The sequence below is a fragment of the Hakea prostrata genome, chromosome 2 (genome assembly GCF_041222555.1).
Source record: "Hakea prostrata isolate BN-2017 chromosome 2, UWA_Hpros_2, whole genome shotgun sequence".
Taxonomy (NCBI): domain Eukaryota; kingdom Viridiplantae; phylum Streptophyta; class Magnoliopsida; order Proteales; family Proteaceae; genus Hakea; species Hakea prostrata.
Genome location: NC_142601.1, coordinates 64,598,792 through 64,834,919, shown reverse-complemented (window position 1 = coordinate 64,834,919; position 236,128 = coordinate 64,598,792). Strand labels below are relative to the sequence as shown.

General features: G+C 37.9%; 16 protein-coding genes, 1 long non-coding RNA gene, 2 other non-coding genes and 2 pseudogenes across 33 annotated transcripts; 10 read left to right on the top strand and 11 right to left on the bottom strand.

Annotated features, from left to right (window-relative positions):
- The first annotated feature begins 4,461 nt into the window (after nt 1-4,461).
- LOC149025730 (phosphatidylinositol 4-kinase gamma 7-like) lies at nt 4,462-8,714 on the top strand. The gene is made up of 2 exons (XM_089145942.1): nt 4,462-4,857; nt 5,984-8,714. The coding sequence occupies exon 2, from the start codon at nt 6,237-6,239 to the stop codon at nt 8,157-8,159; it is 1,923 nt and encodes a 640-aa protein (XP_089002068.1). The 5' UTR covers nt 4,462-4,857; nt 5,984-6,236; the 3' UTR covers nt 8,160-8,714.
- A 777-nt stretch (nt 8,715-9,491) lies between these two features.
- On the bottom strand, nt 9,492-18,859 carry CRLK2 (Protein kinase superfamily protein). Of its 3 annotated transcripts, XM_089145940.1 has the most exons (9): nt 18,800-18,822; nt 18,509-18,642; nt 16,228-16,604; nt 15,309-15,462; nt 14,987-15,113; nt 11,966-12,051; nt 11,798-11,869; nt 11,160-11,363; nt 9,492-11,069 (listed from the first exon to the last, which is right to left on the bottom strand). In XM_089145940.1, exons 3-9 carry the CDS (start codon nt 16,548-16,550, stop codon nt 10,767-10,769), a joined length of 1,269 nt encoding a protein of 422 aa, XP_089002066.1. In that variant the 5' UTR covers nt 16,551-16,604; nt 18,509-18,642; nt 18,800-18,822; the 3' UTR covers nt 9,492-10,766. The 3 variants fall into 3 exon arrangements, with proteins under 3 accessions (XP_089002066.1, XP_089002067.1, XP_089002065.1); XM_089145941.1 differs by having other exon boundaries at nt 18,505-18,859; XM_089145939.1 differs by having other exon boundaries at nt 18,509-18,859.
- Nucleotides 18,860-20,486: 1,627 nt separating this feature from the next.
- Nucleotides 20,487-22,207, bottom strand: LOC149025728 (uncharacterized). Its single transcript, XM_089143174.1, has 5 exons — nt 21,673-22,207; nt 21,448-21,505; nt 21,263-21,346; nt 21,041-21,182; nt 20,487-20,927 (listed from the first exon to the last, which is right to left on the bottom strand). Exons 1-5 carry the CDS (start codon nt 22,130-22,132, stop codon nt 20,649-20,651), a joined length of 1,023 nt encoding a protein of 340 aa, XP_088999300.1. The 5' UTR covers nt 22,133-22,207; the 3' UTR covers nt 20,487-20,648.
- Nucleotides 22,208-23,179: 972 nt separating this feature from the next.
- Nucleotides 23,180-32,192, bottom strand: LOC149025727 (uncharacterized). Its single transcript, XM_089143173.1, has 7 exons — nt 31,693-32,192; nt 27,028-27,169; nt 26,595-26,839; nt 26,243-26,446; nt 26,030-26,122; nt 25,810-25,917; nt 23,180-24,157 (listed from the first exon to the last, which is right to left on the bottom strand). Exons 1-7 carry the CDS (start codon nt 32,137-32,139, stop codon nt 23,414-23,416), a joined length of 1,983 nt encoding a protein of 660 aa, XP_088999299.1. The 5' UTR covers nt 32,140-32,192; the 3' UTR covers nt 23,180-23,413.
- Nucleotides 32,193-37,547: 5,355 nt separating this feature from the next.
- LOC149025726 (UDP-glycosyltransferase 89B2 pseudogene) lies at nt 37,548-39,072 on the top strand (annotated as a pseudogene).
- Nucleotides 39,073-39,130: 58 nt separating this feature from the next.
- On the bottom strand, nt 39,131-41,083 carry LOC149025725 (uncharacterized). 3 transcript variants are annotated; one of them, XM_089143170.1, is made up of 5 exons: nt 40,960-41,083; nt 40,765-40,844; nt 40,537-40,684; nt 39,966-40,027; nt 39,131-39,650 (listed from the first exon to the last, which is right to left on the bottom strand). In XM_089143170.1, exons 1-5 carry the CDS (start codon nt 41,045-41,047, stop codon nt 39,285-39,287), a joined length of 744 nt encoding a protein of 247 aa, XP_088999296.1. In that variant the 5' UTR covers nt 41,048-41,083; the 3' UTR covers nt 39,131-39,284. The 3 variants fall into 3 exon arrangements, with proteins under 3 accessions (XP_088999296.1, XP_088999297.1, XP_088999298.1); XM_089143171.1 differs by having other exon boundaries at nt 39,131-39,647; XM_089143172.1 differs by having other exon boundaries at nt 40,765-40,838.
- An 8,735-nt stretch (nt 41,084-49,818) lies between these two features.
- On the bottom strand, nt 49,819-64,737 carry LOC149025723 (F-box protein At3g07870-like). 5 transcript variants are annotated; one of them, XM_089145937.1, is made up of 4 exons: nt 62,958-64,737; nt 59,297-59,610; nt 50,919-51,017; nt 49,820-50,639 (listed from the first exon to the last, which is right to left on the bottom strand). In XM_089145937.1, the coding sequence occupies exon 1, from the start codon at nt 64,466-64,468 to the stop codon at nt 63,137-63,139; it is 1,332 nt and encodes a 443-aa protein (XP_089002063.1). In that variant the 5' UTR covers nt 64,469-64,737; the 3' UTR covers nt 49,820-50,639; nt 50,919-51,017; nt 59,297-59,610; nt 62,958-63,136. The 5 variants fall into 5 exon arrangements, with proteins under 5 accessions (XP_089002060.1, XP_089002063.1, XP_089002062.1 ...); XM_089145936.1 differs by having other exon boundaries at nt 49,820-51,017; nt 59,297-59,357; nt 59,546-59,610; XM_089145934.1 differs by having other exon boundaries at nt 49,819-51,017.
- Nucleotides 52,958-53,039, bottom strand: LOC149025724 (small nucleolar RNA SNORD96 family). The gene has a single exon (XR_016171856.1). It is a non-coding gene; the product is annotated as a small nucleolar RNA SNORD96 family (small nucleolar RNA).
- LOC149025722 (proline dehydrogenase 2, mitochondrial-like) lies at nt 64,537-76,102 on the bottom strand (annotated as a pseudogene). Its single transcript, XR_016171478.1, has 7 exons — nt 75,791-76,102; nt 74,707-74,713; nt 73,758-73,809; nt 73,610-73,672; nt 67,724-68,143; nt 67,393-67,634; nt 64,537-64,549 (listed from the first exon to the last, which is right to left on the bottom strand). The product of XR_016171478.1 is annotated as a proline dehydrogenase 2, mitochondrial-like (transcript).
- A 2,239-nt stretch (nt 76,103-78,341) lies between these two features.
- Nucleotides 78,342-79,658, bottom strand: LOC149025721 (Galactose oxidase/kelch repeat superfamily protein). The gene has a single exon (XM_089143169.1). It carries the CDS (start codon nt 79,656-79,658, stop codon nt 78,342-78,344), a length of 1,317 nt encoding a protein of 438 aa, XP_088999295.1.
- A 3,663-nt stretch (nt 79,659-83,321) lies between these two features.
- LOC149025720 (heat shock protein 90-5, chloroplastic-like) lies at nt 83,322-92,561 on the top strand. Its single transcript, XM_089145932.1, has 19 exons — nt 83,322-83,713; nt 84,116-84,189; nt 85,517-85,642; nt 85,724-85,817; nt 86,067-86,150; nt 86,243-86,386; nt 86,475-86,591; nt 86,867-86,914; nt 86,998-87,078; nt 87,680-87,784; nt 87,865-88,005; nt 88,207-88,299; nt 88,537-88,614; nt 88,703-88,957; nt 89,814-89,916; nt 90,034-90,208; nt 90,311-90,416; nt 91,817-91,906; nt 92,056-92,561. Exons 1-19 carry the CDS (start codon nt 83,444-83,446, stop codon nt 92,245-92,247), a joined length of 2,376 nt encoding a protein of 791 aa, XP_089002058.1. The 5' UTR covers nt 83,322-83,443; the 3' UTR covers nt 92,248-92,561.
- Nucleotides 92,562-95,257: 2,696 nt separating this feature from the next.
- Nucleotides 95,258-153,314, top strand: LOC149025719 (DNA topoisomerase, type IA, core). The gene is made up of 23 exons (XM_089145931.1): nt 95,258-95,415; nt 95,516-95,605; nt 96,235-97,083; nt 97,169-97,665; nt 112,014-112,668; nt 112,997-113,083; nt 117,415-117,461; nt 120,739-120,848; nt 120,981-121,081; nt 122,090-122,179; nt 125,612-125,695; nt 126,596-126,679; nt 126,859-126,927; nt 130,990-131,049; nt 131,434-131,505; nt 132,388-132,495; nt 132,587-132,657; nt 136,506-136,589; nt 146,528-146,639; nt 146,771-146,860; nt 147,845-147,910; nt 147,996-148,091; nt 151,832-153,314. Exons 1-23 carry the CDS (start codon nt 95,386-95,388, stop codon nt 151,937-151,939), a joined length of 3,660 nt encoding a protein of 1,219 aa, XP_089002057.1. The 5' UTR covers nt 95,258-95,385; the 3' UTR covers nt 151,940-153,314.
- An 820-nt stretch (nt 153,315-154,134) lies between these two features.
- On the top strand, nt 154,135-158,921 carry LOC149025717 (uncharacterized). Its single transcript, XR_016171773.1, has 3 exons — nt 154,135-154,484; nt 156,399-157,494; nt 157,600-158,921. It is a non-coding gene; the product is annotated as an uncharacterized LOC149025717 (long non-coding RNA).
- LOC149025718 (chalcone synthase 2-like) lies at nt 155,778-157,328 on the bottom strand. The gene is made up of 2 exons (XM_089145930.1): nt 157,126-157,328; nt 155,778-156,994 (listed from the first exon to the last, which is right to left on the bottom strand). The coding sequence occupies exons 1-2, from the start codon at nt 157,292-157,294 to the stop codon at nt 155,985-155,987; spliced, it is 1,179 nt and encodes a 392-aa protein (XP_089002056.1). The 5' UTR covers nt 157,295-157,328; the 3' UTR covers nt 155,778-155,984.
- Nucleotides 158,922-166,421: 7,500 nt separating the features above from the next.
- LOC149025716 (amino acid transporter AVT6A-like) lies at nt 166,422-171,462 on the top strand. The gene is made up of 6 exons (XM_089145929.1): nt 166,422-166,705; nt 167,085-167,702; nt 167,948-168,100; nt 168,785-168,988; nt 169,340-169,805; nt 170,963-171,462. Exons 2-6 carry the CDS (start codon nt 167,285-167,287, stop codon nt 171,099-171,101), a joined length of 1,380 nt encoding a protein of 459 aa, XP_089002055.1. The 5' UTR covers nt 166,422-166,705; nt 167,085-167,284; the 3' UTR covers nt 171,102-171,462.
- Nucleotides 171,463-173,194: 1,732 nt separating this feature from the next.
- Nucleotides 173,195-174,120, bottom strand: LOC149025715 (uncharacterized). The gene is made up of 2 exons (XM_089143594.1): nt 173,395-174,120; nt 173,195-173,287 (listed from the first exon to the last, which is right to left on the bottom strand). Exons 1-2 carry the CDS (start codon nt 174,118-174,120, stop codon nt 173,195-173,197), a joined length of 819 nt encoding a protein of 272 aa, XP_088999720.1.
- Nucleotides 174,121-176,341: 2,221 nt separating this feature from the next.
- Nucleotides 176,342-176,646, top strand: LOC149025714 (signal recognition particle RNA). The gene has a single exon (XR_016171969.1).
- Nucleotides 176,647-177,100: 454 nt separating this feature from the next.
- LOC149025713 (SMAD/FHA domain-containing protein) lies at nt 177,101-206,452 on the top strand. Of its 2 annotated transcripts, XM_089145927.1 has the most exons (12): nt 177,101-177,484; nt 177,806-177,891; nt 181,309-181,388; nt 186,764-186,819; nt 191,541-191,589; nt 193,828-193,974; nt 194,519-194,614; nt 195,195-195,308; nt 195,404-195,534; nt 200,889-201,130; nt 205,228-206,064; nt 206,161-206,452. In XM_089145927.1, exons 1-12 carry the CDS (start codon nt 177,129-177,131, stop codon nt 206,208-206,210), a joined length of 2,244 nt encoding a protein of 747 aa, XP_089002053.1. In that variant the 5' UTR covers nt 177,101-177,128; the 3' UTR covers nt 206,211-206,452. The 2 variants fall into 2 exon arrangements, with proteins under 2 accessions (XP_089002053.1, XP_089002054.1); XM_089145928.1 differs by lacking the exon at nt 177,101-177,484 and having other exon boundaries at nt 177,816-177,891; nt 181,305-181,388.
- Nucleotides 206,453-209,668: 3,216 nt separating this feature from the next.
- On the top strand, nt 209,669-216,475 carry LOC149025712 (Armadillo/beta-catenin-like repeat family protein). The gene is made up of 4 exons (XM_089145923.1): nt 209,669-210,028; nt 211,135-212,295; nt 213,024-213,333; nt 213,916-216,475. The coding sequence occupies exons 1-4, from the start codon at nt 210,023-210,025 to the stop codon at nt 215,502-215,504; spliced, it is 3,066 nt and encodes a 1,021-aa protein (XP_089002049.1). The 5' UTR covers nt 209,669-210,022; the 3' UTR covers nt 215,505-216,475.
- Nucleotides 216,476-217,205: 730 nt separating this feature from the next.
- LOC149025711 (uncharacterized) lies at nt 217,206-220,882 on the top strand. Of its 3 annotated transcripts, XM_089145924.1 has the most exons (5): nt 217,206-217,944; nt 218,635-219,149; nt 219,476-219,584; nt 219,671-219,991; nt 220,075-220,881. In XM_089145924.1, exons 1-5 carry the CDS (start codon nt 217,789-217,791, stop codon nt 220,084-220,086), a joined length of 1,113 nt encoding a protein of 370 aa, XP_089002050.1. In that variant the 5' UTR covers nt 217,206-217,788; the 3' UTR covers nt 220,087-220,881. The 3 variants fall into 3 exon arrangements, with proteins under 3 accessions (XP_089002050.1, XP_089002051.1, XP_089002052.1); XM_089145925.1 differs by having other exon boundaries at nt 219,506-219,584; nt 219,671-220,874; XM_089145926.1 differs by having other exon boundaries at nt 217,587-217,944; nt 219,671-220,882.
- Nucleotides 220,883-222,150: 1,268 nt separating this feature from the next.
- Nucleotides 222,151-228,013, bottom strand: LOC149025710 (transcription factor bHLH49-like). 3 transcript variants are annotated; one of them, XM_089145919.1, is made up of 9 exons: nt 227,820-228,013; nt 225,614-227,392; nt 225,291-225,521; nt 225,131-225,196; nt 224,963-225,031; nt 224,008-224,079; nt 223,715-223,906; nt 223,274-223,361; nt 222,151-223,163 (listed from the first exon to the last, which is right to left on the bottom strand). In XM_089145919.1, exons 2-9 carry the CDS (start codon nt 226,529-226,531, stop codon nt 223,126-223,128), a joined length of 1,674 nt encoding a protein of 557 aa, XP_089002045.1. In that variant the 5' UTR covers nt 226,532-227,392; nt 227,820-228,013; the 3' UTR covers nt 222,151-223,125. The 3 variants fall into 3 exon arrangements, with proteins under 3 accessions (XP_089002045.1, XP_089002046.1, XP_089002048.1); XM_089145920.1 differs by lacking the exon at nt 227,820-228,013 and adding an exon at nt 227,682-227,786; XM_089145922.1 differs by lacking the exon at nt 227,820-228,013 and adding an exon at nt 227,498-227,633.
- Nucleotides 228,014-236,128: the final 8,115 nt, after the last annotated feature.

Genomic DNA, 236,128 nt, shown 5'->3' with positions numbered 1-236,128 from the left:
AATTTGCTAATTATAAGTCAAAACCTACTATGATAATTGATTATTTATAAATAAATTACAAACATAAATATAAGTTGTAAAGAATGGAATGGGCGGGATGAAAGAAAAAAAACTCAAGAGTTTAAGAAGAGAACTCATGATTCATGGAGGGAAAAACGAAACCACGTTTGGGCTTGGCCCAATCCAAATTCATTTGAGGCCTTGATTTTATTTGGCCCAAACCAAATCAAATTGTGGAATTCGTCCATTCCTAAGTAAAGAATGATGGATGGATGGGCCATTCTTCTCTTTGTGGCCATCTTTGGCTGCGGCCCTGTTTAATGGACCTGAAACATGGGCCAATCTGGGCCTGGGTTTAAGTCTTGGTCTGGGCTTGGAAAACTTTAAGACTTCCAGGGCTGGGCTTGTACTTTACATCCTGGCCCAATCCTTCAATTGATCATACCCCAGGTTTTCCTTCTTCTTCTTCCTCTTCCTCTTCCTCTTCCTCAAGAGAGAGATGTGCTATACATCTAGGGGAAAGGACTTCACTTCAAAGAGATTTTAACTCCATCAATGTGTCTTTGAAGCTTTAGTGAGGTATTTTAACTGATAAAACAAAACCTTAATGAAGCAAACCAAGTTCGATTATTTCTTCTCATACAATATTTTCAAAAGCCTAACCTTCGAGAACCCAAGTCTATACTAGTTTTGTTATGTTTGAGTATGTCTTGTATTCTCTAAGCCCATATAGTTATAGTTTGGTTGCATTTGTATTGGAAATGGATTTTGGACTCATGGTTTTGAGTTTCAATATAAATAATCTCTATAGGATAACCTAGAAAAACAAAAGGTAATGGTTGAATCTCTTTTTCTCTAGTGGAGTCCAGACATAAGTAATCTTGTTGACATTAAATTTTTGTGATTATGAATATGTTGTGCAGGTATTTTTCTTCGTGTTTGTACATTGTGCCTCCAAGAATACTTACATGGGATTTATGATACTCGATGTTTTGGATTGACAATAAAACATGAATCTCACATCTTAGAGATTTCAACACTATCATAAACATTAGGAATAATTCTCCTCCAGTTATCCCATGAAAATAATAGAAACCAGCAAAATCCACGGGCTTCATTGATATAATTACAAGCTCCGAAGTCTTACAAAAAAAAAAAAAGAAGCCATGAGCTCCTGAGCACGCATTTTGCTTCAATCTTGTGCATTAAATTTGTAACATTATTCAGCCTGGAGATCTCGGTCGTAAGATCAAGATCACGGTCAAGATTTCGATATTGACCGCTTGTTTTTCAATAGTGAAAATTGAAAATGTTGATCGATATCTCAATCCGTCAACCGAAATCTCGATTTAACGTGTCATGCGCATTAAATGCACAGGATTGAAGCTCGATCCCTCAGCATTGGGTTCTGTCATGCTTTTCCTTCATGTACCCCTACCCATGATTCAAGGCCTGCAGGTTCATGAACCATTCACATTGAAAGCTCCCCCCCTCATTTGACCAAGAAAAGACACCTCCCCATCCCCTGCCATTCTGCCAATGAATAAAGGAAAGAGAAGAGAAGAGAAGAGAAGAGAAGAATTCAATAAATAAGACAAGTTACCATGTGTAAGGATAAGGATGAACAGAAAATCCAGGAGCCTAGCTTGAAAGAAATATTCCTTCTAACTGTAACCATGCTGCCGACCTGCACGTTCTCCACCTCCCCTTCCTCTGATTATTCCAACCTTCAAAACTATGTAAAAACAAAAAAATTAAAAACAAAAAAGTAAAGCTCTTAGATCAATCTTTGACTAATATTCTAAAGACTAAGGGTTAAGATAATTTTTTTGTTTATTAGTGAAGTTAATGGATATTCAAATAGAAAAGAAAGAAGGTATCCTTCCAAGAATGGGAAAAGATAAAGTTGCTCGTGTGCACGTTTGTTGTGTTTATATGTTCTTGTTTTTTCTTGCACGATCATTATGTTGAAAGAATATTTCGAGATGCGGTAATTAAATTTTTATCCATTAAATAGAAACAAAGGTTTTAAAGGGATAATTACTAAAATTACTAGTCCAACCTTGAATTCTGCTTTGAATTACCAGTGCCCTTGCCATAAACTTCACACCTAGATATTTCTGAAAAGCCTCAAAATGACCCTAAATTAAGTTTAGATAAAAGATTACAATTATACATTATATATTATGGTTTTAGATTCATACATTATATATTATGTTGAAATATAGGGTTAATGCTCATGGGCAATATTTATTCTTTACATACATGGGCATTATAAAGATTTTTATCTTGTATTTTATTAGTGCTAAAATGTAATACATATAATGTTATTTGAACTAAAGCATAGTTTGCACTTGTGGGTCTCCATAAAGTGACATCTCCATCCATATTGGAGTGAGGAGACATAAACCTAAGAAATCCTTTTTTCTGATCTTCTTGACCATAAAGCTCAAACCATTTGAAACCCATTGATTATGGTCGGTAAGTGAACCCATCGTTATAAGCTTCCCCAATGTGATCCTAGTATCGGTGGATGAGAAAGTAGAATTATTGATTTCAAATTTTCTAATAACTTGATTAATTTAAAATATACATTCTTTATTTTTTATCCTCTAAATTCATTGGGGTTTGGATAGAATCTTAGGGTTGGTTAAAAGTAGATTAAAAAACCTTTTTCTTTTACCAAGAAAATTTACGGAAGAAGTTTTCTTAGACATATAATCATAAGGTTTATAAAGGCCTAAGTAGTTTTAGTAGTAACCCTAAAGTGACGCAATGAATAAACAACAACAAAGATTATTTTTACATTCAATCTCTGACAGAAAAAAGGAAAAAGAAGACATTGAGTTGCATGATGGGAACCTTCGAGGTGGCATAGTGAGTGTTTTTTGCTCGCTTCTCTATGTATCTTTGGCATGTGTTTGGTTTGATTGCCTTAGCTTTTAAAAGCAAAAGGGTCAAGCTTGAAACCAAAGACAAAGTGCCCAAGCATTAATCTAAATCTAAATCTAAACATACGAAAATATCAACTTCATCAATGTCAGGATCCTTCCCTATGTGGTGATGAAGACCTTGGAACTATCACACCTAACCCTTTTATCTAAGTTATAATACTAAAATATATTAATATTTCTATTTAATTTTATTGAATATTGATACTTTTCTACCTGATTCTCTGTTTGATTTCCTAGGTTACAAGTACTTACTCACCTTGATTAAGAAAGGCTTAAGTCCGTTGCTTGACTAATGATGATTCAAACATGAAATCAAGATAAATTAGCAACAAGTAATTCTAAAGCATTTTGTTTCTCTTGTATAATTAAAAGAAAGAGTGGTTGTTTAGTGGAGTCTTTAACTACTCAGGCTTAAGGAGAATTTGATTTGATAGATTGTAACAACTTGGCATTTTTATACAATCATATAGCTTTTTCATTTGGGTCCATGATTTAACTTTATTTTTTCTCGTGGAATCACAATACAACTTTTTACAATGACTCTAATTTAGTATTATTTTATCTTTTATATTTGTTGAGATTATTTTTTTACGTGTAAGTCTCTTTAATAGACCATAAACTAATGTTGGGTCTTTTTATTTTTTGTAACAAAATAAACAGAGTTTAGCAACTCTGAAAAAGAAAACTACTAAAGCATGTAAATTTTATCTGCCAGTAAGATCTCCTTCAATTCTTGGGGTGAATTCAAAAATAATCGCGAAGGTTCCTTTAAAGATGTTGGTCTCTTCGTGATCTAGTCAGCAACGTAGTTGGACTCCCGGTACGCATGTTAGAATCTAATTCCTTCATAGCTTTCCACTTCTTCCTTTATTGCATGCACCACTCTTGCTATTAACACAGTTAGCCGCAGTTAAATATGTTCAAATTTAAAAGATAAAAAGACAAAAAATGCCCTTCATTTAATATTTTTCCACAAAATTTATTTTTATTTTTTATTTTCCTCGTTCCATTACACTTGGGGTTCACATGTTTTTTTTCCCATCTCACCTTCGCAAACATTACAGCCTCGGAGTCAAAGAGGAATCACTGGGCGTAATGGGAAATACAAAATTCCTATGGGGTTTTTCGGATTGTTAATGTTAGGCGTTGATGGATGAAGAAGGTGACTCAGATCAGCTTCAACCATTAAGATCGCACCATTGTACAATCCATCAAATCGCTCGTTCGAGGTGAAATACATTAAATGTCCATTTATTCTTTACCACAAATAGAAAATGTCCATTTAATCCTCACCTTCCAATTTTAATGTTTTAAATGTCCCTTAATATGCGGATAGGTTTTGCAGTATTTTACGGGAAAAAAAAAGATTTTGCAGTCTAACGATTATATAGCCACGTCAGCAACCAATGACTAATCTCCACATCACCTATTTGACCATCATCCATACTATATCTATTTCGAAGAATCAAGCGGTCGGACTCACATCTTGGTATTTTGAGAATCTGACGGTCATCGTTCTTGTTCTAGAGACTTCTGACTCTTAGGGCAATCCAAGAGAAATGAAGCGAAATGAAATTGAAGAGAACGAAACAAATCATCTAACCGCGGTTAGTTTTTAACCCTCTATCAGTGGCCCACTTGAGAAACGAGTTTAAGGTGATTCGAACAGAGTAAAGAACGGAGAGACTAGCGAGAGAGCGAGAGAACCAGAAACGACGAGACGAAGAGAAGAAGAGTGTGAGAGAGGAGGAGAGGGTTTTGGCTCAGGGAAGATGTGGTGAAGGCATTCAATTTTTGTAGTTTATTGAACTTCTGCTTCTTGGATCGGAACAATTGCTTTTGCTTTCTTCTCGTATTGCGTCTGTTACGATTCATCTATGTTCCATGGAGATCTCGCTGTCTGGTGAGTTTCTCTCTTCGTTTCTTTAAACTTAATTCTATTGATCAGAGATTTGTTTGGGATGAATCTGCCGAAGGGATACGTCTTAGTTGTTCTGTTTTCGTTGACGATTTCCAATTGCCTGGAGAGTGGATTGAGGTTTCTTTATCTGGAATGTTAAAGTCGGTTCACATGCAGTTGGATATCTTTAATATTGGTGCTTTTCCTTGCCGGATTGAGTATTCTCCAATCAAAATGCCGATTCTATCCTGTTTTCTTGACTGTTCCTCAAAAACATCGGGTGTTTGATTATATTTTCTTTCCCGCCCCTTTTCATCGCTGGTTTCTGTTTTTTTTTTTTTTTAAAGTTCATTCAGTTTCTGTGGTCGGATTCTTGTCCTGGAGAAGTAAGCAGTGAACTTTCAAGAAATGTCTGCGGTTTTTGTGTGGATCTCAGTTCGCAAAAGCTATCGCACTCTTTTCTTGTTTCCGGAAATACTTCTTCGAAACTTAAGAGAGTAGATCTGAGAATAAGTCCAACATACACCAAAATGCTTGAGAAATGCCTAGAAGCTGGATTTGACAATTACCTTAATACTTTGGCTCGTTATTAGGGTAATCTTTCAGCTGTTTTTATTTTATCTGTTGCCATGCGCAAGGGAAAGACACTAGTGTTGTAATGATTTGCTTGCCTGACATCTTGGTTTCTGCAATTTCTTTTTTGAAAAAAAGAAAGAAAGAAAGAAAGAAAGAAAGAAGAAAAAAAAAAAAACATTTCTCTGTATATGTTCGATGAAGATAGGCAATGAGATAACGCCAAGTTATTCCTATACATGTTGCTTCAAGTGCAAGTGATGGCATTTGGTTCAGTTCTTTTCTATCTTAATGGTCGTCAGTGGAAAATAAATATTTATTTATATTTTTACTTGGGTGGGGTTGGGCTAAAATTTTATCTGATCGTTTATTGTTTTTTTTTATACTATTAGAAATTTTTGTACCGACTGGTGATATCTTGGTTCGGTGTTAGTTATCAAATATTCTTGTTTGATTTGTACTATAAAATTATTTGAGGAAGGATAGTGCAACTCTTTATCATGGCTGGTTCAAATCTTTTGAGACATTCTGCCTCTTTTGTTTTGCTATGGAACAGATGGCGTGCCTCATGTGGCAATCTCCCTGCATCTCTTCTATGTCCTGGTTTGCAGCAAAGTAGCTCTGATGTGAAAACCAAAGGGCTATTATTCTACTTGGTCATTTAATGATTGTTTTGGATACACATTTCTTCCTCGCTCAATTAGTGTCAGATTTTCAGTTTGGCGCCTGCTTGAGAGAGGAGGAGAGACCTCATCGCAACCCCACTTCTGCAGCTGGCTTCAAAAGCCACTGGTTTTCCTTTTCATCCCATGTCTCCTAACCTGGACAGCCCCGTGCAGACCCAGATGGCTGTTGCAGTCTTTAATGGTCCCATCAATGGGGAATATCAAGGGACCAAGGGAGTGGAGGGAAAATCTGCTGGTAGGAGGCGTGTCTTTGTTCAAACTGAAACTGGTTGTGTGCTTGGGTTAGAGTTGGACAGGAGTGATAATGCGCATACTGTGAAGAGGAGGTTGCAACTTGCCCTTAATGTTCCAACGGAGGAGAGCTCACTGACATTTGGGGATATGGTCTTGAAAAATGATCTTAGTTCTGTACGAAATGATGCCCCTCTTCTTCTGACAAGGAACTTGCTGCACAGAAGTTCATCCACTCCATGTTTGTCACCTACTGGTCGTGATCTCCAACAGAGAGACAAGAGTGGCCTGATTGAAATCTTAGGTTGCCCAATTCGTTTTGCTAAAACAAAACAACTGGTGAAGGACATTGTAAAGGGTATCAAGAATGGTGTTGAACCAATACCTGTTCACAGTGGCCTTGGGGGTGCTTATTATTTTAGAAATATCTGGGGGGAGAGTGTTGCGATTTTGAAGCCTACAGATGAAGAACCTTTTGCCCCGAATAACCCAAAGGGCTTTGTTGGCAAAGCTCTTGGTCAGCCTGGACTGAAGCGTTCGGTGCGAGTTGGTGAAACAGGGATCAGAGAAGTTGCAGCTTACCTTCTTGATTATGATCACTTTGCCAATGTGCCTGCTACTGCCCTTGTGAAGATAACTCACTCAATCTTCAACATCAATGATGGAGTGAATGGAACCAAATCTCATGGCAAGGAGCAGGTGAGCAAAATTGCATCTTGCCAGCAGTTCATTCCTCATGATTTTGATGCCAGCGATCATGGAACTTCAAGCTTCCCTGTTGCTGCAGTGCATAGGATAGGGATATTGGATGTTAGGATCTTTAATACTGATAGGCATGGTGGAAATCTTCTGGTTAGGAAACTTGATGGGGTTGGGAGGTTTGGTCAGGTGGAGCTTATTCCGATTGATCATGGCCTCTGTTTGCCAGAGAGCATTGAGGACCCTTATTTTGAATGGATCCATTGGCCTCAGGCATCAATTCCATTTTCAGATGATGAGCTTGAGTACATAGCAAATCTCGATCCGGTTAAGGATTCTGAGATGCTTCGGATGGAGCTGCCCAATATTAGGGAGGCATGCCTTCGGATCTTGATTCTCTGCACAATTTTTCTCAAAGAAGCTGCTGCTTTTGGTCTTTGCCTGGCTGAGATAGGTGAGATGATGACTAGAGAATTTCGAGGCTGTGAAGAGGAGCCAAGTGAACTGGAGGTTGTATGCATCGAGGCAAGGAGACTGATATCAGAGAGAGACCTGTTCTCTCCTAATGCTGAAGTAGGAGAGGACCAGGAGTTTCAGTTTGATATAGATTGTGAGGAAAGAGAAAGTAACTTTAGTCCCAAGATGGCAGATTATGCCCCAATTAAAGGAGCATTCAATATTGGTTTTAAGGGTGGGAATGGTCGAAATCCCCTGTGTAAGCTGGAGGAGAGCATTGAAGAGGATGATGGTGAGGGGGAAGAAGCGCCAGGTGAAGAACCAGTAAGGATGGAGGTATTTGCTGTCCAACAGGCTCGGACCCAGGTTCCCACTGCGTCAAAGCTCTCCATGTCCCTGAAGACCATGTGTTTAGGCGAGAAGACCCAGCGATATCAGATACCTAAACCTGAGTGCAGATCATCTGGGAACTGGAGGAGTGCAACGGAGCAGCTTCCTGCTAGTGCAAGCTTTGTGAAGCTGGCAGACATGAACGAGGAGGAATGGTCACTGTTCCTCGAGAAGTTCCAGGAGCTGCTGCATCCTGCATTTGCCAACCGGAAAGCTGTCACCTTGGGGCAGAGGCAGAGACAGAGGCTTGGGACTTCGTGCCAATTTTGAGGCTATTTTGCCAAGCAGTAGATGTATAAAGAGTACTGAAGATGAATAAAAACTTAAGAGGTTTTGGGGATGAAGCTTCTTAGGTAGGTTTGATACTTCTTTTTCGGATTTTATTTTTTCCTGTCACGGAAGAATGTATTTGTAGTTGGAAGTTGTAGTAGTTTTGTACATATTCTTAGAGTGAAGATGAGGGTATCAGGCATTAGCTACGGTGGAGGAGTAATGAGTCTGCTTTCGTTTTTCTTTTTTCTTTTTGGTTATGTTTTCTGCGTTCTTGACTCCTACTTTCTGCACTGGTGTACAAATTTGAAAAATTAAGAAAAAAAGAGAGGTTTATGTACATTGTAATGCTAGTGTTCTATCTTCGGGAACTGATGTTTTGGAGACTTGGTCTTGGTCTGCATATTTCCTGTAGGGATGTTCATGGGTTATGGATGGGAAATCTGTTAGATGGTTTGATTGTTTTTCACTTGTTACTTGTTGGAAGGTAATTTGTTCTGTTTTTTTTTTTGTTTTGGTAAACAACAATTGTATTAAGAGAGAGAGAAACCTCTTTTATGTTATGTTACAGCCTAACATATTAATAGCAAAAGTCACTGAAAACATGATGGGGGGGGGGGGGGGGGGATAAAAGAAAGAAATCAGTCACAGCGCAGATTGTTTTGCAATTGAATCAGCAGCAAAGCTTGCTTCTCTAAGCAAATGGATGAACCAATTGTTCAGAAGATGGTAAACATCCGATGTATATCTTTGAAATTAAAATGAAGCTTCTGTGGGATTGTGGTAGATGTGTTTAACATCAAGATGAGATCTTGACTATTGCTTTTAATTTGTAGTTGGTTGATATGGCCTTTTTGATTGCTAACACCTCGGTAACTGTAGGATTTGAAAATCCACAACCCTGACGAAATGCATTTCTTGCAATCCCTCTGAACCTAGATAAACGTTGTTCTTTATAGACTAAGGATTTGTTTGATTGGACGTGGAAGGAGTGATAACTTGGCACTTTGGCAGCTTGTAAATCATTATTTGTTGGCTTAACCCAGGTAACCCAGAACGCAAGGATGAAGCAGATTTTCCAGGTCCTCATGAGGGGATGCTGACTGACTGGGTTATAATTTTGCTCTTAATCTTGCAACGCGAGTGAAGCAAAGCAATATGGTTGGTTGGGTTAATCAGTGGTTAGTCGTGTTCGGTTTCTTCTGGAAAAAAGGGGGAACTTCTTCGTCACTGCATTTGGCTGTTGATACAAATTTTCCGTGGTGGTTGGTTGGTTGGTAATGGTTCGTTGTGATGGGGTAGTCTTAGATTTGTTAGTTCTCTTTATTTGATGCTCGGATTGTTATCAGGTAGGGGCCCCGAGTAGCAGGTGGAAAATTGATCATTATTCACAATGGCTATAGCCTACTCTGATGCAGTTGCCTGTAAAGTGTGCTTAATCTCATATGTGACACCATCTCCTGTTAATTTGCATTTATTCATATGCTTTATTTAGTAGAAGTTTGCTTCAAAATGACTTCCCTGAATCGATCCTTGTGCATTCCGCTATAGACATTTTTGCCTTTCGACCATATAAAGCCAGAAGAAAAGGAATGGATAAGTGAACAGAAAAGTAAGAACTGAGTAGGTCGACTTCAATGAATTCATCTACCCGAGAAAGGAAATACACCTTCTGGACTTTTCAACACCCACTCTTGCCCCATTTTGCAAGGAGAAACCCAGCCCATTTGAAGAGGTAACAAAATGGGGTCTCAAATGACTCTCTCTGGATTAAAAACCTTCCAAGTCCTTCAAGTATAATGCAATTCAGGGTTGAGACAACGCCTAACCAATTTGACATTCAAAAGAGATGAGCGAGAGAAGAGAGAGGAGAGAAAACAAACCCAAAAAAAGAAAAGAAAAGAAAAAGAAAATCAAATGGCTCAGGACTTGACAGCTGTAGACAGATTTAGATATCTCACTCTGAAGTTCTAAGCAACACCTTTCAGGGAATTGGGGAGAATTTAAATCAACCTCTGCAATTGTCATCCATGATTGTATCATCTTCAACTTCTTGTAATTGTCTATCTCCATTCAGAACCAAGTTTTCTTCAGTCACAATGAATAGGAGGAAGTCATTCACAGCAGGTTGAAGGATTGTTATGAGGAGTCTTATCTCAAACTTCTACTGAATGCCTAACCGGGATTGTGAATGTGAACCCTAAATCACCATAGGCAAAGTAAACTTCCTCCATGATTTATGCATTCAATTCTTATTTTGGGTATTATTAAAAGAAAAGAAGAGGGATCGACATGCAAAAAAACATTACTTCAGACCAAGTCAATGAGTGAACGAGAGAGAGTGACTTGGTGAATCACAGCATCCTGTTAAGCAGGCAGGATTTGGCCAGGCAAAGTGTATTCCATGATTTTGAAAGAGGAAGATTGATTGACTTATGAAGACCAAAGGTGAGAGTACCGACATGCTTTTGCATCTCTTGCAATGTCCACCATTGCCATATCCAATCTTCATGGTAATTCAGCGATACACAATACGTTGCCCCAGTGCAAGTGTAGAATCTCATCGATACACAAAATCAAGTCCTTTGGTAATTCTCGGTTACTTGCTTAATCTTCTGCTTCCTTCTTCATGCTTGTCAACATACTAAGCTCCACTTGCTGATGCTCTATCCGTGTTACCACTGGTGTAACATCTGCCAAAGCAAAAGACATGTTATCTTCTTTGCTGAGTCTACGCCTTTTTATCTTTGATATAGCCTGTGAAACATCTCCAATTGTTGGACGTCTACGTGAGGTTTTGTGCAAGCACCTGTGACCAATGCTGGCAAGGAGCTTCACCTCCTCAAGACTGCATTTCCCTACAAGTTTGCTGTCAATTATTTCATCCACACCATCTGGACTCATTTCTGCCTACACAAACAAACTCACACACAGAGTTAGTTTATGTTGGGAGTTGAGCGACAATGCAGATTTTGGATTAGTGGAGGGTAAGAAACTAACCAGACCGATATATTCCATAAGGTTTTGATGTGGGTGAATTGCTGTAATTAGTTCGAAGAGGATTATTCCAAGACTATAGATGTCACTTTTCTTTGTGAATCTATTTGAGGAGATATACTCAGGATCTATGTAACCATATGTACCCTTCAGGCCCGACTTACTGCCATCATATACCTCTTCCTTGGACAGCCCAAAATCAGCAACCTATTCCAAATAGGTCACAATGTAGGTCAGATACATTCTTATTTGTGAAAGTATGTATTGTTAGCTGTAGACATCATTGAATAACTCTCAATGAGTTGGGAAGGACCCATAACATGACTTGGTTTTTAAAAATTAATGTGCATACATTATCAACTGAACCATCACTCTAGAGTTTACAGATGTTTGTCCCGCTCATTAATCATTAGGTTAACTTCAAAATGGAATTCAACAGGCAATGAGACCTTAGTGTGGAACACATGCTAGCTTCAAAATATTTAACTGCTACGCTATTCTTATTTTAATCCCTGATAAGATAATCTAAATCTTGGATGCTTCTACTGAAACAATATCAGTATGGAGCTACATGCTATCATCATGAGTTTCAATCAGATAGAATAAAAACTGAAACAAGAGAATGCATAGAATTTCTATACCTTGGCATTCATTGATTTATCCAACAATATATTAGCAGACTTAAGGTCCCTGTGTATTATAGCTGGCACAGCCTGTCAGAAATATCACATTATTACCAAGTGGTCTATGTCACATGATTAACATACTGCTTCACTAACACAAATAATCATTGATATCAGTCACCATACCCCATCATGAAGATATTCAATTCCATGTGAAATATCGGAAGCGATTTGAAGCCTTTCATCCCAGCTCAAAACTTTTTCACCTTCACCTAAGTGCATGAGAACCAGGACACGGATAAGTTAATTCAAAGGTGAACATTCAAAACTGCATTCTGCTTTAAGTTGACAAACAAATTTGGTTATTGCTGGTTAAACTATTATTTTTTAGATAGCTTGGTAAAATTAAATTGATAATCTAGTACAAATGTAAACTTATAACTTGGTTGACATTCATTCAATCATATCAAACTTAAAAGCATACAATCGATATTGTATTTAAAAGCCAAGCAGAAGTTTGAACTGGTCAGGACATTTTGAGTCCAGTCGTTATATAAAAACCATCAAAAACCAAGCAAAGTGCCGGATTTGGATGATTTTCTGGTGACCACAGACAGCCATCTGAATCAGTTTGGCAGCTTTTTCCCTGCTGTACAACCCTCCCCCATCTTTTTTTCGTGAACTTTGATTATTATTATTATTTTTTAAAATTCTTTTAAACCAAATTGAACCAGCACTGAACCCCATTCTAAGTCTAATATGCATCTTGATTTTAATATATGGCAGGCATGAAGTAGTTAATTCCTGAACAGCAAAGCCTTAGGTGAGAAATCGGTTCAAGAAAACTGACAGTATGTTGGCCACTTCAGTGGAATAATCCCAACTCATAACTGTTTGTTCACGAACGAAAAGAATTAGCAATTAAGCATAATCAAGGTGATCAGGAAATGCCAAAGACAATAATGCAGAATGAGGAATGATAATATGACAGGATAGAACTACCACGGTTTAAAATTCCCCCAAAGCATACATATCCCCTTGAAATCTTCTCATTGGCAAAAGTCAGGTATGAAAATTCCTCTCAGCATTAAAATCCCAGAATTCTGCGAAGACCTACAAGTTAAAGGTTGCATGTGCTGCCTCCTACGGCCACCAATGTGAGAGATCCAGCATCAAATTTGCCAAGTTTCCTTTGAAATCAACTTAGGGTTGATAGATATAGATGTTGGGTCTTCTGTGCCTATTCTATAGGCCCAAAAGTTTTAAGTGTCTAGGCTTACAAAAATAGTTTAATTACATGTTTTAATTCTGCGTAACTTAAGTTACAAATGCAAAATAGTCTTTTATTATGTTTTCTTTCAGTCAGTTTAAGAGTCTAAGTAAGTTTCTATTTCCTAGTTTGAAACAGTTTCTAAGTCCTAGTTTCAGTAGGTATTCTTATGTAAGGTTATAAATAAACCCCCCCCCCCCAATTAGATTAGAGATCAGATTTGAATATTGAATAATAAGCTTCATTTCATGTACTTTGTGTGTTGCATTCTGAAATTGCCAATTAGTTTGAAGATCCAAGCAGTAGGAGTTCTGGTTCCTGTGAATTAGTATGAAGATCTCGGCAGTAGGAGTTCTTGTCCTCTCAGTTAGTTTGAAGTTCCAAACCTTAGGGAGGTTCTAGGTGAAATCAAACCTAGACACCTGCGACAGGTTGAAGATCAGAGTTCAACCTTCATTCTCCATCTGAGTATTCCATCCTCAAGCCTCCGTCTAGGTATCTAGCAGCCTATACTCCCTACTCCTATCGCATTATTATTCTATTTTTCTTGAATTTTTGGAGTTCCTAGACACCAAAAATTCAAGGTCAGATCTATGCCAATCTAACCATTAGATTTGTTCCAAACTTTAGGTATATCATCCCTCCATTCATAGTGACTTCAGCTTCCAGTTTGACCCCATCTGAGCACCAAATCTCAACATAGAAATATTTTCTTGAATTTTTGTACTCCATAATACCCCCCAAAAAAGAACCCATATATCTCTCAATTTAGCAATCCAAACCCCACAAAACTTTTGGGGATCATATCTCTATACCATTACTTACACTCCTTCCAAGTTACTCCATTCCAATAACTTTTAATTCCATGTCTCAAGAACTTGCCCCATTCCACCATTCTAAAGTTCATCAAGATAAACACTCCATCATCCTTGAGACTACTCCATTCCAATTAATCCAACCACGGAATTCTGAAATCACTACCCAAATTCATCCTTACTAGCAAAATCATCCCATCACAGCCCATATTGCAAATAACCCACATATCCCATAACCAAATTTTCAAGAAACCTTCCTTGGTCCTGTATGAGTTGGTTTTCTTAAAAGATCTTGGAAGAACTGACCCTCATTGAATTGGAGTGCATCAGTGAGCCTGCTGGATGGGCTTCTTAGTAAACCTTTAGTGGAGAGAAGGGTCCGACGCATGGTTGTCAAAGCGTCCGCCTAGGCGGCAAAATGGTTTTTCAACCGCTTTGTTTTGAACAACTTAATTGACGCTCAATCTGCAAAGGAACTCCAAGGCCCAAAGTAACATAGAACCTATTTTTTGCTTTGGGGGCACAACCCCCACACCCCTGCCGGGGCGGCCTCCCCAAACCCCCGCCCGCTGGCAACAGAATGTGAAGCATAAGCCATACTCAACATTAAGAATCAATGAATCAATGAATCAATAAATGCCTAAGTGGATGCTTTGACAACCATGATTTGATGAGATGAACTTATGTTTGTGTTCTTTTTTTGGATAAATTTTCATAATTATGATTTTTGAATGCTTGTTCTTTTGGATGAATGTGACTATTGAATATTTGTTTAGCTTAATATAGAAAGCAGTCGTATTAAAAAGTAGTTTATAAGTAGTTGTATTGAAAACTTTTGACCAAACCACTTTGGTCGCCTTATTGCTGCCTAATCACCTAGGCGGGGCCCCAATCGCTTTGGTCGCCGTGCCACCTTGACAACCATGGTCCAATGTCCATTGGTTGTGGAAGGAAGTTGGGGTTCTGAGTTTTAGAATATGAGAGAATTGGGATCTGACTTCAATTCAAACGCTTATTCATCATGTGGTTGGGAATCCACCAAAACTATAAGATGGCATCTAGATTTAGCAATGCATCAAATACCAGGGGTTCATGACAAAGAAAAATAAGATGAAAACTTACTATATAATACATTTTCCAAGCTCCCGTTACTCATAAATTCATATAACAACATGTGTTGACCCTTATCCACACAATAACCGACCAAATTCACTAGATTACGATGATGCAGCCTACTGAGTAAAGATACCTGCAGAAGAGACTAGGCTTAGCTAGGCACTAATAATAAGAGTTTGGATAGAGAAGGTTACTTTGCATAATACTTCCCACAAATTTTAGCATTTAATTGCCTCTATATAAAGACTTAAGATGAACTAAAGTTTCAATTTGAAGGAAACAGAAGTCCTACCCTTCTTCTTAAAAAACTTTCCCGACCTAGACATACCTCTGTTTGGAATTCTTTCTCTCCCTGTTTGGAGTCAGCTGCAAGCACTTTGACAGCTACCACTCCACCTGTTGGCATTGTAGCTTTATAGACCGGACCAAATGAGCCCTGACCCAAAATAGTAGTGAAGTTCTGTGTGGCTTTTTGAATATCCCTGGCAAGCAAAACAATAGAAAATCTTGGTCTCTAACTCAATCATATAGACCCATGCCACATGTACAACAGTATGTGAAAAACCTACCAATAAGTTCACATGCTTATCCCCTAGACATTTTTTTTTCCCGAAAAAATTATTCTTATGTGGCAAATCAGCACATCATTGTAACAGTGGAAAAAGAAAATCTAGCATTCAAAGGAAAGTTCAAGGATATTTGCCAAAGAATGCTTGATTTGTATAGAAGATGTTCAGAAACCCTTCTTTTTGGGGGTTGTCTCTGGATTCTAGCAAGGTTTATCTTGCATCCTCATTCACCCTCTGCTTATGGTGGGGGTATTAAAGGAGGGCACTAACAATTCTGCAATTTTAACCAATAAAGCCTGATGCTCAATCAGGTTCCCTTTAAAAGTGAACTACCTCCACTAAAAAGGTAAAGTAGCTAACAACTGAAACATGGCCTGGCAGCTGAAGGACATTCAAAATTTATAACTCTTGGCCAGTCTCTAACAATGATTTGGTGGATTTTGAGTAAATATTATAAGTTGTGTTTACACAATTATATTTTATTCAAAATTTATATGTATAGCTAAATCAGAAAAATACTGGCTACGTTATCCCTGCAGTCATGAAAATAAAAAGAAAAAATACAAAACATAACATCCGCCAAGGATGCCAGCAGAAAGTCATCATGCAGAAAGTCATCAAGCCCCGATATATTAACAGATGAAATCAAGTGTCGGGAAACCATTACATAGCACATACTTGTATGCATATCTCAGAACACCAGATGTTGATGCAAACTTGTCTATGCCTTGATGGCTCCACTTGAACCGTGGTGTCTTTTCTGGAATGTGCTGTAGGCCAGGAATAGTTATGGAATTTGAGAGAGATGCACTGGAGTCAATGCTTGCTCCTATGCCATTTGTACGAATAGGAAGAGTACTTATATTACGATCATTTGAACTGCGTAGAAGATTCGACCGTTTTTTGTACCACCTTATGCCAATAAATGCACACAAGGCTAATAAAAAACCAACAGCCAGGCCAACCGAGATACCAATAACCAATTCAGTTTGATTTTTCATCCTGTGCTTTCTTCTGACAGTTGGAAGGCATGAACATTTTGGTGTTGACACAATCTGTAAATGGACACTATTATTAATGAAACCGAAGCGACCTCCGCCACAGGAACATGCAAATGGTATTGATGGAAAAGGTAAAGAAATAATGATATTGATCAATACTAAGAAACCCATACGTTATCGATTAGCATTCCTTTCAGATACTAATGGCATACTAAATTAAGCAATCAAGAAGATCAACAACCATTTGTCAAGTAATCTTATGAGAAGTTGAGCCTTTACTTTCTTGTCCATTTTATATTTACTTCTGTTTCTCTCATCATTGTTGAGCTCCACCCCCACAACACCTCAAACTCACTATAAAAACCAAGGAGAGAAACTCAATAGTAATGAAATTCCGAAAGGTGATATATTACCATAGTGTGACTACTTATTGGTGAACATTAGAAAACCTCCAGAGAGCAAATACAAATTTTCAATAGGAATGGAAAATCCAAAAACAACAATGCATATAACATAAGGAAGAAGGCAGAAAAAGGAATGTTGGGCTTGTCTGAATGAATATGAAAGACAAACAATTTTCCCACATTGAAGGGGCCAAAAGAATAAGAAAGACAAACCAACAAAAGAACAAAATCAAATCATTAAAACTTGGATAAACCATTTGGCCAACATAATAATGGCCTACATGATCACATCGACAGAGAGTCCAAGGCATTTAGTTTTATCAAAAGCTAATAGCTTTGCATTTCCACATAATTATTTAGGAGTAAGTTGTCCAAAAATTTCCAATGTTGATGATCCTTTCTCTTAAAAAAGATGAAAATGTGGGGATAATGAATGCTACTGATTAGAAACAAATAAGTATCAGACTAGAAAGAAACTTACAACATGCTTCTGCCTGAGCTATGCAGGGAGCGCAGAAAAGATGAAAAATTTTCAGACATCTATATAACAACATGTGAAGAATCATGAAATATAGAACTTAATTATGCCACCAGCAAACATAATGTTGCAGCTTCAATCTTCATGTCCCAATAAATATATCTGGCCTCAAAATGATCTCTCATACTAAACTAAATGGAATGCATATACTATATTAAGAAGAATTAAGCTACTAGACAGAAAATAAATAAATCCTGGTTACTTGCATTCTTCCAAAATTCTTCCACATTTCAATACATAATTCTTTCATCCATCTCAGAGAATGACTAGGCGTTCATTGTATGATAAATACCCTGCTAGCCGCTAGCCTGTCATATCCATATATTTTTAGCTGTATCCCATTCCAACACGCTCATTCCTCCAAAAGCATAATATTCAATTTCCTCTTGCCTCAACTGAAAGACCCATGAAAACTAATCGCCAGGGGCTAATGACTAACAACTTGAAATAATCGATACATACACGAATGGAATTCATCTTAGCTTTCTTTATATGGCAAGAATAACATCTTAAACGAATTTCAATCATGAATAATTTCAGCAGACCATTATCCAGTATAACCCTTAATTATTCTTCTGCACATTAAAGCACTGGTCGATGACACAGGATTAAGTTTAAAAAGGCGACCGTAGGTAGAACCCCCAAAAGTGAAATACCCGCAAGACCAAAACCACCAAGAGCAAGGATTCATCAAAGCATTGATCAACAACGTAAGATATAATCTTGAATGGGCATCCGTAAAATCTCAAACGGGGAATACCCACGAGACCAAAACAATCAAGGACAACAATCCAGAGCACCCAAGAAACAAAACACTCCAATTCAGAGAGAGTTCTCAAAACCCAATATGTAAAATAATGGGATATAATCTTGAATGAGCATCCGTAAAATCCCAAACGGGGAATACCCACGAGACCAAAACAATCAAGAACAACAATCCAGAGCACCCCATAAACAAAAACACTACAATTCAGAGAGAGTTCTCAAAACCCAATATGTAAACTAATGGTACCTACATCAGTAGCCAAACAAACAGATTTCCGATCCTCCGATAAAAGCTAAGTTCGTTTTTCTGCTTCTGCAAAGTGGAGGAGACTGGAAGAAGACGACTCCCAGAGGAAAAGGCGGACTCCGTAAAAAGAAACCGAAACTTGCAAGCGGAAACAGAAAACCGGAAGAGTGAAAAAATTTTAGAATTTTAAAATGAAAATAAGCACCAATTAATTGGAAAAAAACAAATGAGACATGTTAGTTTTCCTTTTTTGACGTCTCCATAAGTCATGACATGGAACTGTTAGAACTGTTACAGGTCGCGGAGCCGGTAAACCAATGCACCATGGTAATACGCGCCTCTTCTCCTGTTCTTCTCTGCTTCCTTGTATTTTTATTTTCATTTTTGGCGAAAATGAGAATTAGGAATCATTACCCTCCCCACCCTACCTCACCCAACCCAACCCCACCCCACCCCACCATTAGAGTCACATCGATGGTGATGGGGCGAATAGAAACTGGGCCCGGGCCCGCGCTTTATTGAATCCTGGACCACACAAGTTGAATTTGGGGATTTTAAGAGAGATGTGGAGGTTCAAATGGTAAAATTATCATCTGAAGTGTGTAGTGGCCTTCAAGTCCGGATCAGCTACCTGTCTAGAGAGCACAAAGTGCTCCCCGACGGCTTTACCACCATAAATACAGGAGATCCAGGGGTTGGGTGATGGGATTTTTTTTTTTAATTTTTTTTATCTGTGAGTCCCACAAGATTTGTGGTGATAAAATTGTCCGGAAGCACAGACGGGATGATGATCCGAATTCGTGACCTTCCAAGACAAAACAATTTGAGGTGCGAGTGTGTGACTTTAAAATACTCAAATAAATCACTAGATAATTCTAGTTGCCAAAGAAGGCTGAGTGCACCAAACCCCAAGCTAGTTGACCATGTCAGCCACTAGCTACAGAAGCTTCCCTTTCCATTTTTATTTTACAAGTGGCTTTTCATCATTTTTTTTCCCTGGAACTCACTTGTGTTTGTATTTGATATCAATAAATATTTTTATATATTTTTTAGAGTTGGGTGAAACCAGATAGATTTTGAATATTTCATCTCTTATGACTCTTTATTAGATGCTACAAAAAAAAGAGACTATTTATTAGCATTAAAATTCTGAGAAGTAAAGGATAAGAAGTAACAGTGGTATGTGGTCTTTTACCGGGAAAAAAAAAAAAAAACAAAAACAAAAACAAAAACAAAACAAACAGTGGTATGAGGTCAATTCCATCGCCTTTGAACGACAAAGAAACATATTTCTATGTAAGTTACAAACTATAATTTTATGATATTTGAAAAAGTCACATTCTTGTGGTAGTGATAATTTACTTTTAAAATTTAAATTCTACATTCAAGTCTTTACCCCCCTCAAGTTACTCATGGTTGAGATTTTATTTTATTTTTATATTTTTGGCAGAATATTTGGATTTTTTTTTTGGTTGCCAACCCTGGTTAGGGGTTCGACCCGCGTCGCACACCTAGCTGTGGTGGGTGAGTCTCCCAGCGGGGATTTTTTACATCCACAAGGATTCGATACCAGAACCTTGCTTAAGCGGACCAAGTTGCTTACCACTTGGACTAACCCCGTTGGTTTTTGGATTTTTTTTTACACTTAATTCTTGCCATTGGAGCTTTTTTGCTTCATTGGTCCAAGATTTGGTGGGTGAAGTCAGGTCCTTTTCTTATAAATCTTGCTATCATAAATTGCAGATTTTATTTTTTATTTTTTATTTTTTATTTTTAATCTTTAAATAAGTTATTTGATGGAGGCAACTCTCCACCTTAATCCACCTCTCTATCTTGATCAGAAAGCATAAAATTGTCATCTTACTTATTTTTCTTTTTTCTGCAACATAAGTATCTTTGTTTCAAATGCATATTGGATAAACATAGAGAGCAATGACTACAATTGAATGAGCCTCTCAAATTTAAGAAACACATATAGAAGTGTCATTTATACATTCCTTTTTATAATTTAAAAACAACAATCTTTTCGACACTTGTTTAAATTACATTCTCTATAATAAATACAACCCATACACAAGCAATCAAATAATTTAAAGCTTTATCCAAAGGTTAGAGGAGGGGGAAAGAAGAAAAAAAACTGATGCTTAACTATGTCTCCATGGTCTCTCTGCTAAGCTAACACATTCACTAAATCTAAAACAATCAACAAGATGATCAATTGTCATCCCTGCAGCTTGCATAAATGAGTACATTATCACGGACCCGACGAACCGGAATCCTCTTCTCACTAGATCCCTGCTAATGGCCTCTGATTTTGGGGTCCTTAGAGGAACATTTCTTGGATGTCTGTATCTGCTGATCATGGGTTTGTAGTTCATGTACCTCCAAATGTAGCTACTAAATGAACCATATTCATCTACAACCTACACTCAAGAAAAACAAACTAGTTGAGCATAAAGGAACAAACAAGAGAAATTCTCTTTCAAATCAAACATGTTTTACATTAGTGATTTAAGGATCTAAAATATAAACTTGCCTTCAATATGCATCTTGCATTGTCTATTATACATCTGACCCTGCTTTCAGCTAACATAAGTGTCTTATTTGAACTAATCTCCATTATCTCTTTTTCGCCCAGATATGCAACAAGGTTAGGATTGAATTGAGCAAAATATTCTCTGTATCAAAAAGAGCAGAAGTTTATCATAGGGGCTTAGACACACACAGAGACAGAAAGAGAGAGAGAGAGAGAGAGCACCTTAAGAGGTCCTTTCTTTTTAGTATTTCAGTCCAATTGTAATCCATTAACATTCCAGACATGGAAAGAAGTTCAAATAGTTGACTGTTGCAACACCAAGTAATTGAGTATAAGTGGAATTCTAATTCATTGAAAACTAGGAATTAGATAATATATACAACTTAAGGGGGAAAAGATAAACTCACTTGTCATTGTAGACTGGCACTCCCCAACACTCATCGTGGAAGCAGACATAAACTTGATCTATATAATTAAGCCAAAGGATCAATTCTCATTTCTTTGTCCATAGAAAAGATATATTCAACAACATAACCATCACAAAGATTGAAAGAAGCTTGGTGATCTCCTTTGTGTTATTGTTCACAGAGATTGGAATAAGCATGGTGATCTAAATTAGTTCTATTGCTTACCACTGTTCTTTGTGATCCAATTACACCTCTTCAAGGTAACACCAACAGAATCATGGCTAAGTGTAGTTTCCCTTCTTTCGGGTATTCTAAACCCAGGAAGAGGCCTCATAATCTTCCCAACCACCTGAGGATTAACCGCAGTGACACCATTAGAGTCCTGGCTATCCTTTCCAAGATTATTGAGTTTGGATTCTGCTTCTTTACGTGGGGCTCCAAGCCCTCGAAGAGACACCAAAACACTCCGATCCACCACTCGAGGAAGAACAGTTTCACCTATCGAATCATTAGAACTCTGCGATAAGGATAATGAAGGGAGTGACTGAGTTGAATTGCTCCTCCGAAGAGCAAGTGGGTAGACCTTTTTGAGATGTTTTGATGATAAATTTTGGGTTGGTTTCTCCCTGCTCTTTGGACTTTTGATCCTCTCAGTAACAGGCTGAGTTGCATTAATTTGTGACATGCTGGAATCGAATAGCTATTGTTGCAGTTAGAAATGGGACAAGAAGCTGAGATGGGCTGAGACTTGTAGCCTTTGTTGAAGTTGTAACATGAGATGAGATCCAAAAGTGGGGATGGTGGCTAATATTACTGGTTGGTGGGATGTAAATTTCATTGCAGATTATTTCAAAGAGAGGAAAGTACAAGGAATGAGTTTTCTCTTTTTTAGTTGTAGAGATCTGTCCATTCCATCCAGACTTAGCTCCTACTCTTAAAACCCAAGGGCTGAGGCTTACCTCTTGTCTGCATGGAAAGAGCACTCTCATCTTTCAGTTTTAGTATTTTTGGGAACAAAGAGAGCATTTACTTGTCTTAAGCAGTTTTCTAATTGATCAGGGAATTTTTATTCAAAGGAGGGGTGGGGTCGTCAGCCAAACCAGGATGGTTTCTTTGTCACCGTCAGTTTGGGATCTGTATATACATCTAGAAACCAAACAGATAAGCACGACCCTTGGATTTGGGTTGTAGCATTTGGTAGAATCTCTGAGACCAACAATTAACAGAGTAAGTAAACCAAAAAGACAATAATAAAGAGAATCGATATGAACAAATGTAACACTAATATTAGAGCAAGGCAAACATTAGCGACTTTGGTGGAGCCAGTGCCAGGAATGAAGCACAACATTTACAGGCACGTATAAATTTTAATAGAAACTTCAAATCCAGATTCTGATACTGAGTACTAAATGGAAGAAAAGGTAAATCTACATTCTCAGAGCAATGCAAGCCAATTTTAGAAGAAAGGTTCATATGACACAGCTAAGCAGACAGTTGGGAAGAGTAAGATGGAATTGTGAGGGGGGGAACTTCAAACCCTACCATTACAAATTTTTATGGTCCTACAATACACATTTAAGAAGTCTGATAGTAAATTGGATAATAGACATTCAAATCATAAACATTAGATAAATCAATACAAATTAGATTTAGTTCCAGGCTATCTTTGTTCATCAACATTTAATAGCAACCAATAGCACATGAACCTGTTGAAATCAAATACCATAAACATTAGAATGATATTACTCATGTTGCAACTTCGTCAAGAAAAACTAAATTGAAGACAAATCTAAACTGCTATTCACCATGAGTTTCAGAACAAAATGATCTCACAACGAATGAATACAAGGTAAGCGATGGACAATGTTCACAATTTGTAACATAATGTTTAAAACTTGAGTCACAACCCTCTATAAATATATTTGTAATTGTCTTATAAACTTTTGACTTTTAGGGGATCAATTTGTCAACTAGATACCACTGCATTCTTGGTGCCTGCTTGCAGGTTTCCTATCACTAATTGCTTTATCATATCGAATTCAGACTTCAATGAAGAGATTTCCTCTCTCAATGCTCCCACCTCAGTCCGCAACTCAGCATTCTCCTGTAAAATGGCAGCATGGTTTCTGCACGGTCCATTTGTATCTCTTGGGCATACTCCAGCTCCTGCAAAATGTACCTGGCCAGGAGTATCATCTCCCATTACTTGGGTGAAGATCTTGTGCACCATATTGTCCCCCTGTGCTTCCTTGGGTTCTTCACCCTGATTCTCCTCCAGTTCTCCAACTTGTGTTTCTTTGAGTACTTCCCCCTGTGGTTCCTCCACTTCTTTGCCCTGTTTTTCCTCTGCTTCTTCCCCCTCCGTTTCATCCAGTTCTTCACCCTCAGATTTCTCAAGTTCTCCACTCAGCCTTTCCTCCAGTTCTTCATCGGAAAATTCCTCAAGTTCCTCACTTCCTTCGCCCTGCACTTCCTCAAGTTCTTCATGCTGTGCTTCTTCATCAAGTCCTTCACCCTGTGTTTCCTCATTTTTCTCGTGCTGTGCTTCCTCAAGTCCTCCACCATTTGTTTCCTGATTTTGTTCACCTTGAGTTTCATCAGCCTGTTCATTCTGTGGTTCCTCGATTTGCTCACCCTCTGCTCCATTTGGTACCTCAATTTGCTCACCCTGTGCTCCATGATGATCATCCAGAAGGTCCAGCATACTTACCTGCAAGTTGTAAAGAGAGGATGAGTGAAGAATTATTTGATGGCAATCAGATCAGATCAGAATTGATAAATTACAAACTGGCTATTTTGGGAATGGTTTATTCCTAACAAAGAACTACCTTTCCTGTTTTCACAAAAGTCAATACAGGATACCCTCACCTAACTTGAAGTAATTTCCCAGACAATTGGTTTTTCCCCCCCTAATTTATCTTTTAGCAACCCTAACGTTGGAATCGAGATGTTGTATGATTCGATCACAAAAAACAAAATTTCTGGAAAAGCCCTGTTGTTATTTTGCAAGGCAATCCACTCGATGTGATCAAAGCAAAGGGCCCATGACAATGATGGAGAGCCGTGAATAATCAACCTGTTTACCATGTAGAGTCTAGTAACAAGTTTAACCAAACCTTCACAAAAGGGCTGTACCAAATGTAAGTTGCAAGTGAGCACATGATCAACACACCAAGCCTGACCTTCAACCAAACCCTCACAAAAGTGTGAGGGTATCTGAAATTATCGTTGACACCTGCAAAATGTGACTTGACATTGCATGATAGTACATACTGTTAGTATTTTCCATTAAGTCATGGTTAAACAATTTTTTAATTCCTAAACTACCCTATATTATTGTGAATTTAGCATATTAACCTAATAAAAATAGAAAACATTTTAAAAAATGGATCTTATTGTGAAATGATAACTTTACCCTCCCTAACACTGTCTTCTCCTTTCCTCCTCCACAGTAAGCACCCTTTTTTATGTTTTCTATTTTTATTAGGTTAAAATGGTAAATTCACAATAACATTGGGGTAGTTTAGGAAGTACAAAATTATTCAACCATGACTTAACAGAATGTACTATTATGCAATTTTAAGTAACATTTTGGGCTGTCTGCCAATTTTTCATAATTCTCGGGTGTCTATGCTTTTCACCATACATTTTGGGGTGTCCCTGAAATTTTCCCCTTTTTTCTTTGAGGGGTAGGGGAGGATGCACAAAAATCGCTTTTTTGGTATGAGAGAAACTCTAGAAACAGGTGAGGAACTTGCTCTAGTATCTTAAATCAGTTCAATGAGATTCAAAGTTTAACTTAAAGAATCTTTCTCAAGTAAACAAACAACAGATGGATAAGCAAAGATGTGCAATGAGTTGAAGCAACCATACATACAAAAATACAATAGATGAAAATGCATCATTTAGAAGCTTTTTCTTCTAAAACACTGATTAGTAATTGAAAAAAGCTCACCCTGAACCAGCACCAACCAAGCTCAAGCAATTTGTCTGAAATTTGAGTGGCTAAAAAACAAACCAAATCTTTCAAGCAACCAAATAAAGAAGCAAGACAAGGAACATTAAAATGAAGTTGGTTCAGTTAAATTGAAAATTGATCTGAAAATCTTTATTAAGTAAAGAGACACCAGATGCATAAGTAAAGATGTGCAAGGAGTTCAAGCGACATACACAACGTACACATCACTTAGAAGCTTTTGTGCTGAAACGCCTCTTAATAATTTAAAAAATTCACACTGAACCAGCAATCACCAAGTTCGAGCAATGTCTGAAATTAGAATGACTTAAATCTAAACAAATCTTTCAAGCAATCGAATAAAGAAATAATAGTAGGAACATTAAGCTGATTGTTTAATAACACACCAATGTGTTCTCTGCTACAGCGTCTAGAGCAGTTCCATCCTTCCTAAGATGTGTCTCAAAGTAAAGCTCCACATTAGAGGGAGGCATTCCATGTGGGTTTGCCCGACGCTGAACAAAAAATTACAAATTAAACATTAGAACCACAGTATCTGGGTGGTTGCAAAGTACATAAACAAGTTTAAAACAGGAAAGGCTTGTGAAGAACCTTTCCTTACATTACCCTGATTTCTCGTATTTGTGCAAAACTTCGCTTCCCTGCTGTGTGTTTCATAAGAAGCTTGGACCTGTTAATCTTATTACGCTGAGACATGGCCTAAGACATAGGAAACAAACACAAGCAAATCTTAGACATAGTTATCTTGACTTAACTCATACATAAGAAAAAGCCAAAGTCAAAACTAGAACACAACAAAATGGCCTCACATAGGCCTACCTTACACCTTTCAGAATCCCACATGTGGAGGAGATCTAACCACTGCTCCATTGGAACGCGTTCATCACAATTTTGAACCCGGTCTTGGTGTGCAGTATACTGGTCATATATATTTTCCTTCAACTCACACTTAAAGTCTCTCCAGCGATCATTCAACTTACCAAGTGCCCATCTCTTAAGATCACCATCAATGTCAAATTTTGCCTGCCAAAAGAGTACCAATGGCCACTTAAGCATTCTAATGAACCTATATGAGATATAGAGAATGTTATTTCAATGTCCTTTTTTGTATTTTTCTTTTCGGGGGGAAGGGCGTTGGTGTTAAAGAGGTTATTTGAGTATATCATATTACAGTAATTTTGTTCCATGCATTCTCTTTGTACTCATTTGGAACTTTCCTCCAATCTGGATAGTTGCATGGCAGCAACGATGTATCCCGAGCAAGTATCCCAATCCAAGTCACTAATTGGGCTGTTTCCTTACTGCATGGTTGCCCATACTCATTTACAGAGACTTTCACTTTCTCGCCTGGAGGCATTGACAGAATTTTGAGACCCCTTGCTCGTCCTCGCCCCTTGATCATTATTGGAGAAAAATCTAGATGCCAAAAGTACCGACTTAATAATCTCAAATTTTAGTTGAAAATGCAAAAAGAACAAATATTAAAGATTGGATTGTCTGTTTATAAGTTAAGCATAACTTCTAAATACAAATGGATTTATTAGCATAACTCCTAAATTCAATATACCTTCAATAATGAAAATTTATCTAAACAGAATCCATACCTTCCATACTGGCATCAGACATGGAGTCATCATCTGTTGAATATGGTTGAGACACTGTAGTTGCTGATGTATCAGGCTGTTGCACATGTGATGGCAGCTCAGCAACCGGTGACTGGCTCTGCATCACCTCACTTGGGTGTACCTGGTAACATACAGCATATCAGTCCTTGCTGACACCTCTGTATATATGAGAATTTGGGGTAAAATCAAAGTTTAGGCATACAGCATTTGAAAGAACAAAAAACTGTCTCAGGTGATAAGCCTTTTGAAAAAATAGAGAAGTGCACAAGGCCCTCACTGCTGCAGGGTCTAGAAAGGGCAAATGTACACAGCCTTACACTCTGCTTCACAAGAGTCATGTCTCCGAGTTCCAAACCTGCAACCAACAGGTTGCAAAACCAACAGGTTGCAATAATGCAATTTAACTGTTGCAGCAGCACTAGCCACAGTCTCAGGAGCTAGACAGATGGCATTAAAAACTTAAAATCAGATGTCTGCAATCTGCACAGAAGAAGGTTCAAAAGAAATTTAAACCACAATCCCATGTCCGTTGATTCCAACAGATGTTTCACTTAATCGGATTCTCTCAACACTCATTCAACTTCAGAGCCCATAAAGTAACTTAAGTTTTCTCTTGAGTTTCAATTTATGGTTCCCTATATATCCCATAGTTCGAGATCTCAATCTTGAGGTTCATCTCGCCAACTCAAAAAAGAGATTCGGCTTGAGATCTTGGCGAGATCTCGCCGAGTTGGTGGAATTTTTTTCCCAACTCAAGACTCCACTCGAGGGGTATTAGGGGTCTTCTGGGGTTCAAACTCGTTATCTAGCCTATTTTAATCCTTCTGAAAACACTGGTGACCTTAGATTTATGAAGGAAAGAAGTAATCTACGCATGAGTTCTACTTCGGACCCCAAATGGGAAACCACTACACTAAAGAAAAACCTCAAAATGACCTATTTTACACATCATCTACTCATACATTAATGCTCAAAGTTCAAATTTTTAAACAAGTCTAATATATTAAACTGTTCATTGTTCAAATTACAAAGTTCAAATGATAATCCAATCATCAAAGTTACTACTCGAGAGTTGAAACTCATCGCCTTGTCTAGCACATCATCTCATCTCGCTAAATGAAAAGGAGAGATATCTACTAGATCTTAGTGAGATCTCAAGATTTCTATGACCATGGTAAATCCGACAGCTCCTTTACGTCGAGGATTTTCCTTGCTATTGATCCCATCGAGCCTTCTCAATAGTACAGCATCGATCCATGTAGTGTGCTGGATACGGATAACAGATCGACACGAAATATCCCATTAACATATAAGAAGAATATAAAAATTCATATCAGTGTACATATTTGTTTATAAACTGTGAAAAAATTAAAAACCAAGTCGAGTGTTCAATGTTTTAATCCTCGAATTTACATTTGTTTTTACCTTATTTTACCATTCATTTTAAAACATTCTCCAATAACACACAAGGGTCAAGAAGCCAGTCAACCAGCCAGAAACCGAGAATTCCCAGGTTTCAACCATCTCACAAATGAAACCTGGTACCTTCTGCAAGCCAACTCAAAACCCTGGTTTCAAGGCCCACAATTCTTTTCTACCCTGATTCTTGTTGTGCTCCCTATCTTGACATTTCAAAGCTAATTGGTGCAAACCCATATTGGAATAATCCTAATTTGATCGAATGTGGACCCAACCAAGCTAAAAATAAATCAGGAAACTATGGCAATGGTATTTTGATGAATTTATAGTTCAATCAAGCCTCCACAGTTAAGAAAAAACATAATGATTTTAAACTTCGAATAAAATTGAGGAGGTAAATCTAGCGCTCAATTGATAAAACATACACCCACTTAAACAGCAAGGGAATTTATGTACATCGCCCACATATCTTCTTCTACCCAACAAATGGGGACCTTGATAGAAAGAAGAGGGTGGAATTGGAGCTATCCCAGAAGAGAGAAATCCCTCATATGAAGATGTTCTTCGTATAAATTCTCTCAGTTTTAACGCCAGTTGATCCCAGCATGAAATAAACTTAAAGATGTTTGGTATAGATTGGTGAGGTCTGAAATCAAAGACTGAGAGATCCAGTGAAGGGACCAGATGTGATTCTATCTTCATAAAGGGCTGCAGGATGTGCGCTTCTGTTGTTGAAGTTCTTGGTAGGTAAGCATAACCAAACACCAATATTGGAAGGGAGTTGACAGTACCGCTGAACAGGGTGCCCTGAATAATGGGGCTGAAGTCATTCAGTTAAAAAAAGGACTTCAAAAGGAGAAAGAAGAAGATGGGAGACAGAGGCCAAACAAAGCCAAGCAGGCATATTTCAAGCAAAACACAGTTTCTTTTGTTCAGTCTTTTTGTTCTGATTTCTCTGCTGTGTTATATTGAATCTAAAACACCATGCACAAAAATAGAAAAACAACTAAGAATGGAAACAACGTAAAAAAATAAATTAAAAGCTAGAGTAGAAAGAAAAACTACCTAGGCAATAAAATATTGTATTATCTACATAAGCTTCCAGCCCTTGCCTCGCTGATTTAACGCCACTCCTTGGGCTATCCTCTTCCCTTCTATTTTAATTTATCCTTTTCTATTTCTCACCTTTTTTAACTCATTTCCCCGTTCCTCTCAATTTCATTTCCTATTGTGTGGAACTCAGGTTCCCCTACTTTGTTTGAAAGGATCAATGTAGCAAGCCCATTTAGTTGGGATAAGCCTGAATTACTTTGTCTTGATGAGGACATGGTGACTAGCGTAAGATCTGTGGGAGGTCACAGCTAGGAATTCCCAATTACGAGTGGGTTACATTAGGGATCAGATTTAAGTCCTTACAGACCTTACCATTTTGCGCTTTTCATGGATAATCAAACCAAAGCATTCAACACCAAGTCCCATGTTGTGTGCTCTTTAGCAGATGATCATTTTAGTGAATGAGACAAAAGAAGGAATCAACACCAAGTCAAAGCTTTGGAGGTCAACTTTGGTAGCAAGAGGACTGAAGATTAGTAGGGTGAAGACAGTGTACATGATGTATATTTACTCACATTACGATGCACACAGGCATAGTGCGAATTGAGGAATAAGGGATACCACAAGCTGGCTATTTTAAATACTTAGGCTCAATAAAAAATAAGGAGACATTGAGGATGGTTTAAGATAGATTAAACTGGGATGGGTGAATCGGAAAGGCACATCTGAGGTGTTGTGCGATTGATGTACCCTAAAGCTTAAAGAAAAGTTCTATAAATTATTTTGCAACTAGGCATGATATATGGAGCAAAATATTGGGTTAAGAAGTGTCATATTGACAAGCTTTCTAGCAGAGATGAGGATGTTAAGATGGGTCTCTTGTTTAAAAAGGAAGGACAAAATGCAGTATTATTACTCTCTGTCAATTCAAAATGTTTGGTGCAGAATGCACGAGTAAATTTGATAATTTAATGATTTGTTGTCATGTGGATGGAGATCCAAAGACTGATCCTTGCTATCATATTTGTTTTAAGCCTGAAACCAGAAAGGAGATGAATCCACATATAATGGATTCAATTGACAGGCCTTCCAATTGGTATCGGAATTAGAATAGTTTGTTGGGCAACCAATCACAAGTGAATATGGTTCCCAATCAGCAGAGTTTTCCTCGAGAAAATTCTTTGATTTTGAACAGGTATCCAGACCTGTCCCTACTAATATACCCAATGTTATCAATGAGAGGGAGTGATCAATGATGCCTAAAATTGATTCGACGCAATTTGCCTCACGTGCATGCTAGCAACAATACCTTAAAGCCAGACACAAAATAATGTGGTTCAACAGTGTGCCTACATCCACTGTGAAAATGGCCATTTATGCTATGACCCAAATTTGGTTCTGTATGAAGCATAATTTGGTAGTTCTACCACACACAATCAAAAGAACTACCATTGAATTGCACCCACAACGATAGAAACACCAAGCTATTACAAGTTTCAACACATGCCCGATGTGCGTGGAACTACAACCAGAATGACACTTGCCATGGAACCACATAACAACATTTACAATGAAAACTTACTACTTTCAGCCTATCCTAGCCTCAATGAAATCTTACAACCAACAGAAAAAAAAAAATAATAAAAAATAAAAAAATGAATAGTTACCAGTTACCAAAACCTGGTTCTTTCATCTTCAGAGAATTAATACCTTTTCAGAGAAGGTGTAGCAACTCCAAATTTATCAGGCAACATGAATATTCAAATTCAGAAATGCAGCAACGTACTCACCAACTCAGAACACTTTGATCAATGAAAGCTTATTGAAAATAAACATAATCCACTCTTAACTTGTATTTTTTTTTTTTCTCCTTTTCTTTTTTGTTGGACTTTTGTGTGGTTTGGGGAGGAAGCTATGAATCAGTGAAGGTCACTGAGTTCATCTCATGAATCATACAACTTCATGAATACAAATGTTAAGTGGAAATGGAAGCAGATTCAATTTTATATTTTCTCGTAAACTGAAGGCAACTTCAACTGCAATCTGAAATCAGTCTTTTAACAATATATCCCTGAATTTAAAATTTTAAAAAAATAAAATAAAAATGGTGTGAAACAAATGCATCAATCTAAATACTCTCTAGAGAGGACAACATATTTGAATAATTCTGACCTCGTCACCTAATGGGATGTTAGCGATCCGTTCACGAAGACAAACCCCATGTTTCGGCTGCCAACGGATGGCACTGATTTTTTCTTTGCAAGTGGGACAATGAGATTCCACTTTCGACCACTCCATGATGCATAAGTAACAAAAGTAGTGATCGCAGCTATCAATCCAAACTCTGATACCCCTCTCACTCCCACTCTTACAGATACCGCAGGTCTTCGGGGCGGAATCCATGGCAGCACTTTGACCCTCATTTTCGCCATTGATATCGACATCGACTTTCTCTTTTCCTTTCGAAGTGGACACTTGAGTTAGGGTTACAGCATTCGGAGTTTCGTTAGGGGATGAATTGAGCCCCAGACCCAAACTTAACGAACATTGCTTTCGCTTTCGGGTGGACGTTGAAAGCTCTGAGTCAGAAACCATGATCGGTAGGTCTTCGGATTCCATCGACTTCCGATGAATTCGTCGACAATTGCACGGCTCGCTCTCTCGCTCTCGCGCTCTCGCTTTCTCCTTCTGTTGTTCTCCAACTTCCAGTGCCTACTGCTTATTTGCAGCTAGCGCCACACGGGGAGGGCGGGAGTTACATACGATAGAGCGGGAGTTACTTTACTTAGGACCGGAATCGGACCGGATCCAGAAAAATCCAACCAAACCAGACCAGTTAATGAGAGCGTTATAAGAGATGACCGGATCCAGACAAATCCAACCAAACCAGACCATTTAATGAGAACGTTAAAGGAGATGGCATTTATGATCTCTGTATTACCAAAAAAAAAAAACATTTATGATCTCTCTATTACCAAAAAAAAAAAGCATTTATGATCTCTTTATTACCAAAAAAAAAAAACATTTATGATCTCTCTCATGTATTAATGTGTAGATATACATGGAAAGTAAATAAATCATCGTTTGGTAATCAGAAAATCCCAATCGAAGACGAAAAGGGGAGGTTTTTTATGGATTTGAAATCTATCCTAAAGCATAAGATGATGAATCTGATGAATCCAGTCTGGCTCATGCAAAACATTTTATTTCCTTTTTTATTTTTTTGGGTAATCTATTCTATTACCTAATAACCCTCATTATCTTCAATAAAAACTAATGTATCCTTGCTAAAATAGCATTAAGATCTTCTGCATCTAGTCCGTCCAATCACTGGATGAACGACATGTGGACGGTTGTAATCACAGTTGGAGATGTCATGCTAAACATTTTATTACATTCTTTTTTTTCTTTTGATAATTTCTTCCTTTCTTTTTTTTTTACTATATAACGCTCGATTATTTTCAATGAAAACTAATATATCCTTACTAAAACAACACGGGATCCTCTACCTCAGGTCCATCCAATTAGTGGATGAATGCATGTTGATGTTTTTACTATATAACGCTCGTTATTTTCAATGAAAACTAATATATCCTTACTAAAACAACACGGGATCCTCTACCTATGCATGTGATGTGTAATATAAACACAATCGCTTTCTTAATCTCAGTTCCCTTCACTACTCTCATAACCTCTACTCTCTATCTCAATCATTTTGAATACCCCTTTGGTTTTATTGCCACTACATAAGAGGTTGGTACCAATATGCTATAACTCAAAAGCACATTCAAGGATCTTCTATATTGCGTCATGTTTTTTTGTTTCTTTTGAAACTGAGGTTCGTCCAAGGTAGTTTATGCACACGTTGATTAATCGTCAGAGGGTGGTTTTTGTTGGCCCTCTTCATTAAGGAGGATTGTCAGTCAGCAAAATCAATTCTTTGACTAAGCCTCTTCTAAGGTGTTTTGCATGAGGGGCTCATGGGTAGTTTCACAGACAGTGCCATCCATAATGCCATTCCAATAAAATAAAAAAACACCTTGTTTAAAGCATAATTAACACAATAAAAGATAATTATTATATTACAAAATTAATAAAAATTTATGTTACAGATACGGACTATCCAGGGCACTGTTCGGGTGTCTACGTGGGTCATAGATCAAACAGGCCTAGCAAGTTTGATCGGAAAAATTATGTAGTTGACAAGAGACAATTATGGAAGTACATGCATGTAATAACTTAAAAAGGGAATTGTTATGTCCAAAGGAAAATCCCAAAATGAGGGGCTTAATGAAGGAAATTAGTCGGGCACGCAGCCATGACCTCCCAAGAGATAAAAAAGTAAGTAAAACAACTTAAATAAGGGGTCATATCCCCAAGGTAAGGCAGAGGAATTCGTTTAAGATTATTCATTATTCTCCAAGTGAGCTTCAATTGGAGCCTTAGGTTATTCTTGAACTAACTTGATTGTCAGAGGCGGCTTCTCGACATACTAGTCGGCCCGCAGCTAATCCTTTGGTTGCAACTTGAGCCTTCGAGTAGCTCGAGACGTGGTTTGAACGCAACAATTTTATATCCTACAACTTAAGAGATACGTGTATAACAAATGTTTAGAATAAAAGAGGCCCTAAGAATAAAGTAGCGATTGTCAAAATGTTACTACAGAAGATCAGAATTAATGATGAAGACATATGTTTGGAATCCTAGAGTAAAGCAAGAAAAGGGATGAGTTTTTTTGAAGCCGGAGAGTTTTATATATAAGTTATGGGGGTATTACATATGATGTCCGCAAGGTTGAAAACCCATGACCTATTCACTAATAAGTATAAGTCTTTACTAGTCTACCAACCTTGCATTGGCAAGGAATGAAAATTTTCTTATACCACCGCAATTACGTAGAGATAAATAATGAAAGTTTTGTTTAATCCTGTTGCATCAAATTGGCATCTGGTGTTAGATTGTTATTTTGCCATTATATGAATAACGATATTTTCTGTTGGTGACCGTGAGGAGTTGTTCAAAAGGTAAAAAACTAACACCTTCGAGTAGGAGGTCAAGAATTTGAATTTTTTTGGGACTATAGATGAGGGCCTCTTATATATAAATTACCCCAAGGATAAGGGATGGTCAAGGTGTGCCGAAGCTAATTGGGCAAACCTCAATTAAAAAAAATTAAAAAAACTATGCTGACTTTTTAAGATGAACTGATGAAGACGATTTTATTATTATTATTTTATTTTTTTTTTTGTAGAAAAATCTTTAATTAGAAGACTGGCAAGAAAAAGCCAAGACATCCTGAGTACAAGCTTTCGAGAAGCTAAGGAGTGGAAATAGACCAAACAGTCCTACTTGCCACGGATGGGGCTTCCTAGCTAGACTATGGCGATTTTATTATTTAAAGCTTCAAAATATTGAGAGAGCAGTTACATTTTCAAGTTATGTATCAATGCCTTTCATTTTCTATTGGGAATCAATTTGCTTTCAGGGGTGATTAATCTATTTGAAAAATGAGTGCGACTCCAAGATTAAGGAGTTAGTAAGGTAACGTTCTTTTTAATTTTTATTCTTGTTTTTCTTGCACTTTTATAATTGAAACAGTCAAAATCATGTATGTGTGGTTAATTCTAGTTCTTGTGTTTCTTTTTTTGAGTTTTTAAAAGACTTTTTGACACAGTTGAAAGCTCACTTTGAAAATAACAATATGATGTTTCTCACAAAAGGAACGTTCTGGTAAAAGGTAGAAACGTATTCTTGTGTTTTTTTACATCAAAACATACCTTATATTTGAAAACCCTAAATATTCAAAGTTTATTCCTGATTTCATTCGTTTGTTTTGTTAAATAATGTTTTATTTAACTTTAAATATTTTTCCTGTTAAGTTTTACTTTACCATTAAATATTTTTTTAAATTCCAAATTATCCTAAATCAAATATATTTTTAATTTAATTTCTAAATTACCCTCAAGTAATATTATTATTAAAATTCTAAAATACCTTTAATTACCTTACTAGTTAAAACATAAATCACCCTTAATTAATTTTATTCCAAGACCCACAAATATCCCTATGTCTTTTAATTTAGATTCACATCTTTCATTAGGAGAGAAAAAAAAAAAAAAAGAAAAAAAAGGAAAACAAAACCTAAAAAATAAACATATAGATGAAAAATACACTTGAAGAACATAAGGGCATTTTGAAATTTTAATAATAAAATTAATTGAGGATAATTTAAAGTTTTAACTATTAAAATAATTGAAGATATTTTAAGTTTTAACAATAATACTAACCGATGGCAATTTAAGATTTTTACTATTACAGTAATTGAAAGGAATTTAAGATTTAAATTAAAAAATATTTTTGAATTTAAGGTAGTTTGGGGTTTAATAAAGCATTTAATGTAAAAAGTTATAAAAGGGAAGTATTTGATAACTTTGCCAACTAAGAAGGGAGGTAAGTGATATTATCCAATTAAATGAGGATAAAAATGTCATTTGATCAACTAAGAGAGGAGGTAAGTAATATCTATCTTTTTTATATAAAATATTTTAGATAATTTAAATTAATGATGAAAATTTGAGAAAGAAATTATAAGGATTCATGAGTTAATTTCTCTATAAATGTCATCATTTATGATAGAGTCGTTAAGCTGGTATGAAATGAAGTGTACTACCGATCACACAAAGTGTCCACACTTCAATGCTTCTAACTGGAAGGATCTGCCCATACTAGTCGGTTGAGAGAACTAGAATTCCGATGTTTTAGAAGGGGAACTAAAAACCCAAAAAAAGAATTTGTCCTTGGTGCTCATGATTTAAAAATACGTAATAGTTCACTTCTTAATTTCAGGTCAACAGATAACAACCCAACCAAAGCTAATAAATGCAGCAATTAGCCAGAATTAACCGAATCCGGATCCTCATCCTGTCGGGGTAGCACGAGTGCTCCCCGACGGGTTCCCGATCACACAAAAGAGTGGGGTCCACGGATGAAATTTTAAACTTTTTTTGGTTTTTGTTTTTCCTAAAAGTGTTTTTCACCGTGGGCCCCATTGTTTTATGTGGTCGGGAACCCGTCGGGGGAGAGCTGATCCGGACTCGAATTAACCCGCAAACTAGATTTGAATTATGCTAGTTTTATGTAGGGGAGAACATTGATGTTTTTTTTAGAGGAACGCATAATTTTATTGCGAGGGAGTGATTCATATTGAAATTTTATCAGGTTTATTTCTGACAAAGAAACATCCATTTGTCTTTGGAAAACATATGTCTAAGTAACATCAAAATGTTAAGATCCAGAAGTAAATAGATAGTCTTTTTATTTGTCAATGAATATGATAAAGTTTCCATTCTTTTTTTTTTTTAATTATTTTAGTGGCGTAGTTCAAAAAGTAAAAAAAAATATTATATCAAAATGGGTGGTTGATTAGAGTTTATTGACACTATTTGCAGTGCTATTTGCGCAGCACTGCAAGCAATTTCCTTACACAAAAGCTTCAGTCGCTCTTCGCTTGTCAATCATTCACATTGGCAATTTGGCACGCTAAGTGCGGCAGTTCTTTTTGCCTTTTCTCGGCAGCCAAACGCACAGGAACGAAAAGCAAAAAAAAGCACCACCAATACGTGTATAAGTGTGCAACATGCCAAACCAACGTTGTCATTTGTCAACCTCCTAAGATTCTAACAAAGGTAACTGATCAGACGATTCAAGCCTGGCTAACGCCGAGTCAGATTTGAATTCTCTCCGAGTTCGATCACGGAGTTCTCATGGGATTTGGGAAGGTTGGAACGGTTGGCCCACGAGTTCCATTCCCATGTCGCCAGATTCTATTTTATTGGTGTGGGTGCTCTTCCAAAAAGCACCTGTTATTTCCTTAGATGTAACGTGTAACGTGTAACGTGTCTGAAAATAGGAAACCATGTAGCCAGTAGTAGCTGCGTGTCTCATTCCTTATGGGTGACTAAGCTTTTCGGCACCTTATAAGTTTACGAATTTCACACTCATGTTCTTCATCACCTCTACAACCAATTTCTAGGCACTACATAGTTGATATTTCATAAGGCTTTAACCCAGAAATCTACAGCCATGACGATCGCCGGCGTCGGCACACATATACTGGTGTTTCCGTACCCGGCGCAGGGGCATATGTTGCCCCTTCTCGACTTCACCCACCAGTTGGTCCTTCGGGGTCTAACCATCACAATTCTCGTGACACCAAAGAATCTCACCATCCTTAACCCTCTTCTCTCTAGACACCCTTCTTCCATCAAGACTTTAATCTTACCATTTCCATCTCACCCTTCTGTACCTGCAGGCGTTGAGAACGTAAAAGACCTCCCAGACAACTCCTTCATCAGTGCCATGGTTGGTGCTCTGCGTAAGCTTCACGACCCTCTCCTTCACTGGTTTCATTCCCACCCTTCACCACCTTCTGCTATCATCTCCGACTTCTTCTTAGGTTGGACCCACCAACTCGCTTGCCAGCTCGGCATTCCTCGAATTGTCTTCTCTCCCTCAGGTGTCGCTTTTGTGTCTCTTATCAACTGCCTCTGGCGTGAAACGCCACAGAGAGACGATCCCAACGATCCTGATTTCCCAATCTCGTTTCCCAAAGTCCCTGGTTCCCCGATTTACCCCTGGCGCCAGCTCTCATTTGTGTACCGCAGTTACGTCCGTGGAGACCCTGAATGGGAATTGATCAGAGACGATTATCTTGCCAACATGGCGAGTTGGGGAATCGTGTTCAATTCATTCTCCGAGTTGGAACGCGATTACCTTGTCCATCTGGAGAAGGATCTTGGCCACAACCGGGTCTGGACGGTGGGGCCATTGCTACCGCCTGATGACGATCCAACGACTCTCTACGTGAGAGGTGGGCCCAACTCTATTACCGCACGTGACATATTATCCTGGTTAGACAACCGCGAGGTGAATTCAGTAATCTACGTTTGCTTCGGTAGCCAAGCGGTACTGGCTAACGAGCAGATGGAAGTGCTAGCTGTCGCGCTTGAGCAGAGTGGGGTCCATTTTATTTGGTGCGTAAAGGGAGCCACGGCGGGACACGTGGCAGGTAAATACGGGGAAGTGCCGTCGGGGTTCGAAGATCGTGTGGCAGAGAGAGGGCTTGTAATTCGTGGATGGGCTCCACAGGTGTCGATACTAAGGCACCGAGCTGTGGGATCGTTCTTGACTCACTGCGGCTGGAACTCGGTGCTGGAAGGGATCGTAGCAGGTGTAACGATGCTTGCGTGGCCAATGACGGCAGATCAGTTTGCTGATGCAAAGCTTTTGGAAGAGGTGGGTGTGGGAGTGAAGGTATGCGAAGGTGTAGAAACTGTGCCCAACTCGGCCACGTTGGCTAAAGCAATGACCGAGGTTGTGATGGGGAAAGGGTCCAAGAGGGAGAGAGCTGTTGAGCTGCAGAAAGCTGCTTTGGAGGCAATTAAAGATGGTGGGTCCTCTTCCAAGGATCTAGATAGATTTGTTCAGAATATAAGTAGGACTAAGATTGAATCCAGAGGCAAGTAGCAAGTAGCAGTGAGAAGAGAGAAGGAGAGAGGGTTTTGTATGTTTGGGCTGTTGACAGTTGGGGCTTGTATGTTAAAAACTTAAAACCACAAAACAGTTTACCAAACTACATAAAACTAAGTTAATATACATCAGTTTCTAGTGTTCTAATAAAGAAAGAAAGCAAATGCACAAAGTTTACTAGCTGGGTTTAGACAAAAAGTTAAAGCGAAGTTGTGAAGCTAACAAGCAAAAACCAACTATGGTTTCACATTTTGGTGCTTAACCTGATGATTGTTGATGGGAGGTCTGCAATGAGGCCCATGCATCCCAGCATAATCCTTGTGGAACAAGCTTACCATATACTTAGCAACCTCAAGGGGCTTCTTGCTGGGTTCGGTTTTCTGGAAATGATCATTAAATTCTGGTAACACTGTTTTCCTTGAACGAGCAGAACATTCCAAGCTGCCACAGTTTGAAACAGCTTGATTAGAGTCTTGGGATTTGAGTTGGCTGACCATGGTTTCTGGGACTGGGAGATCTGCTATCTCACTCCCAGATTTTTTCTTTTGATCCAAAGTTGCTGAATTCAATGCCTTTGGTTCCCGCAGATTGTTACTTTTCTGCTGAGATTAAGACCAAAAGGATCGATTAATTGTCAGTGCAACAATAGAGGCAACAACACTGAATTCAGTATAAATGTAACAGGCTTTTTCTGCTACTTCTACTTGCAGGGTTTTATGGTTCCATGTGGAAGGAAGGTGAAAGTAATACTTTCACATTGAACGTGAGGAGTCTGATATACATTGATGTTCCTTCATAATTGTTTTTTTTTTTGGTAAATCCTACATATATAATTGTTAGCCTCTAGTTAATAATGCTTCCTATCAAGTCCCTAATGCAGCATGTGTTTTCTTAGAGAGAGAGAGAGAGAGAGAAACCTGATCAGTTGTGTAGTTCTGTAAAGTTCCAAGTGACTTCTTCAGAGCATTAATATCCTTTCCTGCATCCAGAAAACCAGATATTCAAATTGAACATATAAGCCACTCCTTTACAACCTTAACCCCACCCTGAACCCCTAATAATCAAGACTTGGGTAAAAAACCGCATGCAACCAAATTCATCAAGAAAATGTTTCCACGCAGTAGTGAAAATAGAAATAAAAAGAAGACAATTAGATATAGTTACTTCTTGAGTCTCTTGGTATGAAGAAAAAAAATTCACTTAACATAGAAATATTTTGATACATACATGTATGATTTTCCACACTTGTTTGCCTTAGGACATCTAAAGGAACCAGAACAAAACGGTTCAAGGAAGAAAAAAAACGAACTGACTAACTAACTAACTAAAGACCTAGAGGTTTCACTTGCTTTCCTCAGTTATTCTTGGGTGGGTGGTGCCTTGGTTTTCCATAATCAGCAGTGAAAGCTACAAAACCATTAACCCCTTTGACCTTCTTCATAGGAAGAAGACTTCTGTCTCTCCATTTTCCAACAGAATGGGCTGCACCTGAAATCTTTGAAGCTTTTCCATTCACAGATTTTTCTTCTGTTGTATCCTTCTTCACGATTCTACCCTGCAACAGTTTCCTTCCTCGCTTTCTTTTGATTGCAGTGGCAGCAGCAGCAGAGGCGGCAGGAACAGCTTCCAAAAGCTCCTGCTAACATAATCCTTTCGATTTAGATTGAAATCCTCTTTGAATTTTCTGAAATAAAGAATAATGAAACAGTAACCTACCTTTGAAACCATTACAGTATCAAATCCAGTAGCCTCAACCCCATCTTCTATTTTGTTCATCAGTACTGCTTTGTCTGTTGCTACATAAAGAGTTCAAGAGTTAGCTGCTTCATACCTTATTAGCAAACCAATTTTTCTGTTGTAAGTGTAACAATTGAATGAATGAAGGAGAAATTAAGGAAGGCCCTTATGCACCTTGTTGGGCATGTACAATGCTGTCCTTTACAGAAAGAGAGGTGAAGAGAAGCCCAAGAACCAAGCAAGCAGACCTTAAAAGAACCATATTTGTCTTCCTTCCTTGAGTATGTTTGCTTTCTGTTCTAACTTCAACAAAAGAGAGAACAGACGAAGAACAGCAGACTGGGTTTTATGGTGAGAGCCCAAAGTCCAATCCCAAGTCAAAGCTAGGTTTTCGATACCAAATTTGATTAAAAAATAAAATTTTGGGTTTGCCTAGGACTTGGGAGTACTAAAAAGCTTTGAAAAATTAAAAATGGCTTCGTGGGTTGGCTAAAGGGTATGACTTAGGAACTTGGTTGTCACAAAGCGTCGAATGGAAGATACGGGTGTTTGTGCCTGTCAACTGCCATGCATGCAACGAGGTGGGTGTGTTTTGGTGGCCGAGGTAGGGTTTACCCTACACACATAGGGTTTCCATGCTATTAATTTTAGGGGGCTTTGTTTCTATCCCCATGTAAACAAATACATTTAGAATATACGGTCCAAGGCAACTTTTGTATTAGGATCATGCGGACCCAAAAGTGAGTCAAAATTCAACGTAGACAATTACCTTTGCACGGTTTTCTATAGTATGTGTTAGGATTAGAGTGATTAATCACACACAATCGAATAAAAAACAAGGAAGAAGCAGGCACGGATTTTACCCTAGTTCACCCTGTGTCTGTTGGAAACACAATGTGAAGAATGAGCCATACTCAATATGATAGATTATCCTCATGTACTAGTTGGTCAATCCATCGGTGTGGATTGGTTTTGCTGGTGGTTGGTTCAATAAGAGTGAACCGGGTCTTAATTTATTTGAATTGGTCTGACTGGGGTTCCAGATCACAAACCCCAATCCAAACCATACCAGCTTCGGTCTAGACCGGTTTGAGTCAATTTGTATTCGAAAACCAACCTATAACTGGTTAACCATGGCTAAAGCATGGCCGGCTTCTTGAGTGTGAAGAGAAAACTCTATTTCATATTAAGCTAAGCTCGTTTTAACTCTTTGAGGTTTGGTTTTGGATTTTGGGTCAGCTCGAAGTGGTCCAACTTAGGGACAAGTGCCCTTCTCCAGCTGGGTTTAAGTTAATCCCTTGTTTAAGGCTTCAAGTGTATCTTCAAGTGTATCTTCAAGATAAGGCTTAAGAATAATATCTGAATAGAAAACCCAAAATTCAAGCCAAAGTAGCTTGTTTCTTAATCATAATCCGAAGATAGTTAATGATTGAAAGGGCTATTTTGTGATTGAATGCTCATTACAAATTGCAATCAAAGCTAAGCCAAAATCAAACCTTTAGTTTTATAGATTTGGATAAGGTGTTACCCCTAGTGCCCTAATAACAGAAGTCTTCTAGTTACAATTTTTTCTTTGTTGCCATTTGAGAGAGACAGAGACTCATAAAACCAATAATGGGGTTAGCCTCTCCTTTTGCTGATATCAGAGAAAGAAATTTGTCTGCGTAGGTAGGAGAATGGAGAACTATTATCAGAAAAAAAAATAACAAGCACAGAATATTCTTGTCTTTTTAAATTGTGGAAGAGAAGTGGCGATTAGCAAGTGTAGACCCCAAAAAAAGTTGAAACAAGCAGCTTGAAATCAAGAACTATGAGGAACATGGACAGGTGATCATTGTACGGAATCACAACCTATATAACATTAACAACTAATAAAACAATAAATTAAAGCATTAAGAAAAGGTGGAGACTGTTTTTTAAGTTTAGAACACGAGGGCGTGCCTTCCAACTTTAGGATGGTGGGTGTCCCTTGAGAATGGTGTGGTGTGACCAAAAGTTGGTCCTACTCCTACGTGGACTTCAATTGAAGGAGGAAATTCCATTTTACACGCCGTGAACGTTTTCCCATCTCCGTAGAAAATTGTGCCATGTGTCATGTTGCGGACCTTGCTTTACTCCTGTGTTCATTTAATGTATAGGACCGTCGCCAACAATCGAGATCCAAATGAGAAAAAAGTCTGAATCATCTTCCCATTAGAGGAGAATAATACGCTATCTTAACAGTTCTGCACCACTCAACAAGGGTTAGATCCACTTCTAAAGAGGACAAAATAAATCAGAAATGGGATTGGGATTGGGAATGTAGATCATCTCTCCTGATGGGAAGCACTCTTTGCTTCCCTTACAGCTTTACAACCACAAATTAAGTAGGACTTACAATAAAAAATAACAAAATATTTGAAAAAAAGAGTAAATTCCATCCCCTAACCCTGTAGACCACTATAACTTATGGTCAACAGCCATCACAAGAGACCATTTGGACTCGAAAAACAACGCGCTCCCCTCCACATGACAAGAGTAAAATCCATTGTGTGATGTTAAGTGTCAAACTCCTTGTGCATCCCTGGCATCTCTCAATCACACATTAGGAGTGAAATCCATAACCATCTTTTCATTTTATTGGCACTCACAGGTGAACCTCTCACTCCTAATGTGTGGCGAAAGAGTTTGATGGAGAGGTCATAGATTCAACCCTTGCAAACAACAAAGCTCTCTCTGAGGATGCAATCGAAGTGTGCCCAAGCTGGCTCGGATGAACCTCATACACCACCAAAAAACAAAAATCCTCTACCCGTCATCAAGACTCAATCAGTTAACGGTGGCTCCGGTAATCAAAGCGGCAGCAGGGACAGCATTCTTCACCTTGAGTCGTTTCAAATACCAATAAATAAGCGGAAATCAAGAATGAATTGAATATAAACCAGAGTTCTATACTGAATGTTGGTTTCAACTTTCAAGGAAGGAAGAAAGGAAGGAGCAGCGTCGATGGAGTAAATTTAGTTTAGGCATGTAAAAGGAAACAAAGCCATGTTCTTCTTCATCGATCTCTGTTACGAGGATTTTGTACCCTCTGTTGCAGAGGTACGGAGATGGAGCTTTCGAAGGCTTAGGGATCTAAGTCTTTCATGTGGGTGAGTTGTTGCAGACTACATTAAGTTTCCATGGGAGGAAAATTCGGTGTTCTGTGGGCCGGAGGGATTCCCTTGCATCCCCGAAATGCAAATTACAACGAAAGACGACTCTGGTTTGTCTTTTTGAGAACATGGTCACATGGTTGCCACTTGAGATCTTCACTCTTGAGTCTTGAGAAGGGGGTGTCTGGATTCAAGGCAACTTTTTCTACCCAGAATCCAAGATTGAAAGCATTTTCAGAAGAAGAGTTCCAGAATACCGAACTTAAGGCCCTTTATTTAGAAGGGTTAATGCGGTGGGAATGTCTGATTTCTGGGTTCATTGAGCAAGTCAACTTCCATTGTTGAAACTTCTAATAAATGAAGCTCGACATCCATTGGAACTCACAGACGTAGATACCAATACGTACCACTCTTCCATGGAAGGCCTACCTTCACGATCTTCCCTGAATGAAAAGTGCTTCCCTAAGCCTGAGATGGGTTACTTCCCAATCAGGCTTCCATATGATGGAAAAAAAAAAAAAAAAAACGTTCCCAATTAAGAAAATACAAAGATTTCATGGAAGGCTATAAAGGCCAAGCTAGTCTTGCATCTTTGACAACTTAAATCTATTCCATGCTAGCCAGCGGATGTTTGGCTTGTCAACCGTCCCCCTCCATCCAAGGAGAAATGTAATAAAGTCCCAGCAAAATCTATTTTTCTGATAAACCATTGAAATGACTGCATCAACGAGTCCAAATCGTCCCTCCTTGAAAACAAATTACAGGAGGACCCACAGAGTTAAGGTGATGGGTGTATTTTTTAAAAGAAAAACATAACAACAGTGCACAAAGATGTCAAATAATAGGCTGAAAAAACAAAAAAAAATTACCAGCCTATTTTGGACTTTTTAAATTTGAAACCATGCTTTAAATTTCATCCCGTTGTTTGACATCCATGTGCACTGCTGTGCACAGCAGTGGATTTTTTTTCCCTTTTTAAAATGTTCATTATTGTTTACTTATAGACCCACAGTTTGTGGTTGTAATACTGTCAAGCGAGCACAGAGTGCTTCCCGTCAGGGGAGATGATCCACACTATGCATCAAGAGCAATCTCCACCAGAATATACGCCACAAACCTATTTATAACGGTGAAAGCAATGCAGATAAAGTTTCCCAATACAATCAGGCTTCTTTGGTTGCATCCTTTCCAACATGATTTATGGAGATAACTATGCCCATCTCCCATCCGAAATGCAGGGGCAGCAAAGTACTCCATTCCATATAACCTAAACCAGGTCAAGAATTGCTACTCCTGCCTGCACTAATGGCAATTATTCTCATGATCACACCAGTAGGCAACGTGGTTAAATCTTAGACCATACATACACTACCTTGATTTGGGTCCATACCAATGACTAGTCATATAACAGACCACCATTTCTGATCTCCAGAATTGCTAATTTGCCAGAGGTTGCTACCTACCATGAATGAATATGCAATTTATGCATATGCAATGCAGCAAAACCTTGCCATGCAAAAGAAAATGACAAGACTCTTGCAATAACATACCAAAAAGCCACATCTCCGTGATGCCTCAACTCCAACCCTAACGTAGCAAAATAAGGATGACCACTAACAAACCATGTTAGAATATCATCAACATAATTGGTGCTCTTCTCATGGAGAGTTACAAGAGAACTGAGAGTAAGCCCATGCCCACAAAGGAAGCTAGCAACTTCTGTGAAAGGCCCTGGCCAATATTCAGCAACATAAAAATAAAAAGCTAACAGTTATTTTTTCTTTTTTTCGGGGTAAGAGATGTTGCTAACAGTTTGTCACTGTATCGCTTCCAACCCAAACTGAACCAGCATCAAGGGTTGAGGAATTCAATACATGTAACTGGTATTTATGAAAGTCATCAGCTGTTATGATGGCTCTTGTATCTGCAGACACTTCTATAGATTTAAGTGTCAAACTCCTTGTGCATGAATTGATCCATTGGTTAATAGATCATTAAATAGATTTTATTCTGGATTGGCCATGAATTTCGAGGTTAAGCTGCTCGTTTTAGTATCCTGATAGGCTTGTGTGCAAGTCTGTTGCATTCTTCTACTTCCCTTTCGGCATTTAAAAAAGCTATCTGGAAGATTTTCGTAATTTGATTAGTAATTCTCTGAAGAAGAACAGTCGTTGAAGCTTTCAGTTCATCGGAGTTTTGTTTCGTTGCAGTCGTTTCTTCCTGTTCAAGATCGAAGGAGGAAGACCCAAAGGTAAAGGGGGGTTTTGAAGCATCGTTAGAATTGGTTCGGTCAGTTCGCTGGTTCGTTTATTTGATTTACCTTGTAAAACCGTTTTAGAGTCACTTTAAGTGCATGAATTTTGCATGTGGAATAATAGAACGGTGAAGATTCAAGGATGTAGGCAAGATTTAAATCCAGCCGTGAGCTGCTCAGAGCAGTGGCACGTAGGCACTGCTCCCAAGCAAAATCCGTGTTAACAAAGTAAAGAACATAAATCAAAACAGAAAATAACACAAAAAATAATAATAATAAAATAAAACATAAAGTGGAGAGAACGCATGCAAACAAACAGGACAGAAGAAATCGAATCGACCAACAAAAATGAAATGATTTAAAACTAAATTGTGATGTAGATCGTAGATGAGATTCGATACTTTCTAGTACATTGAAAATCAATTGATGCATAAATACATTATAAAGCAAATACTCTCTTGATAAACTAAGACTTACAGATGCCAAACAGCATATTGAAGAGACACGGATTACTACTTTCTAGACAAATGCACATCGATTAAAGAAATTAATTGACAATTTCAAATGAAATTAAAAAAGACTCACACTTTCTAGTCATCGTTAATTTCAAGCTTTTTCTAGGAACCAGTAGTTGGATTTGTGATATTGAACTGCAAAAACGGAAAGTAGAGGAAAAAAAGAGTCAAAATATAAGAACATCATAATGATCGAATGATGGAAAGTTTTAGAGTTCCAAAGGCACAAACCTTCATCTTTGACTTCTGCCAAGTGCAGCAGAGCAGCCGGGTATCAAATTTTTGCTCTGTGTCTAGCCCTTGATCTTGTAAAGCTAAATCTTCAAGTTCTCTTCAAACGCTTTATCTTTAAGTTCGCTCTCATATAACAACTCCAACGCTTTTTGACTAACTGACCCATTTTAGCTATTCATAACATTAATTAATTAGTTTTCAGATTTATATACATAATTACTAGTAGATATCATAATACTTTGTTTATAATTCTTGCAGAATTCGAACATTTGGTAATACTTGTCAAGATTAGGTTGGACAAGCTTGCAACTAGATAAACTCATCGACAAATAATATTTGGAACTATAATTTGAAGTAGTGAATGAAAATGAAATAAAATTAATACAAAAAATTGTTCAAAAATTATGATTTTTATTAAAAATGTGAATCACATGAGGTGTTTTAACAGGTTTTCAACTGTTTGGTTACATGAATTCAGAGATTTCAAATATCTGAATTCTTAAATGGGAGATTTATACCTGTTTCGTTGTGTGAATCTCTAGATTTATGAGATCGAGATATTCATTTTCCACTAAAAACGTGAATCTGTATGGGTATGAAGTGAAATCCAAAGATTTCACCCCTATTATAAAAGTATTAAATATTTGAACTATGACTCCATAAATATTTTTTTTAGGATGAATCTATAGATTTCATTCTAAAGATTCAGATTAACCAAATAGTTAATTTTATGAACCATGACTCCATAGATTTGAAATCTCTAGACCCAAGTAACCAAACAGGCCCTATAAGAGTATCTCATTTCATTCCCCCCTAGTGAATTACTACTTTACTTATTAGCATATTATACATGATTGAGAATAATAAAAAATGATACAAAATTCGCATAAATAATTGGGAACATTTGTAGATGTTGTTATATTTTATGCTTAAGTTTCTTTGATTATCTTTCTTTAAATAATAGAGTGAGAGATTTGGACCGACATGGAATGATAGATAAGGATTTCTATTAAGTGTTGTCAATTGCCACATTACTATATTATATCCATTTCAATAGAGTTAAAGAGTATTTGTGATCATGAATGGTCTTGTGTTGCTTAAAAAATGCAGTTACTGCCATGATTCCATACTTAAGGCTCTATGTGAAATTATTGAATTTTAGAATTATCTTCATATCAATATAAAGTTGTGCACATAAAGGTCAAAACGTTTTTAACAGATTTTTCAACTGTTTTCTTAAAACCAAAGAAATGTTTTTTTTTTTTTTTTTTTTTTACTATATCACATCAATAAAGCCCAACTAGGATAATGTTAGAATATTAATAAAACATTTCATATAAATGGACTTCATTGATTATATTACACTCTGATTTAGTTTTCTTATTGGTCTGATATAGATTATATATAGATACTAAAACTCTTATATGAACGGGCTAATGTGGATTAATAGGGATTATTAAATCTTGATAGGTTATCTAATGAGTTTGCCTATATAAAGAATACTAGGTCCTTCCTCTAAATCCTAATTTATCACATTATTCTCTGCACATGAAGTGTTAATTCAAAGAGGTTGTTCTATCGAGTTAGTGAATATGAAGGAGTATAGAGGAGAAGATCTAGTATTAAGTTAATCATATATCAACTTTAAGTTCATTCTTTGTGGGAGACTAAATAAAAGATTCTGTTGTGTTACATCTTCAATGGATCCTACATAAGGTATGTTTCATGATCTTGTATTATTATTATATTATGGTGTTTTATTAATCTATGTGATCTTGGTTAGATTTTTTTTTGGGTAAACTGATCTTGGTTAGATTTAATCTTAAAGAGAAGACTATTGTGAAAAGAATGCAAAATTCCGTAGTGTATAATATAGAATATTACGACGAATTCGGTTACCATAGGATCAAGTACACTATTTGCCACAAAATTTGGTTCTATCGTATATGCTCTGTTACATACTATGAAAGCTAGCGATTGTGGTATTTGTATGCTTATTGCGATGATATTTTTTTTCTGTGGCATATGGTGGAACTAAAACTATGGACTCTAATTTTCATGATATCTATTGGTTACTTACCACGGTTTTCAATGTCTCTAGCAAAAGTTCCATCACAATTGACACTTTTTTTTTTGTAGTGAAAACCTATGGATTCATCCTGAAAAAGTATTTGGTTGCCTCGTTCTATGAATTCCAATATATTAACTCTCTTCTTTGGTATATTTTATATAAGAAAATAAAGACTCCAAAACAACGGATATGTAAATGTACTAAACTGATATTGGGGAAGGAAGCTCAACTGATAAAGTCTGTGTTATCCTTTGAATTGAAATTTCACCAATCTCAAGCTCAATTAACAGGAAGTTCTTGATGTGAAAATTCACTTTTGAAGTATGAGACCTACATTCTATGAAAATTCACTTTTTAATTTGTCACCATCTATGCCTAAATTTGGAGATGATAGAGTGTGACCAAAATGGATCATACCAATTAGTAAAAGCAAAGTAACAATGGTAGTGAACTAGTTTGGATATAGAGAATTATTTTTAATAATTAAAAGATCTCAGATCTGTTAAGGCTGAGAGGCACATCCTTCATAACTTCAGAAGAGTGATTCATATTATTAGGTTGCCCACCCCTTCAATTATTTGTGAGTTCATCTAATTTTCCATCCCAAATTGACCAACCAGTAGCATATTGAACCTTTTTAATTAGTGACATCACTAAACTATTTGTTTCGAAACAACACCAAAACAGCAGAAGGAGAAAAGAGAAAAATGAAAAGGAAAAGAGAAAAGGGGGGGGGGGGGTCTATTGGTACTGATCTTGTAAACCACAGCCTCTATCACAACAGAGTTTGGATACCATATTGACAGGTTTCCCATCAAAACCAGAAACCACTGCTCCCAGAAAGACATTGTCCGGTGCTGCTTGACTTTGTTTTCTTCTGCTAGCCAAAAAACCATGTTTGGTTGGGACATGCACAAGCAAGAACAAGTGTTTTATAAATGGGGAACCTTTGCAAAGACATTTCTTTGGCAGTTACGCTACAATCACACGTCTGAAGTAATACACTACCTTTGCAGAGATAACAGTGTCAATAACTAATACCAACATATTCAAAAACTCCAAGTTTAGGCTTTGTTACCTTTGCTTTTACTAAATTTCTAAATGGGTAACCCCACAGTGTTGCTAAAATTAAACTGCTAAACAAAGTGTTCTTCAACCTGGAAAGAGAGTTCCAATAACAGACTTACGAAAAGAAATCTAAAATACCGAATATTTCCATTCCAACCCAGTAAACTAAAAATCCCAACTAGAGTTTGCATTCCACACATTAAACAAAGACCTAATCTTTTCTTAGTTCACAAATGTAGTTTCTGGGTAATGTTGATCCTCGGCCCACAGGGACATAATCATCGAGCATTATCACCTTCTCTTCATACGTGTAATCCAAGAAAAATTGGGCTTCATCTATGTTGTTGATTAAAAACCTTTTCCCAGCCAGTCTCTGACGAAATCAAGGCCAGGAAACGCCTCAAGTGCAGCTGAGTTTTTTTGAGGGACCTGGAAGATGGTCTGAGTCCACAAACCTGTCAAATGCTGCAGCCAGCTTGTTCAACGTACTTTCTACTTTGTCAACCCCTGTCTTGTCCTCCGTCTTCTTCGAAGCCCCTGGGAGAGCATTTGATGCTGGCCTACGACAACTTGTGGACCTTTGAACATGACAGCAAACACTTCCAATTAAACCAAGTGGATAAATACCCAACCACCCAAGGCATAAAAAAAAAACAGTAAGGTCACAACTTGATAACAAACAAAAAATTTCCGTCACACCTGAAAGTAAAGAGAATAATAAAGATACATTCAGTCACAATTGAAAGTGAAGCATTCAAAACCACTCTAAAACTCAAATTACATCTGAAAAATCTGATAAATTGCGTACAACACAGGAGCTTTTCAAACAAGACATAAATATTCTCCAAAATCCATACTCATTTGTTACAACTTCATTCTCACTTTGAAGACTTCCTTAACAAAGTCAGGACTCCCACCTACATTTTGCCTCAGTATGGTAAAAAGGAAACCTGTAACTGAAAGAGAACAGAAACCAAATGGCAGTATAAGTTGTATTGATCAAGGGAAAATGCTGGTACTCATGACATACACGTCCAGGTACGCATAAGCCAAAAATAAGAAAACGCAATAATTTCCTTCCAACAAACATATGGTTATCAGATTACTACACATCCACCATTAATTACCAATAAACATCAAAAGTAATAACCAGAAAGTAGCCAGAATGAAACACACAGTCTAATGAGAATAGAATAAGATGTAATTAAGGGTTGATCAGAACCGTCATCATCCACCCAAAGAAATTATGCTCAACCCATTATTGGAACCCTTTCAAGAATATAGATTTCAGAATCTATATGCTCATTTAGTGGAAGTGCACTCCATATAGCTAGGGACCGCAGTATTAGCAAGACTAAACCATTTTATCCCACCTAAAAGTTCTCTTCTTAAGCTATTCTTTATTCACTTCTTCCCATTTGCTCACTTCTATAGCCTTTGGATCCTTTGAAACAACTTGTTGTTGGCAAGAAGTATCAAATCTGGGTATTCTTTTTTCCACCTATATTATTAGTCCCCATACCTGTACCTACCCATTAAGAGATATAAGGTAGTAGCAGACAGTCCAACATTTTGTCACTTGAGGGTTTAGTTTAGCCAGTTAAAGTAGGTTTTAACAGTAGCAAAAAAGGTGGCTTTTCTTTCTTCTCTCTCTGTTGGTTTAAGTCCATTAAATATGAACCACTCTGTATATTGACCTTTGACTCTCCCTCTTTGAATCTCCGAACTACACTAATTTCTTTGGGTTTCCCAAACCAGTCTCTAAAACCATCTAAGTTATTCAACAATTTTGGGTGGTTCTTAGAAGAGAGAAAGTCGCAAGGCAGGAAACCACTTTCAAAATCCAGAAACAGGAACTCTTCCATGCACAAGGTTGACGAGAATTTCCATACAGAATGAACAGAGATAAATAGAAATCCAACAGGATTCATACTAATAAGGGACATTTCAGCCTTTATAAAAGGACAAAAACAAGAAATGGAATAAAGATTCTAACGATACAAGTCCAAGGTTCTTCAACACGGAAGAGTAGAAATTCAATGACACCAAGAAGGTCGTGGAACCCACAGGAGGTGGATCAAGAGGAAAGGAAGTTGGCGCAAGAGTACGTTCAAGCACGGCTGGGCCTAACACCAATTATCACAATTGATGGTGGATTCACAGGTTTGGATCACTGGAAACCCCCTCCTAGTAGAGCACACAAGATCAACGCTGACACAACTTTTGACCAAGAATCAGGCTTTGCAAGTTTGGGATGCATGATTAGAGACCATCGAGGAAGGCCTGTTGTAGCAGTGTCTGCGACCAACTTAGCTACCTCTACACTTATGGCAGAAGCAAAGGCGCTCAGGATGGCCGTTTTTTACACACAAGGGGCAGGAATTGACATTGGCTACTTTGAATCTGATTGTAAAGAGCTCATTAGTTAAGTGAAAGGCTCTACCCCACTTCCTCTTGATGTTGCCCCCATCATCCAGAATATCTTAGATGTGGGACATAGGCTTGAAAAGTGTTATTTTAAACATGTTTCTAGGCGGATCAACGAGGCCACCGATCACCTAGCCCAGAAGGACGAGTGACGATCCTGACTCTTTGGCCCATTTCTTCTCCTTGGGTGCAGTCTCTTTGTAGCTCTGTTTCCTCGGCTTTACCATCTTAATGAATTCACTTTCTACCCAAAAAAAAAAGAGGTTGGTGAGACAGGTTTACACACAGACCGCTAATCTATCATAGTAGTATCTATAGTAAATGGATACGGGTATAAGCCTGTACTATCCTAAAACAAAGGAGGCACACTAGGAGAAAGAAGTACACTTTTGAAGCAGAGAGGAGAAAACAAAATTGAAATTTTGGAAGAAAAAAAATGTAATTTTAATTCTAACAAGAGCCTATTTTAAGGCCTCAAAATTGCAGAATAACATCAAAGTTTTTAAACCATTCAGTCCCGAAAGATGGTTTATTGAAGTGATCATAGGCCATTAGCTAAAATTCAGACAAGAAGGACATACACAATAATCTACAACGGAAAGAAAGAGTATTAGATTCTGAATAAGTGCCCATGAACAGAACTATTAAGATACAGAATATTGTAAAGCAAGATTAACAAGAAACAAGGAATCGGCTTGCTTGAGAGCCTTGGTATCAAAGGAGGAGGAGGAGGAGAAGAAGGTACCTTTGGTTCCCTTGAAAGCCTTAGTGTCTCGCTTGAAAACCCTAGATAGCAATGTCAAGCAGAAGGAGGAAGAAGAAGATTTGCAAGAGAATTCTTCAGTGTTGTTCGGGAGGAGATATTTGGTTCTAGGAGCTGAAGGACGCTAGCTCAAAGGCTCTCTTGTTTGAAAACCCTCGCAACGAAGTCTCATTCGATCACAAGTCTCGTTCATTCGAAACCCTTGTATTAATCCGCAAACTCATGGGCAGGGGTGGACTCCACCAATTCCACCCAAATTCCCAAGATTCTACACAATCCAATTTTTATGCAACAATTTAATATCCTTGGATTCATGAACAAGTGGGTGCTTTCCAATCAAATGGTTTAAAAACTCAATTCATAAATCTATGTATTTCAAATCCATGGATTCATCCAACCAAACATGTTCTTAGGGTTTTGTATGATTTAGGGTTTCTTGATGCGAGTATAGAGAAATCAAGGTAGAAATTTTCTGTGGAAGCCTCTTTCCCTTTTAGAAATTCATGCTGCGACTCTGTTTCTCCTTTTAGGGTTCTCAAAAAACTTCTAAGTTGCTATCTTTGGGTTCAAAATCTCAATGGCAACACTGGTAAGATGTCCAGAAAGCCAGACCAAAATTAAACACGAAAACCCAAACCCAAGCCTACGAAAACAGAAACCTTAGACTGAAAATCAATAAACTGACTTGTGTATGGTACTTCAGCCCACTCACTTTAACTTCTTGTCCTCCCCCATCTCCACCGGTGCCCTAACCTTAGCTATTTTCTCATAATCCACTCTTGCCGTTGTGCTTTGGTAGGTACATGATTCATGCCAAACCCAAACTAAGGGTTGAGAAGTCGAGATCGATTCAAACACTATTGGTACACAAAACAAATAGAAACATCAAGAAGTTTTATTCACACGAGTAGGTATGCCCCTGAACTCGGTTTCACTGGATTTCTGAATTCTATCAACCAACCGATGTGAACAAGTAATGATTTTAAGAAAGGGAAAAAAAGACTTTCACAGATTGAGGGGCCAACAGTTTACCTCTCTCGCACCATGAGCTCCATTTACTTCTATAATTCTGCTAAAAATTCTCACTTCCTGACTGGAGGTCTTCGTCAATGAGTGAATGGTGGGTGATTTCTAGTAGGAAGAAGCTGGTGGGTATAGAGGTAAAATTATAACTTCATTTCTTTTATGATCAATTGCTTGCCATTGCTCCAAAAGTCCAGACCTGTGGATACAGTGCTACTAATATTTCCTTATACCTAGTCAGCAAACACCTGGTTCGAGCATGAATCTGGGCAAACCTAGGGCAACCTCATCACAGTCTGGTGAGGTCCCAACACTATGACATAATGCCATGACCTTAACCATTAGCGGAAGTCCATAAGGCAAAACAATGTAGGTTACTGAGAAGATCGCCTTAGATAGCGTTTATTAGTAATCTTGTGTTCTTTGAGGACACATTTGCTTTTTACAACTTCAAAACAATTTATCTCGACTCTAGTTACTCAATTTTTAGTTTGCTCGTGTCAAAGTACATGTGTGGGGATAAGGATTCTTTTTCACCTTGGTATTCTATGTTAAAAACTTTATTTTTGGACAAACCAGGAATAGAGTCTGTTCAACAGTTCAACAATGTTCTTTGATTTAGCGAGGGGGGGGGGAGAGAGAGAGAGAGGGAAACTGGAGGGGAGGTGTTTGCTTCAAAATTCAGTGGGTGCATAGTTATTACACACTATTCCAAAATCTCTAGCTGTTAAGGGCCACAACAATATATATCCACACATAACCAACACATAGGGCTCTGCATGTGGCATCAAGGAGAGGCAGCAACATATAATGCAAACCCCTTGCTCTTGGCAAGAATACTACACCCTTCAAGACTCTAATACTAGGTTAGAAACTTTTGGGATAAGTGGTTGTAACTAGACCTATAAATGGATAGCTGAAATCCGCCTCCAAATTCGCATTCGTATTCGTTTAAGACTTTAAGGGTGTCTATATCCAGAATTTTCTTATTGAAAAATATATGTATCCGTCCATTAAGCATCCGGATACGGATTCGGATAATTGTTTATCGGATCGAGTAATATCGGAATAAAATATTCAACATTGTTTCTCTGAAAAGGATGATAATCGGAAACCGGTAATCGGTAACTGGATAATTGAAAATTGAAAATTATCCGGTTAGAGTAAAGTATGAAATACTTTCTCTAAAATAAGGGCTAATAATCGGATTCGAGAACTAGTAATCGTTAATCAGAAATTGAAAATCGGAAGAAGAAAAAATGACAATCACCAATCAATAATCGGATAATTTATCGGATCAGATTATTATCGCATATCCGATAAAGTTCCAAATTCGAATTCGGATGCCTTTTCTAAATTTCTATCAGATTCGGATAGTAGTTTTGCTAATCAGATTCAGATTCGGATAATGGTGTATCTGATCCGTTTACAGGTCTAGTTGTAACAAGATTCAAGTACTTGTATGATTAATTTCTGTCAGGGAACAAGAAAAAACAAGATGGGATTAGATGTTGTGTTTCAAAAGGCATGCGGATAACATAAGGTGTCGGCATATTCTCTAAAGCTGAAGCATAGAATTCGTATCTAGCCTTTACTGATGACAAAATACAGAAATTGATTCACCAACATCTAGTACTCCAGTGTATGTAGGCGGTAATTGCAATGCAAGTTACTGCAATAATTTAACAACCTGAAACTTAACACTCCATTTGGTTTTACATGATTTTCCAGAATGTGATTCTTCAGAATCACGGTACTCAAATTAACTGTTTGGTTTTCAAAAATCAATTATTTAACTAATCAATATGATTCTTCTCTTACACATTGTAAAGGATAAATCTCTGAATTCAAATTCAAATTCAAATCCAATAACTAGCTCTATCCTTGATTGATCTTATCTCCATCCGATTAAGAAGAGTTTGACTTATAGTTAAAGTATCAACAAGTTGTAGAGTTTGATTGTAAACAAGTTGTAATTCAAATTCAAATATTTGAATTGTAATTCATATAATATTAATATACATCTCCCACTCACTAATCTGAGTGTGGAAGAATTCTCTCTCAAACGAAATTCTAACTTGGTATCAGTTTTTCAGCCTCTGACCGCCGTCTACACGATCCTCAGGACCAGCTCCACCACTGCCATGGCTTCTTCTCTAATTTCACCTACCAACATCGTTTCTCTCCTACCTGTAAAGCTTGATCGAAGCAACTATCTCCTTTGGAAATCACAATTTCTTCCTCTACCTCATGCCCATGACCTTTATGGCTAGGTCGACAGAACCAATCCAGCTCCTCTTTAAACCATACCCAATCCCTCCACCACATCACCCACATCAACCTCCATTCCTAACCCTGCATATTCTCAATGGCGCAAGCAAGACCAGATGATCGTATCTTGGATCATCTCCTCCCTTTCTGAAAGTGCTCTTTCTCAAATCGTTGGTCTCACCACTTCCCACGCTGCTTGGAATTCCCTTGAACGGACTTATGCCTCCCACTCAAGCCCGCATAATGCAATTGAAATACCAACTTTTGCAAATTCGCAAAGGCCACTCTTCTATGGCAGAATATGTTCAGAAGATTAAATCTATTGTTGATCATCTTGCCGCCGCTGCTCACTCAGTTTCTGATGCGGATATTATCCTCACAATGCTTGAGGGCCTAGGCCATGAATATGAATCCTTTGCCACCTCAATTACCTCCCGTCCTAACCCTCTTCCCCTTGATGATTTCATAGGCCTTTTACTGAATTAAGAAATCTTCAAAGATCAACCAAGACAACAACTAGACTTGCCTTCATCAGAAGTTAATCTATCCACCAGATCAACCCCCCCACCCACTAACCGGAATCATGGCCCCTTTCACAGCTATGGCAGAGGATGAGCTTGAGGTTACTCCAATTGTGGTTGACATGCAAAACATCTTCCGCCTCTCCTCTCTACCCCTATGGTTGCTTGTCAGATTTGCAACAAAACTAATCATACAGCGGTGCAATGTTATTTTCGCTATGCACCAGGTGACAATGCTTCCAAGCTGAATTCTTCTCCAGAAGCTTTCTTGGCAGGACCCACAGCTTCATTTGATCCTTCTTGGTACCCTAACTTAAGTGCCACTCATCATGTTACATCCAATGTAACCCACATGGATACAACAATGCCTTGCCATGGTATTAATCAACTTCACATTGGTAATGGCTCACGTTTGCATATAAAAAATATTGGAAGTGGTTCTCTATTAACGCCTTCCAAAATTCTTACTTTATCTAAAGTGCTACATGTTCCTTCGATTACTAAAAATTTGCTCTCTGTGAGTAAATTTACACGTGATAATGATGTTTATATGGAATTTCATCCAAGTTCATGCTTTGTGAAGGATCTCAAAACAGGGACTGCTCTAGTTCAAGGATCAATTGAAGCTGACCTCTATCACTTCCATCCACCATCCGCATCTCCCTATGTTCATCTCAGCGAACATGTGTCTCAAGAAGTGTGGCATGACCGATTAGGGCATCTGTCGAAGAGAACTTTGGACTCTCTCTTTCGCAGTTCTAGCCTACACCAACCTTTATCTACTTCACCAGTTTTGTGTGTCCCATGCCAAATGGAAAAATCGCATAAATTACCTTTCAAATTGAATAAATCAAGGGGCATATCTCCATTCCAATTATTGCACTCTGATATTTGGGGCCCCTCTCCGTCACCATCTACGCAAGGTTATAGTTATTATATTTCTTTCTTGGATGATTACAGTAGATTTACATGGATTTTTCCACTTGTACGTCGTTCTGATGCAATTTTAGTATTCAAGCAATTCTATTATTATGCAGCCAATGTCTTTAATTCCAAGATTCAAGTTTTTCAATCTGATGATGCCAAGGAATATGAATATTTTGATCATTTTTTAAAGAGAATGGTATATCTCATCAATATTCATGCCCACACTTCTGAACAGAATGGGAGAGCGGAACGGAAGCATAGACATATAGTAGAAACAGGCCTCGCTCTTATGGCTCGTGCTTTAGTCCCCCTTATTTTCTGACCAACCGCCTTTGAAACGGCTGTCTTCTTAATTAACAGAATGCTTACACCGGTACTTAGGAATAAATCTCCATTTCAGGTGTTATATCACAAAGATCCAGATCTTTTATTTCTCAGAATCTTCGGATGTGCATGTTTTCCTTGATTACGGCCTTATAACAAAAACAAGCTGCAATATCGCTCCAAGGGTATGTATGTTATGATCCAACTCTTGGCCGATCCTACATCTCTAGACATGTAGTTTTTTAGGAAACCAAGTTTCCCTTTGCAACTCAACCTCTTAACCACCCTTCATGCTCTCACTCCACTCCCACCATAGTTATAGCTGATAATCTCTTTTCAAATTCAAATTTTGAAATCTCCCATCCCTTGAAATTCCACTTGAAATTCCAATTCAAATTCAAAATTTGAATTTTCCCACCCCACTTGAACTTCGAATTCAAATTCAAATTTTGAACTCTCCTTTCCTAGTCAAAATTCAAATTCAAATTTTGAAATTTCGGAAACTCTATCACAACCTCTCCCTGCACCTGAAACCTTAGCCCATAACCCGCCCAAAACTCACCTACACCATCCCAACCAACTCAACCTCAACCTTACCATGTGCAAACCCGATCCAAAACAGGTCATCCTAAACCCATCTCTAAACTGAACCTCCTAGTCACCTCTTTTGTTGATAATCCTGAAACAAAACCCACCTCATATACCACTGCCAGTAAAGACCCCAAGTGGAGGCTTGCTACGAGTGACAAATTTGATGCTCTCTTACGTAATGGTACTTGGAGTCTAGTTTCTCATCAGTCCCACATGATATATAAGAATAATGATTCTCAAGAATCGCATCCTACCCAAGCTCGAGAAAGAAAATCATTTACTGCAATAATTGTTTGCTCTTATTGATGATAAAACCTGAACTAATTAACTAAACGCATGCCTTAAATTCTAAATTTTATGTCCTAAACATGGGTTCAAGAAAACATACCATTGCTTCCACCACTAGCATCAAGAGAGCCATATTTGCAACTTCTGAGTTAAGCCAAATCCTGAAGAGTTACGTCATCAAGATTGACTTCACCTAATGGAGTGCTCACCCTCCATATTTACTGTTAATTGATATTGCTATTACAACCCTCAAAGCAGAAGACAAGCAGATAATATCACAGAACAAAGCCTAGAAGAAAAGTAAGGACAGCAAGACTCTGGAAGATTGACACTTCAGTCAACAGATTACCTCAAGCAGGTTCTGAGGACTTCCAGCATATACCCTACATCATGCAAATTTTGTATAAATAGGTCCTGCAAATAAGTAGAGATGAACAAGACGATCAGTTACCATATAGGACATGGAAGAGATGTAGTATGATAAAGAAATTAAACAAATAGATTCAGTTCTTTACAATTGCATATTGACAAGGTTGAGTTCAGTGTGGTGATTCCACATATAAAACCATCCTCATATGATGCATAAATTTTTACTTTTTTTGGATGAGTAAATAATATATTAAAGAGAAAGAGCATGAAGAAGAAAAAGAATGACACAAGAGGAAATAAAGGGGGGGGGGAATCAGCCACTAAATAGGGGGCTGGAGAGTGGTGTTGAGACCCCAGAATACAACAATGAGCATGTTCCTTGGGGCGTCAATAACCGGGGGGTGGGGAATATTAAGCAGCTTAGCAGTAACATCAAACCGGATGGCATGCCAAATCGTGTCCAAAGAGCAGGATTTGGAGGTCCATCGCCTAATATTGCGCTCCCACCAAAGATGATGAACTGTGGCACTAAAGACAAGCTTACCGATACGGTCACAAATAGAAGTACCTGAGAAAGTCATCAATACCCAAATCCAGTCACAATCAAAACCGAAGGAACGCCTGGAGCGAGGCAAAATGGATGCAAGGGCTTTTCTCCATATAGAGCTGGAGAAAGGGCAGGAAAAGAATAGGTGCTCAAGATCTTCCAGCCCATTCCAACAAAGGGTACAATTGGGGTTAGCTGGGATATGGCGGCTAATAAGGAAAGCTTGGGTGGAAAGGGCTAAGTTAAAGTCTCTCCATAGGGTAAGGGAGTGGCGGGGGATGTGGCTTTTAAACCAAACCAAGGGAGGCCAAGGGAGCAAGGTGGAATGCGATCGAAGAAAGTTCCAAGCTGAGGACGTGGAGAATGACTTGGTAGGGGATGGGAGCCAAACGAGGAGGTCAGATGAGGAGGACAGGATAGGGGGGAGAGAGTTCCAGACTTGAGGGAGACTGTGATGAGGGAGGGGGGCCCAGGATCCATTAACAATGACAGTGGACAGAGGGGTAGCTTTGGGGATACGGGTGTCATAGGCTGCACGGGGGCCAAGGATAGAGAAAAGATGCCCATCGGATGCCACGGATCAAGCCAAAAGGAAGTGGAAGATTCAGTAGAAATCTGGGTAGAGATGGCACGAAGAGCGCAAGGCCTAAGCAGGAGAAGCTTCTTCAAGGTCCAGGAAGAATTGGAAGGGGAGGGGACCGTCCAAAAGGAATTGGATTTGAGGAGAGCAGAGTGAACCCAGTTAACCCATATAAAGTCTTGTTTGGAGACAATTTTCCATATGAGTTTAAGAAGGCAAGCAGAATTAACCTCTTGGATGTGGCGAATACCAAGGCCACCTTCAAATTTTGGTCAACAGATGTTGGACTAACTAATGGGGCGAAGGAAACACGAGGATTCCTGGCCTTTCCAGAGGAAGGCACTAAAGATGGATTCCATGGCCGAGGTGATTGATTTGGGGATACGGAAGATACCACACCAGTAGAGGTATGGGGATTGGAGGACCGAACGGATAAGCTCCACTTTACTAGTGAAGGAGAGAAGCTTGCTTTTCCAAAGATGGAGATTCTTATGGATGTGGTCAAACATGGGGGAGCAATGGTGGCGGGAAAACCTACCAGGAATGAGAGGGAGGCCTAGATAGACAACCGGAAAGGAACCAGGCTTGAAACCCAAGAGCTGCAACAGGTTAGAGCAAAGAGTATCAGAGACTCCCGAGAGGAAGAGAGTAGAGTTATCAAGGTTGACCTTGAGACCAGAGAGTGACTCAAAGAGGGAGAGAGCCAAAAAATGGAGGAGATAGAAGTGTGATCAGCTTTAGAAAAAATCATGAGATCGTCAACAAAAACAAGATATTAGGGATTTACACTTAGGGATGGGAGAAATCAAGAGCTGATCGGTCCTGGACTGAAGAATACAGGAGAGAACCTCAAGCGCCAAGGGAGAATAGGTAAGGGGAGAGAGGACAGCCTTGGCGGATACCAACACGAAAAGAGAAGAATCCAGCGGGGGATCCATTAGTGATAATGGAGAAGAAGGGGGAGGAGATACAGTTTCGATCCAATGGATGAAAGAAGGAGGGAAACCCATCGCATAAAGGACATCACTAATGAAATCCCAACGGATAGAATCGAAGTCCTTATGGAGATCCACTTTAAGGAGAGCAGCCGGGGAAGGCCATAAAATTCTTAATTCTTAATATAAGTATTAGTATATTATCAATAATTAAAAAGATCATAGCACAAGCAACACTCCACTAAAGGAAGGTATTGCTTTGAACAATAATAAATTATTATAAGGAAACACGATATGTTGACATCATAACTTGAACTAGATCTTCAAATGACAAATGTGCCTTTTTTTTGTTGATAAGTTCTGAGTCGCTCTTCTCTAATATATATAATCATTTTGCAGAAAATGGAACAATCTTTTTACTTCCAGTCAGAATATACCCCACTTGTGAAGAGAATGGAAGAGAGAGAGAAGGAAAAAAGAAGAAGTGAAAAGTGGTGGCTGCAACATTTCAAAGTGCACTCCATTGTTATTGCATATAAAGGCCTTGGTTTCACTTGAATGGCAAAACAGGACACATGAAACCCAGCCTCATTCAATTGGAGATAAGGCCTAGTTGAATTAGGCAGTACTATTGTTGCTTACATTTCCAAGAGCTCCTCTGAATGAGTTTCTCAATAAAAAGCATTTAAGGCATATTATCCGGCCTCCCCCTGAGTTCGCATCATCACGTACTAAAATATCTTCAGATTGCTTCCTTTTATACTATATGGGTGGAATCTTGCTTGCTTGTTCATCAACGATTATATAAGACAAACTTAAAAATTTATGATGGTTCACTCTTTCGATCCAATGGTTGCTAGACGAGCTCAAAAATTCCTGGTCAGAATTCAAAGCACCAATCTGCTGAGGAACTCATCTAACAACCAATGGGTCAGTATGGAATCCATGGGATGGTCATAATGGCTGCTGAATGCAGGCAACTGTGTGATTTACACCTTCAATTTGATGTCCTATTCCAATCATATAGTTCCAACACATAATACTAGTAGTAAACGAAAGCTGTGATCTACATGATCTACTAAACACCCAAACCGCTCAAAATTGAAGTGTTGTTCACCTACCTTATCTTGGGAGATTGCATACAGAAAAAGAAGTTCAAGTGTAAATTACCTTAACAAATCATAAAACTACGGCTAGACAGTAGACACAAAAGAACGAAAGATTATCAGAGATGACTTTAAAGCCCAACAGAAAAGGACAGATATTATTAGCAAGCAACCTTTAACCAGTACAAGTCCATTTGATAAATAGAATAACATGAAACACATACCACTATGGCAGCTACAAAATATGAGACTGCTTCTATGTGGTGTTTGGTTCAGCCTCAGCTGCTCCAATGTCTTCCCTGCAGAGGAGTAACCTCAGTTACTCCAATGACAGAGGAGTAACCTCTCTTCTATAGCTGGCTAGAAATGAGATGAAGACTCAACATTTGTAAGATATTACTCATCAGAAATCCAGTGGTGGCGGAAATTGTGTTGGTGAACGTAAACTCTCCACAAAGAAAGTGAAACATAGCCTGAGCTTGCTTGGTCTACTATGCAGAATTAGTCCTTCAAAACTTGCAGTTTGGAGATCGTAGTAGCCTAAACCTCTTGAAGTCGTCTCAATTAAAATCTTTGTGTCATCTATGTCTCTAGGTGCATAAACTAAACCGCTTAGCAAGTCAATCTCGCTCAGTCGGTAGCCACGGTGCAAAACATTGAGGTCAATACTGTATTCTTTCACCCATGTACCGCTACTGCTACCACTACCAATATCCCTGTAGCCTTTAAGCATCCATATGTCCATTTTGGAACCTAAACCTTCAACACAGGATGAAAGACACAACAACCCTCTTAACTCCACCAATTGGACTAGATGGTTAATATGTTGCACGTCGGGAGACTTAAGATCAGGACCATCTTCAGGGCATGGGATTAAACTGAATTCTTCTCTCTCCACATCAAACACAAGGATCTTGTTGACAGGGTCAATCACATTGTCACGGTAAGCCACATCCTCCCAGAGCTCGTACAAGACAAGCCAGTGGATGGCCCCATTAACGAAGGCCGGCTCATTAGCATAGACAACCTTGTATGGGGGAACCACCACGCTTCTCCAAGCCCAAGAAGAAGAACCTGAACTTGAATTTTTTCTCGTTCCTCCTAAGTTAAAGACTTGACACTTGGGAATGAAAGCACCAGGTTCAACATCCTCATCTCTACCATAATAAACACGGCCATCATTAGGGGGAATGAAGCGAACTACTTTATACTCGTCCCTTGATTCAACATATCCGAAACCCACATAAGTAAGAGGAGGGTAAAAAGGAAGTTTTGGGTCTTCTGGCAATGTTACTATTTCATGTGTACTGGGATTACAAATATTAACAATCCCGTCATCAACGATACAAACCAGGTCGAAACGTGTAGGTAAAACCTGAGCATACCATCTCTTCAACTTGAAATTGAATCTGCTTATGGGATTTCTTTCTCTATCCATGGATTCTAGGGAAAAGGAGAAGGGACCCTTTCTGAATGGATTGGCCCTAATTGAAAGAAAAAAGAGAATAGATTGTTTCGATTTGGAATGAATGAGATAAGGATCATGAGATATCAGATAACGCCATCGTTTACACACGCACCTGAACTTCATAAGGGTCTTCACAGGCAATTTCGAAAGCACGTTAAACAAAACATCTTCAGGAAAAACCATGTGATGATCATGGCGTTTCATCACACAATTTCTAATTTTTCTCGTACTCATCTTCTCTTGAGCCATTGCCTCAACATTCTTCATCTACAACAACTTTTAGTAGAATACCCTCGGTCGAACTCACGATAATGAAGGAGTGGGAAGTCGGTAAATTAGACGAATTCCCTGAAAGAAGATATTCAGGAATATAAGAAACAATGAGAATGAATCTCTTCGAAAAAACGTACCTCCTCTCTTAGCCCTGTTCCTCTTTTTATACTTCTCTTTATATCTTTAGATCTTTGAGTTTATCCAGGACTCAAAACCTTCCTTGATTCCTTACTTAGATTCCTTCTTGAACTCTACCAATGGAGTTTCTCTCGAACTACGGTGGATAACTCCTCTTTCATGCCAATGGAAGGATAGTGCAGTGGTTGAGAACTCACCTCTCAGTGGAGAGATTGTGGATTCAATCCTTACCGGCGGCATATGTAATTATCCCAACCAGAGATTGTGGGTTCAATCCTTACCGGCGGCATATGTAATTATCCCAACCCCAATTTCCCTATATATAAAAAGCGCCTATGTTACAAAAAAAAAATAACTCCTCTTTCATGGATTTTTATTTGCGACAGCTGCCGACGGTTCAGATCGCACTACGTTATCAAGATGCAATCGAATGGCTGAAAATCAAACGGTCCGGTATGTTTGTAAATATTAATTTTTGTTACTAAAAGCCAAAGGAGGAGCAATATGATGGTTAGGAACCTACTTCTCAAATGGATAAGCCATGGGTTCAACTCCTATCAATGAGATATGTAATATTCTTATATGTAAAAAATGCCTTTGTACAAAAAAAAAAAATATTAATTTTTACTTATACATTTGAAGGGTTTAAATTTTATTAATTTACAAAGTTGAATCCTTCATTTGTCCGACACCCAAAATCCTCTCTATTCCTCTAGTTGCTGGACCAGCCAATAGATCTATGAAAGGCTATGGAATAATGTGAATAACACTTGCACCGTTTCCTTTTGAAAGGAGAAAAAAGCCTGCACAAATAAATCAATTTCAAGAGAGCTAATAATCTCACAAAACAGAAAGCCAAACTCCAAAAACCTTATTACTCGCTTATAAAATCCTAAAACACTTTCATGTTTCAGTAGCTTCTTTAGGGATTGGCAAACATTGAGAGAATGAAATCCTTCAGATCTTGTCTGTAGAAATCCAACATGAGAGGAATTACAAATATCTAGGACAAGAAGATATCACCTAGTGGAATCATTAAAAGATAATTCCAAAAAACCAAAAACGAATGATATCAAAGGCAAATATTTAATCATACTAGAGAATCACAAATAAAAGCCTTGATTAATTTTCCACCCAAAACAGATACTATGGGATCTCGCTGAAATTGCCGAAATTTCATAAAGAGAGGGGAGACTGGGGATCGGGGACTCTATTTTAAAACATAGATATCGTCGGACCAAACCTAATTTCCTGTTGAGAGAACCATCGACACCTAGAGGAATCACCAACGAACTTCGCTACGTTAACAAACGAAGAAGAACCTTGATTCGAGATGGGAGAGGATTTTGGGTGTCGGCACAAATGGACTCAACTTTGTAAATTAATAAAATGTAAACCCTTCAAACATAAAAGCAAAAATTAATATTTACAAGCATACCCCTTTTTTTATTTTGAGCCGTTCGATTGCATCTTGATGACGTGATGCGATCTGAACCATCGGCTGCTGCCGCAAATAAAAATCCCTCTTTCATCAGGAATCTATCTTACTAGATAACTACAAAGATATATCTAAAATCTTTTCTACGGTCCAACCACAATGATTCGGTTTTATAATATTTTTGCTTTTTCCTAAAATTGAGGTTTGGGGAGGTAGAAATGTCTTTCTTTGGAGCCAGACTGATGTAGGAATCTTCTCTGTTAGCACAGCGTATGACATCTTGGTGTATGATGGTTGGGTGAATTAAGGTATTTTCCTTTATGAGAATTTTTAGAAGACGGTATGAAGCTTGAGGGTCCCCTATTATATTTGCTTATTTATTTGGGTCAACCATTCACATGTCAAATTTAAAGACTTGTGAAGTGATTGTTACTTCGAAAATCAAGGACCATGAGATTGTATACATCTTTGTTTGCATATATAAGAATATTTTAAACATGACTAGTCCATGATTTGATATCTGTTTCCAACCATCCGAATGACCCTTGTGTAGACAAGACTGGCGAAATAATTTGAAACCCAAATCATGACCACTAGGGTTTCAAGATTGTGGATGAGGAGTTTCCGCTTCATAGTTTCTTTTTCGTAAATGTTATTTTTCATGAAATCATAATTCTAACATCGTAGATTTTAGAGGGGGAAGAGATTACTTTTGTTTCCTCTGATATCCCTAAGAGCCTTTGCGATGTAGTGCTAAGGGATGCTCAGGATCATATTCGTTATGAGCACTCTTTCTTAATAGGTTTGTAAGATGGTAAAGAAATTATAACTCTATGACTATTGTTTGCAAAACCTTTGAATTTCTTGTACATAACAACAAATTGATGTATATGAATTTCTTGCAAAACTAGCAATTCAAACAAATGGAATTTGGATTAGATAGTCATGGTTTCACATCCACATCTGATAGTATTAAGGCGGATTCAAATACCATATAATTAGTGTGATTGGTTCTTCCCCCTACAAATTTCTTCGAAATCAGGTTCATAAAAACGTTTCTAGAAGAAATTTAAAAGTAACTTGTCATTATGGAAATGCTGTGGACATATTTCAATTATAGATGTAACATCATAATATTCACCCTCTTTACACTTTCTTTTTGGGATATTACAACAACAGGAACAACTTGTCAATCAGACACTAGACAATTATTTTAGTCCATAGTATTTCCCAGGATTGCCACTGTCAGTGACTCAGTCTCCTCTTAAGAAAATGAAAAGCAAATGAAAAATAAATTATGATTTGGGGGGGGGGGGGTAAAAATAAGAAATTTGAGAAATACCTCATTAGCTGCCTGTCTAAAGTGGAAGATGATAAAAGACCTTTATTTTCTTCAGCTCTCCTAAGAAGGAAAGGAATGACTTTCTCCACGGGACCAAATGCCAAGTATTTGCTCACTTGAAACCCAGCATTTCTAAAGCCCAAAAGAAAGACTATCTGCCATGCCTTTCAGCTGAGCAAATTGCACCCTTTGGTTTGCCTTTCCAATGCCCAGGGATTGTGCTTTTGCTGCTGCCACCCTCCCTGTATCATCAAATTCACCATTAAAACATCATGCCATAGAACTGTGTTTTTAGGGAAGAGATAGGCACCCAGGAGGAGTATATGATTACCTGATTCAAGGTTGTGGGTAGCAATGACAACTGCTCCAGAGCCCCTAGCAACCTTCTCAAGCATAAAACTAGTGCAGTCATTGTAACATGCATGTGTCCCCTGGATACTCGCGTGAATAGGAGAAGCAAAGCCTAGGGAAGAAGCTATTTGCCTGCCTCTCACTAGAAATATAAGCTCCTCTCACCAATTTGAAACCCATTGAGATCCCCATTTTCTCTGCTGCTTCCATCGCTTGAACAATCCTCTCTTTTGCATCTTTCAGATAAGCTTGAATTGTCCCAAAAACAACCGGGTTTTCTTCTTTGTTGAATTCGATTGCAGCAGTGTACGTGAAATAGTCAATTGCAGGCTGCACCGATGTGTACTCTGTGTCGATGAGTAATGGAAGATTGGTTTCAAAAATAAAATTTTGGGTTTGCCTAGGACTTGGGAGTACTAAAAAGCTTTGAAAAATTAAAAATGGCTTCGTGGGTTGGCTAAAGGGTATGACTTAGGAACTTGGTTGTCACAAAGCGTCGAATGGAAGATACGGGTGTTTGTGCCTGTCAACTGCCATGCATGCAACGAGGTGGGTGTGTTTTGGTGGCCGAGGTAGGGTTTACCCTACACACATAGGGTTTCCATACTATTAATTTTAGGGGGCTTTGTTTCTATCCCCATGTAAACAAATACATTTAGAATATACGGTCCAAGGCAACTTTTGTATTAGGATCATGCGGACCCAAAAGTGAGTCAAATTCAACGTAGACAATTTACCTTATTTGCACGGTTTTCTATAGTATTTGTTAAGATTAGAGTGATTAATCATACATAATCGAATAGAAAACAAGGAAGAAGCAGGCACGGATTTTACTCTAATTCACCCTATGTCTGTTGGAAACACAATGTGAAGCACGAGTCATACTCAATATGGTAGGTTATCCTCATGTACTAGTTGGTTCGATAAGAGTGAACCGGGTCTTAATTTATTGAATTGGTCCGACTTGGGTTCTAGATCACAAACTCCAATCCAAACCATATCGGCTTCGGTCTAAACCGGTTTGAGTCAATTTGTATTCAAAATCAACCTATAACTGACTAACCATGGCTAAAGCATGGCCGGCTTCACTAGAGTGTGAAGAGAAAACTCTATTTCATATTAGGCTAAGCTCGTTTTATCTCTTTGAGGCTTGGTTTTGGATTTTGGGTCAGCTCGAAGTGGTCCAACTTAGGGACAAGTGCCCTTCTCCAGCTGGGTTTAAGTTAATCCCTTGTTTAAGGCTTCAAGTGTATCTTCAAGTGTATCTTCAAGATAAGGCTTAAGAATAATATCTGAATAGAAAACCCAAAATTCAAGCCAAAGTAGTTTGTTTCTTAATCATAATCCGAAGATAGTTAATGATTGAAAGGGCTATTTTGTGATTGAATGCTCATTACAAATTGCAATCAAAGCTAAGCCAAAATCAAACCTTTAGTTTTATAGATTTGGATAAGGTGTTAGCCCTAGTGCCCTAATAACAGAAGTCTTCTAGTTACAATTTTTCCTTTGTTGCCTTTTGAGAGAGACAGAGACTCATAAAACCAATAATGGGTTAGCCTCTCCTTCTGCTGATATCAGAGAATGAAATTTGTCTGCGTAGGTAGGAGAATGGAGAACTATTATCAGAAAGAAAAAAAATAACAAGCACAGAATATTCTTGTCCTTTTAAATTGTGGAAGAGAAGTGGCGATTAGCAAGTGTAGACCCCAAAAAAAGTTGAAACAAGCAGCTTGAAATCAAGAACTATGAGGAACATGGACAGGTGATCATTGTATGGAATCACAACCTATGTATCATTAACAACTAATAAAACAATAAATTAAAGCATTAAGAAAAGGTGGAGACTGTTTTTTAAGTTTAGAACACGAGGGCGTGCCTTCCAACTTTAGGATGGTGGGTGTCCCTTGAGAATGGTGTGGAGTGACCAAAAGTTGGTCCTACTCCTACGTGGACTTCAATTGAAGGAGGAAATTCCATTTTACACGCCGTGAACGTTTTCCCATCTCCGTAGAAAATTGTGCCATGTGTCATGTTGCAGACCTTGCTTCACTTCTGTGCTCATTTAATGTATAGGACCGTCGCCAACAATCGAGATCCAAATGAGAAAAAAGTCTGAATCATCTTCCCATTAGAGGAGAATAATATGCTATCTTAACAGTTCTGCACCACTCAACAAGGGTTAGATCCACTTCTAAAGAGGACAAAATAAATCAGAAATGGGATTGGGATTGAGAATGTAGATCATCTCTCCTGATGGGAAGCACTCTTTGCTCCCCTTACAGCTTTACAACCACAAATTACGTAAGAATCACAGTAAAAAATAATAAAATATTTGAAAAAAGAGTAAATTCCATCACCTAACTAAGGGTGTCGATTCGGTACGGTAACGGTAATTCGGTACGGTATGGTACGGTATTGAATTTGAAAACCTCAAACCATAACCGTACCATACCATATTTATACGGTACGGTATGAAAACGGTAATTTAAAAAACGGTACGGTATGAAAACGGTATAAAATCGGTATGGAAAAACGGCACGGTTCGGTATACGGTGCGGTTTTGTTACGGTATTGTATGGGAACAATATTTATTTTTATGATTGTTCAAGTATGGAACACGCAAAAAAAACACAATGTGAATCATAATAAGCATACATCAACAATGTCTTATACAACCACAGCCAGTTGGCCCATGTAACAATTCATAACATCCTTCCCCACTGTTCAGATACAACATATTAAACCAAGACCATATATAAGTGAAGTTGTACTTGGGAACTTGATCACAGATAGGCAACCAACCAGCATGGCTATTCCCTGTCTTACTCACATGGCAGCTATCGGTTTTTGTGTAAACTTGACCACTGCTGGTAGAACAATGAGGAGAAGAAGGAAGAAGAGATGGTAAGATCTAACCCAACTGGTTTCCATTATAGTTTGTCTTGCTTCTCTGTTGCCCTCTTCTTCTTGTTTTGTCACTTGTAATGGGTTTTTTATATGGGAACAGTTCTTGCTTTTTTTAAAGTCTAGATATGTGATGGTGGAAGAAGCCACATATGCTAATATGCAATTGCTAAAGCTGCTGAAATGCTTGAGCTGAGCAACATTGCCATGATCTCCAAAAACCCATAAAAGAGCAATCATTAAATCTATCAATTATTTTCTGTCTTTGCTTGTCAACTAAGGGAGAGGGAATTCTTCTCTTAAGACTTCCAATTCATTCACTAGATTTCTGTCTATTCCATTGCCCCTTCTAACTGAGTCTACTTCAATTTACTTGACTACAGTCCATGTCCACGTTTTCAAACAGAACAAGAAAGGGTAGTTAATAATTAATTAGATCTATAACATTTGATTAGTTACTTACCTCAAGCATTATATAATATCACTCTCTATGCTCCCAACACTGGTAGTTTTCTCTATCTTTGTGACTCTTGTCCTCTGATTCTTCGAAGTGAAGCGTGACTCTCTGAGATAAGTTTAGGGTTTAAACTTTAAAAGGGTTAATATCTTTACGGTATATGGTATGGTAAATGGTAATCGGTAAAATGGTACGGTAAACGGTATTTACCGACGGTATGACACTGTTTACCGTAACCGTACCGTCGAATTACCAAATTCGGTAACGGTAAAAACCGTACCGAATTTGAAAACGGTACGGTAAGGTTTAAACGGTTCGGTACGGTACGGTTTAACGGTTTTTTAACCAAATTGACACCCTTACACCTAACCCTGTAGACCGCTATAACTTATGGTCAACAGCCATCACAAGAGACCATTTGGACTCAAAAAACAATGCGCTCCCCTCCACATAACAAGAGTGAAATCCATTGTGTGATGTTAAGTGTCAAACTCCTTGTGCATCCCTGGCATCTCTCAATCACACATCACACATTAGGGGTGGGATCCATAACCTTCTTTTCATTTTATTGGCACTCACAGGTGAACCTCTCACTCTTAATGTGTGGCAAAAGAGTTTGAGGGAAGAATAATCCACTTCTCAATGGAAAGTTCATGGGTTCAACCCTTGCAAACGACAAAACTCCCTCTGAGGATGAGGATGTAATCGAAGTGTGCCCAAGCTGGCTCCGATGAACCTCATACACCACCCAAAAAAAAAACATCAAGACTCAATCAGTTAACGGTGGCTCCGGTAATCAAAGCAGCAGCAGGGACAGCATTCTTCACCTTCAGTCGTTTCAAATACCAATAAATAAGCGGAAATCAAGAATGAATTGAATATAAACCAGAGTTCTATACTGAATGTTGGTTTCAACTTTCAAGGAAGGAAGAAAGGAAGGAGCAGCGTCGATGGAGTTAATTTAGTTTAGGCATGTAAAAGGAAACAAAGCCATGTTCTTCTTCATCGATCTCTGTTACGAGGATTTTGTACCCTCTGTTGGTACGGAGATGGAGCTTTCGAAGGCTTAGGGATCTAAGTCTTTCATGTGGGTGAGTTGTTGCAGACTACATTAAGTTTCCATGGGAGGAAAATTCAGTGTGCTGTGGGCCGGAGGGATTCCCTTGCATCCCCGAAATGCAAATTACAACGAAAGACGACTCTGGTTTGTCTTTTTGAGAACATGGTCACATGGTTGCCACTTGAGATCTTCACTCTTGAGTCTTGAGAAGGGGGTGTCTGGATTCAAGGCAACTTTTTCTACCCAGAATCCAAGATTGAAAGCATTTTCAGAAGAAGAGTTCCAGAATACCGAACTTAAGGCCGTTTATTTAGAAGGGTTAATGCGGTGGGAATGTCTGATTTCTGGGTTCATTGAGCAAGTCAACTTCCATTGTTGAAACTTCTAATAAATGAAGCTCGACATCCATTGGAACTCACAGACGTAGATACCAATACGTACCACTCTTCCATGGAAGGCCTACCTTCACGATCTTCCCTGAATGAAAAGTGCTTCCCTAAGCCTGAGATGGGTACTTCCCAATCAGACTTCCATATGATGGAAGGCTATGAAGGCCAAGCTAGTCTTGCATCTTTGATAACATAAATCTATTCCATGCTAGCCAGTGGATTTTTGGCTTGTCAACCATCCCACTCCATCCAAGGAGAAATGGAATAAAGTCCTGGCAAAATCTATTCCATGCTAGCCAGTGGATTTTTGGCTTGTCAACCATCCCACTCCATCCAAGGAGAAATGGAATAAAGTCCTGGCAAAATCTATTTTTCTTATAAACCATTGCAATGACTGCATCAATGAGTTCGGATCGTATACCCAGCTGTTGACCACACAGGGGGACCACAACGTTAGGGTGATGGTGTGTATTTTTATGTTCATTATTTTTTACTTATGGACCCCACATAATTTGTGGTTGTAAACTTGTAATACCTTCAGGAGAGCACAGAGTGCTTCCCGTCAAGGGAGATGATCCACACTCTGCATCAACAGCTATCTCCACAAAAATATACCCCACAAACCTATTTAAAATGGTGAAAGCATTGCAGATAAAGGTTCCCCAATACAATCAGGCTTCTTTGGTTCCATCCTTTCCAACATGATTTATGGCTATAATTATGCCCATCTCCCATCCGAAATGCAGGGGCAGCAAACTCCATTCCATATAACCTAAACCAGGCCAAGAATAGCTACTCCTGCGGCCCTGCCTGCACTAATGGCAATTATTCACATGATCACACCAGTAGGCAACGTGGTTAAATCTTAGACCATACATACACTACCTTGATTTGGGTCCCTACCAATGACTAGTCATATAACAGACACCACCATTTTTGATCTCCAGAATTGCTAATTTACCAGAGGTTGCTACCTACCCATGAATGAGTATGCAATACATGCATATGCAGCAAAACCTTGCTATGCAAAAGAAAATGACAAGACTTGCAACATACCACAAAGCCAAATCTCTATGATGCCGCAACTCCAACCCCAACGTAGCAAAATAAGGATGACCACTAACAAAACAAACCATGTTAGAATATCATCAACACAACTTTTGGTGCTCTTTCCACGGAGAGCTACAAGAGAACCGAGAGTAACATTCCACCACTTATGCCCGTGCCCACAAAGGAAGCAACTTCTGTGAAAGGCCCTGGCCAATATTCAGCAACATAAAAATGAAAGAGCCAACAGGTTTTTTTTCCCTTTCAGGTAAGAGATGTTGCCAACAGTTTGTCACTGATATCACTTCCAACTCAAACTGAACCAGCATCAAGGGTTGAGGAATTCAATACATGTAACTGGTATTTATGAAAGTCATCAGCAGTTATGACTGCTCTTGTATCTGCAGACACTTATATAGATTTGTCACAAGGAAGATGGTACTGGTGGGCTTTCCTACTTAAATGCATACTTAGGCTCTTTTTGGTATCAATTATCATTGTCAATTATGAGAAATTTTCATTATTTTAAATTGTTTGGCATCTATTCTTAATTTTATTTTTATTTAAAATAATAGAAAAACCTCTAAAATCCATAATGAACTTTTTGTCCATTATGGATTATAATGAGAATTTCATTATTTTCATTTGTGTAAGTTTACTTAAAGTTTTATAAGGAAGATGAGGGTAAAATAGTCAATACACAATCTTTTATAACAACCATACTTTTTCCTTCTTTTCTCACTTGTTTACTATCATTTTTTAACAATTTTTTTTATCTTAACACCAAACTTATTTTTCATTTCATAATTTATTTTCAATAAAATTCACCAAACCATTTTTCATTCTTGACTAATAATGAATTCTTGTACTTATTTATTTTAAATACGCATAATAGAGAATGAGAATTGATACCAAAAAGAGCCTTAGTCAAACTTTCCATGGTACCCCATGGTAATGGCTGCATCAAGCTAGTCGGCAACTTGGACACCCTATAATAAAGTAATGAACATCTCATTTGGCTCTCAAGCAAACTCAGTGCCAGGCCTCCCAGAGTCCGTCTATGTAACATAACATAGGTGACACCTTCACAGACATGATCAACAAACCTTCCAACTGCAGCCACAAGGCACAAGCACTATCTATGGAGACACAGAAGGACAGAATCCAACCAAACACTCTAGTGAACATACCTGGAGGCCTAGAGCCTTTAATACTAGTTTTGCTCAGAAGACCCCCAGATTCTCAAGCTTCATTTCCAGGAGAACTGAGTTGAGCATAATCTAGGAGCTTTCCATTGCATAACTTTCCAACAGAAAGGGACATTGTAAAACACGTGATATTATTGTGTGCTTATAATGTCATGATGTTGCACATGATATCATAGGTTTTACTGTGACACACCAAGCTTGTTGTGGCCTGTGGTAGTGGGAGATAAGGTTGAGTTCTAAAGTTTCCATTCCCTCCAGTAACCATGACAAAACAGAGATCAACATCTTTGATCCAACAAAATCATATCCACGAGATGCTATACTGAGTCCAACCACTGCTATCCATAATCCAACCAGCATCTGCCATCTGGTCATGGTTCAAGGTTTTGGACATGGTTTCCGACAAGCAGAAAACCAAAGTGGGCCTAGATCTCAGTGAGTTGGTGCACTTTTTATTTATTTTTATTTTCTTTTTGTTCCTTTTTTGAAATCAAAGCCAACTTTTGGTGGGTTGTTTTAACCTATTTAGATCATGAAACTTGGTATACAAGTTATTTTGCGCCATTTAAACAGAATTACACAGTTAGATTTTAAATATCTAAGTCTAAATAGGAGTCTTGACTGTCGGTAAGCTACAATGAACTAGTATGTCCTATTCTACACATATATATAATTTAGTACTAGAAAGTATACAAGTTCTACACATAATTTAGCAGTAGAAACCATATAAATAATGTAAAATACCAATGTGTCAATCCAACATTGTTTCCTAAACTCATCCTTTCTCATGTTGGACCTTCAATAAACCAAGATATCTCATAGATCTTGGTGAGACCTTGTTCCATGCATCTGGCAAAAATATAAAGCGACCAACTGACACTCCTATTATCATCTTAGTCCTCGTCTTTTATGCATAGTTATTGAGACCTAAGAGAAACATCTTATGGTATACAGCCATCATTTACTGAAAGACGCAGCTCACCAAATCCAAACGTTGTGTTTGGTCTATTCTTACTAATTGCAGCAAAGCAACTGGCAGTAAACCAGAGATAGCTTTGACTTGTGCATCTACCATATAACAGTCTCCTTCATTGGTAGATAGCAACATGCAGTCTTCCTCAACAATTAATCTTTGAGCAAAAGCCAAGAGCATGATAACATTTCCTTCACTGTCGATGCATCTACAATTAAATGCATTATTAATAATGGCAAAAGAAGGTATCTCTTCTACAGTTCCAATTTTGTGTGTATGCCTGTGGGTCTCCAGAGGAATAGGTGGATGAACATGTCCCATGCATGTCAAAACTCCATAACCCCTGAGGAGTATGAACTCTCTCAATTCATTTCAGTTGACCCCTTAGAAAACCAACTGTAAATGCATGGCATGCCATACTCATAGTATCTAGAATGCTTAGACCAAAACACGGAATTTATATCCAAATATAAAGGAACTGTCGAAGACCCGAGAGTCAAAACGATAGGTACCCATCAGATAGGGAAAGAAATTCAAACTCTCTTCTAAGGTGAGATAACCCTAATTATAGCCAAACCCTATGATGAGAAATTTGCAGATTAAGGGTCTTTTTGGTATCATTTTGTTTATGCCCTATTTAAAAAGGTTATTAATAAAACAAAATAAAAACTTCTCAGAGAAAATAACATATAAATCACTTGATACTTAGCTGTGTATAAAACAGTATCTTTTCAGTTCCATTTCTCAATTATCTATGGACCAAAATGGTAACAGGTTACTCTATCACAACTGTTACAACACAAGGGAAGCAACCGCATACAGCGGTACACTCTGCGGTGGTCCCTCTGGCAACCTCCACGAATAGCTTCTTCTGGTTCACTGGTAGATGTTGGTGCTGGAGCACAAGTTGTCAGCCCATGCCTTTCAAGCTGACCCAACAATTAGAAAGCAATTGGTAGGATTTCTGGAAAAGATTGAATCGATGGAAGGGTAAAAAAAGGAAGTCTTTCTAAAAGACGAGAAGATGGATTCAGGGATTCTCCTGCATTTCGAAAATGACAACATTAATTCCTTCCTTAATAAACTCACCTTTAGAATAGAACTAGAAAAAAATTGGAGATTCTGTCAAACAAGGTTTTGAGTCTTGGGCATTCTGGAAGAGTCAACCATTTGGAATCACTCTGCTGGTCTATCAAGTGAACAATTTCTGATTTTGGATTGCTAAATTAGAATGCCATAATCAGACAAAAGAATCAGCACAAAAGATTAAGAAAATGAGAATGGAAGTGTTGTTGATCTTAATCACTCTTTCTCTGATATTAAAAAAGGAGGAAGGAATGTTAGGAAACGCATAATAGAGAGAGAGAGAGACCCCATTAAAGTGCTTCCCCTGAAAACAATGCACTAGCTAGTGTACAGGGTCCCAAATTGCAAGAAACAAATCATCAACAATCTGTTTCTGCGCCAAACCTTCCCAATTATGTTCCCAAAAGAACAAGATTCCGCCACTTTGCGTGGAAACTCTTGATTGTGTTGGTGCAGATTTCCCCACTTGTAATTCCTTTGTTGTTGAACCCGCTAGACATGAATGGACTGCATATCTGAAACCCTAAAAAAAGAGAGAGAGACTGAAATGGAACTTTGCATACCATTTATGGCTGTCAATCTCTTGATCACCAAACACAGGAAATTGGAGATTGGAGAGCCACTAGTAGGTGGTGTTATGAAGAACGAGCAATCCAGACTCACTAGTCACTACAGCAAGGGTGACATAAGACAGGGGAAAAAAAGAAAGGAGTGCAACCAAGAAAGAGTACTAGGAGAAAAAATCTTTATAAAACAAATATTGATCTATGATTTTAACTTTAAAAAAAGTACACATAATAACACTCCTGGAAATGTACCGGGGGTACTTTTTGCTAATTAAAGTTCAAGGCATAAATGTCCAAAATTATTTTTTCCCATAATCCATTATAGACTGGAGATTATGAATGAAAAATAAGTTTCAAAATTGATAGCAAGCACACACGAAAGAACATAAGCGAAAATGATACCAAAAGGACCCTAACTCACTATCCAAATCCAAATAAATAAAAAACGTACACATTATAGATGCAATTTATAAAGGTATATTGCCACCCTCAAAAACCAACAGAATTTTATGATATTTCATCCATTGAGCTTTAGTTTTACGTTTCCAAAAGACGCTAAATCTACATACCAACTTGGAATTGACAAGCACAATCTTGATCTACTATTCCACTCTTAACTAAGGGCCATATCATTCCATTAAACGATATATCTTTGACTCTTTTAAGGGGATGCAATTATGGCATGCAAATTTTAGAGGAATCCTGAAAACTATAGGCACGCAAACTTTACGGTGAACCTGAAAACAATAATCTGAGTGGAGAGAAAATGACTAGCAGCTTGGCTTCATAAGAGTAACTCATAGAATGCTACACCAGTGCCATTGAAATTGAAATACAAGTAGGATACTGACCAATAACGAGGCCCTAAAAAAGAACAAGTAAAATTTCTAAAACCAAGGAGATTCTAGTCAGAAAACTGATGCATCAAACCTTGGCTCATAGAAGCAGACCTGACTGTTGCATGACTGAAGAGCAAAGCCAGCAATCCAAGACCACACCTTCTTATCAACATCATAGAGAAGACCCTTCCCTTGGTTCCAAGAAGTAAAGCAGATCAAGTTATCCTGTCCAAAACACTCGAACCTCTCTGGCGATAATCTCAACAATGCTCTAAAATACTTAGGCGGCATCCTACTGACTTCCACCCACATAACCTTTGCATGGTCCAACTCCCAAATTCTCATACTTTGAAGAGTACTATAAAGGCCTATCCTTCCTACTAGAAACAAGCGCTTCTGAGTGCCAGCAACAAGATACCCATCCAATAAAGATCGAGGAAACTTGGCTGGAATGTGTTCCCAGTTACCTGTATCTACACGATACATCATCAAACCAAGAGGTGACAGGGTCTCTAGATATAGCCGAGAATCGCAAAATGCCATCTTTGAGGAGCATAAATTCACAGCCGGCATTATCTGATGAAGGAACCAAGTGTCAAGCTTTGAATCATAAACCTCAGTTGGCAATGTCTTGTCACCATATATATCACTAGTGGCAATCACTTTAAAAGACCTGTCGGTCCGATCCACGACCAAGATCAATTGTCTTTGCTGATTAAAATGCATGCTGGGGAGGGTCCTCCAAGTTTGAGTGAGGGGGTTACAGACCAAGGTTTTGAAAGTCAGCCCATCAAGGCCAGAGAAGCACACAAGACCACCAGAAGAGCCTACTAGGGAAAATGCCCAGTGGGGTAAGAAGGTGAAGGGGATCTTATACCAATTTTTAAGTGGCAAGCTGAACACAGAGCACTGCGGGGCCTGCGAGTTCATCCAGAATGTGATAAGACATGGCCCATGGGATGGCACTTGAGAGTGGAATTTAAGAAAGCTGCTGTCTTGGAGGATCGAATTCCAACGTTTACAGACAGATCGGAGACGGAAGATCAGAAATGGAGGAACCCGAGCTAATATTTCATTCAACAGGTCTTCCGGCAACATCGCCCAAATATTATCTTCCATATGAACATCGGGTAGGACAACTTTGCCAAATGTTGCAGTTGTCTCTTCGTCAAAGCCTCGTGGCTTGGTCTTGATCCCTTTCTGCCGAGAAGGGCTAGTATTCCTAGATCCAGCCCTGCCGGAAGGGCTCGTGTTCCTCGATCCAGATACAACTACATACATATCTTGCTTAGGGGAAATATTTTCTTCACCAAAAGCGTCATTTTTAGAAAACATCGATCTGAATGCTCTGGTTTCAGATTGAAAAACCGCTCCATCTCCTTCCATTACTGAAGTGAAATTGAATCCTCAACAATCCAAAATCTAGAGCAGGAACTACCAGATGAATTGGGCCGTCCAACAAAATTACTCAAAACCCTAATCCACATGCGAATTAGGATCACCCGAAAAATGTCAGAACAGTCAATTTCTCAGCAATCAAACAGGAAGGCTTCATATCGTAAACCCTAATACTTCAACGTAACCATTCCAAGTTCCGAGACTCTACCCAAAAGAAACCCCATTGCTACCGCGATCCGAGACAGCTATCACAGGGTAACAAACTAACCTAACAGGAAGCAATGAAAAGGTTAAGAAGAACTTGACCTTTTAACATCAAAAGAACACTATACCTCTTTAGGCTTTAACATTGGATTCTCAAAATCTAACACTTCTCTTTGGTTTGTCAGTTGTTCCTCCTTTTAACACAATCAGGCAATGAAAACGTTGCTGAAGGTTGAATCCAACCCAGCAACCCAGCAACGTCTAAGGACTCTTCTGTCCTGTTCTTCCAACGTGTTAAGTTGATTCTTGTCGCTAGTGGCGATCCTTACATTTTATTCACAAGAAGATTTGGTTCGTCTTTTTTTTTTTTTTTTTGGTATAAAGGCGCTTTTTAAATATGGGGATAGGGAATTAGGGATATTACATATGCCGCCGGCAGGAGTTGAACCCATGACCTCTCCACTGAGAAGCGGGTTCCTAACCATCCTACTACTCCTCCATTGGCTTCGTCTTTTTTCTTTTTTCTTTTCTGTGCAGCGGATCATTCTTGACCGTTGAAATAGTGTTGATAAGTCAGATCATCCGTTCCTAGTTTATTCTATAGGGTGGGGTGCGCCACGATTAGCAGTGTGGGCCACCACTAAGTGGAAAAACGGTATGCATAAATATAGAAAAAATTCTAAGGAAACTCAAATTTTGATTAGGCCAAAATGAAAAACCTATGTGAAAAATTAAGAAATTTCAATGAAACTTATGATTTTTTTGTGCAAGTTTCGACATAAAATTTCAGACAGATTTTAGGGTGTATTTTAGAGTGGGACTTTGCATTTATGCTATTTAAAGTATAAATAACACATTGTTTGTAACTTGCTAAAAAAATCAGTGTAGATATGTCATTTAATGTACATAACATTTTTTTTTTTTTTAATCTAATGTACATAATATCAATGTAGAGTTGTTTGAGAAGTATACTATAAACTTAACTATTTATGTACATAACAATCTATATATAATTTATAACTTCAAAACATCAAATACAAAGTAATTGACAATCAAATAAAAATAAAAACTCAATGCCAAGAGAAGTGCATCGGTTGATCAATCCTGTGAGCCTAGCAATATTATGCCTATAATATCCTATCCTCCAACCAACGAACATAAACATCCCATCAAATTTTATGAATATAGTTATCAAGGTAATCAACAAATGTAATTTTGTAAGTATGGTAATTAACATGCTTAAGAAAACCAATATGGATATGAAAGTCCTGATGTAGGGGGTATTTGGGAAAACATGAAATAAATACAAAAATTGAAAATATAGGATTGCTATGAAACTTGCAAAGTTGCAGGAAAAAATTGCAGGTTTCCACGAAAATTTCCAACTTTTCACTAAATTTCTCAGGTTTTCTACAAAAGTTGGGAATATTTTTTTCTCATGAACCAGCTGGTCTAGTTGGTTTGAACAAAGTTTTGACAAGTTTCGAGGTTTCAACAAATTTTTATCCAAACTATTAATTTATTTTTTTTTAGTAAACAATACTTCATTCATTAAAGAAATAAAAGTACAGACACACTGCATGAAAACACAAGGTTCACACCGAACCAAAGAGCGAAAAGCGACCAAACTGTCATATATGCAATAGACAAGGTCATCCTGAGCAAGGAATGGGTCAAGCCCAATATACCCTTAGAAATGCTCTTTTTCTTTTGATCGGACACCCATATCTGCAACTTTTATTTTTGGCTTAGATCTTTTTGTTTTTCCGGTCGATTTCTCAATCTGGTTGCAGAGCTTCTTTTTCCTTTTTTATAGTTTTAAGGTTTTAAAATAACAATAAACTCTTTGGGTGCAGCGATCGTTGGTGCACACCGCGTCGATTATTAGACCAAAGTGAAAAAATGACTTGACCCTCAAACAAGCATTTCTAATTGCACGTATGGCATAATGAATAAATGATAATGTTTGTCTTATTATCTATTTATCTTATCATTTTTTTTTCAGGAGTTTTGGTTTTGCCGAAAATGTCAGCGAAATCTTGCTGAGATTTCACACCTTGAGTGTTGTTTTTCCAATCAATGTTTAGGGAGATGATTTCATTAAAGCCCACCAAAATAGATTCAACAGTACATACCTAAGCCATGGAAGAACAATGCCCAAGTACAAATAATAGTAACATATACAATTTTTTGTTAAGAGGAGCATACATGTGAACATTCTACTATTAATATAGACTTATCAGTTATCAGTGATGTATTGAATATGAATCTCATGATTTTTTTTTTGTCCCCCTTGTTTTGAGGTGTTGGAGGCCTAAATGTATATTAGAAGGGATTAAACTATGAGACAGAAGTTTGGGGCTGTAGAGGATTTGGCATTGCTCATTCCTTTTATATATAATAAATGATTATTTATAAAATTATCTCACTGAAATTTATTATAATTGTTTGAGAGACAATATGTGACCAGAAGGATACATCAAATATCATAAAAAAGTAAAAAGAAGACATTTTATTTGATTATTGATAAGTAATAATACATTCAACTTGTTTGCATGTTACTCTTAAATTATTCCTTACGTTCATTTATTTGATCATCAATGGTTTCATAAAGAGAGAAAAATACACGAGAGAGCCTAAAGCACGAGGACTTTATCAAAACATAATATAAAATTCTTACATATTAATGACATGCAAAATTTATGAAGAGTAAGGTGTTGATATGGTTGTTATTTTATATCCATTGCCGTCACTTCTCCTTCAACTACGATTTAAAGTTTATTATAATCGTTTGAGAGACAATATGTGACCAAAAGATACTTCTAAATATTATAAAAAAATAAGAATAAAAAAATTATATTATTGTATTGATAAGTAATAGCATTCAACTTTCTTGCACGTTACTCTTATTTTATTTTTTACATGCATTTATTTGATCATTAATAGTTTATGAAGAAAGAAAAATACATGAGAGAGTTAAAGGTTGAGGACTTTCTCAAAACTTAATATAAAATTCTACATATCAATGACATGCAAATTTTATCAAGTGTAAGGTGCTATAGTTGCTCTTTAATATCCAGTGCGTTACTCCTCCTTCAAGTATGATTTAAAGTTTTTTATTTTTTTATTTTTAGTTTTAATATTTAATACAAATTTATTAATAATATCATTGAATGCATCAGAAACTAAGCCAAAAAAAGAAAAAGAAAAAGAAAAAGAAGCCGTACAAATATGTAGGAAACATTATTTGATTTTGGTTAATATTTAATCTGAATTTTTTTTTTATTTAACTTGCATTTTTTTACCAGAGAAAATATTTAACTTGGATAGAAATTACATGGATATTGTTTTGGATGACATGGCATAATCTACGCCTTACAAAAGATTCAGGAAACGTCCAAGAACACCAACTGGTTTATTCTAGAACCATCTAACGAATTACGATACCTGCAAGCGTTCACCACTTAAACCCCGCGCAGGGGTTTAGCACATTCAGTTGCTCTTTTTTCCGTTGATATTGGTGTAGGTCTCTCAGCTATTGTGTGCTGTTTTTCAATCTCTGTGTTTCGATGGCGCCGGCTGTAAGCAGGAGCTTGGTCTCAGCTTCTGTTGCATCTCTTCCTACTTCATCTTCACTCTCCGTGAGTAACCGAAGAAGAGTTCTTAGATTAGGAACTGCTTTTCTACCTGGAAATGTTATTAGAAATAGTATTTCCAGCGCCGGATTGAAGTGGAAGGTAGAGAAGAGGGATTCTCGAATGGTTGTTCGATGTGAGGCAGCTGTTGCAGAGAAAGAAGCCGCAGACACTTCTGGGGAGAAGTTTGAGTATCAGGCGGAGGTTGGTTCTTTGTTCTTTACTGATTTGTTCAGTTTGATTGGTTGATATTGTCTCCATTGGTTTCTGACAAGTTGGTGAATTTTGAGTTGCATCTGGTTTGGAGCATACCCCTTAGGTCTATTCTTTCGTGAATCTTAATTAGAGGAAAGGAAAGAAACAAACTATATTTTTTTCCCTTCTTGGATTGCTGGGCTTTTTATTTCTGGATGGTTTTGAGCTTCTCTTGGAAAGCTGGAAGTTTTTGGATTCTTGCTATGAGTTTATACTTTCGCATGGTTATGTCTTCACTTTTGAGTTTTTTAAATGCTAGCTAATTAAGTCTCTCCCACCGTTATCTGTTTTAGTGATTTTTATCGTTGTTGTCTCTGTCTTGTGGCTTATGTTTTCTGTAAATAATTGCAGGTCAGTCGGCTTTTGGATTTAATAGTTCATAGTCTTTATAGCCACAAGGAAGTATTTCTTCGAGAGCTTGTGAGGTGGGTATATTAGCATATCCTGACTTAGTTCAACTTCTCTTCATTTTCAATCAATCTGGTGAGACACTGATCTTGGAAACTAGACTCTTTGTTTCATGAGATATTGGGGTCATAGTGAGTTCGAGTGCAGAAGAAAAGGGGGTGGATGCATGTGCGAATTAACTGACTAAATGGAAATTCTAACTTTCAAAGAATCCAGTGCAAAAAATTGTATTGGGCAATCATACGCTGTGTTATTTTGGTTCTTCTATTGAAGTACAGGTAACAAAATCGAGGCATATATTCACCATAATAGACATATTCATTGCTAAACAAACAGAAAGCTAGCCTGTAAACAATGGTTTTATCAATGGAAGATTCACAGCTAATATAGACACGATATAATAGTAACTACTTTGTCCCTCTGTCACTTATTCTAATATTATCATGTAGCACATCAAGTATCAACAACATATCCAAATAAGGTAACCTTCAGGCAGAATACATATGCAGATTCCAGTATTTTATAAAGCACTCAAGGCCAATTTCACTATTTTATTAGGCAAAGTTCTAAGCCTCATTCTGATTGGAGGGCAAGAATCCATGTAGCCGACCCCATTTAGTTGGGACAAGGCTTATTGTTGTTGTTGTAAAGTTCTAAGCCTCATTCTCTATAGTTCCTAACATTCTATCACATTACTTCTCCTGAAATGAACTTCCAAGTTCTGGTCTGCATGGGCACAGTTGGCGACCTGATAGGGAGAATAACTGAAGAATATGCTACTTCCCTGCTGAAAAGTTCAAATATTAACCTACTACTTCCTCAGTAAAAATAAACTGTTAGACCTAGAATATCTTGCTGCATAATCTCAGACACTAGCAGCTTATAAAGTTGACACAAATGGGTGTGAAGGAATCGGGATTTTGCAATTTTGCCTTTTCTTTTTATTTGGTTTGGTTTTTTTTTGTTTTGTTTTGGGGGGGGGGATAAAACCTCAAGTTTCAAAAGCATGTGATTGTTTGCATGAAAAAAAGGGCATTAAATTCCTATCATTGTATGATGTGCAAAGTTTGCTACATCTTTGCATTGATTCGTCAAAAAACATGTTTTATTTATTTAAAAGTTTGTATGTGCGAGTAGTTTCACAAAAGAACTAAGATTAGTGGTGATATTTCGATAAATTATTCTATTTTAATCCTTTAACAAGAACTGATTATCTTAGAGCAGTTTTCCCCCCTTTTTCATCTTTATTTGCAATCTTCACTTGGAACATAAAATTTCATTCTTTTTCGTTATTTTCCATTGATTGATCGATCTGTTCTGTACTATTGGTGCACTTTTCCTCAGTAATGCAAGCGATGCACTAGACAAGTTGAGGTTTTTGAGTGTGACTGAGCCCTCTCTTCTTGGAGATGCTGGTGAACTGGAAATTCGCATCAAGTCCGATCCAGACAATGGAACCATTACAATAACGTATGCAACTTTGATATTTTCTAAGTTTGTTATCTTGGTCAGTAGGATAGTTATTGATGATGGGCTTCACTGGTCTTGCAGAGATACCGGTATTGGAATGACCAAGGAAGAACTTGTTGATTGTCTTGGAACGATTGCTCAAAGTGGAACATCAAAATTCTTGAAGGCTCTCAAGGTGCCTTTTATTTAAATTCTCTCTTTCCACCTCCCTCCCTCCCTCTCTCTCTCTCTCTCTTTTCTTCATTTTCTCCCCTTTTCTTTTAGGGGTTGGAGGATGGCTGGGTTGTCCATGGGGGAGAGGGATTCCTGTACACCTTTCTACTTTATTTGCCTCTGTAACTTGGGTTCATGTCTCTTCTCTGACTCATATTTTTGTAGTGGTGAACATGACTTCTTATTGTCCCTTTGTTGCACCTGTATGCAGGAAAATAAAGACCTTGGAGCTGATAATGGTTTGATTGGTCAATTCGGAGTTGGATTTTATTCCGCATTCCTTGTTGCTGAAAAGGTATGTGGCATTTGCTATCTAAGTTTAGAGATTCTTGTGTTCTCATTACTACATGCATGGCTTTATTTTATTTATTCTTGAACTTGGGATAGGTAGTTGTCTCTACAAAGAGCCCCAAGTCCGATAAGCAGTATGTATGGGAAGCTGTTGCCGACAGTAGTTCATACTTGATTAGGGAAGAGACTGATCCTGAGAAGCAACTGCTACGTGGAACTGAGATTACCTTGTACCTTAAGGTAGTGCTCCTCTTCCTCCTTTCACGGTTTGGTATCAGTACTTGGATCCTCATACTCGATCATTAGATATCTGCCTTTTCTTTTGCAGCCGGATGATAAATTTGAATTCTCGGAGCCAACTAAAATTCAGAATTTGGTGAAGAATTACTCACAGTTTGTTTCCTTTCCAATTTACACATGGCAAGAGAAGTCAAGGAGTGTGGAGGTGAGGGTTCCTTTCTAGGTTGTAATTCTGTGAGGAATTTGTGTAAAGCTGTTTTGTCTTTTGTCATTTCTTTCTGGTTGCTTCCTGTTGGAGATCATTATGTATGGATTTGATGTTATCAATGGGACAAGGTGCCTTTGCCAACTTATTTTTAGGGTGATTCTGTGATATTAGTATTCTTAATTTTTTGTCAAACTGTAACTTAGCATTTCTGTGTCTTCAGAGTAAATGTTGCTTTATTTCGTTTGATTTTAATTGAAATGAGATTTGGATAGGTAGAAGAGGTAGAAGAACCAAAAGAAGGAGAAGAAGCAAAACCAGAGGTAATGATTGAGATTTCGATGGTGGGTCATTTTGCTTCTTTTCTGTTAAATAGCATATAGAGGCTCATGTTATTGGTGTGCAGGAAGAGAAGCAGAAGAAGAAGAAGACTGTAACAGAGAAGTACTGGGATTGGGAATTAGCCAATGAAACAAAACCTATATGGGTGAGCTTTTGAGCTGTTTCCTTTCCACCTACCCCCCCCCCCCACCTCTCATTTTTCCTTTTGGTTCTTTTATGGGGATGATGGCTTTGGCTGGGGGCAAAGAGCTTCACATCTGCAGTTTACTCGTGGCTTCATTTGTTTTTATGAAAAAATAATTTCCAGAAAATCTAGTGTTGGTTATGATACATCTCTTGTTTTTCCTAGTTATTGTTTTTTCATATTGTATAGACTAAGGAACACGTTTTGGAATGGGAAATTATGGAAAATATTCCAGCCTGTGTGAGGGAGTTGGCGCCTTGCGTTGGTGATGATGGTATTTTGTTACCAGTTCGAATCATTTCATTGGAAAAGAGCTTCCACATTGAATAATCGGAATGATGTTTTCACCAATTTTGCTGAATTTCAGTCAACAATTTTTGTATTCACACCATGTTGGTAATATTTTTGCATTTGGAAGAAATGGTAATATTTTGCATTTGGAAGAAATGGAATGCAACTCCTACATTATAAATTCTTTCTATGCATAAATCGGAGTGGCTTCTCTATCTCATATTCTAGTTGTTGTACTAATCTTCTTTGTTCTGCTTCATTAAAATTGTAGATGCGGAGTCCAAAAGAAGTTCAAAAGGAGGAGTACCAAGAGTTCTACAAGAAGGCATTTAATGAATTCTTGGACCCTCTTGCATATACCCACTTCACCACTGAGGTACATTGAGACTATCCTTTGGTCATTGCCCTGGTCAAACTTCTAGGTTGGGTGTCTGATTTGGGCTTAATATTTGGCAGGGTGAGGTGGAATTTAGAAGTGTTCTTTACATTCCTGGTATGGGGCCTCTTAACAATGAGGATGTTGTAAACCCTAAGACAAAGAATATACGTCTCTATGTCAAACGTGTATTTATTTCCGATGACTTCGATGGTGAACTGGTAAGTTTTATGGAGTGCTGGTTAAATTGTGAGTATTTTATTATATTTTTTTTAAGGATTGGGTTGCCACTAGTCCTTTGTTGATGGACCATGTAGAGACGTTCTTTCTGATCAACATGCTGCTTGTTAATCTTGTATCCTTATTCCTTGGAATAAATTTTCAGATGATAACTTGGTCAAAATTGTCATTTCCATTTGCAGTTTCCACGGTACTTGAGCTTTGTTAAAGGGGTGGTAGATTCAAATGACCTTCCTCTTAATGTTTCAAGAGAAATTCTTCAGGAAAGCCGAATTGTAAGTCAAAAGATTTCTTTATTTTCAAATCAAATGGTTTTGATAGCTGTCTTTTCCCGTGGCCAAAAATAAGTGACAAAAAGCATTGAATGTTCCTGCTTGCTTATAAAAGCTTTTACATTCTCTGTTCTATTAATATTTATATTATGGTTTACAGTCTTGGTGATCAATTCGCTTTTTGTTATCGCATTGATAATGATGGTGAATTTCGTTTCTTTTCTGTTCATGAATTGACAGGTTAGAATTATGAGAAAGAGGCTTGTTAGAAAAACATTTGATATGATCCAGGAGATATCTGATGGTGAAAATAAGGAGGTATGGGACAATTTGACCCATGGTACTTAGGACATTTTTTGGATCTCAGATTAGCGTCTACATGGTGTAACTGATCTATTTTATGCAGGATTACAAAAAATTATGGGAGAACTTTGGGAAATTTCTCAAGTTGGGTTGTATTGAGGATTCAGGAAATCACAAGCGCATAACACCTCTATTGAGGTTCTACTCTTCCAAAAGTGAAGAAGAATTGATTAGCTTAGATGACTATGTTGAGAACATGCAAGAAAAACAAAATGCAATCTTCTACTTGGCTACTGACAGCTTGAAAAGTGCAAAAGACGCCCCATTCCTTGAGAAGTTGATCCAAAAAGATATTGAGGTATTCACTTCTTTTTAGTCCTGTAGCGACACCATGTGAACTGAAGAAGGTGGAGAAAGCATATTGTATCCTAAATAAGGATAAAGTCTGATTTCTATGAATAAATGTGAATTTTTCATGGACTATATATTGAAATTTCAGCCTTGATATACCATATCCCAAGATAGGGGTGGGTGAGTTCTCCTATTTTAGACGCGCAAAGCATAGATGGTGGTAAGGGTGCACTACTATTTTGGCCCTGAATTAGAATCAAGATTGAGTGTTTAACCTCTCCGTTGCAGCCTGACCGTACCACTTATAGGATATTTTGGTAAATATATGGCAATAACATGGAAAAAGGGATCGTTGTATTGATCTATGGTCACAGTCAGGATCAGGATCAGGCTAGGGTATTCAAGGTCAGGGATAGTATTTTAACAAGCCTTGCCCAATCTGACCCTGTTGTGGCCCTGGATAGCGGTTTTGAAAGGCCAAAATTTCCTTCAAGGAACTAACCCAGAAAGTAAGAGTTACTGAAGCCTGGTCAGTGAAGATGATGAAGAATGGTAGCATATAGGAACTTGTTTCTGTTTTTAAGCTGAAGATGTTTGGAGAGAGGAGTGGGAGGGGTAAGGTCCATAGAAGGTATATGGTTGTTGATAAAAATGATTCAATATCTTTAGTGAAAATAGGAACTGTGTTGCTTTCGAGATCATATTCTCTTGAATGACACAAGTCCAGTCTATGCCATCCAAAGTGTGTTACTCATGCTTTTTTGGTTATGGGGGTGACCTGAGTCTCGTAATGCTTTTTAAAATTTCTTCCACTGGCCTTTATCCTTTTACAGGTTGCTGAAATTTGATATTCTTTACTGCAGGTCCTATATCTGATAGAACCTATTGATGAGGTTGCTATCCAGAACCTACAAACATACAAAGAAAAGAAATTTGTCGACATCAGCAAGGAAGACCTAGAGTTAGGTTTGTTTCTAACTCCATTAGCCTTCAAATTTGAATGGTTGATTTTTTTATTCACTGCAACTCCTCCCTCTTTTTTCTTGGGGTGCTTCTTTGCTCATTTTGTGATTGTTGCATCAGGTGATGAGGATGAGGTAAAGGAAAGGGAAGACAAGCAAGAGTACAATCTTTTCTGTGACTGGATAAAGCAGCAGCTTGGTGACAAAGTAGCTAAAGTGCAAGTTTCAAAGCGTCTCAGTTCGTCTCCTTGTGTGCTTGTTTCTGGCAAGTTCGGGTGGTCTGCAAATATGGAAAGGTAGTTTTGAGTTATGCCTTTTGATGTCCAAACTCCAGTCATCTATTTGGATTTTCTCTTTTTGAGTAAAGGTTTCTCTGAATTTCCTCTTGCTTTCTGAAGGCTCATGAAAGCACAGACCCTGGGAGACACATCAAGCTTGGAGTTCATGAGGGGGAGAAGAATCTTGGAGATCAATCCAGACCATCCAATCATTAAAGACTTAAATGTAAGATCAACCTCTTTACTGGTTTGGGCTGAACTATACTACATTCTTGATGGTTTGAAGTTTCTCTCTTCCAACATAGGGCTGGAATTTGGTAATTTGTCATTTATGTGGAGGTTTTTCTTTACTGTTTGGAGTAAGTATGCAAGGGTTCCAGGTTTTAGTTTCATGACTGGTTTCTATCTGGCTCAAAATTGATATTTTGTGCAACTGGAAAATCTAGTCTGAATGTTCGGGTTCTGGATCTTGAAATCCAAATGGCCAAGTATTTCCAGATCTCATAGAAAACCAGTTAGGTCCTTTGGACATGGTGAAACCCTTGGCTGGTAAAAAGGCACATCCAAATTATACTCTGAATTTGGAAAATTTAGTACCATAACAAACATATTTCTACCAAAAGAAATAAAATGTGCTTTAGGAATGAATAAACTATAAATTAGGAACAATTAGGAACCATTTCATAATGTTCACATGTTACAGATGCCCGCAAACATGGTGAAATCCTTGGATTGCCAAAACACCCCCCCAAATATTTCACCATGTTTGCCAAAACACCCCCCCCAAATGGTAGTTTGTCTTCGGAAAATTTAGTGCTATAACACACTTAATTCTGTTAAACAACTAAGATATGGTTTAGGAATGAATAAACTTAAAATTAGAAATCATTTCATAGTAATCAAATGTTATATGTGGTTAACTAGAAAGATACTTATTGGCCAAAAACTGCAAATATGAGTTCAACACATGCAAACATGCATTTATACGAAGGGTTTGAATGAAAATTTCATCAGAGCTGTCAAAATTTTGTCAGATGTATGCATTTGTTCACAAAGGAATTGATGAAAATGGTACTGAAATTTAATCGGAACTGTGAAAATTTGATTACATGCAACCATGCAGTTTATACAAGAGGTTGACAATATGATACTGAGATCCGAAAGCAAGGTTGAAACTTTGACTAAAACATGGTAAGAAGCAAGTGAGACACCCAGTTTCATTATCACCTTTGTGGAAACCAAGGTTCTCTTAAATATCAGTCATCTTAGCCAGAATTGTTTTTGAGGCTATAGCTTTGGTAGTACTCACAGAATTACTAGTCAGTGGTAGATGTTGTGTTTATTGACTTTCTGATTCTTTTTTCCATCTGAAGAGAAGGGGTGGGGATGAGCAATGGCAATTGCAATGGGAAAAGTGTGAGATTACCATGGACAAACTTTTTATGGTTCTACCTGATATCCTTTCTATGAGTGTACATGCGTGTGAATGCGTGAACATCGGACTTCTGCTATTGGCTTTTACTCTTCCCATTTTAAAAACTGTAAACTGTGAACCTGCAAGCTGTGCTTCACTCCCCGCATTTGGTCATAATCAAATTGCTGTTGCTGGTGTGTATGTAATTGCAGGCCGCATGCAAGAGTGCCTCAGAAAGTACTGAAGCTAAAAGAGCCATTGATCTTTTGTATGAGACGGCCTTGATTTCCAGTGGATTCACTGTAAGGCTATTAAACTAATCTTCGTTCAACAATAAAAAGAAACTGGTCTTTCATTTGTTTAGAAAATTTAGTATATTCTGTTCAGCATTCTGCTTAATCATCGCACTCGAAATCTCACCTTGCTTCCTGGTTTGCCGCCTTGTGTACAGCCTGACAGTCCAGCTGAATTCGGTAACAAAATATATGAGATGATGTCAATTGCTGTTGGAGGACGGTGGGGAAGATCAGATTCAGAGGAAGCAGGAACAGAGGAATCCAGTGAAGCTTCTACGGAGACCTCAGAAGTTGATGTCGTTGAACCATCAGAAGTGAGGGCAGAAAATGATCCTTGGAAGGATTAAAATTTTGTTCAATTTTTTGAAAGTAAGAAACAATACTTGATGCAAGATTTTTCGGAGTCCTTAAGATGAGAGGTGGTAGGCTTAAGTAGAACAAATTGTATATGTGATAGAAACCAATAAGTCATTGCATTCAAGTATTGAAAATAATTTCTCTAGTCTTTATTCTTTAACATCCCTAATGCCCCCTTTGAAACTTGAATTCCTGAGATGTTGTGATGTTCTTACAGGGTGGTTTGTTTAATCCACAGTTTTTAGTTTGCATTACTACTATTGATGGTGCGGATTGTCTCCGATTATGTGCTTAATTTACTTATGCTGCTACTAAGGCAACAGGTGTTGTTGTTTGGGAGGTAGATGTGATGATCTTATGTTTTACATTGGACTTTTACCCGAGGAAAGATAAGGAAAATCTTGTAGAGTTCGTTTGCTTGCAAGGGAAAAGTAAATATTTTGATTTTTTTTTTTAATAAATAATTTAGTTGTTTGACTGTCTATTATTTTCATGTAAAATAAGTTTCAAATTTTGTAGCTTATTTATATGAAAACATATGTGAATAAAATGGAAACTTTAGGGCCTGTTTGGTTACATGAATCCAGAGATTATAAATCTCTAGATTCATGAATGTTAGATTTATACCAGTTTGGTTGTGAAAATCTATGGATTCATGAAATTTAGAGATTTATTTTTTTACACTAAAAGCGTGAATCTATAGACTTATGGGTATGGGGTGAAATTTAGAGATTTCACCTCTATTATAAAAGTACTAAACATTTACACATTCACAAAAATTACAAATGAATCCACATATTTCATTCTATAGATTCAAATTAATCAAAGAGTTAATTTATGAATTATAACTCCATCGATTTCATATCTATAGATATTTGAAATTTCAAGACTCATGTAACCAAACAAGCCCTTAAAGTCTCTGTCTTCAATGAGAGTGTTGATGGATGAAAGTAAATCTATTTGTATAATTGAGTTGTTTGGTTGTCAAAAGTATTATCTTTATGTAAAATAATTTTCACATTTTGAGTGAAAAATGTAATTGTAGTTTACTTATAAAAAACATAGGCAAATAAATAATGCAATAAATCTCGATTCTCAATTCTCTTCTTTGTTTTTAATGAGAGTGTTAATGGGTTTATGTAAATTTATTTGTGTTTTTGTTGTACACTCACAAGTTTGAACTACAAGTGTTAAAAAGACGAGATCATTCATGCTTTCGTGCAATAAAAGGATATATACACGAAAATGTATGTTTGTACTATAGTACTCAATACGTATATTGTGGGTTTATTGACAGTGTGTATGATGTTTTAAATGCAATTCACGATGTTAGGAGTCTTGCATCATGGAATACGATTATCATGACACTTAGAATAAAATAGGTCGAGTCATCAATTTTTAAAAACTTTTCATTGTTTTCACATCAACTTTACAATTTATTGGCCCACTATAAACTTGGTAAAATAAATTTCACATTATCCTATTTACAACCAAACCACATAAATGAGAAAAAAAAAGCTCAAGACAATGGAGTATGAGTTAAACTATCTTTCAATTTCAATTTTTTTATCTCAAGTCAATAAAGGTACAAGCGAGTATTAAACAAGAAGCTCCTGAGAGCAATTGGATAAAAATAAGCATGGATGACTCTTGGTTTCGAATAAACAACTTTGGGTGTTTGCAAGTTTGGGTGGTGTGGCTCGTAACTATCATGGTAGGACGATCTTTTGTTTTTATGAAGATTGTGGCTTAGAACCTTCACTCATAGCGGAGGTTTTTACAGTAAAATAAACTCCTTTTTTTTTTGGTGGGATGTAAAATAAGCCTTGCTATGGGATAAACTCTTGAGCTAAGGAAAGTAAACATTGAGGAAGGTAACTCCAAATGTTATTCAACTTCTTAATTTGGACAACTCAAATACTACTTGGAAGATAAGGTCTCTCATTCAAAATGTGAAATTCTTAATCCCTTAGCTCTGATCAAATTAAATTCCCTCATGTTTTAAGAGCCGGGAATAATGTGTCAAATTATTTGGCAAGTCAAGCAGCGAAATACCAAGTTTCAAGCTCCCCCTGTATTTGTTGGCCTCAATTATATGAAAATCTAGCTTTTACTTACACTCAAAGTATTAAATTCAAAAAAAAAATAAAAAAAATCCCTTCTTTCATTTCATGTTTATTCCCTCGAGCATGAGTTCAAGAATAAGAAATGGCATAATTTTAGGCTCTTTTTGGTATCAATTATCATTATCAATTATGAGAATTTTTCATTATTTTAAAATGTTTGGCATGGTTTTATTTTTATTAAAAATAATAGAAAATCTTCCAAAATCCATAATGAACTTTTTGTCTATATATCTATTATGAATTATAGTGAGAATTTCATTATCTTCTTTATGCACATGTTAACTTAAAATTTATGGTTAAGATAAGGGTAAAGTAGTCAATATATATATTTTTTATAAAAATCATATTTTTTTCCCTCTTTTATCACTTGCTCACTATTATTTACTAATAATTTTTTATCTTGACACCAAACTTATTTTTCATTCCATAATTTATTTTTGACAAAATTCATCAAATCATTTTTCATTATTGACCAATAATGAATTATCGTACTTATTTATTTTAAATAGGCATAATAAAGAATGAAAATTCTACCCAAAAAAAAAAAAAAAGAGAATGAAAATTGATACAAAAAAGAGCCCATAAAATGGATTTTGATAGCGTATTCTTGAAAATACAAAACTCCAGAAGAGTATCTATGTCTTTAAGTTAAACTAGTTAAAGCCACAAGGTACTGGTGTATCCTGTATCCAGACTTTAATTACGTAAATAACCTCACATGCAGCCGAATTATGGGTTCTCACTTCTGAGACCAGGAAATACGAGAAATAATGATTCGAAAAGGGTACTTGTGTAATTGCCGGCTTATCGGATCTAAAATGCCCTAGTAACTGCTAGCAAGTGGAAATAGATTTTTGGCTTTCCGTTGGGTATAAAGCTATAAAGTTCCCTTCCTCTGCTTCAGAGTTCAGAGTCAAAACTCTGTGTGTGTTCTGTTGGCGAAGTCGAAACAACTCAGTCTGGACTTTGGAGAATCACTACATTTGCAATTATGTTATATGAATGCCAGCTGAAAAATCTAAAGCTATAGCAGTAATCGTTCTTCATTTGTTTCCTATTTCCGTTAATCAACTACTGTACCTTGTATTTTGTTTTCTAATTCAAGATATTTGGCTTTCTATGTGACTTGCAGAAGACTTTAATGGCGCTTCACCTACATAGGTTATTCTCAATGAATTGCTTGCACGGAAACTTCAACTGTTCATCTCTTCTTCCATCCATGGTAACACTTTCTATCCTAGTTATCTATTTAATTTTCCTCATTTCCGTTGTTCTCTGTTTATTTGTATCTCGTTCCGTCGTTCGGGTGGCGAATTAGTATCTACGACCACCAGAACAATATGAAACCTCTGTCTTTCCCTATTCTCCTCTCCATTTGTCGAAATTAGTTGTCTTTGGTTCACTTTCACTTCTCATCCCTCTTAGCTATATTAGTTTTATTTCTTCTACCATCGATATGCATTACGGACCATTAGTGATTCATTGTTAATACTAATTTCTATGGCGTGGAGTTATTATGTATATGCTGTAACAATGGCACTGCTTCTGTAAGCCGTTGATTTTATTCATTTTGAATTCAGAATTTTACCTCCCTCTACCGTTAGGCGAGTTCTTTTATCCTTCTGGATACCGCCCTTAAAATTTTATTTCCTGCATTCAGATTGCGGCTTGAATTTGCTACTCGTTGTTTGATTTGTTACTCTTGAAATAACCACTCGACCGGTATCGTCTGAGCTTGAATTTGGTTTTGGTGTTACATGGTTTCTTCCTTTTGATTCCTTTTAACTTGAAGCAGGATGGAAGTGAAGTGTTATCAATAATTATTTTGTTTTGTTGGAACTGGTTTTGCAGCCACAATGCAGGACATTTCAGAACAACGCAGGCACTTGTTTGCCATATACTCTACGGGGTGATGGCAGTAAATATCAAAAGTATGTTCATTTGAAACTCAGAAGAACAAGGGATGCTTGCAGGGTTGCTGCTAATCAATTAAAAAGTAGTCTGAAGGTTGAACATGAACCTCTTATCTACAGAAGTCTCACTGATGGGTTTAGGAATGGTACAATTTATCCTTTCCATTCCCAGTTTAGAGCTGGTTTTCCTTGTTCTGTTAATCCTGTTAATACCTTGAGGTTTTCAAACAAGAGTTTTCGGTCGAATTCCTCTTCCTTTCAATATGGTCGTCAAGGTTTTTCTACAGTTCATTCTGCAGTTAAACCCCAGAAGTCAATAAATTCAGTCAGTAGAAATGATAATCTGACTTTGGGGGTTGGAGATGGTGTTCATAATAAGAGTGACAAGAAAGTCCAAAACCAGCTGAAGCTTACAAAGTCATTGGCTGCTCATGGAAGAAGTCATGATGGAAACATTGAAGTTTCAGTTTCCTCCCAACCCGTTAAAAGGAGTGCTCCTAATGCCAGCAAGATGGTGGCTAAAACTGAGGATCCAGTAAAGGTGGATCACAATGTGACAAAAGATTCTTTGCAGGATGTGAAGTCAAGAACACCTGTTAATTCTTCGTCCAAAAAATCCAGCAAAAACCAAGAAGCCAACACAGAAGGACAAAAAATGCAGCGTCCAAGAAGTAAGAAACGTGGTGAACTTTCTGGCATTAGTTTATCTCCTGTTGGAACCAAGGGTAAAGGTTCAAAAAAATCTACTCATGCTGCCAAAGCTACCCAATCTTGCACTGCTTCAGAAGTAAGTACTAGTGGCTTGTATTTTAGACTCAGGTTATGATGTTTTATTTGATAAATAACTTCTAACCAGACCTGAAGTATTTCAGGATCTTCCAGTTGAGGAGAGCCAGGAGACACCATTGGCAGGGGTCAGTAGTCCTACAACAAACAAGAAGTCATTGAAGTCAGGTTCAAATGGGAATTCTTCTAGAAGTGGTAAAACTCAGATGAACAGTACAATTACAAAATCAAGTAAGGACTCTTTGAAAAAAAGCAACAAGTCTGTGCAGGATTTGTCCAATAGTGAGTTGTCAAAGGCCCAAAAGTTGTCTGATGAGGGTAAGGTTAAGCCTTTTGGGAGCACATTGAAACCATTATACCCTCCTTCTGGCAAATCTGTTGTAATTGTGGAGTCACTCACGAAAGCAAAGGTTATTCAGGGCTACCTCGGGGATATGTTTGAAGTCTTGCCTAGCTATGGTCATGTAAGAGATTTGGCTGGTAGGTCAGGATCTGTACGACCTGATGATGACTTCAGTATGGTATGGGAGGTTCCGTCTGCTGCATGGACTCATCTCAAGAGCATTAAGGTTGCACTAAATGGGTACTGTCTGGACCCTCATTTACTTTTAGTTGCTTTATAAACTAAAAGGCATATTTGGTTAAGCTTCTGGGATTTCTGCTATTGGGCTTTCATTAACCAGCTTCTAGAAAATAGAGGCAGATTTAGTGGAATTTTTCCCTTATAATATTTACTACTTGAACCATGAGAAACTCATAAATATTGCTTTTTTGCTCATTAGAAGCTGGCTTCTGGAAGTGTGGGAGCCCACGCCCACAAAAGCTTCCTGGCATATGGACAAAATAGAGTGTTATATATGCATAATTTTCAGTAATTTTTTTGGATGAATAAATAATTATATTAAAGAAACGAAAGCAAGAGAACAAGGTCTTTAAGAAGAAGACCGAAAAACAGAACTAAGACCCCAGGAGACAACAATGAGCTTGTTCCTTGGGGTATCATCAACAGGGGGATGGGGAGTAGCTATCAGCCTAGAAGAAACATCAAAATAGATGGCATTCCAAATCCTATCTATGGATCGGGATTTGGAAGTCCATCTCCTAAAATTGCGCTCCCACCAAAGGTGATGGATCAATGCACAATACACTAGCTTACCAATCCGATCGCAAATGGAAGTGCCTGAAAAGGTTCTCAAAATCCAAGACCAATCTCGAAAAAACCCATAGGATCGCCTCGAACGGGACCAAATGGAAGTAAAGGCTTTTCCCTAGATAGATAACGAGAAGGGGCAAGAAAAGAAAAGGTGCTCAAGGTTCTCTAAACCGTTCCAACAAAGGATGCAATTGGGATTAGCATGGATATGGCAGTCAATAAGGAAAGATGGGTGGGGAGGGCCCGGTTGAGGGCTCTCCAAAGGGTAAGGGAATGGCGGGGAATGTGGCCTTTGAACCAAACTAGAGGGGGCTAGGGAGGCTTCGGGTTATGGGATTTGATGAGGTTCTAGGCAGAGGAGGTGGAGAAGCTTTTGGAAGGGGAAGGGATCTAGACAATGAGGTCTCTCGAGAGAGTTAGAGAGAGGGGGGAGGGATTCCTAAACTTGTGTGAGAATGGGGAGGGGGGAGGGGATCCAAGACCCATTTGAGATGAAACTATACAATGGAGTGGTTTTGGGGATACGGGTGCTGTAAACAGTACGGGGACCAAATAAGTTATAGAGAATGCCCATTGGATGCCACGGATCAAGCCAGAAGGAGGTGGTGGAACCAGAGGAAATGGAAATAGAGATGGCAGAGATGGCACGGGGACGCAGCAAAAGAATTTTCCTCTAGACCCAAGAAGGATTGGGGGGCATGGGGACAGTCTAAAGGGAGTCACATCGCAGGTGGTAAGAGTAGATCCAACTAACCCAAATGGAATCATGCTTTATAGCAATTTTCCATATAAGTTTGAGGAGGCAGGCAATATTTACATCAGAGATCCGCCGGATTCCCAGGCCTCCTTTGGAGCTAGGGCGGCAGATGGAGGACCAACTGATCGGATGGATGAAGCACGAGGCTTCCTGTCCTTTCCAAAGGAAGGCACAAAAAATAGACTCCATGACATGGATGGTAGATTTTGGAATCGTGAAGATCCCGCACCAATAGAGATAGGAGGGCTGAAGCACAGACTGAATGAGCACCACTCTCCCAGCAAATGATAGAAGTTTGCCCTTCCAGAGTTGGAGCTTCTTTCGGATGTTGTCAAGCATAGGGAGGTAGTGGTGACGAGTAAGCCCACCAGGGATGAGGGGGAGACCAAGGTAAACCACAGGAAAGGAACTAGGGGAAAAGCCCGACAGATGGAGGAGAGAGGCACGGAGCTGATCGGGGATACCCGAGAGAAAGATAGTGGATTTACTGAGATTGACGCGGAGCCCAGAGAGGGCTTCAAACTGCGAGAGAGCTGCAAGGATGGAGGAGATGGACATGTGATCCGCTTTAGAGAAGATCATAAGATCGTCAGCAAAAGCAAGATGAATTAGGTTTAAGGACTTGCACTTGGGGATGGGGGAGATAAGAAGTTGATCACTCTTGGACTGAAGGATGTGGGAGAGGACCTTTAAGGTAAGGGAGAAGAGGTAAGGAGAAAGAGGGCAACCTTGGCGGATGCCAACCCGGGGTTGGAAGAATCCAGCCGGAGAACCGTTGGTGATGATGGAGAAACGGGGAGAAGAGATACAGGTTTTGATCCAATGGATGAAGGGAAGAGGGAAGCCCATAGAATAGAGGACATCTCTAAGGAAATCCCAGCAAATAGAGTCAAAGGCTTTATGGACATCAACCTTGAGGAGAGCAGCCGGGGAATGATCGGAGCGATCAAAGCCCTTGACAATTTCTGCACAAAGGAGAATGTTATCCGTAATGCTTCAACTTGATATAAAAGCCGATTGATTCGGGCTCACAAGGGAGGGAAGCACCAGCTTGAGTCTATTCGCAAGGATTTTGGAGATGAATTTATAGAGGAGGTTACAGAGGGAAATGGGGAGAGAGAGGAGGCTCCTTGCTTCTTGGGGATAAGGCTAAGAAATGTTTGATTAATGGAAGAGAGTTGAGAGGGGTTAAGGAAGAAACTGCGGATGGCATGGACAAGATCATTCTCAATAAAGCTCCAAGAGGCAAGGAAGAAACCCATACTGAAGCCATCGGGACCAGGAGCCTTGTTAGGCTTGTGGGAGCGAATGGCAAGAAGGATTTCTTCAGAAGAAGGGATGGCACAGAGAGAGAAATAGCAGAAGGATCCACAAATTTGTTTATGAGGTGGGTAGGAAGGGGAGAGCGGGGAGGGAGAGAGGAGGGGGAGAGGAGGTTGGAAAAGAAGGAGACGATCTCGGCCTTTATGCTGGCAGGGTCAGAGATACAGACACCATTATTGGTGATGAGGGAAGGTATGGAGTTGAAGTTATTCCGGGCTTTGAGGGATCTATGGAAGAAGGCAAAATTTGAGACGATCTCGGCCTTGATACGCATCTGCTTGATTCAGGATTTTTCTCTTTAACTTCTCATCTGTGGATTGTCATGCCCGTGCCTTGGAGGGATCTCCTTGGTTTGTTGGAAAATCCCAAATCTTCCTCAAACCATGATCTCCTTCCTCTCCTCTCCGCAAGGTCGACTTCAGCTCCTTTCCCCATGGATTAACTTGCCAGGTTTGCCTTTGGAGTTTTAGAATTCCGATTGTCTTAGTAGAATTGGCTCTGCTTTAGGCATTCCTCTGCGTTTTGATGCCAAAACCCTCAAGTTGGAGAGACTTTCATATGCCCGACTTTGCGGGGACTTCCCAGCTGCCAAGCCTCTGCTGGCTTCTGTTTCCATCGCCGATGACAACGGCCTGAAGTATGATCAGACCATTGTATACGACTGGATACCTCTTTGTTGCAATCTTTGCTCTGCTTTCGGTCACGATGATGCCTCATGCTCTTCTTCAACTCCTCTTACAGACTGCTCTGTCATACTTAAGAATCAACAAAAATATGAATGCAAGGGTGTTGTAAGTATCAACCATTTATCATTCTTGTTCACAACTCACATACAAATAACTTTATTAGCTTCAATGATAATTCATGAAGATGGTTCCCTGAGAACTATGTCTTCTCCGGCTTCGACCCCTCCCCAGCCTTCCCTTGCTCCCGCCGCCCCCTCCTCCCCCCATTTCCCCCGTCTCTCATCCCTCCTCCCCAGCCTTCAGTAATTGATACTTCAATTGTTTGAAATGTTGGCGTGATTAATATATTCTAGTGAGGTTTGATATATTTTAATCCTTTTCTTGTGGATGGAATAATCTGTAGTTCTGTAATAGTTATCATTACTTGAAATCTCAAACCTTGCTAATTGAACCAATCATCCACCAAGAAACCAGATAATACCAAACAGTTGTCTTGGATGCTCATATGAACTCAGTGTAATATGAATGCTGAATTAAGGCTTCCAAGGTTCTGTAGATGATAAAAAGTCTTTTGTTATTTAAGCTAATAACTTTAGTGAGAGCTCACTAACTATAGTTTTTTTCATGTACGGTTCAAGAAATTAAAGAAGAATGTACAACCTGAGACACATATAAACCTGGATTTTTGAAATAAGAAAATGAATCCAGCAACACTTTGGTATTTGGTATCCTGAGTGGAGAACACATCTAGTACTTGGAAAGGGATTGATACAGTAGCAACATTGCATGATCATGACACTGCTCCTGAAACTTGTCTGGCTGCAGCTAGTTGCTGATTAGATTTAAAAAAAAGTAAAAAAGAGAATAAAATGTAACAATCTACTAGCTGAAGATTCCAGTTTGAACAATAACATGCATTCCTGTTTTCCTTATAATAATAAAAGAATCTTATTACCTATTCCAGGTGTGCCTATTAAAAAAAAACCATGTTTTTAACTCTTACAGCTTCTAGACGTCCGCTGAATACATAAGACTGACTTCTATCTCACAAATCAGTGAGAATTGAAGTATCTTGAAGTAATTTTAGCATTAGATGGACAAAAATAAAACTGAATGGAAGTTATGCTGCTTTTCCCTCCAAATAAAGCCTACTTAGGTGGATTTGGAAGAAAATTTGAGATAAAACATACTCTGATCCACATGACTGGATAGCTTTAATCATAAGGGACAATTTCTGAATAACGAATATATATTTCCAAGTGACGCCATGCTCGTCAATTTTGATTAGTTTGTGTGGTGTTGTGTGATTTGTTGTTTTTTTTTCTATCCCTTCTATATTTAAGTATCTTTTCTGCCGGATTGATACTCATAATTGGAATATTTGCTTGTTCATAATGACTTCATGCCTTTATGGATGTCTGGAGGGGCAGCAGGTCATTACTTGATCTGTTAACCATCCTGTAGTGTGGGCAAGACTTAAACTTGAATAGTAAGATTTAGAGTTCCTTAGTATTTTATGATGTCTAAGTAATAAGACCTAGGGCCAGCAATCAAGGCGATGGAGGGTCTTCCAAGTCGCTTGGGCGATGCCTAGGAAGTCAAGGGGTTTTAGTGTTAATTTTAGGCGGTTGACACATTTATTGCAATGTAAGATGATATCTGGTCCAAAATTATTCTTACCTACATTCTTTTATTTTATTTAGTTATTTTCTGCTTTCGAGGAGGACATTTGAAGAGTGGCATCTCACTTTGAATGAAATGCATTGTTGTCGATACTATAGGGTACATTGACATCTCACTTTGAATGATATGCATTCTTGTCGATACTATAGGGTACATTGAACACCAACCAAATCTCAACATTTTTGAAACAAGACTTTGGATAGGCTAAATAATTCCGGGTGTTAAAAGGGCCATTTAGAAGGTTTCGACTTTTATAGAGGACTCGTTTTTTATGGATCGATCAAGTTGGAACTAGAAAATGGAATGCTAAATTGTACTAAGTTATATTATTAATTCATAGCATGCAAGTATGAAACATTTTGCAATCTTCATAAAATGTTCATCCTGTCATAACATTTATAACATGAACACAACCATTGACTTAAAACATGACCACATAGAGTCAAAAATCGTCTCTTGAATTCAAAGTTTAAAAATCAGAATATCAGAACAACCCTACCCCCGCACATATCAAAAGTTCCAAATATTCAAATACATATCATCAAGAAACATCATCGAGTGATATAGGTGCCAATCCTTCTCCCTCCTGCTGTTGTCTTGGAGAATTAGATGTTTTAATTGTATTGATCTCAAAGTCCTCCGGAACGTCCTCATCATCACATGCATCTTTAATATCCTCCATCTCCATATCTCCTCACCCTTCGATGAATCTCCAACATCAACATCAGCTACCCCACCCTTACTCCCATTGCCCTCATGAAGACGTGAATATGTCAGTGTTGTGTTGGCTCTAGAAGTTGATGTTTGAGCTCTAGTTGGTCGGTTGCGTTGAAGAACTGTGGATGCCCTCAATGCCTTATGAACATTGCTCCACCTAAGATCTTTATTGGGGTGTACTAGATCATGGCCTCCTTGATCAACCATCCACTTACTACTCCAATTCAATTCATCTAGCACTAGTGGGTCATAATTTATGTTCTTCTCATGCCGAAGCCTCAACCTTTCCTTGAGCCGTCGATTGCATTGAATATAGACAAGGACATTCAAAGCTGGTGGTCCAACCTATTCCTCTTTTTGGTGTGAATCTGGATTTTTACGCATTGAAATAAGTAACATTAGTTTTAGACTTTTAGTACTTGGTACTGATAAACTCCAATTTATATTATTTAAGTAAGGGAAGTACTTGATATTTTCAAATTCAAACATGCTCCACTTGTACTCACAACCAGAAGATGTGCAGCACATGCCTAGTATGCATATTGCAAGTTTCTTAAGCTCAACAAAGGGACCTCCATGTGGTCTTCAGACTCTTCACCAATAAAATTTAGAAAAAATACGAAGTAGACCCAAAAAAGAAAAAAAAGAAAAAAATAGAGAACGTAAATAATATATTTCATAGTTGTTACCTACTAGGACTCAAGATTATCCTTTGACTACCAGCATATCAAGGCAAAGGAAAGTTGACTTTCCCTAAGCTTTAGCCTAGGTATAAATTTTGTCTCACATGGCTAAATCTGGAACTAGCCTTTGCAAAAACTTTCCAAGGTTAAGAAATAATGTTGCTGCATACACTGGACACTCCGTCTGTGTGTCCCAACGCTTGTCAACAATTTCTATCACTTTCTTCCATAATCTTTCTTTGGCCTCAGAAATTTCCTTTATAACTTGTTTTGCCTTTTTCATGGCAACATAAACTTCAGGCAAAGTTGGCTTCTAATCACCATATACGATCCTCAAGGTAGTAATAAGAAGCTTTGAAGGTCAAAAACAATCTTTGATCCTCAAGGTAGTAATAAGAGGCTTTGAAGCTCAAAAACAATCTTTCGTTGCATTCCAAAATGTTGTAGCTTAAATTGTTTCTTCCATCCTCTTCCTGCGTTTGTGTTTTTCAAGGAGATTTCTTCCAATCTTTAGAAATAAATAGGGACCTCAAGGTATCCTTGTACTTCAATAAGCTTTGAAGTGTTAGAAATGATGCTGCAAATCTTGTTACACCAGCACTTACAAGATCATGGCCACCTGTTTTGCTTCTCATGGCTTCAAGAAGGCAAGTGTGCCTATAACTGATTTGTGCCACATTCCTAGCTTTTGCTATCACAGTCTAATAGTATTTGATATTGCATATGTCCTCCAACATAAGATCAATGTAATGGGCTGCACAAGGGGTCCATTGTGGCCTCTTCCTCTTCTTGATCAACAACTTACCAACAGTTTTGTAGTTGGCAGCATTGTTAGTCACTTCTTGTATAGCAGACTCCTACCCAATTTCCTTCACCTTGCTGTCAAAAAAATGAAACATGTTTCCATCTCGTATATGTTTAGATGCATTAATAGATCCGGTAAAATAAATCTCCTCAAAAGAACTGACAAGGAAGTTAATCAACCGTCCGCCTCTTTGGTCCGTCCAACCATCAGACATGAGAGTACATCCATATTGTGTCTATATACTCTCATGTATATATATATATATATATATATATATATATATATATATATGTTTTTCGTTTCAAAGACTCTCTCATGACTTCAACTGATGAGGATATCAGTGAGCAGTTCCGAGTTTACCAGCGACGCCGACGTAGAGATCATCCCACGATAGCATCTATGTGGATGGATGATGAGTTTGGAGGTTATTGGATTGCTAGGATCCTATGGTTCGATGGGAAGCATTGCTCATAGGCCGTTTGTCATGTTATTTTCCTTAGTCTTAGTGGGTTGGGTAGTAGTTTACTATTAAAATATTTTAATTTCATGTTTGAGTCTTTATGGGATGGGCCTAGAGTCTATTTTGGCCTAATTTTGAATTATTTTGAGTTTGGGTTATATACAAGGTTTAAAGTATCGGTATCAAGTATCGTATCGGTCAAGTGATTTTAAGAGACGTATCGTCCTGTATCGAGTATTGTATCGCTTTGGTTATGGTATTTTAGTGTAATTAATAGAGAAACGTATCGAGATGTATCGTATCGGTTGGGTCAAATATGGATACGTATGGACTAGTATCGTATGGTTACTATGGTATCGTGGGATACTTTAAACCTTGGTTATATATACTACTTAAGTTGGGGTTATTTTGGGAATTAAACATGTAGGGTTGTGAGGGATCAATTTTTTTTATTTAAACCTTGTATGAAATTCGTTTTTGGCAATCAATGAATGAAGAAAAGAATTAGAAAAGAAGCTCACGCTGCTCTCTCTCTCTCTCTCTCTCTCTCTCTCTCTCTCTCCTGGCGAAACTAGCTCTTCCCCCTCTCTCCAGTTCATCTCTCTCTCCTCCTCTCACCTTTGTTTCCCACTAGAAAAATTCCCCTTGCTCTCCTCTACAAAGATCTACTCTTTTTTTTTTCTCAAAAAAGACCTAGTTTCTTTACTAGAAATCTTCTTCTTCTTCCCCAAACCCCACGGTTGTTCTGTTTTTTTTTTGCAGAAAAAAAAATCTTTTTCTTTTTTTTTCTTCCCTCTTTCCCTTATACGGTAGTCTAGTTTTCTTTTGTTAGTCTCCCTTCCCTTCTCTTTGTTTCTTTTCTTTCTCTCCCTCTCTCTTATCACCTACTCTCTTTCCTAGGATACACCATTACTTCAAAATATATTTTTCCCCTTTCCTAGGATTCACCACTACCTCAAAATATATTTTTTCTTTCTCTTATTTCTGTTCCTAAATGTTTTCTAACCCCTGTTTTGCAACCAGGATCAGCAGGTAACATTATCTCTACCTAAATATTTCTCATTTATTATTTGGCAGTTTTAAGCCATTACTTCAAAATATATTTTTCTCCTTTCCTAAGATTCACCACTACCTCAAAATATATATTTTTTCTCTTATTTCTGTTCCTAAATGTTTTCTAACCCCTGTTTTGCAGCCAGGATAAGCATGTAACGTTATCTCTCCCTAAATATTTCTCATTTATTATTTGGTAGTAGTTTTGTTTAAAACAAAAACTTCCTAAGACTCCCTTTACATTGTTAATTGTTGAATTCCTTGTTAGAAATCTGATATTGATTATGACAGCTCTATTTTCTTTAAGTTTCTTAATACCCTTGCATTCAATTTAGTGTTATGGTGCCAAGATCCCCATCCCCTTGTTTCCCTATTGATTCTTGTTTAGTTGTGCTTATCAGTAGGACTTATTGTATTTATTTCTCTACTTTAACTGTCTTAAATGCATGATTAATCAGAACTCAAGTGCTGCAAATTCCTTTCTTTACTATCGTCAAAGAATAGGTGTCTAATTCTAAGAGTCTAGTAGCCCACTTTGTAGGTCCCTTAGTTTCTAGGGTTTCTCCTACATCAATTCTGATATCAGAGCATGGTTTAGAGTGTTAGTACTGCTGGACTTTAAGGTTTCGAGTTGTTAGAATTACTGGTTTTAGTTTAGGTGTGTTTAGGTTAGACTGTGTATGGTAGTAACCCGAAGTGGAAACGAATATTCCAATATGACTGGTTCATCAAGTGCACAATTGACCCCTGACCAAATGACTCAGTTGCTCCAAAAAAATGGAGAGATCTTAAAGGCCATTCAAACAACTCAAGAAGAGTTAAATAACCAAAGGGCAGCACAGGCAGCCCAAGCCACCACCATTCAGGCCATAGAATGTAATGTTTGGACCCTTGCAACACGACTTACAGCCATAGAGGGACAGCAAGAGCAGCATGGACATAATACTCAAGACAATGGACCTAGGAATGAAAACTACCAAGTCGACCTACAGAACTTTGACCACCGCTTCGAGGATCTTGATAGAACTGGGGATAATTTCCAAGGTAATGGAAGAGGTAGAGGTAGAGATCGTGGAGCACGTGGACATCTTGGTCCTATACATCATGCAACCTATGAGCATGACAATGCTCTTGACACCCATGATAGAGGGTTCAATATTAGGAGGATAGTCAAGGTAGAGGCCCCATCTTATGATGACCAAATAGATGCGAAAGTCTTACTAGATTGAATTAGACAAATGGATAGGTACTTTGATTTTTATAATATGTCAGAAGAGGTTCGCTTTAGGTTTGCTAAGATTAAGCTTACCGGGGCTGCCCAAGATTTTTGGACAGAATTAGAGTACTAAGAGAACAATCTAGGACTTGAGCCAATGACCACTTGGGTTGAGATGCAAGAAAGGCTTAAAAGGGAGTTCTTACCTATCACCTATAGGCTGATCTTGTTGAACGAGATGAACACCTTAAAGCAAAGGAAATTAATAGTGACTGAGTACATGGCCAAATTCAATGAACTTAAGAAGATTAGAAGCCGTACTCGTGAGGATGTTGAGCAAACACTTTCTAGGTTTATTACTGGACTTAACTCAGATATCCAGTCACGACTTGCACCCCACTTAGTGCGAGATGTCCCTCAAGCCTTTAGGATTGCTCTAGAACTTGAGACGTCCATAAAGACTTTTCCTCAAAAGAATAGCTTTCAGCCTGAAGAATCTAGTTTCCGAAGGTCTACCCCTAACACTACCAATTTCCAAAGACCCCATGTTAATCCACAACACCCAATTGATAATAAGGGTAAAGGCATTTTGGGAACTCCCCCCATGAAAGCTGGCCAGCTCCAGTGTTTCAAATGCCAAGGATTTGGACATGTTGCTAGGGAATGCCCTAATAGAAACCTTTATGTTGGAGGGCAAGACCATATGGATTTAGATCAGGATGATGATCAAGAGCCTGAGTATGAAGACCATAGACCAGATGAGGACATATCTGATGATGATCTCGATATGGTATATGGGTCTAAGCTTGGAGTTGTGCGTTTGTATGGTATCACAACCCAAAGATACTGATGATTGGCAACGGACTGATATTTTTATTACCTACACTAGCCATCAAGGTAAGAACTGTCGAGTCGCCATAGATAGTGATAGCTATATGAATGTAGTTGCTCAAAGTGCTGTTTCCAGAATGGGGCTCAAACCAGAGGCTCACCCCAAACCATACAAGGTTGCTTGGGTTGATCAGTCTACTATCCCTGTAACCCTTAGGTGTTCAGTTCCCCTACATTTTACTTGTTATGAGGATAGAGTGTGGTGTGATGTCCTAGAGATGGATTTTGCTCACATCATTTTAGGGAGACCATGGTTATATGATAGGGATGTCACTACCTATGGGAAATCTAACATCTGTATCTTTGAATATAAAGGGAAAAAGATCCGATTGACCCCTAGCACCCCAAAAGAGCTTAAGGTTGTGGAGCATTAAGGCAGTACCATCAAACAAACTTGCTCTAAACACTTGGCATACTAAATCAGCAAGAATTCGTAGTTGAATGTAAAGAGTCAGGAGTTGTTTATGCTCTAGTTGCCTCGCAAAGTAATACCATAGTGTCCAATAGGGATGTTAAGTTCACTAGTCACTTTTGGCGGACTCTATGGAGGATGATTGGAACCAAACTCCGTTTCTCTTCTGCATTTCACCCCCAAACCGATGGTCAGACCGAGGTTGTTAATAGAAGTCTAGAGGACTTGTTGCGTTGCCTTATAGGAGAGTAGCTTACCAGTTGGGATCGGGTCCTTACCCAAGCCGAGTTTGCCTATAATAGTTCTAAGAACTGAACCACTGGTCTGTCACCTTTTGAGGTTTGTCTAGGATACCAGCCCAAGGCTCCTATAGACCTTATTCTAGCTGTGTCCAGCTCTAGGACTTCCCCATCAGCTGAGTCTTTTACGTTACTCATATCTGATTTACATGCAAGTATAAGACAACGAATAGCACTGAGTAATTATCAATATAAGTCCAAAGCTGATGTGCATCAACAATTGCAAGAGTTTCAAGAAGGAGATATGGTGATGGTTAGGATCAGACTGCAACGTTTCACTAAAGGTAAAGCAAGCAAGCTAGACGCTTGTAGTGCAAGACCATTGGAGATTCTGAAGAAAATAGGAGCTAATGCCTATGTTCTTAATCTGCCAACTAACATGGGGATTGGCAATATTTTCAATGTGGAGGACCTTGTCCCCTTCCATGGCACTCTTACTACTGCATCTTTCTATCCAGATGACCTTGACATCCTTCCCTTTGTTTTTGATGACCCTGTTGGTAAGATCCCTTCACTCCCTACTACTTCAGTACTACCTATGCCTAAATTTCACAACAGAGTTGAAATAGTTGAAGAGATCCTTGATGAGAGAGTTACAACTACAAAAGAGGGAGGTTATAGAGAATTCCTAGTTAAGTGGCGGGGAGTCGGGGACATCCTGAGATCGACAATGCTTGGATCACGATGGAGGAGCTACAACGACTTCACCCATATATGCTATAGTACTACCAGAGCCTTTATTCACCGGAGGTGAAATCTTCAAAGTCAGGGAGAGTTGATGAGGATATCTGTGAGCAGTTCCGAGTTTACCGGCGACGTTGACGTAGAGATCATCCCATGACAACATCTATGTGGATGGATGATGAGTTCGAAGGTTATTGGATTGCTAAGATCCTATGGTTCGATGGGAAACACTTCTCATAGGCAGTTTGTCATGTTATTTTCCTTAGTCTTAGTGGGTTGGGTAGTAGTTTACTATTGAAATATTTTAATTTCATGTTTGAGTCTTTATGGGCTGGGCCTAGAGTCTATTTTGGCCCAATTTTGAATTATTTTGAGTTTGGATTATATATACAATTTAAGTTGGGATTATTTTGGGAATTAAACATGTAGGGTTGTGAGGGATCAAATTTTTTATTTAAACCTTGTATAGAATTCGTTTTTGGCAATCAATGAATGAAGAAAATAATTAGAAAAGAAGCTCACGCTGCTCTCTCTCTCTCTCTCTCTCTCTCTCCCCTGTGGAACTAGCTCTTCCCCTTCTCTCCAGGTAATCTCTCTCTCCTCCTTTCACCCTTGTTTCCCACTAGAAAAATTCCCCTTGCTCTCCTTTACAAATATCTACTTTTTTTTTCCTTTCAAAAAAAGACCTAGTTTCTTTCCTGGAAATCTTCTTCTTCTTCCCCAAACCCCACGGTTGTTCTGTTTTTTTTTTTGTGGAAGTCTAGTTTTCTTTTGTTAGTCTCCCTTTCCTTCTCTTTGTTTCTTTTCTTTCTCTCCCTCTCTCTTATCACCTACTCTCTTTCCTAGGATACATCATTACTTCAAAATATATTTTTCTCCTTTCCTAGGATTCACCACTACCTCAAAATATATATATTTTTTCTCTTATTTCTGTTCCTAAATGTTTTCTAACCCTTGTTTTGCAGCCAGGATAAGCATGTAACGTTATCTCTCCCTAAATATTTCTCATTTATTATTTGGTAGTAGTTTTGTTTAAAACAAAAACTTCCTAAGACTCCCTTTACATTGTTAATTGTTGAATTCCTTGTTAGAAATCTGATATTGATTATGACAGCTCTATTTTCTTTAAGTTTCTTAATACCCTTGCATTCAATTTAGTGTTATGGTGCCAAGATCCCCATCCCCTTGTTTCCCTATTGATTCTTGTTTAGTTGTGCTTATCAGTAGGACTTATTGTATTTATTTCTCTACTTTAACTGTCTTAAATGCATGATTAATCAGAACTCAAGTGCTGCAAATTCCTTTCTTTACTATCTGTCAAGAATAGGTGTCTAATTCTAAGAGTCTAGTAGCCCACTTTGTAGGTCCCCTAGTTTCTAGGGTTTCTCCTACATCATTAACTATGGCACCCTTAATTCATGATAAGTAGGGGGCACATATCTTGGTCCATATTGAGCAATTGATTCAACCATGACCTTGAAGCTCACTGATTTGACTGCATTAAATGAGATTCCCTGTTGATAAGACCAATCTGCAATTGCATTATCAACTTTCCTCTTCTCTGCCAGTGGTTGACTTTGATTCTCTATTGTAGTTTGATAGGGACCCTTTCTATGCCTATCAACATCTACTTGCTAGGGTTCTCCTCATATGGGGGCATCCATGGGACCCTTTACTTGTGGTTGGGCAACTTTTCTTCTCTTAGCAGCTATCCCAGAACTTGGCACAACTTTAATAGTAGACTAGGGCCTACCACTCTACCAGGTTCAGGTTCTCTGTTATTTTTGCTTTTAGTGTATGATGAGATGTGTGATTCGATGTTGCCTTATGGTTCCATACCTGATTAATGGTTAGCATTTCTAGGAGAATGAGTCCTAGCTCAGAGATAAGGAACATAAATATATGTGTTACAGATTGCGTGTCTGACCCAAGGGTCCTTGGGTCCTAACTTGACAATAACCTTCTACTTTGTCCCTCCTAGTGACTGAAATACTGGTTGCTTTTTGGTGAAGGAGTTTAGATCAGTGTAGCTTGCCATATTTGTTAATACTGGATCTTGTTTCTGCTTCTGAGCATTCTTGTTATGTTTTGGTTTGGTTGGATTTTCAGGGCAAAAAATCTTATCCTTGCATCTGATCCTGACCGTGAAGGAGAGGCAATAGCCTGGCACATTACAGAAATGTTGCAGCAGCAGGATGCTTTGCATGAAAATATCACTGTAGCAAGGGTTGTTTTTCATGAAATAACTGAATCTTCTGTCAAAAGTGCTCTGCAGTCTCCAAGAGACATTTCTGTGGACCTGGTTCATGCTTACCTTGCACGCCGTGCTCTTGATTATTTAATTGGATTCAGTATTTCACCATTGTTGTGGAGGAAATTGCCTGCTTGCCAATCAGCTGGGCGGGTCCAATCGGCAGCTTTGGCTCTAATATGTGATAGAGAAATGGAAATTGATGAATTTAAACCACGAGAGTATTGGACCGTTGGTGTCGAATTTAACAGAAAAGAACCTGGTTACTTCGATAATGGCGGTTTTGTTACATCACACTTGACACACTTTGGTTCTAAGAGGTTAGAACAGATGTCAATCAGCTCACATGTGGAGGCGAAATCCATTGAAGATACAATTACTTCATCAAAATTTGAAGTTGTACATTCTAAAAGGAGCCAAATAAGAAAAAATCCTCCTACACCGTACATAACATCAACTATTCAGCAAGATGCTGCAAACAAATTACATTTCACAGCCTCATATACTATGAAGGTTAGAGTCATTTTCAAATTATTCTGTTCCTTGCTCATATTTCTTCACCTTTTTCATGTGCAAATATTTTCCTTTTCTCGTAGTGATTGAAGAAGCTCAAAGGTTCTTATTTTTAGTATTTTCTATCTAAAGGATTTTGTATGTATGACCAATCCTATGGGTTTGCTAAAACTTTATGGTGATGTTTGAACCATATAGATTTAGCATTTGCATACCAAATGCTATGGGGAATATTTATATTTGTCTTTCAGGTTTGGTTGGACGGGTGAGCTTCAATTTTAAAATTTGTAGGCTGTCTCATGGAACTTGTTTTTTCTATGTAATTCAGCTTGCCCAGAAGCTATACGAGGGGGTTAAACTATCAAATCAGGAGGCAACAGGACTGATTACTTACATGCGGACTGATGGTCTCCACGTAGGTATCACTTTGGCTGCATGAAACTTCCTTTTTGTGTGTTTATTTGATTCAACATCGGGCGATGCACAATGAATTTTTCTTTGAACTTTTTGAGCTATTAGCATATTTCTTATCCTTTCTTTTGGTTATTAATGTCATATCATTGTGGTTCCAATTTACAAAAATAAATGAGATATTCAAAGCTATAATTACTATAGGGGCATTAAACTGATGAGTCATACTATGATATTATGGGAGAGAGTAAATGAAACCCATTTGAGACACTTAAACACAATTGCGGAGAACCAGTTTGGGTTTATGCTGGGAAGATCTACAACGGAGGCTATTTACCCAATTAGGAGACTTTAAAAAAGGTATAGAGAGTGTAGGAAAGACCTTCATATGGTATTTATTGACCTAGAAAAAACTTATGATAGAGTTTCTAGTGCATTGGCAAGTACTAGAGAAAAGAAGTGTTGCAAGTAAATATGTGACATAATTAATGATATGTATGATGGTTCAGTGACAAGTGTAAGAACAGTGGGGGGACAAAGTAATGAATTCCTAATTATAGTAGGGCTACATCAAGGATCAACTTTAAGCCCATATTTATTTGCACTTGCAATGGATGAATTAACCAAAGACATTCAAGACGAGATCCCTTGGTGTATGATTTTTGTTGATGATATTATGTTGATAGATGAGACTCAAGTGGGGATTAATACCAAGTTAGAATCATGGAGAACAGTTTTGGAATCAAGAGGCTCTAAATTAAGTAGAACGAAGACAGAATATCTGGTTTGTAACTTTAGTCATGCTCGGGCAGACGATGAGGTGGTGAAACTTGACGATGTGGAGATTCTTTAGAGTGATGTTTTAGATACCTAGGTTCAATCATAAATAAAAGAGGTAGAGGATGATGTTTTTCAAAGAATTAAAATAAGGTGAATGAAGTGGAGAGGTGCATCCGGGGTTTTGTGTGATCGACTCATTCCATTAAAGCTTAAAGGAAAATTCTATAGGACTATTGTTCGACCAACTATAGGTTTGAGTGAAGCCTTTGGCCACTAGTCTAGCCTTATATCTCTCAATGGTTCCATCTGTTTTGTGTTTCATACTTTTATTATGAACATCCATTTGCACCCAACAATCTATTTCTATGTAGGCAAAGACACCAACTTTCACGTTTTGTTTTTTTCATTTTGGGCTTTCATTTTCTCATCCATAGCTTTCTTCCAGTTTGAGTGGGACAATGCCTCCTGCCATGAGTTAGGAATAGAGGTGGAGGACAAAGAGGAAATAAAGCTTTGAAATTCTGGGGATAGGGATTGATATGAGATATGGTTAGAAATAGGGTGTTTAATGCAAGTACTTGGTTGCTTTCTTAATGCAATAGATAAATCTAAGTTAGAGACAAACTCACTAAGAGAAGCTGATTCTTCAGGACTAGGAGTTGGTGCTTCTAACTGGCGTGGCTCAGAAGGGGGTATGTTCTGCTTCCTTTGATAGTTCTTCAGAGATCTAGTCTCCCCTGCACATCATCCACCAACTGTTTCTGTCCAGTCACTCCATCTTCCAAAGGATAAAGGAAACTTGGCAGTAGGAACCTCAGGAGGAATCTCAAGGAACACCGGAGCTTCTTTACTAATACTCTCCCCTTGAAGAAAAGGAGGGGAAAAGAAAGGAACCTATTTTTGAAAGACAACATCCATAGATACAAAAAAAATGATGAGAGGCAGGATGGTAACACTTATACCCTTTTGTGTAGGAGAATAGCCCAAAAATATACACCACAACCTTGGGGGGGGACTGTAAAGTTGGCTGTCCGTGAAAGAACTTTAAGAAGAAAGCATTGATCCAAGACTCAGGAAGACATCCTGCTAATCAGATAGGTAGTGACTTAAGCTGCATCACCCAAAAAACGAGGAGACACATGCATAGTGAACATAAGATAATGCCACCTTAAGAAGATGTCTATTTTTGTGCTCAGCCACCCCATTTTGAGGAGAGGTACCCACACAACTGGTTTGATGTATAATCCCCATGATCAACAAGATAAGAGGGAAAAGCCCCACTCGAGTATTCAGTCCCGTTATCGGTCCGCATAATTTTTATGATAGCCCCAAACTGAGTCCTAACCATATTGTGAAAATTCTGGAAACACCAAAACACATCACCCTTTTGGTGAAGAAGATAAACCCATGTGGTTCTAGTAAAATAGCCAATAAAGGTAATAAACTATTTATGACCAGATATAGACATAGTTCGAGAGGGACCCCACACATCAGAATGAATAACAAAGAAAGGAATATTACTACGATTATAAAAAATTTGGATAGACATGTCTACTTTGCTTGGCTAAAATGCAAGTATCACAATGAAAATCATTCAAATTACATCACTTAATCATTTCAAGAAATGATCTAGACAAAACTGATAAAGGAATGTGGCCAAGACAATTATGCCACTGCAATAAAGACATAAGTGCAGGAGAGGACGATGAAAAGGCCGTAGAAAAAACTGATGAGACTTGCCCAATAAGTAGAGCCCCCCTTCTGTCTACCACTATCAATTGTACGCTTCTTTTCCAAGTTCTGAAAAATACAATGGGAAGGGGAAAAATTATTTTGCATTTCATATCAGGGGTAAGACTACTAATAGACAAAATGTTAGCCATAAATTTTGGAACATGCAAAACAGAAGAAAGGGTAAGTGTAAGAGAAGAGGTAATGAAACCCTTTCCAAAGATTGGAGACAAAGATCCATCAGCTGTTCGAACATTAGATGAATAAGTATGAAATAAAGAGGATGAGCTTGTTATGTGGTTGGTTGCTTAGAGTCAATTATCCAAGAGGGATAAATGAAGTTGACACTGTGACAATTGAAAATACCTGTAGGGCGCTGAGAATCAGTAGTGGATGTAACGACAGAGGCTACACTCGCACTGGGCTTGAACCTAATATGTATGAGACACCATTACTTGATCTAGTTGGTCATTGTATTTTGTTGACTTGTTGTATATGTAACCATTCTATCAAACTATTCGTGTATGTTGATGATTCTATGCCTGTATATAATACAATTTGTATTTCTCGGAACCAGTCATTTGTTAGTATACTTGAATGATAACTTTTTAGTGGTTTTTTTTTGGCAAACTACCTGTTCCATTGTGTTTATTATGCTTTAAATAGGTAGGAGGCGAGAAATCAGATAAATGGAGGCCATATAAACCCCGGAAATAGGGTGGAAACCTTGCTCGAAAAGTACCTTCGGTCAAAACCTTGAGATTTCAGTTTTTGGCCAAGTCAAAACTAACCTCGATTAACTTGAATATACTTAATCCAGGATTACTAATTGGATGACACAGATCCTGCACCTAATTATTTGTTGCCTTGCAGTTAACCTAGGGTTGAGAGATATTGGTGTCGGGCCTTTTTTCCCAACGTTATTTGGTAATTGACCTACTCTATGGGGCCTATGGGCCTAAAAACTGAATGTCTAGCCTATGTAAAAAGATAGGTTATTATTATTATTTTTATCTGTTTTGTAGTTGAACTGGTTCAGTGTTTGTTGGATTTTTTTTTTGGGTGAATAGATAAATTCATTAACCCAAGGAGAGAGGGGGGGGGAAGGAAAAGAATACAAAAGCTAGGCAAGTAAAAGATAACAGGGCTAAGCAAGCACAACAGTTGTATAATACTATGCCAAAATGGACCAAATTAAGGCCAATAGACCAAGATAAAACCAAGGTCAAGATAGAGTGGTGCAGTTTTCTATTCAGTGAAAGGGGGCCTTCGTTCTAGCAATTGCAGAGGGCATCATAGCAAGGACCAAAGTAGCATCACAGAGGGCATCAGGGTTGGTAGCATTGCAGGGTAGTTGCTCAACTTTCCCTCTGGGTTCCTTTTATCATTTTTTCTAACAAACCTCCATTAAGAAGTTCATTTTGTATGAACATTGATATTTTGGGATCGAATATAATCCGTTTGGTGTTTCCACAGGTGGTAATGCTCTTGCACTGTCTGCTTTTTGGTTACTGTTTCTGTAAATTTGGTTTTTGTGTCAAATATTGATTATGCATAACTGGTTTATGTATTCTTCTTAGCTATTAATGGTTGTTATGAGCATTGACCATTATGATATTCAACTACAGCTAGTAGAAAAAAGTTCATAACGGTTGTTCTTTACATACTTAAAATATTATCATGATTACCTGTCACATTTTCCCCCTTTGGTGATATTGTGTTTTAGAAAAAAAAACTCATTTTCTTGCACTGAGTTTGTCTGGCACGTTTATAATTAAGAATATCATCTTTTAAAATGCTCACTTTCCTCATATTTGATTTAAGGTTTCCAATGAAGCTGCTGAGGACGTACACTCTTTGGTCATAGAAAGGTCAGTATTAGACCATTTTACATCCATGGATATGCATACACATTATTTTGTTTGCTGGAGGTTGTCTATGATGTTATGTGTTGCTAGCATGTATTCATTAGGAAAATTAGGGTCTCTTCACGTTCCAAAACTTACCTATGGTTTCTTACAAGTGGAATCCTGTTATTGATCGCTGACTTTTCAAGGTTTTCTTGTATAGTCGTATGATCATCTAGCTTTACGTAATAAGTGCAGACTGGCTGGGTTTCGTCATTGGCTAAATATCATTGTCACAAGGGTCTGTAGCATTTCCAGACATCACAAGACTCCCAATTCTTCCATCTGACAGATTATGTATCCCATATACAGAGGACATGACCTATATTAACCATTTGTCAAATTTTAGATTCTAATGCTATCCTATCTTTTTTTACACTGTTTATTGGGATATGTTAAGTCCCCAATTCAGTAGCTTAACAATGGCGAATCAACACAGGAAAACAATAATAATATAAGAATTTATTAAGTGCAGAATTAAAGAACAGAGCAACACCCTTCCAGCAGTAGGTAATCCTACTGCTACACGAGAGCAGCAGCTCTCACCCTTATTTCCCTTGATAGCCGAAAACATCATCCTAACCTACTTTTCCTTCCCCATATTAATAGTAAATACTTTCCTAACTTATTCCCTCAATAGAATCACCCCAAATCCAAGCCTATATGGCAGTCAGTCTCTGCCTCCAAACTGTTTCCTTCCATTCGTGGCTGCTGTTCAACAGATCTTATGGCCCTCTTTCTATGCTTGCGAGTATAGACTCGTGATACAAGGGGCCTATCAGGATACATCTCATGTACATCCATGCATTGATACCGCCACTCTAACCTTCGCTGTGCACCTTCCTAACTCTGACTAGGTGCAAAAGCTTAGCCAGGAAAGAACATGGAAATGGATGACAGCAGTCTACCCATTGCTATGCACCTTCCTAACTCTGATTAGGTACAGAAGTTAAGGTAGGAAAAAACATGGAAATGGATGCCTCTGATCTGTCTTGTATCTTCTTGGAAGTCACAATTATTGTTTTTTTATCCCTCACCAAAGAACTTTAAGAGTTGTAAAGTTTGAACAACTTTTTGGTGTGATGCTGTGCTTCTCAAATCTCATCTGGGTTTGCTATGAGCCCATCCAAGCGGTAGATAACTCAAATATGATAAGTACTGGGAGTTCTATAAACATATTGAAGTTTATAATGGGAGGATTGGGTGGACTGTAAATATTTGGAACTTAGAAGGGTATTGGTGGTAATAAGGAGGACACAAAAGTGATTTGACTTTTGAACTGAGGATAGATTTGTAAGGGGATAAATTAAAGGATATATTTAGATGAGTACAAATGGGAGGATAATAGTAGAAGGAGGGGGGATAGAGGGTGACAGTTAGAACATTGTCAACATCATGGAGACATGGATAAAAATATAAAATGCCCAAATCAACATTACGCAGAGTCAACCCAAGGGAGAAATCTTTCTCATTTTATAATGGAATGGCCAGGATGAAAATCAAGGGGAGGGATTATAATATCTGGCTTTGTCAATCCAATAAAGTCCAGCACCAACAATCGACCTTTAATATGAGAGCAAGTTACTGAAACTAGAGGTGGCGCTGGCTTCAAAACTGGGTTTATTGTCTAATGAGGGACAGAAAAGGGGAGGAAAAGGAGAAGGTGAAGGGGGATGGCCTGAAACGAATCAGAGGTGGAGGGTCAGAGAGAAGAAATCTCATAAGAAGAGAGTGAGGGGGGATTCTTGTCCTCCTTTTCTGTCATTATGTGTTTTTGACTTTTTGCTGGGTTAGATCACAGGTGTTGCTTCTCTCTTGGAGCGAACCTCATCTATTATCATTTAAGTATTAAACGTCTATGTAGAAGAAAAGGTTTTAGGTTTCACGCATTGCTATCATGGTCAATACGCCCTGTTGAGCTTTCTAACTCTGATGAAGTGTTTTTTAAGAATCAAATATCTTGCAATAAGCACCATTAAAATATGCTGAGATTGTAAATTCCACAAAAACATCATCTCAATGGTAAATTTATTGGTTGTGGATCAAATCCCGACATGGTTTATAACGAAATTATCTCATACCTGTACTTAATGAATAAGATAGCAAGCTTTCTGTTGTGGAAGCAGACTTAGCCTGAAGACTTTGAAAAAAGAAAGGAATCCATAGCTGTGTTTGTTCTGAGACCAAATTTGTTCGAACTAGGGGTTCAACAATCCTGTTTGGGTTTGCCATGGGCCTATCTAAATGTTAGATAACTCATATATGACAAGTGGTGACAGCTTTCGAAATATATTGAAGCTCTCCTGGGTGGAGTGGCAGGACCATAAATAAATGGAATTGAATAGGAATCCGTAGCTGTGTTTGTTCTGAAACCAAATTTGTTCGAACTAGGGGTTCAACAATCATGTTTGAGTTTGCCATGGGCCTATCTAAATGTTAGATAACTCATATATGACAAGTGGTGACAGCTTTCGAAATATATTGAAGCTCACCTGGGTGGAGTGGCAGGACCATAAATAAATTGAATTGAAAAGGCTATTTGATTGTAACAAGGACATAAGGGGGATCGAGGATAGATTTGGAAGGAAATAAATTATGACATGGCAATACTGACATAGGAGAGGAATTTCAATGTCAATTATCCAGTAATTTGGATATCAACTGTAAATAAAATTAATTAGTTCTTTCTGTATCAACATTTCTAAGTCGTGACATGGTGTCCTCTGTAGTTTTCCCATTCTCCTTTCTTCCTTCTAACTAACCCTTCCCTACTGTCTAACGCAACTTCCTTATGCAACTCATTATGAGGGTGTGTGGACTTGATAAGTCAAATTAACAAATCACATTCAGTTTATCTTCAATGCATTTCTGTTAGTCAAAGCTTAATCAATTGGCAATATATATATTGTATAATATCTGGTACTTCTGTATGATTAGCTTTGGAGGTATGGGTGTTAAGTTGGTGACTAGAATTTACGTTCAAAACCCACTTAAGGAGTTAATGTACTTCTGTTGATATGCCTAGAGTCTTTCTGGGTGATCTGGAACACCCCCAACCCCGAAAACCACAACCCAAAAAAAAAAAAAGAAAAAAAGAAAAGAAAGAAAGAAAGAAAGAAAAAAAAACTGCCCAACTTTGCGGCCCGGGCCGTGAGTAATGCCCACCCACGCAATATACCTAAATTTGCTTGTTCTGATATATAAAATATTTCTTGGATAAAATTGATTTTTTAAAATGTAGGTATGGGAAGGACTTTGCATCAGACCGCCCTCGTAAGTATTTTAAGAAGGTGAAGAATGCTCAAGAGGCCCATGAAGCTATCAGGCCAACCAGCATTCGGAGGTTACCATGTAATATAAATTTTACTATTGATCTACATCTCTATGGTTGATCTCTCCCTGAGTAATTATTCTGTTGGACCTTTCTTTTCTATTGGTAAACTGGAGACTGGTTGCACTAAAATTGCTGTCATTTTCTTTCAGCTATGCTTGTTGGGATACTTGATGAAGATTCCTGGAAGTTATACACTCTTATATGGACTCGAACAGTGGCCTCCCAAATGGAACCCGCAGTAATTGATCAGGTTTGGATCATTGTGTCATATTCTAATTTTATTTGCCCGAAGTTTCATTTTTTTTCTTCTTTCCTTTCAGCGGTCACATTCTTAGTATTTGATTAAGATGTCTTTTAAGTTGTACACTCATATGACTTCAACAATAGCATCTTAAATGGATTCTACTATGATCAGTTCTGAATGTTCGAGTCATACCTTTTAATAAGTGGTGCTGGTTTTTGGCTGCGTGCTTGATTGTGAAACTAAATTCAATACCTCTGACTTTCTATTGGGCCATTGGCACAAATGACAAATGCCTTAGCAACTGCATGTTGCTAGTGAAAACTTTTCAAAGAATCATGCTTTTGGCCCTAGTTGTCGTTATTTTAACAAAAGCATGCCTTCACTATTGGTGCTGCTACATGCATCATCTTCTTGCTCTATTTACCATAGTTTTAATTTCTAAAGGTGACAAGGTGACATAAAGCAGTGGCCAGGCACCTAAGCATGCATGCTATGTATTATTTATGCATATGAGATGCAACTTGAGTTTGGAAAACATTAATATAATATAACTAATTCTTGTAATAGGGAAGAAAAATATTTATCACATTTGCCTGTCACCATTTTGTTCTTGGGGGATGTTTCCCTTGTGGAAAGTTAACTTTTTTTTCTTTTTGTTCTTTTTTTTTTTTTTTTTTTTTTTTTTTTTTTTTTTTTGGGGGGGGGGGTTATGGAGGGAGGCTTACTCTTATTTATTACATTTTCTCATCACCTTTCTTCTTCTTGTTCTTTTGGAAAGAGTATATGTTTGTTTCCCTGTAGCTTTTCCCTTTGTTTCTTGTGATAAACCAGATTGCATTGCTTACACAAAAATTATATGTCTGCTTATGGACTGTATGGTCTTTTTTCCCCCTATTCTAGTGATGATATTTATAGAGGTAGGCAGTAATTCTTAAGTTCCTGAGGTTAATTCATTTACTGGAACTATTTTTTCTGGAAATTTCCTTTAATCTGATATTTACTCTATCAAACCAGATACAACTTGATATTGGAGGTGATGGTGAGTCCATTTTTCGTTCTACCTGCTCAAGAATCAACTTTTTCGGATATCAAGCGGTTTATAAGGTACCCTGTTGCCTTTGTGGTTCTTTCTTTGAAGTGCTGTAGAAATTGCTGATTTTTGGAGTTACTGTTCGATGTTGCTTTGCTACAAGATTTTTATTCATTCATGAAACTTGTTATTTGATGGTCCTTTTCTAAAGCATGTTCTAGTCATTCCAAGTTTCATCACAGGCAGAGAAATTTCAGGTTAATGGTCTTGTGCGGTGTTCTCATAACAGTTTGTCCTTTCATCTCTTTACTTCCAAGTCAACATCTGTATGGTTAGGCACACGACAAATCCTCTTTGGATTATATTCTGGGGAATCACTCTTTGTAGTTTTAGCTTTCTGTTTTCTAGGGTACTCTGGATGATCTTGTTACCTTTTCTGTGTATTACATTCTACTTTGATGCATTGTAAGCTATCGATATGGTTAAGATGTGTTTGAAAAGAAGGAACGCAGTTATGCTAGGCATTTTTTTTAAGTTTTCTGATCTGGTGTTTGTTGTAGATGAGTAGTCATTCAGTTTCTACTGAAGGATTTTGTTGTTGTCTATATTTACTAAGAAAGCTTATGTCAGGTTATTTGAGGACTAATATGACAATTGTGAGGGCAAGAAACAAGTGAGTTTCCAGTTACAGTCGACCTGCAACAGTTGCAATATGTGATGTGAATTAGAGATATTCTGGATTGATGTCTAAAGGAAAAGGTAAAGTACTAGCTAGAAATTCAGATGAGCCCTGGTTTAGGAATATATTCAGAATAAATTGACTATTCTTGCCCAGAATGTGAAAGAGTAGAATTCATGGGAAAGAAATAGCCAAAACTTTAAGCATCTTCACTTGGCTTCATTTCAATCATATGATAGAATGCCTTAGGAGCTTTCGCGTGAAGCCTGGAGTGGTTTCCTGAGTTTTAAGTATCCTATCTCATCAGATGGTATCACCTAAATATTGCATCTTTATGGGCTGAGTGTGATGCGTATTGGGTATGCATTGTTTGGAAACTTATATCATACTGTATCTGCTGTTAATTACCTATATGGCTTGATAGTTTACTTGAAACCTCCTGAAAAACCTATTTTGAAGTATATATATAAAAAAAACTATGGGTACAATCTTGATTGAATATTGCATGTAATGTATGACATTCATTATGGACATTGGCTTCTGCAACTTTTGCTTTCTATTTAATGAAAAAATAAAAAAAAAAAAATTTAGCATGCATTTGAGGTGAAGTGTAGGAAAGACCTTCATATGTTATTTATAGACCTAGAAAAAGCTTATGATAGAGTTCCTAGAGCATTAATTTGGCAAGTACTAGAGAAAAGAAGTGTTGCAAGTACATATGTAGACATAGTTAAGGATATGTATGATGGTTTAGTGACAAGTGTAAGAACAGTGGGGGGACAAAGTAATGAATTCCCAATTACAGTTGGGCTACATCAAGGATCAACTTTAAGTCCATATTTATTTGCACTTGTAATGGATAAATTAACCTAAGACATTCAAGACGAGGTCCTTTGGTGTATGCTTTTTGTTGATGATATTGTGTTGATAGATGAGACTCAAGTGGGGATTAATACCAAGTTAGAATCATGGAGAACAATTGTGGAATCAAGAGTCTTTAAATTAAGTAGAATCGAGACAGAATATCTAGTTTGTAACTTTAATCATGTTTGGGACCTCGGGTAGACGATGAGGTGGTGAAACTTGACGATAAGGAGATTTTTTAGAGTGATTGTTTTAGGTACCTAGGTTCAATCATAAATAAAAGAGGTGATATAAAGGATGATGTTTCTCAAAGAATTAAAAAGGGTGGATGAAGCGGAGAGGTGCGTCCAGGGTCTTGTGTGATCGACGTATTCCATTAAAGCTTGAAGGAAAATTCTATAGGACCGTCGTTCGACCAACTATGATGTACGGTGCAGAGTGTTGGGTTGTTAAAAAGAATCATATAAGATAAACTCAGTGTAGCAAAAATGAGGATGCTAAGATGACTGAGTGACAAAACTAGGAAGGATAAGATAAGAAATGATCATATTAGAGTTGGTTTGGGAGTTGCTTCCATAAGTGATAAGCTTCGAGAAAGTCGTTTTAGGTGGCATGACCATGTTCATCGGAGACCTATAAATGCCCTTGCATGGAGAAGTGATATAATCCAGATTGAAGGAACTAGAAGAGCTAGGGGTACACCTAAGATAACCTTAAGAGAAGTGGTGAGAAAAGATATGCATAACTTAGGCCTTGTATATAGCATGACCTCAAACAGAACTGATTAGAAGGCAAGAATCCATGTAGCCAACCCCATTTAGTTGGGATAAGGCTTTTTTTTAATGAATAAACAACAAGCTTGAGGTGAAGTACAAAATATATTTTGAATAACTTGTTTATATTTATTTTTAGGGTTTGGATTGTCTTCTTGAAGGGGCTCTCTCAGTGAGTGCTTAATGAGTTATAGGATTCAACCACGTGTAATATTCTAATCCAAGGGCTAGGATAAATCCAGTGAGTGCCCTTGGAATAGAATATTAGATGGAGCAAAATCCTAAAAATTAGATGGGGCAAACTCCTAAAACCCATTGGCACTCATTGGGAGATTCTTTCCAAGGAGAGGACCTGAATACTTATTTTTATGTAGCTTTAAAATTCATTTCTATTTTTTGGAATATTATAAAGAATGAAAAAAATGAAAAAAACATACCCTTTAAACTTTGGTTTTTCTACCATTAGTATTTTGACTAGGGTAATATTATACGTATATTCAGCCTGTGTACAGCATCTGTTAGTTGCACTTTTATTTGAGATCACTTCCATCTCTGAGTTTGAACTTGCCTGCAACTCTATATGATATTAGCATATATAAGAAACCTCAACTTGTTTACTTTATCAATTGAATGCAATTATCTCACCACAGCTTGTTCACCTTCATATACGGTACAATTGCTTTTGATAGGGTTTGATGCTTGAAACTGTATTTTGCATTATGGTCAGCATTTCTATGTGTTTCTTGACCATTTTCACTTATATCCTTAGCGTACTATGTTTTCTTGGTACGCTTTGTCTCCTAAATTACCTTCTGATACAATACCCTATACCGATACTTAATGTGTTTATTCCACACTTAATTCCAGTGTTGGCTTGGTAGAATTTATTCCATAAGGAGTCTGAATATCACTAAGGTTTTATGGTTTGCATGCCATTTGGGTTTTTTCTCCAATATGACTTAATAGAATACAAAAATATGGAAACTTAACATTGATTCCATTGTTTATTATTCCTTTTTCGAGAAGATTTATCCAAGCTTTATTGTTCTTATATCTCTAGAATCTGGAAACTTTGATATCAAATTTTCTTTCCTGCATGAACTTGGTCATGGTCTTTACTCCTGCCTTACCACCTCTTCATGCCTTATAAGAAGGTTGTGTAATTTCTATGTTCTCCATTATTTTTGTAGGATACAGAAGCTACGCCTCTTGGATATGAAGAAAAGGAAAGGGATCCTCGTGAGGAACTTTTTGGCATTCTCTCTGCTCTGAAGGTAATGCTCATTTTTTGTGGCATTATAACTCTGCATTTTATCTTGGGGATGACTGTATTTGTACCCTTAATATAGATTCATCCCCTCCCCTTGGATGGGTTTTATAATGCCTGTGTCTGCTTTGTTAGTGCATACCTATTGGTCAATGTGTGTTGGTTTTATGCTCTGAAATGCTTGATATGCAGTGATTTGACATTAGGGGAGGGAAAAAAAGAAGAAGAAGAGATACCTAGAAGTCTAGTGCACATTCCCTAGTACACGCTCCAATTGGCCAGTATCTGTTGTTTACTTTTTTTCGCGCTCTATATTGCTTGATATGGGATTATTTGATGCGGAAAAAAAGATGGACAAATTTCAAAGAGATGTCAAAATCCTTTCTGACAAGTAGCCTCTACTTGAGCTGCCTAACAAGAAATCTTGAATTACCCTTTGGACTCTACTGTTCTGTATACGACCTCGATACTTAAAATATGAGTTTATTTCTATCTCGAGGTACCCAATACACTGTTGTTTTCCTCCAACCTTGGTATTTACACTATGATCTTGTTTACTAAGCCAATGTGTTTTTTATACAAATGAAAATGATGATACCATGCTTCACAATGTAATACCTTGAACAATGATTGAAACAGTGGTTTTGCATCAAACCAAATGAGAGATACAACCTCTTTGATGCACTACACCCTAGCAATTTCATTGCTTTATTGATTGGAAATTTCATGCCTTTAGTGACTTGTTTACGAGAGCTTCCTCTTTTCTGTAATTTACAGGTTTTCTGTTTGTCCTAGTCTGTTCCTTAGCATTTACTGCTCATTCTTTGTCATTTATATCTTAGATTAATTTAGCACTTGGTGATTCTTTTTCAGTTGTCAGTATTTCATCAATTCATTTGTTTCCTAGGCAGGAGATCCATTGTATCTTGGTAAAGTGGAGCTCAAGCAGCACTTCACACAACCTCCTCCACGTTACTCTGAAGGGTCATTGGTATGTTCCTTTATCATTTTTGGGGTCTCATTCAATTCCGTACACCTTTTCTTTCTCAAAGATTTTTGGTTGAAGATAATACTACTTATATGTTGTTAACTAATCACACATAGTTCTATTATTGTGTGCCTTTGGTTCTTGGATTTCTTACCTTTATTTATTCCTTTAACATGTGAAAGGTTAAAAAGCTGGAGGAACTTGGGATTGGGAGACCTTCTACTTATGCAAATATTATGAAGGTTTTACAGGTATCTTTGAATTGTGCTATTGTTGCTTCCAGACTCTTCACCCTTTCTTAATTTAATCTTAGAAGTCAACGTCCATTTGGTAATGGCTGAAGATTAAAATGTCACTGGTCTTTATTTTGATTCCAAACGCCCTATAATTTATGCGGTTCATTATTTTAAAAAATGTCACTGAAATAAAATGTCCACCCGGTGTGAAGGGCTTCTACACAAGCAAACTCCCCCCCCCCCGGGGGCTTTTGCTGAGAGGCTATTTCGATACCTTGACTTGAGGCTACAAGTGTGGTGCACCGACCATTGCTCCAAGGCCCTCCTCAATTAATGTTGCTGAAATGATCCTCCAATCTGCTGAGATAATTAATGCCAGGCGACTTACAACTCGGGAACAACCAAATAGGGCACTTCTTATTGGAATTCCAAAAAGATCTAAAAAAATGGTTATACCTCCTTTTACCGGTATACTCCACTTCCCGGCCTTCCTCTCGGTCCTTCTTGGGTTGTCCGTAATCAGGACTTGTGTTTTGTGACAGAGCAACCTTTTAGGGTTGTATTCCTCTTGGCCTTTATTCACTTTGTCCCACCACTTTGTTGTGTGGCTAAGGGAAATTTCCACATGCACCACCTGAGCTCTATCAAAATAAAAAAAGATACCCCAATTTTGGAAAATTGCAAATTCACAAAAACATTGACATAAACAACACCCATGCGATTAACTTGGGACAATAAAGGATAGTTTATGATATTCCCTGTCTGATTTGCCCTCCATATTATCTTCTCCATTACTTTTTTGAAAATTTTTTTAATTAATTAAATAATTTGTATTACAGTGGTGTTCCCCACCATCTTCGCCGAATTGCATTTTGTTCAAAGGTTTTTGAGGTGAAAACCACTCAAGGAACTTGAAACTCATTTTCTGTTGTTGCAATAACCGTTTGTTCTGGCTCCATTTTCCTTGTTATCTCTTCCCTCTTGGGTTTTGGTGAATCCATGGTTTCTGAGGAGGGTTAAAACTGACTCTGATCTTTTAAGGAGATGTATTTGAGGAATCCAAATTGGTTTGATGAATCTCCTCAACGTGAGATCAAATTTCTCCAAAGGATCTGAATATTTGTATGATCAGGTACTTTTTTAACTCCTAGCGAAACCCGTATAATGTAGTCTCGAGACTCACAATGGTCATGCTTTTTATGATTCATTATGTATAAAGGACAATTTTAACTGGTTAGATGGCAAGGTCAAGGTGTGCCATACATGTAATTGGGAATATTGTTTTGTCTGTTTGGGAGAAGGAACCTGGAAACCCTGTTTTTGAGGTTTTTATAAGGTCAAAGATCATTCTTTGTGGCTTACAAGTTGCACAAATTAATGATGGCGATCTATTGTTTGTTGTCATACCGGGAAGATCAAGAGTCAAAGCTATTTACCTTATTAGGAGACTTATTGAAAGGTATAGAGAGTGTAGGGAAGTACTTCATGTGGTCTTTATTGACCTAGAAAAAGTCCCTAGAGCGTCAATTTTGCAAATCCTAAAGAAAAGAAATTTGTAAGTGAATATGTGGACGTAGTTAAAGATATGTATCATGATTCAGTGACAAGTGTAAGAAAAGTGGGGGGTGTTGGTGGTGAACTCCCAATTATAGTTGGGCTACATCAAATGTCAAGCCTATATTTATTTGCATTTATAATGGATGATTTAAACAAAGATATTCAGGATGAGGTTCTGTGGTGTATGCGCTTTGCTGGTGATATTGTTTGATAGATGAGATGAGACACAAGTAGGGATTAATACCAATTTTAGAATCATGGAGAGCAACTTTGGAATCAAAAGGCTTTAAACTAGTAGAAAGAAGACGGAATATCTACTGTGTAACTTTGGCCGTGATTGGATGAATGCTGAGGTGGTGAAACATGATGAGAAGGAGATTCCACAAAGCAATTATTTTAGGTACTTTGACTCAATCATAAATAAAAAAGGTGATATAGAAGATGATTTTTCCTAATGAATTGAAATATGATGGATGAAGTGGAGAGGTGCATCGGGAGTCTTGTGTGATTAATCTACTCCTTTCAAAGAAAATTCTATAGGATTGTTCATTGTTGTACGACCAGCTGTAGTATATGGTCATTATGGTGCACAGTGTTGGGCTGTTAAGAAGCATCATATATATAAATTCAATGTAGCTGAAATGAGGATACTGAGATGGATGAGTGGGAAAACTTGGAAGGATAAGATACTGGATTATTATATTAGAGCTAATTTGAGAGTAGCTCAGATAAATGATAATTTATAAGAAAGTCAATTGAGGTGGCACGGCCATGTTCATTGAAGGCCTTTAAATTCCCTTGTATGGTGAAACATCTTAATCCAAATTGAAGGAAATATAAAAACTTAGGGTAGACCTAGGATAATCTTAAGGGAAGTAATGAGAAATGATATGCATAGATTAGGTGTTGTATCTAGTATGGCCTCAAACAGAGCTGATTGGAATTTAGGAAACCATTTAGCCGACCCTATTTAGTTGGGTCAAAGGCTTGTTATTGTTGTTGTTGATCTACGGTATTTTGTCATCTGGAAGCAATTGATGAGCGAGCTGAGGCTTTTGTCTGGCGGACTTAAATGATGCAGGGCTCTAGATGGGAGACTTTATTCTTAAGATATTTACTGTTTGTTTACTAGATTCATAAAGGGTTGTCACTAAGATAATGATTCTGTACATGGGAAAATATTCAGTATCATCAAGGGACTTTGTGCTGTTTCTGTTCCATCTAAAACTTTCTAAAGCTTTTGATGAACCCGAGGAACCACAGGAGGTCTCAAAGATGAACAACTTGCAATGGTGAGCTATTGGATGGCTTTTTGAGACAAATATGGAAACCCACTTCAAGATTGATTTTTTATTTTGTTTTGGCAAGTAGAAATACTTGATATATGCTTTTATGTTAGAGTTGCTGGAAGGTCAGGAGTGAACGTCTTTGTCAGAAACACTGAGGAACAATAAGAAGGTAGGGGTTTGAGTTGCAGGTGAAAAGGAGAAGAAAAAAGAACAGGACCTTGGTGTCATTCTACTGTATCAAGGGTAGAATGGTCATAAAAGAACTCAAAATCTTTAACCAGTAGCAATTAGCATCCTAGGTTAATAGTATATGGATGTTTCTTGTTACATTTTGAATCCCCAAGGGGTGCATTTGCAATTCCTAACTGAGGCATCATTTTTGTATTTGGATTAACAACATGAAAGTTTCCCATAAGTGAGATGGAACCGTTAAAACTATTTGAAGTTGAACATCAGGATGATATCAATGTTCTCTTGGTGTATTTTAATTATGCCATCCTACAATGGAAATATTGTTTAGGGATTGGAAAGGGCATTTTGGACAATGAGATTGAATGACTCATTTCCTCTAATTCTTGTCACAGAAGCCTTTTGTAGAGTGTTGGAGAACAATATTTCAGGAGTTATGTTCTGGTGGTTTATGTTTCTTAGAAGTTAGAAATTCCCTTCCCATCCATATTTCATGAAGCACTTTATTCTTCTTCTCAACAAACCGCCCTTCTCCCAAACACACGCACACACATATGCACATACATGAGGTTTTTGACAAATAGCATATATTATCTATATAATAAGGCTTAGAGGTGGGTGCTTAGTAAAAGAATCTTTCTTTGGTGTGTTGTTTTTATCTTTGTACCACTACTCATTGTCAGTTAAAAACATGCTTCTAAATACGTGCTTAGAAGAAGTTCACTGGATGTTATAGACTTCATATCAATTTCAACAGCAGTGAGTTTTATCCCCCCCTTTTCATCTATCGAGCATCCATCACCAGTCTTGGTTATTGAATTCCTGTCTATCAACTTCAAATTTTTTGACTCTGACTCTGTAACTTACAGAAGAAATGTTTTGCTAGGTATTTACTGTCTAAATAATTCACTATAAAATTTTATTTGGAGTTAATTCATGATATACCCATAAGAAACTTTTGGAAATGTGTGGTTTTGTCTGGATTCAACATATTTTGATTTATTAGCAAATTCTAACTTTTTAATTTTTCTTGTGGCATCAGGATAGGAATTATGTGACCATAAAGAATCGAGTATTACTTCCCGAATTTCGTGGCCGTATGGTAAGTTCTGGCCTCCTTTTTTGTTTTTCTGGGTACATGCCCTTAGTTTTCGTAAAATATAGGTAGCAGCTAACAATGTCTTCTAATTGGGAAATATTTGAAATTTGGTCTAACTGCTCTGCATCATTTTGTACCACTGATCTTAGGTTTGGGAATATAGTTTTGATTTTAGGTTATTGTGTTTTTTTCTTTCTTTTTCGACTTTATATTTTTCTTCATTGTCGTTCAATATCTTCTTTTTATATGTATATCTTACTGTAATTACTGTAGACTCATTTTTTGTCCTTGCATGTCTCTATTCCTTCTTTGTCTGTTATACTGTTGCTTACAAATGGAGTCCTAGACAATTTTTTGTAGTGATTCAAAAGATTTTTTTTGTATTAGGTATCAGCTTTTCTTGCCCACCATTTCTCTGAGGTGACAAATTATAGTTTCACTGCTGATATGGAGAATGAGGTGAATTCCTTGGTTTATTCTGTATTTTTTTTTTTCATTATATATTTAGTGGCAAGATAAATAGGACAAACTCCCCCTGGTGAATTTCTTTGTTTATTCTATATTTTTTTTTCATTATATATTTAGTGGCAAGATAAATAGAACAAACCCCACCTCTCCCCTTCCATTGCCCAAAAGAAAAAGAGAGGAGAAAAAAAAAAGAGATTGTCTCAACCCACTGAAGCCAAAGCTCCGGCTGCATCTAGAGATGCAATAGAGGCCAATTTCCACTGTGTCCCAACTTGAGGATTTTTTTTTGTTGGGGGGGGGGGGTGTTCCGGGTTTGGTGGGTAGTTAGTTATGTCAAGTGTTCACTCTAAATTATTCAATCTTTGCTTCACTATCTGAAGTGAAATGGATAGACTCGAGACCCCAACATTTATTTTCAATACCTGAGCGAAGCTGATAAAACCCCAAAATTCAATGCAACAAACCTAGCTGATCTACCTGCTTCTCAAAGTCGCCCCAAGATTGTTTTGATCCCCAGAAAAAAATGATCTCCTTGATTCTCGTACCTTGTCTACTTTATTTAGCTTCATCTGTCAGGCTCCCTGACTTTACAGTAGAAAATACATGTACATCATCAGACTCGTTTTTTCCGCCTAGATGGTCCTTCTCATCGGATAGATGCTTAGGCAAGTTTCACTGACTCATCAATATTTTAGTGTCCAGTCTCCCTTTGTAATTTATCATTTCCTTTGCTACTTTGGATTCAGATATCCTAATACAGACTGATAAAAATAGAAACAGTTTTTTTCTTCCTGTCATGAAGTTTGCTCTTGTCTGCCGGTGCTGATAATTGTTTTCATGTAATTAACCCACTTTCCATTGACACTTTAATAGCTTGATAACGTTTCTGCTGGGTTGACTGAATGGAAGGGCCTTCTAAAAGATTATTGGACACGATTTCGCATTGATTGTGAGAATGTTGCAAATGTCAGCCCACGGCAGGTGAGAATCAGTTGGTTTTTTTTAAATTATGCTGTTTATCTGGTTACCCTATTGCAGCTTTTAATTTCTTTTATTGACATTTGTACTACAGGTGGAGAAATTGTTGGAGAATACATTTGGAGATTTTTTATTTGCTTCTATTCCAGACAGAACATGCCCAAGGTATTAACTCTGTAATGTCTCTTATGGATACGTAGATCAGTAAATGCCCGATGGGGAGTGCACTGTTCACTGTTCAAATTATGTTACTAAGGGTCCTCTGCTTGTACGGGCTGTGGCACTCCTGGTTTGGCTGTAATGTCAAGGTTCAAAATGTGTGCATGATGAATTGTTCAATTTCGAATGTGCCAAATGAAAATGGCACTGGGAGCTGAATCGCTTGTAGGACCTCATATGATTGTAAAAATTGGATTGTTATCTTATTGCTATCACCTGCATGATTCATTCTCTCTCTCTCTCTCTCTCTCTCTCTCTCTCTCGAGCTGGAGGAAAATTTTCTTTACTCATTTGCTGTTTGTCTCAGCCCTTCTTTGGGCCTTAAAATGAAGGGAGTTGTAGGATGAAGCTTTTGCAGGATTCTCGAATATGTGGAATGCTTGTTTAATTTCAGATTAGTCTGATCTATATGTGCGGCATTAGTCAAGATCTGGAAGTCTTATTTTGCTTGTTCTGCAGATGCTGTGACTTTATGCCATTTGTGAATTGAAGCACTGTACTAGTTTCGTGTTTGTTTAGAAAATAAAATACCGTGGTCTTCTTTTTCTACTGTTCATTTAAAATAATTGAATATATTACAAGATTGAAATAAATCCAATTAGACCTGCTTGGATGATGTCTGATACTTTGTTGCTTATTCCTAAGGCAATTGATTAGCTACTTCCTTGAAAGTTGAAATAGTAGTAGTCCATCATTTTTAAGGGAAAATAATTGGAAGTCTTCTGTACTTCATGCCTAGGGGGGGGGGTTTGTTGACGCAGGAGCATCTTGGTATTTTGCATTGTACCTTTTCTGTTTCTACTCTTCACTTCCCTAGGGAGTTGTATGTAATTCCCTATGTTATCTTAGTGAGTAATACTGGAAGAGAACATTATCCAACCCAACACTTTTTACCATCTTGCTTACTCTCTTCTCTCCCTCGTCATCATCCTCCAACCTTCTACCTTCATCCTTCTCCAACCTCTACCTTTATCCTCCTTATTATTGTATACTCTCTAACCTCCAACAATTTTATATTTAATTCAGAGATTCTGAATGCTAGAGTCTGCAGATGCCAGATAGTTCCTAAGTCGTTTTTGTTTATTGTAATATTGGTGCTATATGAAGCTTCCTTTGTTACATGTCCAGTCACACCATGATCCAGCAATTTTGAGCTTTGTTGGGGATCTCATTGGCAACTAAAGATAAGCTAATAGGCTTACACTCCTGAAAGTTTAATTTCACCAACAAGTACGATTATCTTTGTGTTGATGTGTTTTTCTGTTTGTGAAAGGTGAAATGTATGAATTAGAATCATGGTAGGTCTCTTACTTGGGAGAAAATTTTAGATTTTGTTACTTTCTTTAATTGATCAGAGTTCTATAGTTGCTTTCTGCTCTGAGGGCACAAACTTTTTAATAAGGTATATAAAATGGGTTTGTATTATTACTCATAGTTCAGATTATATCGGATTATGGATGATTCCTCTGAGAGAATTGTGGAAGAAAAGAAAAAAAAACAGAACGTTGGAAGGGAGCCATAATCTAATTTGGGCTCTTTGGTTATTGAATAGGTACTATATTGAATTAGTTTCCAGATATGAACAAGGAGTTCTGGAGATGAATTATCATCCATTCCTTGCACTTAAGTTGCTATAAATGTTTTTTTTGGGCATGACATACTTAGTCATACGATTGTAGTTCAACTTTCAACAAAATTTAAATGGTGTCAATTCAGGAATGTCTCTTTTGCTTTCTTTAGTGTGTATGTGTAACTTCAAGTCTTCAACATCCTTGAATGGATGAATTATCATCCATTCCTTGCCCTTATGTTGCTGATGTAGCCTCAGTTGAATGAGGGCCAATAATCCAATATTTAGATGATTAAGCTGTCAGGAATTGCTAGCATTTCTAGAGAATTTTGGCCGGAACTGTTTAGAGTTTGTCAAAACAGGGATCAAAGGTGGAGTTGGGAGCCTATGTTATGTTCTCTTAGAGTCTGGGGGACTATTGGAGGATGACTGTTGGAATCAATCTCTTTGAGTGCTGGACTTAGGGTTAGGGTTTAGGGATGTAGGGCATGAAGGGATAAGGTTCGGGATTGGGAAAAGGGGCCCAATTGGGTATGAGTGCTGGTGTGTATCCTAGGATAATGATCTGTAGTTTGGGGAGGTACTAATGATTGAATATTATTAAGATATGGATGGGAGGCTTTTGGGATTGGAGAAGGGCTTCACTGGGGGCTGGAATCAAAATAGAAAATGAAAGGATCAAAAGGAGAATGGAACAGCTGCTGGTTTACCAGATAAGCCTTGTACATGTACTGGATTGATACAGAAAAGGGACAGAACTAGGCAGACTGATAATCAGAGCTGGATGGTTTGTTCTATTGAAAACTGGAGAAATTCTATCACTCAAGCACCAGGTGATGTTCCTTGCCAATGCTGGAACAATCTCTCACTTAAGCAAACACACATAGGCTGAAATAGTCAATATTATTAATTGGAAATCTGAGCTACTATTACATGCGCAGGGGTTTATTTATAGCCTTACAATTGCTTTCCTATTTGTACTTGAATAGAAGACTGAATTGAAATATAACTCTTAACAATAAATACTAGCCCAATAAGGACCACTTAATTAAGGTGTATCAGGTCCCTGATGAGGTCTATTTAATTAATGTGCATTACACTTAATGGACCTGTCCTAATATAGACTGACTCAAATAGAAGAGGGGCCTATTGTGGGTCTTATTACAAAATTGCCAGTGGTAGTGGCTTCTTTATGCTGCTTGGGAGCAAGCATAGGGCTTCTTGGCCTTGGTCCTCGAATTGATGTAGATCTTGGGACCTACGTTAGTTCTATAAGTATAATTGTTGGGCATGACATAGGTAGTCATGCGAATGTAGTTCATCTTTCTACAAAATTCAAATGGTGTTAATTCAGGAATCTCTATTGTGCTCTCTTTAGTATGTATCTTCTAGAGCGAGATCTCGATCGAGATGTGGGGTTTTTCTTGCGTCAACTCTGTGGCCCACTTCAGTGGATTTTTGTGTCTCGGTTGGGTTGAAACTTGGTATTTAGCCTATTTAAGGCTTTTTGAATACATTGGTGGCCTTGAATTTGTGAGAAAATAACCCAAAATATGTCTTCTAAGTCGACCCTATGTGTGAAACTGAAATCCTACAGGATTGGGGAATGCAAGGTTAGACAACATGTAATATAGAACATTTAAGGCATATAGTTGAAAAGCTAGTGTATCAATTATCAAATACATCAAAGAACTTAAATGTCTTCACAATTTTACATCCATTAGGAGTTTTAGTTAGTCATAAGTCATAAGTTCGCCAGAGTACAAGACAATCGTGGAATGAGATCAAATCATAAAAGTTCAATCAAGATCCTCAGCTCCACCACCAACTCCAGGCTCTCCAGCTGAATCATACAAGACAATGCGCTAAAGGTGCTTGGAAGTTAAAATCCAGCTGAATCCCAAAAAAAATCCAGCCAAAACTCAAGTTTCCGTCAAGATGGGTGAGATAGCAGTGAGAGAGAGGCAAGAGAGGAGCGAAAGAGAGGCAAGATATGCCTCTCTTGTATGAGATTGGGACTTTTAAAAGCCCCTGAACCGGCTGGCTGGACCATATAGGAACCCATTTTGCCATCTCGCGAGATATAAGGGCGAGATCTCGTGGCGAGATATGGTAACTCTCCTGAGAGCTTTTGCCACCCCTAGTGCAACATGCTAATCATCTTTGCTTCTAGAAAGATAACTTCTTGTTATAACGGACTAATGGTTATTCTACTCTTTTGCAGTTGTTCAACAGGTAATTTGGTCTTTAAAGTGAGCAGGATTGGTGAGGGCTATTTTATTGGTTGTGATGAGCACCCCAAATGCAAGTAAGTTAGAATAAACAGTTTGCATTTACTTGTTCGAGTTCAAATTTTGTTTTCAACTTCTCTTATTGATAGTTGTAATTGCTTATATTCTGTTACTATTTTCTTCTCTTGATCTAGACTTGCATAAATTTTGTCTGTTGAATATAGTTGGTTGTTGAGGAACCAAGTTTTAAATATATATGCCTTTCTCTTGTCATCTTTCCCTAGATCCGGTTCATTTCTTTCTCTGCACTTGTCTTATCAGTCTTTTCACATTTCTCAGGGTCATTTTGGGGTTGGTGGATCTCTATCTCTCCTTTTTTTAAATGAGGGGGGGGGGGGGGAGTTTCGATGTGTGATAGGGGTTGTTGGGTTGATTGTAGTTATTGGATTTAATTTGTTGTTTGGCACTGCTGCTGCTGTTTTACTTCCCCCTGCTGAGGGTGTTCTTGTATTTTATGCATACTCCAGTTGGTCAAGTTAATCTTTCGTTCGGAGCTGATGCTTTGGTTTCCCCCCTGTTACGGGACACTCTTGTATCATGTTGTGTCCCCTGGTTGCTCACTGTAGTTGTTTACCATACTTGGTGAGATCTAGACCAACGGTTTCTAGAAAGTTGAGGATAATATGATCTTGTGAAATATTCAAATTTCCGATAAAGGTTGAAAGGGTTCCTAAAATGGTCAGGGTATTTCCGTATTCATGCAATAAATGATCTCACCCATCACATTCGTCAACTACAGCCAAGAATGAGCTCTAGGGAAGTGCCTCACGGTCTCTTCTATATTTCATTGAGTTCCAAAAGTTCTGTTGAAGTATATGCAAGTCTGGACTATTTTACTGTTCATGTTATAATTCACGTGAACAGTAAAAACTGTGTTACTATTCACATGAACAGTAAAAACTGCACAGTTTCTATTTTTAATGTTGGAGTCTTGCTACATAAGTTTTGGGAGTTTTTAGAAAGCGTAGTTTCTATTTTGGTAGTAGTTTATATTTTCAGAATTTTCTATTTTAGGAGCTAGGAAGTTACTAAAGTTGTAATTTTTTGTTTCCTTTTTCTAGATGACAATTACTTGTCTCTCAAGTTGTATTAGATTTATTAGAAGCTATAAATAAAAGGGCTCTATGATTCTAGACTCTTAAGAAAAAATCACAAGCCTCTTCTACTAGTTCTTCATCTCTCTTCTCTTCTTCTTCTTCTCTCTTTTCTTTGTTCAAGTTCAGCTGCTGTTTTGATTATTTAATTCTTGTTTTCTAACATGGTATCAGAGCAAGTTTAATCAACTTAGGGACCGTTTTCTCTCTCTTGGCTGCCCAGTTTTTTTTTTTTCTTCTTTTTTTTTCCTTTTTTTTTATCTAGGGCAGCCCCAACCTTCGCTGCAGTAATTGTGCATGGCTGTCCTTCTTCTTTAACTTTTGAAGCACCACATATCTATGTATTAATACTACAAAAAGGCCCTAAGCTTTTTGGGGATATGTCTACCTATTTGATTCAACTGAGGCTGCTACTACCCTTTTTTTGTGTGCAAATCTGAACTTCAATCTGCACTATACTGATGTCTTGGGATTCCTCTTGATTATTGCAAAGATATGCCCATAATTCGGATTGCAAGACCTAAGTATTGTCTTCCATTGTTTGTGCTATAAGTTGTGCTGCAAGTCGTATACTAGTACCCTGTTTCAATGAATTTCTCTGTTCTGAAAAATTCTGCTGCTATCGTCTTGCTTTACTACTACTTCCGTTGTTTATTTTAGAATCAAGTTTAGCCTTCTTTTTATCTAAAACTTTTACAAAGACCTAGAGGACTACTTTTCCTTCATATCAAGATCTATTAGAGTTTCAAATCTAGCAGAAGTTTGTTGCTATGGTCCGAGATCTGATATTATTTGCTACTGCAACTACTGTTATTGCACTTCTTCTGAGTGGATTGCTGTAGTGATTACTGCAATTTTGAGATTCCAAGCTGGTTCAATATTTTTTTTTCCTGATCTAATTTGCTCTTGCCTAAGGGTTAGCGGTGGTCCAAATTTTTTCCCCTTTGGTGCACAAGACTTTGTCCTGTGAGACGATTTTTTGCTGCTTGATCAGCTTTATTGGTGAATAATACACTGCTCTGTGGCTGCTACTTTTCCTTCTTGTGTTTCTTTTGTGTTCATACTTTAATATGCTTGTCACTGGTCATCATTAATTGTCCACGTGTAATACTCAAGATGTGCTGATAGATTATTTGTGTAGATATTTGTCCTCAACTTATGGCATTCTACAACGATATCATTACATGTCTTTACCTATATTGTCCTTTACCTAACTACTTGGTCTGTAGTAACCCATACTACCTTACCTACTTGGTCCGTAGTAACCCATACTGTCTTTTACCTTACCTATTAGGTCCGCAGAACCCATACTTGTCTTTTACCTTATCTATTTGGTCCACAATAACTCATACTGTCTTTTAACTTACCTACTTGGTCCACAGTAACCCATACTGTGTTTTACCTTACCTACTTGGTCCGCAGTAACCCATACTGTCTTTTACCTTATCTATTTGGTCCCTAGTAACCCATACTACCTAACCTACTTGGTCCACAGTAACCTATACTGTCTTTTACTTACCTACTTGGTCCACAGTAATCAATATTGCCTTTTACCTACCTATACGTTGCCTATTACTTGCCTTCTTGTGAAGCATTTATATGGACATTGGAGTTGTAATTTTGAAGATTCAGTATGGATATTTCTCCCTACTACCGGCATTATGTGGATGGTGTCTTTGATCCTGCTATACTTATGGACATTGGAGTTGCAATTTTGAGGATTTAGTGTGGATATTTCTCCTACTACCGGCATTGATATGGATAGTATCTTTGATCCTGTTATACTTATGGACTTTGTTTGTCTTCAACATCGTCGATTGTTCTTATTATTGGATGGTTCTATTGACATGAAGAATTAAAGTTTTTTTTAAGTTGGTGTTGATTATCTCTTGGGTGAAGCTTTCTCAGTGTTTATTGACGTCTGCCATTGCTACATGATTCAAGATTGGTGCTATCTTTCAAGTTTATTCTTATTGTGCAAGCTGAAGTTTTCTTTGTGTACACTCCAGCTTGAGAGGAGAGTGTTGAAGTATATGCAAGTCTGGACTATTTTATTGTTCATGTTACTGTTCACGTGAACAGTAAAAACTGCACAGTTTCTATTTTTAATGTTGGAGTCATGCTACATAAGTTTTGGGAGTTTTTAGAAAGCATAGTTTCTATTTTGGTAGTAGTTTATATTTTCAGAATTTTCTATTTTAGGAGCTAGGAAGTTACTAAAGTTGTAATTTTTTGTTTCCTTTTTCTAGATGACAATTACTTGTCTCTCAAGTTGTATTAGATTCATTAGAAGCTATAAATAAAAAGGCTCTATGATTCTAGACTCTTAAGCAAAAATCACAAGCCTCTTCTACTAGTTCTTCATCTCTCTTCTCTTCTTCTTCTTCTCTCTTTTCTTTGTTCAAGTTCAGCTGTTGTTTTGATTATTTAATTCTTGTTTTCTAACAACTCTCTTTTTGTAATGAGCTATGTTGGCCCACTGGTAATTCACTGATTCTATTGTCACCATCTACTCAACTTTGAGGGACCTTTCTTGTTTTGAGCTGGTATTTGAAATAAAATGTTGTCCTCTGTCCTTCCGATGTTCCCTGAATCTGCCAAGTGGCAGGGCTAAACTTAAATAAAGTTCATTCACATTAGAGGATTTGTTCCACTTTGACAAATAGTAAACTTACCTAAAAAGAATACATGACAAGGAGCTGGGGTTGAAGAGTTGAGAAGAGTTCTGATGATACCTTTGTGAGAGGCAGTTCACCAAAGAGAATACTGAATAAAATGAGTGGATTCTCCACATGTCTTACCCTTGACATGTGTTGTATTAGAGCTTGATGCCCAAAATTAATGTTTTAGCTCACACAACTTTTATTAGTTAATTGTCTAATCAAAGATATTTGACTCTGGAAGTGCCAGAGTGGAGGCCCTGAGCAGTGTACAAGTGACTTATGATCTCTTCTTGACTCGAATCATGCTCTTCAACCAGCTGTTGCTATCAGATGGATCTTTTAAATTGTGTTGTCGATCAAAATGTTGATTGACCATGTATACATAAGCATTGGTTGCACCAGCATATTAAAAATTGATTAAATACTTGTCTTCCTGTAATATTTGAGAAACAGAGAGTAAGGAAAATTGTAAAGCAAATAAGCAAGTGGGTTAGAAAACTCAATAATCTCTCCCACTAATGGGATAAATTACCAATCGGATATCCACACACCTAGCATCTCTCTCTCTCTCTCTCTCGCTATTTTCCTTCTTTACTCTCATGAAGGATAATGTGACAGAGAATAAAACAGCAACGAACTCAGCCTTATCCTGACTGTAGGAAATTTTGAAGGGTGTAAAATGAATAATCAGTGGAACAAAGGAAAACTATTAGTGCCATAGCATTTGTGGTTCATTTGCTGTTGCAGAGTTTCTTTTAACTACTAGTCTAGTACTGCAATTTGGCCATCATATGATCAGTGGCAGGCTTCAGTCTGAACTTATGTAACAGACGTATCACTCTCTGTCCACTTTCTGTTACTATATTCAGCAGCTTCTCATTACTTGAGCCTTGCACCCCAAGAACCAACGTCATCTTGAGCTTAGATGATGAGTTGCCTTGTCATTTCCTTCCAATTTTCTCAGTCAATACCTCTCTACCTGAATTCTGAGCAATGGTCAAGAATCCCAGAAATTAATCGCCTATTGTCCTATTTTTTGAATTCAAGGGCTTCCTTTTTACTTATGCTCCACAGATTGTCAAATAATATTGTTAGGATTTCAACACCTATAATCAGCCTAGGGACTGAAGGAAACTCAGAAAGAAGAAGAATAATTGAAGGAGAAGTAGAAAGGGAGAAAGAAGAAGAATAATTGAAGGAGAAGGAGAAAGGGAGAAAGAGGGAGAGAGCCCATGGTTGTCGAGGCGGCAAGGTGACCAAGGCGGTTGGGGCATCGCCTAGGTGATTAGGCAACAAAGCGGCGCCTAGGCGGTCAAATTTATTCAATACAACTACTTTTAAACTGATAAATTTCTATTATAAGCTAAACAAACATTCAAGAATCATATTTATGAAAGATTATCCAAAAAAAAACACAAAAATAAATTCATCTCATCAAGTATCATAACATTTGACTATGAACTTTATAAAATTATAAGTATGAAAATGAAAGTAGTAATTTTGCATTTTTACTTACCTCTATAGTAGTGTGATGCCAAATGAGTCCCTTATCCAAGGCTGTCAAAGCAACCAAAGTGATGGAGGGCTTCCAAGGCACTAAAGTGACAAAGCGACGACTAAGCAGTCAAAGCGTTCTTGTGTTAATGTAATCAAACATCAAAAGTTACATTAAATTCCTAGCATATAAAACATTCTCTAGCCTGGTTTGTTCTAGTTTTCTTAATATATATATATATATATATATATGTATGTATCAAAGTAGAACATATAAGAAGTTTAGAGAACCAGTGTTTAAACAAACAAAGGGTGAGAGAGAGCAAAATAACAAATGTTGCAGAAAATAAAAGCCCCCAAGACCCGGTGAAAATATCTGAAATTCTGAGGGCAGAGCAAGAGTAAAGACAAAACTTGAACAAGAACAACTGATCACTATGAAAATGAAATAAAAGAAGAGAAGAATAAAACAGAAGGAAAAAAAAGACGTAGTGAAATGAATGTGCTTACAGCACTAAAAAGAAAACAGAAAGGGGGGGGGGGAACTGACATTGTCGCCTAAGAAGAAGATAGCACCAGAGGGCCACCAGAGTTTATAGAAGACAGTGCTGCAACTCCCTATTGGCAACAGTAGACTCACTGTAAGGTGTGAAACAGAAAAAAAGGAGGAGAAGAAGAAGAAAATAACTCACCTTGTTTCTATTGCTGAATAAGTAGAAGATTTCGCCAGAAAGGGTCAAAGAACTCGCTGCTCAAACCTGCAAGTCCGGCGACAAGAAAATCAGCAAAGATGAAAGAGGCGGAGGACAAAGAAGGAAGAAGACGAGGAGTTTCAGCAATTGAAGAAGACTTTGAGAGAGAGCGAGAGCCAAGAGGACTGAGGAGTTTCGCCATTAGGGCGCTGCAGAAAGCAGTTCAACTTTCAGATGAGTTTCTTTTGATTTTGGAGTTTTTGACATCTCGTTTCTTTTTAAGTTTGCCTTTTTTCCCCACCCAATTTGCCATAGATATGATTCCATGTATACCATGTATAATATTTCTTAATTTATGTGTAATCTAACCAATAAAGACCTTTGGATTAGAATCAGCTGCATTTATATTCTATGACAGTGATTTGGTATCTTTCTTTATAAAAATATTTTAAAAAAATAAAATCCAATATAGCGGTCGCTTGGCGACCAAAGTGTTCAAGGTGCCTGCTCGAATGCTTAATCGACGCTTTGAGTGGCAAAGCGACTGCTTTATTGACTCCAAAAAACGTGAGTCTCTTTGACTGGGCAGGGACCGCCCAGACGCTTAAGCGGACAACTATGACCTTACCCATTTAATGATTCATTGACTCCCGATTCCGAAATGGCTAACTATTAAGTTGATATACGGCTTTGTAGAATAAAATTTGATTTTGAGGAAAAAAATAAAGAAAAAATATTATTATGTACAAAATGTAAAAAAAACCCGGCCGCTTTGGTGTTTAGGAGGCAATAAGGTGACAAAGCGGCAGCAAATTGGCAAAAAAAGGGGGCTGAAAACTGCATGTAAACAAAGCAGTGGCAAATAAGGCGGTTGAAAAACCGCCTTACTACTTAGGCAGATGCTTTGAAAACCATGATCTCCCCTATTATGCTTTATTTATTTCTCAAGTTTAAGAAAACTTTCCTAAGCTAAATTACAGATAAAAGAAAAAGTAAATATGCATAGATTTCATAGGATCTCCCAAATCTACTTAAAAAGGAAACTATCCTATGGAGAGAGCTTGTCAACCAAGCAAGAAGGAAAATAGAAAGTAAACTATACTTGTCAACTTTCAAACTACACATGGCAAAGACTATCCATGATATTTTGGCCATGTTTAGGTGTAATCATGAACACTCCCTTGAGGTTGGAGTATACAAATCAAGGGCGCTGGATTGTAATAGAAAGAACATATCAATCTTCATGTTGAACAAACCATCCAACAATATGAATAATAGGCGGTGGTGTAGATGAATATATCCATACGTATGACAGCAACAATGATATCAAGGGCACTGTCCAAAGAATGCCTATAGTAGGGACTAAGGAGGAATCTCCACCAAAGAGGCTAAAATTTTTAGCTTTGTCCACACAAGTAGATAAAGTATACAACTCCAATGTTGGCACAAGTAGGCAAAAAGGTGCAACTCCAATGTGTGCACAAGTTCTCTTCACAAGATGGCAAGTAGTTGGTAGTAATTCTATGCAACCAAAGGCAGCAATAGTGCCTCAACCAAAGGTCTTTATGAGTCGAAACAAGTTGCTAAGAACCAAGTAGGTAGGCAAAGGACATTATATGCTACTGCAGACCAAATAGTTAGGTAAAAGTGAGCAAATAGGTAGGTAAAGGGTAGTATAAGTTACTGTAGACCAACTAGGTAGGTAAAATGCAATATAGGTTACTCTAGACCAAGCAGGTAGGTAAAAGGTAGTATAGGTTATTACTGATCAAGCAAGTATGCAAAAGTAATCAAGTAGGTAAGTGGTATTGTAGGATACCATCTTAGGGTAAAAGTCTCCACCAAAAAGTACTCTTCAAAGGTCTTGAGTAAACATAGACTGAGACTCCAATCTCTCCCTCACATGTAGCATTACACGTAGACAAAATAATTGCAATCAATTACGAGCATCTCAAAGTTTGTATTGAGGAACGTTTTTGGGTACTTGAAGGAACCACATTTACTTGATGAATCCAATCATCACAAAGCAAGCCCCCTTATTTACCAGAAGAATAGAGATTGATGTCGATTATGGTAAATAGGGCACCGGACTAATGATCCTTGTAATATTCCATCTACTAGAAGAACAACATAATTGAGGTTGGTTCTGGTAAATAGAGTAGCCGTATTATTCAAAAAAAAGAAAAGAATTCCAAACGATTTTAATACTCAAAATCAGTAATAGAAGCAACTGGAAGGCAATATCGGGATCATATCCTATTTACCAGAAGAAAGTTACTGGAGTGATTATGGTAGATAGATTAGTAGCAGATGTAGGACAGGAATAGCGCTTTGTAGGAAACCATATAAAAAACAGTCTTGTAGTGGCAATAAAACCAATTAGGTTATGGCATCGGGGTTACCTATTGAAGAGCAGTAGCAGGTGAAGAAATATCATGAAACAAATTTCGTCCAGGCAATAGATGCAGCCCAATAAACCAAAAGAGAGTCAATCGGAAGCTAAATAGATGTTCTGGCTGGCGAAGAGTTGTAGCAGGTTATCAGGTCCTCCTGTGTCCAAAAAACTTCACTAATCTCTGGATTTTGCAATATTGGTAATAGCAGGTACGTAGATCACTTCATGAATTGTGACCAAGTAGAAAGAAAGAAAAAGCAGAGAAAATTGATCAAAGCCGAAACAGAAAAAGAATTCCCCAAGTTGATTACAGATGCTCTGGTACCACGTTAGAATTTCAATACCTCAAATCAGCCTAGGGAATGAAAGGAAATCAAGAAAGAAGAAGAGAAGAAGGAGAAGGCGTAAGAGGGAAAGAGGGGGACAGCTCGCATGCATTCTACTCTCCCCTGTTATGCTTTATTTAAGGATTACGAACTACTTTTAGTTTAGAAAACTTTCCTCAGCTAAATTACAGCAAAAAGAAAAGTATATGCATAGATTACATAGGATCTCTCAAATCTACTAAAAAGGAAAGTGTCGTAGGTAGACAACTGGTCAACCAAGCAACAAGAAAAATAGAAAGTAAACTATACTAGTCAATTTCTGAGCTGTACATGGCCAAGACTATCCACGATATCTTGGCCATGCAATCGTTAGCAAATATAATTACATGAGAGTTGAAAGGTGCTTCTCAGAGGAGACTGGAGAATCTATTGAATGGATGCCAGGATGTGCAATGTTTGTCAGCAAGCTTGGAGCCTGGGCGGTACTCCATATGATGGGAAAAACTGTCTTTCTTACATAACTTTGGAGAACAGGTTGTCAATTCTCTTTGAGTATCATTAGGCTAAAAGATGCTACTGGGAGTAGCTCTAGAGACATCTTTGTTTTGGGGGCTGGGGAGCGTTTGCAACTTTGGAAGGGAGGCCTCTAGCTTAGTTTGTGCTTTAATTAATGACACTGGTATGAATGTATCAGTGTACCTAGTGTCTTATGAGACATCAGTGATAATATTCGTAACAGGATTGTGTAGTTATCTAAGAGTCTGGTTCTGATCCCCTTTGAGAGTAGTTGTATTTTCTTTTCCGTTTTCCTTTTTTTTTTTGGGGGGGGGGGGATCCCACCTTGTTAGCTTTCAGAGGTAGGACCCCCACCTAATTCTTAACAACTTTCTGTGTCTTAATTATTCTGGTTATGATTTTGTCTAGTTTTCTACCTGGTCTTGTAACAGTGCTACGGCAGTGCTGGAACTTTTTATACTGTGAAAACAACCATACTAAACTCTGCAGGTCTGTTCCACGTACCACTGAGTTGACAGACTTTGAGGCCATTTTCAACCCCCAATCTCGAGTTAACAGTTTTTCTGTATTGGCTGGTTTTCTTTCTTTCTTTTTTTTCCCCCTTCTCTCTAGTTGGGATACTATTAAGCTAATTTCCTGGTAGATTTTCCTATTTTGGAATTATTCCTCGTCGCTATTTCTAGTTGGTGTTTTATTGCCAACTTTGAGAAACTGTGTCCATGTTGTTGATGAATGATCATCCTGTTTTATTCTTTGTTTTGCAATGGTGATGTAGGTACATTGCGAAGACAATGTATGGGAATGATGAAGACGATGATACGTCTGAGAGACAGGAGATTGTTTCTGAGCCAAAACTGCTGGGTGTTAAACCTGGTACTAATGAGAAGGCGGGTATTTTATTTTCATTTTGAAGTTAATTTCCTCTGAGAAATGATACTAATCAACCATGTGGCCATTCTCTATCATATTGTTGTTTCTTCGTATCCATGGATCCACATTGAAGTCACTGCTCTTTCAGGTTTTTCTGAAGAATGGTCCCTATGGTTTCTATGTCCAGCTTGGTGAAGATAAAAAGGGACACTTGCCAAAGAGAGCTCCTGTCTCTCAGGTATATAACACAGTTTTATCACTCATTAATAATGCTTCCATTCTCAGGTGGGGCTGTCAGATCAATTTTTCTCTTAAATTAGTCTATTAACAGTACACAGAATCAAACGTTTCAGCATTAACGTCCCCCAAATGTGCTGGATTTATGTCCTACATTTAGTTAAACCCCCTCCAAAAAATATTGAGGATACAAGATACAAATGACTAGATCATGCATGTACTGTACTGCTATTCTGTTCATATTGTAGAGCATCTTAGTAGAGAAATCATGAAGCCAGTTTGATTTGTGTTACAATGCGTCCTTAGGCATCATATTACACAAGCTTTAGACATTGATGGAAGCAGTTCCTTGTTTTTATCTGAATATAACAAGGTGGAAATGAGCACCATGGTGGTTATTGACTGTTATGAGAAAATATTATTTATGTTGAAAACCCTGCTTTTCTGTAGACCAGTACAATTTTTGAATTATTTCTGCTGCTCCGGGGGTAATGTTTTTTTAAACTTTTTTTTAATAAGAATATGTCGGGTAAGAATGCATTGAAGATTTACTAAGCAGCAAAAATTGTTTCTTGTTATAGTTATCATGAGTGAAAATATATTGTTTCTATTGTGAAAGCTGTCAGTATTTTCATTTAAAATTTACTCCACACATTGTCTATGTTTCAGTTGACTTCAAAAAATTGAAAATGAGCATCCTTGTGGTTATATACTTCTATTTAGAAACATTATTTCTGTTGAGCTGCTTTTCTGTAGACCATTATGCAATTGTTTCGATCTCTGGTTTAATATTTATTTTTAGAATACATTGGGTGAAAATGCATTGAAGATTTACTTAGCCATTATAATTTCTATGTTGTTATGAGTTATGACTTCCATGAGTGAAAACATATAATTGAGTTTGTATATTGTTTCTATGTTGTGAGGGCTATCATGAGTTTTCACTTGTGCCTTATCTATGAAACTAACACAGATCATATTACAGATAAAGAATGTGGAGACCATTTCCTTGGATCAAGCACTTGAATTGCTACAGTATCCTGTGCTGTTGGTATGTTTCTTTTCATAATTCTTACCTTCTTATTTTCCATTGTCTATTGACTCTGGCAAACTCTCTATCATCTGTTTCTTTTTAGGGGGAGCATCCAGAGGATAAGCAACCAGTCTATTTAAAACTTGCAAAACATGGGTTTTCAATTAGACATAGGCGCACAATTGCACCAGTTTCAAAGGTATTTCAAGTTTCCTTATCTGCCTGGTTGGTGTTGATATTAATCGTCTTTTGTGATCAATTTGGATCCATGCATTTATAGTAAAATAAAATTGCTTTGTTTCCTTTCATCCTACAACAACAACAATAAGCCTTGTCCCAACTAAATGGGGTTGGCTACATGGATACTTGCCTTCCAATCAGTTTTGTTTGAGGCCATGCTAGATACAACGCCTAAGTTACGCATATCCTTTCTCACCACTTCTCTTAAGGTTATCTTAGGTTTGCCATCATCCTGATCTTTCTCTCTTCCATTTGATAAAGATTTCATTTTCAAAACAAGCAATCTTATATTTGTTCTAAACATTAGTAAACGAACAATCTGTATGACTGCAAGTGGAGTTGTTTAGAGGACAAAGACCCCATGTTACCTACTACTAGTAGGGGGATGTTTCTGTGGTGGTGCTTTGACGTCTTCTTCGTACTGGCCTCTTCCTTAGCCCCTTTTGGATCCATGTAGCCCAGTTGGGATGTTGGTATGGTGGTGGTGTTTGTAATGATTGTATTACTGTACGGTGAAGCAGTGAACTAACGCACCTTAGGTTCAAGCTGAGGTAGGCGGAGGTATCCATCATTAAAACCCTTTTAACTGCTTTTATCTTTTATCTTCGTTGTCAAATCCACTTTTCATTCCCAGTACAGCATCTGCTGATCTAATGTGGATGGGCTGGGATGGGCTGGGCTCGATTCATGGGGTTTGCTTTTTAACGAATATTTTCATTTCCTTACCCTCTTCCAAATTCTCTACTGCAGGATATGAAACATGACTAAAATGAAAGAAACTGCCTTTTTAGGCTTCATGTATGGAAATTAACAATTGTCATTGATATAACCCTGCAAATGCTGATGCCTTCAAGGCTTCAACTGCAAATAACTCGCTTCCTAGCCACTCGTTTGATCTCAGTGAAAGTAATTAACATGAAAAATGAAAAATAATGAAGAGCATTGGGAAACTGGGATTGCAATCAAAATTATTCAGAATAAATATATGAAAGCTTCCTCATTAACCAGCAAATTCCATTACTGATTTAGAAGCACTTACGTTAGAGTGAACTCCCCCAATTCACTCACCTGAGGGTCTTCCCCTCCCGGCAAGCAAGCTTGCCCAAGAAAACACCATTCCATCCCCCCCCCCCCTCCAACTTTCCTATTCCCTGATGTCCCTCTAATATGGCCCCAACAAATCCAAACTAGCTATTTTCCACATAGGCCAACATGAGAGTGGTTGCTCCCAAATAGGACCTGCCACCTGTCTTTGTCCTTTTGTGGCTGATTTTGTCTCCCACATGGTTCCCTTGGGATTGATCCTCTACAACTCTTCTGTCCCTACGGTGTACACCTCCAATGGACCCTCCTCACTACTCTCCTGCTTCAGTTTCACCTTGCCCTCAAGGTTAAACCAATTTTTTGTTCAGCATAGCCAGTGCCGTCCAACTCCCATCCTCTGCCATGGCTATTGGATCCTCCTCCTTGTGTAATATCAGGGCCTTAAGTTGCTTGTATGGATATTGATGGGCCTGGAATGATGTGCATCGAAGGAAACATAAGCCCTTGTCCTTCTTGGCTTTAATTTCCTCTGGCGTTAACCATCGTGAGCATTATTTTTCCTGGGGGTGGTTGGCGTAGCTTGAGAGGACAATGGAGAGGTTGAAGAGTTGTTGGTTGCCAGGTCGGACTGGGTTTGGGTTGGTATGTTGGGGCGCCCGAATCAACCCCGGCTCCATTAATTTGTTCAGCTGTTGGGCTGGCCTTGGGTCCACCTGAAGTTACTGCATTTATGTTCAAATATCAGGCCTCACTATAATTTACCGAATTCATGTGCTGACTGTTTTTAGGCTTTCTTAGCCCCCAAAGGGCCTGGTTTTTAGCCTCAATGGCTTGTGCTAGATCCATTATTTTGCTCCAGGTTTCCAGGTTCAAACATTCTGATCTCTGGTTTTATTTCCTCCATTAAACCCCGGAGGAACACACCCCTCAGCCATGTCTCTTCCCCATCTTTGGCGACTGCCGCCAGAGCTTCTAACTGGGCTCTGTAATTGGCAACTCGGGCACATTGACACAGAATAGTGAGAGCTTCCTGCTGCAGTCCAATGCGTCACCTCAACTCCTCCAACTCAATCCATGAAGAGGTGGGGCCCTGCATCTCCCGATATTGAATCCACCCCAGGACAGGACCCTCGAAGCATATAGTGGCCGCTCAGAGTCTCTCTTCTGCATTGAGATCTTGCAGCGAGAAATATCTCTCTACTCTTGTCGCCCAGAGTCACAGATCAGCAACTCCAGCTGGCATTGATAGAAGTTTCAGTGAACTCCAACCCCTGCGAGGCCTGACATGGTCCCTAGTGGATTATCCCCAGTCTGGGTTTGAGGCAAGTCGTTGGCCCTCTCCACTGTGACTTCTGGAACCTGCAAGTCCACCTCCACTCCTTATCTTTTCATTGGGCAATCCCTTCACTCCTAAATTCATGATTACTCTGCTGTTCCTTCTCCACACGCTGAACCAGAGATCCTGTTTCGGGTCCATGGCAAACATCTGACTCTGAAGGTCTTTCATGATGGGTTCGCCTACCCTGCTCTCCATCCTGCCCCTTACCATCCTCTAGAATGGAACCGACTCTGATACCAGGTTAAAAGACCCTGCAGATGCCGATGCCTTCGACTGCAAATAACTAGCCTCCCGGCCACTTGTTCGATCTCAATGAAAGTAATTAATGTGGAAAATGAGGAAAATAACAAAGAGCAATTTGCAATACAAATGATTCAGAATTAATATATTAAATCTTCCTCATTGACCAACTCTTTACTGATTTTTAAGTGATTGCATTAGACTGCAAGTGTTAACATATAACCCAGTGAACTGACCAACATGAGAGTGACTGCTCCCAATAGGACCCTCCCACCTGTCCTTGTTCTTCCATGGCTGATTTTGTCCCCACAAGGTTATTTTGAGATTGATCCCCTACAATGTACCCACCCAATGGACTCGTGTCCTAATTGTCAACCTTCAGCAATCTTTTTCTATCTGATTTAAACTACTACTAATCAATTGTATTTCAAATTGAAACCATCTAAAATAAATGGAATAACAGGGTTATGAGGACTATATCTTTATTGCTTACTATATGAATAGCCGTATAATCTTTTAGATTCATGATCCTGTTTACCATGAATCAGTTATAGCCTTGGACCAATTGCTTTAACTTTGGTAGTGTTCTATTTTTTTCTGGAGATTTATTTCTTCCTGTTTCCATCAATATGCATTTCTATCATTGCCTGAAAGTGCATAACACTGAATTATTGTTGCCTGTTGTCAATGGTAGTCATGTACTATACATTCGATTTATATGCTTGACTCTATTTCAGATTTAACCACCACTCTAGGGACATCAAATGAAATATAGTATGTGTATATATATATATGCATACTAGTAATATGATATGATTGGTTGACTAGTCATAGATTTGCTGCTATAATTTTTAGTTATTTTACTATTAGTGCTGCTGAAAGAATGCTGTGGCTAGTTTTTTTATATATGCACGTGCTTCTAACTAGTCATGAACTTGTAATTTAAATTGTTAGTTATTGTATTCAATATGCTGCTGAGGAAGTCCCATGGTTACGAGTAGTCTGGTTATTGATTGATTTACCACTCAAAGTAGCTTTTGTAACTGAAACATGTGTTTATTACTGTCTGTTTTCAGAGCATGAACCCAAAGGACATCACTCTAGAAAAGGCATTGAAACTATTGTTGGGTAAAGATGTAAGACGATGTGGTCGACCTAAGAGTAAGCCGAAGGTTGAAGTGTAAAAGATGACAAATGGTCGAGTTTAAAAGACTCTTCACGCGATCAACATTAATTCATAGAGAATCTTTTGACCTGATCAATAGCTGGTTGGGCAACTGAGCATGTGTTTTTGAGGCATCTCAATTTATTTATTGTTGGAAAAATGAGATGTATATAATATTGTTTAATCTTCTTGTAAATTTGTTCAATTTTGTTTTCTATTATTTATTCTTGACCAGAGTTGTACTTTTTGCGTTCGTCAAGGGCTCCCTTGTTGCACGCTTGGTCAAAGGTTTTGAGTCAGAGAAACGGTTCATCTGGAAACAGTGGTGAGCTATATACATTTGGCTTACCTTAGACTGCTACGCGCAGGAGCCTTTTACACTGTATGTGACCTTTATTTATTATTTATTCTTGATCTTTTAATGTTTTGTAGCTTCCTAAGGAAGCCTTTCCATACAAGCAAGGTTAAGAACTTATTACAGTCTTGGAGTCCACTCATCCTTCCTTGTAACTGCTCATGTTGAACTTGTGATCTCAATATTAAGCTAGTTTCAACAACTGATTTGATAATGAGTTAGAAGTGAGGGACAAGTTTATTTGAATTTGTGTTGGTTTTTTGTAATGTTGGCTTTGGCTTTTCATAGTCTAGTCTTGGCACATTTTATAGCAGATCCTGAATTCCTGATCTGTGGTGGAGGCACCTGAACAGGGCTTTGAGATCGGGCACTGTCAGTTATATATACAGGGGAACTCCGGTGCAATTCTTCAATAATATGCAGAAATGCTTTTGATTGTTTTCAATTAAATTGACAATCAGAAAGATGAAATCGTAGCCAAAGTATATTCCCAGTTTATAACTCACAAACTGAATGGTTTTCTTTTGTTTCTTCTTTTCCTTTCCAAAGGAGAAACATATATAAAAGAGATGGGAATGTTATATAATGCCATCAACAAAAGTCGAATCTACAACCTTTTTAGTAAAAGGTGTTGATCTTATCAATTGAGCAACTTTGCATTGGCAAGGAGAAACATTTTCATCTTGGTTCTCGTTTTTCATGCCGCAGGGAAGTCTCGTGTTATGGTTGGGAACTGCTACTTGAGTCAACAAGTATTGGGTATCATCAAAATTAGAAGTTAAATGTTTTTTCATAATTACAGTGAAATATTGGGAAGAATATGATTCTTGGTTTGAATATTCTCTAATCTAGTTATACAATGAATAATAGCAGATCTTGCAGTTGCATTCTCAGCAGTACATCTGGAGTATGGTTGATCCAAATATTGATTGATGTGGCAATCATGTTGGAGGAGAGTCGAAGACGAAGGAAGACCATCCGGGCAGTGGGGGCGCCAGTTTCAGGAGAAAGGATGCCCGATGGGAGAGAATAATTGATGTGATTCTCGTGACAAAATTGTCCAATAAATTGAAGGATATGTAGCATGTATATATAATCAGACTCTCAGCACACTAAATAAAACTAAAGACCAAAAATATCACCAAAAGGATCCTCCATGTATATCATGACTAAGCATCAAGGTTTAGAGTATTGGTATCGAGTACTGTATTGGTCACGTAATTTTAAGAGATGTATCATCCTATATCGAGTATTGTATCGCCCTAGTTGATGTATTTTAGTGTAGTTCAATGGAGAGATGTATAATAATGTATTGTATCAGTTGGGTCAAATATGGATACGTATAATTTTGATATGGGACGATACGTCTCTTAAAATCACCTAACCGATACGATACTCGATACCGATACTTTAAACCTTGATCACATTAAATTCGTTGCCATTCATTGATTCAAATCAGTCATCAAATGGCTGATTCACAAGGAAGATGTATTATTTCATTAGCCATGGAGGTTAGAAATTTGGAATTGGAGAGTGGAAATCCAAGGATAGTATTACTGTTGCACAAGATGCAACAACCCCCAAGTTCACTCTGTTTCTTGCATTGGATAGTTGTGTACTCTTTGGCCTGGGCATGAGTACTACCAGCTTCTGTGGACTATACTAGGCCTCTCGGTGGGGCTCCGCTGATGGGGCCAGTGTTTGCGCTTGTAGTGCACAGGGCTAATGCTTGCATAGGTCGCATTCAATAAAAAGTCCGTACATTGCGTAGCGAGGGGGCGCTAGGTCGTCACTACTGCATCCCTCTTTTTAATTACCAAAAAAAAAAAAATGCAACAACCCCTTCAAGTCCCCCCAATCGAAGGTCATGCCACCGCCACGAGGGTTCCTACCAATGCAAAGGAAACCTAAGGCCTGATACACACAATGGAAAAAGAAGTGACGCTGAGAAGAGCTTAATGCCTTCGAAATCCGAATGCAATGGTCGGAAACCCTAATTAGATGGAAACCCACAGCCACCTCTACCTTCGGGGACTGAGGTGACCTGTATTTGCTTCAGGGATTAGTCATGGTTGAATACTTACTTACCCTCTCGATCACAATCTCTTGTTTGATTACTCTGCTTTGTCAACTCTCTCTAGGATTGAAGCTGCAAGAATGAACAGTTGAGGATGCATGTCATACAGCCGCTTGATATGTCTCACCTCTCGTAAGATTCCAACATTTTCTTTTGTGATTATTGATTCATTTGATGAAGGAAAATCTTCAAGCTATAACATTTGGTTTATTCTGTCAGATTCTTGTTTCTGTATTTTTTTTAGCAGGTCTATCATTCGAAAATCTATTTGATTTTCCATTTGCCATAGCACTTTGTAGAATTTAGCTTGAAATGAACTGCTTCGGCAACTTGGGCTTATGTTATCCGTTTATTATGCAAATAAATCTATCTTCTTTGCCTTTGGCGACAACAGTTGAAGGATATTGCTTGATATGAGCTTATTCAGTAGCTTAATGAGCCAAATTATTTTCACCTACTAAACATACTGGTAAATTTGGTACTATAATGGAAACTTTTCTAAAAGAAAGGGGAGAGTTAGGTAAAACTGAAGTCCGCATAGTGTGATACTGCTATATGTGATCTGAAATTTTTGTTTCCTGGCCAAGAAAACTACTCATATAAATTACTTAAATAAATAAATCCGAGACAAAAGCTAAATGTTCCTGTACTGTAGATGGTGGTAAATCCCAATTAGGCAGAGCCTGTGCTAGTTTATACAAGTGACAAACCCTGCTAGTTTGGAATCCTCAACATGTCAATTTATCCAACTCTCCAGCTAAGTTCAATTAATTCATTGTCTTCTAACTGTATGATTTACATGCGAACATCTAAATTTAAAAACTCCAACCCAAGAGAGGAACAGGAAATAAAAACTTAATTCATCTTGGAAACTTAAAATGGGAAGCTATCTCCTATGGAACCTTAGGTGAAACTACTACAGTATTGTCTCCTGCCAACCCTTTTTGGTCCAAAAACTCGGGTTGGGCTGGTTCTGTGCTGCCGTGATGGTGCCACTACATCATAGATCTTGTAATTAATTAGAAAAATTAGAACAGAAAAAAGAAGAGGGGGGGGGGGGGGGAGAACCCTCAACTATAGAGCAACTAACTTCTGTAGACCCAACAATCACCAGAGTTAACGGTCACACAACCCTAAGTCTGGTCCCTATCGGTAATGTCTCCAAACCTTACCATCATGTATCAGGGAAAAAGTACTAATTGGGATCCATTAGTTCAACAATCGTGCAGTGGTGGAATCTCACACTGAATAGAGGAGGACATTAAGGAGCCTATTTGTATATATACCATATCGTTAGAATTCTTTGGGACCTGACATTTTAGATCAGATTTAAATGGTGGGAATATAAAAAATTGTGGCTACATGACTCAATTCGATTTAAATGGTGACAATTCATAACTTGAAAATCACTGTGGGCTTATAAAAACTTATGTTTTATTGCAGTTAGAACTTCAAAGGAGTTCCTTCTTTAACAACAACAACAACAAGAAGCCTTCTCCCAACTAAATGGGGTCGGCAACACAGATTAAAGGAGTGCCTTTGTTATTACAAATTAAACAGGCGTATGTCAAAAATCAAACATAGAATATAGCCTTCGATATTTCTTCCAATGTTTAAGGCAGCACTTACTACTTAATGAGCTGATGAAATCGTAGGAATGCTACGCAACACTACTGTCTCCACAGTCAAACCAGGTCCAAATCCTACTAAGACACCCCATTCGAACCCTTCACCGGTTGTGGCCTTGTTTTCGATCATAGACTTGTTCCTCATTTCATCCAAGATGAACAGAACTGTGGGGCTTGACATGTTACCATACTTACTTAGCACATTCCTTGATGCAGTTAGTTTCTCCTTTTTCATGCCAAGTGTTGTCTCGATTAGGTTCAGAATTGCTGGACCACCTGGGTGGGCCACCCAAAAGATGGAATTCCAGTCAGTAATGCCAATATTTTTGAATGCTTCCTCCAAACACTTCTCAAGGTTGCCAGCAATGGTTTTAGCAACATCCTTTGATAAGCTAATGGAAAGACCTGATTGACGCAGGTGGCCTTCAACCATATCATCTGAGTCAGGTAGAATTGTAGAGCCTGTTGAAAAGAGTTGAAACAATGGGTGCTCCACTGACGTGTCAGGATCAGCACCTACTATCAGAGCTGCTGCACCATCAGCGAAGATTCCCAAGCCTAGTAGGGTGTGCAAGTCCGTCTCAGTAGGTCCCTTAAAGCCGCTCACAGAGTTTATCTCTGAGCAAACAACAAGAACACGTGCATCTTTGTTATTCTCAGCAAGGTCTTTGGCTACACGGAGGACAGAACCACCACCATAACACCCTAAATGATACATCATCACACGCTGGACGGTTGGTGAAAGCCCAAGCAGCTTGATGAGCTGGAAATCATAGCCAGGTGCATCTACACCAGAAATGGTAGTGAAAACAAGGTGGGTGATCTTTGTTTTGGGTTGACCCCACTCTTCAATGGCTTTGGATGCAGCTTCCTTAGCCAATTTAGGCACCTCAACCACCATAATGTCTTGGCGTGCATCCAGTGATGCAGCCTTAGGGTCAATCATGTCAGGGTTTTCGTTTAACATGTCCTCAGTCAGGTATGTGTGGCGTTTTGTAATTGTTGACCTGTCACCTGTTTTGTTTTAGCACCAACATGAAAAAGCTCATAATTAGGATTTCGATTCAATGAAGAGACTTGGAGATCAAAAGGTTGTTGCATACACATTTGAAATATATTTTATTTGAAGTAATAACAATACTTACAGATTCGCCTAAACTTCTCCTTCAACTCAGTCTTGTGGTCACTCTTTGTTGATCTGAAGTAGAAATCAGGAAAGTCAGTCTGGTATGTGAAGTTAGATGGATTTGCAGTGGCAATAGCCAGTACTGTGGCTGGACCCTCTGCACGCTTTGCTTGGTAGATGGAACCCATTGCTGTTTGCTGCTCTGGGTTGTGATGTCAAGATTCAAGAGTAAACAAAGAAGTAAAAGCTATAGCAAGAGCTGATGAAAATGCAAAACCCATGCATGGGTATTTATACAGGGAAACTTGAATGGATCCACCAATAACGGGCTAATGGATTTGTTGAATCTTTTTTACTATTGACTTCAAGAAGGCATTTTTGTCTCCAAGTAAGTCTACCCAACTTTGGTGGCCTCAGTTTTCTTACATTTCTGTTATCAGTTTCTGAAACTTTCCGTTTTTCTTTCTATATATATTTATACCTCTCATGTCAGGAAAGATTAAGGGTTGTGGACCAATCAATGAGAATACCCAGTGGTCTCTTTTGGACTCTTTCAATAGTTTGAGCCTACAGTAATCGAATTCTACTGCATTTTATGTTGAAGCGAACATGTTATCATAGCTGCCAGTTTCTTCATTTTTTTATTTTATTTTTTTGTTTACCCAAAAAAAAAAGTTTCTTCATTTTTTTGGGGGCCAAAATTGCGAGTTTCTTCATTAGGTGCTATTAGATTCTAAGTTGTATCTTGAGTCTTGACTGGTTAGACTTGCATTTTTTTTTTTTGGGGTCAAAGTTAGACTTGCATTTGATCGAATAGGTTTTTATTGGTGCGTTTCATCTTTGGAAATACCGAATTCAACAACCATGATTTTGTTTCTTCTGGCTTTTCATCCTTAGCGTGTCAAGTCAAATTCAAATACAGGAAAAAGGAGGCCCGTGGTTTTGTATGTGTAGAAATATATCGAACTCCAATGACCTGGACGTTCAAATCCAATGGATCATATCTACTGTTTGACCTTATTCTTTGTTTATCTCTTCCCCAGATTATGATTTGCCCACTTTGGGCAAACAAGTGGATTATGATTTGCTCTCATTGTTATTTCCTGTTTTATTTTATGGGTAATGGGTAATTTTCATTTGAACTGTTACTCTCTGAGGTTTGTTAAGTCATTTTTTATTAAAAAAAAATGATACTTCTGTAGTTGCTTTCCTTTAGTATTGAAAAAAACTAGTTATGGGTAAATTACTAGTTCCAGGTACTAAATCTGAGTTCCAATGGTTTACCAAAAAAAAAAAAAAAATCTGAGTTCCAATGTAATTTCACTCAGTTATTTCTCTTATTCCAAAATAAATATAGAAATTCTTACCACCACTCTTTTCTTGCTCCACCTTGCCCTCGCCACCTGAAAAAAATCCTCTGCACCATAGTTTGACATATAACATATTCTTAATAAACGGCTTAGAATTAAAGAGCAGTGTTTCAAGTGAAAGAGACTAATTTTATAATACATTTTAGCCAAATCAACCTATTTTTAAAATTCGATTCTAAAAATGGTAGCAGGGGATTTTTTCCCATCATTTTCCTCACAATTCCTTTCCTTTGTCTCTCTCACTCCATTGCATTTTTCTGAATCAAGAAACACTACCAGGAGGAGCTGCAGGTAGAACAAGAGGCTTAGTGGAAAACAAGAGACATCGTGTTTTTAGATTTAGAGAGATCGATTTTTTGTGTTCTTAAATCGATTTTCTATCTTTACAATACAAATGCTGATCTTGACTCTGCAATTCTAATGGAAGATTGAGTTGGGTTGATTTGATCCTTCAGATACAATAGGGATGAAATACGACACTTTTCCAAGCCATCCAACCACAAGCAGTGATCCACCAAATAAAAAGGTATCCCCTGCTTTAAATAGAATCATTTCCTTTCTGATTCATTCCTCTATAATTAAGATTTTTTTTTATTTTTTTATTTTTTTTGGATTAAGAGCTTCTAATATACTGGGATGGGAATGAGAATATTAATGCCGCCGAATGAGTGCGAACCCAAGCTTTAACCGCTTTATAATTAAGATATTTATTTTAACGGTTTGGTTGAATTGTGTAGGTTCTTATGGTTGATCTAAAGGAACCGTTCTTCACCTCTAATCCGTTTACCACAAGCTGTGATCGACCAAATAAAAAGGTATCCCCTACTTTAAATAGAACCATTTCCTTTATGATTCGTTCCTCTATAATTAAGATACTTATTTTGACGGTTTGGTTGAATTGTGTAGGCTCTTATGGTTGATCTAAAGGAACCATTACCTCTAATCCGTTTACCATGGAAGAACTATAGTGAGAAGTAAAAAGATAGAGTTGAAAAAGGAGGGAAACAAGAAAAATCCTCTGCTACCATTTTTAGAACTAGGTCTTAAAACGGGTTAGTAGTGTTGGCTAAAAGGTGTCATAAAATTGGTCTCTTTCACTTAAAACCTTACTTTCTAATTTGAGCCGTTTATTAAAAATATGTCACGTGTCAAAGTATTGTTGTACACAATAGAGGATTTTTTTTTTCTCCCCTGGCCCCCACTACCAAGTACCAATGCCCGCCCCCAATCTCAATATATACTAAATCGCCAAAAAAAAAAAAAAAAAAAGAGAAAAAGAAGAAAGAAAGAAAGAAAGAAAGAAGGAAAAAGAAAAAGAAAAAGAAAAGAAAAAAGAAGAAGAAGAGTTGTAAAACTCTTAATGTAATTTCTCATATTTTTAAGTAAAATAAATTCAACTAAACTTTTAATGGTGGAACAAGGACTGGTTTTAAACTTGAGTTTTGAAAGTTTAGGAATCTTTTTCAAATAGAAACTAATCAATTTTGGTTAGATTTGGTTAATTGGAAAACTTCCAAGGTGAGGTAAAAATTTTAAAAAACAAATGATTCAGAATAATATTGCCAACGCAAAACTGTTCTAGTGTTGAAACCAACAGCTCTTAGTGAAGAGGTCGTGGGTTCGACTATTACTGAGGCATATTAATTTCCCCATCTTGACTTAATAAAACTCATTTGAAAAAAAAATTATATATATATATATATATATATATATATATATATATATATATATATATATATATATATATATATATATATATATATAAAATAAAAAGAGAGAAAAAAAAAAAAAAAAAGAAGAACTAAAAACTGATATAAAGGACATCACCGGATGCATCAGCCTTGTATCAACGGGGAAAAACATGCGAAAACCAATCACCCCATAAAATTGTGCATACGAAAGGGCGCAAGCTGGCTCGGATGAGCCTCAGGCAAAAAAAAAAAACAAATAGTTTATGGTAGCGCCCCACACCCACACCCCTCCCCCTCCAGCCCAAACATTTATGCTGGGCTCCTGCTAAGAAAAACCAGCATTAGCCCAGCCCATTTAAGCATATTGGTGCCTTGGCCAGTTTTGGGTTAGTGTTCTTTCTCACCAGCCCAAACAAATGCTTGGCCCTGAATTGGAGCCGAAATGGATCTGAACCCCCAACCGAATTGGTTCAAGTCTAAAAGATTGCTTATTTGCTGCTCGATTGGTTGTCAAAGAAATGGAGGTCGGTTTGATATAGTTCTTTTGGGTTGGTGGGGTTCAAAATTAGACCACTGGATCTGGATCATCTTCGTCCATCCCCTTCGAGCCCTAATGCATCCAATATTGGATGAACAACACGTGTTAAAGCATGCATTCAAAACCAATGATTGCAATTAAATTCATCCACATGTCATCCATCCAGTGGTTGGGTGCACAAAAAGGACTGGATGGAGAGGATTTGGATGCTAGACACTTGGCAGTCTTAAAAGAGACGAGATCATAGAGATCAATCAGTTTGTGACTAGTTTAAGGACACACAACTATGGATTTCAAACCAGACCACATTGACCGAAACAACACCAGACCGAACAATTAATAATTAATAATCTTAAAAAAAAAAAAAAAAAAAAAAAGTCAATATAATGTAATAAATAACATGTAGAGGCTCGTGTGGTCGACTTGGAGGGACCCAATTCAATATTTACTCCCTTGCAACGACTACTCCGTCTCTTATGCAAGTAAGCAAGTTTTGTTAAGGTCTGTCCTTTCTTCAGTGTTTAAATAATTCATGGAGTGTTTTGACATCCTGAAAAATGTTTGTGGCAACTTGATGGAGCATTTTTTGGAGCTCTAGTTCCCTACTTTTACTGAAGTTACAAAAGATGCATTGCAACCAAACTAGTGGATAAGAGAAATGGAAAAAAACTTTTAGGTACCTTCAGTGTACTGAAGCTCAGAAGATTCTATGTGCTGAACAAAAGCTATAGCATGAAACTGACGCTTGGTGGAATGCCACTCAGCTGGTTTTCGAATGTATGCATCAAAATGTCACTTGGAAATTATTAAAAGATGTTTTCTACAATAACTATTTTTGTCACGTCTGAGGGAGTGATCCACAGTCACAAGATCAGGTCTCAGACAATCATAAATCATTCCACACAATAAACCAATTATAATAAAAATAAATCAAGTCATATATAATAATAGAGAGGTAAATCAGTTAATCAGATAACAAGGATCTCAAAACTTTCAGCGGAAACGTCAAATCTAATAAGCAAATACTCAAAGGAAAGTTGGACCGAAAAAGAATAAACTATAACAAAAACCTATTTTTCTAATTTTTTGCCTTATTCTCCAAGCATTTATACACCTGTAATTTTGGGTCGACGTCCAGCTCGTCTCCTATTATTGTTGATCGAGGCCATAATAGTACTTCATACCGGTACTTACATCGTACCAAGAGCCACAGTTAGTTCTCATTGTTTCCTTAGCTATATAATCAATGAAAATATCTCTAAACTTGTACTCTGGATTTCTTCTTCACCTTCATAGACATCTAAAACAACAAGCCACGGGAGGTGAGCTCTGAAGAACTCAGTGAGTAAATTCAAAAACATATCCATATCCTTCATTGACACAAAAGTAATAACCATAATATGCTAACATGGTATAAAGTATCATGAATATGCAATGCAATGTAATAATGCTCCTAGACTCAAACTGATGCAAGTCTCTATCTAGGTAAATACGAATTAAGATATAACACCAGCCTCTTCTAGGAAGGTCTCATCACTCTGATTTCTCATAGGTTGGTTACAGGTCTTGAAATCTTGGGTAAGGGGTACAGTCATCCCTCTCGGATCATCACTATGGCAGGGGTTTAGGTCATCACTCTTTCACCACACCATTGGTAGGAGTACTAGCGCGTGTTAGAGAAAAACCTAACCCAATGTAAGTCATCTACTTAGTCACATTATTCTAAGTCCAGATACCTCGCATCATGATTCCTGCCTTCTTGGTTCAATATCCTTCCCTATATAGAGTCAATATATCATATGGCTCCAACCAACTCGGACTATGTCTTCCCTTAACCCTATTGGTCATCCACATAATGGGCGGGGAGCTCTTGTGTCCCCTTATGCTTCTTGCCTTCTTAGGGGCCCACAAGTCTAAGCCTATTCTATGCAACCCTACCAACAAATGGCCCCCACGGCAATGTTGTGTCCCCTCATGCTTCTCGCATTCTTGGCACCCGCCAACTAAATACCTTTGCCACGGATCACCCGGCATTAATACCTCCGCTGATATAATAATGATATGATGGGGTGCCTAACCATGTTATCTAGACCTCTCAGTCATGAAAGACATCAATCGTGAAAAGTGTTGGGGGCATTAGAAAACAGTGTTCCATACCACAACCCCGATACCAATAGTATAAAGCCAGGTATTCCCCAATTCACAATCACACCAACAACAACCTCCCACAAAAGGAATTAAAAGTAACATACATTATTAATGATTTGCAATTTGAGTTCAAGTCCAAAATTCATCAAGATTAATAAAAAAATACAAATATCATAATCAATCACCTTGTATTCTATAATTTTTGAGCATTATCATCATGCCTAAGTCTTAGAACAACAACATGTATATCAATATGTAAGTTTCATATCAATTTAGAATGTAACAATGATTATATCCAAGTGAACGTTCTCACTTTGTAATCGATTTGCTACTCTTCAAAGACAATCAAAATGTATGTTCACGCTTCCCAAAAAGTCTTAATTACAATGTTGATTCAAGGTTATAAACAACCCTAGAAGTCCTACATCGAAAAGTGTGACAAAACCCAACACTATAGGGAGTGGTTGGTTGAATGGATTGCTTGGGGTGACCAAGGGGTATTGGTTGCCTGTTGTGACCAAGCCAATCAACAAGTCTTCGAGTATGGACAAAATTGACTCAGATCAACAATTGGCTTCCAAATTGGGTTCCAAACTACATCTAAAGTACATAGAAAATTTTGAAATAATAATAGAACATGATCTAATATTTTTAGGATTTAACAATGCAAAAAGAATCGAAAACCTAGCGAATCAAAAGGTAGGCATTTTTCGAAATCATTTTGGAAGATCATAGATAATCCAGAGTAAATGTGATTTCACTCTAAGGTAAATAGAATAGAAGTAGGCTATTACAGTACGTAGAGGGCTTCAACAAATTCTAAACAGTAGAGAAAACAATCGTGAAAGATAGTTAGAATGAATGGATATGAGTACTAACCCTAGAAAAAGCCTTTCGGAATATCTCCACATTGTCCTTCACATTCGCGAAGCACTCCCTGACACGTTCTAATGTCCTCTCTAATAGGCTATGGATCATAATGACATGTTTTATAACGAGAACACATTAAATAGGGCTTCAAAAATCTAATTTTCCAATTTGTCATTTTTCTCCCAGAACGGGCAACCAAGCCAATCGAGCTACTCCTGAAACTCACTCCTATAGCTTCAAGGCTCTTAAAATATATTTATGGCTCTGCCCTAGTTCCTAGCCTCTTATTCCACACTCAAGAAGGGTCTTACTTGATCTTTGGAACCTTCTACACATGTCATCAAGAAATACTTGATCCATCTATCAAGTTCATCAACGTCTGAGTCAGATCTCCTTCTAAAATCCATCAATACTCCCTACTCACAGTCATATTCAATTTGAAATGTGCCTTTAGTGGTGGTATCCATACCTAAGCGTCTAATCTTCTATGGCTCCATTCAAAATTCTGTATCATGGCTTCTATATCCTTGAAAGTTGAATTATCATGGGCTTTTACGAATTCATGGGCTACTTGTAGGGCCTTAGCTCCTCCTCCTCTGGTAACCACTCCCTCTTATGGAAAGCCTTCTCGTGCGATCCACAACCCCCAACACATGATAGGCCTGTACTCATGAAATAAAATCACCAAGCGAATTTACAAGTAGAGGATGTAGATCCACCATTGCATCACTTGGAAGCGGCGACTTGTATTTGTTGGATGACGTATGTTGATAAGGAATCAAGATGCTAATCTCTCTTTACACGTTATGACGGGCCCACCAAAACATGGGATGTGCACAACATGTGGCCACGATCAACTCAAGAACCCAATTATTTCTCATCGCATCACCTTTTCTTTGATTAGATCGAACATCGAAGCAAAATTGTCCTTTCCAAGCCACCATTTGACATAAATTATATTTTAACCCTAGCGTAATCAATTTGCGTGGCTAAGATAAGTTTCGCCTTTGTTTGCACATTGATGGAAGTGGGACCTTTATTTACTTTAATTTAATATTATTGTAGGAAAATTAATTAGTATTTAAATCGAGCAAAGATACAATAGTACTTTTTAATCTTTTATTTTATAATTCTAGCATGGGATAATGGCATCACCGTCTTGGGACTCTGCTAGGGTCCTGCACAGGATCGTCAAGGCGACTATCAGATCAAAATTTCGGTCAAAATTTTGATATCTACCATTAAAATTCAATTGTCAGATCCAATTTCGATCGTAATTTTGGATATGATGACTCGAAATTTCAACTTGACAACCAACGAAAAAGCTTGGATCCTGTGCATTAAATGTGCAGGATCATCATGTTGAAATTTCGGCCGTAGGATCCGAACGGCCGAAATTCCGATCCCACATTCCAAAATAAATGGCTTGATGGTCCTGCGCATTTATTGCACAAGACCCAAGCAAGGTCCGACAACCATGCACATTTATGACTCAAGCAATTTCGACCATCTTGGGAGTGACGTGAATACCTTGGACACGGCTCTCAAGTGAGAAGACAATATATAAATTCTTTAAAATCTAAAGACATCACAGCCGTTGAATCCTAAAAATTAATTAATTTATTTCAAAAACCTTGTGGGTAACAAACAAGAGTTCGATTTTTATTTTTTATTTAAATTCCAGCATCTTGAGGGTGACGTGTAACATTTATTATGCATTAGTGTTTTTGGGTTTGCTGTCTTTATTGTCTATGTTATTTGAGCTTAAGGGACCGGTCACAATCTCATGGTCCAAGACCAATCGTCAGAAGGGTTTGGTATGGTGGATTTCTGGGCATGGATAAGCTGAACCGACCACGACCAACCATAAATGAAACCATGCTTGCCCACATTGGATGACCATCAAAACGTTTGAAAATGAAATCTAAAAATCCAGTTAAGTCAATTGAATAGATTTCTGGTTTAAAAAAAAAAAATTGGATAGATTTCTTTTGGGTGGAAGGATGGAGTTTATCTTTTAGGGCCTCTGATAGAATTAAGCATGGAGTGGTCACAAAAATGACTTTAGTCTATTATTATTCCAGAAAAAACAAAAAATTGTCTTTAAAAATTTCTCAAATTACTGATATTTTGCATTAGAAAAAGGATCAAATGACTGAAGAATTAAAAAAATATCAAAGTGAATTTTATTTAGAAATAAAAAAAAAAAAATCAAGTTCCACCCTTACTTATCTCACTTCTATTATATGTGCACTTTTGCATAATGGTGGCATTATAACGTACAATTAGCGGCAATAAAATCAAGGAAGTATTATAGGTTTGAATTTCTGTCATTCTATACCTTTCATCCTTAGTCTTTAGACGAGTCCACATTATCTCCCTTGATCGGAGCACTCTATGATATTGACCACAAATTACAGGGGCTCATAAAATTTAAATAATAGAGTTTTTATTTTAATATTTTATTATTTTTATTTGTGAATCCCACATAATTTGTGATTGTAATATCTTCAGGGAGCACTCCATGAGGAGAGATGATTCACAGTCTCTATAACGGCAGACTTTCCTCTTTTCAGAATTATAGATAAAGGGCAGAAAAGTCATTAGAAGGAAATGTCTTCGTCTAAAGTATCCCTCCCCGGCTGCGCATTTAATACAACGGCAGCGTGGAAATAGCTATATAAAGAGACAGAAGAACTAGAAAGGGAAAAAACGTTTTCCATTCTCCCCCGCAAAAAAGATTGGAATAGGGAAATACCAACTTATCTAATTCAGGGTCTTCTGGCTCTGGTATTTGCAGGAGGTCAATTCAGATTCCAGAGGCAACTTTTTCGTCTCATATTCGGGGGGAAAATCCACTATTCAGTCGGGGGAACATAGGGAATCCATGCTGTTCACGACCCTTCTTTAGGCCTTTCAGTCAATTATTGAATAAGAACAGACAGCGTTTCTGGTCTCGTTTGGGAAAAGATCCCATCTAAGGTATTTTCGATGGAATCCCAACCTACTTTTTTCATTCCATCTCACTGTAATTCATTTTCCGGTTTTGTTACGTCTATATTGAAGCTGTTTAAATTTTCATTCGTTTTTGTTGAAGAATTATCTTTGTTTCGAAAATTTCTTCACGATCTGTTGGTTTTTCGTTTTGGAAATTCTGATTCAAGCTTAAATTTTCCTGGGTTTTGCATCTCTTTTGGAAAATCATCTCTGGTTCAAGTCTCGATGACTTTTTTGTTATGTGAGATCTTTATCTTGTGATGCTTAACTCTATGTCGTTTTCATTTGAATGAGCTCTGTGTTGAAGCCAACTACTATTGGATGAAATCCCAACTAAAGGTGTGTTCTGCTTTTTCATTTCCAGGTTTCTTCCAGTTCCGTTGCTCAGAAATTGAGCCTATTATTATCTGTTGGTTGACAAGATTCAATTTTTGTAAGAACTATAAGCTTCTTGTTCTAAAGTTGGATTCAAGATCGCTGTAAAGATTTGGTTGCCCTCTAACTGATAAAAGGTTCAAGTTAGTTTTAGAGATACAGAAGTCTTCGCAAATAAATAATTGAAAGATGACAATTGCCCCGAGGAAAGATAAGAAGCGATCCAAGGGTAAGCGTGTTGTTGACGAGAATGCTCCCTTGTTGCCGAGGAGGGAAGAGGAAAATGCTGGACTTGATGAGTTCGAGGGAGGTTCCTATAGTGGAGCCGTCTTTAATCTATCAACCACTATCGTTGGTGCCGGTATCATGGCTTTGCCTGCGACAATGAAGGTGTTGGGTCTTATCCCGGGGATAGCTATCATCATCTTTGTCGCTTTTCTAACAGAGGCTTCAATCGAGATGTTACTGAGGTTCAGTAGACCAGGGAAGGCACTATCTTATGGTGGAGTGATGGGAGATGCTTTTGGAAGGACAGGGAAAATGTTTTTGCAGATATGTGTTGTCATCAACAATGTTGGTGTGCTCATCGTGTACATGATCATCATCGGTATAACTTCAATTTAGATATTTTCTTTCTTGCTAAAATTATCGTTTGATCTAGATGTTTGTTGATTTTGTGGCTTGCTGGTTTTACCTTGTATGTTAATCTCCCTTTAGAAAGATTAGAAAGATTATGGATTTTCCTTGTATTTTTCACTAGGGTTTCTTGGTGTCATGAGATCAGATGAGAGATTTCCGCTCATGCTGTAATGAGGAACTAATTTATTTTCTATCAATTTCTTGTTATATAAGGTGATGTGCTTTCTGGAACTTCTTCAAGTGGAGTTCATCATTATGGACTGTTGGAAGGATGGTTTGGACATCACTGGTGGAATGGGCGTGCCTTTGTTCTGCTTGTAATTACTCTTGCTGTATTTGCTCCATTAGCTTGCTTTAAGCGTGTCGGTGAGTTTTTGCCCTGTCAAGTAGTATTTATCAATGCTTCTCTGAATTGGTAGGGAATTTCATTTTGTTTACTGAATCTGTTTGGCTTGCTATGCTTCTCTTAATTTATCAATTCATCTCTTAGCAATATGGGATTATTAGTTGTGTACCTGTGAAATTTTTTAACTCTGGCTGCTGCTTGCTTTCTTTTGTCAATTTCTTACAGAAGCAAATAGGGCTAAAACTTGGATCATCCTTTATCACAGTCTACCCCCCTACCCCAAAAAAAAAAAAAGGAGTAATAATAATAATAATAAAAAAGAAATCATGTCAGTGGCTAATGTATATTGCAGAGGAGTATCTATCTTTAGGTCATATCATAGAGTTGTCAAACAACTCATTAGTCCAAGCGCTTTCAGATACTTCTGCAGTATGTAAAGATGAAGCAATAAATTGAGATGAAGCCTTTATGGATGGTATAACATTAATCTCTTAATGTAGCGTTTGCCCTTCGTGACTTACAACTTAGTCAATGAAGCCTCTTCTTATTTTAATCAATCCATTCTGCCTATATTTAGTGAATCAATTGAATACCATAGTAATCTTTGTTTGGCTACAAACTTACGATGCCTAGTACTGCCTGTATTCATTCAATCATTTGTGATAACATTCTTATGCATAGTTTCTTCTGTTCTATATATGCAGATTCATTGAGATATACATCTGCCTTATCTGTTGGACTGGCAATTGCATTTGTTGTTGTTACTGCGGGGATTGCAATTATCAAATTGATTGGAGGACACATAGCAATGCCCAAGTTGTTTCCAAGCGTGACTGATGTTGCATCATTCTTCAAACTTTTCACAGTGGTGCCAGTCCTTGTGACAGCATATATTTGCCATTACAATGGTACACAATCTGAATCTTTCTGTCATCACTATAGATTGGTGTAGTTGTGGGGACTAATCAATGGCTGGAATATTTTCTTGTTTTGGTTTTTTTCTCCGTTTCATTCACAGAATCAATGAATAAGGAATATTTGTCTTCTATTGTCCTCGTATCTGATGCTATTCAGTGACACTTGGTTTCAAAGTTGAGAAAGAATGTGTTACAGTAGAAACAATTCATTTCTTGGTTAACTGATCTGATTGCTCATGTGCTAGAGAAATGTTGTTTTCCTGCTTTCCTCGAAGAGTTTGGCTTTAGTTTTGAGAAGATCAGATGAATGGAATCTATAACTTTTGCATATGCTTTCCACAGTGCACACAATTGAGAATGAGCTTGAAGACTCCTCCCAAATACAGTCAATCGTGCGATCTTCACTGGCACTGTGTTCAACTGTGTACATCACAACAAGCTTCTTTGGGTTCCTCCTTTTTGGTGATGCAACCCTTGATGATGTGCTAGCCAACTTTGACACCAACCTTGGCATTCCATATGGTCAAATGCTTAATGATGCTGTCCGTGTTAGCTATGCCATCCACCTCATGCTTGTCTTCCCTATCATCTTCTTTGCCCTCCGAATCAACTTGGATGGTCTCCTGTTCCCCTCAGCCAGGGCGTTGTCTCATGATAACAGGAGGTTTGCATTGATCACCATTGGGCTCATTGCTCTCATCTTCCTGGGGGCAAATTTCATTCCTAGTATCTGGGATGCTTTCCAGTTCACTGGTGCAACTGCCGCTGTCTGTATTGGATTCATTTTTCCTGCTGCCATCACTCTCAAGTAAGTTTGTGGTGATAAATTCTCAATTTGCATGTTTGAGATGCTGTGTTTGCGGGAAGAACCTAGTATGATAAAATTTATACATGATACTCATGATTGATGATGTTAAAGTGCTACATCTATTCCTCTAAACCATTTGTTACTGACTTTCATTTTGTTGTTTTCGTTGGGGAAACTAAAATACCAACTGAATGAAACTTGGATGAAAACAGCGGTAATGAAACTTGGATTTATTGGATAGTAATAAATTTATTCTCAGTTTTTATGCTTCAGATGCTGTCTTTTGCAGGAAGAACCTAGTATAATAAAATAAATACGTGATAACTGTGATTAATGATGCTACAGCCTATGGAAAGTGTGTTATACATGTATTCCTCCAAACCATTCAACACAGAGTTTGAGTTTGTGAATTTTGTTGAATTTTGTTGGAGGAGACTAGGATACCAACTGAGTGAAACTTGGAGGAACTCGGATTTTTGTATTGTGCTTCATTATCCACAAAAAATATGAATGATTCTTTTAACTTTTTTTATTTTTATTACAGATCTCTTTTTCCTTGTGAAATGTTTATTAATGTGGTAGCTCTTTCTCTAAAGCTCTGCCTTAGAAGCGGTTCTTGGTGTTCTATCTGCTTCTTCCCTACCAGGAATGGATTTGCTTTGGGATGGACCTGAAAACACTCAACCTGAGGACTTCACCTGTTGGATGGTGACAAGTCAATGCCACCCACATAGACTTGTGTTAAATAATTGTTAGATACCTTATTCCTTATTGAAGTGGATGCAAGTCCGTGACTTAGTATGATGCCCTAAGGTCTTTGTATATCTTGATATCTTGTGATGCCCTATGTTCTTTGTATTTGCTTTAATGGCTTGTGAATCTGTGTTTAAATTGTTGGGTTGAGGTCATGCTTACGCTTGCATGATCCTTTTTTTTAATTTTTTTTTGTGGTACGAGCATACACATGCATGATCAACTAACAACTTTTTGTATTTCCTTTTATTTTGATTTATTGGCTTATTAATGCCCAAAATTCAGCTCATTTTATTTTTTTGGAGGGGCGCATGTTGTGACTGCTATTGCTATCATTTGATAAGCTTTCTTTCTTATGGAATGTTGAATTCTCGTCTTAAAATTTCTTCCTCTGGGTATTGCAGGGATGCTCATGGTATTGCCACAAAGAAGGACAAGGTCCTGTCAGTCTTCATGATTGTCCTTGCTGTGTTCTCGAATATGGTGGCCATATACAGCGATGCCTATTCCCTGCTCAAGAAGAATCCGACTCCTCGTTCATGATATCTGTTAGTATTAGTTCTTATGATCAGTGTCAGATAGGAGGAAAAGCTAGAATCACTATACAGGAGACCCATTGGCAATTCAATATGAATCCAGGTTTTTCTTAAGATGGTCTGTAGTACATAATAAGAGTAACACTTGACTCAATTTTTCAGTTGAGTTGTTCTCCCCATCTTTAAGGGTGGTGGCTCTGGATTCTCTACCTCCAACCAAATTGTATCATCATTGTACTATGTTATTTTTTTTTTTTTTGGGTAAAGTTGTTGTACCATTGGCTGTGATATATGAAATTGTGAAGTTTGTGTGGTATGATTTGGATGTCAAATAGGCAGTTCGATTTCCCATCCCATCCCAACTTATATGCTTCATCTTACTTAGATGTCTGGCTTATTGACTTTCTTATCAGTTTGCTTCGATGTTTGCCTTTGAATGAAAATTGGGTTATCGAAAAAGAAAAAAAGAAAAAGAAATTACATGGGAAATGTTGCATATGTATGCCCAGCAAATACAATTTACAAGGTTTAGATTAGAGGAAATTACAGCAAATACAACACAAATCCCTTTTTTTTTCTTCATATATAGGTGTAGTTCAATAAGTTAAAAAAAAAAGACACAATGGGTGGAATTGATTTGGACCATAGACAGCTCAGTGTTGCGCATTAATTGGACAACACTAAAGCTCAATCCAATAAGGTGAGGAGGTTGAAAAGAAAATCCACAAAATCCTTTCCAGCTTCAGCAAAGATGACCTTGTTTCTTTTTTTTATGTCCACCAGAAGTTTTAAGTTCATTTCAGTTGCCATCAGAAGAGAGACATTGGTGGATGTATGTGAAAGTGTTTTGAATAGAAAATCCACATTTTGTTTGATAAAAGATGGGAGAGGTACGGTTCAGGATGTTCAAAGTCGAGTTCAGAGAATTTCATGTGTGAGACATTCCAATGGAATCCAATAGAGGTGAGTCCCACATGATAGATTATAGATTATAATTGAATGCTTCATGTGTATTTACATACGTGATAATCCATCAAACTTTTCTAATTTTTTTGGGTAACCTATGGTAGCACTATTCACCCAGACTCTTCACTAAATAGTTAGTGCGATGGGCAAATCCATTATTCTTCAGAGAGGCCATATTCAAAATTAAACGAAAGGAGGATTTAGAGATTTCTAATTGCTGGTTGAAGAGTAAAGTTATTAAGGGTAACTACATGCAAAGGTGCTTCTAGCACAGTGATGGCAACCTCGTAAGTAGATGTAGTAATCAACCTCCGTCACTTCCACGTTACCCCCCCCCCGTCTTTTGTCTTGGCCAATTTTAGTTGATTGATTTAGGTTGTCAATTTTCTCATGGTTTTAAGGTGAAATAGTTACTACTTTTATTGTAAAAAAAAATAAAAGAGTGTCTCCTTATGAGACACTTAGGATGGTATTGTCATTCATGCAAGGAATAGTGTATTGGAATTTTTTTTATCAAGGAATCTTTAGAACTAATCAGACACTCCAGTTCGATATTGTCATGACAAATGTACAGAATGTAATCGAAACACAAATCACCCAATGGTCAAGTAAATACCATTTTTAACTTCAACAGCTTGACTCAGTCGTCAAAAGACCCCTGTCTCAAAATAGGAGGTCAAGAATTCGAATTTTCTTGGAGTCAGAAGCGAAGCCCTTCCGTATACTTAAACAGCTGTAGTGCTAGCCCTTGAATATCTACTCAAAGTATAAAAAAACTGGCTCAAATGAACATCAATTTCCCAAAATCTAAACAAAACAAAAGAATTCTACTTTTGCTGTAGAATGAGTCACACGCAAACGATGAATAAGATTGAAAAGGGAGAAAGAGAGCGCGTGAATGAATTTATATCACAAAACTACTAGTTCAGCCGTATTATTATTATGGTCAAGATTGATACATCTCCGAATGAGCCTAGATGGATCTTTTATCCACTACTAAGAGGAAAATTAGAATATCTAAGGAGAATAAAAAGCGAATTAATTAGGCCTGTTGCCATAAAAGTAACAAACACAACTCAGGAAAGAAAAAAAAAACTCATAAACTTATCACAAAGAGAGTAGAGAAAACGCAGTTCAAGATTCCATTTTAACTCTTTTCTTGGCAAGGAGGAAAACATCCGTAAGAACAGACTTTGACTGCAGTGATGCCCTCAGCAAATCCAGACCCTGTTCACAGAATAAGAATTAATTTAGGTTGAGATGAAGAAAAAAAAACAGATTTGTGTTTGTGTGTTTTGTGTGAAAGAGAGATTAATCTGATTGAATTTAAGTACCTTTTCCTTGCCAACACGAACGACCCTATCTTCCAAGGCTCCAATGTCCTTGACTTCATATCTCTTAAGAAGAGTAATACTAGAGATAGTAGACATTGGCTTCACTTCCAGATCGTCAGTTATTAGATAAGTCACCCCTTCCTTCACGTATCCACCACCGTCATCACCACCACCACCACCACCATCACCACCACAATCACCACTTTCTCCTGCAACAGAGTTCACCTTGACCTCGGTCATCATCTTCTGTCCACAGCAACCACACGGAGTCCCCTTTACGTGGGTCCTGTAGTTCTTGCAATATAAGGTAATGTTGGTAAACGTGAAATAAGGTGCGCCTAAAGAAACTACCCCATTATTGCCACAATAACGATTTCCATTACTTGCACACTGGTAATGGATCGGCTGTTTTTTGCTCTTCGACTTGCTATTGCCTTCGCTGCTAACCTGTTTTTCCGCTTGAACACTAACCCCAGAATCATTATTGGGTTGCAAAAGCAGGGATTTCCCCACGTTTGGTCGTAAGTGAAGCTTTTCCAGATTATCTACGCTGGAATAAAGATTCCCGATGGATCCTGCAGGCATTGTTAGGGTTGGAGAAAGGAGACTGACCATGCTGCCCAGTGGTAAGGTGAAGAGGCTGAAGAGGAAATCCACAACGTCCTTTCCTGCTTCAGCGAAGAGGACTTTGTTTCTTTCCTTGTCCACTACAAGCTTTAAGCTCATTCCCGCAGTTGCCATCAGAAGAGGAACAATAGTTACTGCAAGTGAAAGTGCTGTGAAAACTCACCTGCTCACACAAGGAAGAACGAAGAAAACAAGACTAGAGTTTTCCTGTGGATCCTCCCCTCTCTCCCAGTTTGATTATCTGTGAATTTTTAACTTGGGAGAAATTTTATATGATTAGGGATGTCTTAGAATTCGTTTCTAATTAGGAAAGAAATTGTAGAATTGTCTCGACTTCAAAATACTAATTCAGTTAGAGTCCATATGCAACTGGTATTTTAAATAAACACAGGATTCACATCCTCCGTTCCCTTTTAGAATTGTGTTATGTGGCGTTTAAGTAATCCAACGGTTATCTAATCCAAACTAAATTTGTATTTTATTTTAACTCTAATTTTTTGGGTGACCGTTCAATTACTTAAATGCCAAATGGCACAATCTTAGGAGGGAACTGTAGGAAAAAGAATTACAGAAGATGTGAATGCGATATCCACTTTGACACAGTTATTAAGGAGTCCATATACAAGTTCTTCATCATTTCCTCTTTTTCTTACAAATTGACGGTACTTTTTATATTTTTTGTAGAGAGAATTTTTCCTCATTCTTTTTTTTTTAATTTTTGGTTTTTTAGATAAATGTTAAAGAGGTATGGGTTAGGATGTTCGACTTCAACTCCAAGAAGTTTTCTCGTGTCAAAAAATTCAAATGAAGTTCATTAGATGTGAGTCATGATAGATTTTAGTTGAATGCTACATGTATATTTAAGCATGGAACAATTTTTAGCGAATTTCGGCAAAATATTGTCGAAATTCGGTGATTTTGCCCCCCGGCAAACCAAAACCAGGGGGCAAAACGAGATCGGAGATATCGCCAAGAATTTCTTGCGATACATCGGAAATTATTATTATTATTATTATTATTATTATTATTATTATTATTTTGCGATTTTTATGTTATTTCTTGCACTTTTTAGACGATTTCTCTCGATTCTATTCCAATGATTCAAGACTCAAAAATTAATATGTTAAATGTAATTAGGAGGAGAATCTACATAAAATAATTTATAGATAAGAAGACATTTTATAGCAAAATCTTCAAGATTAATGAGCAATCTTACCAACTATATTATAATGATTTAATCTTCAAAAGTCAACATGCCAAATATGCTCATGGAAAATATATACATGAAATAATTTATGGAAACAATTTAAATTATTAATGCATTTTGTAATAGAATCTTCAGAGAGATTGAGAGAGATTTTTTTTTTTTTTTTTGGTAAGGAGATTGAGAGAGATGGATCATAGGAAGAGATTGAGTGGGATGGAACATATGAAGAGATTGAGAGAGATTCGGAGAGAGATCGAGAAGAGATTGGTGAATCTTCCAAATTCGTCATGAGAGGGAGGAGATTGAGAGAGATTGAGAGAGATCGAGAGAGATTAAAACATGAATCTTCCAAATTATTTATATTACTATTATTTATATTTATTACTAAAAATTAAAATATCATAAATATCCCTACAAAAATAACTAAAGAAGAAGAAAAAGAAAAAAACACTAAAAAACTAATGGAATTTAACAAAAAAAAAGAAAGGATAGAAAATGGCATAAAATGATTTGCTAAAAAAGAAGAGTACATGGTTTTTTTTTTTTTGCCATTGATGGGCCGCCCCCGTTGGGTGAGCCCCATTTTGCACCCAAGCGATCGCCTGCTAGTTGAAGGCCGGCTTTATAATAGTAGTATGATATATATATATTCGCGAGATTATACTAAATATGCAAGGTTAAAAGTATATTGTAATTTAATAGATATATATTATTTTTTTTTTTGGTACTGATGCTTTTTTAATACTATAAATGTAATACATTCTGCAAGGGTCAAACTCAAGATCTTTCCACTGAAAAGCATTGATCTTTACCATTCAACCAACCATGCATTGGCAATTGTAACCAATATTGATACTTATTGGTTAATATATTGTATCGTGAGATACTTTAAACTTTGGATATGACATTCGAAAGGCCTTAAGTTTTTCATGAATTTTCTTCCAATGTCTTCGTTCACATCATGGCTGGATAAATGAATAGCCATAGGTAAAACCTTTGACGGTAATTCATTATTCTCATTTATCATTTAAAAAAAAATAATATCATTATTCTCACAAGTTTTTTGGCCGATACGGAACCTAGAAACCGATATATAAAGAAGGAGGATCGACTGTCGAGCTCGGTAGTGTGAGCTTGTAACCCAAGTAGGGACGTTAAAGGTGATGGAATATTGGTTCAATCCGAGTTGGGTGGGGCTCTAGAAGCACAATATTCTAGCTCGCTCGGTCCAAGTTGAGAGTTGAACCATGAGTTGTGGGCGAAGGCTTGCAGTTCATGGCTCCTAGAGTAGTGGGCAACGCGTCAAGCTGGCTTCACAGAGCAGCGAAAACCACTCGCTCTTGACAATGGAAGGACCACGAGCTGATGTGTCTAGGGCCCACTGTGCCCCTCAGGCTGATTCCAATCAGACCATCACTAAAAAAAAAAAACCAACGGGGGTTGGTCCAAGTGGTAAGCAACTTGGTTCGCTTAAGCAAGGTTCCGGTATTGAATCCTTGTGGATGCAAAAAATTCTCGCTGGGAGACTCACCTACCACAGCCAGGTGTGCGACGCGGGTCAAACCACCGGTTTATAAAACCGGGGGTTGGCAAACCCAAAAAAAAAAAAAAAAAAAAAAAAAAGAAAAAGGAAAAGAAAGAAGGAGGATCGACTTCTTATATAAAGTTTAGAGGACCAAAAGAAAATCAAAAAATTCTACCCCAGAAAAGAAAAAGAGAAGAATAAATAAATAAGGTACTGGGCCGACTCGGGCATTTCGGATCGGTTGCCGATACAGATCGATCAGACTCAGCAGCCGATGTTGAAACGGTCGGCCAATCCAAGTAGATGCCTCAAACCGCTCTCTTCATAACTTGTATTCCCATTTCCCTCTCTCCCGGTGTCTGAATTCGAGCAAAGATGACGATGGGTCCTCCTCCACCGCGGAACCCTAACCCTTCCAATCCTGATTCGGAGCCCAATGGCGACGATAATTTTGGAGTTCCGATGGCTCCTCCTCCACCGCGAAACCCTAACATTTCCAATACTGAAACGGAGGAGCCCAGTGGCGACGTTAATTTGGTAGTTTCGATGGCTCCTCCCCTGGAGAGAGAAACGTCTGTAAACCCTGAGCCTATACCTACCTCTGATTCCACTCCAAAAGAAGCACCTAACGTTGCAGTTCCTTATACTATTCCACTTTGGAGTGAAGCTCCCTGCCATCCTTTCTACGTTGAAGTTCTCAAAGAAGGCCAAATTGTTGATCAATTCGATGTGTAAGTGATCTTCATACCTTTAGACAGGTCTTCTATTCATACTGCACTAGGAGGAACGCGAATAGTCAAAGAAAATCTATGTCTTCAGCTCACTTTCTCTCTTTCTTCACTCCTGCTCTGATTACGAATGCTACCTGAAATGCAATAAAAACCAATTAGGTGGAGTTCTACAAATGCGCTCTATAAAAAGAGAACCTAAGTTTTAGAATCAGTAGGTGGTTGAGGAGAAATTGCAATTGGTTGATGATATGAGCACACAAATTTTCCCACTGTGTGCTTGAATAGCAGCTGTATTAAATTTTTAAATCATTGATGATGCAGGTCTGAAAAGGGAGCTTATATGTTTGGGCGCGTAGATCTTTGCGACTTTGTCCTTGAACACCCAACTGTTTCCCGATTTCATGCCGGTAAATTTATTTTCCACTGTTATGTTTTGAAGTTGGTTATTTTTTTTGGAACATGAGCTTTATATATATGGGGAGGGGATATTACATATGCCATCCGCATGGGTCAAATCACCACTGATCAATATGAGTCTTACCACACTACCAATCTACATTGGCAAAAATTTGGTAGCTTTTATATAAAGTGGATGGGGATATTACATATGCCATTAGCGAGAGTAGAACCCACAAGTTCTTCACTAAGAGATGTTGGTCATTACCATTCGAGCAACTCTGCATTACCATTCGAGCAACCTGGATGCCTAGGCGACACCTTGGGCCACTAAGTGACCGCTTTATCGGTTTAAAAAAAAAGCGATGGTCGCTTTGCGATTGTTGAGATAGCCCGGATGCTTAAGCGACACTTTGACAACTATGCATGTGCAACTATCATGAACTATCAATTGCAGTAACTCATATATAAAATGCTAACTTGGGGCATGAGGCTCCTGCAATGGCAAGGTTTGGGAGGGGAAAATACAATGCAGATTTAACCTGTGCTTTGCGGGAGAGGCTGTTTCTGACTCCGAGTTCTGAATTTGCAAGTCCCAACAAACAGGTTGGACCTCTCAGTTAATAATCTAGTAGTGAAGAAATACAAGCCGTTAAATAATCACTTGACTTGGGGCTAGAAAGTTCCCCTGTTTTTTTCGGGTCAAACTTAGCTGTTTTGATTTGATACTAAAATGAAAAATCCAAATAAGGCACAATACCACTAGGTAGTGTGAGAAATCACAATCATGATTTGTCGTCATAGAGAGAGGTATTTGTATATGTAAGACCGAGTTTTCTTGCAGGCTTTACAATGAATGTGTCAGTTCACCCCCCTTTTGGATTTTGTTGTTTTGAGGCCATATGACACAACTATTTGGTAGGTCCGCAGACTTTCTAGTGGCGGGAGCTTCATGCATTGTGTATGCCTTTTTTCTTCCATCCCCCCAGGTTTTAGGCCCACATGTGGTGTATTTCTATTTGATGGATCCAAAGAGGACTGGACTGGGTTCTTTTGGTCCCCAACTTCTAGATCTTTTAAAAGGTCCGAGGTCCATGGATGTTAACTTAGTGTAGATTAGCACATAAATACTGTAGGTCTAATCCAGGCACAAATTTAAGAACAAATTTAAATTTTATGCCATTAGAGTTTAGAAGGAGAACCGATTTATTTTTATGCCTAGAAGATCCATGATAGAAGTTTTTTTTTTTTGGGATGAATAAATAATTTAATAAACTGAAAGCAAACAATAGCACATACAACAGGGGGGAGAGGGGGAGGGAAAAGACTAGTCAAAGAAGAGACTGGAAAGGGGAAGAGAGGCTCCAAGAACTAACAATTAGCCTATTTCTTGGAGAGTTAGTAAAGGGGGATGGGGGGAGAGAGAGAAGTCTAGAAGAAATAGGGGGATGATAGAAGTATTTTCTTGAGGTTTATAGAAACTCTTAGAGCCTGCAAAAGGAACTTATATAATCTTTGGCAACCAGGAAAATGTTAATGATTGAGTCCCTTAGAGAGCATAGTTGTCAAAGCGTCCGCACCTAGGCGGCAAAGCAGTTTTTCAACCGCTTAATTGACACCCAATCTGCAAAGGAATTCTAAGGCCCAAAGTGACATAGAACCTATTTTTGCTCTGGGGGTGCTGCCCCCACACCTCCACCCGTGCCCGTTGGTAATAGAATGTGAAGCATAAGCCGTACTCAACATCAAGAATCAATAAATCCGTAAATGCCTAGGCGAACACTTTGACAACCATGGTTTGATGAGATGAACTTATGTTTGTGTTCTTTTTTTGAATAATTTTTCATAATTATGATTCTTGAATGCTTGTTTTTTTGGGATGAATGTGACTATTGAATATTTGCTTAACTTATTATAGAAAGTAGTTGTATTGAAAAGTAGTTATATTTAAAAATTTTGATCCAACCACTTTGGTCGCCTTATTGCCTCCTAGGCGCTGCTTTGTCGCCTAATTGCCTAGGCGGAGCCCCAATCACTTTGGGCGCCTTGCCGCTTTGATAACTATGCTAGAGAGCTCGTTTGGCATGTCATAGGGAAAAACAAGGAGCTCAACTGTTACCTGGATGTAGTTAAAGGACATTATGGGGTAGTGGTGATGAGTGTCAGAACTTCAGAGTGGCCAAAGTAGTGAATTCCCAATTTTGGTTGGGTTACATCAAGGATCAGCTCCTAGTGCGTATTTGTTTGTGCTCATTATCGATGACTTAACCAGACACATCCGAGGTGAGGTCCCTTTGTTTATGCACTTTGTTGATGATATTGTTTTGGTACATGAGAAATAGTGAATTTAATGTGAACTGAGAGATAAGGATAAAGTTTGGAATCAAGAGGTATAAGGATAAGTAGAACAAAGACGGAATATATAATGTGTAACTTCTGAATCCAGGAGAGGGGATGAAGTGGCAAAGCTTGAGGACAGAGAACTACCACAAAGCGAATGCTTTAGATACTTGGGCTCGACCATTAACAAAGACTGTAATATAGAGGATGATGTTGCCAATGGAATTTAAGTAAGATAGATGATATGGCCCATATGGGGAGGTGCTTCAGGAGTGTCATGTGAATGCTTGCCTCTTAAGCTTAATGGGAAATTGTACAGGTTTGACATTAGACCAGCTATGACGTATAGATTACAATGCTGGGTAGTTAAGAAGAGTAAACCATGGTCTTTAAAGGACCACTAGTGAAATACCACATTTAGATAGTATTTGGTAGGAAGCTGTGATATTTTTGTAGACAAGATGATGCATGGATGCTTCATATTATTTAAGGATCATCGTATCCACTGTGTAATAGGAACCTTTTCTACCTTTACAGTCAGCAAATTTTCCCAGGTCTGCATCCAACTGCCACCAAATCAGTTTAAGAGTGTAATGTATCATTGCTAACATTCATCAAGTCACTTTTAGTGATCAATTAAATTACTTCACACCACTTACTAATCCATGGAACTGCCAAACCTGTTAGCAATATGTAATTCTAGTCTGCAACTTCAAGTAATGAAGTACTATTTGGAGTCTAGGATTCTTACTTCTTTGCCTCCCTTCGTGATAATCCAAATTCAATCCAGATTTACTAGAGTCTGCCAGATTCTCTCCTAGGCTGAGAAATGGCTATTGGATTAGCTACTTTGGATGCCAATCTGATCTCTATCTTTTGAAAACCACCAGGTCTTAAGACATGGAGTAATAAACATATAGAAGTTAAACGTACTATGACTGGAACTGGATACGCTTCATGAGAAACACAGAGCAATGTTGTAGCATTACATTCAAATGTATGCTAAAATTATGTCATCTAGTGTTCCTTCTTCAAAATTTCTATATTTGATCATGTTGTCTAATCAATCATTTTTGTTCTTAAGACAGTTCTTCAATTCAAGAAGGATGGAGATGCTTATCTTTTTGACCTTGGCAGCACGCATGGTACTTCTGTTAACAAGAAGCAGGTACTTTTTGGGGCTTGTTCTTTGTGTTTTATATCAACATAAGATTGAATTCTTAACAAATTGGCATAATGTAGGGTAGTATGTTATGTCAAGTTAGACTATTGAAAATTACAGTCCAGGATGCTACACCTATGGTAATAAACTTTCATGCCATTGTTGGCAAATCTTTCCTGCAGTCCTGCAAATATAGGTGTGGAATAGACAACATGATAAGAGACGTATCCAGATCCTCCAACTTGGGGGGGGGGGGGGAAAGACAGATAGAATCAAGTGTCATTTGATTCATTTTTAAGTACTTCACCACGGAAACTTATGTTGTTCTTGAAGCGTATGCCTTCTTGCATGGCTCTCCTTTATGTTCGTAGCGTCAATTATAACTTTTTCTTATTTCGGTATCTGGGATATAGTCAACTGGTTTTCCTAATAGTTCTTATATGCTCTCAGTTTGGAATCGTTGTTGGATGCAATAGGGGAGGCCTACAGCAGTGAGGAAGACTGATTGCACCTCAATAGGATTGAGGGCTGAAACCAGCATCTGAACCTGCTCTGTTTAGGGATTTTGGGTGTCAAAGGGGGAAGTGGCTTTAGAGTTTGTAGGTCTCACTTGGGACTGTGGATTGATGACAGTGATGAGGGGGTGTGGGAAGGGCCTGGATGCAGGTTAGGACATATTCTGGTGGTTGGATTTGAATCCCGAACTTTTAGGGCATTGAGAGATTCTAGGGAGCAATGATTAATGCGGTCCAAGGGGATTTTGGGGCTGGGTTTTGGATTAAAGGGAGGTATCGTAGAGGGGGTGATTCTCTTAAAATATTAATGGATTCTGATCGGTGGAATGTCAGCAGGTTGAAGTGGCAGGCTTTTAGGTTGTTAGGGCTGTAATGGAGGTCGGATCTTGATTGGGAGGAAGGGACTATAATGAGGATTGAAGGGGCTGCTGTGAAAGGTTTCCTTGATGGAATTATTACTGAATCTAATGGAGAATAAGGATGGGATGCTTAGGGTTCATATTGGGTTAGGGTAAACATAAAGTTGAAAGGAAAAGAAGGGTGAAGAAGCAATTGATGGTGTCTTCAACTGGACCTGCTATTGTTGATGTTCTTCAATGGCAGCAGATTGATCAATGGGGTAGAAGACTGTTTCAGAGTGAAAACAGGGCGTGGATATCACTTGCCAAGGTTCCTACTCCAGCAGCTTGGATACAACTCACCATGTAGTTCACACTTGGATGTTACCAAGTTCAGTCTAGATATGATTCTCTAAACAAGATCCCATATTGGGGATTGAGGGAATAGCATTAACTACTTTTTGGAAAAGTAAAATTATCAACGATCTAATCTGTATATTCTGGGGTCAAGGCATTGAAACAGCCTCTCAGGAAAAATTGCTGGGTTAAGGCTGCATAGGGAAACTGCCCTCCTAGCTCTGCTTGTGCGGAAGTGATGTATACAGCCCCCAGGCAGCCCCAAAAGAGCCTAGAAGGGACCCAAGCCCATCCGAAATAGGGCTGAATCTGACCATGGGGCAAAAGGATCATTTCTCCCCTAGAATCGAGTCTATTTAGTAGGGTTAGTTCATAATTAATTCTGATTTTTAATTTTGGTTTTATTTTCTAAATTGGAGTCTTAGTGATTAAGTAAGTGTTGTTTCCTTTTATTAAGAGTCTTTGAGTTGTAAATTAGGAAAGGGTTATTTCCTAATAAGGAGTCCTTATTTTTAGGTGCTAGTCTATTAAGTTTGGGTTGCTTAGCAAGCAACCGAGTTTCCTTATTAGATTCCAGGTCATTTGTTTCAGGCTATAAATAGCCTTTCTAGCGTAAGTTATTTTTAATCTGGATTAATGAATTGATTTGAGTTTGTGAATTTGGCTTTGGAAAAGTCGTGGGATGCCCCTTGGAACTCTGCAGCTGGAATAGAGTGCTCTTTTTTCTAGTTTTGAGATTCCTTCATCATCGTCTTCAAGCTCATCTGCAGAATTCCAGCAAGCTTACCTCAATTCATGTAAGTTAAGACATGTCACCCCATCCCCTATAGTTGCAGCCATTCCCCAACCCACACCCTAAGCACAGTAGTTCTTTTCCTCCTTTACTTCTTTCCACGTTTTCAGTCTAACTCCACTGGGATTCCCTCAACCCCAGCCCCAAAACCACCCATTGTACCCTCATTAGGGTCTCCTAAGCCTATGAAACCTAGTCCTAATCTTGAAAACCCCAAAGCAGCCCTAATTCTGGTGTTCAGAATTTCTGCACCTCATCTTCTTCTTTGAGAATAGTTGCAGAATTTTTAGAAGCTTTGTTAATCCCTAAGTCAGACCTTCCAAACCCCATTAACCTTTCCAAAACCCTTAGTCCTAAATCTGAAACATAAAACCAGCAAAGTCAGAGGCCAGCCCAAAAACCCACTGGCTGAAACTTCTGAAGCCCTAACCCAATTCCATTTGCATTAGGATTCCAATTTCGAACCTAACCTCAAACATCACTTTGTTTCAGATCTGTAACTCAATCACAGCAGGTTTGAACAGCAATCCTAGGCCCATCCTAGACCCTAACCGAAACCCATTCCCAAAACCCTAACCCTAACTGAGTCCCAGTTGGCCAAGGACTGGAATTTCAAAATCTAAGTTGAATTCTTATTTAATTTCAGACCTGAAATCACAATCCCATTGGCCTTATAACCCCTAAAGCCCTTAGCCAAAGCCTCCATAAAATTCAAGTTGAGTGCTGGAATTTAATTAGAAGATCCTGAAGTCTAACCCTAAACCTGGGTTTACATCAGGAAGCCTTAGCAACAGGTTTTGCCATTTCTCTTCCCCCCCCCCCCGCCACAAAAAAAGAAAGAAAGAAGTCTGTCTATTCTTTTTCCAATCTTGGGGGTATAGAAAAAGGGGGCTGACCCCAAAACTGACTTGACTTACATCTAGCTAACTTGGGAATGACTTGTCTACCTTTTAGGCTACTAAAACTGACTAGCAGATTACTTCAGCAATTTGGTCTTGCATGAAGGGCCGTTGATTACATACTAATATACAATATTGCCTTTAACTCCAATTGGACCAAGCTACTGACATAAAGCAAACTAGCTAATAAGTGATTTTCATACTTAGCCTGTCTAACCTCTTTCTTGGCCCATAGAAAGGCCCGTTTCAACTTAAACCCATTGCATTAAAGGCCTATAGCTTGTATAATCCAACCCTAGGCTTATCTAAGGTAACATTAGAGCCCATTACAGTGGTGGATCTGCATCAAAGCCTTTGTTGGTTAAGTTGCAGTGGATGGTGGATCACTGAAAGTACCGCATGCCAGTGAGATGACATACTGTACTATATAAAATTTTAAATTTATTTTAACTAACTTAGCTTTATTTTCTTTTCTGGTAGGTACAGTTGTTTCAGGCAGACGGATGTCGGTTAGGAAAGAAAATGGATTCATATTCAATTTTAATGCTATCTTCAAATTTTGGATTTCACCAAAGGTGCTTATGGCCTCCTATCACTTGGCTACAATGGAATTATTGCTAAATAATTTGTCAAAAATTGGAAGATCTACACAAAACTAAAATTACTCTCAGTGACTGAATAATTTTATTTAGTTGATACAAATGTTGTGCATCAAAAACTGCAAATAGCCTGGTACTTATTGACTAGACTAAGGGGTTGTTGTTACAAATTTAGAGCTATGAAGGTATGCTTTACTGTAGACATTGTGGGGGGCAGTCATAGTAACAACTAGTAACACCAGTAGAAAAAGGACTTAGTAAAGATCTGATTGCCTGAGGGATATCATGACATAACTATTTTTGTTACCTTCGATTTTTTTAGAGAACAGGTAATGGGGGACAGGAAAAGTAAAGAAGGGAAGAAGAGGGTAAAACTGAGAAGGTCAGTGTTGCATGGGCAAAATAGAAGAGTTCTCATCAGGCAGAAGGGTGAGTGCTTGCACACATAAGCACAAGTTTCATTCTATAATAAATCAATATCAATACCTTGGTTACAAAGCATATAACTAACTAGAGAAACAAAGTTCAGTAAACTAGCCATTTAAAACTAACCAGAACTACTCTTTGGTCCAATAAAAATATCTGCTTACATAATTATCACAATAAAATAAATAATAAAATCTCAAATATCTACTAGACTAAAATCCATATCAGGACTTTGTTCTCGATTTGGGTTCAGAACCAGCTTCAGTTTGGCCCAAGGTTACATTGGTCTGAGACTGTGCTGCATCAGCAGGAAATGGCTAGTACTGGTGGACAAAGTGAAGATGCTCAGAGTTTGTGTTAGTTGAGTACCAACAGACTTGAGGGGAAGCCAGCCTGTTAGACATAGGTCAGAGTTGGCATCAAAAGCCTCAACAAATGAGTAGTTGAGATCACATAATGATATGGAGAATCCAGGAAAAGAGAAATCAAGATTATGCACTAGTGGAACTTCACCATGGAAGAAAGGAGACAAATGGGGGAGTGATGGAGAAATAGATTAAGGGAGCTTAGGTATTTGGAAAAATGAAATGCGTCCAAGGTAATCTACTGACTCATTCCAACTCCTGATGACTTTGTTCTTGAGGAAGGAGAGCAGAGATGTCCAACGTTCGGGGTAATGTCACGGATTGGGTACGTAGGAAATGACCCCACCTTGGGTGATCCATATCTCACACATCTTTAAAATTTATATCCAAGAGGAGGCTGTCCTGTTGGAACTTCTGTTTGAGTCCTGGGATCTAAATAGGTATTTATAACTCGGGTTTTTATTCTGGCTAGATTCTGTTTTGTCCAGCTGGGAGGTTGCTGCTGTTTCTTATTTTTCTCTTCATTTCTGTTTTCTCTTTTCTGATATCTATATTTAGTTGGGGCCTTTCGAGCATTTTATGGTCCACTCCTTATTTTTCTGATTTATATAAATTGTAGTTTGTGCATTCTATTGCTTAAAGTGGTTGATGTTAAAATTAATAGTAACAATAAAAGTTGAAACTGATTGGTGGCCATGAATAAGGGAAGCTTTGTTTAAATCTATCAGAAATGGTTAAAAATATTTACCCAATGATTCTTTAATTCCATGCTTTTCCATATTTCTGTGTCTATTTGGGCTGGAATGTGAGACACAAAGGAACTTGCCATGTTCCTGCATGCCAAATTTATGTTCTGTGTAAGATGTCTCTGCACAGATGGCTCAGCTGTCTGCTATGCTTGTGAAACTAGCTGTTCTTTCGAACCAAATAAAACAAAAATTCATCAGAGGACGGCTGTTTCTAACTGATGGATCGTAATTTATTCATTCATTGAAGATTTTGATGATGTGTGAATTGGTTCCAATTTGTCTTGCTATTGAGCACACTGGATGCCACTGCTGTAATGGATACCTTGTTTCATTTGATTAGGTGAAGAAAAAGGTGTACACAGAGTTGCACGTTGGTGATGTTATACGATTTGGCCAGTGAGTTTAGTTTCTGAATTCTTTTCTTTTAAATTTTTTTGTCTTGTTCCTCACCACCTTGAGTTATGTCTCCCTGTATTACTTTCGGTTACATACTTTGTTAATTGTTCTCTCTCCTCCCCCACACCCGCAAAAAGCAAAAAGCCAAAAAAAAAAAAAAAAAAAAAAAAAAAAAAAACTGATGGGAATTTTAAAGTGAAACATAGACTTTTCATATTATTGTTATGTTAATTGTTCTCAATTTGAAATTAGAGAAAGAGTTAATTTGCTTCTCGAACCATAATTCAACTGACACATTATGAAAACTGAAGATTAGAAAGTGATGATATTTTTTGACTCAGGTACATGATGTAGGCCAGCCAAGTTTTGATTATGAGGAAAGATTCTGATTCTAATGCAACTCTTTTCTTGGTGACACATGAAAGTTGCCCAGTCCCAGTAGTTTCAATAGCTTCATATTAATTGGCTTCCTGTGGGTTCCACAAATTACATTCTTTTGGGGAGCCCAGATTCTTTTATTTTATTTTTCTTGCAAGCTCCAATAGACTTTGAGAAGACCAGTGTTGTCTTGAGACTCTGAAGTATGTGGATGCAGTAAGAGAGCAGTGAATTAGTGAGTACTTGAACTTGACTACCTGAGTATCCTGGGAAGACCATAATATTTGAAAGAAGAATGGGAGATCATTGTAAGCAACCCATTTTGCTAGGAAAGTGAGAAAGTCTTTATGTCCCCAAATTCATTTGCCAAGTTGATAAAATCCACATTATACAGGTGGACTGTGTGCACTTGTAACTCAACAACTCCATAAGAGGAAAGGCCACGTGAGTGTTTGGGCTGCTGGGGAGGCTGTGGAGACCAAGTAGGGGAAATTATCTATTTTTTGTGGATCAGTTGCTCAGTTGGGCAAGTTTTTTCCGAACATTATAGTTTTGCTTCTGTTACTTAAGTCTTTGATAAAAAACATATATTTATAAGATCTTATTGGTTAAATTTTCTATAGTAGTCTGGAAAATTTCCACCTCAATGGTTTCTATTTTTCTTGCACAATAATCTATACAAGAACAACCATAGCCTTTATATATATATGTGTGTGTGTGGACACGCGCACACAGACACAACAGATGGGTACGCGTGCATGTGCAGATGTGCTCCTGTTGGCAAGTGAAGGCTGTATCTTTGCTTTTGCTTCCTTAGCAATTGTTTCATCTTTCTTGGGGTTCTCTTTTCTCATCCGTTTTCTTGTATTTTACTATTCTTGGTTACAGATCATTGCCATATAGCAGTACCTTATTTTTCTTTAATTTTTCTACTTCTATAAAACGTAATAAATGCTGCCATTTTGTCAGCCGCCTGATGTTGGATAAATTATCCTGGAAGTTCTTGGAGAATCCATGTAGCCGACCCCATTTAGTTGGGAAAAGGCTTATTGTTGTGTTGTTGTTGAAAACGGCTGCCTTTGTGCAGCCGCCTGATGTTGGGTAAAATATCCCGGGGGGTTTTTTTTGCACGGGTGTTAAAGAAAACACTTTTTTGCTCAAGGGGGGTCCAAAAAAGTATTAAATCCCAGAACAAGCTCGAATCCTAGTCTAATTGGTTAAACACATAGCCCAGTAGGTTGTATAGGTCGTGGCTGATAATTGATATGTTTCCTAATGTAATGTGACTATTTTAAAAGCCCGTACATGATGGTCAAGTGGGCCATACGAATTTAGCTAGTTGTATATAGTCCTCGAAAGTTTTGAGGTCTTGGGAGATATCAATATTCAATAGTTTGGTACCATTGTTAGTTTCAGAATACTTTCAAAATGCAAATCATTGAATATCTTGGAAAGAGTGACCATGTAGGTCCTTAGAAATGAACAGGCCAGTAATTTAAGTTTAGGTGGAAGTCCTAATGAGAGTTCAGAACTTTCCCAGCCAATCTTTCAAGGTTGCATGGAAACCTTTTGAAGGAAGTTAAACAATTGGATGACATATAGTTTTATGATTCCTCTGTGAGAGAAAGACTGCAGTGAAATGTTAGCATGGTTGGTGAAATTCTAGTGTAGGCTTGGGGGTGAGACTAAGTCATATGTATATATTTCTTACTTCTTCCTTTGTTATCATTGATTAGTTGGTTGTTTTATCGCCTCTCTTTAATACTATGCCTTTGAAGATTCTGATTCTGTTGCAAGGACTGAACCAACATCCCATTGGTTGATTTGTTTTTTAATGATAACAGGAACCTTAAAGGTCCTATAAATATAATGCCATAACCCCTGTGGCCACCTGTGGGTGAGTCAAAATTGACAGCAGTCAGAGCGTATCATGGGTGATACTTTACACAGAAATTTGGGACTGAATGATGTAAACCCAGATCTAGGGCTAAGGGTATTTTGGTAATTTTTAAATATAAGGGCTGCCCAGGAATTCCAGCAAAAAAGAGGTTAGGTTCAGGGTGTTTAGGGTATTCTGCAGCCCTAAGAAACCCTGCTGTAACAGTAGTTCATGTCTGAAAATTTTAACTAAACTCAAAACTAGGGTTAGGGTAATCGGCTAGGGTTAGCAAAGGGCCTCCTCCTGCTGCCTTTGAAAGTTCAGGTCTTATTCTAATGGTTCTGGAGCATGGGAAGGGTCTGAATTGTAAGTGAGGGTTCAGACTCAGAAGTTTTGAACTTGCTGAAATTTCTAAGTTTAAAAATCTGCAGAATTTTTCCTAAGGAAAAAGATGATAAGCAAAAATTTCTGGGCGAAGGAAACTAGGCTGAAGTGGGAAATTAATAATAGAACTAAATCCTAGGGCTTGGTGTGATCTTAGGGAAGGGGAAGAAGAGGCTAAAGGGGCTGGGAGGAGGGGTTAACAGGGGGAGGGGTCTACTGCTATCGCAGGGAAGAAGGGGGAGGGGAGGGGCCTTTGGATGCCAGGGGGAGGGGTGGGGTTTGCTGGAACAGAAGGAGAAGAGAGTGAGAGATGGTGCGATGGGGGTGGGGATGTCCTTGTGGTGACACGCAAGATGGGAGGGTGGGGAGGGTCTGCGTGAGAGGGAAGAGAGGCGAATGGGGCTGGGGGTGTCACTTACTTGTGAGAAGCTTCTGAAGATTGTTGATGGCTGCTGTGAATCTGGTACAGCTGCTGTTTGTGAATGAAAAAACTCCGTTTTAGGTTTAGGTAATAGTGCTTCTCTTTTCCATCTAGTGTTCAAATTTGTCTCTCTCTTCTCTTTTCTTGGTACTTTGAGGAAGGTTACGAAGTAAAGGAAGGCCACGAAGTAGGAGCCCGTGGACCTAGAGTGCTTGAAATCTGCCGTGGCCCTTCCAAAGAGAACCAAAACTGAAATTACATAGAATGCTAGGCTATTTATAGCCTCCTTCAAAAGACTTAACTTAGGTGAAAATTCTTAATAGATGAGGATCCCACCACTTGACCAAAACTCTTGAATCGGAATCTAATTACTTAAGGACCTTGGAATCTACTAAAAGACATATGCTAATAATTATACTTTAAGTTAACTTAAATAAGCACATGTTGAATTCTTTTTCAATTAAAACTCATGTGCCTAATTTAAGATAACTATAGACCCACAAAACTTTTTCTAATAAAAAGTAAACTCCTAAGACCAAACCCAACACAACTCAACTTACTAATTTAAACTCAAATAAAATTCTGAATTAATCTGTAAATAATTCCAGACCAAAAAAGGGGGCAAAAATGCCCAAAATACCCTACTAAGGGGTTTGACCAGGTTAGGATGACTTCTTGGAGCATCCTGGTGGCCCCCACTAGAGGTTTCAGCCTTGGGGGGGGGGGGGGGGAGGTCTCTGTGTTCGCATCATTGATTAATCTGCCACATAGCAGATATTAGGTCCTACCAGCAAACTTCATAAGGTCAGACCAATTACAGCTTATTCATAGGGTTCTATGCTTCAAAAAGTTTTAATTTTGCATGTATCTTAAGTGTGTTCATGTGTCTCTTTGGCTTATCTTGTGTTTTTCTAATACTAATCTGAAAGCCATAGTTTGATAAACTTACTGTTACTCAACCTTCACAACTTGCTTGCTGACACTAAGTGGATGCAGTTGACATAGTTTAATTTTGCTTGCTTGCTTACTGACACTAAGTGGCGTACTAGTCATAACTGAAATGTTCATTGCAGTTGAATGGATGTAATCTCTGTATTCATAAAGATGCCAACTGAATAATACTGTTTTGTGCTGGTGGATCTTGCTCTTCTAATTATTGCTTTGGATATGGTGCCTTGCTAATCAGTGAAAATTAAATTATATATGGGGACATCGTTATTTTAATGTAATGGACACCTACCTTGGTTCTTGAAAAGTAAAAGAAAGAAAGGGGGAAAACAGTGAGTTATCTGCTACAGAGAGTTGATGTTGCTGTCCTGCTCAAAGTTCACTGATATTTGAACTAGGCAGTTTCCCAGTTTTGATTTCTAATAATAGTGCTCTTTATCCCTTCCCCCCGCCCCCACCAAAAAAGAAAAAAAAAAAAAAAAAAAAAGAAAAAAGAAAAAAAAAGAAGAAAAAAGAAGGAAAAAAACCAACTCCCCAAGAAAAAAAGGGACAACAATGCAATAGTGGTGGTCTTTTTTTTTCCTTCTTTTTTCCCGGGTTGGGGGGGGGGGGCTGACATCACTTTAGTGTATGTGTGTGTGGTGTGAATATATTTATTTTTTTCTTTTTTGGTATTTCTAATCATCTTCTGCTTTATCTGATTTCTAACAGGTCGTCTCGATTGTATATATTTCAAGGACCATCAGAGTTGATGCCACCAGTAAGACTTCTGTATCACTATGATTTGCTAGTGACAAGGCTTTGTGTTTGATCCCTATGACTTAATCCTTTTAGATATGTTGTTTCTAAAATATACATCCCTATGGCAAGGCTCCACCCACACGCGCGCTGTGTATGTATATTCATTGTTCCACTTAAGTTTCTTGTAGGATGGGATTATGTTTTCCCTCAGCTGAAGGGCCTGCTGATTCCATTGTGTTTTCTAATTCCATGTCATGCCCAGTGTAATCTGCTTGCGTTGACTACATCCCTCAAGACTTTGATGCTCACATGTATCAAAGATGCTTAATACTGATTGATTTGGCAAAGTTAAGGACAAATGCAGGCAGTGTAGTTAGATTCATGGTGCCAAGATCTCGCGAGATATCTCGCTTTTTCAAAGAAGTGAGATAGATGGAGATCGAGAGCAGAGAGTTGGGATATCTCGCTCATGATCTCGCCATATCTCACTTTATCTCTCCTAGATCTCGCTGAAACTCTCAAATTTTGCCCTTTTTTTTGAGGATTTCAGCTGCATTTTCACTTGCAACTACTTTTAGCACATCTACAACATCAAAGGAAGATCAATTATTCTCTGTTTATCTTATGAACTTAGGATTTAATGACTTATATAGAGCTTCTAATGGTTGTATAATTTTATTATTCTATTCCTAAAAATTGAAATTGTGATACTCATGGATGGAATTTTGATGACAATTAGGTTATTTGATGCATTTGATACACTTGTTTTTCATTTATATGCCTTAAAGGTTCTATATTACATGTTGTATAACCTTGCATTCTCGAATCCTACAACATTTCGGTTTCACACTATGGGTAGACTTTGAAATCATACTTAGGGTTGTTTTTTGACAAATCTAAGGCCACAAAGGTGTTTAAAAGGCTTTAAATATGCTAAATACCAAGTTTCAACCCAATTGAGACCCTAAAACCCATCGAGTTGACGCCAAAAAATCGCATGTCTCAATCGAGCTCTTGCCGAGATGGTTGAGATCTTGGTTTTTCAATGTGGCGAGATCTCGCTGTCGAGCGAGATCTTCTACCATGGTTAGATCTGAGTTACATATTTCAATAAGAATTCAAGAGCATAGTTGCTAAGGCATTGACTAGGCATCCATGTTGTTTTCTGCAAGATATGGGACTACTACGGATGCTAGGTATTACCTTCTGGCCTTTACGCCGTAGGCTTTATATTATATCAGCTTTGACCCTTCATTAGTTTACACTGATCTTTGTTTATTGTTTTATTTTTATTTTTTATAAATATGTTTATATTATATCCTTGGATTTGTTTGTTATATATTGGGTTTTTCTTCTTAGGTCATAACAATCATAATTAGATTATATTGCATTGACACAACTCCAAGATTATCTATACACATAACATGTTTGTACTCTTGTTGCTGCACCAACATGTCTGGTAGGAAGCAAGGATTAAAAAATCCATGGTGAGCAAAGTTGTGACAGGCCAAAAACCATAATTTGGTATTTTTTGGGTAAAATTCAATATGAGATGGGCTGCTGAAAACTGGTAAAAATATTGAAACTGGTTGAAAATACTGAAACTAGTTGAAGCTACCATGGTTGGTTGAAACTGGTTGAAATTTGTTATTTATTGGTTGAAACTATCAGAATCTCCAAAATATTGTTGAAACCACTGGAAACCTGTTAAGACCTGGTTTGGTTTTTTTTTGGGACTCCCTCAAGGTTCCATCTAAATGGGATTCGTTTTCCTGAAGCCCTGAAAACTTAAGAATCATCTTCATGATTAATCGTAATCAGTCATCGGAACCTTTTCTCCCTAGGTCACATTTGGTCCTTGGTGGAACAATAAACCTTTGGAATGAACAAATAGAACATCATGTGTATTTTCTTTTTAAAGTAGTATCTGTGTTTTGTTACTTCAGTGAATCTGCTCTGAATAAGTTCATTTGTCTTATGATTTATCAATCTTGGACGATCTCTAGCCATAGTTGCATTTATGCGTATATGTCGAATAAAAGATGCATACTCTCCTGTAGGTAGTTTTCTCTGTAGTGTGTTTCAAGCACTGCTTTTGGACTAGAATTTTCTTAGCATGTGCTGAGTTACTTTCGCTTTCTTATTTTCTGTTCTTTGCGGCGACATAGTGGGAGTAATATTTATAATGTGTTGATTTACTGTATTTTTTCTGATTTTTTGTTGATTGAAGTGACTTATTGTGGCATCTGTCTTGTAGGAAGGTGATTTAAAGAGTATTCGAAATGCTAAGATTAGAGAGGAGATGGATGATCGTGAAGCTTCTCTATTACGAGCCAAAGTGGAAGCCTCTCTTGCAGATGGTATCTCCTGGGGGATGGCTGATGATGCAATTGAAGAGAATGAGGTTTGGAATTTTGGGGACTTTCCAATATGTGTTTTGTGGGCTTGTGATGGTTTCCAATGAAGTGCTACATGCAATGATTTACAGCATCTTTTGAATATTTGATTGTGCTCGAATTTAGAAATTTGTATGCAAGATTTTTTGAAGGTCTTTTACCCCTTAAGGGGGGTGGAAAACAAAGTAATTCAGGTGCATAATTTGTTTGCTATCTCAGTCTTGATCTTCATTGGTCTTCAAGAAAGCGAAAAATAGTTATTGATGTTAGGTGAATGGAGAACCTGTCCTGTTATGCATCTTGGATTTCTTGTGTAGCAGTGAAGAGACAATAGGATGCAATTGTTTGTTGTATATGGTCTGCCCCAGGCAAACTATACTAATAAATAGGGTTCTTGATCATTGCTGCGTTTAACTTTTCCATTTTCATCAACTCTGTTTTTGGACCATGTTTTCCTCGGTCCTTATTTTTTCTTTATTTCGTAAGGTAAAGATGTAGCTTTCCGTATTCATTTACTTCTCCCTTTAGCTGAGTTTGATTTAAAATTTCTAGGAGGATGCTGAAGAAGTGACTTGGCAAACCTACAAAGGTCAGCTTACCGAGAGGCAGGAGAAGACCCGGAGTAAAATTATTAAAAGAGCAGAGAAGGCAAGTGACTGCTCGCTTTTAAAATTTTCACTACAAACATGTAGTTATCTTATTGTAATTACTTTATTTCCGTTATCTTATTGTAATTACTTTATCTCAGTGCTTAACTATGCTTTCTTTTTCCCTGCCTAGTTGGTTGTGCTTAATTTTAACTGTGACTCCTAATCTTTACACTGAAATTATTCATGCTGCTTCGCTTATGTTTGCCTCCCTGTCCACTGTCCACCACCACCCCAACCCCCAGCCCCCCAAACATGCACCAAAAAAGAAACCACCCCTTCTTTCTGTGGCATCAATATGTCCCATGAAAATTGCGTAATAAGTCTGAAGATACCTTCTAAAGGAGCTTCCTCATTTTCCATTGAAGAAAAAGATGACTTCTTTAAAGTGCATTGGTTCTCTCAAGATTAGATATTTCGTTGTAACAGGGTTACAACATCTGTTCCTTTATCACAACGTTATTTGTTAAAATATGTTGAAACATTGTTGATGGAAATTTCTTTCTGATGATTATCTCATGCTTTTCCTGTGAAGTTTGTTCCATACATTACATAACTACTACTGCTTTTTGGGGCTATAGATTGCTAATATGAGGAAAGAGATAGATGCTATACGAGCAAAGGACATAGCTCAAGGTGGGTTAACGCAAGGCCAGCAAACTCAAATTGCTCGAAATGAACAGAGAATGTCTCAGGTCAACCCTCTACATGAAAAGTTTCATAATGCGTCTTATTGGTCACTTTGCATTTTGATGGGTTGGAAGTTAATTTGTATATATCCATTGAACAGATTATGGAGGAGCTTGAGAACTTAGAAGAGACCCTGAACGAAAGTATCCAAGAAAGTATTGGTGCTCGTGGTGGAAAAACAGTTCGTGGGAAGAACAAAGGAGATGTGGAAGATGAAGAAGAACTTCCTAGGTAATCACCTTGGTAGCCCACTGCTAGAATTTTATTTGGTCATTCTTGCTGCATATGTAAGCATGATCAGGTCTATCGCATAGCACCTTTTATTCTCACACTTTGTCTGAATTGTCAAATGGTTGTTCTGAGACTCTGGCTTTGTTTTGCATGCATTTCCTTTCTGGGAATGCACATACTCATTTCCAAAACGTGGAGCCCATTCTTAAGTGGGAAAAAATGCATACTTGATTTTAGAGTACTTGGGCTGGGGCATTTAATTGAACACCTAATGGGCAACAGATGTTTGTTCTTCAGCTCCTAAGCCAAACCTTCCTGAGGTGCACTAGCCAGCCTAAACCAGTAATGGGGCACTCATTTGCCACATGGTACCTTTGTTGGCACTTCGAAACCAGAGCCAATTTATCCCACATGAACAAGCAAGATTTGGGTGTGCACCCTCTGGAGAACCTGGACCCATGTGATCTGAGTTTCTTTTCCAGAGATAGTGACCCAAACCATGCTCTTTGTACATGTCAACTCTGTGTTCCTGTTGAGATTCGATTAGACTGTCATGTGGTGTTCCTGTAGCATCAGCTATAGTTGATCCCAATATGGTGGCATGCGAACCGGTTCCTTCCCCGGCATGGCTCACTTCACAATTCACATGCTCCACCTGTGTCATCCATCAAATCATATGTTGAAAGATCGCTTCGCTGGTGTGATAGGATGAATCTTCTCCGCCACCCCCCCCCCCAATTCCACATTATATATAAATTCTCAAATAAGCCCATGACATTGAAATCTGAAAAAGGAGTCAGGGTTGAAAGCATATGGGAGTATAGAACCCTTAACCAGATATCCTATAGTCTTAGTGGAAGGAATAATGTTTTGGTTTTGGAAGCGATAGGTGATGGGAAAGCAAGAACATTCTGACAGAGGTAATTGTTTGCAATATAAAAGTAACCACAAGCGCATGGTATCGTGTAGCTAACGGGTCGATCTTAGGGAGATATGCCACTTAGAATTTAACCTCTTAATGGTAATGTGAGAATGCAATGATTCAAAATTTTTAACTAATCAATTAAACTAAATGAGCGGTCCTAACACATACATCTAATGTGATCGAATTGAGACTAAAAATAAAACATACATAACCTAACAATTCATCATCTAATAAATAAATAAATAAATAAATGCATAAATAAAAAGGTAGAAATATAAAAAAATGTGAACAATAAATAAATAAATAAAAGGGAAGTGATTCGAGTGTTAGCTCTGAATCGAGGGAAGGGGAGTATAATTAACATGACTTTGAATGTGGACCCTTTGCCGTAGCTTACAGTCCACCGATCGAGGGAATGGATATTAAAGAGAAGAAAAAGAAAATGCAGAAAGTAAATAACATAACAAATAACAAAACAAATAACAAAGTAGGGGGCCCTGAGCCCGAATAGGGCTTGGGCTAAAGATTTTGGCCCTAAGGGCAGGTTAGGGCCAAAATATTCTAGCCCTGAATTAGGGCCAAAGGCGGGCCTGGGATTACTTTTTAGCCCGCCCAGCCCATCCTCGCCCGTCCCTGATTTTGGCCTTGATCTTGGCCCTGATTTTGACCTTGATTTTAGCCCTGATTTTGACCCTAATCTTGACCCTGATTTTGGCCATAATTTTGACCCTAATCTTGGCCCTGATTTTGGCCCTAATTCTAGCCTTGATTTTTGACGCTGATCCTAGCCCTAATTTTGGCCTTGATCTTGGTCCTGATATTGACCCTAATCAATCTTGGACTTGATCTAGGCCCATGATTTTGGCCCTGATTTGAGTCTGGACCCTCCACCCATATGAAGAGGAATTAATTCTAATCCATATGGGTGAATACTTGACATGTGTCAAAATTTAAAAACATGATCATGTTTTGTAAAAGATTAATAAAAATAAATTATATCCTCGTTACCAATGTAGTAAGCATACATTCGATTTTTGCTTGATCCTGACCCTAATTTTGGCTCTAGTTCTTAATGTTAAATTTGACCTTGATGTTTACTCTAATCTTCATATTAACATTGATATAACTATGAGTCTTAACCTTGACCTTCAGTCATTTTGATCATATTAGACTATGAGTTCACTTTTTATATTATTTTTAAGATAATTTTTATTTTTCGAATTAGATCATTTTTAGTTCCCAAAAATCATTGATTTTTTTTTTTGACTAAGGCAAGATAATATACTATAAATAATAAAAGCGAGTATATAGAGAATTAATATCTAACAAATCTACACCCCAACTTTTCATCATGAATATTGACATTTTTCTTTTGCCTCCAATATGATATTTCAGAAGGAAAAAAAAAAAACTTATTAAGACAGTTAGCTATGTTTGTAACTAATATATCATTTTCTTTAACTAAGGAAAAATATCAATACTAAATTATCGTTGATTTACTTGTTAACAAAATTTTGAATATGAATTTTTTTGTTGAATAAGGATATCAATGGGAGAGGTTTTCAATTTCCATCACCAAAGCAATGAATTTATTTCTATGAATTATGGAGTATGAATTTATTTATATGAATTATGGAGTATGAATTTATTTATGTTTAAAGCAACACTATCAAGTTATTGACTATTTTATCATTTTGTATGAGCTTGAATCATTTTATATTTCTATGAATTTTATTTTTAGTTTATTATATATATATATATATATATTATTATTATTCTTTTTATGAATTTACATTTGATATTTTAGGTCCAAGGATAGGACCAATTAAGGCTAGGGCCAAGGTAGGGTCAATCAGGGCCGGGGACAAGGCTAATCAGGGTCAGGCCAATTAGGGTCAAGGACAAGGCCAATCAGGGTTAGGACTAGGGACAGGGCCAATCAAGGTCAGGGCCAACCCATCCTGACCTGGCCCAATTAGGGCCAATTAGGGCGAGAATGGGCTTGGCTTGGCCCGGAAGGGCTTAGGGCTAGGGACAATAATCCTTGGCCCTGAACTAGGGTCAAGGCGGGAATGGGCTCAGATTAAAACATATAGGGCTGGGCTTGGGATTGCAAAAGCCCGACCCAGCCCGGCCAAGTTGTAGCCCTATAACAAAGCAATAAAAGAAAAAATGAAACCTTAACCAAAGAGAGGCATGACTATGGGCATCTTTGATCAAGGACCCAGGGGGAAAGGAAAACAATAAATAAATGCTAAAAAATAAATCCTAAGTTAAGAATATGGAGGGGTAGACAAAAGCTGGAATGGAGGGGGGAGAGAAGATTATTGACGAAGACTACTTACTTGCATCTTTGAATTTTGAATTAAAAAAATAATCCTTGAACAAACGATTTGAATCTCAACCAACCCTAACAACCAGATCTAGAATGATCCAACTTTGCAATTGCTAGACCCAGAGAAAAACGAATCCTCTTGAAAATTGAAACTCGAAACTTGAAGCTTGAACTCAAAATTGAAATTGAAATTGAAATTGCATTGCTCAAAAGAAAGGAAATACACTTTACATAAAATAAACTAAACAACTTCAATATTCCTTGAATTACATAGAAAAATTGAACCTAAACATTCAATCTAGAAACTAGAATCCCACAAAGTAATCAAAGAACTAGAGAAAACTTAAATAAGAGAAAGAAAGTGTTAACAAAAAATGTATTTATTTTGTTAACAAAAAAATAAGGAAGTTATTAAGGAAATAATAAAATAAACAAAATAGAAAGTGGGGAGAGAGGAAAAAAATAATTAGGAAAAGAAATAAATTCTAATAAAATAAAATCTTCTAGAATATCTATAGAAAACCTAATCTTTGACTACTTGTGGGCCCCATACATTTTTCAATTACAATAAAGTAAAAATCCTAACTAATCTCAACTGTAGATCAAAATTGGCTTCTTTATTTCTAAGATATTTTGGAGTTGACCCATAAGCTCATCTTTAGCCCATCATGCTCCAAATTAGACACATTTTCGCACTTGAGAATTTCAACGGACCTCTTGACGTGTAAAATCGTATCTTTCATAGTCAAAGCTCCAAATATTTGCTCAAATCTTGAAAATCCTAAAATCCTAAAATCTGCAAAAACAACATAAAACCCAAGGTAGCTCCACTCTAAGTGTGTAAAATGCATGCTTTATGCCCTAAGATTTCACACATAAATGTGCTCATTAGTAACCAAGGTTTTTGTGTCTTCATGACTTTGGAATGAGTGTAGATCGTGAAGAAACAGGTCAACAAGTGGTTGAAATCGGTTTAAGAGAAAGGACATCATTGTTGTTCATCATTTCTTATGTTGTGTTGTTTTGCAAAGCCAAGCTTGCTGCTGAACGAGAATGTGGTAAGTGTTCCAAAATGGGTCTTGTTCTTCAACCCATTCCAGTGTTTGAGAATATCAAATGGTGCTTTATACATTCTGGAATGTATTTTTAATCCAGAATGCATTACCAAACACAGTCTTAGATCCCTCACTCAGATCAGGACGGATCATCCTATTTTGAACTTCTGAGTTCTGACTTATTGAACCATCTTTTGATTCTTTTTTTTGGGGGGTAATGGCATGATTATTTTCTACTTATGAGCATCTGTTGTAGAAAAGATGCACTGGTGGACTGTTTGGCAAGGTTGACACAAATGTGCTGTTACGTTATGGTATTATATAACAGAGGACTGCATTCCCCTTGGGCATGTTTTTTGGACAGATAAAAAGAGGTGGATAACTTGATAGCGTGGGTCACACATGTTGTGGATTGGATTGACAAGGAAAAAAGGAAACTAAATCATGAAATATGCACTTTGTAATGAGGTGGGGTTCAGTGGGAGAGAGGAATGGAGATGGGTAGGATTATATGGGAAAGAATTAAAGAAAGGAATTGGGAGGAGAGGGACACTCAAAGGTAACTTTTCCATGAATAATACCAAAGTCCCATCAATATGATATGATTTTGAAATGAATGGGGTGACAAAAGAAGCGGTGCAACGGTTCCACCTCACTGGCTCACTAGATAAGAATAAATTGATTTAATGAGGGTGTCTAGAAATTTCCCACCCCATCTAACCAAACAATCACAATTTTGTGTTTTGTGGGAAGCAAATACTAGTTTCCCACCTTTATTGCCTTGGCTACTTTTCTACGTCAAAGAAGCAGTCACTTGTGAGTTGTGATTTCGTTATAAATGATTTCTACTTTGAGTAGCATGTGGTTTGTTTGGAGAATTTAATTTTTCCCCGTAAATGATTTCTAGTTTAATGAGCTTGTTTGGAGGAGATTTAGATCATGTGACAGTAGTTTAATAACTCAAAACTAATTAACAGAAGGTAATGAGTATTTTCACTGTTGGTCCCTACATGAATACCAATTTCTGTGAATTCTCCAGTGATGAGGATGAGTTCTATGATCGTACAAAGCAGAAGCCTGCCAAACAAACGAATGGTGACCACCAGTCAATTGAGACAGCTGAGACTCTTCTCGATAAGAAGGAGGCTATCACTAAAGAAATGGAAAAGAAGAGGGAGATTCTTTTGAATGAGAAGAATAGAACTGTACCAGAGACTGAAGGTGGAGATGAGGGTGGTGATTCTCTTGATGCTTACATGAGTGGACTTTCATCTCAACTAGGTGAGTATTTTCTTGAAGCCTTAAACTTCATAAAACATTGTATCATTTGATATTTCTATTTTTATTTCAAAGGAATGCTAGATGAACTTGGGATTAGTTAAACATGTATCATTTTTTTGTGAGAAATTTTACTTCCCATGTAAAAAATAATTGAGATCTAGCCTTGCACCACTAGAATCATATATTATAAAACAAGACTAGGTGCATAGCTTCACCACCAACCGATTATGGTGTAGCTTTGCATGAGTTGAATTATATATTCTGAATGCACATATAAGGTGCACACAGTTCACCACCAAGAGAGAGTAAAGCCTTGGAACCTCTAGATTCTTTGTCTTTCTCCCTCTTCAGTGCACTGCGATGGGGCTATATGGATATAATATGGGATAGAAAGAGGACTGACAGGATCTTGTATCCTTTAGTTATGATGTTTCAAAATTTTTCCTCTCATTAAGAGAGAAAAAACAATAAAATATAGACTTGAGTTTCCCAATAAACTATAATATAGTGGGTTGCATCACTTAAAGACTTCAAATTACCTTCTTGTTATCCAGCACAAATAAGTACACAACCTTTTTTCTGACATAAATGTCTTTTTCTAGGTTTCCACTTAGTCAAACTCCAACTGGACTTGGTTTTTTCACAATCTGATAGTGTCAGTGTGTTCGCAACGGCCTAAAATTGGCTGTGTGCCAAGTTTCTAGCATTCGGGTGTTCAAAAGGCCCTAAATAGGCTGTGTATCTTGTTTCAGGACCTAACTGGGTAGAAAGCCCACCGAGATGGTCAACCAGGTTGGTTGCAAAAAATTACCCTAACTTGGCAAGATCTCATGGGTATGTTGGTCCAACTCAGTTTTTCTACCAAGATTGAGTTCTCATATGTTGGTTCAAATAGTAGCTGTCCTTCAACTTTGTTGAGTTTCATCTTCAAGGTTCACCTTGAGTTCAAGTTTCACAGGTAAAACAAGTTCCTGCTAGGGAGATACTGCAACTATGGTTTTTTTTACCAGCATTCCCAGTCCCTCCATTTGACTTCTAACCTTCTAATACCTGACATCCTAATTTTTATCCTAGCCGAATTTGACTGTTCATGCAAGGCCCTGGTTTATTTGCTTCTAGGTGATCTCTTCCAATCTAGGACTTCCTTTGGGATCTATTTAGCCAACCCTGTCTAATTAGGATAGGACTGGTTGTTGTTTTTCTCTCCTGTGTTTGAGGGAGACTCACTAATAAATCATTCTGGCTTTGATAGCTTATTATGACCTAGAGCTTCACCATTCAGATGAGAAGTCTGCATTAATCGGTCAGAGGCCTTTAACAAACAAGGAAAGAGCATTGTCCAATGAACAGATGAAGGAATTCTGTTTATGGACTGAATAGTACTACTCAGATTAATAAAAATGCCTCTGATAGGTGTATTTCTAGAACTTACGGGGAGCTATTTTATGATTCTTGTTTTATATGTAGATGATGTTTTAGCTTGGCAGTAGTTACCTTGGGATGTTGAGCAATAGAAAATCATTTCCTCCTGAACTTTGATAATAAAATATGTTTTTTAGTTTCATTTATAATTTGCAATGATTTATCACTGTAAATCTTATCGATTACTTGGACTATCACATAAAACCTATATCAGCAGAGAAATACTGTATGAATAGTTGCTCATCAAGTAGTACCCATATCATTGAAGTTGACAGCTTTACTTTGAACCTGTGCTCACTGAATGACCCGGTACAGGAGTAGATGGTAGATATTCCTTTGGGCTTTTTTTTCTTCTTCTTGTTGACGTTTTTTATTCTCATCTTCTCCCAGCAAGAATAGGAATCCCACAGTGGGGGTGCTGCTTTGAGAAGTCAAAATTAGCCTGTGGTCCATTTACACCAAAATAAAATGTGTAAAATTCATTGTGCAGAAGTCTAGTCTTGGTAGAACAGTATTAAGCAATACAATTTTTTTGAGAGGGCATCTGCATAACGATGGCTCTGATGCCAAGTGTGGGGATTTTATTTCCCATGCCAACATGATAAAGATCTTGAGCACTTCTTGAATCACAAATTTTAACAACAAAGACAGTGAAGAAGTAGAGAGCATGTGCCACTGAGAGGCCATTAAGGTTGGTCTCCACCTGTTAGCAGAGTCTTGGAACCTGATTTCTATCTGTCTGCTCCTTCAGTGCACCTTAGCAATCGGGCTATATCAATATAATACAGGATATAGAGAGGACCTGGAGCCCTCTATTTATAATGATTCAAAATGTTTGATCACATCTAAGTTATTATGCTGGTGATGACCAACTGATATTGCTTGGAGGTCGATCACATACTACAAGCAAACCCTTGGAACCTCTATATTCCTTTTGCTGCCTCCCTCTTTGATGCACCTTAACAATGGGGCTACAATATGGATACGATACAAGATAGAGTGAGGACGTAGAGTCCTCTATTTATACAACAACAACAACAACAACAAACCTTTTTAGAACTAAATGAGGTTGGCTATATGGATCCTTGCCTTCCAATCAGCTCTATTTTAGGCCAGACTAGATACAAGGTCTAAGCTATGCATATCCTCTCTCAATACTTCTCTTAAGGCTATCCTAGGTCTGCCCTAATTCTCCTAATTCCTTTGATCTAGACTAAATCACTTCTTTGTTGAACATGGCCGTGCTATCTTAATTGACTTTTTTTGTTGCTTAATCATTAATCAGAGCTACTCCTAGACCAACTCTAATATGATCATATCTTACCTTATCCTTCCTAGTTTTGCCATTCATCCATCTTTGCATCCTCGTTTCTGCTGATGCTTCTTATCAACCAAACACTCAGCGCCATACATCGTAGCTGGTTGTAGACAGTCCTATAAAGTTTTCCTTGAGATTTAAAGGAATACGTTGATCACCTTTCCACTTCATCTACCTTATTTTAATTCTTTGGGAAATTTCATCTTCTAAATCACCTTACTTATTTATCAAAAGCCAACGTACCTAAGATAATCACTTTGTAGAATCTCCTTCTCATCAAGTCTCACCACCTTCTCATCTGCTCGGTCATGAAAAAAGTTACACACTAGATATTTTGCCTTCGTCCCCCCCTCCCCCCGGAAAAAAAAAAGAAAAAAAAAAAGAGTTGCTCTCTGTGTAACTTGATATTAATCCCTACTTGCGTTTCATTTACCAAAATGATATCATCAACAAAAAGCATACACCGAGAAATCTCATCTTGAATATTTTTTGTTAATCTATTGGGTCCTCCATTTATAATGATTCTAAATGTTTTTGTCTTGTTACACAAAAATAATCAAATATAGGATCCTAGTTTCCCAATTAACCATGCTATAGTGGAATGCATAAAATATTGTTTTCAGTCCAAAATACCAAGTTGAGATTAAAACTAATGGTGTCATGATAGGTAAGTCATTGATCATGTGGATCATGCATAATAGGATAAACCTCCACAGGTTCGCATTCTGTGATTTTTCTTACCAATAATTTTTCAGCCTATGAACGTTATAGCGCTGAGGGTGGGCCTTAGTGCAACAATAAAAGTTACTCCATTGTGACCAAAGGTCATAGGTTCAGGTCTGGCAACAGCCACTTTTTGAAAACTGAGTAAGGCTGCTTACTTTATGACCCTCCCCAGACCCTACTGCGGTGGGAGCCCTGTGCACTGGATATTTCCTTTTTGTGAATATTATAGCACTTGCCTGTGGGGGGATGTATCAGTCTCTAACTGAATGGAGTTCAATTTCAAAATTGAGTTAATTACAAACACTAGGAATGACATGATTTCATGTTCAGTCCTCAAGCTGAATTTAGACTATACAACTGCATGTATTTTGCATTAACACAATATTTTGTGGGAGGATGGACGGAAAACCAGATGATGTAAAATTCCCATGCCTGAATACACGTTCATGTACATTAATGTTAGTGTGCGCATATTAATTTGAATATTTTCAAAATTGTTATGTTTCTGTTTTCTCTTTTCTGCGGGGGGGGGGGGGTTGGGTGATCCATTTGTGCAAGAGTTTGTTTTGTCTTGTGAATAATTAGGTAATCTGATTTTCATTTTCTGATGATAATGTCTTGACACTTGCAGTGCTCAAAACAACCATGCAACTTGAGGAGGAACTTTCAACTCTGCAGTCTGAGTTGGAAAGGGTTGTGTACTTGTTGAAAATTGCTGATCCAACTGGAGAAGCTGCTAGAAAAAAAGATTCCAGATTGGAGGCATCAAAATCTAATAAGCAGGATATTCTCAAGTCTAGCACCATGAAGCAGCCTGCGGTGAAAAAGAATAAAAGCTCCATTCCAGGAAAAGTTGAAGAGGGTTCCTTGACACATGCTTCTCCAAATGCCATTACAGATGCAAGTAAGTCACCTGAGACTGACAAAAATGCCTCTGAATCAACAGATATTAAAGCACCTGCATACACTGTTACTAAGCCTCTGTGGCTTGGGGCTACCCTGGACAGAGAGGTAGAAGAGAATCAACAAGAAGCTCCTTTAAACATACCTGAATCTGATAAGTTCGTCGACTACAAGGATCGAAACAAGATAGTTGGTACTGTAGATGATGATCTACAGAAAAATCAGTCAGATTTGGAAAGTGCAGGCCCTGGTCTAATAATAAGGAAGCGAAAGCAAGTTGAAAAACATGAAGGGGGTGATGATATGGCTCCTGAGCAGTCAACATCTGTTACAACTGAAGCTGAGGCTGAAGCCTCAGCGGCAGATGCTGTGGCCCTTCTGTTAAAGCATGCACGTGGAGTTTTTGCATCAGAGGATGATGGTGGAATGGATGAAAGCCAACATATCCAAGCTCAGACTCAACCTAGAAAGGATGTTTTGAAGTCCAGAAGAGTGCTTGGCCCTGAAAAACCTTCCTTTCTAGGCAGTAGGAGTCCAGACTATGAATCATGGGTTCCTCCTGAAGGTGAGCGAATTGTCAACTTGCCACAATTTGATGCTTATGCTGTTTGTTTTACCAAGTTCAATTTTGGATTGATATAATAATGTTGGGTTTGTGCAGGACAATCTGGTGATGGACGGACTTCATTGAATGATCGTTTCGGATACTAATTTACTCTCTGATTTTCTCCTGCTTGATCATACTTTTTATACTTTGCCGGTTACAATCTATGTCCAGATAGGAGCTCTACCCCTGGAATAAGGTATACACGACCCTGACGCTGAACATTTTGGGTGGCTTGAGGAACTGTTGCAGCTTGGCAGCGAGTATATAAAATTAGTGAGGATGCTGTAAATGCAAGGAATCAGTTGAAGCCCACTCACGCATATTTTGTGAAGGCCACCTCTTGAAATAGCAAGTCGATGCCGATGAATTGATGTGATCAGCTTCTTTAGTAGGTGGCTTTGTATATTTTATGGCGTTGCGGTTCCAGAGTGTGTACTGTATCTAAGTCACATCCGAGCTGCCTACCTTTGTATGTAGAGTTGGCTAATGCATCAAGAGTTTATGCTGCCACCTCTTTAACCTAGTTCTTCAGTTTTTAGATTTTGAAATCTATTGGCATACACAAATGGATGAAATGAGGCAAGATGACTGAGCAGTTATGCTCTCCCGTTCCCCCTCCCAGAATTGACCAGTTATCACCCTCACTAAGGGGAACGAAGAGCACGTCAGAACTGGAGCGGACAAATATCCAATGAATGAGGCAAGATGACTGAGCAGTTATTCTCTCCCGTCCCCCCTCCCAGAATTGACCAGTTATCACCCTCACTAAGGGGAGCTCGACACGCAGCTTTGTGCTGCAAATGTTCGAGCTAAGCTGAGATTTCGATCTCAAAAACACATTTTTGAAGACGGTGGAGATCGATATCATGCTCAACCGTTCGCTTACAATTTTACACTGAGTGTCCTTGTTCGTTGATCATTTTCTTGAGGGTCCCTCGAAGTGACAAAATCAATTATCCATACACTAATGCTTCTAAAGTTGAACACACAAGTTGGGTTTGATGGAAGTTCTTGCTTTGGGGGGCCAGTTGCAGACTTACAGGTGGACGTTGCTTTCTTCTAGAGTCTTTTAGTGACATGACACATCCAGTTGATCAAAAGTCAAGCGTCGGTGAAGGAGTACTCATTCGATATTAATGCCTACCACCAAATGCAGTTGTACTTGTACATCCTCATCAGGAAAGTAAATACTTTACGGAAAAAAAAAAAAAAAAAAGAAAAGAAAGAAAGAAAAGAAAGAAAGAGGACACCCACTGGTCCCCGAAATCAAATTGTGGTTCAAGGTCAAGGGAGGAGGAAATGCACAAGATACCAACATAGGCTGAAAAGAAGGTGTTTTTTTCCTTCTGTTTTTTTTTCTGGATTTTTTTCGCAACACCTAAATTACATGGTATTTACTTATAAGTTATAAGTAAGATTTTCTATTAAATGATGAAAAAAATGACTTTAATGCTTTTTATTTCTATTTAATTTATTTAAAATTTAAATATAAATTACTTAAATGCCCTTTAACCTCAATTTAATTTACTAAATGACTTAAATGCCCTTATCAAATTACCTACGTTGTCTCACTCTCACCTCACCCTCCTCATGTTCTCCCTCTCCAACTTCGACTCTCTCTCTCTCTCTCCCGGCGGTAGAGAGGGAAGTCAGAGAAGAAGACCGCTAAACTTACCTGGTTATAGACTGTTATGTCTTCAGACAACTACTTCCAAGAAGAATAAGCAAGACCGTGATCCATATATCCTGATAAACATAAAAAAGAATCAGAACCAGCAAACATCTCGTAGTTAAAGCTAATCACACAACAGAGAACAATTACAGATTAGCGCAACTTCAAACCAGACGACGTCCAAATTAATGATCCTAGGGAGTATAAACAATAACACTCGCTCAAGATTATAGAGGAAAACAAATTCAAACCAAATGAAATAGAAGAAAATTTTGAAGCTCCGAAAACACTATACAAAAACCGATACAGTAGTAGCAGAGATGAACACCTGGGAAATTCGAACTATCTCCGCTTCTGACCGTTACGTCATGTTCAAAGCCAACTTATAATGTTTCCGATCTCCCATGTTTGTCGACCATGTCAAACGTTTAATGGACGAAGAGTTACTGAACCTGCAAGGGTTCGATTGGAATCTCCAATGTGAGTTCGATGTTGTCATGCCGGTAACATCATCATCTTATATGACGCAAAATCTCCGAGCACTGGTTATCCTGGGGCTTTACAATCTGGGTTCGAGTTGAAATGGGGGAAGAGCCCTAGACTATGCTGAGTGCGAGAATTCCGGCGGACTTTGTGGTTACAATAACTCTGCCATGGAGATGGAATTCCTCTCTTTTTGTTTCAATAAAGCTCGAGCGGGTTCGAGCACTTGCCACACTGGTAAGTTCCCTTGCACCTCCCTTCCCCTTTGTTATGATCCATTAATGCATTCTCTTTTTCTTACCAAAAATCTCAATACTCCTCGACCAGGATTCTAAAATCACGAAACAGAGGTCTGCAAATCCTCTTCTCCGAGTCGACGGTGGCGACGGAGAATGTGAGGGGGAGTGAGAGAATGGGGGTAATTTGGTAAAGGCATTTAGGTCATTTAGAGAATTAAAATTGAAAATAATAATGTCATTCTAATACTAAAAGGGTATTTAGGTAATTTGCATTTAAATTTTTCAATGAGTTAAATGAGAACAAAGGTATTTACGTCTTTTGCTCACACTTAACAGAACAGAAAATCTTATGTGTTGATAACTTATAATTTTAATAGTATTGTCAAGGGACCGAGATGATATATTTCAAAAGTCGGCGATAAAACTATTTCAAGAAGTTTGACAAAAAGAGAAAATTATTTCAAGAACAACTGTGTCCTAACTCCTGATGAAGCAGTCTCAGGAAGCATTCCCACCTCATGAGGAAGCATTCTCACCTCATGATGTCAGCGTTCTTTTCTGAAAAGCGAAAACCCCAATTGGCAATTCATAAATAATTTTACAGCTCCAACCTCCTATCCTCCTCCAACTGTTCACTTTCATTGTAGAAAGTACTTTGTGGATGGGGCCACTGTAACTACTATGCCATAGAAGAGACTGAATCAATCAACTCTAGGGCCCTTGTATTAGAATTTGAAAATCGAAAAGATTTGCAGAGAAAATGTCCTGCCAGTTGGAACTGGGCAGGTAGCTTTATTAGATGAGGTAGAAGCGAAAATTTATTCTGGAAAACTTCTGTTCTACTTTAAGATACATTGATATCTTAAACCCATAATATTTACTTTTAGTGAAACAACAATGAGCTCGACTTCAGTGCAATTAATGCTCGATCATCTGTTTCTCAAAAAGTATGAAAACACGTTTTTAAAAATGATGGACGGTCGAAATTAAACTCTCGATTGAGATACTGTTAGCTGATGTTGTGCAACACCCAAACAATTTTAACAATAACAATATCAAATTTGACTTGCATCTCCACTGATTCTAGAAGGTTGGACCAGTTGGGTCACCGACTGGAATCATGAGAGTAGACTCTGAAGGTCCCCAGGTGCTCTGTTTTCTCTGCAATAGTCTATGGAATTAGTAAGAAAATGGAACTTAAAAAATGTTCAAATCTAAGTTAATAGCAACCACCAAAGAAACCATGACACGAAGCCAAATCATAATATATCCATTTTGTTGCCTGCTCTGCTGACCAAGTCCATTTCTTGCCTGTGTTGTTTCTCCATATTGGCTTACCCACTTTCAGTAGGAAAGCAATATGAATAAAAGAGAGATTTTCAACAAGGTGTCTCTTTTTTCTTGAACAATACGTTTAAGGTATCTTCTTCAGCATGACTTACAGAATACACTGGGTTTGCAGATATGGGTTGTAGTCTCTAGTAATTCTGGATGACCTACTTGATGCAGTGGCTCTGGTTGGATGTCGGTAAGCTTTCTAGCCTTATTTTCACTCTGCTTCCGAAAATTTCAAGGTTTCCGTTTGTTTGGAAGACGAGAGATATCATAGAAGAGGGCCAATTTACCCATAAACTTGAGGGTTTACTGGTGTGATATGCTAACAGCAGTTTTTTAATCACTGTGCTATTCCGATTTGATCATTCGAGACATAGATGACAAGTTCGATTAGTGTCCATATATGTTTATTAAAAATTCACATACAAGTCATAGTTACTGAAATCTGATAATATCTACCTATTATTTTTTTCTACCTCATTCCATTATTTAGCAAAAAGATGTACCTGATGATACCTGCTCTAAAATCAGCTATCAAATAAACCTCTGGGCATTACTTTCTGCATGTTCTCTTTCGCACCCAGAAACCCTGATAGGAAGTGGATATATTCCCACACCCACCCCAACAGACAGAAGGGAGGGGGGGAGGGTTGCTTGAGGTGGAGAGTGAAGAAAACTTTGGAAACATGCAAGAGAAAAGCTTCATCCTCAACTCAAGAAAGAAAATAAATTGAATCAGTATTTGCTGTTCATGATGCTACCTTATCATGGTTGAAGGACAAAGAATTGTGGGGCTTTCTTTCTAGTTTTTCCCATGTTAAGATTATGTCAGTATGAACAGAAAACTCTCTCCGTGTTGTTTTATTTTCCTGAGAAACATGGCTAGTCACTGTTCTGTTCTATATGACAAGATTATTCTGTTATGGGAACGTTTGTGCTGTGTCTTGATGCTTACTTATAAAATCCAATTGTCCCATGTAACCTCCTTTCTCTTCACCCCTTCCCAAACTCCCTCATCCAATAGAGTTAGAAGTTCTATTCACATGTTAGATATTTTTGCTAGTCAGGTATTGCATGCTGAAAACTACTTTGATGTGTTTCTTCCATGTCTTGCTTACAGTTATTATCTTTACTCTCTAGATATCATTGTTACAGAACCAAACTGTTCTTGCCACTAAATATTTACTGGCATTAGTGCTTTCAAATTCGAGAGGACCAAAGAGTTGTTGCGGTTGAAAAATATATGTGGGAAAAAGCACATTCACGAACTGAAATGACCTTTCTTATTTTGTTCTTCAGTTGGTCAAAGATAGAGAGACAGACAGCATTCACGCTCATTCCCTGGTGGCATCAATTTCTGAGATCACTTCCTCATTGGTACGTATAGAGACAGAACAGGAAAGCTTTATGGAAATTGGCAGCTACCTTGAGCGTACTTCTCCGGTCATAATGGAGTTGCAGACTACTAAGAATAACCCTTCATACATATCAGAGATTTTACAGGCTATATCCATAAATATTGACCTTGCCAAGAATCTAGTCAGTAATTGTCTCAAAGGGACTGATTCAATTCCAGATTTGGAAGTCAGAAGAGTCTTACAGAAGCTGGAGGAAGTTATAAAAAACATAGGTTTGGGATTGAGCCTGATACCGTGTTCAGCATTCAGGAACCAGGACTATGCAGAAGTTGCAGTGCGATCTCTTTCAAGAGAGATGAAAAATGTTCACTTTGAAATCAATCATTTTCAAGCATCAGAACCCAAGGAAACACTTGAGTTCACACCTTTAGAGCATCTATTGGATGAAGAAGCAGAAAATGACCTTTATTCTGTTCCAGTAAATTTTCCAATGGAGAATCTGCCGTCTGAAGATTTTCCTGTATCTGTTGATTTTACAAGAGAAGTGAGCTACACTGACAAGGGGGACCATGAAAAAAGCAGTACCTGTTTACTGAAGGCGTTTCCAAAGGTTGGCAAGTACATTGAACCTCAGTATGCATCCTTCTTTTGTCCACTGACAAGGAAAATCATGGATGATCCAGTTACTATAGAAAGTGGTGTAACTTATGAGAGATGGGCTATAACTGAATGGTTCAAAAAGTTTGAAGATGGTTCAGAAGATGTAATTTGTCCCACCACAGGTCAGAAATTAACAGTTAAAAATTTAAACGCTAATATTGCACTAAAGACTACAATAGAAGAATGGAAGGAGCGAAATGAAGCTACAAGGATCAAAGTTGTGCAGGCATCTCTGTCGATAGCTTGCCCGGATAGTGTGATAATTGAAACACTTAAATACTTGCAACAGCTTTGCAAAAAGAAACACTACTTTAAAGTGCGGGTGCGCGACATTGGAATGATACCATTGCTTGCACAGTTTCTGGAGCACAAAGACAAAAACATAAGGAGTGCCACATTGGAAATATTACAGCTATTGGCAGAAGAGGATGATGACAGCAAGGTTTATTTCTTTCCACTATTTAATTTTACATCCTGTCCCTCCACATATGCTCCCTATTCAGCCGAATCAATATTCTTATGTATTAGCTGAAGTCTCTTTTAGGAATATTTTTGGGTATGGTTGCGAGGACCTGCTACTAATGGTCTTGTCTTGGTTGATTCATATGACATAAGCACAAGATTGATGCCTATGTTTTCTGTAGCATTTAGTGTGATTATCTGGAAAGAAAGCAGCATTCTCCTCCATGATGAGTATCCATCATAATTTGGAAGATTCTCATGGTGGGTGGGGTGTGTGACATTGCTAGCTGTATGCTTACAGCCTCAGTAGCTTAGCATATCAATCTTTTCTAGACTTTTTCTCTCATAGTATGAGCATCAGGATGTCCTATATTACAGAACAAATTAGTCTTCTTCTCAAGTTGGTGTTTCCCATCCATCAGGACACATTTGTCCTTGCTATAGTATGTCATGTAAGGCTTGCATACAACAGCTATTTTGAGTCGAGGAATAATTTGATGGAAGAGGGTTCCCTACACTACCTGAACGCAGTTTCAGGCAGATGAGAGAACTCCCTTTGGTATCTAATGGGGGGAGGGGCATTTGTGTTCTTAAATGGATAGTGATTACTGATAAGTGAGAGGTACACAATTCCATTTTTAAGCTGGTGTTTGTGGGTAAACAATGTTGCCTAGAGGTACATTCTAATGGATGTGAATCCATTTGCAGGAAATGATTGCAAACACAGATGCCATTTCAAGAGCAATAAAAATGTTGTCAAGTAACCACCTTCCAGAAAGGCATGCATCCTTGTCATTGTTGCTTGAGCTTTCGAAGTCTGAACTGTTGTATGAGCGGATTGGATCGGTTACAGGATGCATTCTGATGCTTATCATGATGAAATATAATCATCACCATGATGCCTTTGCTGCAAAGCAGGCAGGTGAAATCCTAAAAAATTTGGCGAAATCTCCCCAAAATGTCAAGTGTATGGCAGAGAATGGCTTCTTGGAACCGCTTATAAAACATCTCACTGAAGGTAAATCATCACACCTACCTTACACTTGCACAATAATCAGTATCATTAATGAATATACGACTCTAACGCACACACTTGCACCACACAAACAGGGTAAAATTGAGGTAGGTTTCAGTTTCTAACCATCTTCACAAAGGGAGGGAGCTGAAGCAAGCATTCACTATATAAACTTCAAGTAGAGCCCGAGTACAACAGATGCTTGCTTAAATGTTTTGGAATCTGACGTAGGTATAAAAATATGATTGTGATGTAGTTAAGCGGGTTAATTTTGCTAGATTCTATAAGAGATTGCTTGTTATAAATTGGAAACGGAAGCAACAGGGAAAAGGGCAAGGGAGTAGATGGTAATCTGATGGTAGTCTCATAGAAGTATCTAATAAATCATACATCTATCTAGAAACATTGACTTACACTTTTCACTTGTATTAAAGGGATTACAGTCGAAAACCTACTCACTCACACCTTTTTTTTTTTTTATCAACCACGGTTTATTTTACTGGTTGAGACACATATAACAAGATCAACACCCATGCTTCAGATAATTCTTTTCATTATTGTCTGATCTCAAAAATAATGAAACAGGAACTGAGGAAATGCAGTTGGAGATGGGGAGTTACCTAGGAGAAATTGTTCTCGGGCGGGACACCAAAACTTTTGTAGCAGAGAGAGCTTCTCCAACCCTGATTAAAATGATTTATAGTGAAAAATCTCAAACAAGAAGGGCAGCTTTCAGAGCTCTAGTTCAGATTTCATCCTACCAGCCTAACTGCATCATGCTTGTGAATGAGGGTATTGTGCCAATCATTGTTGAAGAGATTTTCACTCCAAGAATCTACAATGAGCCTCTGAGTTTCCAGGGAGAATCAGCCAAAATTCTTGCTAACATACTTGAGTCTGGGATACCTCTAGAGAACCTCCAAGTTAACAAGAATGGCCACATTGTGGTTTCAGATTATGTAGTGTACAATGTTGTGCACATGCTCAAGAACTCAGCACCAGATGAGCTCAATGTTAACCTCATTAGAATCCTCCTTTGCCTTACAAAATCACCAAAAGCAAAATCCACCATTGTTTCTGTGGTCAAGGAAAGTGAAGCAAGCTACACCCTGGTGGAACTGATCAATTCATCTCATGAACAACTTGGTATCACATCGATTAAACTACTCATCACTCTTGCACCTTACATGGGATATACACTCTGTGAGAGACTTTGCAAGACTAGCGGTCAACCAGAAAACCTCATCAAGAACCAAAGTGAAGGAGATAGGATCAGTGAAAAGCATGCAGTTTCAGCAAACTTCCTTGCTAAGCTTCCTCATGAGGACCTAAAACTAAATTTAGCCCTCTTCGACAAAGACACTGTGCCAGTAATCCTACAAGTCATCAATGAAATCCAAAGTGGAGTGAGGATGGGAAAATTTTCCATTTCTTACTTAGAAGGGTTGGTGGGTGTTCTTGTCAGATTCACGACTACCCTCTACGACCCTCAAATACTCTCATTAGCAAAACACCACAACCTTACATCGGTGTTCACAGGTCTGCTCATGACACCTTCGAGTGATGAAGTTCAAAGGCTCTCGGCAATAGGGTTGGGGAATCTCTCAGCAGAATCAACAAACCTATCAGTACAACCACCAGCACAAAGAAACAAAGTACCCAATCGGACAAAGTTGCACAGCTTTCTATCCTTCTCTTCTTCAAAGGGAAAGAGATTAAAAGTGTGTCCTATCCACAGAGGGGCTTGTTCTTCACAGAACACATTTTGCTTGCTTGAAGCAAAGGCGATAGAGAGGTTGTTAGCTTGCATGGAGCATGAGAATGTAGCAGTGGTGAAGGCTGCACTCTTAGCAATTTGTACCTTGTTGCATGATGAGGTTGATATAGACAACAGTCTGAACATCTTGGGCAGGATGGATACTATCAAGCTTGTTTTGAAGGTTTTGAAGGAGCACAAGCAAGAGGTATGGCAGAAGTCCCTTTGGATAGTAGAGAAGTTCTTGACAAAAGGTGGAGACAGCTTAGCTTCTGAAATATCAAAGGATATGTCTTTGCCTTCTGCACTGGTGAGTGCTTTACATCAAGGGGATATAACAACAAGGCAAATGGCTGAGAAGATTTTGAAGCGTTTCAACAAGTTCCCAGATTTCAGTACTGCTGTCTCTCTCTCCTAGACTACATTTCGGCGTCACAAGTAGTTAGAAGAGTTAGAATTACTTGAAGGGATGCTGCAATTCAAATCAAAATAGATGAAATATGCTGTGTAGAAAGTGGTGATATATGAGTCCATCTGTTATATATGTTTTGTGAGTTTATTATAGTGGATGTCATGTAAACTGTAAAGTTAGCCATAACTTGGTTGGAAATTAAGCTAGAACCTGGATGGCTTGTGAGAACACTAGAACAAGAAGAAAAAGCCACTTCAAATGCTGGGACTCATTACCATTTGAGGACAGGAAAAACAAGGACCAGAAACCAGAGGAGATGCTCTGGATTTTCTATATAATACAAGGGTAAAAGGGTCCTTACAAAGAATAGGGTAAAAAGGTCAAAGCATATCATTAAGTTTTTTTTTTGTTTTTTTTGTAAGGGTCATGAACATTGAAGAATGTTGGCACTTGGCACAGCCGAATTATTGATGAATTATTTATTTGACTGAAAACGTTCCAACCAATTGGGGGTCCGTGCTTCCCTTCTACCACCATTTCTCCATCGGGTACCAACTTTGACAAGAAAACCTGGAACTCTGGAAGGTTGTTAGAGCAATCATTTTTCCTACCTGGGTCTGTGGACATGTAAGCCTGCCTGAAGGTCTCCAAGTGTGTTTTTTCCAATGCTACTTCCACTCTATTGGAGTGATTCGTGGTGCAAGGTTGAGCTTCACTAGCATCTCACAGTGAGTAGAGATTCTAGTGATTCAGACGGAAAATCAGGTAATCCTAGCTCGGAGGGTTGGAGTAGGCTATGGAAATCCAAAGATATGCTTTTGCTATTCTACCTGGGAGAGAGACTAGAAGCAAAACACCCAATAAGCAGTTCACCAACCTTGGACGTACCCCTTGATGTTAAATGTAGCAGAAGAGGTGGAGAGGAGTTCTTCGCTTCTGATCTTACAAGCTGCGTTGAAGTTTCGGACTGTTGGGTCAATCATGTAAGTTTCAGATATGAGATACTACAGTAAGTCAGGTTCTTGATGGACGGGTTTCAACTCGTTATCCCCAAAATGAGGATATTTCCGTTTCCATATCCATGGGCCTTCACTGCCGCCTCAGCAGGGAACACCAGGAAATGGATGATTGTTTTCTGATTACTGTTGCCCCTATTTTAGTTCTTACAGATGTGTTAAAAGTACTGTCTTAATTGCATCATTCAGTGGATATGTTGGACTGTGGATTTCCGAGGATGCAAACCCAGATTGAGCACTAAAAATTTCGACTCTTCTCCTGTTTGGTATTCATATAAGAAGGGCTTCTGATTTATTGGCTTTATAAATCTGTAAATAAAATGGTAACATGCACTTTCCTGCTGGGGTTTCAAGAAGCCCAGAATCAGTTGAGGATTTAGGCTGAAAGAAAAAAAAGATTCCTTTCTAATAGATATAGGCCTTCCCTCTGTAAAGACCGAAGCATCAGTGAGCAGTTGTTGAACGCAACGATGAAACGTCTTATCTACTACAAATCCAAACAAAAACGTTAATTTCTAACACATCATGGACAATGCTTTTTTATTTCTCCCAACTCCTCAATCCAATTTTTAACCAGATATGTTGTTTTCACAAGATTAAATATTTGTTTTTTTCAAACTTTGTGTTATCGGATCCCTCTTGATTTAAATTTGTTTAATTCTTATTATCCCTACTGGAGTACGGGTTGCGACTTTCTTTATCTCCAAAGTCTTGCCCTTCTGTTTTCAAATTTTCTTCCTCAACAAGCACATTAGACAAATCAATTAGTATAGCTAATCTTCTTTCTTTATTCATTTCTTCATTTCACTTTGTTGTTATTTTCCCTCTGAATTGATCTCAAACTAGATCCAATAAATTGTCAAATGCCCAGATTGTAAAGGAGAAGTGCTCTTAACTAGCACAGGTGTAAACCATTACTGTTATTTACAGCTTTGATGACTATGTGTCTTCTTAGTCCTCTTTTGTTGCTTGTATACTGCAACCCATGCTCTTGAATTAATGAGATTCATTTTCTGCTTATCATCACAGCTTACCTAAAATATTAGATACTGATTTGACCCAACTTTTTCCTGGTGGAGATTGCCAATTTGCTTTATTTTTCTTTTAAAGCTCTTGAGGTCTTCTTGACTTTGTTCAGTTGTTTGGTGTTTTTAACCACTACTAAAACAAAAAGTCAAGTTGTAACTCTCAATTCATCTCAGAGACAACCTTCATGGCCTGTTTCATTTTTTGTTGAAGTTGAAAAGAGCTGCTCCGTCTGCTTCGGAAAAGAAATGGCAGCATCATTTTCAGTGGAGAAATTTGTTGGGAATGGTGCTCTGAAAGAGCTGGTTCCAAAGTTCTTGGACGAAGGCTGGGATAATGTGCCAATGTTGAAGATAATGAATTCACAGGATATGGATGCTATGAACATGACTCAAGAACAGAAGGTCAATTATCACTCTATGATTTATTTTCCTTTTTTCTTTTCGACATGAACTTTTCCCTTACCTTCCATTGAGGAAAAGAATCCCATGTTTATACTTTGTCATACTCTCAACCCCATGAAGTGTCATTCTACCATCCTCTTCATAATTGGACCATTAAGAACAATCTTTCTGTTGCGTCTCCCCATTAAAATTTCATTCACTGGTAGTCTTTTCTAAATTACTTTATTGGTTATCTTATCTTTTTGTGTGCGCATGTCTGTATTGAGGCCTGAGGGACGGGATTCTTGAATTCGTGTATCTGATGAAGATGTTGGCATTAACAGATGTCTCTTTCTCATTAGCTTCTTTTGATGATTTTATCAGAGTTCCTTTCGAGGACTTACATATCTTAATTCAAACCATAATCTGGATGCTTGATTCTTTGTTTTCAATTTTGGCTTTTCCATTGGTCAGCTCTCAGAATTATAATATTTGGTCTTCTTCAAGGTGTTTTTCTTTCCTGTGTTCCTGGGTTCAACATGCTTTTGAAAATAATACTAACAGATAGCTTAAAAATGGGGTCATTCAATTAGCTCTGTTCTGCTAGTCACGAGATTTCCTGTTCCATGGGTTGACCATATTCCATCTTTAAAAACTAAAAATCACTTGTACTGACCATGACTTCATTACCCCTGTTTTTGTTGGCTCTAGGGTGCACTGAGTTTGAGATCCTACCTGCATGACCGGAAGTTGATGCAATTTGCAGATAGGTTGGAAGCCTCTGGGAAATCATTGTCTGAGCTTATTCGCTTGAGTCCTGTGGATCTGGTCGAATTTGACATGAGACGAGCACACATTGAGCGTTTCACAGATGATAGCACAACCCCATATCAGGTTCCTGCAAGCAACATAAGAAGAAATAGCATGTCTACGAGAGCAAGCGCTTCTGGGAGTTCATATGATCATACAGGACAGAGTTTTAGAGGGATTATTGCTGCAGAACCAGCAGAACCAGCAGCACCAAGGTTGTGCGGTTGTATACAACCTCCACCTTTAGTTGATGATATGGCACCTTATTCTGCCATCAAGAACATCTCTGTTGAAATACTTAGTCAAGACTACAAAATTGGGAAAGAGCAATTAGTGAAAACAAAGGCACTACGGATGAAAGCTTCAGAGTTGTGGCTTAATAAACCAGTTGTGTTGTTTTGTATTCGAAGGCCCGGGTAATTTGCTATGTGCTTTACTTGAGTATTTGGGACCTCAGGAGGCCTCATATCCTCCATACGCTCATAAACCATGCTACTTGGAACACCCTTCATTCCCTCCTCTACACACACAAACGGGGGAAGAGGATGTAGAAAGCGCTTAACTGATGCATGCCTCTCTCTCTCTCTCTCTCTCTCACACACACACACACACATGCACAAACACAACAGAAGTGGATGTGCTTAGACACATTTCATTTCACACCTCTGCCTTTTCAAACTGGTTAGGTTCTTATGTCAAATTCTTGGTAATTATTGCGTCTTTCTCATAAACAAGATTACAGGTGTGTTATGTGTAGAGCTCATGCTCACAGGTTTTATTCAAAGAAACCCACATTTGATGCGCTGGGGTTTCAGCTAGTTGCAGTTCTCCATGAATACATAGAATCTGAGGTAATTATGATACCTGCTTTGTGGTTTTGCTCTTTCGACCATATCATCTTGGATCAACCTAATTTTTTTCCCCTAATGTCATCAAGGTTGAAGATTTTTGGCCTCACTATTGGGGTGGTGTTATAATCCTTGATTTGAATATGGACTTCTTCAAAGCTCTTGGAGGTGGGAAACCTCTTAAGGAAAATTTCATAACAGGATTTGTATTCAATCCTCGAGCCATTGCAAATTACAGGCATGCAAAAGATACAGGGTTTGAGAATAACTTCAACGGCGAAGGCAGAATCAAGGGTGGAGTTTTTATAGTTCGAAGTGGTAATGGTGGCATTGCTTACCAGTTTATTGAGAGGAATTTTGGTGATTGGGCACCTATAGAAGAAGTCATTGACATCTGTACTCAGTTACAAGTACCTCAACTTCTCTAACCTCATAATGCAGCTGCTCCCATATGACTCCTAGAAGCCTAAACTTTGTTTCTTTTCTGTTGCAGGAAAAGCCATAAGACCAAAGGTATCTTATTTGGATCAGAAAAAAAGTATGAATAAGGTTTATGCTTTTGAATTTATGTTCTTCATGGGTTTCTTTTGATAGTCCATTGACCATGGTATTTACAATGTTGTCAGTGTCTGTTGTGTTTATTAAGATGTCAATTGTGACCTCGACCCGGAACTGGAAGTGGCCAGTAAACTCATAACTGACAAAATTGTTATTCCTTGGATTTTTTTGGCTTGAGACTTTCTAGAAATTCTTTACCATTTTGGTATAGTTTGTTTTTGAACCTGAAGAAAATTGAAATACTCAGAACTCGAAATAGATTGGGTTTACTACGATGTCTGTCTAATCTAGTCAGAGGAACCTGTCAGCATTAAGGACTTTGGCATCTATCACTGTATCCAGGATTTTGTGCAACCCCAGCACCATAGCGGTTTCTGCTCTCTGCAGGTCATGCACTACTGGATATATCCTGGCAGGCTGGCACCTTATTGTGTTGCAGCAACAAAACCCAAGTGACTCATTCATCTGCACCTTCTCTTGTCTGCTGCTCTGGCTGTTATCAACAGTCTCCTCTTGTTGGATGAGCCGCTGCAATCATTCCCATTTGATGGAGTTGATACTCTGAGAACCGGCCATTTCCATTTGGCCAATTGTATCATCATGGTTCTCTGTCTCCTCTGGTTGAATTGAACATATAGATTTCATTGACTCTGTGTCTCCTCTGGTTGAATTGAACATATAGATTTTCTCATCTCTCTGCTGGGGAGTGTACCCTCTTCCAGTGTCCTCTTCCCCCCACCCCACAAAAAAAGAAAAAAAGTTTGAAATGCATGGTTCGGAATTTGGTTTCAGAGATCAACTTGATGATATGAAAAACTGAAATGAACAGAGATCACCCGAAGTTGGTGCACTTATTTTGGTTGAATCAGTCAGGTTTTGGTGGGAAGGATACAATTATAGTTAAATACCAAGATTTTGGTGAGATCCCACTGAGATACCAAGATCTCCAAGGTGACTCATCCCAATCTTGTCTGAGTTATTTCTGATATATCAGTGAGTTTTCAAACCATAGTGAAATGATCCATACGGAAAGAGGGTAGAGGAATTGTTTGGGCTGCTGGTGGTGGTGGAGGTTGGCAGGTTGCACTTGCCCAGCAAGCACTCCGGGGTATCAGCCAGTTCTAAAACTGAAACTAATACCAATATGTATCTGTTTGGACTTTTTTTTGCCATTAAAGATACCAACAAGGTCTAGGATATGATGTCATCCTTCTACTTTTTATAGACTTGTTGGAACACAGTCAGTCTGGATGTTTTTCACTCTGTTCATGATTTTTATTCCCTTTCCCTTACTGTTTGGTTTGATCACACGTTAGCTTTAGTTTCCCCAACCATGGTTTGAAGTGTCGGCATATCTCGGAGTGGGGCAAAATGACACCCCTCTCCGACACAAGGTCGACAATAAGTCAATGATATGTCACCAAATGTCGATGCGACAGTCGCAATGTTTGTATTTCAACCCTATTTTGCTATGATCTTCGACATTCACGAGTACATCTTGCTTTGGTATTGCTTTGTTATTGTCAACTATTACATTATTTGTGCTTGATCTATTTGTGTTGATCAAGCAGGATTTCATACAAATTCGTGAATTTTTCAGACTTAAATTTTTACTCGCATACAACCGGCCATGTGTCGATTAAGTCTCAAATAGGTTTTTGCCATAACCCATAAACCGGGTGCGGAGAGCTTTTGACTTTCTTGGAAATCTTGTCACATATACTCAGGATCGTACAGCAGAAAAACAGTGTCGATACATGAAAGAACCACACCCTCTTAGATGTAATTGTTTTAACACCTTATGTTTTAAACACTGTTTTTTCTCCCCATAAGTGACTGTAGGCCGTTAATTTCCTGCACCACTTTTCATGAAAAACCCTGTAATCTCGATGGCTTCCTGAGCTCCTATCGACCACGCCTTTGGCCTGAACATGACAAAAGTTCATGATACTTGTCGACAAATTATGGTTCTATACCAATCGATGGAGGCAATAGAAATGTCAAGCCGGTTGCTTGCCGCGTTAAACATTGCGGCAAACGAGGGACCTCAATGAGCATTTGAATGGGACGAATTTACAGAGGAATTCGAATAGGCTCATGGGGTGGTTACTGAGAAAAACACAGAGTTGGGTTCAGGGTTTTCAACGCAACACGTAGTGATGAATGAATTGAATGAATTGAATGCTCTCATCCTCTGATGGCCTCAAGCCAAAAGCTTGAAAATTTGAAAAAGCTCTCTTTTTCTCATATCTGAAGGTCATGTAGTTAATGTTTCTTATCTTAAAGCTCATTCCCAACATAACAGCAGCATCGTTCATTGACAAATGACCGTAGCAATTATGTCAATGTGCCACAAAGACAGCACCAAATAGAACAGATTTGTATGACTCCAAGAACAGAGGAAACCAGGGAGTTATAAAGAACCCAAATTTACAAGCAAATAAATCTAGAGTAAATAATTCCGTTTGTTAATATACGATTAACTTACAACTCCTGTTTCTTTGCAAATCTAAAACCATCCACAGCTTATCTTCAATTTAAAATAGCCACTCCCCCAGATTCATGGCAGATATTGTTGAGAAGCGACATCGTTTACCTTTCTTTCAGGTCATCTCTCACCTCCTCCTGAATACTCATTCTACAGCAACTCAACTTGCCAATTCCCTCTCCATGACGAGCAACTCTTATCTCCATATACAAAAAGAGTCTGCATCTAGGGTAACAACCGAAATAAAATCAAAATTTTCTGTATAATATAACCTGAGAAGCTTTTCTTCCTGCTATACAACTAGTGTAACCCTTGGATTTGGATCTGGAATCATCTTAATTTGCTAGCTAATCGGAGTTTTTGGTAGAGATAGGGATGATATTTCATCAGCCCTAACAATTTTGAGTAACACCTTATATCCTTAAGATTGACACAACTCTCCATCTCCATGATACTTGAGAATAGGAGGTAGTGACACTAGGTGGCAAAACCTACTAATCAAAGCCCAACTTTCATATGTCCTGGCGCCAGTGAACCTTCATATGCACAAAGATGTAAAAAATAAATATATATAATTCATTTATCATCCATACACTTGCCTCTATCAGACTCCTACTTTTTACAGAAAGCTAAAATGAAGTTTTACCATTCAAATCTTCACCACTGAAGGGGACACTGGTGCCAAAGCTTGTCTGAACAACATTGTGGAGTTCCTCATCCCATGCATTGTTTATCTGTAGGTAATTATGGCACAAGGGAAATGTTAAAACACACTGAAATCCATTTCACATGTATAAAACAGAAAACCATACGGAAGCTCTCCTATATGGGTACTTATGAGGATCATTGCAAACATATGGTGATCATCTAACCATAGAGGAGATCAAAAAGAGTCTAGCCCATTTTTTGTTCAGAAAGGTTGATCCAAAGCTTCCGTTTGCTTGCCATCAATTGGTTGTTAGCTTGGATAAAAACTTGCATAGTAAAAATGGTCTATAAAGGGGTAGTAACTTCTCCAGCAGCCAGCTACCAAAAAGTAATTGAGGAGACATATTAGTCATAAACTAAAACATAAAGAAAACAATACCTGAGTCTGTTCCTTGTACACTCCATTCATGGACATCAACTGTGAATTGATTGTTCTCCTAAGTAAATCTGAGGGGTTTCTCATGCCAGGAAGTCCTGCCTGGATCAATCCCTGCTGTGATGGATGTAGCAGGGGATGAGAAAGATTCACATCTGGGGAAAAACCCATTGTAGGACCTCGTGACTGAAGAATCTGAAGTAAATGGTGAATGGTTGGGAGTAAGACAAATAACACGTTAGCAACAACTTTAAGGCATGCATGGTTGCATATATCAGTTTGCAACTTTCACTTACATCTTTTGCAAGAAGCCCTTCTATATTGAAGTCTAGCCTGGGATTAACAGCCGCAAGCTTCATTGACAGAAACTGGAACAAGAGAATAGAACTTTTCAAATTACAAATCAAGGCCTCATCAAAGGCAACAAGTTCTCATAATCATGGGGATAAGAAGGATATCATACATCACTTCTGTGTGAATTCAGCCAAATATCACTTTCCAAAAAAGAAAGAAGAAAGTATACTGTGTTCATAAATTTCCAAAAAGAAACAAACATCTAAAGGTGTGTTAAAGATAAATAATGATACAAGGGTAGACTCTCATATCATTGCCCCATCATGAGAGTGTACCAATTATTGAGTCATGTGGACAGTGGATCATGAATGATGTACCATCCAATGGGATATAAATCGCCTGGATCAGCAAATATGGGTAGTGGTCCATACGATATCTCCCACATTTTGTTAAAAGTGCTTTCCCATTGTATTTCAAACAGAAAAAAAGGAAAGAGGAGGTGGGAGAACCAAAATCAAATCTTCAATCTAAAACCAACAGGGGTAGGTTCTCTAAAATTATCAAATGGGAAAAATGAATTCTTACTTTGTCTCCACAATACAAAGAAAATAGAACCAAAGAATAAAAATACCACTTTAACTATTTTTCACACTATTAATACTGTTTTTTCAATTTCTTATTCACTTTTTAAAGTGGCATAGCCCTCATAAGAGTATTGGGAGTCAGGGAAAGGACTTCAAAATGTGTTAGAGAAACTAACATGGTCATCTTTTCTTGAACAAGTCATATTACCCTGAAGAGTTCATTTTGATCAATATCGTACTTCAATGTTCAGAGCCCTTTTCAGAATTATTGTATATACATCAAAACAGGTAAGGAAACAGAAATAACAGTTCTGCACTACATATACCAAGAATGTAAAAGAGGAAAAATAGATTTCTGATTTGCACCACATACCTCAACTTGTCTTTGCAATGATTGTACATAGTTAATGATTTCATCCAACATGACAGCCTTACCAGTGACCTATAGAAGCATTAAACTTGGTAAAGTGAACTAGTACTATTCAAGATAATCATGCTGAAATGTTAACTACAATTTCAAGGTCGTAGAGCAGAATAATACCTTGCTGCAACCAGGCACAAGGTCTTGAAGAAATTTCATCCTTTCACTTATCTTTTCTCTTCTAACCTGTGACAAAATACCCGTTTTAAGTAATTCATCCAAATGCTCTGAAGGGAATAGATTCATGCTAACTGAAAACTATAACTAAGAAAAATCTTACTCGTTCAGCAAGACTGTGGCTGTTTGTTGCCTGACCTCTTCGAGCTCTAATATGTATATATTCTTCTTTGGATCCATCAGCAGTCTGGGAGCCATCTTTCACATGTTTCCCAGAAGGCTTCATAGCAGAAGAAGATGGGTGTTGGTCACCCTTCTGTTTGGTGTCAGTGTTCTCCTTTGCAGCTTCACCAGACAATTGATGAGGTCCTTTATCTTGGTCATGCTCAGTATCCTACATTAGACAACAGTTTGAACACATTCATTTATCAATATATTTAGGATACTCCAGACCAATTAGAGAAGTACACAGAAGTGCCACTCTACCTGACCACCCCTTTTCCTTTTCCTATTGCTAATTCCTTTGGAGGAGGATGGTTCTCCACGAGCACTCTCCATTGTTGATGGATCCTCCGGAACATCACCATCACCACCACTTAATTCAGCTTCATCAGACTCATTGCTGGAGAGACCATTTCCTTGTTTTGTTTCATTAGGAGGCCTCACAGATTTCCCAATTTTTCTATCATTCTTGTTTGGACTCCCTTCAGCCGCTTGATGCTCGGAGAGGGAAACATCTTTTGAAGCTTCAGTCATGTCCAGTTCACTGTTCCGAATCTGAGCTCCCATAACAAGTTTCAATCCATTCGAGAGGTCCTCAGAAGACCCTTGTACTGTTCCTCCACCCTTAGGATAGGAACTTAAGGATTCAGATATGCCAAAAGGATTCATTATATCACCAAAATTCCCACCACTGAAGCACGAGAATCTCGCAGCTCGCTCGATGAAGGCAGCATCAGCAGGAAAGTGAGATAAGCTCTGAGGGAAGATCCCTGCACCCCCCTGTAAAAACCCACCAGCTTTAGATACTGAAGGATTCCAGCTGATATCTAATGTCTTGTCAATCCCAGTTGCTGAAGAGCCAGGAATCCCTTTTCTCATCGCTGCCGAGCTCATACTGATCTGAAGATTACTGTCGCAGAATCCCATATTCTGTGAATTGGGGTGGTTCCATAGACTTGGGCAAAATGAGTCTCCCATGGAAACAGAGGAGCAAGCCGTGGAACCCAACAGGTCCTCTTTGCAAACGGGAATTGAATTTTCTGTAGGAACCAAGTTGATTGGTTGGTTTGCGAGATCGGCACCGCTAAATTGCCATTCTGAGGACATGTTGGATGAGTGATAGTTCATGGAATCCCCGTTCCTCTTCTCCAAGCCAAATTTATCCTTGTCACCCAAATCCATACCTCCAAACGAGTATAACAAAGATGGAAGGATGTGATATCAACAGCTAAACCAAAATGATTTGAAATGGAAGCTATAAATCCCAGAACACTATTAAAACAGAACAAAGAAAAGCTTCAGCTGGGCAAAGACTAATAGCTCTTCCGAGATCTTCCAACATGCAGTGGATCGAGGAAAGCGAAAAACCAACTCCAAGGAAGAGGGACAAACCAGAAAATATGAACACAATAAGCCCAATGGGGAACAGATCTCCAGGAACCGATAATCAACAAGAAAGAAATGATAATGCCTGGGAGGAGAAAGTCTACTTCAAATCCTGAGATGGAAAGACAAGATATAACTTCCAGAGCTATCACCGCACTCAACTAATTGGTCCTTCCGAATTTTCACATGAGAAGTCGCAGAGAACATGAACAAAATCCAAATCAAGAGCTAGGAACTCTCCCGAAACATCCAAACAAAAAAAAAAGTAGGGCATTGATTTCAGGATCATAACCCAGCATTCAAAATCCTCCAGAAAACCCTAGTCAGAGCAACAGGGCAAGCTCTGAAACAAAGAAAAGCCAACTAAAAGTAGAAAGATAAAGATACCCACTTGAGATTCCTTTGTACTTTAGGCATTCTGTTCTCCATTGAAGCTTTTACAGAAACTTCTTTGAATTTGGGATTTTGTTCAACAGTCCTCTGCCGCTCAGAAGTTATTATTCACTGCCAATATGCTCCGTATGAAAAGAACAGTCAAAGAGGAGATCAGAAGGGCTCCTGAACCATTATAAGACATAAAGAAGAAGAAAAGAGAGATGGGTCTCTGAAGGAACGAAGAAAGGACTAATGCCAAAGCTTCTGCATTTATACCCACGCCTGCATCAAAAAGAGAGCCATTGAATGATTAACCACCGCCACTGCTACCGTAAAATAAACTGAAAACACAACAAGCTTTCTTCATCACCTTTAGTAGTTTATTACCTAAAACATTAATGAGAAATTTTATTACTAAAATTTATGCCAAGCTTGAGCTAGCAACTGACAATGCCAACTCTATAAAGATAATATTTTTCTGCCTTTTCTTACAATATTCCTCTTAAATCTTGGGAGGGGAGTTCAAAATCTTATAATATTGGGTTTTGTTTGGTCAAGAATCTAAGATCACCTTGTTTTTCTCGTCAATTTCTCTGAGGGAGAGAAAATGAGCTTGCATACCTAGTTTGATGACCATTTTTAAAAGAAAAACTCTGAAAGATACGGAGAGACAGAAAACCAACAGCTAGCTGTATGAAATGAGACTCACTTTGATAACCTGGAGAAGTTATCCTTTGCATCTTCACAGCAGTTTTCAAGTCAGATAAAAAAGTAGATCAAGTAAACCTCCAAAAGAAAACTGTCTAAATGGAACTGAGAATCTCGAGAGAGGGAATGGCTTAGTTAGCGTATCCAGTATTCCAGCATGCCTAGTAGTTTTATTTATGAGAAGCTTCATGGTTATGTTTCAGCCCAGATCGAAAAAGCTTTACACTTAATTAGAAGTTTTGGTCTCTGTTCAAATTTATTGTATATTTCTTCGATCAATTAAGCTGGTTAACAGAATTAGTTTTAAATTCATTCTATTAGATTTTATACAAAACCCATTAAAATAAAATCTAGAGTAATACAAACTCATTAAATAAACATCAGGTTTCAAATCGTTGTGCCAGATTGATTAAGACATGAAATGAAAAGGGGGGGACCCACTTGAGACCCTTAGATACTGCCCTTAAATTTAATGGCCCACCGGCTTAACATCAAAAGGAATTTATGGCTGGCTCTGTGCAAGATCCACAGCTTGGATCCTTAAAATAGAGTTGGGTTTGGACCCCAGTCAACGTCTCTTCAGAGCACCCACCACCACTCTCATTCAATTTTTCAAATCATTAAAACCAGAAGAAAGATGGGTTTGATCCAGAATATGATACAAGTCTACCAGAAGAAAGATGGGTTTGATCCAGAATATGAAACGAGTCTGAGATTTTGAGGAGAAGTTTACTGAAATCAAGAGTTTTTTTTTTTTTGGGTAAACGAAATCAAGAGATTCAGTTCAACTGATAGGTTGAGAAAACTTCTGAGTAGATGTAAGATGACCATATGAGCTAGGTGATGATGAACTTGGAAATCTATGACCAAGAACTCTGAACAGGATCCCCTTCAGGGTTGACTCATCTTCAAGAGTGATCTGTCATCTGAATCACCAACCAGATTTAATGAGAAACTCCCTCCTAACAGTCATAAACAGCTCGTCGAACTGATTAAGGTGATCTCAAATAATAAACAAACCCAAACTTATATATTTCACCCGTGTATTATAATATTGTTTACGAACTCATAGGCAATTTCCCCAAATCTTATGCCATTGCAGTCACTGCAACTTGCTAGATCTTCTCCCTCTCTCTCTCTCTCTCGTCATTATTAGTTGGTTTTGGGACTTGCCCACACAAGAATCAAAGCTTTGGGTTAAAAAAATAAAAAAGAATTCAATGTAAAGGGAGAAAATGATTTGTATGCATTGGGGGTAGATTTTGAAGTGTAGGTATGAAGACAATACATTCTCTCTCCTCCTTCCTAGTTTTCTGCCTTTATTTTTAATTTTTAACCTACTATTTAAACCCTTTTGCTTGTTCACATCTAATTCTACTTTGCTTTCTTCAATGTGCAAATTCATAGAACCATACACAAAAGTCTATGGGGAAAGGTTTTTGAAGGGGAGAACAGGACAGTTTGGTTGAATCTACCACTCTAATAAAGAAATTAAGGTAGTTGGATTATCTAGAGTGGGGACAGACATGAAAAAGCTTATTGGGTTAAACAACTCTTTGGATGGATTGATGTAAATAACAAATAGAAATATGAATATGGCAGAAGGACTTACATCTGATAACAAATTTTTTTTTTTATTTTTTTTTTTGAAAATATCAAATATATAAGAGCATATGGTTCAATCAATCTCAACATAGCATAGCTGGAGATGTACTTAAGAGTTGGGCTTTAGAGACAGAAATTAAGTATATGAATATTATCTAGTCTAATATTGTGAAGTTCATGGGAACATCACAGCACAACATGATGAAATGGGCTATTGAATAATTGCTTCCATGCATGCTTTTGTGACTCTTTTGAGTCACTTTATGGAAGACCTAACTCAAAAAATTGATAAAACTCCTTTTTCTATATGGAATATGCCTTTCCCTCAGTGTGAGGAACTCATTATCACTTATTTCCTTAGTTTTTCCACAACCCAATCTTTCTTTACTATATGGGCACCCACCCTTCAGATAAGGAGCACCTCTCTCTCTCTCTATCAATCTCTCTCTCTCTGTCACACCTAGAAGCCACTGCTTTTTGAGTTACATGGGACTATATGGGCACCCACCCTTCAGACAAGGAGCACCTCTATCACTGGCCTATCTCTTTGTCTCCTTACATTTCACTTCAAAGCATTTTTTAGATAAAATATTTTATTTAGATGGGATTTAAGATAAACCATTCTAATGTAATTTTCTGAAAATGCCTATGATCTGTCTTTCAAAATTTGAAACCCCTTCCCCACCTCACCCAAAAAAACTAAAACATTGCCTCATGAAGCTAGTGTGGATCTAACTCTATCTGAGAAAATTTTCCTACCTTATATCATCAAGTTGACAAAAGAGTTTATAAAATGACTCTTGAATTCAACTCTCTTTACTTTTCTAGGACCAGCGTCTTCGGCTTATATGGTTATCATAAAACCTAATGTTGAAGGACTAGTCAGATCAAAAATCTACAAAACCAACTCTGTTTACAATAAAAGGAAGAAACAAAATATGAAAAATGGACTCCTAGTGTCTTCTCTCTCAAAACTCAAACCATGTCGATGTAATTGTTCCCTAAGAAAATTGACGTTTCAATGTTTTCTTGTGTCTTAATTGTGCGGTTGAGTGACTATATTGGGTTTTTCTTGTACTATCTGTTATCAATAGATTTGACCCATCAATGCTTTCTTTTCCAAAACTCAGTTCTAGGATATAACTTGAATTAGGATATAATCACTGCATCACTGGCTTTTCTTAGACGTCGATATCATTGATTAGTTTTTTAACACATGACTATTAATTAAACCTAATATAAACAAAGACAAAGCTTTCAAACTTTTTGTTCGACTACCAACATCAACATCTAATGGACCTAACATGCACTATCATACAAGGAAGATACTTAACGATACAAATTAATTAGTTTTTTTAATTAAGCAAAGTTTAGATTAATAAGTGAAGTAGTTAGATGTAAAATTTAGGTAGATGAAAAATAATTCTTTGGCTTCTCATGTTGGAAAACATTTCTTTAACCCATCCTAGGAAATATCTGTGTCAAGTCATTTTCTCTTGAAAGATGAGTGTTGTCCTTTCCTGTTAAAGCATTTAAAAGCATTTAGATGGTTCTTCATTTGGACACGTTTTTCACACATTAAATGTGAAAAATAATTACTTTTTAAAAATATACCAGAGGGAAAATGAGTCATCAATGGTTCTGTGATATGAATTTTGTTGAAAATGTGGAGGAAGAGATAGATGTTGGGACCCAAACACAATGCCTTAATAAGGTAAAAAAGGTTGGTAAGGGAGTCAATCATCTTTGGAAGCTTTAGTTAGAATGGAACCATAGAAAGAAAAAAAGATAAAGAAAATAAAAGCTTGTCTACACTCATTTTGATGGTGTTTTATATTTTTTGTTCTTACAAATTTTTAAAGTCGTCCCATGTGCAATGGCCTAACTTGATAGTTGGATTTCACTATTCCGTGTTGTTCAAGATTTCATACTTTGTCTGTGTCACTCTATATGGCTAACTGTTAAAAAAACAGGAGATGTTGATGGGGAAGAATATTGGTAACCCTTTTTTTTTTTTGGGTAAGTGAAGAATATTGGTAACTTTTATCATCATTAATTGAGCGTGACTAGTCTTAATTCTCATTGATATGATATGGCCAATTCATGTTACTAAATCTCTGAATCGACGTGTTTCTAGTTTTGATGGGAAATTTTAGGATTCCTGGACAAATTTTGACTGAATCTTCTCACAATTGATTATGGGTTTTGAATTGTGTGTTGAAACTTGGCTAGAGAATAAACTACATTGCAACTTTGCGTACCCTAAGCTGGAGAATTAAATGAAAATTTTTATTGGGAGTTTGTAAACCCTAGAATGAGGGTTGGTTAATTAACTTTTCATGCAATGAGATGGACTCTCAAGCTTACATTGTCCCAAAAACTTGGGTCGAATTGGAAACTTGAGATCCTCAACTTGCGAGGTAGAGGATAACACTACCCTCACACCTCTCTATTGTAAATTTAGAAAGGGAGGGCATCGCTGAGGGTTGACTAGATAGATTGGGACCCTTTCTTGAATGTTTAATGGAGTAGTGTCAAGATTGGAAAACATCCTCTGCTTGCATAGTTCTCTGTTGTGCACAGCAGTGCACTTAGATGCCAAACAATAGGCTAAAAAAAATTAAAAAAAAGTTAAGTCAATTTTAGACTTTTAAATTTGAAATCATGCTTTAAAATTCAGCCTATTATTTGGCATTTAAGTACACTGTTGTGCACAATAGAGGATTTTTTTTTTCTTCCTATATCAAGATAGTGCAATCCTCTACCCTTACGGACAAAAAAAATCCTAATTTGCCGGGGGTCTCCTAAATGTCATTTCTCTATGGACTGGATTACATTACGCCAGCCCATTTTCTTTATGGGCCCCCACTTTTTTCATTTTCAGAAAAATTATTCGTGAATCCCTATTGCTGATATTAGGAAACAACTCAAACAAGTGTATTGCCAAACATATTTAAGTGTGAGAAGGATAAATATAGATATTGAATTTGGAGAGTTTATATATAGGGTGGGGGGGGGGGAAGTATTACTAATATAGGTTCCATCGGATGAGTGCGAACCAGGATCTCCCCGTGGGAGGTTGGGCTTTTAACCGCTCTAATAATCCACCATTTGCAAAATATGGTAAGAGTTAGTTGTCTCTCTTGGGAAAACATCATCTGATGAGAGTTGTGCACAACAATGCACATAGATACCAAATAATAGGCTAAAAAAAAAAAAAAATACAAGTCTATTTTGGACTTTTTAAATTTGAATTCATGTTTTAAATTTCAACCTATTGTTTGGCATTTAGGTGCACAATGGATGATTTTTTTTCTAGTTTTTAAGTAGATGAATGGGAATTGTGTAAAGCTATGTAAGGCAAATTTTGAAGGGGAAGGAATTGTGTGGAGAGCCTCAAGAACTGCTACAGGCATGATAATACTTTCCCTGCTTGTCACTATAGTGGCGATGTTCAGGGAAAGTGTGATAAGTTGTGTCCATGAGAAAGAAGAGATCAGCAACTAAAGTCCATGAATGAAGAGTTTGGATCATCTCCCATGGCAGTGTGTTCTCTCTACATTTTTCAACCACAAAGTTAAGGTGGCGAAGAGGTAACTGTTAAATGGGTGATGCATGGACCAATTTAGTTGTGATCTTCGGATGGAAAGGTTGTAACAAAATCATTTCAAAAGATATGATTACTCTTCATTTGACCATCAATTAAACCAGTCCACCCATCACCCATCTGATAATAGGACAGATAGGACCATATGAAGGCAACGTGGAACAGAGAAGATCTAGGTTTGTCAAGGACTCCATGGATCGAGACCATGGTCATGTCACCTCCTCAAAACCAACAACCAATGACATGGCAGGGGATTGGGCATCACCAATACAAACCCCCCAAAGCACATGCCACATGTCGGCCACACCTTTTCCAAGGATTAGCCTATTGATTGGTCTGCATGACAAGACCTCATGACAACAATACTAAGTCACAGTGTAATTTCGATTAGGCCAGAATATACAGAAGAAATCGCTAACGTATCAAGCAGAGTTGAACCCATGACCTCTTCAATAAAAGGTATTATCTTCGCAACTAAGCAATCCATTAATGGTAATCTACTTTAATTTTCTTACCCAAAAAAAAAAAAAAAAAAAAATTCACTTTAGTGCAGGCTTGTTTTTACTTCTTCTAGGCAATAAATCCAGGCGATACATGAGATTATATCCTAATTTATTACCAAATCTTATTAATGAGGGCAGCCCACATTCTCAAATCTCACGTTTTTAAGGCAGGAACCTTTGCAGTTCTTCCACATACAGACAGAGAGTCATGAAGGCTGTGATGATTTTTCTGGTTATTCTCTTGGTCATGGCTTCCGGTTAGTCCTCTCTCTCTCTCTCTCGTGAATCATCTGGTTTTTTATTATAAGAAATAATGATAATGTTGTGTGTGTTTGACAAGGAAGATTCGGGAGTGGAAGCGTGGAAAGGAACGGATTGCAGCAGCCGCAAGGACTGCCCAGGTCCTCCTCCCGAGTGCTACTTGGCTGGTTGCGATAATGGACAGTGCGTTTATACATGTGGTGTGAAAGAAGAAGCAGCAGAAGCAACTCAAGTCCATAAATAAACCTGCTGTATCACTACCTAAATGCTTGGTTGTTTTTGGATTAAATACAACCTTTCAGAATAAAAGTTTTATCTATATATGTCTTTGTGATAACTTTCCTTGTTTAAATTCGAAAATAATTATCTGATATATTAATCTTCTTCTTTTCCGGCTGCTTACAATCTATAATTTTATTTAGGATTTAAAAAATATATATTATTTAAGATTTATATATGAATTTGTTAAATTTGGATATAAAAGTGAAATCATATTTGGGTTGAAAGAAAGATGCGCAGGTTGTGAAGTGTTGAAAGGGACTTTGTAAAATTTTGATTTTGGAGGAGGTGTATAGTATTTCTAATGAAAAAAAAAAAAAAAGATCCATCCATTTTTTGAGAGTGACTAATCTTGGTTTTGGTTGATCAAATACGATCAATCCATGTTGCTAAATCTTAGAATCGATGTGTTTCTAGGTTTGATGGCAAATTTTAGGATGCTTGGGAGCAATTTTGATTGAATATGTTCCTGATTGATTTTAGCTTTTGAATTGCATGTTGAAACTTGGTAAAAAAAATCAACTACATCGCAACTCGCTTACCCTGACCTTAAAAATTACATGAAAATCCTATTAGAAGTTTCTAAACCCTAGAATCGGAGTTGGTGACGCTTGTACTACGTCGATGAGAAACATTTTATGTGGTGAAATGGAGTCCCAAAAACTCAGATCGAGTTGGGAAATTTGGGATCCTCAACCTGTGAAGGTAGAAGACAACACTATTTTCACATCTTTTTGCCACACATTTAGGGCTTGTTTTGTTACATGAATCCAGAAATCTCTGGATTCATAAATGAGTGATTTATATTTGTTTGGTTGTGTGAATCCCTAGATTCATGAAATCTAGAGATTCACCTTTTTACAATAAAAATGTGAATTTGTAGATTTATGGGTATGAGGTGAACCCTACTATAGAAGCGTTAAATATTTGAACTATGACTCCAAATGTTTTTTTAGAATAAATCTATAGATTTCATTCCAAAGTTCGCTAATGTTGAAATTTGCATCCGGGGGAAATGAGACATCTTTTCAATGTGTGAGTGTGGAGTTATTCTCTCTATTCTTGTGATAGAAAATATGGATTCACTAGGGTCTTCTAATTGTTTGCATTGGACAATGATTGGATTGATTTCTATGTGGGCTGAGCTTGACCCATATAACACCAGCCCATTTCACTATGGGCTCTCCCAGTTTTTTTATTTTTCAGAAATTATTCTTGCTACCTGTTTGCTGACGTTAGTCAGGTCATAGTTGTATTGCCAAATGTGTTTTAACTGTGAGAAGGACAAGTGGACAACTATAGAGATCAGTGATGGAGCTACAGAAAGATTTGAAAATAAGATATAGAGATGTTGCCATCAAAGGTTGCTTAGGTTGCATGATCAACACCTCATTATTGAGCTCTTGGGCAGCTTTTTTGTGCAAGGAATCTCCCCCAAGATCAGAGGCAAAACCTAATATATATTTAAATTATCTATAAAAAATTATCAGAGGTGATCAAGGTGTGCGGAACCTGTTAGTTTTAAAAAAAAATTGTATAAAGAGGGGAAAGGAGTGTAAGAGAAAGAGATTCAAATTCTCGACCTTATATTATAAGGCATTGATCTTACAATTTTACTCTCATTTGATAAATTTGTCTGTAATCTATAATATTAAGAATATTTTTTTCATGAGTCCCCTTTGTTTTCATTGAAAACATGATGCATCCCATTTAAAATCAAAACTTTACAAAGGTGCCCTTCATACTTCACATTTTTAGTAAAGGTATGTACTTTTATCTGATAAAAGTCAAATTAATTTATTAATATGATCATATTGAGTTTATTCTAATTTGAGGAAATTTTGCTCATTTAGCCCATGCTGGTTAATATGGTAATATTAAAATATTATTTAGAATATTACAAATATTACTTAAGATTTTATATGAATTTCTTAAGTGCGGTTAAAAAGTAAAATCATATTTACGTTAAAAGAAAATTGACATTGTGAAGTGTGGAAGGGGCCTTTTTAAGATTTTGATTTTGAAGGAAGTGTGGAGTGTATCCAACAGAAAGAG

Bases quoted from the DNA above. Each gene is read 5' to 3' on its own strand.
- LOC149025730 (XM_089145942.1), top strand. From the start codon at position 6,237: ATGTCTCCTAACCTGGACAGCCCCGTGCAGACCCAGATGGCTGTTGCA.
- CRLK2 (XM_089145941.1), bottom strand. From the start codon at position 16,550: ATGAAAAATCAAACTGAATTGGTTATTGGTATCTCGGTTGGCCTGGCT. The intron at 15,463-16,227 runs GTATGTGCTATG...TTTGCTTGCCAG, and splicing joins GTTCTGAGATATGCATACAA to GGATATTCAAAAAGCCACAC. The intron at 12,052-14,986 runs GTAAGTTTTCAT...TCATGCACTTAG, and splicing joins CTTGGAAAATGTATTATATA to GTGAAGGTGAAAAAGTTTTG.
- LOC149025728 (XM_089143174.1), bottom strand. From the start codon at position 22,132: ATGTCACAAATTAATGCAACTCAGCCTGTTACTGAGAGGATCAAAAGT. The intron at 21,347-21,447 runs GTGAGTTTATCT...GTGTTGCAACAG, and splicing joins GTGCCAGTCTACAATGACAA to TCAACTATTTGAACTTCTTT. The intron at 20,928-21,040 runs GCAAGTTTATAT...TCTTGAGTGTAG, and splicing joins ATGCAAGATGCATATTGAAG to GTTGTAGATGAATATGGTTC.
- LOC149025727 (XM_089143173.1), bottom strand. From the start codon at position 32,139: ATGGAATCCGAAGACCTACCGATCATGGTTTCTGACTCAGAGCTTTCA. The intron at 26,447-26,594 runs GTAATATGATAT...CTCTTTTGGCAG, and splicing joins ATGCATGGAACAAAATTACT to GCAAAATTTGACATTGATGG. The intron at 25,918-26,029 runs GTAATGTAAGGA...TTTTTTGTTCAG, and splicing joins CACAAATACGAGAAATCAGG to CGTCGGGCAAACCCACATGG.
- LOC149025725 (XM_089143170.1), bottom strand. From the start codon at position 41,047: ATGGTTCTTTTAAGGTCTGCTTGCTTGGTTCTTGGGCTTCTCTTCACC. The intron at 40,028-40,536 runs GTGCAGCCCATT...TTCTGGATGCAG, and splicing joins AAAAGCTTCAAAGATTTCAG to GAAAGGATATTAATGCTCTG. The intron at 39,651-39,965 runs GTTTCTCTCTCT...TCTTAATCTCAG, and splicing joins AGAACTACACAACTGATCAG to CAGAAAAGTAACAATCTGCG.
- LOC149025723 (XM_089145934.1), bottom strand. From the start codon at position 64,468: ATGAAGAATGTTGAGGCAATGGCTCAAGAGAAGATGAGTACGAGAAAA.
- LOC149025721 (XM_089143169.1), bottom strand. From the start codon at position 79,658: ATGGAAGGAGATGGAGCGGTTTTTCAATCTGAAACCAGAGCATTCAGA.
- LOC149025720 (XM_089145932.1), top strand. From the start codon at position 83,444: ATGGCGCCGGCTGTAAGCAGGAGCTTGGTCTCAGCTTCTGTTGCATCT. The intron at 90,209-90,310 runs GTAGTTTTGAGT...TGCTTTCTGAAG, and splicing joins TGGTCTGCAAATATGGAAAG to GCTCATGAAAGCACAGACCC. The intron at 90,417-91,816 runs GTAAGATCAACC...ATGTAATTGCAG, and splicing joins CAATCATTAAAGACTTAAAT to GCCGCATGCAAGAGTGCCTC.
- LOC149025719 (XM_089145931.1), top strand. From the start codon at position 95,386: ATGCCAGCTGAAAAATCTAAAGCTATAGCA. The intron at 97,666-112,013 runs GTACTGTCTGGA...TTGGATTTTCAG, and splicing joins ATTAAGGTTGCACTAAATGG to GGCAAAAAATCTTATCCTTG. The intron at 113,084-117,414 runs GTAGGTATCACT...ATTTGATTTAAG, and splicing joins TGCGGACTGATGGTCTCCAC to GTTTCCAATGAAGCTGCTGA.
- LOC149025718 (XM_089145930.1), bottom strand. From the start codon at position 157,294: ATGGGTTCCATCTACCAAGCAAAGCGTGCAGAGGGTCCAGCCACAGTA. The intron at 156,995-157,125 runs GTAAGTATTGTT...AAAACAAAACAG, and splicing joins GGAGAAGTTTAGGCGAATCT to GTGACAGGTCAACAATTACA.
- LOC149025716 (XM_089145929.1), top strand. From the start codon at position 167,285: ATGACAATTGCCCCGAGGAAAGATAAGAAGCGATCCAAGGGTAAGCGT. The intron at 167,703-167,947 runs GTATAACTTCAA...TTGTTATATAAG, and splicing joins CGTGTACATGATCATCATCG to GTGATGTGCTTTCTGGAACT. The intron at 169,806-170,962 runs GTAAGTTTGTGG...TGGGTATTGCAG, and splicing joins CCTGCTGCCATCACTCTCAA to GGATGCTCATGGTATTGCCA.
- LOC149025715 (XM_089143594.1), bottom strand. From the start codon at position 174,120: ATGAGCTTAAAGCTTGTAGTGGACAAGGAAAGAAACAAAGTCCTCTTC. The intron at 173,288-173,394 runs GTACTTAAATTC...TTCTGTGAACAG, and splicing joins TTCGTGTTGGCAAGGAAAAG to GGTCTGGATTTGCTGAGGGC.
- LOC149025713 (XM_089145927.1), top strand. From the start codon at position 177,129: ATGACGATGGGTCCTCCTCCACCGCGGAACCCTAACCCTTCCAATCCT. The intron at 177,892-181,308 runs GTAAATTTATTT...TTCTTAAGACAG, and splicing joins TGTTTCCCGATTTCATGCCG to TTCTTCAATTCAAGAAGGAT. The intron at 206,065-206,160 runs GTGAGCGAATTG...GGGTTTGTGCAG, and splicing joins ATCATGGGTTCCTCCTGAAG to GACAATCTGGTGATGGACGG.
- LOC149025712 (XM_089145923.1), top strand. The intron at 212,296-213,023 runs GTTTATTTCTTT...ATCCATTTGCAG, and splicing joins AAGAGGATGATGACAGCAAG to GAAATGATTGCAAACACAGA. The intron at 213,334-213,915 runs GTAAATCATCAC...ATAATGAAACAG, and splicing joins TATAAAACATCTCACTGAAG to GAACTGAGGAAATGCAGTTG.
- LOC149025711 (XM_089145926.1), top strand. From the start codon at position 217,789: ATGGCAGCATCATTTTCAGTGGAGAAATTTGTTGGGAATGGTGCTCTG. The intron at 217,945-218,634 runs GTCAATTATCAC...TGTTGGCTCTAG, and splicing joins ACATGACTCAAGAACAGAAG to GGTGCACTGAGTTTGAGATC. The intron at 219,150-219,475 runs GTAATTTGCTAT...ACAAGATTACAG, and splicing joins TTTTGTATTCGAAGGCCCGG to GTGTGTTATGTGTAGAGCTC.
- LOC149025710 (XM_089145919.1), bottom strand. From the start codon at position 226,531: ATGGATTTGGGTGACAAGGATAAATTTGGCTTGGAGAAGAGGAACGGG. The intron at 225,032-225,130 runs GTATTATTCTGC...ATGCTTCTATAG, and splicing joins TTGTGCCTGGTTGCAGCAAG to GTCACTGGTAAGGCTGTCAT. The intron at 223,164-223,273 runs GTAAAACTTCAT...GTGCATATGAAG, and splicing joins CAGTGGTGAAGATTTGAATG to GTTCACTGGCGCCAGGACAT.